The sequence below is a fragment of the Rhipicephalus microplus genome, chromosome X (assembly GCF_043290135.1).
Source record: "Rhipicephalus microplus isolate Deutch F79 chromosome X, USDA_Rmic, whole genome shotgun sequence".
NCBI classification, from domain to species: Eukaryota; Metazoa; Arthropoda; class Arachnida; order Ixodida; family Ixodidae; genus Rhipicephalus; species Rhipicephalus microplus.
In genome coordinates, this window is record NC_134710.1 from 80440974 (window position 1) to 80692503 (window position 251530).

The following is a 251530-nucleotide window of genomic DNA, read 5'->3' on the forward strand; positions in this document are numbered from 1 at the left end:
AGGTTTACAGCTATCAACATGCATGTGTTTCGGCATACTGTTTTCGTCAAGCTCGTAATATAATATCCACAACTGAAACATTATCCCAGAACACCTTTTCGCTTGAACTATGAACACTTAAGAAAGGCGTGATGTATCCATTACAACGTCCGGACGCTACAACACCGGTGAACATCTGAAGCATCTGTGCGGCCGCAGCCGCTTGATTTGTGGTGGGCGCGCTTTCTGCCTATGGCAAGATGGCGGCGCGCGGTTTCACCTGAAGTAGAGTGTACTAGGATGGTCGGAGTGGGACGAACGGAGCGCTCTTGCTGAGGCGGCGTTCGTTGATTGATTAGGGGGCGCTGCGGGCGAGGTGGATTGGTAAACGGTCTGTCTCTTTGGGGTGGATTCCAAAGAGACAGGATTCATTTCGATAAGAGGCTTGGACACGAGGTGGGCTGGCGACTGGCAGGACGCGCAGTAGCTTTTTTGGGGGGCTCACGGGCCCTTCGGAGTCCGGGGTAGCTCGTAACAGGGAAAGCAACCAGGAGGACGCTTTGACAGGTAGAATTGCGAAAAACCAGAAAAAAGGTAAAAGAAAAAGGAAAAAGGCGCGTGTTGCAATTAGTTACATAAACATGCAGGGTGGCAGAAAGAAGGCAAAATGGTTAGAGATTGAGGATCAGTTAAACAAAGAACAGATAGGCGTGTATGCGGTTACAGAAACACACCTTAGAGACTTGGAAGAGCCACCACATATTAAAAATTATGTTTGGGAAGGGTGTAACAGGACCATATCGGAAAGGAAAGGTGGGGGTGTAGGAATGCTAATTCACCGCGGAGCTAAATGGGTTAGAGTGAAACAGACGTGTTCAGAGCACCTCTGGGTTCGGGGCACAGTAGGTGGAAAGGAAACGTGGCTAGGGGTAGCCTACTTGTGGACGGGGAATAACTGCAGAGAAAAGAATCAGGAGATAGTGGATTGCATGAGTGCGGATATTAAGGAATTTGGTAATGGGGCCGAAATCATCCTTCTAGGGGACATGAATGCCCACATACATGACCTTGACGGATATTCAGACACCAATGGGAAGTTATTACTAGATCTTTGCGAGCAACATAGTCTGGAGATAGTTAACACGGGGCCTAAATGTGACGGCCAGATCACATGGGAAGTCGGAAACAAGCAATCAAGTATTGATTATTGTCTCATGACTGAAGGAATTTACCACAAACTGACAGAAATGAGGATAGACGAGGAAGGCATTAACAGCTTGGGTAGTGATCATAAACGAATAACATTACAAATGGGATACGAAACTGAAAATATGAGCATGGAATCAAAGTCTGGCAGCTCGTATTTAAATGACAAACAAATAATAAATATAGCCGCAAGAGTCGAGGAAGAAGTAGGCGAAATACCAGGCAAGGACTGGGAGTATAGTGAGCTGTTACATCTAATGACGAAGGAGATAGGGAAAGAGAAGAAAACTGTTTGCTGGAAAGGAAAAAGGAAGCCAAAAAGTTGGTGGAACAAGGAAATCCGGGAGGCGATCGAGAAGCGACGCGAAGCCTCACGGGAGCATAGAAAGGCAAAAAAGGAGAAGCGGCCGCAGGACGAAGTAAAAAAAATATGGGAAATATATTTAGAGAAAAAATCCCTTGTACAGAAATTGGTAGAGGCAAAAATTAAAGGTGAAAGTGAACGCTGGATGACAGAGATACACGAAAAAAAGGAGGCCGCGCCTAGGATTTTTTGGAGCCACATAAAGGCGCTAGGTAGGAAGTCTGTCACAACGCAACAACATATTCTAGATGAAGGAGGAAATCAATTGGAAGGGTACGAAGCGCTAGGTTACATCCAAAAGGTAACAGCCGATTTGTTTCAAAAGAGCGTCCAGGGGATCTCCCCGGTGAGTAAAAGTGTGGCGGAGAAAGCAACAGAGGAAGAGCTAGTACTTGATAATTTCAACTGGAAAAAGGCCGAAGGAAAAATTCCAAAGCGCACTGCCGCGGGTTTAGATGGGATTCCCGTTAGCCTCATTAACGAACTAGGACATAACACTAAAGAAGCATTGTTAAAAGCAGTAGAAAAAAGCTTAAAGGACGGACAAATACCGGACAGTTGGCGACAAAGTAGAATGAACTTAATCTATAAAGGCAAGGGAGAAAAGGACAAGATTCGCTCGTATAGACCACTAACCATTACATCGGTACTATACAGGATGGCGATGCAAGCAGTAAAAATGAAAATAGAAACATGGGCCGAACATAACGATATTTTGGGAGAACTTCAGAACGGATTTCGAGTCGACAGGCGGTTAGACGATAACCTGTTTGTTCTCACTCAGTGTATAGAAATATCCAAAATAGAGAATAGGCCCTTGTACGTGGCTTTTCTAGACATCACTGGGGCATACGACAACGTTAATCAGGAAATTTTGTGGGATATATTGAAAGGAATGGGCATGGGCGACGACTGTATACAGCTTTTGAGGGAGATATACCGAGAAAATACAGTTTGCATAGAGTGGGAAGGAATGCGTAGCAAAGAGAACGTTGAGGTTAGCAGGGGTCTGAGACAGGGATGTCCTTTGTCCCCGCTGTTATTCATGCTGTACATGGTGAGTATGGAAAAAGCGCTAGAAGGTAGCAACATTGGTTTTAATCTGTCACACAAACAGGGCGGCATGATGATTGAGCAGAAGCTTCCAGGTTTATTTTATGCGGACGATATCGTCTTATTTGCGGACAGTCGAGATGATATACAGCAGCTGGCGAATATATGCGGAAGGGAAGGTGAAGCTCTTGGACTAGGATTCAGTGTAACGAAGTGTGGATTGATGGTATTCAATGATCCCTGTGATCAGACGGTGTCCATACAAGGCCAAGAAATACCGAGGGTAAGTGAATACAAGTACCTTGGAGTATGGGTAAATGAGAGTGATAGATACATGGAGGTACAGGAAAAAGCCTCGGCAGCAAAAGGAAAGAGGAATGCGGCAATAATGAAGCACAGAGCGTTGTGGGGATACAATAGGTATGAGGTGCTTCGAGGTCTGTGGAAGGGTGTAATGGTTCCAGGGCTTACTTTTGGGAACTCAGTGGTGTGCATGAGGGCAGAGGTGCAAGCGGGAATGGATGTAAATCAAAGGACTGTGGGACGCCTCGCGTTGGGTGCTCACGGGAAGACGACAAACGAGGCTGTAAAGGGCGATATGGGGTGGGCAGGTTTTGAGGCGAGGGAAGCGCAGAGCAAAATAAGGTTCGAAGAAAGGCTAAGAAATATGAAGGAGAGTAGATGGGCAGAGAAGGTGTTCCGTTATTTGTATAGGAAGAGCGTGGACACACAGTGGAGAAAAAGAACTAGAAGACTCACTAGTAAGTATACGGCTGGTATTGTAAGCCGTATGTCAACAAAGAGCGTTAAGGGAAAAGTCAGGGAGGCGGAGAGGATTTACTGGATGGCAGCTATGGAGAAAAAACCGGCTTTGAGTAACTACCGAAAGGGCAAAAATGAAATAAGGAGGGAGGCATTTTACGATAATTCAAGGGGAAGCGCTTTACTGTTTGAAGCGAGATCGGGTTGCCTTAGAACGCGTAGTTATAAAGCAAGATTCAGTAAAGAAGAAGAACAATGCACATGCTGCGGGAAAGATAAGGAAACGGCGGAGCATGTTCTGATTGAATGTGGAGATATCCACCCAGGTGCACGTTTGGGCACGAGCCTACAGGAAGCCTTGGGTTTTAGGGACAACAATGGAAAGCTGAACACACCCGCGATTGAAATAAGTAAGAGACGGTTAGAGTATTGGTGGCAGAAAATTAGAGAGAAAGGACAAAAATAAATATTGGAAAAATAAAATATGGACAGTGTGCCGTAAATGGCAGAGAACTTAAGCTGAAAATTTACCTTTTTTTCCATTAAGATAGAATTTATCGAAGTAGAGGCATTAGGCCAACATAAAAAGAAAAAAAGTTTTTTTTTTTTTTTTGTCGAGCCTGGTGGCATACTTGTCACCACCCCGTTATAAAGGGGACGCTCATAGCATCCATCCATTCCATCCATCCATCCATTGGTCACGATCAAGCGTGCCAACGCGCATCGGCCGTGCGTTCTCGCATTTCGCCCAGTTTTTTACTATTTACAGGATCAACATACAGACCCAAGGGTAGAAGAAAACAAGTAAGAATAAATTTGAAGTGTCTTACAAGGCTTTCCAACGAATGCGTGCCGTGTATTTTCTGTGTTTCCTTTCGAACACGGACAGCGATGCGTCAATGATACCAACCGACTGATTGGGTCACATTTCTCTAAGAAACAGATCACCGAAGTGTCGTGGCGGCCACTGCAGTTTAGAAGTGAAGGCAATATCAATGCGCTACAACTTTTGCAATAAAAATTTGCAGCGGCCGTCGTCAGCCAGTCTGAACGCCCGAGAGTGATCGCTGCCATTGACGTACTTTTGCACTTCTGTACACCCCTCAAATCTGCCTTAATGCTTCAGTATCCTCTTTTATTATCGCAATTACAATATTTTAAGCATACAGCGACCACTCGCGAAATTACTTAAATATGCCGAGAGTGCACTACACAGGAATAAACTACCAGTGCTAACACTTAAATCACTTTAGTGCTTTCAACCGGGGTTTGAAAAAAAATATGTGGAGCCTAAATGTTATAATAAATGATATGGTTAGGTTACCAAGGTAGGGACGAGCGCGGAGCGAGAGTGAATACCTGAAAGAAGTGCTTCGACAGAATTGAAGGCTGAAAACAAGGATTTCTAAGATCGCTTAACATGCATCATTAGGAGAAAATGAGTAAGGGTCCAGATTTGCAGCATAAGGTCATACTTTACTATAGGGTGGCTCTGGACCAAGTCTACAAACTTTTCGACCATTTGTGTCAACAGAACAAGCAACTGCAGGTCAATCTGTTTATTCACAACATCCCAATGTTATGCTACTCAGAAATTGACGCTATGACTCATCCTGTGATGTCATGTGCACCTGCGCACTTTCAAAAGCTGTACCATTTTACGTCTTTCTTCTTTTGCCCTGTTTACACCCTTTATTAGGAAGTGCAGACAAGTGACAATGTAGAAGCAGGTGTTCTGTGGTAGAAGCGCACAATCTTTGCTTTCACTTCGGCTTCATGCGCAGCGCAGCCAATAATTTTGTCCTTGCCCATCACAAGTGACAGCGCGTCCAAAATGCTGTTGGCATGCAGGCGGTTTATGCTAATGATGGTGATGGTAATGCGGCCATTCCCTTTGTAACGGGCGGGCACACTTTGGCACCCTAGTCAATAGTAAAAAAAAACAAAGAAAATAAGAAAATAAAATACAGACTGGGCGGGTTGCCGAGTTAAGAACTTTCCCGAAGTCCCTGGAGAGTTATTTTCCTCCATTGTTCTAGGCGAGTTTTGCTGCGCCTCACTGCGGCGTAGAGCAGCCCGTGAAGACGCCCTCTAGGTAGTTGACAAATTGATATAAGCATAGGAGGTTTCTTTCCCAGACGTTTCTCCTATTTTCATCCTTTGGAACGCTCAAAACCGACAGCTTCCTTTCTGCTTTGAGGCCGGCATAGGCTGTGCGGCATCCCGGCGCGTAGCAATGGCGAAGCCTAGCTTTAGTCATGCCGAAGTCGTTGGCACTCCCTGATTTGAACATGCAAGGCTCCCACCACAGCACAGTAGCACACAGAGACACATAGCAGGAGCGCTGTCGCACACATTACGTGCCAGCGCAGCTAATAGCAGAATTCGACGAGAGAACACACTTGGAGCTGCTTAGAACACATGCAACACGCGCGAACACCACCTATCCACTGCGTCCGCAGCGCCACCACGCCAACTGTCAACGAACCGCGCTTCGCTGCAATGCACGCGCAGAGCCGGCTGCTCGTCCCACTCAGAGCTTCTAGTACACTGTACCTGAAGGCCGCCTCCTCCACTCCAGAAAATATAACCTCCCTGATTAAACTGAACAGGTCGTGCTATCTAGCGGGGCTCAATTAAACCAAGCACGCTTACCGTCTTGGAGGTCATGGCTCAAAATTGTTCAACCCACGGAGGAAGGAAAGGTTCCTTCCTTTGTGGTTCATCCACCGTTGTTGCTGCTGTGGCTCCCGCTACATTCGCTCTGCTGCTACTAGTGTCGGTGGCCGCGCGGTAAAGCCGGGCAACGTTGTGCACGGCAACAGGGACGTGTACAGTGTACTAGAAGGGTAAAGTGACGTGAACGACCCCTTTCAGGCGGGGAATTTGAAGTGCGTTAATGGGACGTGTACCACTAAAACGTGATTTCGTTTCAAAATGAGCACTTCTTTGGCAAAAAGTATAGCCCTATATATACCTCGTTTCTGGACCGCTATTTTATCAATTCACATCGACTTAATAATTGCGTTTAGTGTCCCTTGAAGCATTATAAATTGGGGCGTCATGAATTCGGCTTCTTGTGCGTTACCAATCTGCGCTTACCTTTTCCAGTTTCAGCACTAAAAAGAAATGAGAGAGATACGGAGGAAAGACAGAGACAAAACATACAAGTGACCCATTTTTTTTTTTTTACGGACGGCGTTTTAAAATATACTGAAAAACGCGTAATTCAATAAGCACAGCACGCAATCCTCACCTTATTCACAATGAAATATTGTCAAGCATGCTACCATTCGCATGCACGGAGATTCCCCCCCCCCCCACCCCTTCTCTTTGCTGTGTCTTTAGCCTTGCGCCGATTAAATGACGTAGCACAAAACTAGGCGCTGTAAATATTCGTTCAGGGCGCCATTTCCACTCCGATGCTTTTTGTGCGGCTCCAATAATTGGCGTGCGGGGTATGCCAAGCGTATACATTACAGCTTGTCAATCGGCGATTGCGGTATATGTGTTCAATCTGAGCAAACAGTGGGCGCCTGGCATGACGAAAAAGAAACAGCAAGGCCGACTGAGCCTGGGGGAGGGGCTCCTGGCTCCGATGTGCGAGGGCGTAAGCTATTCCGTGCGGCACCGGCTTTCCACGTCGTACATCACCCGGCTCACTAATTGCTCACGATGGACGGCAGCGGCTTTCCTGGACTGACGCGCACGATGCAACTGGTGCTCGTGGCGATCGCCATCCTGCCCGACAGAATTTGCGTGGTCACTGCAGCCAAGCCACCGTTGCTTTGCGGTAATAGGCGCATTTCAACCGGGCGATCTTGTTTTGGAGTATCCGCCGGGAAAACATTACGAAACTACAAATTTATCGAGGACAAGGAACGCCCCACTATCTGTAGTAGCCTTTCTTTTGTTCGGAGTATATAAAACCGGAGTAAAGAGATGCTTGCCATCCTTTTTCAATAACATTCGGTGTAATGAATATAATTAAAGAGTTTTAAGCGTCGAAACTACGTTACGTGATTACGACGCGCGCTGTATCGAGGGACTCTGGATTCATTCTGACCATCTGGAGTTCCAACGCGTGCACCTTAATCTGTATAAATAAACGCATCCCCCCTTTCCCGTTTTTTTCTTTCCTCGCAATTCGTCTCCGTAGAAATATGACAACCGTTTTTAGGCATGCAGTTCTTTCATGAGTTTCAGTAGATTATATATTGATCGATAGGGTGGGGGGGGGGGCATTTGAAACGCAAAAAGTAAGAAAAAGAAACAACGTTAGAAAGAACACAATGCTCACTGCAGCATATACATTTGCAAAATTTGTATAAGTTGCCTTCACTTTACAGAAATGCCGAGGGAAATGAAACTACACCTACTCGAGTGTGCTCGGATGATTCTTCGAGAACACGTAAGTGTTTTTATTTCTTGGCTGCGTGGTTTCTTTGACGAGTATCTTCATTTTCTTTGATTGCTTATTTTGCGGCCACTCGCGAGAAACCTCACAGTAAATGGCCACTTTCAAAGTCATTCATTTTCAAAGATGACATCGGCCGAGTCCGCCTCGGTGGGGCACTCGGCTGCTGACCCGAAGGTCGCCGGTTCGATTCCAGCCGCGGTGGTCGCATTTCCTCCACTACGGCGTCTCTTAATCGTATACGTGGTTTTGGGACGTAGAACGCCACATATTATTATAACAGAAAAATAAGAATAGTAACCAAGCTGTGCGGCCCATGTAGATTTTATGTGGCTTTTCGTTTTATAATTGGACTTCCCGAAAGGTGATGTGTTTGACCTGAAATGAGTAACACATCTGCGCGAACACGGAGAAATAACGGGGGAAACGCAGGGTGGCCCAAGCTTGGCGAAACTCGAGATCTTTCCGAGCTTTGGCGACACCCTCTTTTGAACGAGCCAACAGTAAGGAAAGGTCAGATCTAGAGTAACTGTATATAGTCCCTATTACTCTAGCCAAATCCACCCTTCAGCGCGCGCTGCGTTCCATTGGCTGCGATGGAACGCGGCGTCACGTCAAGAACGGCCGACAAGTTGGGTGGTGTTTTCAAACCAGGGGCATCTTTATTTGTCGTTCCAGCGAGTGCAAAAGCGCAGCCATGCCAGAAACTTTATTATTATGGGCTATCATAATTCTTTTTCAAGCTTTTAAGGTCTGCACTGAGTATCCTTTCAAATAATCAGCACAGCGGCCTCTGAGATCGGTTCCGGCCGAATGCCTTACAACATCGCAACCGTAGCTAAACTTGGACCCACGTGCATAGTCATCATGGTTGGTCTGTACATTCCAGCGCACTGCTGGACCGGCTCGCGCACCTTTGGCCGTCTCCATCGTCTGCTACGGAACCCGAGCACGTGCGGCCGGCTCATTAGCTAACTGGCTGGCGTGGCATGGCCAAGAAGGTGCTGGCGGGTTCAACCTCCCCCCAGAAAAAAAAAAAAAAACGACTGATTACAAAGTGAAGCGAATCTTAGTCAATGAACTTGTTCGCCGGGTTTGAGCGTTGACAGCGCATTTAACAGCCTAATTTTGACACAGGTTCTTTTGGGGGGAAATCCTGTTTGTAAGCAGCGTTTCTTAACGTTTTCGTAGAAACAGCCTATATATATATATATATATATATATATATATATATATATATATATATATATATATATATATATATATATATATATATATATATATATATATATATATATATATATATATATATATATATATATATATATATATATATATATATATATATATATATATATATATATATATATGGGGGGTTGCAGAACAAGGCAGGGAAGCTAAAAGAGGGCGCTCGTTATTCAACTTATTCCTACCACGACCGACCGCGGCTGCCACCGGCCTCCTCAGTGGTTTTCATTATTAATTTCTTTTGCCTGAATGAAGAAGCAGTGGGGCTCAATTATGAGCACGCACTTCCACCGCTTTAAAGGAATGCTTGTTTTGTGGCAAGATATGAACTGAAGAAGGCGCTCAGAAATTGGGGGCTTGCTATCCTGTCGCGTGTAACTTGCATAGGGAAGAAACTTATCGTTAAAGCTGATTCATGGAAGAAAAAAAAAGGAATGGTTTCGTAAATTTACCTTTAGATCCGCGTAATGTTTTGCAGGGTCAAATTACGCAGGTTCACATAGAAGTTTCGTAACGAGCTTGTGGATGCAAATTTCGCTGCCACCCTTACTTCTTTCGTCGTTGTGGTCGTTAGACTTCTCATCTGTCAGCAAACTTAAGGACAAAAAGAAAGCTCCAGCCAATGATGTCTAAGAATTTATACATACATGTGTGCATCAACTATCTGCATATACCTATATTATAACTCATCATGCCATTCTGCAACACTTACGGTATGGTGTTCAACTGTGATTCCGTTTCACCGGTACTCAGCGTGTCTGCTCTAAATAAACAAACTCTCAATCTCACCACGACACGTGACCCGCTTAACTCCATCAACTGTGTGATTTCAGTTACGTCACTTACGTACGCTTGCCATTTAATTCACGTTGCTGTCTTTATGTTACTCAATGCTGTGGAACTAAAAAGAACTCAATGGGGTCTAAATTATCCGGAGCCCTCAACTATCCAGGGTGCCCCAGCTAAACCTAGCCGTAGTTTAAATATATATATGCTGGCGCATCTTTATGGCAACGTGACACAATGCGTGTTGATGACCATTGAAGAGTTGCATAAATGCCAGAAACGCTAGAAAAAGCCCCACTGTGTTCAAGCAACGCTGGGCGGAGCCGCCATTGTGCATGAAAACAAATGAAAAAAAAAAACCGCAAGAACACGCCGCTCGTGCGAGTGAAAAAAAGTATGAACGCGAGATATGCGTTTCATTCCCATGTGAGCATTTTTGTGATGCAGGTGCTAAGCATGCCAGCCATGGAGGAAGGAAAAAAGTTTTCTTTTTGTATGATACCAGCCAATTGCACAAAACTGCTCATGCACAATGGCGGACATTGGCTGCTTCTTGTGCATATGTAGAGATAACGCTGCAACAATTTTTTTCTGCAACTCGTCTATTGCGCGGAGTAAGTCGCACTGTTTCACATCTTCTGCTTAACTGCTCAATCGGATAAAATATATTAACTAACCTCTAAAGCAACGAAGCTGGGTGAAAGATTCTACTAAGAAAGTTACAGCTCATTTTGCAAGGCGTGAGACTAGACAGTTTCTAACGTTTTATATATTAAGTATTAGTATACGTACGTTTCTGTTTCCTCTATGGTAATTGGCTGCTGACCCGCTGGTCGCGGGATCGCATCCCGGCTGCGGTGGCTGCATTTCCGATGGAGGCGGAAATGCTGTAGCCCCGTGTGGTCTGATTTGAGTGCACGTTAAAGAACCCCAGGTGGTCGACATTTCCGGAGCCCTCCACTACGGCGTCTCTCATAACCATATGGTGGTTTTGGGACGTTAAACCCCTCATGTCATTCAATGTTTCTGTTTCCTGCATATGTCCGCGAAATGCAACTAAAAAAATGGCACGTGACATGCACCGGATGTCACGCTCCCTAACCTTCCGCATTCGCCCTCATGTGCGGCCGTTAAAATGCAACATGACAGTGACGATGGTGGCGGCTGTTCGATGACGAGTATGTTGCTTGCGACAGCACAAGGGACAACCCCTGCGTCTACCTATCACTGACACGAACCGCCGCAGAACGTTGGAGAGGTGATTATTTTTCTTTTTATATTTCGTAGACGACCGCGGTGAGCAGGTAAACACCAACACTTGAGCCATAATTGTATAATTTATTAGATTTGTTTCTTTTGTGTCTTTATTACTTTTGTATATTTGATTGAAAGTTTTTCATTTTCTTTCTTTTCAAAAACTCTTGCTACTGCAAATTGATGATGACTGTTATGCGTTATTTTAACACGTATGTTTCGACATTTGTTATACTCTTTGAATTTGAATTTTGTGTGCCCTCATTAAAAAGAAGAATGAAACTTGTATTTTTGCTCTACTTCACCTGAGCAAATGTATGAGTGGAGGGAGCTTAGTCAGGCAGAGGTAATATTCCTTTAGTCCCTTCAACCTAGGCAATCTTTGTTTTTGTCTGAATAAACAGTGAATGAGTGAATGAGTGAGTGAACACTTAGTAGGTAGAAAGTAGGAACTGACTAATAGAACGCTTTGTCGACCAATCTTGATTGCTTTGGAAGTCTGCTATTTGTTTTTGCATAATTAAAAGTTAAGCAGCAGACAAAAAATAGTGCGACGTACTTTATGCAATAGTCAGAAACATGCAGTTGTTTGCAGCATCATGTAGTGCATCAGTACATTTTTTAAACTCCGGGGTGAGGCACCCTGAATGTATACGGAGTCTCCTTTATTGCATGAGTCGCTCTGGGACAACAAACTTCCCAAACCAACTTAACGCCGGCTACGATTCCATCCCTTTTGATGCTTTTCATGGAAGCTACCAAAGTTTTTTTGCATTTGCATATCCATTTCAATCACCCACAACCCCTAATTAGCATCTTGACGGTTGCGACAGTAATGGACCAGTGTTGAAGTGTTCAGATGGTATTGGTGGTAACGTTGTTATTGAGGATTAGCCTGGTAGACCTGGCTAGCAAGTGCTCCGCTTGAGCGACTTTTATCATGTAGTCTGGCTCCCCAAACATCGCTTAACCCTGTTTCACGGAGAAAACATATACGAGTATGCTAGTCACTTGCTTTCGCATCAAGCGCACCTGCCGGAAACACAATGTCTTCACAGAATCCGTGGTGAAACCCTCCTGTCTTCATACTGTCCATTAATGTAGCTGTTGCACAGCACAAACGCTTGCACGACAAGAGACAGTGTTGAACATCTACGGCTTCATTGCACTCGGTGCCCAGCAGATGATCCCAGAGGAGTGTGGAATATTGATGATATGTGGGGTTTAACGTCCCAAAGCCACCAGATGATCATGAGAGACGCCGAAGTGGAGGGCTCCGGAAATTTCGACCACCTGGGGTTCTTTAACGTGCACCCAAATCTGAGCACACGGGCCTAACATTTCCGCCTCCATAGGAAATCCAGCCGCCGCAGCCGGGATTGGATCCCGCGACCTGCGGGTTAGCAGCCGAGTACCTTAGCCACTAGACCACCGCGGCGGGGCGTGTGGAATATTCAAAACAACCGTTCATCTTGTTTCTTGTTATGACGGATGCTCTTCTTATGAAGAAAGGGTGCGTGAAAATGGTGCCTGAAGCCTGCACGAGCGGGATGGAGGAGGAGTCGCCCCTCGCTGATTGCCTCCAAGTAGCAGGCCAAAATGGTTGTGCCCCTGCAGCCACTGTTCAGCCCCGATCTAGAACTACTGGACTTCTTTTTTTTGTTGCTGTTGGTGGTCGCAATGATCAAAGAAACTGAAAAAAGCTTGGCATGGGAAGATAAAAACTCACAGCTTTGCCGCAATGGCGAAGCAAGAAACGCAATAGCAACAAATTTGATGGTCGTGCGAAAAACGGCAAGCAGATAGAAACGTGCCCCGCGTTCGTCACGCATAAATGACGCACGAAACGTACTCACAGGTACAGTTGAACGCGAATAAACAGCTCGGTTGTTACTTCACTGCGTCTGAAAAGCGCGCCCTTTGTGGAAACAGAGACTGCGTGGCGAGTCCAGTGACCTTTTTGCGCCCGGTAACTACGACACAATCGTTCCGGTGAAAGCCCAAGGTGTTCGAGTCTCGCCACCACGAGATAAGCGCGCACACGCGTGAGTATCCGCCCCCCCTTTCCGCGGTGCAAAGTACGCGTGGGAGACGAGAGCGCGCGCCACCACGATGCTTGCTCATTGCGCCATCTCGCTGGTAATGCGGAAAACATGATAGTTGCATCGAGTTGACAACCGCCAGCGGTAAGTGGTAGATATCAATAGCTTGCCGTTTCAACGTTGAAGCAGATGTTCCTTCGTGGCTAAGTGGCTAAAGCCTCGCACTTATATGCAAGAGGTCGCGCTTTGATTTCGCGCGCTAGAGTCTTTTTCTGGATTACTTTTCTTTCTTGGGTTTTCATCTCTCTCTCTCTCTCTCTCTCTCTCTCTATATATATATATATATATATATATATATATATATATATATATATGCTATAAATGTGGGGGAGAGTACTCTAAACGGTTAGAAAAGATTGTAAACTGATATAAATAAACTGTCTATAATATCAAAATTCCGGGAATATTTGGTACAGGACCTGTGTGCGTGTGCGTGCGCGCGTTCGTGTGCATGGTTCCCCATCAGCTGGGGGCGAAGGTTCGTCGCAGCTCTCCTTCTCACATTAAGTCAGTTATGAGGCAAAGTTTTTGCGCCCTTTCCCGCTCCACTTACGTGAACAGGGGGGCCATGGCGACCACATTGCGATGGAGGCGAAATTCCCGAAGCCCGTGTACGTACATTTAGGTACATGTTAAAGAATCCGAGGTGCGCAACATTTCCGGAGCCCTACACTACGGCGTTCCTCATAGGCATATAGTACTTTGGGCATGTAAGACCCGAACAATTATTATTAATGGTGGCGAGCTCCGGAACATTTTGGATGCCCGCAATGAGTTCTATTTATTATCGTTCTCCTTCCTTTCTTTTTTTCTGTTTTGATTTTATTTCTTTTTTTGAGTGCGTATCTAATCTTAGTGCGCGAGGTCTTATTTTTTATCCCTCATTCACCGGTATACAGCCATTAAAATCATGTTCGAAAACACTAGAAGACATTAACATGAACAAGCAGCACAAAAAAAAAAAAACATAAATCTGGCACGAACGGAGATTTATTCTGGCAGAAGTGCCAGAGTTACGTACAATACTAACTCAGCTTCTCGTTGTTCCACGGTAAGAAAACAAGCAGCGACATTACACAGTTTGCACGGCTTATTACGGTAAATATTCATCTAAAGATGCAAATAATTTATGTTCACTCTTTTTAAGGAGTAACCCGCTTTACGCTGCGTGCAATTGCTGCACATGAAAACAAAATTCCCCAGATCTTGAGAAAGACCTGTGTGCAATGAATCCTTCAAAACGTATTGGGCAAAGTGATGACACTTTGGTTGTGGCTGCTTCTTTATTTTCGCGAAGGTCGTGACACTGCTGGCAAAGCGGTCCAAGCGCTTTTTCAAGGGACGCGAGCTCGTCGATGCCATCACGGACATGTGCGTCGAAGGGTCGCATATCATAAACAACAATGTAAGTGCGTCTTCGTCACATTTCACTGGTCAAGTGCGTGTGCAAACTCGGATGAACCTGTAGTTTAGTGCAGTTGAGAGCTTATTCCGCATTCTCCGTTTAGTGTTCAATTGACTTACTTTGCAAGTATACCGTATATACAGGGTGCCCCACGTAACTTCAGCCAGACTTCAAAAATATGCCGAAACACGTAATTACGACGCGACCAAACGCATGTTGCTCACCGTTGCCTGGAGTTATTCAGACTGTTTTTTGTGTTCTCAAATATTGCTTAATTAGATATGTTTAATTAACTAACTTTCTTAGAAACGAAGATAGGTAAAGAATTTTAAATGAGGAAGATATAGATCAGTTTGCAAAACGTTCGATTAGACAGTTTTGAACCTTATATCTGTTAGGTATTAGTGTTTTTCTGCTAATTACAAAAACCAGCGAAATACAAAAAATACCTCGTGACAAACCCGCTCGTGCGCCAGTGCGCACAATGATTCTAGTGCGCTCCCTAACGTTCCACGTACGAACGACCACAGCATTTGCCCCATTGTGTTGTCTCGGCAGGGCCGCAACGATGGTGGTGGCTTTACGATGAACACGGTTGGATATCGGCCACAAAAACGATAACACTGTGACTGCTTATTGCTGTCATAAACCGGTGCGAGGAAAGCGTGTCGTTCGTACGCGGAACGTTAGGGAGCACTAGAATAAACGTGCGCACTGACACGTGAGTGGGTTTGTCACGTGGTATTTTTTGTATTTTGCGGGTTTTCGTAATTCGCAGAAAAAACTCTAATACCTAACAGATATAAAGTTCAAAACTGCCTAATCGGGACGTTTTGCATACCGATCTACAACTTTCTCATTGAACTTTTTTTTAACTTTCTTTGTTTCTTGAAAAGTTCGTTAATTAATCATATCTAATTGGACAATATTTGAGAATACAAAAAATAGTCCGACCAACTCTAGACAACGCTGAGCAACATGCGTTTAGTCGCGTCGTAATTACGTGTTTCGGCATATTTTTAAAGTCTGGCTGAAGTTACGTGGGGCACCCTGTATGCATGTTCCGTACGCATGACATGAACTGTGCTGATTACGTAGTATTTTAATCATGCCCCGTGACAGTGCAGTTTTTCCGTGGCCGTCACTTATTTACTGTAACTGTATTTTTATGCCTTCAAGGTGGTTCCACTACCTTCATTTTACCAAGAGTTTGAAAAAAATACGACACCATTTATCCACGTACGCAAAAAGCGAGAAATTCGGGCACGCGAGCATGGTTATAGCATCGCCTCATGCGTCTCTTGCATGTCGCGCGAGGCGACGGAAACCGCCAGGCGAAAAGCAAGGAGCACAAACGCGGACGGCGTCTTTCACCTACAATCGGCCAAACGATGGCGTCGTTTCAACGACACGACGAAAAGTTGATTGATTTGGGGGGGTTTAACGTCACAAAACCACTATTTGATAATGAGAGACGCCGTAGTGGAGGGCTCCGGAAATTTTGACCACCTGGGGTTCTTTAACGTGCACTCAAATCTGAGTACACGGGCCTACAACATTTCCGCCTCCATCGGAAATGCAGCCGCCACAGCCGGGATTTGATCCCGCGACCTGCGGGTCAGCAGCCGAGTACCTTAGCCACTAGACCACCGTGGCGGGGCGAAAATTAAGCGCAAGGGGGCACCCGGGTATGAACCGGGGACCTCTCGATGTGCAGTTGTCACGACGAAAGGTGGCCCAGTGACAGCTGGCAGACTGCAACCGACGTCGTTTCGCTCGAGTGTAAACAGACGAAGTACGCACACACATACACAAACACACACTCTATCTGACTCACTCACATCCATCGAATAACGATTGAACATAACATCCACCAAACGCTTTGAAGCGCTTGAGAGCATTGGCACGGCCGCTAACCTTCTTTTTGATGTAGGGGCACTGGCTTGATGTTGCGTCAGGCGAGCGCGTCTTTTTTTTTTCTTGTCCTGCAAAACTGCTCAACCTGAGCCAATGTAGTCACGCTAAAAAATAACAGACACATTTCAGCCCAAAATAACTTTAGGATTGTGGGGTTATTTCCTAAATTTCACCCTCCCCAATCACAATGAAATGATTACTTGAATAAAGTGCACCTTGTTGATGATCAGTTGAACACTTGACTTCCCCAAATATAGAGTAGTTAGAACCTCCTAGAGCACATTTTTTAAAAAAATTTTCATGAGAATTACGTGGACCACCTAGTTTATGGGATGAGGTGGGATAATGCATAAGTTGGTTCACGCTGTTTCCCGTCTTCCTTTAACCATCTTTGTGCTACTGCACCATCTTTGTGCTACTGCCTATATAATGGTAAACTAAGCTCCTATGAAGTAAGTGTTCACTTGAGGAAATGCTTCATTTTCACCGACAGTCGATTTCAAAATGCGACGTAATCGCATGAACACACAGAATAGCGAGTAGGAGCACAATCGGGCTCAGCATCGCACTTAGTCGGAGGGTGGAAAGGGGGGGGGGGGTATTTATGTTTGTAAATTACAGGGGAATATGACGGCACCTAGATAAAAGCGACCCCTCTGAGCCCATGCCCAGGTGTTTTACGAATGTACTTTTCTAGACTCCACTTCCTACATCAAGTGCAACGCTGTGAAAGCGAGACTTTCTGCAATGAATGCGTTCGCACTAAGAAATAGTACGATGATTTTTGCATCTGAGAGATGATTTATTTTCCTCTTTGTGCGTAAGAGATAAAAACGCCCCGTTATACGGCTTCTATTTTTTAGTTTACTTATTTTTCAAATACTGCAGCCATATACAGGGTTATTGCAGGAGTGTGGTACATTTGCATGAACAAAACACAATGACTACAAGGTTGAACAATCACAGCAAAGAAAAAAAGAAACAATAATTATTTATAACAGTGCATCTACAAGATCCGTCAACGACAATTCACGAATGCTACCGGGTAATTCGTTCCGCCTTAAAATAACCAGGAAAATACCTGTTCTAAAAAATATTCGTGTGCGTAAAGAAAGGCCTTTGTTTGAGGCTGTGGTAACATCTAGTTGAAAGAGTATTAGCATCCGAGATGTAATCATCTGAAGATAGGCGACAAGATGAGTGAAAAAATGAATGCAATAGCTTCAATAAATCGGTTGTTCCCATTCCTTCATGTTTTATTTGTAGCCTTTCGCCACGCTGTGCAGGCGTGTTCGGGTTCGTCTCGCACAAACGTTTACAACTACGAAAGCCAAGCGCGACACGAGCAAAGTCACACATGTTTTTGACCGAACTTCTTGCATAGCTGTCACAGCATAGTCCCTGATGTATGAAACGGAGTATAGGTGCATCTGCCAACGTAGGCGTACACGCGCTGTTACATAAATCAACTTCAATGCATGGCACTTAACTACAATTGACGTTAACTCGACGTAACGATTGTATCGTAGGAGTACATATGTAACGTTGATAAAATTGGATAGCCAGCACGGCAACCACAATTGACGTTTCACGAGAATTTGCGTTTATTTGAAAAGTAGTTCCGAGACCTGGCGTGGTTTTGTGGTAGAATGCTTGATTGCCACGCAGAATGATTGGGTTCCATTCCTGCTGGGATCCTGACATTTATTTTTTGCATTCGTCGGGTAAGCACTGCCGACGTCACGTTATTCTTAACGCTCACGCGCTAAAACTGCTGCTGTCTGTTCTCGTCGTCGCTGGCTACATTCTAAGTCACCTGTGGCACATACCCGCCCACATGCAGGTATGTGCGGCTGTCTAGTGGAAGGTGTTGAACAGCGTACGCGACGGAATTATGACATTATTCATGTATTGACCATCACGTCATATTCATCAAACTATATTATCCTCCCATACTAATTTTGGTTCCCGCCAAGTTAAGGGGGTGATCATGGAGCACCCGGAAGTAAGCTGCTAGATAGATAGATACGCAGAAACACGCCTAAAGTGCTTGCAGAACGCAAAGAAATGCTTCGCATTTAAAATGTTCGTCAGTTGACCAGCAATTGCACTGCCATATTTCTACTTTGTAACGAACTGGTGTTATTCGTGCATTAGTAGCAGTAGTGGTTGCGCCGCACGCTGCTTTATGACAAAGTAGCTGAGACAATTGAACTTTTTCAGGGTTCCGTATATATTGCATATTATACCACGTTGACCGGAACGTCCTATCTTCCACAAAGTCTCGCGTCTTTCGCATCGTTGCAACTAGGATGTATTTACCTCCTTGGGTACACCTTGCTAATAATGGTCAGTAGAAGTTGTTGGCAAGGTGCTCTACGGGCTTACTCTGAAATAATCGGCAATTACAAGCTTTGAGAACGTTCCCCGATAATGCGGATGTATAAGTGCGGTCTTTGTGACAATATTTTTGCGAATAAGTGTCCCATTATCTTGAAGCGCTAAAGGGGCTAGAAGATGTACCAGAGTGAACTATGTGCACCTAAACATTGGTGCGAATGCCAAAGTATTGATCAATAGTCAGCTAAGAGCTGACAATTCTTTATTGTATTTTGTTGATGTATTTTTCGGTACCTTTGTATTTTGTCGAATATGTGAAATGTAAACAGCCTTCATATGCAAGGCACTAAGTAAAGAAAAAAGTCGTGTCCCCTTTGAAGCGTCACTACATACAAATCATTTGCACAGCATGTCAGCGTCCTTCCTTTTCTAATTTCGAACCTCGCAGGCATGAAAACACTCAAAGGAACGTGCGAAACACGAGCAGGTGAACCACGAAGAGATAGATGCACATTACTAAAGACGCGCCGGGGAACGCTAGTTCTGCGGACGCGTGACGAATTCGCAATCTTCCGGCGTACCGAAATCATTTGCCGCTTCATGAGACCGCCCCACCTGCGGACGTGGTGCGAGTGGGCAGGGTTCATAACTAAGTCCTCCTCCTTTTACTGTTGGTGTTTGTTACGCGCGACGACTAGGCTTTCCAAGTGAAGCAATCTATGAAGCCTGGAGAAATAATTCATGCCTATATACCAACTTTATTATGTTTAATTGCGCCACGTTTGACGAACGTTTGAACTCGCATATAAAAACTTGATTTTTCATTTCATAGATCGAACTACCACCAAAAAACGCCTGTGAGATTTATGACTCATTGAAAATATTTTTTGAAGCACTGGGTGGTCAAGTTAGTGAGCACAAGTAGATACAATACACAATATGCATTTACTAATGTGCAATACTCGTTGGTAATTAGCATCTAAAAGAAAAAAAAACGAGTTTCTGCTGAACTGGCGAAAACAAATATTACCTAAATTTGCTGCTCTCCTATAAGTTCCCTAATGAAGATAAAAGAATTTTCTTTTCATAGAATCCTAGAAAGCGGCCTGGTGCTTTATTATACAGGAGTTCAGAGTATCAGCTTGTATAGTTTTCTCCCTTCATCGGTGATGCGCGACCAAGTATAGCCATTCACTGTCGCATTGACTCATTAATAATTCTTCAAGTTTTTGTCAGAGCACAAAGCAACTTCGCATGGAAAGTAAGTTTATTGTAGTCTACATAGGCAGTAATTTATGGTTCTGCTTTGAAAAGTAAAAATACATTACCACGCAAACTTTCAGTATTTTGCCCATTTTCATTAAAGCGTAAATAAATTACTAACTAGTTTATGTGCAATATCTTTTCAGAGAAACCTTTAATAACACTTCGTCTAAAGGCACAGTTAATTCTCTTTCGTTACCTTGAATGGTTTTGCAATACTCGCAGTACAACAGAGGCTTGTACAGCTAAAATTTGTTGCTCAAGCTATTTTCATTGCTATTAAATAATGCTTCCGATCAGGCATTGACACCAGGTGTAATTGAAAAGTGGGTATCATAAGCTTTTTGAATCAGCCCAATTCGAATTTCTTTGTCAAGCGCAGCGAGCACAGTGCATCCCCAAACAATGCGTAAAATGCGGAGCATTGCCGCTGGAGTGGGACCACCGCCTTAAATGCAAGCATTGTTTCTCGCCACTACTCAAACCAGGGCATGTGTCTTTTGACATGAGCTTTGTGTTCCAATACTTGTTCTTTACGCGGTCATTATTAACTTGCCGAAAATATATCAGTGAGCGATATGTTTATTGCTACATTATCGAGCTGTTGCAGTCCGACAGATACGCGTTTCTTTTATTTCTTTTACTATCTGTTTTCAAAGCTTTTAGGAGAACGGCATTATATAGTTACGGCGAGTTTTTATATCTATATACGCGTAAAACTCACCCCCCCCACACACACGCACGCACACACGCACACGCACACACACACGCTCTCACACACACACGCACGCACACACACACAAACACACACACACTCGCACACACACACGCACGCACACACACAAACACACACACACACACACGCACGCACAAACACGCACACACACACACGCACGCATACACACACACACACACACACACACACACACACACACACACACACACGCACGCACACGCACACTCGCACCCCCCTCACACACACACTATATGTGTGTTTCGTCTGGGTGACTAGTAGAAAGCAAAAAGACGACAGTTCATATTACACTAAAGAACAGAAAATGCGAAAGATTATGGCAACTGTCTGTCTTGGAAGGCTCATGACAACGCGTTTGAAGACAGTCACGAAAGCGAAAATCAATTAGCTGGACCTTATTTGCGCACTTCGTGTGTTCTACTTGAGATTGTCGATCACGTGCATATATGGGACGATATATATCTGGTAAGAATGGCCAAAGTCATAACGCTTGCTGACACTTTTTTCCCTTTCAGGTTGCCCTCACAGTGATGCAAGTGGCGGTATGTATTATTAAGAGCCTGCTCTCTGTAGTATCGGCAAGCTCTTGAACTTGGTGCCGGAAAAGCATGCGTGAGGTCTTTTCCTCTGCGATGTTGTATAAGAGATTCGTATACAGCGCAACTCGCTCGCTCTCTTCGCGAAGGCTCTTAGACGCCCCCAAGTGGCCTCAAGTCCTCAACAGCTGCAAAGTCCATAAAAAATTGTTCTTTTTCATGGAGTTTCGCTGGACTTTTTAAACGAAGCAGAATCAAAAAGTTTGTACTGCAGAGTACAGGCTATAGCCGGCTCAATGAATTGTTGCCTTGAGTAAATTGAGTCACATGATGTGGCACGACAGTCCTGCTCCAGCCCTGTTGCCTTTGCCGTGAAATTAATTTTGGTAAAAACGCACAGTTCACGCCGTCTTGCTGTGTTTGTACGAAAGACCACCTTCATTTTGGGGCTCCTTATCTATAATTTTTAAAGGTTGTGCGAAATGGCATGAATGAATAACATTATCCGACGCAATCACTTTTGTACTTGTGAGTGAGAACATTCATCAAGGGCTCTTGTGATTTAAATGGCTACATCATGCTCGGCTGCTGGAGACGGCCACTCGGGAGTCTCTCTTTTACCACCCCTCCTTTCTTCTTGAATACTGTAAAATCGCGAGACATAGCCCCCTTGCGGTGAAAGATAATTGGCCAAGATTAAGACGAAGTTCCCTTGCTGGGTCAGGAATCAGTGATTATTGTGGTGGGGGAACAGCTGAGAAGAATAAAGAATTCATACTCGTAGATCTAAAGAAAGGCTATATTGAACGTGAATGCACGAAATGTTTTAAATGTGAATGTATGTCTTAGTTGGGCTATGTCAGGCGTCCATCGGGATCCGTCCACCGCCCTCTCCCATCAGGTGGATTCACACGAGGGAACGCGCAATTGTGGATAGGAGGTCAGCGGCGCATATCCATATACACGCAGCGGCGCTTCGTTGCGTGAGGTCCGAACCGATTGTCGGCGGATAAAATGCGTTGACTACAGCTATCTACGCTCTTCTCTACTAAATTAGGGCATGGAAACGATGCAACGTTAACATTACCCGCGAGTAAAGAGCATTCTGCTTTCATAGGGATGCTCGCCCTGGGTGACTCTCTTCATGCTTTCGCACTAAATCACGCCTTTTCTGTGTTGTTTGTACGTGGTTACCGTGTGTTCCACCTGCTACAGACTGCTATAGCGTGACTTAACTATTTATTTACATCTTTGTCCTCTGCATACTACTTTGTGGGACAGTCGATGAGTCTAGTCAGGAAAGCTTAGTGGCTGACGACACTCTTCGCTACAATGCGTTTACCACGTGCACGCACGTTTTATTGCACCAGTAAAAATATAAAATCTTATATAGGAGTTCAACAGAAATATTTCATCGATGGATTACGTGCAAGACAGTGCTACAGCAAAAGCCTGGTTAATGGGACTAGCATGTTTTTTTTTTCAGACAAAACATGACCACTGCTTTCCATTGGTCACTAACAGTGCCACACAAACGCTGAAGACAATGTAAAAAAGATGAAATTTTCAGTGAAATTATACGACATTATATGTAAGGCATGCCGTCTAAATTAATTTTCAACATCTGCGTTATTTAAAGCATTCTTAAATCTGAGCAGACGGTTGCGCACGGCAACTCTGTTTTAAGTACAGTTTAAGTACCGATGTGTCACAATTTATGCGATAGTAATATTTCTATGCAGTGGTACTACGGCCAGATAAACAGAACTAAGGCGCCTCGCATGATCGATAAACTACTGTGCCGTAGTTGTACACCTACCAAAAGCGTGCAAGTGTGTGCTCTAGAGCCTGTTTTTTTTATTCTTTTGCTTACAACCGAGTCGCTGTAAACGCTGCATTCACATAGATATATAGATATGTGGGGTTTAACGTCTCAAAACCAGCATATGATTATGATGAGAGACGCCATAGCAGAGGGCTGTGGAGATTTTGATTACCTGGGGTTCTTTAACGTGCACCCAAATCTGAGCGCACGGGTCTACAGCATTTCCACCTCAATCGGAAATGCAGCCGCCGCAGCCGGGATTCAATCCCGCGACCTGCGGGTCAGCAACCGAGTACCTTAGCCACTAGACCACCACGGCGGGGCTGCATTAACACACCATTTAATAGTCCTCATGTTTTGGGATGATGTCAAGAGCATTTTGCGATGTGCTTGAAACAGAAAGCGGCCCCCACTCTGAAATTATTGTGGGGAATGGAGGGTACGACGACAATTAACAGCACTCTGGAAAGTTGCACTCGCCGATCTTATTACAATGCATTAGCAGCCGAGCAAGACCGAATGCTTTCGTACGTCGTTTCAGGCACACGTAGAAACAGTTACACTCGCGCTAACATGACTGGACGTACCACACTTTGAGAAGGTCCATGAGGTACGCGAACTTAGAAACACGACGTGGCTAGCAGACGACGCACGGAGCAATCCACACTTCGCCTGGCCAGTTGCCGCCAAGGGGCGACTCTGCTGGATCTCGTGGTTAATAGCGGCAGATGCGATTGGGCGCGCACTTATCCTCGCCCCTATAGCAACCGGAGCATGTGTTGCGAGAGAGTGTCGGACGCCGCTGTGAAACGCCAACGCTGAGCCAAGAACGCTGTTTGTTAGTTCACTTCATAGTATTTTAAACCATGCACGCTAGAAACGCATACCGCGTTTCGTGCGTCAAAAAAAAAAAACAAAAAAACCGCCACGTGCGGCGAACGGCGCTATTGACTGCACTGTGTAAGAAAAAAAAAAAAACGTTATTCTTCTAACGCTGGGTTCTTACGTGCGAAACGCCGTTATGGACGCCACGTAATGCATTCGCATTTCCTCACGATTCCCTTCGGGGAGGTGGGGGCATTTTTTTATTTGTCCTCGAAGGGCGAGTAAGAGCAGTGAAATTGGCTGGAGGGAAGGGGGGGGGGGGGTTAAGCTTGCTCGTTTATTGGCCCATATTTCAGATCTCTTGAAAAAGGGAGCTTGGCGTTTGCTCGATGGGGGCGCTTACTTTATAATAGACAAAATGCTGAAAAATTGTGTGAAATAGATGAAGGAAGCTGTCGCTTTTAGATGCGACATTTTTGCATCCTGTATTCAGCTGTACCGGAGAATTTGAAGTTGCAGTAGGGGCTTGTGGGGGCTCACTTCTCTTTGTCTTGTTTGTTTGGAATGTGCAGGAAGTAGACAAGAACTACACCGAATACGCTCTCTGGAACTGCATGAATACCACGCGCTACGTGATGCTTTACGGAGGTTCGTAAAAGACTGCGAATGCTTCATGCCTAAAAAGATGCCGTAGCAGTAAATAAATCATTGCTGCGACGAGCTGTTTCATGCACGGTTTACTCTGACCGTGCGGTCATTATGTTTGTTTATGTGACATTCTGACGGCCACTCACTCACTCACTCACTCACTCACTCACTCACTCACTCACTCACTCACTCACTCACTCACTCACTCACTCACTCACTCACTCACTGAGTTTTTCTACCCACTGTGGTCCCTCTACAGGAGAGCTGCCAGCCAAGATCCCTTCTTAAATAGATGTGTTCACCGCTACATAATCTTCGACTATGTGACATAAATAGACGGACATTGGTAACTCCCCCACAGGTCGAGTGCTTGGAAGTATAATTTACAAATATAAGGCATCGTTAGCCATATGAAATTATTTGTTTGTCTTTGTAATGTATTTGAATGAGACAAAAATGAAATAAGTTGACATGTATGAATGGAGCATGATTGACAGGTTCTGTTGCATCAAGATTTAAAGCTCACTCCGACAGGCATCTGAAACGGCGAGCAGCAGAATAGGGCGACATCTCTACGCAGTGGTTGAATGTGGCAGCTGGCAGAGTCGGGGTCCGGCTGAGGCGTGGCGCTGTTAACTAACCCCGGAACAATGCTCGCCTACTGGAAGAAGCGAATGCATCCACAATCGCTTCCGGCAGTTCTGTAGTCCAGCGTAGGGAACTGGTTAGGTCGGCAGACCGCAGATACGTGGGCGCGCGTGCGAAGGGTTCCACTCTGATTGGACTGCGTACGTTCTGATTTTATAATCAGAACGTACGCAGAGATCGTAATAAGAGATCTTCATTAATGTGCTCGCACTTTCATATGAATTGGCGTACACAGAGGCAGAGGTCAAACGACTCGTGTACGATGCTCTACCATTGAGCTACCGCGGCACCTATCCCCCCAACCACTTTATTGGGTTTATATGAGTTATATATCAAACACGTTATTCGAAGGTCGCAGGTTCGGTTCCTGCTCATGGCAAGTTATATTTTCACCCACGTTTCTTTCTTTAGGGGAAGTGAGTGTTTATGTATAAGAAGGAAAAGAAAAGTCAGCCCCGCCACTGTCTGCATCAGGGTGCGACACCTCAGCGGCAGCTCACAAGGGATGGGGGTGAGGGTGGATTAAACGGTTATGAATAAATGTGTAGAGAGAGAGAAACAGAGATGAGGTAAGCCAGAGAGCGACGACATATCGAGGGGATAGGAGAGATAGGAAAGATGGAAACCCGGTCACAGCAGTCCGAGGACGGGGCACCACTTGCGAGAGCTCTTGTCGGTGTCAGCAGATGCGTAGAGCAAGTCAAGTCAGTCAGAGCTACACTGTCGTCGGCGGTCGGCGTCAGGAGATGACGCAGGGCGAGCCCAGTCGGCCAGAGCTACGCTGACGTCAGAGATCGCAAGGGCACAACCGGTCGACACGGAATCCAGCGAGCCTCTTTTTTTCCTTCATATGAAATTTCCTTCATATGAAATCATATGAATTTTTTTCTTCCTTTCATTTGGTATATATGAGGAGCTATCGAAAAAGAAATCCAGGCGGACGACGAGTGAGGGAGGTCCCCCCCCCCCCCCCCCACTCGCGTAAGAGTTGGCACGCCACTGCCAGGGGATCATTAACCCCTCCATTTTCTTTCTTTTCTTCCCTTCTTCTTTCTTCCTTTCATAACGAAGTGCACTCCCTGACCATGAGAGAGAGAGAGCCGGGAGCGAGCGCATTTTATAGCTCTTGGGGCACCGCAACGAAAGAAACAGCGTGCCACGAGTGCACCTGCGATCATGGTTCACGCTCGCGGCCGGCGCTCCCAGCACGTGCAAGTCAGGACAGCGGCCATCGCAGGAACAATGCTCGATCCTAAGGTGCTTCGCCCCTAATGCATATGATTTAAAAGTGGGGCTGTTAAAGCGGTTCTTGGTTGTAATTCATTCACGAAAAGTATCCCCATCATGAACGCACTGTGTTGGTCGTTTGCTTCATCTTTTGCTTCGGTCACAGAAAGTCGGTGCCCGATTCATTTAACTCTGATGAATGGGAAAACGAGTACGCACACACACACACACAGAGAGAGAGAGAGAGACAGAGAGAGAGAGAAGGAACAGAAAAAAAATATTGGTGAAACAAACTTCACGATGTGAGATTCAAGCCCGCGTAGCCACGATCAGAAAGCGAGCACTGCACCCACTCGACTATCCAGACGCGTTAGCAGAGCATAACCAAGCCTTGTATAGTAGAGATGCGAGGGTGAAGAGGAGGGAAGATAGGGTGGAGAGAGTAAATCGCATCATAAAAAGAAAAAGAGAAAGAACAAAAGAGACACAAAAAGAAAAAAGAGAAAGAGAGAAAAAAAGAAAGGAAGGAAGGAAGAGATAGAAAAACGGGGAGAAAAACGAAATAGTGAGAAAAGGATAGAAAGAAAGCGGAAGCGAGTATCAGATCGAGAGAAAGAGAAAGGGAACAAAAAAAGATGTATGAAGAGCGAGAACGATACAGAAAAGAAAGGAAGACAAAAAGACAAAAAGTATCAATAACAAAACAAAGAAAGAGACAGAAAAATAAACAAAATGAACAGAAGCAAGGAATGAATGCTCCGGCCGCGATATCTGGAAGATACAGATAAAAAATAAAACAAAACAGAAACGAAAAACAGTATGATTATAAAATCAGAACGTACGCAGTCCAATCAGAGTGGAACCCTTCGCACGCGCGCCCACGTATCTGCGGTCTGCCGACCTAACCAGTTCCCTACGCTGGACTACAGAACTGCCGGAAGCGATTGTGGATGCATTCGCTTCTTCCAGTAGGCGAGCATTGTTCCGGGGTTAGTTAACAGCGCCACGCCTCAGCCGGACCCCGACTCTGCCAGCTGCCACATTCAACCACTGCGTAGAGATGTCGCCCTATTCTGCTGCTCGCCGTTTCAGATGCCTGTCGGAGTGAGCTTTAAATCTTGATGCAACAGAACCTGTCAATCATGCTCCATTCATACATGTCTACTTATTTCATTTTTGTCACGTATGTACGTACATAACTGGACGCACATTTAGAACCACTCCTCATGGTTAATCGCGTGCTACAAAGTAGTAATGTACGAGATCACCATATCTTGTGGAATAGCGTACGTATACTTACATAAGCTAGATGCAATGATATCCTCAAGACCGGTTATCTGAGCATGTGCGCATACAATGAAAAGAATAAATGCGATGACCACTATTGACTGCAACAGCTGCGGGTGGTGGCCGTCGCTTAGAGACACGAGATGTACGCATGTATCTATACCACTGCAGGAGAACTTATATTTGGCCAAGTTGCATGTTGTCAAACATGCTGAATTGTTCAGCGCGATACGAACGAGTCTTTGCCTCTTTTCTTGTACGCTTCACCTGTGCGCGAAATCGATACCTGTGCGCGAAATTCTCGAATCCCTTTCGAAGATGTGCAAACGCCTGCCACATTGTCCCTTCACTCGTCCTCCACAACGAGGAGCATAACTTCATCGCCGAGACTATACTCGATGTATAGACGCGTACGCTGCTTCTGTTGCTCCCATTTGTCATTATTTTTCATAATATTCATTTGTGCATGCACAATGAAACTAACTGTTGGCAGCCAGTCAATTGGTTTATTAACGTTCATTCTCTTTCTCTCTGGCAGTCATTGCTCGTCCCGATTTTTTCTTTCTCGACAGTGCTTTTAGCGCTTCTTCATTCGGTAGATTCACACCAAATATTCGCGTTCAAACACGGTTTTGGTTTCGTCAGGTTCAAATATATGACAAATGTTTATTCGCACGAGATCCCAGTCAACCCACACTGGACGACACAGTGTTGAAGAAACAAAAATGCTGAAACTAAGTGAAGAACACGCGGGTTTCGCCATTGTGCATGCGCAGGTATGGACCATAATTGAGCGAGATAGTTAGCTTTTCTGCGTTATGTTTTGATTTCACAGGGTAGATGGTGCTTAATTAAGCTTCTTAAAAAGCTGCAGCTAACTGCAGCTTTTTCCGTCTCCCACTATTTCCTAATCGTACATGGTTTTGGTGAAAAATAAACACTCATTGATTGATTGATTGATTTCCCCATGTACTTCACCAACGATGAAAGATTTTGAGTCATTGACATTGGTTTTAGAGTATAACTAATAGCCACAAACACTCAAATGCAATTTTGTGAGACAAATTATCAGATCATCTATGGTTGAAGAAATTAGATAAAAAACAGTTACCAGTAGTGAGTTGCCATGCGCCTTGTCACAGGATCTACATTCTGAATGTGTATATATGAATTTATTTGCTGCTGCATTACTTAATTTTTACTCCACTAACAGGCACCGAACTAACCACATCGTACCGAAGAAGTAATGCTGAGGTGCGTTTTCACTCAAAATGATCTGGAGCCTTCCACTGCGACGTGCCTAATTATAGCACCACGGTGCTGACATGCATGTGAAACTCCAGAAATTATTATTATCAACTTCGATTGAATACTATCTCATGTTTCCACTGTATGAGATTGCACGAGCATTATCACTGCCCCCATTGGTTGAACAGCCTCTGACCCGCAGGTCGCGGGATCAAATCCCGGCTGCGGCGGCTGCATTTCCGATGGAGGCGGAAATGTTGTAGGCCCGTGTACTCAGATTTGGGTGCACGTTAAAGAACCCCAGGTGGTCGAAATTTCCGGAGCCCTCCACTACGGTGTCTCTCATAATCATATGGTGGTTTTGGGACGTTAAACCCCACAAATCAATCAATCAACAGCCTCGCCTTACACACCCCGTCTGACTTTTGATTTCCATTCCTGCTAATACCAAACAAGATATTTTTTTTTCAGTCGTTTTATAACTATGTTGTCTGGACTCACCATTAAGGTAGCGCGTTTCGAAGCTAGCGCTTTCAATATCACCTCTCAATGATCGGGGCCCAACCATCGTATCTTCCAGATATTCGTGCGCGGCTATAATTTTAGGACTTAACTGAAACAGATCGTCGAGCAAGGGTAGGGTCAGATGGCAAGCTCGAGTCTTGAAGACGGGTTATGTCTGGGATACATGACCAAGCTGCCAGCTCAGGCCCTCGGCCTCGAAAACCAAGGGCGTCTCCCACCACGCACGACTCTGTTTTTGAGTCGTTCTACTGAACAAAATTTATTCCTGCTGCTACTTAATGAATAAGACATTTATAATTTGTGCATTACAAACGAAATATTGATGTATTACTTTGAGCCGCTTTGAGCAGGCGCCTGGTGAATCTGGCCTAACGCACCACGCAGACGCCCACGAGAAATAACATCGAGCATCCTTGATCATTTGTTGATTGCATTCCAAAGCTCGAGCTGCCAACGTGGATTACTGTTTGGTACGGGCTTCAAAAGCTGCGGCTAGGCAGTGGCGCGCACGGGCCAGCTATCGCAAGCCCGAGTCGCGGCAGCTCTCAGCGACGCGGTGGCCCCGACTATTGCAGAGCCGTTCGTTCACCCACCGGCGAGAGATTTGGTGGCAGGCAATCCGGAAATTGCACCAAAACGAGGTGCGGCGGGGCAGCAGCACCAGGCGATAACGGTCCACGACGCCGGTTGCCCCATGCACCCCGGGCGAGAAGAGAAAGAGCGTGATTGAATGGCGAGGAAAAGACACTGCAGCGCGCGGGGCGCATTGTTTATTGGTTTTTTACCGCTTTATTTTCAACATCCATTTTCGCGCGCAAATAAAGCGAGAGCACACAGTGACAACAGTGTTAGAGAGAGAACAATCAACCATGAGAACAACCGCACAACGAGAGAAAAAAAAAGGAGGGAGGGGGGCAGTGATTATGTACAGAAATGAAAGAGCTGTAAAGAGAAAATTAGTGAACAAAAAATTATCGCCGGTCCCGTGCCACAGCGTGGCACAAACCCGCGAATGCAGGCTGGGAAATGAAGTGCCTCCTCGCGGCGTCGGAGGCTGGTCGACAGATGCACGCGTATGGAAGGGGCTGAGTAGCAGGAACGGGACTCCGACAGGTTGATGGCAAATAATTGAATTCACTCTCTTTCAAAAAAGAAAAAGAGAACAGTGGGCGCCTCACTTTGCGTGCCAGAGCCCGAAATGCGAACAACACGTCTCGCGGGCCTCCACACTGTGTTTCGTAAGCTTCCATCGCTAGTAAAGCTTTGGTCAGCAGGCGCTGCGTCCCACGCTCAAGCTGCGGTCCTAGAATACCTTTGAATTGGCGCTTACACAGTACACAGTGACGCAGCAGTGATAGCAGGCTGCCGGCGTGTGCAGTTTCGGCCGCGCGACAGGTACCACAGAAAGAGGCGACCCGTTCAACGCTAACAAGACAGGATTCCACCTCTGTTCGGTGTGTGAAGCACGCTAGCCGGCGACTTCTCTCGGGCGCGCTTGAAGCGCCTGCCAACAGGTGTCGCGGTTCCTTGTGCCGGTCCCGTGGCCTTTCCAGAGGCCATTTGCACTGTCTGAGAAACCTTCGCGTTCGAAGAGATGTCAGCCTAACCGAGGAAACATATACAGGCAGTTCATTGTTTTACCCAGAGGCTCGTGCCTGTGTTTACGGGACTCAGAAGGTGGCGCGCTTGCTTCCTTTTCCTCCCTCCGCATTGTCGTTCGTCTGACACGATTCGCGTATTTTTTATGTTAAAGTAAAAAAATAAAATCGTTCAGCTTCTAGTTCAACTTTTCAAGTGGGTGCCGTTCCGGCGAACGTATAGCTGACTTGTTCTCTTTCCCACCGTAGTCTACGAAAGCCTACGACGTTTCCCATTTTCTTATTTCTTCCTTTTATTTTACATTATGTGCTCGTACCACTCGAACAGGCGTTTTCTGCAAGAATATAGTACGCTGCAAGGTTTTGGGGATGAACAAAAGGCGTGTTTTTAGCCGGTATAGTGATGTGGTATAGTATATAGTACCTCGTCCCATTAAAAACGCTATGGAGCTTCTGTCTGAAGGTGTTGCACTGCAGAAACCCGATAACCGAGAGAAAAAAAATATAGGCATACAGTGACTTGATTTGTATTTCATCATAATTATCAAGTGCCGTAACACTACGCCAACTAACATAAATGCCACTGCTTTCATTGAAGGAGACGCCTCCTGAATTCAATAAATCATCCGGAGTTCACTCGCACCGTCGTAAGCAAGCTTGCCATATTAAAGTGCCAAAGTATTAATGTATTTAAATCAAACGGAAACGCCAGATAAAGTGTTCCTATGTTCAGTTCTCTATGTGAGCCCCCCCCCCCCCATCTTTTTTTATTTTTCATTTAACTGTTACCAGGCGCGCTAATTATCAGTTACCTTTCAGTGTCTTCAGGTTATAGCTGGGTTTTTATCGAACGAGACTAGAAACTGCTTTATGTAATCTTATGTTCTGCCTTATGCCCTCTTCACTGCCACTGCAGGTTTCACTGATCTACTTGTCAGTTCGTGTGGTCAAACGTACGTCCCACTCCCTGATATTATCCATTGATCGCTCGACAGTGGTTAAGAGTAGACAGCTGCGTAGTACCAATGGGACCAGCTGGGAGCAGCGCACAACGAGTGAATTCGCCAAACCGGCGTCCTTCTGACGCAAGACCCCAAAGCATAACTGCCGCCCAACAACACCTGTTGAGTGCCACACATATAGAATCTAGAATGTGCTCTGCAAGAGAAAAATAATGCTGCCCTTGAAATGGGCTTCGCATAATATATACTTCGTTATTACCTTGCATGCTTGCCACGTGTTGATTATGAAATACATACCCACACAAAATAGCGAAGTGGCATTTTTTCCTACGCGTGTACTCTGACATTTACAGCGCCACACAATAAATGTATGGGTCGGTAGGCAAAGGTAGCGGGGAAAGTAACGCCTCTCTGCTACGGGGAAAACAACGCACTCTGGAAACACTGTACGCTGTGGTTCTGTTATTCTGCTTTGTGTAACACCAAATGGCGCAGCCGGCCGGGTCCACTGGGGCTGAACTGAGCAGATCCCGTCTAAATCGGTCCGACTCGAGTCGGCTCCAGCTGACCTGGGCCGACCGACCTGAATCAGCTCGAAGTAAACTCGAGGTGACGTCCGTTGTACACAGGCGAAGCGAACTTCCTTGCATGAACCTTGTCCACTCCAAAAATAACGCGCCATCAAAGCTTCTCTATGGACCGCAAACGTTCACAACCTCCTTTGTTCCTTGTGTAGCCCCTGAAAGTACGCCGTTCACAGTAGGTAACACTCCTGCGCGTAAAAGCCTGGGCGTAAGCAAACTTTCGGATGTTACGCACGGTGTGGCCAAGCAACATGGTGCTACTATGTCTCGTTACGTTCTTTGCGCCTGCGTCTGCGTGGCTAAAGCTCCTTAGTCGTCTCCTCCTAAGCTGCGTGAATACAGGGGCGCCAGAATGCTTGGACGCCGACATTACATGTATATATGTATATCGTATATGTATAATATATATGTACTTTGTGCGCGTGGACATAAGCGGTGCTTCTCGTGAAGGTGCCTGTACAGCAGACACACATACACACACATCTGGATACCATTGCGGTCAAAGCTATAGGCTACGAACTACAAGCTCTACCCGCTGCCACTGACACTCTATAAGCCGCGAACGATGAGCTGGCGAGCCCATGGCGTCGCCTCACTAAAACACCCTGAGTTCAATTGGCTTCAAGAAGACACATAAGAGGAAAAAAAAGTTACCTGACGGCACTTCTATATTATTGTGCAAATAATACGTATGTGTCATAATGTGTGCGCGTTTAAATGCAACGCCTTTGTGGCATGTGCAATTATGATGCCATCCACACTGCTGATTGAAGGTATATAAATATTGTAATTTTATACTGTAAAATTATTGCGCTAAAACTTAAAGCACTAAAATTATAGGAGGTTAGTGTATTGTATAATCTCATAACCGGTTGGTACGACATAATTATTTGACTCTACATATGGGCGAAAGACACCAAAGGGATGCTCACTACTTTTTAAAAGCAGGCCTGCTCTATACGAGCGCAAAGGACTCTCTGGAGCTCCATGAGTGAATAATGAACTTTCTTTGGAACAATAGAACTGTGAAAATGACAACGTTTTTGTAGTTATTTGTTCCCACACACACGCATAGTTTTGTCACGAGTGACTGAACACGTATTGATGGAGGGCCGGAAATATTGCGGCGAGTATACGGATACATTAAGCGCGAAATGACTTGCTCCCTGCCATGCTTCGCACCAAAAAGCCCCGTGTCCTTAATGCCGGGGATCACGTGCTTTCACCCGGATTGCTGTTTTCTGCGTAGCGAATAGAGGGCCTCTCGGGAATATTCTGCATTCTGCCGAGAAGCCCACTGCCTCGAAGTGGGGAATGATGCCTTGTCAGAGTGATGATGTGTGCGCCCCGCCTCTGAACTTGGTGCGTTAGCTCTTCCTCAAAAAATTACCATGCACACAGGATGGGGACGTTGTTCGTTGGCTGTGGTACTAAGTTTTTCAGATACTAGGGCCAATCATCATGCGTGATCGCCGACGTACGGCGACGGCACGTCGCAGACACCGTGGTCCGATCTTCAGCACCGACCAGGTATGACTAAGCGCAAAGCAGAAGCGAGTGTGAGCTCCATGTATCGGATTTTACAGAAACTCTGAGCTGCGCGGGAGCAGGCGTTGCGGTGGTTTGGTAATATTAGTGCTCCCGCATTATTTCTAGCAAGGTCACGCATGACGTCGACGTATGGGCGTTGCAGCGGCTATGTACACATAGGTAATTTTTTTTTCTTGTTACATTCGCTCTATGTAAAATAATGTGCGCTACGCTTATACATCCACGATTTCGCACACGTATGCTACATTTGTGGGTTATGAACGGTGAAAGCGCCGCGCACTTTGGTCGGAAAGCATTTCAAAAATAAAACGCGCTACCTTGTAAAATAGAGCTTTGGCACGCACGTGGTCACGCACTCAGTGAACACCCAGACTAACATATATGCGCAGTCCACATTAAATGTATTTAGACCTTCATAACGCTGTGTTTATCATACTCTATGTGTCAGCTGACTTTCAAAGATCTGAGCTTTCAAAGTCGGTCGTCAACTGCCTGTTGCAGACAATTTGTTATTGATATTGTTTAACCTTATTCCTTATGAAGGTATACTATATGTAGTGAAGGTAAAAGAGGAAAGCCAGAAATGGTTAAAGAAAAAAAGAATTGAACATGCGACAACGCATTCTGCTGACACCTCTTGGACCACACGCAAGTGTCGTTCGTGCTGAACAGCATCAAGGCTCCTGTCAACATCTGGCACAGAGAAAATTAAAGAAAAAAATGAACGGTAGCAGAACTTGCGTGAAGTTATGCAAACAAAACGTCGGAAATATGAGGCCTGCATATGATACAACACTTCGTTCGCGGTCCACAGCCCGTCTAACTTCTTGAACGAGCTTGAGCCAAAGCATTACAAAGACACACAGAACTGTCGATTGGCTGTCGTAAGAACCAGACAGTTCTGTTGCGTTTAACTGGCCCAATATGTGGATGTTACGACGCCTACGCATTCGTGATCTGTTGTCAAGGGTTGCCCAATTAACTGGGCCATCAGAAAAGCGTTAAACCGCACATATAATTTACACGACGTTCTCGAAACGAAGTTAGTTTGCTGCAACAACGATATGTATTGTCGCGCTCTCTACACAGCGACTGAAGCTCGCCACTTGATTCACGTGGTACTTGTGCCGGTACAAGAGAGCTAACGGGACGGGACCATGTAGGGCTCTTATAATTTTTGGTGCAGCCCTGCATAGCTTACAGTTCGATTACTCTATACGGCTTCAAAAGCACGTTGATATGCAAGTGACACATAGGTCTTGGGAAGGAAAACCGGGGTATGGGGACGACAAACCACTGACTAAGCTATATCAAGACGGTCACCGTCACCGTACACGGGCGACATAAAAGCTAGGCTCAACGCTGCGCTAGGTTCGAAAACTGCCTCTGTCACCTACGAGGAAAGGGAGCCACCTTTTTAAGAGAATGATGTTCGTCCCCAATGTGACGTAGCTCGTAGTATGACTGAGTATCGTCAAGTAAGACGAGCGCGGGGCAGCGTGTTTCTTTAAGACTGTTTTTCACATTGTAGAACAGCCAAAATAACACACAGGGTGAGTGAGACAACACAGGCGCTATTTATTCCGAGATACCAAGCTAGTAGGCGAGCACAGCCTTGAGAAACTGCGTACAGTGGTACTACGAATACGGGTTTGAACTAGTTTAAGTAGTTTCATTGTTGGCCGTGGGTGAATGCCGTGCCAGGCCATGTTCGCATACTGGGATGACATCTACGAATAAATAGCGCCTGAGTCAGCTCCTTCGCCTGTGTCCCTGTGTGCTATTTGCTGTATTCCACGATGCATTCGTACCGACTAGCTCGGCTTTTCTTGCAACCAATTTCAGCTACTATTGCAATCTGGCGTAGCAAATCCTTCTGCAACGGTGTTAAATTGACCGTATTCAGTGCCTCACTGCATTTCCACACTTCACTAGGATGCTCGAGTTCAACCTTTGGCGTATTACATTATCCCCAAGTTTCGCACGCTCCGTTGCCGCTTGAGTGGCAGCCAAGCCAAGCGGTGGTCATGCGGACCCTCCTAACGAAGCAACGATGTAAGCACAGGTGTCAGGTACCCCCGATTTCAGCACAGACATGTGCACCACACCGCCGATGGGGCCGGCCATTCGTCAAGGGAGGCGTTCAACCGAGAGCACTGGCAGTCTTCCCTCACAGTTGCTGTCTCGGGAGCCACGCACAGCACGGAGGGATGTGTGCGATAGTGACTTTGGCTCCGAAAATCTTTGGTCCAAGAAGATGCACACTCCACAAAATTCCACACGTCCACAGCAGGGGTGAAGGTCATGGCAGACGCTCCACGCTTCACACGTAGGTCCAGTGGCTAAGCTGCAAGAGAAATTAACGAAGAAATGAAGAGAAAAGTGAATTTCGATCAACTCTTGACGCTGCAAAAAATATGTTCTCTGACCCTGTTCGCACGTAAATTGCATTGAAAAGAAAAATCTTGGGTATAATTTCACGTGAATAAAGATTAACGGGAGACGCTTATGAGAATGCAGCTAGGCAGTTTAACTAGAAATGCAATATCTCATGAATGTTGGATATTTATAAGAGGGCTTGCAAACATGTACATACATAAGATATATAAGTGTATACATGGTGGCCCACGTAACTTCAGCCAGAGTTTAAAAATATGCTGGAACACGTAATTACGGCGCGACCAAATGCATGTTGCTCACAGTTGCCTGGAGTTAGTAAAACTAATTTTTGTGTTTTCATGTGTTGTTTAATTAGATCTGTTTAATTCACTAACTTTTGTAGAAACGAATATGGATAAAAAATTTCAACGAGAAAGTTGTAGAACGGCTTGCAAAACGTCCAAATTGATAGCTTTGAACTTTGTATCTATTAAGTATTAGTGTTTATATGCTCATTACAAATGCCCGCGAAATACAAAAAATACCACGTGACAAACCCCCTCGCGCGTCAGTGCGCACGATAATTCTAGTGCTCTTTAACGTTCCATGTGCGAACGACACGCTTCCCTCGCACCAGTTCATGATAACGATAAGCAGTCACAGCGGCTATCGTTTTTGTGGCTGATAGCAAAACGTGTTCATCGTAAAGCCACCACCATCTTTGCGGCCCTGCCGAGACAACACAATGGGGCAAATGCTATGGTCGTTTGTACGCGGAACGTTAGGGATCACTAGAATTATTGTGCGCTCTGGCACACGAGTGGGTTTGTACCGTGGTATTTTTTGTATTTCGTGGGCATTTGTAATTAGCAGAAAAACACTAATACTCAACAGATATAAAGTTCAAAACTATCTATTTGGATGTTTTGCAAACCGATCTACAATTTTTTCGTTGAAATTTTTTATCAATATCACCTCCTTCAGACGTTAGTTCATTAAACAGATCTAATTAAACAATATACGAAAACACAAAAATAGGCTGACTAACTCTAGGCAATGATGAGCAACATGGATTTTGTCGCGTCGTAATTACGTGTCCCGGCTTACTTTTAAACTCTGGCTAAAGTTATGTGGGACACCCTGTATAAACTAAGTACATGCGCTTAGAATTTATATACGCCATAAGTTGTTTCACTCATGGTCTAAATAACTTTCGCGTTCACTTTACCAAGAAGTTAGAGTGGCAAGAGTGACGCGGGAGTCCTAAAACATAGCCTCATCATAACATATATGGTAAACGTGTGACCATGGCTGTATTGAAGGACAACCAGGGTCCTTCAATACTTTTACTGGTCACGAAGCTCCACCGTAACTCTAAGGCAGAGCTTTGTGCGCTGCTATAAGAGGATGCAGTGAGGTGCTGCGTCCTCGAACATATACAGTGACTAGTGGAGGCATCCGGCAGACTGCGGCTGCATACCATGGCATGTCAACGCGCGTTTTTCATCGTATGTTTGGTGTTCTGCGTGTTCTGCCTGAAGATCGAAAATGATGCCACGTACATGCTGCGTGCCTGGGTGTCAATCTAGTTACGAAGAAAATGATTAAAAAGTGTCTATATTCTTGCTGCCTAGACAGCGAATGGCGGGTAAAATGGAAGCACGATATACCGTGACCAGAAACTGGTGGTTTCACCTCTGAATCCTCGCAAGTGCGCGTATGCGGAAAAAAAAAACCATACACCATCTCCCCCTAAAGGGAACTATGAGGGGATCAGCATTGTGGGTGCACACCAAGTTTTTTCCGTTTACGCTCATCGTTTCGGTTAGAGTGTGTGGTTTCATTTAGTGTTTGCGTTATCATTACTTTGTGTTTGTGCGTTGTCGCGGAAGTGATGCTTGAATAGTGCGGTCGCTCCGTCGGTTCCCGGTCACTGCAGTTGTTTCGGAAGCTTCGCTACCCTCGCCGCAGACTCGCGTTGTCTCTTTGTAGCGGAAGCTCGACGCCGACGCTTGGTTGGCGCTTCCCTGTCCTGGAGTTCGGAATCACTTTGCCTGCACAGTCGTTTGCGTTCGGCATTGTGAGCCCTACGTTGCTGCTGCCTCCGCGACGATCTCAATCTCGGCACATTGCTGCAACTGGCACCGACGCTGACGTTCCAAGTTCCAGCTCATCTGAACGGGATCGAAGCGAGAAAGACGGAAGCCGACCGAGCACACGCGCTTATATGAAATGGGAGAGGAAGAGGAGGGTAGGGTTTACAGAGCGGGTGGAGGAGAGGAGGCGTCGAACGCCTGCATAAAGGAGAAGAGTGGGAGAGAGAGAGTAGGCGCACGTGCAGTGGAGCGCAGACGCCACCGGATCAAGTTCACTCGTAAGATGCTTCACATCTAAAACACTTCGATCAGGATGAGATCTTTCGTGTGAATCAGTGACTATTCGGACAAGTTGTTGTGAACACGCCACACGATGTTCCTAATATTTTGTCGGACGCTGTGCCGAAGATTTTACACGACATCTCTGAGTATTTGTCTAGTGCAAAAAAAAAAAAAAAGTCACCAGGAACCGTCAGTTGAGCTGGAGATGGTCGAGGCTGCATCAACGCTGTGCATGAGACCCTTTGGCACCGCTGCTGTGGATAATGACGCAGTTAATGAAGGTGAGCATACTGGCTACCTCTTCCTCGTTGCATGGCGGTGTGATAAAGAAGCTCGATGAGTGAAATGCTCACAGTTTTCTTTTATACAGGTATTGAGATGACCAAAAGCGTAGAGATTACATTCCAAGCAGACGGAGCTACATGCAGCTCCTCACAGTTTGAAATTTTGAAAGCATGCATCCATTGGTTGGAACGGAGACTTCAGCGCTACCAATTGAAGCTTGCTAGGGTGACGGCCCAAGAGAGGATGCGCCAAAAAAAAAAAAAAAAAAAAAACTTTACAAAACTCGAGCAAGCTGTAAAAAGCGTGAAAAGTTAATTTTTGATGTCAATGCGTCATCAGCACAAGAAAATAATTTCTTGCATCACATGTTGACGCCACCGGCACGCGATGCAGTCAGTCAATTTTCCCGTTTGAAGAGGCGTGTAAGGTTTTTGTATTAACAGTAAAAACAATCAAAAATGACTGGGAAAGCTCAGCATGAGAAAGCTACACAGCAGAGTGAAGGACTGCGAAGTACACTGCAAGACCAATCGAACTTTAAACGCGCTACTGCACTGTAGTGATAAATCAACGCAAAACAACACACGAAAACCAGGCAAAAGCTGTTTGAAGTATTGCTTGATCCTCGTAAATACCTAAATTCAAAGCACTGATTGATTCAAACTGGGTGTTCTTTACAGCAAGCACTGCTCTTAAGCGACGCGTTAAGTTCCGCCAGAGTCCTTGAAGAACTTTGAGTCGTTCCAAAATTTTCACTAGATGCTTTCAGGGAAAAAAAAGCATGCTTTTATAGCAGTAAATATCTCACAGTGGAAGCAGCACGAGTTTTTTGCCATGAAATTTTTAGCTTTAAGGCCCCATACTACGCTAAATTTCATTGTATAACAGCTTCCCCGAATCACTTTGAAAATTACATCACTCTCAAGACGTAATGAATATTCACGGGTACATTTAATCACGTTTCACAGTTCCGACGTGTACCGTGCTATTACAGCGCCAGGTTTGCTCTGATGCCACCGCGTAGAGTTACTGTGGCATATACAGCAACTCTAGCCTCGCGTAAAGTCCCTTGATGCAAGGACGAGAGCGCCCCTAACGGTTGGTCCTGTCCCTATATCTAACTTTCGCCGAAGCTTTATGACCAGTAAAAGTACTGAATGACTCTGGTATTAGTTGCATGGTTTGCTATCCGACGCAATAGAAAATGTGTGAGTTTAAAAAGTAGGAGGATGTTGTTGGTTGCATAGCCTTGCACCATACGCAGGCAATTGCTACGCTCTATTTACTCCTTTCAGGTTATGTTGTAAACATTCGTTTTACAATTATATGGACACTCTCGGCTGGTTTTTTTCCACCGACGTCGGCGTCATGCACCGTTTATCTGTACGTATCCATATATATAAAAACTCAAGAAAGAAAGAAAGCCACCCATGCTCGGCACCAAGCTCGTCGCGATGCACCGACGCGAACTTATCCCTCACGCGTATACTTTGTCCCACGAAAGGGGGGGGGGGGGTAGTTAGATGCTTGTGCACACGCGTTGATCCTTCAGTAGGGAGAATCGCGCGCCTTCTACTCTGACCGGGATGACTTCCTTTATGATGAAATATTTGGAAGCGCAAACCGACGGGACACAAGAGAAGAGACAAACAAGCTTCTCTTGTGTACCGTTGGTTTGCGCTTCCAATTATTTCATTATGAATTTGTACCAACTAGCCCGCCTGTCAACCCTTCTGATTTCGTTTGGTTGCCGGGCGCGCAACGGTCACTTCGCTCACTGGACAAACGCCGTTTGCGAAAAAAGTGCGCTTTTCGAACACAGTGAAGTGACAAGCAGGACACATGTTAGTTTGCACTCATCTGTACTTGTCATTATGTTTGGTGCGTCGTTTGTGTTTGAACAGAGCGCCAAGTGTCGAGCGGTAAACGTTGTTAGTTCGCTCTCACCCTGTGTGTGTTGTTTTCGTACGCAATTTATGCGAGCGCAGTGCGCTGCACGTTTCGATCTGCTTGCCGTTCTCAGTGTTACAGTCCTTGTTGCTTATCGCATTTGTTGCTTCTCCCTTGTGGTGAAACTGGGACTTTTTTATTGTGATAATAATTATATGGACACTCTCGGCTGGATTTCGCCGCCGGCGAGGGCGTGGGCGTCGATGTCATGCACCGTATATGTATGCGTATCTATATATATGAAGACGCAAGAAACAAAAAATTTAAAAAAAGACTACCACGCGGAATCGAACGTGGGACCTTTGCGTCGTGAATGCGAGGCGTTATCCGCTGAGACAGAGAGGGTACCTCTCACAACGTTCAAACGACAGGTTACTTATATCTACCACTTACTGCTGTAGGCGGGCATCTCGGAGTCGCGCGGCGGCTTATTTCTCACGCGCACTTTGGCCCGCGTAGAAGAGGAGAGTGGGGGATCTCTCGCGCACCCTTATCTCCAGATGGGGAGGATCATAGGCCTTAGCTGGCGTTGGGGCACTGGAACGATTCTGTTGTAGTTACGGGGCGCGCAAAGGTCACTGCAATCGTTGCACAACCTCCGTTTGCGAAAAGGGTGCGCTTTTCAGACACAGAGAAGTAACAACTGAGACGCTTAATCGCTTTCATATGTACCTGGGAGTACGTTTCGTGCGCCATTAGTGCGTGAGAAACACGGGGCGCGTTTATATCTGCTTGCCATTCTGCGCGTGACCTTCCAATTTGTTGCTATCACGTTCATTGCTTCGCCTTTGTGGCAAAGCTGGGACTTTTTTAATGTGAAACGTGGTCAGACTTCCAAGCAAGGGCACACAGTGCAACGAAACAATGCATATATTGATGAGCCAAGAGCCATCCCGAATACAGTGCTGTGCTAGGTCCCTACATCACTACACAAAGCCCGAATGTTAGGGTCACTCATCACCGATTAGATTCGAGGTTTAGCGTTCAATAACTTCCACAGAAATTTATGATCGGTCACAAGAGAGGTATGTAACGTGTGAAAACCTCAGGAGTAGCCGCAACACTTCCTTCATGAACGTCCAGTGTCCATGCGGAAAAACTATATCATTCTTTGTCGTGTGCTTCAGAGGAACATTCTCGATCTTTATGAAGTTCGCTGCACTTCAGTAAGTAATGTCCAATATCATCGTAGGTCTTACAAAAGGAGACAATCACGTCGCGGCGAGTCTAATTTTGTAGAAAGGTCGGCTAGCGTGAGTTACAATGCGACATGAAAGGACACATTTCAAGTCGAATTCTTGGTCTCAGGAAGAATGATGCAATTTTTTAGGACAATACTTATGCAAAACGTCATTCCTGCACCCTTTGGCTCTTCTGAACTGGTGATGACAAGTGCACATGCGGCTAGCATACCTGTGTAGATCATCAATGATCAAGTTAGTCTAGCTATTGATTTCGTTGCACAAAGTTTGTGTACCCTTGCAAACAGTGGTGAAAATAAAAGTGAAATTTCGTATTGTATTAGGGCTCCTCCTTAGCAATAACCGTAACCGATAGTTGTAAAAAAAAAAGAAATTGAAGGGTTCCTCTAAAAGACAGTGGTATGTGTTCATGTATTGTGGGCAGTGTCGATTGGTGATGGCTTTGAGCTTCTGTTTATGAGTAGTTTTCAGAAGTCACGAAAGTATTCAGAAAAGGCTTACCTTGAATCTCTCGACTGTACCCTTTTCTTTTTCCTCTTGTCTTTCAGCTGCGGGTGTGATGGTGTATGCAATTCTCTGCAAAGATAGATTTGAGAGCTTTTAGAGCGAGGCATCATTTTCTTAGGCAAGCAAAGTTTCCTTTTTTTTCAACATTACAATCAGATTTGTATATACCCCGTCACTGTGGTTTAGTGACTAAGGTACTCGGCTGCCCCGCAGGTCGCGGGATCGAATCCCGGCTGTGGCGGCTGCATTTTCGACACAGGCGAAAATGCTGTAGGCCCGTGTGGTCAGGTTTGAGTTCACGTTAAAGAACGCCAGGTGGTCGAAATTTTCGGTGCCCTTCACTATGGCGTCTCTCATGAGTCATAATCATATGGTGGTTTTGGGACGTTAAACCCCACATATGATATATATATATATATATATATATATATATATATATATATATATATATATATATATATATATATATATATAAACTTATACAAATTAATCATTAATCTACGGATCAGGGCTATCCACCACAATATGGCCGAATTCATCCTACGTAAAACTAGCAATTGGCCTGCTCGCAAGGCCTAGTAGTTGTTTTCTAATGGGATGACGTTTAAGGAAAGCTAACACAGTTCAGCCATAGACTGTGCGAAGTTTGGTACTAAAAAAGTGAGTGCTAGAGTTTGAAATATCTTTTAATAAATTCTGATGTACGCAGACAAGCGTGTTCAGCGCCGACTATACTTAGAACAAGTAGCGCTCGTTTTTTGTGAGACGTTAAAAAACTAATACGAATATAGTGCGAGTAGAAGGTTCTACCATGGGCCAACCCAGGTTCCACACGGGAACCTGGAACTTATCTCTAAAATAGGAGCGTGTCATCGATGTACAACCGAACTTCGGTCATGGACGGTATACGACCATCGCTTTCATAAATCATATATGTTTTTTTCTTATCCCGGCAAAACGCAATAAGTATAGATTCCCGTTTTGACATTATTAAAAAGTCAAGGTGCCTGGGCGAGAACACTCACTTCGGTACAGGTGCCTTTGGCTCTGCACAGTTTGATGATGGCCACTAAAGGTACCATAGAGACGGAGGAGAGCGCCAGGCCCCAGCCCATGCTGATGGCCCACGGCGGGTACCGGTAGTTGTGGTACTCCACGGGCGCCTGGTTCACGATGCCGCTGATGATGACCGCCTGAAAGCGTGTAAGCGCGTGCCGCTGTGATGCTGAGCACAAAACAGGGCCCGCATTCGTGAACCCTTTCTTTCGTAAAAGCTCTCGACAAATGGTCAGCCGGCTGGTCTATAATGATATGTGGAGCGCCAGCATTGTCTGGAGTTTTCTCTTGCAAACGATGCTAGCCGAAGTCGTTTTTGTAAATTCGGGCGGAAAACTTTAGTAAATATAACCTAAAGTAGATAACGCGAAGTGTCCGGTACACTTATCATCCTGACTGCACCCACTGCAGGGCAGAAACCTCTCCCATGTCCCGCCAATCAACCTGATGCTGTGCTTGCCGCGGCCACATCATACCCGGAAGCTTCTTGTCCTTATCTGCTCACCTAACTTTCTGTCTCCCACTCACGCGTTTGTTTTCTCTTGAAATTCAGTCTGCTTCTCTTAAGGAGGAGGAGGATACAACTTTATTAAAAGAGATTTCGTGGGTTTTGAGCTGGCCGCTTGTCTGCGGCGACCTCTTGTGCCCACGCAATGACTGCTTTCTGCAGTTTTTCGTCGGGGGACCGTATTAAGGTCTCCCATATTCACAGGTTGATCCAACATGCAAAAATTGCGACAAAAATGCCATAGCAAACCAAAGTCACATCCTCTGAGAAAACTAGGGCCTTCCCCCACCCAGAGAGCTTCTGCCAGCCCCCTACTCTTAATGACCTGCGGTTATCTTGCATGCGCCCTACATGTACTACCCCTGTTCCTTTCTTCTTCTTCATTTCGACTAAAATGTCCATCACAACCATTTGTTCCCCGACTCATGGTGCTCCAAGGTTACACCTGTCATTTTCTTTTCCATTGCTTGCTGCGTCATCCTCAGCTTTTTAAAGGAACGCTAAAGGCAACTATCAAGTCGATGTTGATTGTTGAAATAGCAGCCCAGAAACCTCGCAGTGTTATTTTTGTGCCAAGGAAGTGCATTTTTGAAATAAAATCAAGTTTTTGTGGTCTGCTTTAGGTTAGTGCACTTCGAATTACCCAGCTCAAGCAGAACATCTCACGTCACTATGGCCATGCACAACGTTGCCCAGCTTTACTGCATGGCCGCCGACATTAGTAGCAGCAGAACAAAAGCAGCGGGAGCTACAGGAGCGACAACGGCCATTTAACAATTTACTTCTATTGGCTCCAAGATGGCAGACGTGCTTGGTTCAACTGAGCCCCGCTAGATGGCACGAACTGTCCAGTTTAACCAAGTGAAAATAGAACTTTTGAACCACTCGCGCGATTCCCCATACTAATGTCCGGCGGTTCCTTTTTTCATGAATCAAACAGAAAGAAACAAGCAGCATTTTATTACGTCTCTTGATGCACGGAAGGCTCTCTAGTGCTGCTAGCTTGATTACTAGCGATTAATTGTAGGCCATTATTTTGACGTCATCAGATCACTTTGAGAATGTCCTACAGCGGCGCATGTGTTCTGGTGCATTTACCTTAATTCTCAGTAAGTAGGGCACTACTGTTAATAAGACTGTTGCGAGGCAGTGGGCATGACTCCGCCGTCGTAGACGAATCGACGAAAAAGAAGCAGACTCGCCGCGCGAAATGCTGGCAGTCTTTGCCCGGTTCTTGGCCTATTCCCCTTTGTGGGTGGGCTCCAGAATAACAAGGATCATCATCATCATCATCATGTGTCACAGCTACTTGTAAATATTACAAATATACTCGTTTCTCTCTTCCGTGTATTCGTGATCACTGTGACAAATTGGCGGACGTGCTGGGTGACGAGGCGCTTTATAACGGAGCTCCGCAGTGGTTGTCAAATCGGAGTTTCTGTGATGAAGCACGGGACTGATCGATCCCACGGCCACTTCTCCATCGGCCACGGCAACGCCCACATCATCTACGGCAATGCCTGCACCGCCCCAATCCCACCCTCGTACGTTCTGACGCATCCGGAGCACCCAGGAACGTTCTGCGGTAGGAACGAAGTTGACGTCGACCATTGTATAGCCGACTATGAACGTACAAATGCATGCGCTGAATTGATAAGGCCCGACTCTCATGCTGGCCAACGCGCTGTTTTACCTGGATGGTACGACCAAGGTGTGGTTCGAGAATCACGAGGAAGAGGTCGGCAGTTGAGACACTTTCTAGCAGAAGCGTCGCGATTTATTTGGCAAGCTCATTGGTCGAAAGGCGGCTGCAAAGAAAGAGTTGTCCATCCGTGCTCACACATCCACAAAGCCGTATATCTCATACATTCAAGATGTGCTGGCTCTATATTGTAAAGTCGATAACAACACGTGGGAGTCTGAGAAGGTTGGCCACGTGCTCAAGGGGATAGTTCAACCTGCTAACGTGATGGAATTGTGTGACCGTCGTTGCAATTATTGAGGAATGTCGGCGTTTTGAACTAGCCAAACGCAGGCGTATTCCAAAATCATTCACTCGTCTGAAGAAAACAACTCTGCGACGTACTCCTGTGAAGATGAATTCACCTCTCGTCGGCAGTCTTCACCGGTGTCTGAAATTACTCGAATCGTCCGGTAGGAAATTGAAGCAATTACACCTGCTCTTCCCTCCAACGGCCACGTCGATTTGCGAGTGCCTCAGGTTTTTTTTTTTTGGTCCAGTCGATTGTACGGGAAGAATTCAGCAATTTCGGCTTTGATGTCTGCGCCGTTGTTCGATCTCGGTGAATTGGCTTCTGTTCAAGGCCACCGCCTCACTCCAGATTACCATTCCAGGAACGGTCCTGTCCACGCTCTAACAATCCGGCCGAATGGCGAACTGTGGATGATCGGCCGATCTGCTTTAACTGCCGCCGCATAGGTAACGTCACACGGTATTGTCATAACCATTCGTCTTCGCCCCGAACCCTGTATCACTGCTAGCCGCGCCGACAGCTACCACCGTTTCCAGCCTCCTGCGCCGATCACCGGCAACTACCGCCGGCTCCCACCAATCGATGCCTACGCCTTCGGTGCCCCTGATACGCAGCCCAGCCGCTCACCGTCACCTCGTGGTCACCAGTCCTGTTCGCCGCCAGGACGTCGCCCGTCGTCGCCGTTTCCTCTACGATGACACCTGAACTCCTCGCTCAATCCTCATCAGGGAAACTAAGAGGTGCAACTCTTAGAGGTGAAGCAGCATCCTTGATTTTGACCTCAAATCTTCTCCTTGTACTGCCGACACGATGAAATTTGATCAACGTCGACGTAGGCGGTCTGACTGTTTCTGTGCTTGTTGACACTCAGGGGCGCATATTTATGTGATGTGTGCTCAATTTGGTTGCCGCCTGAAGATGGTGCTCACACCGGCTGCATGCTCCTGGCATATTCATGTCGGTGACGGAAGAAGTCTCGCCATCACAGGAATGAGCACAGCACGCATAATAATCACCGATCACCCCACATATGTTCTGTTTGCAGTTATTGAGCAGTGCCCCAATGACCTAATTCTCGGATTGGATTTCTTGTCCACTCATGTTGCTTTCATCGATAGTGCAACCGACATTCTCCAACTTGAACTGCCTCGGCTTGGGGCTGTGCAATCTTCACCGTCACACCGCTTGTGCTCTGTTGATTATGTTTGGCTGTCACCGCAAGCCACCACGTGTGTGGCCTTGACGATATCACCAACTCTTCTTGACGGCACTTCGTCCGTCGGGGGTGATGTTAGGAGGTGGTGGGCATGACTCCGCCGTCGTAGACGAATCGAGGAAAAAGAAGCGGAATTGCCGCGCGAGATGACGACAGCCTTTGGGTGTCACAGCTACTTGCAAGTATTGCAAATATACTCGTTTCTCTCTTCCGTGTATTCTTGATTCCCATGCCAATATTGTCGTTTTAGACGCTGTCATACATTGAGCTTTCACTCTCACGTAAATTTTATTTCTTGAATTTAGTGTCCCTTCAAGTTGAACACTCTTGTTAAGCCTCCAGGTTTCTGTTGCATAGGAAAGCACCGGTAAGATACTGCGCTTATATACCTTTCTCTTGAGGGATAGCGCTAAGCTACCATTCATAACTTGAGAATGTTTGTAGAATGTGCTCCACCGTATGTTTATTCTCCTAGTTATTTCACTCACATCTTCCAGCTTCGCAGTCACTACTGGACCCTAAGACGTATTCCTTGTCCTAAGTTGACATGCTCTTTTACAACTTCCAGTGTCTTGTCACAAACAGCAAAGCGCTGTTTTCTGTCGAGACTGTTGCACGTCACTTTAATTTTCTGCATATTGATTTCAGACCTATCATTCTGCTTTCCTTGTCCAGTTCACAGTTGCAGTTCGTCCCCCGAGTTACACAGCAATGCAATGTCATCAGCGAATCGTAGGTTACTAAGGAACTCTCCATTAACCTTTATCCCTCACTCTGGCCAATGTAGAGCCCTGAAAACTTCCTGTAAACACGTGGGTAATAGCGTTGGAGAAATCGTGCGTCCTTCCCTTGAACCATTCTTTATTGGGATTTCGTCACTTTCTTTATCGAAGACAATGGTGCCTGTGGAGTGGCTGTAAATGTCATCCAATATTTTAATAGATGGTTCGTCGAAGTTATAATTTCGGTGCCTGCATGGCTGCTGATATGCTTGCTATGAACCAAATGCTTTCTCGTAATTGGAAAATGCTACACATATGTTATATTTTGCGCATTTATTCACCCCTGATTGATAATGTGAATATGGTTTGATGTCCAGTAGCCTGTACAAAGTTCTGCTTGCGCTTTGGTTAAGCATGAGTTAATACAGGCTATTCAAAAATAGACCATATTATTAACACATAAGGCAAGCTGAATCGCGTAACATAGGAAAAGGGGCACAGCAAGCAGAACGACGTATTTAGGGCGAGGCTGCGATGTGGTTAGTTTAGAAAACGGAGACAGCGAGTGCTATCTGGCTCTCTAGCCTAATTAACATTTTCAGATGAGATCACTCTGGGGAATCTTTTTAAGTGACCGTATAGATAAAAAAGTTCAGTGTCGATAAAAAGCATCGAGTGTTACCCGATACAATCTAATTCATTGACTCACAGCAAGCCATTTTTGTCTATCCGCGCGAAAATGTCAAGAGGAAAACAAGAAAAGATGGAATTTTAATGGAGCTTGTAAACAATTGCTGCAAGAAACAAGCACAGCTCACGTTCAGAAGCACTTTTTTTTCACCACCACGGGTGAGAGTGCGTTAACACAAGAACAGACAGGACAAGAAAGGACGCTGTTATCCGAACACAGCGCGCTCTTCAGCTAATAACAGTGCCCCAGAACGACAACGCGTATACATTGTCCTCGGCGTGAGATGACATTAAGTGACTGCGGTCAACTTTATTCAATTTTTTAAGACAATCCATAGTCTTTCTTGGTATAATTGAATGCAGAAATTTTGTTCTGTCTGCCTTTCTGTCTGCCTCTTTGTCTGTTTCTCACACAATTCAGACACCCGGCCAAAGTTTAAGCACTTGTTGAACGCCTAGCTATCTTGAACGCGTGGCTGCATTCACATACGTGCGAAAATTGTCGACCAAAAAGCAACCATCACGCATATATGAGGCGCAACATTAATACCTAGGTATTAGGTGGTGAGTTATTTTAATAGAATATACATAAATACGTAATTATAAAGACACCTGTGTTTAGACACCTGTGTTTAGAACGCTAATGTTTCTTAGAAGAAACTGATGAACAAAAAGTGCAAGACTTTGCGGAATACACGTAACGTGACACTTTAATTACTGTTGGCATAGTTGTGAGTAACCAACGCTGCTTCCTTATACGTTCCCGGAGCACAAAAAATATGAACCAATTAACCCATAAGCAAGTAATGAAATATTTTGCGTCGGACTAAATTTACAGTAATCGTGCGTCCTACTTACGCTGTACTGCGTTTATTAAAAACAATTAAGGCAGCCTCAAACTAGTAGTGCGAAACTTGAAGGATGTGCGAAGAAGGGAGGCCTTCATTCTTTCTTTTTATTTTTACTTTCCCCCATGCCTTTCTTTTTTTCTCACCTTTCTGCTTTCTATGTATTTTTGTCTCTGTTCATCTCTATTTCTCTTTTTCTCTCTCTGTACATTTCTTTTTTTTCCTCTCTATTCTCTGTTTCTCCATATTCTTCACTCCCTTTCTCCTTTCTTCTTTGCTTACTTTCTCTTCATGTCTTTCTTCTCTTTCTTAATCTTTAATTCTCTCTCTCTCTCTTTCCTTCTTTGTTATGCTTTACTCTCTTCCTCCTGCTTTCCCGCATACTCACCCTCACAGTCTTTTTACTGCCAGCTTACTAAACCTATACCACACAAGGCTACGCTAAGAACTGCTAGTGGGCCTGGACAGCCGAATGGTTACGAAGCTCGCTTTCAGATCCTGGGTACGCAGACTTTGAACCCATCTCACAAAAAATTTCGTTCCCTGTCTCTTTCTCCCTTTCTTTCACTATTTCTGAGTTCGTTCTCTCGCCGGTCAAAGTTACCGCATTCGATGCCGGAAAAATCGGCACACACGTTTCTGGAAGTGAAGCAGAAGATGAATAAATAGGACGAAAAAGAAGAAGAGAGCACGTGCTGGCTCGTGATGATGATAGTTTTGTTTGTATCTGCGAGGTCTAATACTCGGCTTAACCAGTCCCACCGTTAAAAGAAAAAAAAATTGTATCACGAAGACGCAGGTTGAGGAAGGGTTCTCTGGTAATTCTGTGCGCTCATCAGCACTGCGTGACTTACCACAAGGAAAGTGGGAGTGATAAACTTCCAGCAAAGCCTCCAGAAGATTCCCGGACGAAAGCCCATCATCTCGTGTATGTTTCCGCAGAAACGATCTAATCCTGAAACATGAAGAAAGCGGGTAGTGATCGCGTCGTGTCATTTTTAAAATGAAATGAAAAGTGTCACAAAAAAAGAAAAAAAGGAGCCGTATTGTTTTCTGGAGCTGAGCTATGCCAAATTGTTTGTGGGCGTGAATTCTTTTTCTTTATAATTATGTTCCTAGCGACTATTAAGCGTGAAGAGCTAGCGGGTACACGTGGCAGCACTCATCACGGCCGCTCATAAACGAGTTCCTGAAACTAAATGCTGCCGCAACACGATAAAACAACACTAATACTATCTTGCAAGACAAGCAATTGAGGGCTGCGAAGTGACTGTCAAAGGTCAAAGTTTGGTAGTCTGAATGTTTGGCTCGGCAATTCATTGATGGCATTCAAACCAAAGTTGCATTGTCGCGTCCATATGGAGATATTTGGGCGAGAATCAAGCGGTGCGTTGAGCTCACCATAAATCCAGGCGATGCCTATAGACTCGAACAGAGCCGCGCAGAGAAGAGAGATTCCAGCAGAGTAGGTGTCCAACCAAGTGATCATGTAACCACCACCCTGTGCGAATATAATAAAATGCAAATTTTCAGTTTCTTAACATTCATATTGCAGCTAATGTCATAACAAATATGCGCAAATAACCTAACTATGGAGAATACCATAGAAGTCAAGCGTGTCATGTGTTACGAGGTTAAATTGTCCTACAACTGGATCAGTACTTCCAAATGCTATAATAATAATTCACGAATATTACGTGGGAAAACCACAATAAAACTTTGAGGTTTGTCGTAGTGAGAAATTCCGGGCTGAAATCAGCTTCAGCGTTTTTTTAGAGTGCACCAAAATTGGTTTAGACGAGTGTTCTTGGTACGTAAAGGGTTGCAGTCGTGATATAATAAGTGGCCGTGCAGCAATCGACAGAGATGCATGGAAATCGAAAGTTTCTCCTATCGGCCATGGTTGACTACGGGTCATGGGGTAGCACAGCTGAGTTTGACGTCACGGTTCATGCTTCATGTGTGCATGATGCTAAGATTAACTTGGGATGATGTGAAAGAAAAAAAAGAGAACGTGTACTTAAGTATCAGTAAGTATGCTAAAGAGCGATGAGTGGTTCAACTTAATCTAGAGTTACCCACTTTTTCATGCCTAAGATCGTTATTTTTCACGGCAGCGTTCCCCCTACCATTAAATATAACAATTGAAGTTGTTCAAGAGTGATCTTTTGACGAGTAGCAAAGATTATTTCTGGAAAACACAATACGGTGACGCCACATGTGTTCCCCGAGGCTGCATAGACATGCTAACAATTAGCTTAAACGTACGAGCTCTAACGGCAATGATTACGTTATACTTTAGTGCGTTTGAGGCCAACCATGAAAAAATTTCCGGTCATCGGCGGGATTCTCCAATGGCACACCTTGGAGGTCAAATGTACCGAATCCGCAGCGGCTCACTAAACTGGTAACTGTAACCACCTGCAACTGCAAATTTAGCTTACTGAACTACACTTGAATGAGCCTGGATGGAATTAAGGGCAAGCTTTGGCGTTTAGTCAAGAGGCGCCTTTCCAACGTGCACAATTTTGAAAGAGAGGGCATTTTCGAATGAGCGGGACGTTATCCTTTCCCAGAGAATCAGCGTCGAAACCCTCGGCGCCACTCTCTCTGCTTTCGCCATCGTTGTTGTAAAGGCAGCGTCTCGCGACACGCGACTGTGCCGACCCGGGGTAAAGAAGTCCGGCTGCGCCCAGTGGCTACTCGGGGGACACACGGCCAATTAGGCGCCGCCTGCGAGTCAATCGCCGCGGGCCTCTTTTTACTGCCACGTGGCGTCTGTTTGCGCGCTGACGGACGGCAGCGGCACGCGCGGGGTCTCCACGTAATTGCGCCCGCGGCGGAGTCGCGGTGGCCGGCGCCGCTGGCCCACCCATACCGGCGACAATGAAACGCTCCCAGTGCAGCGGCCACATTGGAACCGGCCGCCGCGCGCTAATTAAAGAGCTACTCGTCGCCCTCGCCATGCGCTGACTGCGCCGTCTGCGACAATGATCGGCAAGGATCGCTGCTCCTTGCCGTTTAACGCGAGCGCAATGACGCCGTGCAATTCTGTCGAGGTAGGCGCTTCGTGGAAAACATCAGTGAGTTTATTTTATGGCCCGTTGTTCTGGGTAGCGGGAGTCCACTAATGACCGCTGCCCATTTGTTATTATTTTTTGTCATTGTATTTTATTTGCCAATAGCTGCCTCATTTTACCAGGTTACTCGTGCGGTCAGACAGACGTTAGGTGTTCGCAGCTCTTAATGGCACTGCGCTGTGTTTTTGAAAAGCGTGCTTCACCTTGCGCACAACTGCGTTTAGCAAAGCACGCTTTCAAGGACATAAAGCCTGGGTCAGCAGGCGTACACGCCCAAGTGGCAAAGTGTGCTCCTTGTTTCCTAATATTAAGCGCAAAAGTACAGAGAGCCGTTATAACTTTTATCAGTATTACGTACTCCTCTTACTTTCAAAGAAACAGAAAAACAATGCAAGTTTCATATGTACCATTTTAACGAAATAAGCTTGCTGCTTTGTTCTCTTTATTACTTCTTTCTTCGAAGAAGCAATAGGGGGAGTCGCATTTTTGGACCCATAAAAATGCACTGCGTGATTGAACAAGAACGTAGATGGCCGTTGTGTGGCACGCCTACGCGAGCGCAGCCTCAACCCTTATCAACGCATTCTTGTGACCGCAATCTCAGCCTCGTTCCCAAGCTGTTTTCTGGTTATTGTGTACAGTGCCCAATATATCACTACAATCCTCTGTACAACAGCGCGAAATTGTTAGTTCAGAACCAGCAAGACCACGTATTCATAAACCATTAGAGCGAAAAGAGCCTTATTATATTTTAACGCGATATCTAAATTGTGCACGGCAGACCACGAAAGTAAAACAAACGATTCCGGCCTCCTATAAGGCTTTAGATCAGCCCACATAGCAGCGAGAGGTTCTAAATTCAGGTTTTGTACCTTATTTTGATTACTGCGTTGGCCTGCGCACGTGCAGAATAAAAATAGGTAATCTAAGGAATTTTCAAATTGTGTACACGTGTGAGAGGTACAACAATTAAAAAAAAGAGGGAGAGAAGCAAACTGGGAAGAGGTGAAGCATGTAGGGAAGGGTGTTCCAGCTACACTGACGCGAAACCTGGGGACTGGGTGAAGTATGCAGTGTTTTGAAATACATCTTTTGATGAAGCACCGGTGGTGCCAAGCCTTGAAGCGGTCTTGTAGGGAAGGGTGTTTCCGCTCTACTTAAGTCATTGGAAACCTGCGTAGGAATGCAAGTCATCATATTCTTCTTCCGTACATGTCCGGTTTCAGTTCCCTACGGCATGTAGGGAAGGCTGTTTCCTCTCCATTAAAGCCGTCAGAAAATTTTTCTTCTTCTTTCCAACATGCCCTGTGTTCTGTTCTCTATGGCATGTAAGAAAAGGTGTTCCCGCTCTAGTAATGTCGTCGTCTATTTGTTGGCTTTACTGTTACCTTTTTCATTTTTATTGAACCAGTCACGAGTTGCTGGATTTACCCGGATATGCATATGTATGTATATGTTTGTACATAAAAGGCACAAAAATAATAAAAATATTCAAAACTACCTCTCCGGAGATCCGAACTAGTGACGCGTCCCTCCTCGGTGCGCTGCGTTAACTAACTACACCGCGCCGCTCATGCCATTTACATCACTAACGGCGAGCTATACATCGTCGATGTTCTATACCCCTGACAATATATATAACATTTACAACAGGTTTACTGTTAATGAACTCGAAAGAAACATTCTTGAACTAATCTCGTATATCTCGCTTGTAGTTATGCAGTTACGCACTTATACATTAACCGCTGGTTTCATGGCCAATACCCCGTGGTGTGTGGGAGCCATGTATGAAAGAATAAGCAAGCAAGCTTCTCCTACCATCCAGCTGCTCCCGGCATTGCCGCCCACACTGCAGTGTCTGGGACAATCTGAAGTCGACGTCTTGGTGAAGTGCATTCGAACTGTGCTTTGCGCTACCGTCACCGGTATCATCGACATCGACTGACGCCAAGGAATGAAACGTCGCCGAAAACGCTGTGTGTAGTTCGAACTTTGTGATGTCACCGCGTGTTGTACAGACACTCGCGGAACAGCTCGAACGGAATGCCAGTCGCGCTAAAGCAAGGCGTGCTCGGATACGTGCCCAGACACAAAAAGTACGCGCTTCTGCGCGTTTGAGAAACACTGCCGCTCAACGAGCGTTCGACCGTGTTCACTACATTTCGTTTGGTTCCTGAATAGTCCAGCTAACAGTCCGATGTGTTGCAATCGCATTCATTTTTTCAGCCTTGTGCCAAAACTATGATATTTTTTTATGATGAATACCCGCTTATAATAAACCGTGACTAGGTGGCACACCGTGGCGACCGGAAGCGCGGACAAGTCGAGGAGCTAGAGTGCTTCGCACTTAAAAATTTCATACGTACCCTGTGCGCGCACTCGCAGAGTGAAAATATAGGAATAGCGAGGCACATGCAGTGGTTACATGTGTGTGTGTGACATTGTTCTTATGTACACTGCAAGCAGTGCATGGTAGTTGTATTCGTTGTAACGTGGCACGTATAGAAAGAGATGGGCTCGTACATGATAAAAATATAAAAACACAAAGTTGAAAGTAAGAAAAACTCGAATTTTATTGCTGATTTTTATTTGAAAGACGAATTACGGTGACAGTCGATTGATTTCGCTCGTTTGGTTCCGAAGTATTGAAAGAAAGCATTTTTGTGAGCTTGTGTTGTGATGACAGTGAGCGTCATGTTATTGCTTGAACAAGGCAGTCGCTTTCGACCAATCTTAATGGCGTTCTTTACTAGCGTTCTTTGGCATGGGATGTTAAGAAAGTAACAGGTTACAACAGTTTTTGTGATATGTTCGTGATTTCTGTCAGAAACCCCATGTGTACATGCATATGAGTGTTTGCGTGTGTGCGTTCGTATGTACGTGCCCTTTTCAACACTCAGCGGGATATTTTTTAAATCACGATGCAGGCTTGCCCTAAGACATAACGCTTGGCGTGAATTTGCGTACTGTGCTATGCACACGCTGGACAACTTCTATTCTGTACTAACTGAAGCAGTGTTTTGTGGCATCAGTTATCATGTGTCATACGATTGTAAGATACATAACAATAAGTACGGTGATTGCGTATCATGCACACGTCTCATTGAATAGAAAGGTAACCAAATAAAATACCAGTGGTTTGCAGAGTATACCAGTGCAGAGTATACCTTTCAGTGCAGAGTATACCTTTCAAATACCAGTGGTTTGCAGAGTATCTTAAAGTGGAGACACAGAAATGAACCCCGGAAGCACCGCATTTAACGCCCTCTAGAGCTTTCCGACTCGACCTATTCAGAGATACATGCTGCCATGTCTACTTGGAAAAACGCATAGAGTTTCTCACAAAATTAACTAGATGAAAATCTGGCGCCAGTGAGCTGCTGGATGCAAAGGAATGCCGAGATATGTGAGCTTCGAACTTGACTCAGATTTGTATACTTCGAAGACGCGTCTGGCTGCACGTTAAAATTGTTTATTCCTTACTAGAAGAGTACGTAATAAGCTAGTTATGTTTTGACATTGTACATAAGCATGTTTTATTTAATACTTAAAACCTCTGCGTCGATGTACAATTTTGCGAAGCGTAAAAAGTAACCAATGGCCTCTAAGCTTGGTAGACAGATGACAAAGCCAGCGTTCCCCAGAGGTGAATCTAGAGGGAGGGGAGGGCGGTAGGGGCGATCGCCTTCCCCCAAACCCTGTTAGCACCCCTCCCCTTTTCTTCAGTTCTTGCCGTCCGCCTGCTATACTAAATTAGGACAAACGAGTGGGACCACTTTGAGCACAGATTAACCGTATTTATGCTATGAGAGAGTTTTTGTGGTACTAAAAACAAAAAAATATTGACCACGCCCCCTACCCAATGTTACTGCAAGCGACCCCTCCCTTAAAATGAGGGGCTGGATCCACTTCTGGAGTTCCCTCTGCCATCTTATGTCGTCTGTTTCTTTATTTCGCTGTTTGGTTGTGCATTCAAAGGGAGTGGACTTTTAATAGTACGCGTGAACGAGATCAACTTATAAGAGTTTTGTTTGAGAGAAGCTTTACTTGCACAGTTGTATCCGCTTTTGAGTCGAAGCCTCGCTACCCACCAGCCAACACAAGCCTTGCAGGCACATATAACGTCATTCCTAGCACTCCAACGAGGCCTTTGAAGAAATTCGCATAGACAATGGCGCCAGATTATTCTCTACGTATTTTTGTGGAAAACTCCATGGGAATATGCACGATTTTTTCGGTGGACGTGAATACCGTTACGGTGGGTAAACTGCACACACGCGTTTCTGTCAAGGTCTTTCGCGTCTGTCACAGAAGGCCACCAGCAAAGAGAAGGGGAAACTGAATTCACCAACCTCGCCGGCCTCCTCTGCCAGATGTGGCACCCAGCATTTCGGCCACACAACTGTAATGATCATCATTCTAGCGTGCTCTCCTTGAGTTATCTCCGCAGTCTCGGCACTTCCCAGTCACAAACTGCGTGCGCGGTATCAGCGTGAATGGCATTCTAGATAGGATATTAGCGAGAGCCGAGTTTTCATGAAAGAAGATGCGAGCAAGTCAGATGTCGATTGTAGCTGTGTGACAGAAATGCTCCCTAAATACTTCCCCTTTTTTAGAATGCACCATGCCGCACGTTCAATTGCCACTGCACTTGATTAAATGTAGCATCATGTTGAAATAAGTGAGGCTACTTCAATAAAATCTGAACGATGGCTATGAAAGCAGCTGAAATTAGGGGTGGTTATTGCAGCATACGGGATGTATCCTGACGTCGTCGGCTTTCATGTGTTCCGCCAGAGCATATCGTATATGGTTAGAAAGGCTGTGTTGTCTCCAAGCATTGATAATTACAATTTCTTTCATAAAAAAAAACATTGGAGCCCTTCGTTCTATGAATATCTCGGGCTCTTTTACAGAATAATCAGAAATGAAGCAGAATCTTTTTTATGCCAGTTGGGAATGGAAACGTCAGCAGGCGGTGCGCAGCTGAAACACCCTTGAAACTACTGGCAACGGTGATGAAGAAAAAAAGCTTTTTTTTCACGCAATTGGCGACGTCAATTATAAATATACACCATTGAAAGATTCATTACGACGAAAACTCCTAGAAAATAGGGAAGGCACACGCACACGCGTAGTTCAGAAAGGTCAGGATGCAATACATAATGACGCCACCAACGGTACTCTGTTTTTATAGTCATTTTCTGCTAAATACGGTATTTTCTTATATTTTCTTAGCTAAACAACAACGTTGTTAGTTGGGCCAGTTAGCTAAATATTTGAGAATAATTAGTCAAAATATATTTACTGGCTCACCAAAGTATGTCAAAATGATAAATTGTTCTGCGACATTGCAAACATTGCATTTAGCAGTTACCAGCCAGCTACATATTTATGAACATCTTTTGTGGCGTTTCAAGTTGAAGTGCATAATACTAAAAATGACGATAATAAATTATTTGAAGTGATATTGCTCCAGTGAGCATCGTGTGCACAACAACAATTTCGAAGGGTTACCGTGTGAAAATGGTGATGATGATGATGGCATGAAAGTGGCAAGGCCTGAATGTAGCAGCTGGATAATGCTAAAGGCATCGAGCCTACGGCATTGTAGGTCGTATCCGTATATTTTTTTTTGCTGAATTACTAGAGTGAATGCTTAAATGCGAAGCATTTCTTAGCGAACTTCGCCAACTTTGAGCGTATCTATCTATCTATCTAGCCACTTACATTTGGTTTCTCTCGTGGTCACCCCCTTAACTTGACGGGAACCAAAATTAGCATGTGAAGGTAAGATGGTTTGACGAATATGATGCGCTCGTCAAGACATGAATAATGTCACAATCCCACCGCGTACGTCCTGAAACACTTCCCGCCAGACAGTGGCACATACCCATGGGCGGGTATGTGCAGCTGGTATGCGGGTATATGCCACAGGTGATTGCCACTTAGTATCTACCCAGGAACGACGAGAACGCACATGGGCAATTTTAACGCGCGTTAATAAGTATCAAAAATTGGTAGTGTCGACCCGACAAATGCAAAGAATAAATGTGAAAGTACCAGCTGGAATCGAACCCAAGCATTCTGCGCGGCAGAGAAGCATTTTACCACAGAGCTATGCCAGGTGTCGGAACTGCTTTTCAAATAGACGCGAATCTTCGTGAAATGTCAATAGTGGTTGCAGAGCTGCCTACCCATTTTGCCTACCCATGTACTATTTTGATACAGCCGTCGCGTCGGGTTAACATTAATTGTGGTTAGCTGCCATGCGCTGAAGTTGATTTATGTGGAAGTGTCCAGGGCTAGAATCCTCGAGAGGATAAGCGCTTCATATCAGCTTTTGGTGTTGCTAATACGAATGTTCCAGTTGGCATCGTTGCAGAAGTGCAAACAACTGGTTCTATAAATATCTGCAACTCTTCAACATATGTATGTGCGTGCAACGTTTGTACATGTATTTAGCGTTATTTCATGACGTGTCAATTATTAAAAAAATTGCAACACGATCACCTTCCCTCCGCGTGCTTCGCATAACGTCGATTCCCAAGTACGTGGGATCTGGCGAATTTTTACTGTGATCGTTTAGCGAGAATGGAAATAATTCATAACATTGATTCACACGGTATCTATTGATTATTGTGACTTATGGATTTGTTCACGGCTATATATCTGACTGTGTTGGTGCCCAATTTGACGTGATCCCGCTTTTACAGATGGAGAAATATTTTGGTACGTGCCCGATAAGTGTGGGTGCTTGCGAATGTGACGCGACATCTTGCTGAAAAGAATTAGTTTGCTGAGACACCAACGCCTCCTTTATTTGTTTTATTGCCAGGGCAAACGCGCGCTTCTCAACGGGAGCCATTGGTCCGCCTTAATTCACGGAGTGGTCATGATGCGGCGCTATATGAGGGGTCGCGCTGCTCGCGTCATACGTGCGTCCGAGTGCTTCCCGCCGAAGATGCGATAGACATGGTCAAATACATGGGTTACGAACGAGAAGTGTCGGAAACCTATTGCCGAAGCACCAACGGCCGCCGATGATTGAAGTGTGACTAGGTGAGGAGGGGACAAACAACAAAAACTAAAAACTCATTAGGATTTTTCTTAAAATAGTTGTAATTTTATAGGTATATTTAAAGTTTACTGTAAACTTACTTTGCAGTGTATCTCACACCTGGCTGAATGGTTGATTGCTTAAATTTTTCGCCAAGTGCCATAAATAGGGGAAGCGTATCTAGGCAATTCGCTATCAGAGCTTGTGTTTAGTTCAGCGTGTTCTCTGGTTCGGCGCATTGCCGGGTGAACGAGGCGTCGCTCACTTTTCCCTGTTGGTTTCGTGCGTACCTTCAGTAGTTCACTTAATTTAGCGGCGAATTTTCCTTGTCATGAGTTACGCGTAACCGAAAGAAGGGACGAGAAAGCAAAAAAAAGGCAGTATCTCGATCCCCAACAGCATAATAGACGGCGCTGTGTCATAGAAGTACATATATACTTCAGTTAAGTGAGAATATTCTAGATGACACTGTACCGCTACTCTCTGATTGGCTGCTGCGCGGGCTGTGCCTGGGTACGCGGAGAACAAGAGGCTCTCTCAGGCTTCTGGACAGTCGCCGTACGTGGCGGATCGTTGGTGAGGCATGGACGAAGCAGAGCGGCGGGTGCCTTGAAGACGCTTGCGCTCGGCTTCCTTGGCTCGCGTCTTGTCGGTGTTACCCACATGCCGTCTGCATTCTCGAACGCCATTGGACGCATGGACGCATGCGTGGATGGATGGACACACGGACGAACGGACGCTTCGCCCCAGTCATCATCACTAACTCCGTGGATATGCTGTGATTTTTTATGGGCTGTTTACTGGTGTGACATTTCAGAGCTTAACTAGCTCATAGAATAGCTCCTGTAACTGCCGACTGCCTTCGCTGGCACACGGCTGGCGTGTCCTGTGACGGTGAACCCGACACTCTAAGCAACTAGACGCTGTACTCTACGGTTGCCAAAGCTATATTTTTAAAGCTATTGTTTCGCTGTAGTGGTTTTCGATGATTGGGCAACGTGAGTTTTTGAACTAATATGCTCGTGAACAGTTGTCTCACAATTGTCTCTGCGAAGTTTCGTGTGCATACTGCAAGTACGTCATTTGGCTGTTTAAACAACTTTGCTTCCTCTATTTTCGATGTTTTCTTACTTTTCTCTCCCACTTGCAATTAGCGAGGCGCAAGCGCAATAATATTGCGTAATAATTACGGCACTTAAAAGGTCAGCATTTAAGAAAAATTTCAATTTTGTGCCAGGTAGGGCAAATTCATGACGTCCCTACCGCTTCCCATAGTGACGTCAAATTTTTATTTTTTGTTTGCTGTTAACTGTTTTCTCCTCACGCAGATGGCGATGGTGGCAACGAGCCGCCGATTACTGAATCCATGGGCATCTTTGAAAGTTACGACACCAGTTTAGATATACTTATAGACGTGTATCCCACTCTCCAATATCGCGCGTCTGCCAGATTTTTTCCTTTGTGCTCCTTCTTTGTGGCTAGAAACAACCCCATTGCCGCATCACAGTGCTCTTAAAGGGGCCCTCCAACACTTTCTGAGCGTAGTCAGAGAAGGCTGCTGATCGGTAGTAGAGGTTCCCGACAACACGCGTGCCAAATAATAAGCGCACCACATGGCCTGGAGTTCACAATAAATTATCGAAGTCAGCTAGAAGTTGCTTTGTATTCTCTCGACAAATCACGCAATAAGCCCAAAAATCACTCGCAGTAAGCCCGTCTATCAGCCATTGGCTGATTGGAGTATGGCGCACTCGGTCGTTACAGAGATCGCCGCAGGAGGCCGTCACTGGTCCACGCGTGCGTGCGTGATCGCACTGAGAAAGCCACGCATTCGAAGAAGAAAAAAGCGCTCAAGGTCACAAGGCCTGCGTGACGTTTTTTGTTTGCCCCTCCCATCCCTCACTGTTTAGCTTCCAGCGCTTTCGTCGGGACGAGAGAAGCAAGAATGCGATCGCAACGTGTGAAAAATTTTTGCAACTCCGCTCGTAGAGGATGGATTCTTAAAATTTTTGCGGCGTTGGATTTGTGAGGCAATACGCTTTTCTAGTAATTTAATTCCATGGTTACTAAAAAAGAGTTTCAGGGCCCCTTTAAAGTCAGCGCATGCAGCATAGTTACAGTGACGCTTCCCCATTGGTTGCCCGCATAGTGCCACGAACGGTGACATGTACTCTCAACGCACCACATCTCTTACAGAGCCAGTGTGACCGCCAACAATGTTGACTCAAGGAATTCAATGCACCGCCCCACATATCTCGACACGACTGAACGAAAAATTACTTCATATAATTTCCGTCTTAAGACACTGCATACATGACGGGTTCAGTCCCTTAATATAGACGGCTTTCCGCAGCGGCGAACGGGCGCTGCCGTGTTCCAAGACGTGATGCAATGGCCTTCTCCTTCCCACTATTTCACCGTCACCAATGGCCGGCCGATTCGCTCCCACCGCTCCCGAGTTTAAGGCCAGCAAAGCGGGTGCAGCGCATAACCTGCAGGGCAACGTTCGCCACACGCCACATCGTGGCCGCACCGCTGAGGAGAAGGCCGTGGTGCTTCGGTGCGATGGCGCCTCTAGTTTTGCATAAAAAATAGCTGTGGAAAATTGTATATAGAGAAAGCTGCGACACTTTCCTCCATATTCTCTCCAAAGTGTTCAACCTTCCTCTCTCAAGTGTACAGATCTATATCCTCTCCCGAACGACTACCGTGCGGGCGCCAGCCCTACAACCCAGCTCGCCTTGCTTTCCTATCAAGAATGCTATGTCACGCTGATAACTCGCGTGATGCTCGTGGCGGCCAGAGAGACGAGAGGTGGGAAAGGAGAGTGTACGGCATGGCGGCTCAGTTAAAAAAATGGCGGTACTTTCCTAAAAAAATATCTAGGAATCGGTTCTCTCCCCGTGACCGCAAAGCACACGTGAGCGCTAGGCGATGCGCGAGATCAGGAAAGGGGAAGAGGAAAGGGTTGTGAACGGCTGAATCGGGCGCATCTGGCTGGCATTGATAAAATGAAGAAGGTGCTGGAGACACAAAGCTGTTTGAAGCCACGAAGACAAATTTTAGGCACATGCAGGAACTACATGTCATTAAACTATTAGCCATCACCGTGGTAGTTAAATTTAAACGCCACTACGAGGAAGAAAAACATGCGTCTTTTGCTTCCCCGTCTCATGCTCGCCACTTTAACCCCCGTATTCTAGAACCTCCCTTCACTCAACGCTTCGCCTTCACTTGAGAAAGCCGATGGGAGCGCCATCTCTACGCACGGCAACTCACTGCATATCAGCGATAGTCTGCTGCAATTGTTGATTAGTGCAGCGTCATTTTCAGCCGAGTGTTGGAGCAGTGCTCAACTTTGTCAAACGAAGGGTGAAAGTCGAGTCGAGGAGCGTTTGTGAATACGGGGGTAAGTGTCACTCATGTGATGGTGATACGGCCAAGGCGCCAAGCGGGTGACTGACCCTGGTGACGTTGACGATGGAGACGCAGAAAGAGGCGCAGATGACGACCGCTGTGAATACCTCTCGGCGGCAGTGCCAGCGTGAGAAGAACGTCTTGAATTCATCCATGAGGCCCGTGATGACGCTCTCCAGGCCGCCCATCTGCGACGTCAACACCCCGCCAAGTCATCGCCAGCGGCGTCGAATTGTGCGTAGCGTTCATTCCTTGCAATTAGCCTCGATACATTAAGTCTGCAACCGTAGTGAGGTTAAAAAACAGAGCTGTTTCCTTAGGAGAAACAAGTACAGCAAAATACAATGACAAAGAGGTATATACCTCTTCGTCAAACTGAGCTAGAAAATAAAAAGAATAACAAATGCTACCTCAAAGAAACGAAGCAACAAGAGAAGGCATGTAGGATGGGAATGGAGCTATACATTTCCAGCTGAGCCGACAAGAAACATATCGTCGATAACACGACTGAATAGCTTAGGTTAAGGAGCGAACAAAAGTAAACCTTACGAAATCAAAATGTACGAGCTGTTAAAAGAGCGATAGCACGTTGCTTTGATTATAAAACCACTACAGCAAAGGGCGCACGAATCAAGTTAATGTAAAAGGTCTAAATTGTTTCAATAACGCCTCTTAATCAGGCATTGTCACATCGCAATTAAAGTGACTTTCCTAGTGCACTTTTCAGCCTCTTTGCAGTGTTATACGGTATTAGTGAGCGCTTCGCGGTAGCAAGAAATGATTCGAGCAATGGGAGCAATGCACAGACCGCACTGTCCAATCCGAGCGTCAGAAGCATGACGAAAAAGAGCACGGCCCACAGGGGACCTCCGGGCAGGGTGGCGATGGCCTCGGGGTAGACCTGGAACACGAGCCCGTGTCCCTCGGTGGCCACCTGCTGGATGGGCACTCCTTGTTTGGCCGCCATGTAGCCCAGGTACACGAAAATCACGAAACCACTGTAGAAGCTCGTGAAGCTGTTCACCGCCGTCGTCATGAGGCAGTCCCTGCGATTACGCGAACACTTGCAGCAGCCCGGACAACACAGAGACCAGCGTGCGACGGCATCTGTATGATGAACAAGATCAACACATTCTGTCTCTCTGCAGAAATGACGCGATAGACTTTTTCCAGCACATGCATGTTTCACCGCATTTGCTTGAATCTGCTGTAAGATTTTGCTTGAAAGAGGAGCTCAAAGGAAGCTGAATGAGTGTCGTGAGAGAAATTTCTTATGCTGGATTTGTTCGTAAAGCAGCCGTGCATGTTATAAGTGAACCCGGGTGCCCAGTGCCAAGCCATGAGTTCTATAAAACTCACAACTTTGTGAATTAGACACCTGTTCTTCTAAACTGAACTTCACCTAAAAGTTACGGTGTGCTTAAAAAATATTGAACCTTGAATGTTGGTAGTTTTTATCTGGTATTTGTCATGGCTCACATACTAAAGGGGCTATTAAGGCATGGCTATAATGACTTGCACTTCGGTAAGTTTGTCTATTTATATGTGGTTTTACGACATGAAACTTCCAGCCGGGAGTCAGTGCTCGCGTTGTGTTTTTTTTCAGTATTTTTATGCAAGTAAATAAGCAACTGTAAATAAGTAAACAAGGAAATACAATTAAATAAAGGAAAGACGCGTACACTTAAGGGCTGGTTTTCTTTGTTAGACACAATTAGTAGACAGCCTTGCAAAGGAGAGTATAGAAGACGTTATCAGATGTAATTGTAATGTACAGGTGAAAAAAGAAAAGTGGGGGAATAGATCGATGACTTGCCGTGGGCAGGGACAGAACGTGCGACGTTCGAATGAAGCGTTCGATGCTCTGCCAGCTGTGCTACCACGGTGGCTACCCCACCTTTCACTTTATAGGATTCATATGTGCATTAAACGAGGGGTATTAGTCACCGCCAGCGGTAATCATGAACGCGGGTGTGAAACACTTTTTATCAGCCTGTTTGGCGTCACGTAGCAAGTGAACTTGTTACAAGCTGGCATCTGACCAATAATCTCTCGTATACTACCTCAAGGCATCAAATGTGCTGCCAGCTCGTAACAATTTCACTTGCTACGTCACGCCAAACAGGCTGATGAAGACTGTTCCACACCCACCGCCATGGCTTTACTGCTGGCGCTGACCGACAACCCGACGTTTAATGCACACATAAACCCTATAAAGTGCATGGTGGGCTAGCCGCTATGGTAGCTCAGTTGGCAGAGCATCGAACGCGTTATTCGAAGGCCGCAGGTTTGATCCCTGCTACGGCACGTTATCTTTTCATCCACTTTCTTCACATTTACGTTACAATTACATCTACTAACGTCTCCTATGCTTTCCTTTGCATGACTGTCTGTTATATCTTAATAATGAAATTATATAGGCAACTCACCCAAGTAGTGGTGTACGATTTGTCAATGTACAGGAAAGCGAAGTTCACTTTCGGGTTAGCATAGTTTTTTTAGGGGGGGGGGGGAATAGATGAGTCGTGAAAAAAATAATAAAGTTGATACATTATTTGAGTATGCTGTTGGAGTGCCGATGTATTGTTTGAGTGAAAAAAAAAACGAAAGAGCACGTACATTAATATGAACAAAAAAGAAGTTGTTCCTATCAAAGCAAGGCGTTTATACGAACAATATTTAGGGAAACCAACAGCGAACGTGAGGTCATAGAAGAATTTCATATCAAGGCGAAAGAATAAAAAACGTATCATTTATGCAAAGGAAAAATAAATGCTTTCTTGGCAAATATGCCTTCAACATACGATGCTTTCGGTGTGCGCTTTGCGCATGTGTAAGAAAATGAGATATATAAGCGCATTTTAATAACTAAACTTGTCGAATCTAGGTACAACGCTAGACGCGTGCTTTTTTTTCGTCCACGTTCCTTAACTTTGTGCTCATTTTATAACTCAATATGTGGTGGCAAGTTCTCCCGAAGTATGAATTTTTCAGTGTACGTAACAGCGTTCAAAATGCTATAAAGCTTATAAAATGACCAGAACATACACTTGCCGGGAATATGTCTATCGGCAGTGTTACACACTGATCCCTTACACTGTATATTTTGATCTTCAGTGATTGCCATGAAAGAACAACATGCGTATCTGTGTTTAGAGTCATTACGGACCCCTATCGACCAGACGATAACTATAAACACTTGGCAAGGTCGCTTCAAATTCACCCGCGTACAGCGAATAAATGGGCATAACTGCATACTAACGAGCGTTGAGAGAGCGTTAAAAGCGCACTTAGACTGCAACCACCACCTGCGAAGTGCCGATATGGTTAAGCGCAGGAGCTGCGCATTCGTGTATTCCAATATGCTTTGTTCGAGGAGAGGCATCACTTTACGAATGACGCAACCACTGTTGGGGCGCAAATTTCATGCATGTAAAGCGATGGGCTTACAAAAGCTATACTTGCGGCAGAGTCGCTGCACTGTTTTCGCGGCTTTTATTTTATTTTTCCAACTCCTACATGCACTCACCGGGCTAGGCTTTTCTGTCTTTCGTGTCCTTCTTGTCTCTGTGTCGTCGTTTTGTTCTCGCGCTATAACTATCGTCATGCCATATCATCGCATAAGTTGGCTTTTGTGTCAACAGCGCATGATGCAACGGTCTCCGAATCGCGCCAGGCACTCTGGCACCACGTTTTTCGATGCACAATTTGCCTTTGAAGTTTTTTTTCGCTCACGCAAAAAAAGTTTGTCACGAAAGACCTTCTCGTATTGAATAGAACGGAGAGTTCCCCGGAATTATTCCGAGTCGTTTTCATTAGAGTTTGCAGCGCACGCATGCCGTGTGTCGTTATTCACGTCGAACGGAGCTGCTTCGACAGCACATCGCCCACGTACAACACGCTAGCGGCGCAGGAAGCGTATAGTCAATGATGATTGTTTGCCTTTTTTGGCTGTCGATTTCTAGCCTGGCGGTGGACAGCCCCAGATGAGCATCGCGCAGTGACGGATTGAACAACTGCTGTTTTATGGGGCAAAGGTAACTGAACAATACAATGAAACATCGTTAAAATGTATCAAGCTGAATTTTTTTTCTAAAACCTTTTAAGAAAGGATTATGTATGCCACATCTATATCTCGTGCAAAAAGCTGTTTATACTTCACAAGCTTGTGGTTATTTTCTGCATCTTTCAACGAACATGTGATTTTTGCCATCGCTCTTCCTTTAGTTTTTTTTTTTTTACTCTTGCCGCGTGTATATAGAGCAGCCAATCGGACAAGCATGTGACAGCGCTTTATCTGTCTGTGTACTTTCTGTATGGCTCGTTGGAGTAAATCTACAATACGTCCCGAAAAGTGAGCCAGAGTCTTCTCGTGTTATTCTGGCCACCAAACGCTTTTTGTTTTTACAAGTGAGGAAGCGCCTGTTCAGAGGACAGCCAACGCGGCACGCACGACAGAAAGCACAACAGTTAAACAAACAATGAAGTGAAGATGAAGACTGAGAGCATTACTGCTGTTCTTTTTTTCATTGAGCTACCCAGAAGTCACAAATTACTAAGTACGATGTTTTCGATGAAAGTATTTCACTCCGAAAGGTCGGTGTTCGGCGAAGAACGCGCTTGCCGTTCATCAGTGTAAGGGGAGCAGTCTTTTCCATCGGTGTCTTAGTGGTTCGCGCGGCGAGCTACATTTTGCCAACGAAACTACGGCGATGGCTGTACCACGGTATATTTTTGTGCTCATTTGGGTGTACCTCTATACACGCATTCACAACCAAGCCGTGCGGGAGTGCCAGCCAATGTCATGCACGGCAACTGCTACGGTATTTCACGGCAACACGCAGTCACTGCAGCCATTTAGCTGTACCCGCATGTCTTGCAATCCTTCACCCATGCAGCAATGAACCTGATTTGTGGTTCTTCGGACGCCTCTGTGGGGTACACCGGCACAGAGAGACACGTAGCACCGCAGTGAGCGTCTTCGAAAGCTCCCCAGAAAACGCTTGAGTAGACATGCTGCGGAACAAAAGGACATTGTCGACCTAATGAACGCCGCGCACCATGCTATGGGCGTTTTGCACTGGGAGTTCGGCTAATAAGGCACCCCGCTGCGTCCGCCATTCAGCGGTCGCTGATACGGCGCGTGGCCACGGGGAGACGCTGCAGGAGAGCGCGAAGGAGATTTAGAGAAGAAAAAAAAAAGACAAGCGGGAGAAGGACTAGAGTGGCGCAGATGCAAATTCACGCTGAGCACGTGACCGCATTCGAGAAGTCTGCGCGCGCGTCTGTACCTGTAGCAATTGTTGTTGAACGGGTTGTACGAGGCGTACGTGAGATGAACGCCAAATCCTACTCCCACGGAGTAGAAGACCTGCACCGCGGCGTCCACCCACACCTGCGATAGAAAGACAAAAAGAAGAAAAAAAATTGTACACGTATACACGCGGCCGGATGCCGACTGCCACCGATCGTGCTTGATGTCGGCACGTTGAGAAACCACGCCGTGTTTATAAACACGCGCGTAAATTGTGCCTTCGTGGGGCAGAGAGCTCAAATCGGTAAATATTTATACGCGTGAAGGACACGCGGGTTTTTGAAAATAAGACAGTCGCGGGGAATACCTCGGAGGATGTTTTCCCCTAAAAAGACCAAATCCACTTCAAGCAAAAATGAGAAAAAATAGTATTGTTTGCTTTTGATAATGTCACCAAGTTTGCTCCAGAAATTTCTTTTTGTCAGTGTGTGCATGCTATCAAATCACCCCAAACCGGCAGTGGACCTCACATGTGGGTAACCTGCTACAGTCTTTAGCCAGGCGGAAATGTTTGATCTGACACTTATGGATATTTGCTATATTAGTGGTTGGCTCATGCCGATTGAAATATTTTATTTGGAACCGCATTGCTTACACCTATAAGTCTGAATGACAGCGAATGAAATCATTTCGTGACTGTGTGTGACAGAACGAACCACATGAATATTCTTTTCTCGGGACAGTCTTCTGTATCAATAGAAGATTGGTTGATAGTCTTTGATGTCGCCGATATTATGCGAGGCGAGCATGGGTTTCCTGTTAGTCCGCGTCGCTTTACAGGCTATGTTTGTAAACAATAGGCACCATCAACATGGTGAGGCGCTTGTAGGGACGTCGCGGTGCGTAGGCCCCCACCGGTGGCGGACTTTGGGCTTGGTGGAACCTATACGCGCAGCGATGTCGCTACAAGCACCTCGCTATGTCGACGACGCCTACCGCTGTCTACAAACATGGAATATGTTTACACTACAAAACAAAAACGTCACGCCACCTTTCGAAAGTGCTTTTCATCGTGACACTCTTCTTTCGTTTTTCAATCATAAGAGCACCGTGGAGATTTTTCTCCGTCGGCGTGCGCTTTCTCAGCGTTTATGCGGCGCCAATTCGTATGATTGTTTTTATTATTCTTCACCGAACGGTCCTCAATCGGGCCGTCTTGTTGATATTGATTTTTTAGGCTTTTACAGGCCACAGTTAAGAAAAAGTTCGGTGCCACGTCGCAATAAAGGGCTTTGGATTATGTCAACCAGTTAAGGCTCTCTAACAAGTGCTGGCTGATGTCGCATACTACACGAGCCTCTGGCACCTCGACTCCTTCGAAATGCGACCACTGCGGCCGAGCTCGAACCGGCGACTTTCGGGTAAGCGGCCAAGCGCCGTGATCACTCGCCCCAACAGCGTCTCACTCTCTCCATCTTCGCCTTCATCCAGTACACCGTCTTGGCACAAAGGGGAGTATAAGATGATAGAAAAGAGATGTTACAAGCAAAATACAACCCTCAATCCAGTTGGCCTAAGAATTGGCTAACCTCTCGCTTATTTCTTTCCTCCCCCTCGGCACAAAGGTAACTGGCCAAAAGTGAAATGGTCACGAGACGGCTACGTTAATTATTTTGGCCACGAGGTGTTCACGGAGCCTGTCTATTCAATAAAAGCGGCTCTGGCTCGCTTCAATACAGCAAGGTCCATATTAGGACTCAGTTTTTATTCTAAACTAGTTCATGAGTGGGTGTTTTAATTGATAATTTTTATTAAAAGCGTCTCTAAAATGAAAGATACCATGATTTTTCTTGCGTTTGCAGTAAAATTTAGTCCTGTTTTCAGTTCTGAATATGGCTCACTCTGTTGAAAAAAAAAAAGGCGCCTCACATTTTTTTTTTCATTGGGTGAATGTTTTATCGTTGACCTCAGCTGGCATCGAGTTGTCGTCCCACCCTCCATGCTCAAGATACTGGTAAACGTGTGAGTATTTCTTGCAAATGCCATGAATATGTACACAAATGAAAGAATAATCATTCGTTAGAGCAGCGCAGTATCTCAGTTCCTTGCCCTACATTGACACCTTATCACTTAATTCGCCTTCTAACCTGCATTCGGCCCCGCCGCGGTGTTCTAGTGACTAATGTACTCGGCTGCTGAACCACAAGTTGCGAGATCGAATTCTGGCTGCGGCGGCTGTATTTTCGATGGAGGCGAAAATGCTGTAGGCCAGTGTGCTCAAACTTGGGTGCACGTTAAAGAACCCCAGGTGGTCTAAATTTTCGGAGCCCTCCACTACGCCGTCTTTCATAAACTAATGGTGGTTTTGGGACGTCAAACCCCACATGTCAATCAATAAATTAACGTGCATTCGTACTGCATCATCGCGCTTCATTATCCCTCCACTGAGGGCAGCTTCTGGTTTTAAAGTGACGCCAGACCCGATCACCATCAGCTGACCACTCAACGGGTCATTATAAGATACGACTGCAAGTGCAATGAAAAGCGAGGACGATGAGAAGGCTAGCACCGCGTCGGCCAAACCTGCGTGTCCAGAAGCTTGTTGAAGTTTGGCTGCAAGTAGTATTGGACACCCTCGCCGGCACCGGGCAGCAGCACGCCGCGTAGCAGCAGCAGAGTCAGGATGAAGTAAGGGGCTGTGGCCGTCACCCAGACCACCTGCGTCACACGCAGCATCTATAGCGCTCTCTGAAAACACAAGAGGGCGCGCATCTAGCCGTTCAACAACGACGCCAGACAGTTGCGCACGTGCCCGACAGCGACAGCATTGACTCAAGTCACAGAGAGTTTTCTTAGAAACAACCCGGTGCTCTGGTACTGCAAAGCACACAAACAGCGATACCTCAACCAATGTTCCCGCCTATCGCTAGTTACGGTGAAGCGAATATTTGTGTGCGCACTGTCCTTCGAAACCTTATTTGCCGTTTGTCGTGCGTGTTCGTAAGTCTCAAGGAATTCGGTGCATGATGGTGATGCGACTTAACCAGCGAATAGCTGCGGCCACGCGTCCATGGAAACATCCTCGACCCGGTGCGCTCATCCGAGACACGCACCACATCATAAACGTAATATCGTGACGCTCACCTTTCCGGAAGAGCTGACGCCCTTGAATAGTGCCAGGTAGAGGATGATGAAGACCAGGAAGACGCAGAGCAGCAGCTGCCACTTTGGACTGCCGAGGTCGTGCATGCCGGGACTTGTGTGCAGCTCGAGCACGGCGCGGCTGTCAAAGGAAGACCACACGGCGCGAAAGAGTGGCGTGAGCACTCACCGCTTAACGCTGCAGATAACTATAGCCGGGGCAACAATTTGTGTTCACTCCTGGCTTTGCCATATGCCACTGAAGGGATCATGCCCCCGGAATTAAGATTTTAGAGGAACTCCGTCCACCATCTGAATGTCCCGCTCACGTTTAAAGCTCAGCTACACCACAGAAACGAACTTTTTCATGTTGTTCCGCATGTGTTGTTGGCTTGTGTGTTTGTGCTTTCATAGCAATATTTTACTCGAGTTTCTTTCTTTCAAGCCTGCATTACGTATACAAGCACAGAAACCTAGCCGTGGTGCAGTTGCTATACCCCAAGGTTCGTGCATTCATGTGTAAATGAGCATCCTCTTCTCGGTTAGTCTAACTGTGCTGCAAAACCGAGGCTGAGCCCCGAGAGCTACAATATAAGAAAAAGACGGGCGGGTGGTGAACCGAAATGTTCTACGCAGCATCATCGTTTCCACTCCCACCATCCTCCTTTTCCTCCTCCTCATCATCATCATCAGAAGCAGCCTGACTAAGTCTTAACTTTTTTGTCAGGAAGAATTTACAAGAAAATCAATATTTATGTTAATACCCTGTGGCTAGTGTTTAAACATACATATTTCTTTTTGTTAAGCTAACCGATTCTCGACCAATATCCCATAGTAGGCGTGAGCCACAAGTTTCGGATCTACATCTGCTTCTACATCTACTGCAGGGTGTATGCCTCTCCCATGTTTCTTCTTTTAACTCGGACCTGTTCTTACTGCGGCCACGTTACCCGCAAACTTCTCCATCTTATCTGCCCACCTGACTTTCTGCCTTCTCCTCGCACATCTGCCTTCTCTTGGAATTCAATCTGTTAATGACCAGCAGTTATCTAGCTTTCTCACTGCATGATTGTTTGTTCCCCTGACCCACTCTGCTCCCTTATTCCGTAATGCTTCACCTATTAGGCAAACGTACAACGTAAAGTAATGTTACAAAAACTTCTCCTTCAAAACCCATCACATTTTGCTTACCTTTAATGCTTGATACTTTCTCTTATGACCGTTGTGCACACCGGACGCGCTTTGTGTACGTGTACTTTTGACACTTGAGTCATTTGATGAATATGTGCGAGTTTAACATTGTTGTAGTGATTCCTATATACTGCAATGACGCATAAGTGAGCATCATGCTTCAGCTCTCTACTTTTCACACTGTGCAACGTGTAGTGACAGGTGCCACTTGAAGCTGCTCACGTTTCACTTCAAACTTAACCAAACAAAGAACGAAAGTTACAGCTGCGAGCTCAATCTAAGACCCGTGCAAATCATTTGAAAGTGGCGCGTTCCCACTGCTGACCTGTGCTTCTGTGCGCGATATCAACTTTCTTATATATGAGTGGTGTGCAGGGAACGAGCTAAACAAGGAGGTAATAATAGCGGTGGCTGTGGGGGCCGCAGCCAAGAAAAGAGTCAGAAGTGAGGTAAAAACAAAGGCGAGCGGGCTGTAAAATAGTGCTAGTTGGGCACACAGCGCAAGGTGTGATAGTAGCCATGGTAACCGCAAGGTCCCGTGCGCGCCTGCCCGTTGTGCTTCCCTAAATCGCCGAAGACCCCTCACCGCGGGCAGGGTCTGCGGAGGCCTGAAGCGTAAGTGCGAGATAAAAGAGTGCACGTGACACAGTAGCGCGAGAGCCTTTACGGCTGTCCTTTAACGGTGGCCGTCTATCGGTGCCGCACGTCTCTTTATTTGCTCAATGCAGCGCTCCTGACTCGCCACCCAAAGCCGCTTTCTAGCCAACTGAGTGTGATGTCACGAATTCTTGCTCGATCTGTCCCTCGGTTGTCTTTGCCGTTTCTTTTCCTGCGTCCAGGTAAGGGATGCGGACAGACGTTCTCGTGTGTATGCACTCGCCGTTCGAGGAACGAGCGTGAGCCGACCGCTTGCTGCGTTTTTGCTGAAGTTCCTGCTTGCCAAAGAGAAGTGAGAGTTATTTGCCTCTGAAAGCGTTCCTGTCGCGCTGCCATGTGCACTTATTGTATGGCAGCTCGTTTCTTGTGGCCGGTGCGCAATCGGGTGTCAGCATCGAGGGTTCGGCGGCCGTTTTTCTCTCGCGCGCATTTAGTCATCTCTTTTGCTTCGCTTTTATATAGGGCTCAGCTTTTGCCCCGTGCCCACAGCGGGACTCGGCGGACTCCGTTCGTAAAGGTGGGAGACAGGGGCGTGGTCCTCTGCGGGTCGCGGCTGCCGGTGTCAGCTGTCGCCAAAAGCGGGTAACGCAGGCCTAGTTTGAAGTAATTGTAGCGGGACATTTTCTTTGCTGTTTGCACCTCAGATAAATTATTTTCTCGACGCGACAATGGCAGGACGACAGGTTGCGAAAGTGGCAGAGAAGAAGGCAAGATCCCGATTTCTGTATTTATTTCTTAGCTGATGTCCAATGCTTCGACTTGGTGGTTCATTTCTCCCGTACAGGCGACCCATTAGGAAGTGACGTGTGGAGATTCCTTAGGCAGAAACGCATGGTGTTGGGAAACAAGATGTCTGATTTCTTGGCTTGTATTTCAGGCCCGACAGCATTAACAAATTTTCGCTACAAGGTGTTTAAGGCCCAAGAGTAAAAAAGTAGAGTTAAGAGTAAAAGAGAAGTGTTATGAAAAAAAAAAAGAAACGCCCAACTGACGAATCAGTGCTTGAATTCATCTGCGCATTAAGCAAGACGCATCAGTAAGCGAACACCTTAAACTGCAGTCAGTCAAGTGCGTTTATAACGATCTGCTCGCGACATTCGAAACACTTCATTATACCGGCCACTTTGTTGTAAATGTAAAACAACGCTCGAAATAGAGCCGCGACGTACACAATACTTCATTATATAGCAAACACACTTGTCGACGTGTTCTTTGTAAGAACGTTTGATGGTATACAGCATTCCGAACATCTTGTTTGCAGCTTCTAAGCTGCCGAAGCCAACTACATGGTTGATAGTGATGGATTGCACATAAGCGGTATTCACATTACACTTTTTTCCTGGCATAGCTGAAAACTCTAAATTGTAATCAGGCTTTCTCGCATGTCTCTGGCGGGTTGAACATGAGCTACATCGAATAATTTACGCGAGCATCACCGGCAAGACAGGCATCTTATCACCCATACACTTTTGAATGGAAAATGGAGTCCCGAGCGATTGAATGTAGAGCGTGTATAAGGACAGCTTGTGCACTACTTTTACACACGAGACTCTAGCAGTAGGATCAGAACGCCCAGTGTCAACTTTAACCATTTGTTTCAACGTGGAGCGTGTGGAACTATGCTAAAAAGCTCGTATCAAAACAAGACATTTCAGACACGGAAGTGATGTTTCCTGCTCAATGATTTTGATCATTCCACTAGCCGGTCTTATTTATTATAATGTATTACACATCGCACTTGGTTGGTTATAAATACGAATAGTTTTGGCGCGAGAATTCACCCATGAATATTGGACCCGGGGCCTAAATCACAGGACTTCAATTTCAGAAAAAAAGAAAAAAAAACGCGGTTGATTTCTTTTTTTTCTGGCCATAAGGAGACAAACATTAAAATAATGTTTGGTGATAATGTAAGCATGATGATGCATATAACGGCAGCAGCGATGGTCCGATTGCCGCACCATTGAAAGTGATGTCTTTTTACATTATCGTAATTTTGATCCTCGAATATCCTTATGAAAGGCTTGAAATACTATGCGAATGCGACCTTGGGGACCAAATTGGCGCAGTTCTGTCTCTTTCTCGAGATCTTTATTTTTGGCCTGCAGAAGCTTATTTTTATTGATTGGAAGCCTTAAGTAACATATGCGACATCATGACCCGCCCACGCCCTGTTTATGACAGTGATGCGTTAGAACTGATTGGTGAATACATAAATGGATATCATGGATGCCACCTCATGGTTCTATTCACTAAAGTTGTTCTAATGATACATTTGTCCACAAGAGCAGGTGCCAGACATGCGTGCTGATGTACAGTGGTCAACTTTCATGTCTAGAACGCCAGGTTCTTAACTGCACGAGTGACATCTGCAGTCGTAAATAAGTCGCATCTGAGCATGAGCGGCGCCAATGATGTGCCCGCCTTTTTTTTCCTTGTTTTATCGCCGCTGCTTTGGCTGTCAGGAGCGCTGTCAACTGCATTGTGCCGAGAGAGAAAGAGAAAGAGAGAGAAAGAGAGAAAGAAAGAAAAGAGCATGATTGCCCGGACTAAAACCTTTATACTATGAAATTATTCTCAGTTCGTGGTATCATATAATACCGACAATGATTGTATTCATTTTTTTATTTTTGTGCTAAACCACTCAGAGCGCTTTCGACGGACAAATCAGTTGTTGCATCCGAGATGATAAACAAAGATTGAAAATGCAAGGGAGCCTCTTTGTTGCATTTAGCATGCTCAGATGCGGTGTATTTTCGACCGCAGATGTCGCTCTGGCAGTTCCGAGCAAGACACTTTGTCGTTATAGACATGAGAGTTCACCACTGTACTACATGCCATTATAGCGAATGCAAATATAACACAACACTGAGGGCCGAACATACAATTCTGTGGATTGAGTCCTTGACGCGCACCGCGAGACTGCCATCGCCCTGGCATTTACATAGCACGACACCGTGCGTCCCAGTGCGATCCCGGCGCACAGCGATGCGATTTGCGAGGCGAGCGCGCTCACTTGAAGAACTCCAGCGCTGGCGAAGTGCGGTTGTCAATGGCCGGCGCATCCGTTTCGTTGTCTGCCAGCGTGCCGCTGTAGCAGCTGGCCGTGTTCCACGGATTGCCACACTTGGACCACGGCAGGTCGGCCCGGAACGAGGAGAACATGAAGTACAACGCCCATCCGATGATGACGTTGTAGTAGAAGGACACGTACCACGACACCAGCACCGAACAGTAGCCCACGCCTGCGAGCGCAGTTTCGGATGTCCTTGGTGGCACGTCTAGTGACAAAATAACTTTGCTGTAAGTGAATTTAGTTTTAGGCCTGTCACCTGACGCCTATGAAACGAATCGGGTGCGATCAAATTGCACATTTAATGACGTATCGCTACAGGCGTAATGATATCTGAATATAGACGTGTCCGAGTACATATTCTCATAGAATCACAGCATGATATATATGCATAGCTGAGCATTTTGACAGACATGGTGTGGAATAAAAAGTAAAGCAGTCTTTTAAAAATTGACAAATGCGCTCGGAATTTCTAAACACGCCTACGTGTTTGAGATTTGCCCTATATGACAGGTAATGAAGCGTTACTGCAAGTAGAACCGCTGGAAACGAATATACATGGTGAAAATAATGCCCAACTTACCTTTGAAGAGGGGGCACACCTTCCAGACGCTTATGGGACCTTGTCTGTTATACTGTCCCAGAACGAGCTCCATGTAGAAAAGTGGCAGCGCTCCGAAAATCAGCATCAGCATATATGGTATCAGGAACACTCCTGACAATGTCAAGAAGAGAACAAAGAAGGAAGAGACAACGCGAATGTTACGCGCAAGAGCGAGAGTATTGTTTGATACGTGCGGTATATACAGCACGAGCTGAAGAAAGACTTAAAGAGTATTCTCAAATTCAGATGAAGTTCTCAGCGTGCGTGCTTGCAGAATTGGACTTGACCCGAATCCAGGGACGTCATGCGTGAAGCCGGTGAACGTTGGCTCCGCCTATATCCCCATAAGAACGCGCGTCCCAGAGGTTGGCTTCACAAGAACACCTGTGTCTTTTCAGAGCAGAGTTTCGTCTCATTCAACGAACCGGAAAAAAGCATCCTCCCCTCTCCTTCTTTAAGCCACTCACAAACTTCTTTTCACTCTTTACAAAGCCCGTCGAACACGCGAACACCCGTTCAGGCCGTAAAACTCGCTACCTTTGAAGCATCTGCATTGTTTTGATCACACCAGGCATGGCCGTAAGACAATTCGGCGGCAGCAGCAGCTCTTGAAAGTATACGTTTCTCGATCTGCCTCAACGAGGGTAACGATGCCTAGATTTACATTATAATTGATAGGACGTGTCGTGCTTCACTCGAAGGTGGGCGTTGGTGGTGGGGAGGGGGTTGCATTGTGTAGAGTGTCATTCATGTGAAAATCAGCCCGGGTCGCGAGGCCGCCGGTGTTAAGTGGCTGAAAATTTCCTACCGCTTCACAGCCTATGAAACAGTCAAGCTAGCTCAGCTTTTGTTTTACGGTTCTGTAAAAGCGCTCTGCTCGGCGCCGCATCAGTGAATCTGCGAAACGCGCTTCACTTCGTGGGTAACGTGGAATACGTGCGTACAACTCCGCAAGCAAATTTGCATCGCACGCAAGCGTCGCAGCCTTTTCGAAGCGTTGCGGCCCCAAAATAACCGACGCGCTCTTCCAATTACGTCGAGCGCTGACAAATCGGCGGCGTGAAAGAGGCATTTCTGCTTCGGGTCTCGAGAGGCCGGATCGCTGAACGCGAATGAGCAATCGGTTCCGTTTGCAAGTTGTGACAAATTTCACGATGGAGCTCACTTTTCATTTTTTAAACTGAAGTCAACTCACGCAGGTCCGGCGACAAGGGTAGAACTCGCGATTGTACGACACTGGAGCTATAGCACTGCGGTAACGAAAATCCACAACCTACACAGTTTGCTATACAAAAAGAAAAGAAATAATCCGGTGCATAGAAACTGTTTTGGAACCTCCGCTTGAGGTCTTTTAACGTGGTTTCAAAAGTAGTTTTTGCAACAAGCTGTAGAAATCAATAAACTCTATGCAGCAGCCGCTAAATTATTCCATATAAAACTATATTCTTTTTTGAAATTACGATACTGTCGTAGCACTAATCAGATTATTGTCTATGCTATCATCTCATGTGATGTCCTTATCCTACTTTTGTCTAAGCACAGCATGGTAATGCGCCTCGTTTTGTAAGATGTGCTGTATTTCATCCAGACGGGAACTGGATGAATTGAAATGTCAGCATGAATAAACAGTAGAATTCAAATGTCATACATGAATAAACAGCGCCACCGTATGATTTGGAGATCGCTTCAACGAAAATCAATCTCCAAATCACATGGGCTGTGTTTGATCGGGAAAATTTTACAGCAATTAATACTCCTGTTTGTAACTTTTAGTTGGCGCTGTACCGAGAGCGATAGCGCAGTGATCATTGCGCTTAATTTGCCATTAAACTTGCCTGCATCACCGTAGGCGTATAGTGATACAGTTTTCTCTTTCTTTTTCGGTTTTTTTTGCGACATTAAAACAGAAGGCTTGTAAACCCCTATGTGAACAATGTAAGCACTACTAAAACGCATTATTTCGCTCCCGTGCCTTCAACTGGGTTTGCAACAGCTACTGAATTGACACCTAAAAATGTGTACTTCAATATAATTCATAATTTAATAACCAGCCAGCAGGGAAGCTGGGCGTCAAACTATGATATAATTACACTTGAGAGGCATTATTACTAATTCGCGATTTTTTGAGCCCTGTACGAAATAGCATAGGCAGGTCGCCTCTGCCTTAACTTGGTTGTCCCTAACTTCCCCCCGGGAAAATTAACCTCACCGTATAAAAAAAGAGAAAAAAGAAGATGGGTATGCAGGGTTTAACGTCCCACCACTACATGATCATGAAAGGCGCCGTAGTAGAGGGCTCCGCAAATTTAGACCACCAGGTGTTCTTTTTAATGTACACGCAAATCTGACCACACGGGCCTACAGCATTTTCGCCAGCATAGAAAATTAAGACGCCGCAACCAGGATTAGATCCCGCGACCTGCGGCTCAGCAGCCGAGTACCTTAGCCATTAGACCACCGCGGCGGGGTGCAAGAAAGAAATGTGGTTTGATTACTGAATGAAACGTCCATGTTGGGTTTCAACGTGAGAGAACTAACCATGGGTCATGGGTGATGAAACCATGGTGACTTGTCAAGGCATCTGCAGCCGATCTCGCTCATTTGCAGAAGCCTATTAAATGGAAGGTTTAATGTTAAAGCATGGAGTTCTCCATGAATTAGGCATTACCATAATTTCTGGCTGTACGAATTAGTGCATCCCCAAAGCAGTGTCAGTGTAACGTAATGTTTCGTTTTCAGCGCTTGTCGATTGCCGTGTTATTGCGTGTAGATCCCGAACGTGTGTAGATCCCGAACGTTGGAGGGGTGCCACTCTTACGGCTTACGAAGCCGTCTACATTCTCTCTCTCTCTCTCTCTCTCACACACACACACACACACACACACACACACACACACACACACACACACACACACACACACACACACACACACACACACACACACACACACGCACGCACGCGCGCGCGCGCATACACACACACACACACACACACACACACACACACACACACACACACACACACACACACACACACACACACACACACACACACACACACACACACAGAGAGAGAGAGAGATAGAGAGAGAGAGAGAGAGAGAGAGAGAGAGAGAGAGAGAGAGAGAGAGAGCTACATTTGCAAGTTTTAGTACAGTGTATACGGGACGCCCATAATAGGGAGTTTTAGAATATCAATTACAAGCGCTGTGGGCGTTGCGGGCGAAGCGGGTGCCACAAGGGTTTTAGAATAGCGTTTGCCCTGCTGCGAACCGCAACGCACGATCACAGCGCACGATCAGGGCTTGCGGGCCACATGCGGGCCGCGATCGCCGCACGCAATTTCGGATTTTCTGCGTGTGGTCCGCGAACGCCGACTGGCGTTACGACGCATGCGCAGTGGCAGCGACCGCACCGGGAGGGCTGGCGGTGCGCTATTCTAAAACTCCCTAATAGCCTTGCGCACGTAAGAACGCTACGTTTTGCTTAGTGTGCGTGCGCAGTATTTCTGCTCATGCTCACTATGCAAAACGCAGCGTTCTCAGGTACGCACCGCCGTTACAAATTCTAGGTACGCATTAACCAAAGCTTGATATTCTCTTCAGCGTTTGTTTCTTTTTCTTCTGGCTTCGGAAGGAAGTCAAGACGAGCGGATGCACTCACCTCCGCCATTTCTGTAGCAGAGGTAGGGAAACCTCCACACGTTGGCCAGATCTACGGCGAAGCCAATGATGGAAAGCAGAAAGTCGGCTTTGTTCTTCCACGTGGGTCGCTCTCCGTGCGCCTTGGTGTCGAGCGGCTTGCTGGCCACAGGCACAGTCGAGGCCACACCGTCGGCCAGGATCACAGCTGTCTGACCTTCGGTGGCGCTCAGGTGGTCCACATACTCTGCGTGTGTACGCGTGTATGCAAAGTTCGTGCAGCACGACCACTGTCTCTCCACGGCAGAAAAAAATACATAGACGCACTGCTGCTTGTGAACATGTCCGATTACTAACGGATCCCTAAGCGTCCGCTCTGCTTCATTCGGACATATGATAGAAAAAACTGCATACCACAAGTGGCTGCTGTAAAGAGAAATATTTTCGATCTTGTCTTTCAGCTATTCCCGTCCGCTGTAAATTTTGTGGGAAATTTCGTTGACATGGAGTTAATTTTCCAGCCTGTCACATTTAAGATGTAGTTTCATCGATGTGTTACTGCTAGCGGTATTTTGCGAACTGTAGCCTGATTCCGGAGAACATACTAAGTTTTACTGGGTTGTTAAAAAAACAAGAATACCCAACTGCCCAGTAATTAGACGAGAAGAGCACGAAATTTCACATAGAGGCAACGTTTTAGAGTGAATTGTCTATGTCGACAGTTGATTGACCCTAATTTAGGCGATAGGTCGTAGAGCATGCCACAAAGTATAAATAAAAATAGGAAAATAAAAATGCGTCGTGTGACGTGCTCTACGCCTTGTCACATAAAACATTTTATTCCTACAATTCTATGTTTTATTAGTCTGCCACCTGACCTGTTGTTCAATGGCTGATCAATGAAAATTTGACGAAACAACCTCGGCTCCATATTACGTGCCGAACACCTTGGAGGCAAAGCTTGTCCGTGTCTGCTGTCGTACCGCTGTGTCACGTAGTCACGGTCCATCATAAAAACGGGCGTGCGTCAATCACAATGGGCAAATCTCACTGCTCACTACCTGTCCACTAAAAATGAAGAGGGCCACAGTTGGCCCAACAAATAGTCGATGATGTCAGCGGAGCAGAAACACCCTTCCCTAAATGCCGCAGGTAACCGAAGACACGGCATGTAGAGGAGGAGAAAAAGAAGAACCCTAGTGTAAGCTGCCTTTCGACGCAGCTTTTCCACAACGTTGATGAAGTGGGAACACTCTTCCCTAGATGCCCCATCTCAGGATTGGCGCCGCTAGTGCCTCATCAGAGAAATTTATCTCAAGACACTGCGCGGTTTGCGCCTTCCCACGTTTCGCGTTAGTGGAGTTGAAACGCACCCCTACCCACACGCAGATCTTCTCACTTTCTTTCTTTCTTTCTTTCTTTCTTTCTTTCTTTCTTTCTTTCTTTCTTTCTTTCTTTCTTTCTTTCTTTCTTTCTTTCTTTCTTTCTTTCTTTCTTTCTTTCTTTCTTTCAAACGCTTTAGCGTTTTTTGTACATATGTTCCCGTTTCCCCATGCTGGTCGCCTTCTCCGTTGTCCTTCCCTGTATTAGGGCACAGCACAATACTTATATGTGTGTTTTGGGGGGCGGAGGGAAAATACTCAGGCCTGAATCCACGTTGGCATGCGGCTAGCTCCCCTTGCCAAACTGGAGAAGTCGGGCCGAATTCACAACGCTTCCTGTCAGTAAGCGCGCTTTGTCATGGGCCTGTGCCCATTGCCTATTACAATATCATGATTGGCTGAAATATTAGCTGCAAACTTTCTCAGCGTAAATATTTTCGTGATTATGGGCCAAAGTTATTCCACAAGTTTCGAGCACGTCAGTTGCGGTACCATCATGGTCATGAAGACACTAATACCGAAGGCCGCTGACGCAGACAGCACTGACGAAGCAAAGGCTACATGCTGAGACGAACCCGTGGGCCGCTATCGTGCCCCGCGTGCACGTGTGCAGATCAAGATACTCGGTAAACCTACCTGAGGACAAGGGTGTGCTTGTCGAGGAACAGTACCCGTCGTCCCGGATGGCCGAGTGACGCAGCTTGCGCACTTTGTTCTTCTCGAAGAACACTGGGCTGTCCTTCGACGGCACTGGCGAACGCGGCCCGGGGCTGCTCCTGTGCTGGGCCGGCTGCTGCGACCGCGGACTGGCCTCGTCGGCGGCCGGCACCAGAGGCTCGGCGGCCGGCGGCGACTTGGCGGCCGCCACGCTGTTGTTGGCCGGCATGGCGGGTGCCTCCTGCTCAATGGGCACCGTCCGGCCGCACCACTGTCCGGGGACCCACCAAGCTGCGAAGCACACGCATAGAGGATGATAGCACGCTTCCAAAATCTCTCCTTGGGTGACTGTCATATGCAAGAAAATGATAAAGCGCCTTGTTTTTAGTCTCCTTACGTCATTCGTTCTTTATTCATTAAATGATACCCACTTCGCAAGAGACGGGCACCGACAATTACACACACCTCTACAACCCCATCCCATCTCCATCCTCCTGCCCATCTCTCGTTTTGGACGCGAAGTAGCGCATTAAACCCATTTCTAGCTTGGCTTGTTTATGGGACCTGTCCCGGTGGTCTAGTGATTATGATGCTCGACTGCTGACAGGAAAGTCACGGGATCGCATCTCGGCCTGCACGGTCTCATTTTGATGGAGACGGAACGCCACAGAGGCCGGTGTACATAGGCGCACGTTAAAGAACTCCAAGTGATAAATATTTCCGGAGTTTTCACTACGGCTTACCTCGTAACCATGCGATGGTTTTGAAAACTCAAACATTAAGGGATAATATTATTTTCTTTTTTTTTCATGAAAAGGAGAGGTGGAAAATTGACGCCTCACGTTGTCACAGTTGAGCGCTTCTCTGATTTTGAAGGTGCAATTTGTGAATGCTGTGTTCTCGACATGTGTTTGTACAGTGACGTGGTGCACCACATGTTCGGCGTCCCCATCACCTGAATGGTTTCAGTATTTGTTGCTTCCGATCTTACGAGGCTGTCTCTCAAGTTCCTCCCAGTTCAGTAAATGTAACCCTCGGCAAGTGTGATTTTTCTCTTTTTCTCTCCTTGCCTTTCTATCCAATTTCTCTTTCCCCAGTACAGGGTAGCAAAACTGGAGATTTTCTTCTGGTTAACCTCTCTGTCTTTCACCAAACCGTATTCTCTCTCTATCTCCCTCTCAGTGTGTGTGAAAAGTGAAAGTGAAGGTCAAGTAACTGCTTTGGTCGACTGTGTTGAAGCGTCAAGACAAAATGTTACTTACGTGAGGTACCACTAGCGATCAAGCCAAAACAATATTTGTTAGATAAAGTTCGAGAACGTGAGGTAAAGTCAGCCAAAATTTCATTCCTGAGTAGTGGTCGCGTCTGCCGAATGGCTCTGGATTTGCAGTAACTGTGTGCGTTTCAGATATACCAAAGAGTAGAACTGAAACCTGATATAAATTTTCGGAGGCTTGTTTCGTGATGTTGCCAACTGGAATATACGTCTTCAAGAAATATTTTTGTAAAGTAGAGGTTTCAAAAAGTTGGGCTCAAAATAAAAATTAAAAATAAATAAGAAAAGTCCCTGAAATTATTCCAAAAAATGAACAGCATGGCGGCATCATTGTTCGCATTGCAGTTTCGCTTATATTGACAAAGTTGCTACTGTCCCGTTCAAAACAGCTGGAAATTAGGACCAATAGTAGGATGAATGAATGGATGGATGGATGGATGGATGGATGGATGGATGGATGGATGGATGGATGGATGGATGGATGGATGAACTTTATTTGGCCCTTCAGAACGTGTTTTAGCACGTTTCGAGCCGCTCCCACGTCGGAACAGAAAGACCAAGTCTCTCTGCTGCGTCACGGGCCCGGCGGACTGCCCGTAGCTGTTGTTCAAGTCCGGAGCTTGCAATAGCACCCTCCCATTTGGACGGCGTGATGACTACCCCGTAGCATGACACAGGGCACCACCAGATCATATGTTTCATTGTGGCAGTAGGAACATGTATTAGTTGGCTGTATTTTGGGATAAATTTTGTTCAATAGCGCGGGATTAGGGTACGCCCCGACTTGAAGAAGCCTGAGTGTCAGAACCTGAGGTCTGCTTAGTTTTCTGTGCGGTGGAGGGTATTGCCTCCACGCCATGTAAAGATGTTTTGTCAATTCATTATACAAGATGGGAGGGTCACGGTTCTCCAAGACATCAGCGCCGCGCCCCCCGATAGCTACGCGGTTTACTTGTCCTCGCGCCGCTATGTGGGCTGACTCGTTGAGATTGGGCGGGGCTCCCTCAATGCGTCCCATATGAGCCGGAAACCAAACGAGTGTGTGTGGCTCGATTTCTTTGTCCCAAAGAATTCGCAAAGCTAGTTCCAATATTGTTTCCTTGGCAAATGCTCGGACCGCTGATCTAGAATCGCTCGAATTAGAAAATATCCTCATTAAAGTGTACAGTAATTTATTATTAAATTATATGCATACACAGAACAGGCGAACACACAGAGGAAGTCGGGAGGGAACAGGCTGACAACTGCCACCTGCACGGGCACATCGCCGGCCCGCTCATTCCGGTAGGGGAAGCACAATGGAAAGATAGATAGGAGAAAAGAAAAGAGAAAAAAGAAACGAAATACACAGACTCAAACGCAAGCAAGTAATCATATGAAAAAATGTATATAAAAGCGGTGTCAAACCGGTTTTGTTTTTAGAATTTTAGTATAGGGCTCGATGGGCATGCATAGTCACGCCGAGCAGCACATCTTTCTTGGAAACAGGCAGTCATCAAGAGTCATGCAGTTATGTTCAATAAGCCCATATTTCCTGAAAAGCAGTGCTCGCAGCATGCATAACGGATGCGGAACACACTAAAATTAGGTGTTCTGATGTCTCACAGGAGCCCCACGACGTACAGTCATCAGCAAGCTTAACTCGAACGCCCCGCAGCGTGTCTTAATATGATTCGATTGACACCAGTGCTACGTAGCTTTGGGTTCTATACTGTCGAGATGTTACCAATGCATGCCGACATACTACCAAGCATAGCGAAGCATTAGAGAGTTTTAGTTTAGCGTGCGCAACCACCTAGCGTACGTAACGCGCGAGAGGGACCAAGAGTGCGCATGCGCTGAACCTAAAAGACATGCGTGCGCTTGCGCGCGCAGGGGATGCGCACGCTAGATCTCGGCGCTTACGTTGCACCCGATACGGCCGTTACATACTTTACCGGCGGCTCTCGCAAAATCTCGAACAGCCGAGACCAAAACAGACAAGATGGCTGCGACCGAGAACACTGTGGTGGCTGTGGTAGCGAACGAAGTCCGTATGAAGTTCGGTGCATTTAGAACCTAAGTAAATAACCTGAAGCCAATAGATGAACAGGTGAAGTGGATTGGGATTGCTGATAATGTTGTAGGCCCGTGAGCTCAGATTTGGGTGCATGTTAAAAAACCCCAGGTGGTCAAAATTTCCGGAGCCCGCTACTACGGCATCTCTCAAAATCATATCATGGTTTTGGGACGTTAAACGCCACATATCAATCAATGGGATTGCTGATAAGCTGGAGCACAACATTGGACGACTAGGCAACGTCATTTACGAAGAAGCAGGAACCCGATGGTGACGTAAAGCACTGCGATGAATTAACGAGTTGTGTATGGGGCTTCGTGTGTTGTGTGTGATACTTTTGAACTGCGGCGGTTGCGACGTGTGTCTAGCAGGAATATGTCACAATGATCGCCTGCAAAATCATTCCAAGTGTTAGAAAGTAAAGGTTTCTTCAAGTCATGCATTTAGCGTGAATGCGGATGGACGTTGGTGCTCTACGAAACTCGGGTGATTTTTCTCGCACATGGAGCTCTCATCATTGTGAAAACAGCTATTACGACATGAAGAATGGCACCTGAAGACGCCCCCGAAGATGGGGGTATTTTTGTATTGAGGGTTGAGCAACCCCACTTTTTTTTCTTTTGACTCGTGATCTTAGAAAATGTCTGTAGCAAGCATTAAATGTTAAATTGGCAGTAAGCGATCGTGATCGCCGTCTCTGTGCCTCCTGCGGCTAGTTCACCTAGCCTCCGCACCCCGAACCAGTACTCTTCTTCGGAAAAGATCGCCTAGTCTCATGCATTCCCTGACTTGTGTGTTGCTGCGTCGACGAATATTGGTTACTACGGCTTCTTGCTTCTCCAGGAGATGGCTGAAGCAACACTCAAAGACAGGCCTGTTGACGCTCAGGGGCTCAGGGGCAGTACACGTTTCAGATGTTGCGCACGGTAAACTAATGGTCTAGGACGCACCCTTAAACGCAGCGCGCAGCACGTTGCGGACGTACAGCCTTACGTACAATAAACTAAAATTCTCTATTATCTCGGCAACAGCGTCTCCCGCGGCTGCCAACAGTCAAACCAGCAAGATGGCGAGTTGGGCCAGTTGGTTGATTTTGAAAATTTTCGTTAAGCGCGCTGAAAAACGGGGGCCAGATAAAGTAGACAGGGCAGCGCTGTCCCGTCTACTTCATCGTGTCCAAGTAAAGTTTTCAAAGATCAGTAAAACCAGTGAAGACCATGCTGCGGAGCGTTCGAGTTAAACTTTCCTGCTGACCACTGTACATAACAGACTGTACCCACCTCCTTCATCATATATTCTTTCACGCACTAATACAGATTAAAGTCTTAGCTTATACAAGAGGGCTTCAAGGGTTTTAAGTATATTCTAGCTACGGCGGCTGCATTTTCAATGCAGGCGAAAATGTTTGAGGCCCATGTACTTGGATTTATGTGCACGTTAAAGAACCCCAGGGGATCAAAATTTCCGGAGCCCTCCACTACGGTGTCTCTCTTATCATATCGTGGTTTTGGGACTCTAAACGCCAGATAATATAAAAATGGTTGCTGTAACGTGCGCATTTACTGTGGCCAAACATTCTCGTTGGTGTTTGTGTATACATACATTGCGCGCCTCACTAAACATTTGTGGCGCTTTTTTCGGACATCTACAATTATTCGAATCCTATAAAGGAGCGGCAGGTGTTAAAGGGTAAAATTGCCATTTGTAGCAGAAAGTTATGAGGATATCCACCCAGACTGCTGAGACAGAAACGCTTCATAGTTGACCTTTCGTCCTGCTGAGAGGGCAACCTATATCAGAAGTGGAACGTGCCACAGCGAAACACAAAGACGTGCTGGTTCTATTTAATAACAAAGCACCACGCAAGAGCTACTGGTGATTCAATAATAAAAGCTAGAAAACAATTAAGCATGCTGTTTACATCTGAAAACTGCACCTGTATAGCAATATTCGCGGACGTAATGCCTCATCGCATGTCACGCATAGCGCCTCTCTGTCTTTTTTAAATATCGCTCGCTTAGTCCTCATGTATGTATCGCAATGCAGGCAGCAATCGTCCCACACTCTAATGGCTGTGCACTAATCGCCTGAAAAGGGTATATACCACGAAACATATATATGGCGGCTGTCATGATGAGCGGATACATAAATGTATAAGCATGCCTGAATGAATTCGCAAAATGGACTTCCCGCTTGGTGGTGTAATAAATGAGCATTTTGCGTCATTTGCGTGTAGTGCCCGGCATAGCTTGTGTGCAAATTGGAAATTCGTTTATAAAGGCACAAAAAGATCAAAGCAAAATTGAGCGTAGCAGGAAGAGAGACAGCCGACAAAGCGCCCTTCAAGAGCCGAAAAAAACAACAACAAGTGATTGTTGGAATTAAGCTGCTGCGAATAAAAATCTCGCATTAGCAAAGGGGTCGATACATAGCGGCCATGTGTAAAGGCGAGGGTCGGTTAGGGACATTGCAGCAAGAGGTTTTAGATAGAAACACGTGAACGAGGAAAAGCGAAACAAAGAAGATATTCAAGGCATGACGAAAGGAGGATTGGATATTCGAGGCCCCTATGCATCGTTTGCGGAGTGCAGTAATCGTTATCGGCCGATAATGACCCGAAGAGAGTCCAGAGCGCGTTCGCGCCTGGCGCCCTTAATTTTGGTCAGCGAGAGGCACACCACGCTACAGCTGTGATCCCGCAGGTTGTTCCCCCTTGATTGTCTTTCAGGCTGCAACGCGGCGGCGATTATTTGAGCGCGCTTTTTTCGGAGAGCCGAGAAATATGACACTCGTCGCGGAAATGCTAACGAGCGAGCGGCCTTGGGACGGCGGCAGTAGTGGCGATAGGGCACGCTGGTCGCGGGGGCTGACCAAACATCAATAGTTTTCCAGGACGTCCTAAGCCAAAGTGGGCGCCAATCTGACCGGCAGGTGACAAGCTCCCTTGGACCGGAAGGAATTATCTCGGTTGGCATGAACTTGCAGCACTTACACGCCTATAGCGGAAAAAGACAAGTTCTGGCCAAACGGGGACATTCATTGGAACACGGAAGAACCGCTTTGTCGGTGAGCTATCACTACAAGTGGACGTCGCGTAGCCGTTATCACCAGCACTTGGAGTAGTGGATCTGGTCACAAGCGTACGAAATAAGAAGGCTGTAGGAGAAGCGTAGGAGAAGCGTAGTCAGGTGAAGGAAAGTAAAGGCATATACGAAAAGATAATTTTCAGCTGGCGGGAGTGGGAGTTGAACTCGCACCATCCGGCACACGCCTACTGCGCTTTTGATAACGCACTATATAACTGACGCCAGCAATTAAAACAGGGTATCCGCCACCTTGGCCGTTAACTGCTCTGTACATCTAGGTCCTATAGGAGTCAATTGTGCATGCATACATAAATGCCCGAGAGAATGGCCGCGAGGATGGTAGAGCGCGGTAACTTAGTTGGTAAAACAGCGCATGCATAAGGATCCGACCGGAAGGGACAATTTTCAGATGGATCATCGGCCGGCCTGTAAAAGGCAGCTTTAGCCGACTTAGATCGTTCTTGATGCTTCGCTATATACGCATTTACTTCAGGGATTTCGGCGTGAGCAGACTCTGGCCTCGAACGGGCGTCGCATTGTTCTCCACAACATCGGCCAACGCCGAAAATTTGTCGACTTCCCTTGTAGTCGAGGCTTGAAGCTGTAGAAATAGGTTCCCACCTCCCCTTCCTTTTACCATCTCTGTGAACATCTAACAGATTATCTTGGCTGGGTTGCTGGGTAATACCGTTTCGCAAAAAGTTCGTGCTTAGGACAATAACCATGAATATAATGGGTGTATATTCACCTAAATCACCACTACAGGGTTGCCGACTCCGTTATCCACTTACGTAACCACGCAGCAAAATGACAAGCAGTGCCTGAATATCTTTAGTGCAAATAATACGTATACATCCTGTTGCAAAGGGTAGCCCATTGGTTCTGTCGCCTTCTGCTTGATTTCTCAACTGCATGACAGTTACCGTGCGCACTCCACCTTCCTTTCTCTCCTACTGCAACAGGCATCGCTTACATTTAGCCTGTTGTGATAAACCATATAGCACAGTAAGCTAAAGAGGGGTTGATACTAGCACTTGCTTCTTTATTGCGATATCACAGTATATGGACACTCTCGACTGGATTTCACTGCCGGCGTCGGCGTGGGCGTCGGCATCGATGTCATCATGCACCGTATATATATATATATATATATATATATATATATATATATATATATATATATATATATATATATATATATATATATATATATATATATATATATATATATATATATATATATATATATATATATATATATATAGCTGGGGCTACAAGTGGCGTCACGCGATAATTCACTGGTGAAGTTTCTTCAAGAACTGTGTACGGCCCGATAAACCGTGGCTGGAATTTGTCTCACAAACCAGGTGTGCGAATAGGCGTCAAAAGAAGCACTTCGTCTCCAGGTTGAAAGGATACAGCACGATGGGATTCATCATAAACCAGCTTTCTGTCTTGCTGTCGGGCTTCAGTGTTTATACGAGCACGTTGGCGGCTCTCTGCGAGCCGTAAAACGTTTTCCTGAGAAGAGGATAGAGATGAATCCACATGGCAGGTAAAGAAAGAGACGTCCAGGAGAGAAGTAGGGGAGCGTCCATAAACTAGGTAAAATGGTGAGTAGCCGGTTGTCCGCTGAATAGCCGTATTGTAGGCGAAAGTGACGAATGGTAGGACTACATCCCAGTTCTTGTGGTCTGGTTGAATGTAGGCGGCGATCATGTCAGAAAGAGTGCGGTGGAATCGCTCAGTGAGGCCGTTAGTTTGGGGATGATAACTAGAGGCAGTCTTGTGAGTTGTGCCAGAAGCGCGAAGAAGTTCGTTCACTAGTTGTGAAAGGAAGGCCCTTCCACGGTCACTGAGCAATACACGTGGAGCACCATGACGCAGTATAATGGCTCGGAGGATGAAATCGGCAATTTCAGGAGCTGAACCAGTAGTGACGGATGCCGTCTCGGCGTAGCGCGTCAAATGGTCAACGGCTGTTACTATCCATCGGTTTCCAGCAGCACTGACTGGAAGGGGGCCATAAAGATCGATGCCTACAACTTCGAATGGTGTGGCTGGGCACGGAAGAGGCTGTAGTGTACCGGCTGGAGCAGATGTGGGTAGTTTTCTAGATTGACAGGTAGTGCAGGACCCAACGTACCGAGCTACACTAGTGGTAATACCTGGCCAATAAAACCCACTTCGAAGGAGATCGTAGGTTTTGTGGTAACCAAGGTGACCTGCCGTCGGATGGTCATGAAGTGCTCTGAGGACTTCGGACCGAAGCGATCGGGGTAGAACGGGAACCCAGCGCTGACCGTCAGGATGGTAAATTTTGCGGTACAGCACCGAGTTGTCCAGCTTAAACTGCGAGAGTTGGCGACGGAGCCTCGCATTAGGTGGACGGGAACTGCCAGTGAGGTAGCCTAAAATACGTCGACAGTATGGGTCAGCCAGCTGTCGAGAAGAAAAATCGTGCGGGTCGTCCGGAGGCAGCTGGTCCATAGAGGCGAGAGAGGAAACCGCCGTAGACGTGGTCTCCGAGGGCGTGTTGTGCAAAGTGATTGCAGAAACGCTGAGGGGAGCCGCTGGTAGTGGGAAGCGAGAGAGAGCATTGGCGTCGCTATGCTTTCTGCCACACTTGTATACGATGTCAAAATCATACTCTTGTAGGCGTAGAATCCAGCGGCCGAGGCGTCCCGACAAGTTCTTGAGTGTCGAAAGCCAACATAAAGCATGGTGGTCGGTCACGATGGTGAAATGGCTGCCATGAAGATAAGGACGAAATTTCTGCACTGACCAAACGATGGCGAGGCACTCCTTCTCGGTGATCGTGTAGATCCTCTCGGCTGCGGAGAGGACGCGGCTGGCGTACGCAACGACTCGCTCTCGCGAAGAGTTGTCGCACTGGAGGAGCACGGCTCCTAAACCGTGGCCGCTAGCGTCTGTATGGAGGAAGGTCGGTGCACCATCGTGAAAGTGAGAAAGTACAGGATCGGTCGTGAGGGCACTCTTCAATTTGTCGAAAGCCGATTCACATTCCTGAGACCACTGAAAGGGCGTACGAGAAGCAAGTAGCTTATGTAGTGGTTCGGCTATGGAGGCAAAGTTTTGTATGAATCGCCGAAAGTAAGAGGCGAGACCAAGAAAACTTCGCAAATCTTTCGGCTTGTCAGGGCGAGGGAAGCGAAGCACCGCAGCAGTTTTCTCAGGGTCTGGACGAATTCCGTCCTTGCTCACAACATGACCGAGGGCCTCGATAGATCTGCTGGCGAAATGGCACTTCTTGGTGTTAATTTGAAGACCAGCGCCCGCAAGGCAAGTCAGGACCTCGTCCAAGCGTTGCAGATGTTGAGGAAACGTCGATGAAAATACAATGTCATCGAGGTAACATAGGTAAGTCTTCCACTTCAGGCCACGCAGTACGGTGTCAATCTAGCGCTCAAAAGTTGCGGGCGCATTGCATAGACCGAACGGCATAACATTGAATTCGTATAGGCCGTCCGGGGTTGCAAACGCAGTTTTTTCTTTGTCCTCTTCGTGCATGGGGATTTGCCAATAGCCGGAACGCAAGTCGAGGCTTGAAAAGTATTCAGCACCTTGTAAAGAATCGAGGGCGTCGTCGATACGTGGCATGGGGTATACGTCCTTCCTAGTGATCTTATTGAGTGCTCGGTAATCGACGCAAAATCGTACGGAACCGTCTTTTTTACGCACCAGAACCACTGGAAACGACCAAGGACTGGTTGAGGGTCGGATTATCTCCCGTTGCAGCATATCGTCTACGTTTTCCTCAATGATTTTTCGTTCGGCTAGGGAGACGTGGTACGGACGACGATGCACAATGGATGTTCCGTCGGTCTGAATACGATGTGCTGTAGCAGTTGTCTGACCCAGGCTGGATGAATGAACGTCAAAAGAGTTTGCATGCTTTTGCAACAAATCAAGCAGCTGCTGCTTCTGCGAGTCTGTCAAGTCCTTGTTGATGGCTGCTGTAAAGGCCGAGGAAGCAGAATGATCTCCAGGATGACCTTTAGAGGAGGCAGGGGTGAGAGGCACGACGCACACAGGCTCCAGATCGGCAACGCAGGCGACAGTAGTGCCCCGCGGCAGTAAAATTTTATCTGGTGTGGTGTTCGTAGCAGCGAGGACAGCTGATCCATCGTTGAAGCGAGCCACACCTGATGCGAGAGCTATGCCTTTATTAAGGCAACGGGGCAATGGAGTGACCAAAATGTCACCAGAGTCGACGTCGTTGGACAAAACTGTGACTAATTGATGTTCGTTCGGGGGTAACTCGATGTCTACAGCAGCGATGAGTCGAAGTGGCCTGTAGGTTTCGTCACTAAGCGAGTGGTCTGTGTCAGTAAGATGGACGACACGTTGTGCACAACAAATAGCCGCGGAAGCAGACGAAAGAAAGTCCCAGCCTAAAATGAGTTCGTGGGAGCACGGGGATAGCACAGCGAGTTGTATGTGATGAAGAATGTCGTCGATTAGCACACGGGCAGTACAGAGAGCGGAAGGGCGAATCATCGTTCCCTGGGCTGTAACCAGTGTTGGTCCATCATAAGGCGTCGTGACTTTTCGAAGACGGGTACACAAATCAGCACGAATAATAGAAAACCCAGCCCCAGTGTCCACCAAAGCATCAACGTCCACTCCCTCAACTGAGACTGCAATCATATTGTAAGGGCGCGCTGGAGGAATTGGAGTACTGTGTTGGAATGCAGTTTGTCCTCCAAAAACTGCATCGCTTAGTTTTTCCGGACGCCGATCAGAAGCGAGGGAAGCAGGCTGAAGAGGAGAAGAGGAGCGACGGTAGGGCGATGGTGAACGGCGTCTGGTTGATCGAAGACTACTGCGCAGTTTACCGGATGCTGGCGGAGATGGAGACCGACGCGGCGGTGACGAATAACGACGGCCCTGGTACAAGGCTCCTGCGATATAGTCTCGTTCGCGTATGTCGTACCTTCGGCGTTCATCTTGCTGGCGCTTGCGGCAAAAGCGTGAAATGTGACCACGATAGCCGCAATAATAGCACGTAGGGCGAGTCGATCGATAAGGAGGGTGGTAGCTTGTGTTAGATGCACCGGGAGAGAGAGCAGTGAGAGGGACAGACGATGGCTCAGGCGCTGGTGATGCAAAGCTCGTGGGAAAGCTTCTGGGAGGTGCGGCAGCAACCGACGCGTACGTTCGTGGTGGCGACGTCGAGCTGACGGTGCCTGATGGTGCGGCGACGGCATGCGAGAACGATGGGAGAGTACGATCGACAGTGGGCTGCAGGTGGGCCATATGGGTCATAGACGTAAGCTCCTCCCTGATGACATCCCGCAATGACGTTGATGAAGGCTGAATGGTACATACTGAAGGTAGTGTGAATCCCATTGATTCGAATTCTTCGCGTATTATCACCCTTATCGTTTCTCGTAGGTTTGGATCAGTCGTAATACGGGCCGCGTCACTGTCCGGTTGTAGGCGCATCGACTCAAGTTCTTCGAGGCGCTGACAGGTTGTCGCAACGTCAGCAACGGTAGCCGGATTCTGGATTGCAAGGGCATTGAATGCGACGGGTCCAATCCCCTTAAGAAGCTGGCGTACCTTGTCTGACTCTGTCATTGGGGTGTCAACCCGGCGGCAAAGTGAAAGGACATCCTCGATGTAGGATGTATATGACTCCCCGATGTGCTGTTTCCGAGTCGCAAGAGCTTTCTTTGCGAGAGCTGAACGAACAGCCGGTGTGCCAAAGACATGGCGAAGCTGATCTTTGAAGGCTGACCAGTCGGGGATGTCGATGAAGCTAGTGGTTGAGGAACCACGTCTTCGCGACACCCTTGAGGTAGAATGACACGTAAGCGAGTTTGTAGGTGTTATCCCACCGGTTAGCAGCGCCGACACGTTCGAAATCGTCCAGCCATTCCTCCACATCTTCCCCGCGCATACCAGCGAAGGGATGGGGCTCACGCTGGAGGCTGTTAATGACGTGAAAAGGCGCGGCACACGGTGGCGGAGTGGGAACGGCTGCAGCACCGACCTCTTCTTGGTGCGACATATTTCCGGACACCTGGCCCAAGCGGCGACCTGAACGTAGCTCCAGGGGGTAGAGTGGTCGAGAGGATGACGGGGGATCGAACAGCACGCTCCACCACGTATGAAGTCTTGGTTTGGAAGACCTTTATTAGGCCCGAAGAACCGGCAGCCGACAGCTGAGATGAACGGACCAAGATGATGATGATACGTGACAACGATCAGGATGCATCAGCAACACATGATAATGATGATAATGTACAGATGAAGAGGATTGGTATACTAAATGCCCACAATATATATATATATATATATATATATATATATATATATATATATATATATATATATATATATATATATATATATATATATATATATACGGAAACGAGAAAGGACGACGTACGAGGAAACACTTTTATTAATCACATACGTTTCGGCTGGTGGGCCAGCCTTCGTCAGTGTGACATGGAATGTAGCTTTCGTGGCCATTATATACATTTCTAAAATGTTTTGGGACATGCGCAATAGCAATCGGAAGTGATTCGACATGATTATACAAAAAGGCAAAATACATTTAGTGTGAAGATGCAATGCGTAAAGTAACATGGACACAGCGGTCACCTCTTATCGTTATAGCGAAATCAGTGCGAGTGAAAGAGATTTTAAAGTAAATATGCGCATGGTTTGGAAAGCATTAGGACAACCATGTGTGTATATTGAAGCACATGAACGAGCGGTATATATACTAAAGATAACCAGGTAAACTGAGTTTGTTAAGCAGGGAACAAGGATGGTTCTGGCGAAAACCAAAATAAGAAGTAAAATAACAGGAAATGAACTAGAAATCTGGGAAGGGTATGAGACACCTTAAGTGGTGCAAGGTAGATTAGCGAGTGTGCCTGCGTGTTCGTTTATTCCAGAGTTTAGTATACCGAACTTGTAGATTAGAAACGACTCGCGCATTTCCCGCTCATGATGTGAGCGGAAACCGGATTCCAGTACCGTTGCTTTAATATTGTCGAAAGAATGACCAGGTATTGCTAGATGTTTCGATAGAGGCAGATTTGGAAGGGTTTTGACATGCGACTTTTGATTATTAAACCGAGTTCTAAATGGTGTTTCTGTATGACCAAAATATTGTAGATTACAGATATCGCATTCGAGCATGTATACTACGTTGGAACTGTCACAATTTAGATTGCCTCTGATTGTTAACTGAAAGCCAGTGGATGAACTGGTGACAGCATGCGCAGTTACCATGTGCGCACACACCTTGCGCCGCGACTTCCCACAAGGAGCGCAGCAATTCTGTTTACGGGCAGCGAGCTTAGACGATGAAAGAATATCACGGAGGTTACGTGCACGTCTGTACACGACTCTCGGTGGCTCTGCGAATACATTTTTAAGGCGCTTGCTTTGAGTTAATATGTTATGGTGTCGCTTCAAAATCGCGGTGACGTTTGGAGCTGACGTTGAATGGGTGAGCACAAGGTTAACCTGGGATGTACACAACGCCTTGGGGTCAGCGTTGAGCAGGTCAATTCGGTTTAGTTTGTCAGCGCGTTTTATGGCGTCATCAATTATTCCCCGTGGATATTTACGTTGAATGAGCGAACGTTTCAGATCCTGGCAATTAGAAAGGAAATCTTCGTGGTTGGAACATATTCTTTTAAACCTATGAGCTTGGCTGTACGGTATCCCTGTTTTGCAATGTCGGACGTGACTGCTATGGAAATGGAGGAGTTGATGCCTATCAGCCAGTTTGCGAAAGAGATTTGAGGAGAGCTGTCCTTCGCTAGCTGTGACGGTAACGTCAAGAAAGTTTATCGTTGTTGATGAGTAATTATGGGTGAAGGTGATGGCGGGGTGGGCATTGTTGAAATTCTTAATGAAACTTAAAACACTTGCTTCGCCATGTGGCCAAATCATGAAGATGTCATCGATGAAGCGCTTGTAGAAGCATGGCTTCAAAGGTGAATTCTCTATGAAGTTAGCTTCCAACAGGCCCATAAAGATATTTGCGTAGTTAGGACCTACTCTAGTGCCCATAGATGTCCCGTTTCTTTGAACGTAGTGCGAGTTATTGAATTCGAAGTTGTTTAGTTCTAAGATGAGCTTCATGAGAGTACCAATGGTTTCACCATCAACTGGCTTGTCAAAGCAACAATCATTGTAAGCCTTGATGAGAGCGCAAATTCCATCGTTGTGTGGAATGTTTGTGTACAAGGACGAGACGTCAAGTGTTACCAGAAAGCTATCGTCGGGAACACCTATGTCTAAAATGTCTTTTAAGAAGTGATTTGTGTCCTTTATAAATGACGAGAAAGTAGGTGGGATCCTGTTTATGAGGCTATCGACAAACCTGGATAAGTATTCAGTTACTGTTCCTATGCCAGAGATGATAGGGCGTCCTGGGTTATTCACTTCACTTCATGTATCTTGGGCAGAAGATAAAATCTACCGGCAACAGGGCTGAGCGAATATATATATATATATATATATATATATATATATATATATATATATATATATATATATATATATATATATATATATATATATATATATATATAGAACTTGAAGGGAAGGCACGACAGGTCCGGGTATTTTCTATATTGAAATAACTTGAAGATAGCACATAAGAAAAGGATCGTATTTACTAACGTTTCGGCCGTGGCACGGCCTTCGTCAGAGTAAGTAGGTATGATACAATGCAGCCGCTTTTATAGGCTCACGTGATGAACTCTCGGTATTGCAGCTAGGACAATCAAAGTAAAAAATGGTAATCTGTCAGGATCTTGTGTTGACATGACTGACATGTGACGGGTGCATGAATATAAAAGTTTCAAATTTCCTTGCGCATCGACACGTGGGGCACAGTATGGTTGGCAGGACATGTAAAAGAGCTCAGAGGTAAAGAAACCACGGTTGACTAATATACAATTTAATATACACTAAAATATTTTACTAATCTAAGAAGTCGTGTTGTTATAGTGCGAGGCAGGTGAGCTTTCCTACGTTTTCATTGATACCTGAACGAATGGTGTTAAATTTGTGGATCAAGAAGGATTCCCTCACTTCCCTATCGTGATTTGTCTTAAAACCGGACTGAATAATCGTGGCCCTAATTTTGTCGAAACCATGGCCAGGCATACTGACGTGCTTCGACAGCGGTAGATTAGGGAGGCTTACGGCATGTGCACGGTGATTATTAAAACGAATTCTGAAACTTGTCTCTGTTTGACCTATGTACTGAGCACCGCAAGTTGAACACTCGAGAAGATAGATGACGTTGATACTATCACACGTGTAGTTCCCATTTATCTTTAAAGAAAAACTGGACGATGTACTTGAAACTGTTTTAGATGTCGTCATGTGCGCGCACACTTTGCAACGTGGTTTGTTGCAGGGATGACAGCCTTCATGATGTGAACACGTGGTTTTAGATGAGGTTAGTAAATCACGAAGGTTCCGCGATCGTCGGTAGACCACGCGTGGTTGTTCTGCAAAGATTCCTTTGAGCCGCTCGCTCTGTATTAAAATGTTAAAATGTTTCTTTAAGATATGGTTCACATTTGGAGCTGAGGCCGCATGTGTCAAAATTAGATTAGTCCGCGAACAATCTTTGGGTCTTTTGTTAGTACTCAGCAGGTCTGAACGGTCAAGCTCTTCTGCACGTTTGATGGCGTCTGTGATTATGCTGGCCGGCAAAAATTAAGTCCTCGAGATAACACACTATCTTCTGGACAGGATAACATTATAAATTTGTCATGTTACGATCTATCAATTGAGGAACGTAGTGTGTTATCTCGAGGACTTAATTTTTGCCCTGCAACAGGAGGCTATAGTGAATTTCAGTTGTTGAAGGATCTTCACAATTTCGAACGTAACATGCGCCTCCGTGAGTACTTTTATGATCGGTTCTCGGCTCACAATACCGATAGCTCATCATTGCCATCTTACAAGCATTGGACACCCCCCTCCCAAAGAGACAAATGTCTGGACCTTTATATCAGAGCTGTACAACGCGATGTCATGCAGGCATATAAAGAACGTACACCATTGCACCGCAACCTTACTGACAGAGAGCAACAAGCAATTGAATCCCTCGCTGGTCGTAATGACATAATTATAAAACCTGCAGATAAAGGAGGCGCCATTGTTGTAATGGACAGAAGCAAATATATCAGCGAAGGCCATAGGCAGCTCAGTGATGCATCATATTACAAGCGGAAAGATCATGACCCAACAAACGAGTTCAAAGATATTGTTCGTGATACCTTGACTGCGCTCTTTAATGATAAAGAAATAAGCTATGGCACTCTGAAATCCCTCATACCGTTGAGCCCAGTAGCTGGCAGGTTTTACCTTCTTCCCAAAATTCATAAGAGAGATAATCCCGGTAGACCGATAATTTCTGGAATTGGAACAGTGACTGAGAACCTTTCCCGTTATGTAGATAGCCTCATCAACACCATTCCGTCCAGCTTTTCTTCTTACATTAAAGATACCTATCACTTTCTATCAGATATTGTTGACCTACAGGTTCCTCAAAATTCGTTTCTCGTTACGTTAGATGTCACGTCACTGTATACTAATATCCCTCACTCAGATGGCATCGAGGCAGTTATCTGCGCGTACAACGATTGCCACGCCAACAAACCAGTTTCCGCATCTACGTTAGCTACGTTGCTTAAGCTCATTCTTGAACTTAACAATTTCGAATTTGATGGGACACATTATGTTCAAGTTAGCGGTACATCTATGGGCACAAGAATCGGACCAAACTACGCAAACATATTTATGGGGCTCCTTGAAAACAAATTTCTTGCAAATTGTGAATATAAGCCATTTTACTATAAGCGGTTCATCGACGACATTTTCCTAATCTGGCACCATAGTGAATCGCAACTTCTTTCTTTCATAGCAGATCTTAACAACGCTCATCCGGCGATTTCTTTTTCGCACTCATATTCACCTGTGAACATAAGCTTCCTTGATGTCATGGTCACTCTACGTAACGGGAAGCTGATAACTAATCTTTACAGGAAACCCACGGATAGGCAGCAATATCTTCACTTTAGTAGTAGTCACGTGAAACACAACAAAACTAGTATTCCCTACAGCCAAGCAGTCCGTTTTAAAAGAATATGCTCTGATAGCAGCGAATTTTCCCGCCACTGCGAACAACTTCGGAGCGCGCTCGAAAAACAGAGCTATCCGGCCAGCATAATCACAGACGCCATCAAACGTGCAGAAGAGCTTGACCGTTCAGACCTGCTGAGTACTAACAAAAGACCCAAAGATTGTTCGCGGACTAATCTAATTTTGACACATGCGGCCTCAGCTCCAAATGTGAACCATATCTTAAAGAAACATTTTAACATTTTAATACAGAGCGAGCGGCTCAAAGGAATCTTTGCAGAACAACCACGCGTGGTCTACCGACGATCGCGGAACCTTCGTGATTTACTAACCTCATCTAAAACCACGTGTTCACATCATGAAGGCTGTCATCCCTGCAACAAACCACGTTGCAAAGTGTGCGCGCACATGACGACATCTAAAACAGTTTCAAGTACATCGTCCAGTTTTTCTTTAAAGATAAATGGGAACTACACGTGTGATAGTATCAACGTCATCTATCTTCTCGAGTGTTCAACTTGCGGTGCTCAGTACATAGGTCAAACAGAGACAAGTTTCAGAATTCGTTTTAATAATCACCGTGCACATGCCGTAAGCCTCCCTAATCTACCGCTGTCGAAGCACGTCAGTATGCCTGGCCATGGTTTCGACAAAATTAGGGCCACGATTATTCAGTCCGGTTTTAAGACAAATCACGATAGGGAAGTGAGGGAATCCTTCTTGATCCACAAATTTAACACCATTCGTTCAGGTATCAATGAAAACGTAGGAAAGCTCACCTGCCTCGCACTATAACAACACGACTTCTTAGATTAGTAAAATATTTTAGTGTATATTAAATTGTATATTAGTCAACCGTGGTTTCTTTACCTCTGAGCTCTTTTACATGTCCTGCCAACCATACTGTGCCCCACGTGTCGATGCGCAAGGAAATTTGAAACTTTTATATTCATGCACCCGTCACATGTCAGTCATGTCAACACAAGATCCTGACAGATTACCATTTTTTACTTTGATTGTCCTAGCTGCAATACCGAGAGTTCATCACGTGAGCCTATAAAAGCGGCTGCATTGTATCATACCTACTTACTCTGACGAAGGCCGTGCCACGGCCGAAACGTTAGTAAATACGATCCTTTTCTTATGTGCTATCTTCAAGTTATTTCAATATATATATATATATATATATATATATATATATATATATATATATATATATATATATATATATATATATATATATATATATAGCGACGGGTATGAGCCGAGAGAGAAGAAGAGGAGGAAGGCGTGAACTGGTGCAGCCTACCGACGCCATTATTACTCGACCGTCAACCTCGTCCTGCTAATAAACACCCTCCGACTATAACTGTAACAGTTTTGTGGTCGAGGTGCGGGGTAATCACCCGAGACGACGGAGCCACTGCTGCTAGGTTCTCGCCGAAGCCGACGCCTCACATGACTGCCTCCAACACTACCGGAGCACACGATGTCGAACAAGAGTGACCTAGTCATCTTCAACTCCTATGGCGCGGACACCCGGTGCCTGGATGCGCCAGTTGGAGCCGCGCCCTTTTTCAGGGAAACCCGGTTAGGGTTTCCTTGAACGGCTGGGATGCCACGGCTCAGCTAGAGTATGTTGCTCTCTTCCCGACAGATACTGCTCTTGTGTGATTAGAGAACCACGAAGAGTCGCTAACAATCTGAGATCACTTCGCTAACCAACTCACAAAGTGCTTCGGGGATTCCACTGCGAAAAGAAAGCGAGCCGAGCAGACATTACTTCACCGTGCTCAAGAGCCAGGTGCACAGAGGCGATCATGAAGTTGTGTAAGACGGCGAATCCTCGTATGTCCGAAAAGGACAAAGTCGGGCATCTTCTGAAAGGTATTGCCGAGGACGTATATAACTTCTTGGTTGGCAAGGAGAATCTTGATTCAGTAGCTGACGTGATCAAGCATTGCCGCATATTGGAGACCTAGAAGCTACGCCGTATCACGCCAAAGTTCGGCAGGTTGGCGAATGCTGCGACGGTTGCAGGCATTGAGGACAGCTACAGTGTCCATTTGGACCTTGCGACCACTGTGAGGCAAATTGTCCGTGAGGAACTTGAGCGACACAACAAATCAGTGAACGCCGTGAAGGCCGAACAGTTCGGTTGCGTTTTTAATCAACCTCACGAACCTGCACCGGTGGTTTTTTCGCTGTCGGCCATGCCAGGCCTTCCGGACAGTCGAACCTATTCCGTGCAACAGCACCACCACACCTTTCCTTACAACGTGACACATGCCCAACGCGCTTATCGGGGTATGACCACGAATCGGCAGTGGGAAGATAGTGTCTGCTACTCGCAGCGTCCTATAGGGCGGCTTATCCTGAAGTTTACAACGTCGGTCGCACTTCACCTGTCTGCTACAGCTGTGGTGCCTAAGGACACATCTCTCGTTGTTGTCGCTGTAGCCGCCAGACTACGTATGGGCCACTACAGACTTGGCGTAACTTTGAAGGCGTCAACAATAATCATTGGCCGGCAGAACATCGTGCCACAAACGCCATAGGCTCGCCACCTAGGAATTCTTTTCGCCATTCCAACAGGTGGAGTGACTCGCCAGCATCAGACCGTATATAGCCTGACGCCACCAACCAGTCGCTTACGCCGTTCACCACCACAACGGCGACAATCCACACCACCACCACCACCACCACCGGGAAACTAGCCGGCCCGGCCGATAGAGGTAAGGTCGCCGGCCGGTCTCCGTCTCTGCAAACTGCTGCTCTTCCTATTATGATGTCCCAAAACCAAGTGTGAGTGTTAATTGATAGTGTGCCTGCAACTGCGTTAGTGGATACTGGTGCTCGGGTTTCTTACATGAGTGCCACATTCAAAGAAAGGCTTGGTCGGAAGGTTATGTTCCCGTGTAATGGTGGTGTGACATTTCGTGGTGCCAGCGGAGAGTGCCTCGTTCCTCTAGGTGTTTGTGTTGCAAGTGTTTTGTTTGGTGCTGAATATCGCGTCGCGGAATTTTTAGTATTACCACGCTGCACTCATGATGTGATTCTCGGGATCGACTTTCTTCAGGATTGTGGTGCTTCCGTTATTTGACCCCGCCACGGTGGTCTAGCGGCTAAGGTACTCCGCTGCTGACCCGCAGGTCGCGGGATCAAATCCCGGCTGTGGCGGCTGCATTTCCGATGGAGGCGGAAATGGTGTAGGCCCGTGTACTCAGATTTGGGTGCACGTTAAAGAACCCCAGGTGGTCGAAATTTCTGGAGCCCTCCACTACGGCGTCTCTCATAATCATATGATGGTTTTGGGACGTTAAACCCCACAAATCAATCAATCAATCAATCAATCAATCAATCAATGCTTCCGTTATTTGTGGAACAGGTGAAATTACGGCGAATAACGCACTTCTGTCTGCGCTTGCTGAGAAATCTTCACCGGAGAAAAACTGTTTCGTCGTGTCGAACGATTCTCTTTTAGCGCCGTGGTCTCGGTCACGTGTTCCTGGTAATCTTGCTGTTGCCGACCTTTCATCGTTTGAAGCGCAAATTCAACCACTTGCGACGGATTGCGTGAAGAAAAATGCACTTGTGCCTCGTTATCAGTTGTGAATGATGCCTCAAGCTTATGGGCTTTCAACTGTTCTTCGGTGCCTGTTGTTCTTCCACGTGATATGAAGCTTACCGAGTTCGACGAAATCACGTACGGCACTATCACCGTTTGAAGTGAAGAGCAGCAGTCTGAAAAAAGCGACCCCCAAAAAAGCAGTTCTGTAGAACAGATCTCAAGAATGATCAAGTCGCTACCCTCACATGAACGCGAAGCTCTTGCGCGAGCCCTTATGACTCATCTTTCGGTGTTCGATTTCACACAAGGTGACACGGAGACTTCACTACCGCGTTCTCGTGCTCATCACAGAATTGACACTGACCCCGTTCGTCAAAAACCTTATCGCTTGTCATCGACAGAAAGGACAGTGATAGCTGAACAGGTCACCGACATGTTACGGAAAGGTGTTGTGCAAGAGTCATCTAGTCCGTAAGCAGCGCCTGTGATCTTAGTAAGGAAGAAGGATGGATCATGGTGGTTTTGCGTTGACTATAGAAAACTAAACACGGTCACTAAAAAGGATGTGTATCCGCTTCCTAGGATTGATGACGTCATTGATTGCCTGCATTCCGCTGCCTACTTTTCGTCACGGGATTTGTGATTGGGTTATTGGCAAATACCCATGCACCCAAACGACAAAGAGAAAACGGCCTTTGTGACACCTGGCGGCCTTTATGAATTTATGTTATGCCGTTCGGTCTTTGTAATGCGCCAGCAACGTGCGAACGATGCATAGACACAATACTTTGAGGACTTCAATTGGAAATTTGTTCGTGCTACCTAGATGATGTGTTGATTTTCGGCAGCACACTGAACGAGCATAACAGACGTCTCAGTCTTGTTTCGGATTGTATACAAAAGGCCGGCTCCTAAACTCTAAGAAATGTTGTTTTAGTGAAACGGAGACAGTATTGGACATATCGTTGACAAAAATGGAGTAAGGCCAGATCTACGAAAGATCGAGGCCGTCAGCTCTTTCGAACCACCAAAATTGGTGCGGGAATTGAGGAGCTTCTTGGGCTTATGCTCATGTTTTCGTCGTTTAGTTCCGAGTTCACCGACGTGGTGTATCCCCTAACATTTCTTCTTCAAAAGGACGTCCCTTTCAACTGGGCTTCAGCTTGCGACGATGCGTTCCGCCAGCTAAAGTATATACTAACGTCGGGGCCCATACAGCACCACTTCGATGCGTCCTTGCCTACGGAAGTGCACACTGATACTAGTGGCATCGGCATAGGTGCTGTACTTGTGCAGCGTCTTCAAGGCTCTGAGCACGTAGTGCATGGCTTATGCCAGTCGCTCTTTCAACAAGGCTGAGCGCACCTATACCGCGACAGAACAAGAATGCTTGGCAGCTGTTTTTGTGGTACACAAATTCGGACCTTATATCTATGAACGTCCGTTCACTATCGTTACCGACTATCACACTATATGCTGGCTGGTGAATATTTGTGACCCGATTAGTCGAATGGCGCGTTGGGCTCTTCTACTTCGGGAGTACGACTTCGTCATCTTGTTCAAGTCTGGACGCCGCCATGCAGATGCCGACTGTCTCTCCCGCCTTCCGCTGAAGACGAGTGAGTGTGGCGAAGGCAGTTTTGACGACTGTTTTGCCTCCATTTCTTCCGCATTCCCAGACCTAATAACTTTAAAGAAAGAACAAGAAGCTGATATTAGCTTGGAGCCATTACTTGTCCCAGCATCATGTCCTTGAGTCACCGGCCGCTTTTGTGTTCGTGACGGCCTTCTATACAAGACAAATTATTCGGCTGAAGGCACGCGCTTCCTTCTAGTCGTACCACAGAGCCTACAATTTGATATACTGAAAGCCATGCACGACGATGCCACAGCTGGTCATCTGGGGTTCATCAGAACTTTGAATAGGAGACAAGAGCGCTTTTACTGGCCCAGAATGCAGGACAGAGTCAAGCAGTATGTCACAAGTTGCGAACAATGTCAACGCTACAAGCGCCCTTCGACTCCTCCGCCAGGTCTTCTCCATCTAATGCCACCTCCTCATCTACCATTTGATCAAGTTGGAATCGATCTTTTGGGCCCATTTCCACGCTCGCCTAACAACAATCGATAGTTAATAATATGCGTCGACCATCTGACTCGTTACGCAGAAAATGCGATGATACCATCCTCGACAGCGGTGTGCATGGCCATGTTTTTGCTTAGATTCATGATTCTTCGGCGTGGCCCTGCCAGAGTGATCATTAGTGATCGTGGTCGTCAGTTCGTTGCAAACACCGTCAAAGAACTGGTTCGTCTGTGCGACTCGCAGTTCCGCCATTCATCCCCTTATCCCCCTCAGACGAATGGGCTGGTAGAACGTACAAAGAGAACTCTAACATGTAGGCCATGTACGTATAATCTGACCACAAGGACTGGGATTACATTCTCCCCTTTATTACCTATGCGTATAACATGGCCGAACACGAGGCCACCGATTACAGTCTTTACCTCCTTTACGCACGTTCATCATTAAGTTGCCTCAATAATCTTCTACCATTTATTTCTATAGCAACTATTCTGTCTCTAAGACACTCTGCCTAGCCCAAGAAGCCTAGCGCATTGCTCGGCTTCGTAATGTGGCTTGTTCTGTTGTTTTGTGAGGTTTAACGTCCCAAAACTACTATATGACTGTAATGTGGCTTTGCAACACCGATCGAAGAAAAGCTATGACAGCCTCCATCAGTCTGTCGCATACTGAAAAGGAGACTGTGTGGTTGTGGACGCCACAACGTAAACGGGCCTATGCAAAAAGTTTTTGACCCCTGTACAGTGGCCCATTCGTCAATCTTGGTCGCTTGAGCGATTTGACATAAGTGGTAGCACGGCTGACATTAGCTTGCCGTTGGTTAAACCGGACCAAGCTGGCACATGTCGCTCGCCTTAAACGGTTGTCCCTAAACATTCGGAGTGATTCATACTCGCCCAGCGGGCTTCGTCTGAGAGCCGGGAACTGCAACGGGTATGAGCTGAAAGAGGAGAAGAGGAGGAAGACGTGAACTGGTGCAGCCTACCAACGCCATTATTGCCCTACCACCAACCTCATCATGCTAATAAACACTCTTCGACTTTAACCATAACAATATGAAAACACAAGAAAGAAAGAAATCCTAAAATAAAACGACTCCGGCGCACGGAATCGAACGTGGGACCTCCCCGTCGTGCATGCGAGGCGTTAAGCACTGAGCTACTAAGGGGTACATATTTAAACGTTAAACGGCAAGCTATTTATATCTACCACTTACCTCTGTTAGCGGGCATCTCGGGGGGGGGGGGGGCTATTGTGTTTTCAGCATTATCGGCAAGATGGCGCAATGAGCGTGCGGCGGCTCTCTCACGCGTACTTTGGGCCGCGGAGAGTAGGGGAGTGGACGATATTTTGCGCGCCCTTAGCCCTTATCTTCCGTTGGGGAGGATCATATGTCTTAGCTGGCGTTGGGCGTGCATAGAACAATTCTGTTGTAGTTACCGTGCGCACACAGGCCACTGCAATCCGTGCACAGCCCCCGTTTGCAAAAAGGGCGTGCTTTTCAGACACAGCGAAGTAACAACTGAGGCGCTCAATCGCGTTCATCTGTACCTGTGAGTACGTTTTGTGCGTCATTTGTTCGTGAGAAAGGCGGGGCACGTTTCGATATCCTTGCCATTCTGTGCGTGACCTTCCCATTTGTTGCTATCGCGTTCATCGCTTCGCCTTTGCGGCATAGCTGTGACTTTTTTCGTTCTGCAAATTTCAGCCTACAACGTTAATAGAGGGCATACGCATTTATTGCGTTTAGCACCGTGTACGTCTTTATGTTGTCTGGCGTAGGCCCTCTAATCCACTCCTTTTTTCTTCGGTGGATTTGCTTTTCGTGATCGTATGCGTAGTCTTACACAGGTTTTAGGTGAACTCACTCACTCACTCACTCACTCACTCACTCACTCACTCACTCACACACACACACACTCACACACACACACACACACACACACACACACACACACACACACACACACACGCACACACACACACACACACACACACACACACACACACACACACACACACACACACACACACACACACACACACACACACACACACACACACACACACACACACACACACACACACACACACACACACACACACACACACACACACACACACACACACACACACACACACACACACACACACACACACACACACACACACACACACACACACACACACACACACACACACACACACACACACACACACACACACACACACACACACACACACACACACACACACACACACACACCGTCATAAGCATGATTAGAACGACATGGATGCTTAGCAAGGGGACTCATGTTTATAGTATTATTCCAATGCTAAGCTATTTCAATTATGTATCTTCACAATTCGTGGCTGTCCCGCCGCGGTGGTCTAGTGGCTAAGCTACTTGGCTGCTGACCCGCAGGTCGCGGGTTCAAATCCCGGCTGTGGCGGCTACATATCCGATGAAGGCGGAAATGTTGTAGGCCCGTGTGGTCAGATTTGGGTGCACGTTAGAGAACCCCGGGGGGTCGAAATTTCCGGAGCCCTCCACCATGGCGTCTCTCATAATCATGTGGTGGTTTTGTGACGTTAAACCCCATATATCAATAAATAAATTCGTGGTTCACTGTGTAATGTAAATCAGGAAGAGTGGCACAAGTAATGCACGCTTTTTTGCTTTTTTTTTGAAAAAGCTAGACGAAGAATAGTTTGCTATGGAAATAAAATAGGCAGTCGTACCTTTCGCTCTGCCTCATTATTAATGATTCAACGCTGTTTCTTCAACGCTGTTTCTTCAAACCACAAAGAGACCACAATTGAATTGTAAAATGTAAACTTGTGTAGAGGCAGAGGTGTACTAGTCAGCGCTGCCCCAAATTTCTGTCCTTTAAACACCTAGTTTTTCCGCGCAAGCGTAGATTCTCCATGTGTCATATCACCATCGCTCAGTGTGTCAAAGACATCTTAGTTGAAGAGACGTTTCACAGCCAATTTACACTGGTAGAGCCCCAATTAGCTAGCATGTAACCCACGTGCTCAGAGTGAAACAACTTTTTTTTTCTTCCGAATTGAGTAATGTTAAATTGTCAGTCAGTGGAGTACATTTCATGCTTGATTTATCGGCGACATTTACTGAGAAGTACCACCAACTTGAAACTTTAGAGGTATTGGTTACATGTATCTGCACTATGGTGTTATAAGGAGTCATCACAGGGGTGACGTTCCGGATAGAACCCTTCCGGTGATATCTTACTTTGTGAGAGCATTCAGCGATGCAACGCAGGCGCGACACCTGATAGATCATCATCACCACCATCATCATCATCATCATCATCATCAGCATCATAACATAATCATCATCATCATTATCATATGTTCCCGAGAATATTTTCGATCCATATCTGGGATTTAACGTCCCAAAACCACATGTGATTATGAGAGACGCCGTAGTGAAGGGCTTCGGAAATTTCGACCACCTGGGGTTCTTTAACGTGCACCCAAATCTGGGCACACAGACCTACAGTATTTTAGCGTCCAATCGAAAATGTTTTCCGGTGGTTCGGCTAATTGAAAGGGTCGTCCTAGACAGCACTGATAGCGTTTATGGAAACATCAACACTGTCGAGTTTCGCCATGCTCACGCCAGTCAAACGAGGAGCCATGTGAAACATCTGAAATATCTCAGTGAGAAGTTTTCACAGTGCGTGTTTCACTGGTTCGCACTTTTAGAATTTAGCGAAGTAGCCTGACATAACCACATCTTCGAAAGTGGCTAAAATACAGCGTGAGTTTTTGTACACACGATGTGTGCATGAATAATGGTTGGGCCAAACGCAGAACTAGAACTATATAATTTTTTGTCCCGTGGCGGAAATAAAATTCGCGCACCTCAGGACAAAAAAAAAAAAAACCTCTTAGCAGCGATGACTATCCCCTTGACCCGATTTCAATTTCCTTCAACCTGAATATATTCACGGTGGTTGCGATGGTGGATTAAAGGGGTTGCACGCTCGAGCGCGTTCGTGTAAGTCCCACACGGCTTGTGATAAGAGGATTATTGAAGATTCATTGCCGATAACCTGCCCGCGCGCCGGTGGCATGTTCGCATGTTGGATTGCCTTAATCAGTATTTTCGTTTTCGTATTTCTGTTAATTCGGTGTTGCTACCCGGGCTGTGCTACAAGTGCAAGTATAAATCTGCACCCAAACTCACGAAAACCGTTCACGTCATAAGCGATCTAAAGAGAACCTTTCAGCCAACTCTGATGATGGACGCGTCATTCATATACAGAAGGCAGCCTACCAATGCCCATAATGACATGCGAACAAAAATCACAGTGAATTCGCTTCCTGATGATCAATCAGTGCTTATGACCGACCGATTATGTTGACAAAGTATAGGTGAGTACATGGGTCCATTTGACCACTGAAAACGCGCGGAAAGGAAAAATAAGAACTATTGAAATGGAATAGTCATAATTTTACGTCTAAACAATGACTACTTTAATTGTTACTATTTGTTTTACTTTATTTTATTTTATTTACGTGCACATGAACCAACCAGGGAAATATTTCCACGCATTAACCAATGTGCACATTCATCGATGTGGCCAGTTTTCCACCCGGAGTAGCGTGCTAGGCGCTGCGCGAGGCAAACTATTTCAGCGCCCATGATAGAGCGTGTCCCTCTCAGCAAGCTATAACAGAAACATGGATAGGAATGAAAAGGCTTAACTGGCGTCTTTGCACCATTGCACGCACCATAGTAAAGGATTTATTGATTGATTGATTTGTGGGGTATAACGTCCCAAAACCACTATTTGATTATGAGAGACGCCGTAGTGGAGGGCTCCGGAAATTTTGACCACCTGGGGTTTTTTAACGTGCACCCAAATCTGAGTACACGGGCCTACAACATTTCCACCTCCATCGGAAATGCAGCCGCTGCAGCCGGGATTTGATCCCGCGACCTGCGGATCAGTAGCCGAGTACCTTAGCCACTAGAACACCGTGGCGGGGCACCATAGTGGAGGAATTCAACACAGTTTACACACTGCTGGAACCTTTGTATTTTCCTCCCGTCAGAGCGCATGTGGTCGTCTTGACAAGACGTGTTATCACAGACGCCTTGTTGGTGTTTGTGATATGAATACACATTAGATAAGAGCTACGAAGTCATGGAGCTTCCCTCTGTATAATAATAATAATAATAATAATAATAATAATAATAATAATAATAATAATAATAATAATAATAATAATAATAATAATAATAATAATAATAATAATAATAATAATAATAAATTCCTATTACCATTGCTTCTGCTGCTTCTACTGCTGACATCAAAATCATATTATCTTAAGGGATCTGTCTTTCATCTCTTTCCGGAGCTTTCAAACTCAATTTCATACCTATTCTTCTTTTCACATCGAGGTTGACAAAGTACAGCGCTTAAATGACCCTTCGATGGGATGCCTCTGAGATGTCTTTTCGTGGGGTGCTGACTCTCAGGGATGCCTCTTCAAGCCTTTTTGTGGGGGGATGCACGACGACATGCTTCATCCCTTTGAGTGCCAAGTGTTGAAAGTGATGTGTAACGTGGACATTCTCTACCAGAATGCCCATGATCTACGTACCAAGAGAAATGAGTTTTTTGCTTATGTTCTTTCGTCTTCTTTCCCTATTATCGCCATTTTTGAAACTTGGCTGGGCCCTGACGTTCTCTCATCTGACTTTTCCCCCCGACTTTCACCACCTTCCGCAGTGACTGAGATTTCAGTGCAACCAGACAGAAAGGCGGTGGCGTGCTGATTTAAGTTCACTGAAATCTGTTTGACGGAAAGACTTAGAACCTTTCAAAAATTATCTGGTTGAATATCAGCTTGGAGCTCCGAGAAGAAATTGTTGATTGGATGTGTCTACCGCCCAGCATTTCCCCTGCCTTGTTTCATGAAGTCATGTTTTCCATTGAACATGTGATTTCATCTCATAGTGGGCATAGCATTATTGTTCTTGGTGACTTCAATGTGCCTGGAATTGACTGAATCACGCTTACCTATTTTCATTATAATCATTTCGAGAAAAAAGTGCAGACTGCGCTTGAATTTTCTGGTGTTTAATTCTATAGAACAACACAACGCAGTCGTCAATTGCAAAAACAGTGTCTTGAACCTTTGTGTGTCAAACGATCGACTCGTTAAAATTGCATGCTGTGACATCTGTCCTGTTCATCCTGACAGATTCTACCCGCCACCTAATGCAAGATTATCTGTATGTGCCTAAACTACAAGCTATACAGTAGTCATATTAACCAATCTCCAAAATTTGCTTTCAAGAGAGGAGCCTACATGGGCTTTTATTGTTGCTCAGCCGTTGATTGGTCCCAGGTTACTGACAAACCAAATGTTTATGACAAAGTTGAGGAGTTTATGGAGCATGTATTAAACAGCATGCGTAAGTCTATACAGCAATATACACCTAAACACCGTAAATTTCTCCTCTGGATTTCCCCTGAACACTGAAGCATAAACACTGAAGCATAAAGATCGCGCGCACAAAAAGGCTAAGTGTTCTCCATTTAGCAAGTGGAAGGAAGAGTTCAACTTTTTCCGAGGCCTATCTAAACGCCTATATAAACGGGACCACCATTCATATATCGTATTATTAGAAAAAAATTTCTGACAGGCCAGCTGAGTTTTAAATGTCTGTACGCAATCGGTCTGACAAAAGTGAGGAGTCCTTCAGGCTATTGGACTCTGACGTTGTCAAGGTGCATGCCGTTGCTGGCAGTTTTCCTACGCATTTTTCATTCGTTTATAAGGCCTCAGACTTGTGGACTCAGATAGTACAACAGCCCAAGGCAGTTAGCACATTTAGCAGTCTTTCGCTGGATGAAAAGCTCATCTGCTCATGCATTAAGTGCTTAAAACCGTCCTTATCATGTGACCCAGATAGCAACCTTTCCGCCATACTTAAAGCTTATGGCAGTATATTTACCCCAGTACTGACTACAATATTTAAGAACTGTCTGAACTCTTCCACATTTCCCAGAATGTGCGAAACTGTGCGTGTTTTTCCAGTATTTATGTCGGGCTGCAAAACTGATGTTTCTAATTATTTCCCGATTTCTCCACTGTGTGTCACATTGAATATCTTTGAGCTGGCTCGACACAACATATTGTATGTTAGCGCGAATAATTCATTGATTCCTAATCAACACAGGTCTTTCCTTGGTGGTAACCCAACTACCACAAATCTGGCTAGTTTCATCACCCAAATCTCTTCTCCTGTTTCGCACAGAGGACGTGTTGATGCAACCTGAGCAAGGCTTTTCACGTGGCCAGCCACTCACTGTTTTTGTTTAAACTTGCAAACGTTAATGTTGACTCGTCTGTTGTGAATCACCTGCACAGCTATCTGCATAGTATATCATATTATACTAACAAAAATGGCCAAACGTCTTCCTTGTACAACGTGACTAGTGGAGTACCTGAGGAATCCGTATTAGGCCCACTCTTACTTTTAATTTACGTTAATAATGTATATTTTGCAAGTTGTTATTCTTCTTTTGTTTTGTATGCTGATTATAATAAAATATTCAAGGGGAATTCATTCAGTCAACGACTGTCACTTGCTGCAGTCCGATCCCTGTTCTTTTTCTGAATGGTGCGATAACAATAACCTCTGTCTGAATACCTCAAAGACCAAATTCATCAGTATACCTCGCAAAACATCCATTGTGTCATTTCCATACTCTGTGAATACGATGTCCTTATGTAAGGTATATGAATTCAATGATCTTGGTGTTCTTTTTGATAGCATGCTAAATTTTTCTGCTCAAACAAAACGTGCTGCCATGCGTGGCCTTCGTTCTCGGCTGCATTTGTAGAATCTCTCGAGAATTCAGTTCTCCTTCAGCCTTCCACAATTTGTACACCGCTATATGTCTTCCTCAACTTGGATATGCTTCTGTGATCTTAAACGGCATTGGTAAATCTGGCGGTGACGCCATTGAGCAAGTTCAGCAAAAATTCATAAGCATTTACAATCATCGTTTCGCTAGAAATAACTCTGGATCTCTTTCTAACACTGCCCGATTATAATCATTGCTATCACTTCACTGCCGACGAAATCGCGGTGACTTATTATTCCTTTACAAACTAGTTTATGGTATGCTGTCCTACCCCTTACTTCTCAGTTGCGTATAATTTTCGGATTTCGCGTAAGTTAACAGAAAGAATTGATCATTCCATGTACCTGCGAACTTCTTTCAATACCCTACTGTTCAGAAAATACAAAGTCTATATAACGTTAACTTTCATGATCTGGATGTTTTCACAGTACACTGTCATTGTTTTTATCTCAGCTCTGCACTGTTTTAACATAGTTTTTCACAGTGTACAGATTCTTCCCTTTCCGTCTTTCAGGAAGGTTTCTGCATAGATGTGTATATTCCCCTTAATTTTTCACTTTTTTATTATTCTCGTTTTGTCTTTTCATTCTTCCCATTTTGCGCTGATTTCTTTTTTGTTCTTTGTATTTTCACTGTTTATTTGGTTTTTCTAAAAAAGTACCTGTATTGCATTATTTGTATTGTTTTATTTTTGCGTGCAGCTCCACTAAGGCTTCATGGTTGTTCCAGAGCACGTTAAATACACGTATTCTTCTTCTTCTTCTTCTTCTTCTTCTTCTTCTTCTTCTTCTTCTTCTTCTTCTTCTTCTTCTTCTTCTTCTTCTTCTTCTTCTTCTTCTTCTTCTTCTTCTTCTTCTTCTTCTTCTTCTTATTATTATTATTATTATTATTATTATTATTATTATTATTATTATTATTCAGACTACTGTGGAAGAAACTTGACGCATCGTTATACTTGTTACTGGGAGCTAGATCGACCATGCATTCCTTCGCAGGGGCATATCAAAGTCCGTGGAGACAAAACTTCTTCTATCGATGCACCTGGTCATCTTTTACGTGATCGGTCACCGGTACATCTGCGGTTTTCTTATCCCGCTCATCACTCACGTGAGCGGTGACCCCAGGACTGTGGGGAAACCATGTTACCCAAAGAAAAGGTTGCCTGATTGTGTGCCATGATGTTCGAGCAAGACTTCTAGCGTTAAAGCGTATCCCTTCGCCCTTGACCTCTGAAACAACTGGGGTGGCAGTGAAAGCAATAAGGAAATTGTTTGCGTATGAAAGCTCTAGTTATCAGGCTCACATCGTGCCATCGTGGTAGCATACATGTATAGGAGACCAGTTATGGGTGTATAGATACACCAATACCCACGCGGACTGTACGTATTATATATACAGGGTGCCGGAGTTTTAAAATATGTCGAAACACGCAATGACGACGCGATCAAATGCATGTTGCTTACTGTTGCCTGGAGTGAGTCAGGCTGTTCTTTGTGCCCTCACTACTTGCCTGGTAAGGTCACTTTTATCAGCAAACGTTTTCAGCAACGAAAATGGGCTAGACATTCCAATGAGAAAGTTGTACGTTGGTTTACAAAATGTCTGGTTAGACAGTTTCGTGTTTTAGATCAGTTAATTTTTAGTGTTTTCCAACTAACTGCAAATGCCCGCGAAATGCAAGAAAAAAAAAACCACGCAACAAGCCCACTCACGTGTCACTCCGCACGATTATTTTTATGTGGTTCTTATGTGGTTCTTAAAGGGAAAAGAAGAAAAAAGTCAGCCCCGTAACTGTCCGCATCAGAGTGCGACACCTCAACAGTAGCCCACAAGGGATGGCGGTAAGGAGTGACAAAAAGGATATGATTAAAAGGTATATATAGTGAGAGGAAGGAGAGAGCGAGGCGCAGGGACAGCGAGAGACGGAAGTAAAGAGAAGATAGGAAAGATGGACATGGTCGCAAGAGTTCGAGGACGGGGCACCACTCGACGAGAGCTCTTGACGGCGACAGAAGGTGGCGTAGGACGAGCCCAGTCGGCCAGAGCTGCGCTGTCGTCGGAGATTGCGAGGGCACAACCAGTCAGCACGGAATCCAACGAGAAAGTCCTCGATTATGAACGTTCTGTGTGCATAGATTTGACCGATTGCGCTGTCTCAACAGGGCCGCAACGATGGTGGTGGTTTTGCAATGAACACACTTTGCCATCGGCCACAAAAGCTATAACTGCTGTGACTGCCTACCACTGTCTTGAACCGGCAAATAAGTCACAAAATTGCGGGCGGAAAGTGGTTCAGAAGCTATTGCCAGTGACATCAGCATGGGGAGTTATGGGAGCTGCGATTGAAGTGCGACTATGTGCGGAGGGAACAAACACTATAGTAGTGAAAAACCAAGTTTGATTCAAAGTCGACGCAATCAATATACTTTACTATATAATAACATTTCTTTTCACAACAATATTATGTAGGTGTGATTTGGAAAGGATTTATAAGTTTTTTTATTATTATGAAAAATCCTTTTAGCACCCTCTGCCCACACTATTACTACTCAGTGCAACCCTTGCACTACTAGGGATTACATGGCAAGGCCCGCTCGTAAAATTCGTCTGCAATGAGACACCCCTTCACGTCTTTTAGTGTTCCGCGCTTGCTTGCGTTCTCTGCTGTGCGCTGCATTTTATCGTCCTGAGTGCAGTGTCCAAGGGACAGCGGAACGATGCGTATTATATTTAACACCGAATGCTTCAGTTAGAACCTGCGGAAACAATGTGCTGTGCAAGGATGCAGTGGTAACAAACGTATCCCTGGTGACCCATCTCTTCTAGATAAGAAACAAGGGCAATGGTTTGGAATACAGTGCTCGCTGGTCTTTCATCCACTAGTATTCCTCCAGCCCGGCTTCCTACTTAAGCATGCAGTGCCTACGATCAGTCGCGTTATCGGTAAGAACATCGCCAAGTTATCACGCTGTAATTCACATGTCTGCATTCGCATTCATAGCGGTAATTTTTTGAAACATAACGCAAAAAAAAAAACTTAGCACAAGTAGTGTCCGCATACTTTTTCGTGCTTATTACCATTGCGTGCAGTGCAATAAATATGACTTACTGTTATCATTAAATAAATCTGAAATGTCATAAATTTCGCGTGACTAGGTGTCATTTATTCCTGTTAAAACTGAAGAACACAAGCACTCTACCTGCTGAAAAGCCTGTGTATGTGTGAAGAAAATAAGCAACGCTGCAGATATGACAGGCATACGCTGTCGGTTGCTTTATATAATCTATCTTCGGAAAATGCCACGAACGCTGAAAAAAAGTTCGAAGAATGAGTTTTCTTGTAAAACCAATTATAAGTCAATGGTAGTACACTTAAACATCACTACCTAGTCATGAGTAGATTGAATTGAAGCGCACTCGTGAAGAACTTGCCGGCGATTGCCTTAGCGCGAGTCCCTTGCGGTCAGGGGCATATTGGAGTAATTTGAGATCAAATTTCGCACTAGTGCGCACAAAATGACGTCCCTTGTTTATTAGCTATTGAGTCACATTCGCTTTATTTTTTTGTTCAGCCGGAAGTGTTCCCTCCTCACAGAGATGGCGCTAAACCCCATCAGAAGCTGATCAGCCGCCATTTTCTGAACGTATAGGCTTCTGTGGAGCCTTGGCTACCTGTTGTATTTACCTTGGAACCAGTGCGAAGGAAGCGTATTGTTCGTACGCGGAACGTTTGGGAGCACCACAACCATGGCGTTGGGTTTGTGACGTGGTATTTTGTGTATTTCGTGGGCATTTGTAGTTAGTAGGAAAACACTAATAATTAACAGATATAAAGCTAGAAAGTCTCTAATCGCATGTTTTGCCAATCGATCTACAACTTCGATTGATATGTGGGGCTTAACGCCCCAAAACCACAATATGATTATGAGAGACGCCGTACATAGTGGAATGCAGCCACCGCAGCCGGGATTCGATCCCGCGACCTGCAGGTCAGCAGCCGAGTACCTAAGCCACTAAACCGATCTACAACTTTCTCATTGAAATGTTGACCCATCTTCATTTCTTCAGAAGTTCATTACTTAAAATGGTGTAATGAAACAATTAATCAGAACAAAAAAAGAGTGATTTAATACAGTCAACGGTCAGCAAAATGCATTTGATCGCATCGTAATTACACGTGTATATATATATATATATATATATATATATATATATATATATATATATATATATATATATATATATATATATATATATATATATATATATATACATATATATGTTGTATTCTGTCTCTTCTTCCTCCACCCCATCACCTCGCTCGCCTAGCATGCGCGTCTGTGTCAGAGGGCCAGTTTCGGTCTTCGTCGTCACACTCAGCCATGACTGCAAGCATTGTTGATTGGCCACACGACAATGTACTTGTGAGTGAGGCTAGCTGCAGCAGTTGACAGTGCTTCAGGTGGGTGGGGCTGGCTGCATCGTCGTGGTCGGCTCCGACCACGATGGAAGTTTGTCGAAATTGGCTGCGGCGGCCGACACTGGCTATGACACCTGGGTTATTCACCATGTCGTGGTGGGGACTGAGTCCTGGTTGGTCCCTTTGTGGATGATGACTCCGAGGGACGACATTGATTGCCACGTGGCAGTCTACAGCCTCGGCCACGCTGCGACTTTTCAGAGAAAGCAGTTCGACTTCGATTTTCCTTTGGTGGACCGAGCAGGCCTTCTCGTGGTAGAAGTTTCCTGCGGTGGTGTGGTTTTCTTGGAGATGCTTCTGGCGGGCGGCCCAGACTGGATCGACATGGTCGCAGGTTGATCACAGAACGCTTTCCTTTGTCCCACCACATTTTACAAAACAGGGCAGGAAATGGTGGATCCGGCAGCGAAACAGGTAGCACCATACGCAGCCATCTGCGTAATTTTCGGTGGATCGAGGGACGTTTTCCGGTGCGATTAGACATCTGCACTAACTTGGGGTGAAGTCCTCGCGCTGACCTGCGGCGTGGCTCCTGCGCCGAGATGCGGCTAGTCCATGACTTGCGCAGCGTCGTCGCTATGGGGCTCCCGGACGCTAATAATTCAGCGATTCTTGAAGCCACGCTGCGTACTGGCGGGAGATCCTCGACGGAAGCCGTTCCGAAAATCGGAGACCGTACCGATTCAGGCTGTGCATGCGTCGCACGCATATCCTCTTCCGTCTGGTCAGATGGGATGTTATTACACTCAGTGGAGAGACCTGTCTCATTAGGTGGTAGAATGTCCAGTAGGATGGAGGCCGGTGCCTCTAAGTTGGCTGGACGACCTGTGTTGGGACCTCTTGCGGAGCGTTGCGCAAAGCTTGCCATCAGGGACCCGCCGGACACAGCTGCACCGTTGGGCCGGTGCTCCTCAGGAGGTCTAAATACGACAGCAGAAATACCTGTGCAAGGCAGAGTTACATGGTCGTGATTGTTCTCTACATCTTGGTCACCGAGAGATGACAGGATGGCAGGGGCTCGAATTGCATCCTCTAGATCGGGCTTCTTTCGAGTTCTGTCCTGAGAGAAGGTCGAGTTGCATGGGCAGGTGGCACAAAGAATCTGACCGAAAGCAGCTATGAGCTTTAAGCTCCACTCCGCCCATGTCTGCTGCTTCCAGCCTTCATACCACGCCACGCCGCTGCACCTTCCCGAAGACGGTCTATGGCCACATACCATTTCTGATGCTCTGTCCAGGCCACACACATTGCTAGCGTGTTAACGGTTGCCACCCAGCTGTCGGCGTTTTTCCAGAACCTGTTGGATTCCGGCAGTTTGTAGGTGGATGGCGATGGTGGGGCGGCACGTGAGAATTCAGATATCATTGAGGCAAAGCCGTCAGGCTGGTCTGAGAGCTGCAGGAGGGTGCCCCTAAGCTCTCTGCGTTGCTCAGATGAGCAGGATTTAAGGTCTTCCGAGGCGATTACATCCAACATGGCGTTGCTTGCACTCACGGCTGGCAAGATTTCAGGCAACAGCGCGGAGTTCATCGCTGTCATGGTGTTGACCGTGAGGCGGAGTCGCGCGATGGTATGCCTCAGCTATGTGGCGCTATCTGATGACCCACACGCACACCCAGTGGCAATGTTGGGGAAGTCGGAGGTGATGGTTGTGGTCACGGTACTGAGTTGCTTGTCCGAGGGAGCTTGTACAGCATCCGAAAGCTGCTGAGCGCTCGATAGAGCATTGAAGAAGAGGGTGTCGTGACGAGATGCATGAACAGCGTTCCCGGGCAGCGGGAGACTGTTCGCTGTCTTGACAGCGCCGGGGTACGCCAAGGAAGCCCGACCGGTGTCCCTTGGATGCTCACCCGTTAGATGAGTGTATGGCAGGGGATTCATATGACGGGAAGTGTACGTGACGTTTCCGAACGACAGGAGCTCGTGCGCCTTTTCTGATAAGAGTGGTAGTGAGGTTCCTGTCAGATGGTGTCCTGGAACTATCAAAGAGGCACTGATGCCGTCCGCAGATGTTTCGTTGCGTAGCTGCAGCAGTGGTCGGGTCGTAAAGTCCATGACTAGGAAGCGTGGACGGCGTTCGTAGATTCAGAAACCCGGCGCTGCCGACGACCCGCGAGGTACAGGTGGCTTAAGCCGCAAGGTTAAGCTGTATAACTGCGCCATTGTAGAGGAATCAACGAGACAGAGGCAGCACCCAATCCTGGGTCAGCTGTTGTATTCTGTCTCTTCTTTCTCCTCCACCTCGCTCACCTAGCATGCGCGTCTGTGGCAGAGTGCCAGTTTCGGTCGTCGTCATTTTAATACACACACACACACACACACACACACACATATATATATATATATATATATATATATATATATATATATATATATATATATATATATATATATATATTTGCGCGTGGAGAGGGAATACAACGGATAGAAAAGGACTTGCATGTACACTCTAAAGATCATCGCCGTTTAAATTATCACATTGGTGTCAATATACAGCGGGAATCTGTACAGAGCCCAAACACCTCTATGTTGTAAATGAACCAACCTGAATGCAGAAAGGATGCATACAGCAATATGTTATTGGCCATTTTGCTATATGCAGAGAAAATGCGGCTGTGGCACACATTGTGTATATTTTAGAACACTGTAGTTTCACTGTCGTACTTGACGCTACAAAATACAGAGCATGCCATCGAAACTTGATAGTACAAGGTTGCTTGAACGGTCATTAAAAGAACACTTTCAATGTCTTAAGGGAAATTATAAAATGAAGGCTCTGGGTGGGGGTGAAAGCGCGAAGCCCTGTACAGCGAAGCTGCCAGGGTGCACGCTGGACAGAGCGATGCGCAGGCAATATCAATCGAATAGGGTGGACATTAGAGACAGAAGCTAGCGAATAACGAATACGGACCGAGCCATACCTTTAGCGCGCTCTTGTCCTCGGAGTCAGAGCCCTCGTGCAGCAAGTAGGGACGCGAGTTCAGCTTGCGAGCAGGGCGGCGAACGTAGTCGGTGCATGCGCTCGGTGCGGGCATCGGCCGCGCCACTGAACAGGAACCTTTTAACAAGCCGCTGACTGAGAGCCGCTGGTGGCGGGGGGTGTGTGTACGCCGTTAGCATGGGCACCCTGCTGGCGCCCGCGAAGCATGAGAGATCCGCGATAGAATGTGCCCCAACGACAACACCAGCACAGCCCGGCATCCGTGCACTATACCGAAGGCATACGCGCGCTGAAGCTCTGGGCGCTGTATTCATAAACAGTAGTTATGCTGTAGCTATTCGTAACGCATGCACAAATCTATATGGTGATGATGGGCGCAGTATTGGCACAGCATAGCTTCGAACAAGAAGCGTTATAAATTGTCCCCCCGCGGTGTTTCGACATGACATGTCACGTTTTCTCTGTCGCTACCAAGTGAATGGAGAGTGTTCGTCTCTATTGTGCAACGTCCGTGGTTACTGGAGGACAGAGAGAAAAAAAATTGTTCGAGGGTCAAAATGCACAGTCGCTTATCGGCTGTTGCGCACAACTTTGTTAGCGCCATGTTCGCACTGCGTATAAGTGCCGAGAAAAAATCAGTTAACGCTGGCATTGAGCGAAAGTTACGGGGACCGAAATTTAGACGAACGTACTCGTGCAGCTTTTATTGCGTCAGTGCCCTTTTGCCATTTCCAACATCATGACCAATATCGAAGTTGGTTGAATGCTTGCTCCCCCCAAAAATTATATAGCGTAAGAGTCCTTTGTGGTCATTTCGATGGAAGAGATATTCTAGATGCTCATGTACTCAGATTTGGGTGTCCGTTAAAGAATCATATGTGGTCGAAATATCCGTATGCCCCACCATTTCCACTCCCCAAAGCTATAATATATACCATGGTTTGGGCTTGTAAAACTCAAGATATAACATTATTATTATTATTATTATTATTATTATTCAGAGGTTTTCGTGGATATGGTTCGAAGCTGGCGCGGCGTATGTGGTCTGAAACAACACAAACCTTCGGTTTTTTCAATGTTCAGAAATAATTTATTTATTTCACAATCGTATTGCAAAATAAGTCTATTGAACAAGGTCATGTATTGCAAAAGAAGTCAATTCAACATACCACAGCCATTCGCAGAAGTTTAGGTCATGCAGTCGTAGAAAATTCAAAATAAAGTCCAATAACGGGCACATTGCGAGAAGGATTAGTAGAACGAGGATGCAGTGCTATTGGCTGGCTGCTTCACTAATTTGATTTAACATCACTATTGGCTAGCGTCTATAGTTCTTTAAAAAAATTCTATAGATATATGAAGTCGTTTCGCAAATAAAGCGAGCGATTGCTTTGCGAAGTTGAAACCATTCAGCTATGTGATCTTCTGTAAAGGAGATGTGCTCTCCTTGCATGCACACATGGCAGTGCACTGTATGCCGACGCACGACGCGCGCCGCCACAGGTTCGTGCAGTCGATCACGATCCGTGCAACACGGCCGAAAGCTCGATACAGCCCCGGCGGCGAAAAAATTCGTTTTCCCCGCAAATGCGGTTTGTGTCTCGCTCGACGTACGAAGGCCGATGCGCGGCCCGCCCGTCATTCCTGCCAACCACGACTTGGATTCCGGCGTCGATGAGGCGGTAAACCGGGTTATGGGCCACGTGTCTTCCACGATGGTGCCCTGCTTCCCACGTTCGCACTTCATCAGCCACCTTCGCCTGGCTGCCCCCGAGGTTTCCGGCCTGATTCGTGGATATGAGTTCTCGCTACGCCTACCTTCTTTTATTCCCTTTTCCCCCCTTTTCTTTACGCACTCCCTCGCAGCCGCAGACAAAGACCAATTGCCGGGCGATGTGCGGTGGAATCAAGCCGACACGCGCCTTGCACCGTATAAAGTTTACAGCTATGATTCCGCACTCAGGACATGTGGTAGAACGCTCCGAGGGTTTTTCTCGTTGTTTGTGGGAGAACTTGATCTGATTTAAGGGCGAGAGTTTCGCTTTTTTTTTCATTTCCTCTCATTGTCCGGAACGCGTGGCTAGGTCTTCCTCCGTTTCTGACCCTGTAGAAGTATGCCGCATCCGCTGTTAATATTTAGAGGCACACTTGCACATGCTAATAAATGCTGCGACTGGCATGCCTTATAGAAAAGCCAACCAGAGGAGCCACTTCACCCTTTCAATTTAGACCAGGATAAAAACCTCCATGATGAAAACTCCACATGCGACGGGGCAGTTCTAAATGTATGTTGTCTTCCTTTATTATTTTCCTTTCCGGTGATATGAAATAGGGAAAAAGAGAGGAACATAACAAAACTCATGGGATGGAACACACTGGACACGGGAGAGGAGGTGGTAAACAAAAGGTCCTCGAAGTCAGGCACTACCTGTGATCACGGGCCTGATTAAATAAAAGGTAACCCAATTTGTGTCGACGACGCAGTCAGGTAGCTCGTCGCTTCCCGTATAGACCCTTTATGGCGGCGGAGGCTGACGGCCCGGACGCCCGCGAAGACGCCGAGCTCCAGCAGCACTTCATTTTCAGCTCGTCAAAAGAGAGCGAAAGAGAGCGCCAGCGTGGACTTGCGCCTGATCTATGGAGCACTTGGTCCGAGCTCGCCTTGTACCGTAGCTATAGCTGTAGCAGCACTTACGAAGAAAAAAAAAACGGAAACAACAGCGAATGCTCGAAAAAACGGTAAAGGCGTGCGAGAACGTCTGCGAGGAGAAGGGCGAGGAGTAACAAAGTGTAACACGCGCCTAACTCCGTTTGTCCGTACGATGTTGATTCCAAAGCTGGCCCGCTACCTTGACCCAGTGTGCGCGATTGAGGAGCAAAGGTGTTTCCCGAACGAAGGAGAATTATAGCCCCAGGACGCGGGTTTCGTTCTTCCCTGTTCACTCTTTTATACCGCTTGCTCATCGGTGAGCCAGTGCACTTCGCGTACCACCATTGAGCTTTCCCAGTGTTCTTCTCTTTTACTTATTGCCCGTAAAGATAACGAAATGAGCCAAAAGAGGTCCATGGTTTCCTCTGAAACAGTTGTTTTCGTTTCCTTCTTACGAGTTTATCAAGTAGATTCGTTTCCCTGTTTTTCATTATTTGCACATGAAAAAAAGATCTCGCACTTTCTTGCAGCCATCATCCCCTGTACTTATTATCCGAAACTCCTTTTATTATTTTTCAAAGCTACGTTTATTTCTCAACACAGAAACTCAGCCCGAAGAAAAAGAAAGACAGATCTTAAGAGAGAGAGCAGCTCTTTGAAGAAGTTAAATTTATATCATCGCAACGCAGCTTTCCGATATACCGAATTATATTCTCCTTACTCGCCTACTTCTTTTGTTCGTCTTTGTAGCTTATTCATTCCATTACGTTTGAACTTGATTGATCGAGCAATTGTAATAACACACGATGATGACGACGACAGTTGTAGTTCTGGGTAAACTGAAACTTCCGATGCAACGCTGCATGTACAACAAAGCGATCAAAAGGCCGTATCAGGTTTATCGGTCATCACGGTCAAGTTTTCTCAGAGCGCTTGTCTGTTTTTCTGATCTTTTTTTTTTCTACACGTGTTGTTATTATAAGTCTACTTCGCGGTTTGTTGTCTTTGATTTGTGTCTTTTGTTCTTGCGCATCTGAATGAAACTTGCGGGAGATCCCTGATTCGCGAAGCCTTTTTAACGTGGCCTTACTTCTTCGGCCCTTAACATGGCTTCTTCAAGATAGGGGACTTCAGAGATGACCCGTGTATTGTACTCTGCCCAGGGTAATTATGGTGTATTTATATAATCTCGTACACACCATCCTGAACAATGCGGACAGGGTAAGATGTACTGTAGCGCGACTAGGCAAAATAAACACATAAAAAGCATTATTTTTTCCGTGCGTCACTCCTTTATATAAATAAATATACTATATACAGACTGAATTTTTTATTCTGCCTACTTGAACGAGCAGGATTTTATGCTTTCTTGACCTTTCTTTGGGTCATTCCGGATGGGCTTTATTTTTCTGGAGAAAGTTAGATATTTCATCACTGAAGTTTAATTAAGGATGGAAAGCTTGCAGAACTGTCAATTTAGCGTATCGGCCATTGTCAGATCAGTCGAGGTCCTGTCTTGTACGACGCAGAATATGAAGTTTATGTTACAACCTGTTCTGTTCAGTATTGGAAATGTTGAGAAGAGAAAATATAAGCTGAAACCAGAAAAGCAGGGCAAAACTAATTTCATTTTGCGATAACTCAATATTTTTGCCCTCCCACACCTTGCGACCCTTACACAATGACTACAGTTGCTCGTGAGTCCCAATCAGTTCGATCGAGTGGATTACGCGACGGTAAGATTTATCAACCAAATTTGCTCGACATGACAGATTTATATGTCATGCAAAAACTCCGCGCTCGGTTTTCATCTTGTTCTCAGACCAGGCCTGACGCTGCATGCCTTATTTCGGTAACAAGAGCAAAACGCGGACTTCATCGGCGTGGCACTCTGGCATATGGCACTCTGGTGTGCAAAGTATTTACTTTCAGCAAGTTTGTCGACGGCTTCCGCGACAGTTTATTGCAACTAAAATATACGTGCTTTTTTGTGCTATATTACGACGGCCAGACAATGTAGGTCAACACATGATAGTCACGAAGGTAAAGGTCAAGTAGCAACCAAGGACAAACACACCCGCGTTAAAGAACTCTTGGGATTCGGGTTACAGATTTGGATTTAAGAAAAAAAAAAAGGAATTCCCATTTGTAAAATTTTGCGAAAAAACTCCCAAGCATTTCCCCGAGGGGGAACATGGTTAAGTGCGAATACACGGGGTGATGCTATGAGGGGTATTTATTAATTCGCACTGTTATATTTATTAATCACACTATGGTGCCTTTATGGTGTGATGGTTCCTGGGAATCGCAATTTGATCACACGGGGGAGTTTACGTTAACTCACTGGCGAATGCCAACGGATTTTAACTTTACTCCCCCTCACGACCCGCTCTCGACGGGAGACTGAGAGAGAAGGCGGGCGCGCGAGAAAGAGGGGTGCGCGCGCAGCTGCAGCGAGCGAGGAGAGCGGAGGAGCGAGCGAAGGGGGAGGGGGACTATCAGCGTCGCGCTGCGGCCCGCCAAGTTCTCTTTCTTTTAAAGATAGAGAGAAGACTGCGGACGCCGGCGACGTTGGTCATGGTTTGGGGTCGCTTATAAAGTGTATTCACACTTAAAATGTTAGGCTTAACTATTTCAATGCAAGTTAGACAGCTGACGTTTGTATAGGCGCGTTTAGCCTTATGAACAATGCTCAGAAGCTGCGTGTACCCGGAGTTGAGCATAATGCGCTTATGTAATGCGTTCTGCGTGACGGTATGCGCGCTCGTAATGTACTGATGAGACGAACAAGAAAAATGGTTCAGCCATAAGGGCGAAGCAATGAATCTGAAAGGCAACAAATTGAATTGTTATACAAAGCAGCTAGGCCCAATAGGATGCGACCTGACACAGCTTTATAAAGCGCCACGGCTTGATGAAGCGCGGCCGCTGCATCGTTCAAAACGACACTCGTTCTGTCTATCGCCTCTACGCAAATTGAGTGGTGGGAACACAAAATGGAGATAGCTACGAGCCACTTGGTGATACCTGTCAAGGCAGGGCGCTTGCAACCGCGCTAAATAGTTTAAAATAGGTTGATCCTCCTGTAGCCGTGAACGTGGCTTGTATTAGCGCCTACCTTTTGTGCCGTGTTTCTTAGTTGTATGCACCGCGCTAATACAAGCCCAGTTTATGGATGACAAACTTGCCCGAGCTACAAAACTCCTGTAGTCACGCAGCCTCCCCCCCCCCCCCCCCCCTTCCATCCAACCACCCTGGCACCCCCAAGGGCCTTTCGTCTGAATGAAGACAGCTGGAGCGTCCTCTCTCAGCTTTAGTCGCGGTCGTCGGGTGCCCTCGTACGCTTTCACTTGCACGGAAGACGCACGACACGTGGACTGAAGTTATCACCCCTGTAATTTACACGGGACATCACGGCGACGGTAAATTTATCGCATTTAAACGTGTACAAAGTAAGCCTAAATAAATGCGCTATACACTGCCGTGCGCCACCGGCTGCAAATACGTCCATATTGAGATTGTTGTGATCAAGGTACCGCAATTCACTAAAAGCTCTTGAGCTATAAGAATGTTCGTAAGAAAAAACTTTAGCCGATCCCGTCACTTGACATATTGTTAGTGAAGACATTCGCAAAGATAAACTACAAATGAAGAATAATTAAAGTGAGGTTTACCCTCCCTCTCTTAAGTTTGTGAAGCCTTCTGCTTAGCCACGTGTGGTGTTTTGTGCACCAATCGAATTATTGCTATGAAAAAGCAATAATTCGATTGGTGGATGGAATTGAAAAAGCACGAAGACAAGGAAGGAACGCGGACGAGGTTCAGTCTAACGCCTGAACATTTACACACACACACACACACACACACACACACGCGCGCGCGCGCGCGCACGCAGGCACGCACACACACACACACACACACGCACGCACGCACACACACACACACACACACGCACACGCACACACACACACACAAACACACACACACACACACACACACACACACACACACACACACACACACACACACACCTGGGAAATTCTTACAGATCAGCAGACAAATAAACAATTTTAAGTTTGCGCAACATCACAGATGGCTTTCGTAAAAGTGGAATAGGAACTCGCCCAGCGCACAATTCTGACTACTGGCGGGATATAAATGTACGAGTCTTTCAGAAATTAGCGTGTTTATATTGTAGTACCTTAAATTTCACAGATTTAATTTCAACAACACATTTTGCAGCTCGTAATCTGTCAGCCAGGAGAAGAAGCGAAGTAAGCATCACCACGTTGCATCAACACATGAGGTGACAACTGTACAAGGGCAGTCGTTTTATCCTGCGCACCAGCGTAAGCATTGATCGACAGTATACACTGATCGATAAAACACACTCTCAAATTAAATTTTTACGCAGTTCATATGGCGAAAATTGACACACTGTTTCATTATAAAAACCATTTTGTTTCTGGTGTTCAAGAAAGCTGTCTTTGCCACCCCTTCATTTTGTTATCTTTCGGGCTCACAGGACGAACTCGCCTGGAAGGAACGATGGACGGTACATGCGTGTATGGTGCATCGTATTATTTCACCACTGATTAAAATAGAAAGAACGATGGGACAACAAAAACCAATCAAATAAGAATAGTGAAATGCGCGTGCGCGGTGAGATATGGAGAGGGAGGGAATTCGCGTCAAACACGTCCCGGTTATGAGGGATTCGTTGGGTCCCAACTGTGTTTGGTTCAAATACGGGGGACGAGCGACGAACGCTCCTGAATAGGTGGAGCGTCGGAACTAAAATTAAAAGCGCCTGACGTGAATTGCAAATGGGGACGGCGCGGTGGTGAGGACGACGCGCGCGTAGAGGACGAGGAACACAATAGTGGCAGGGGTGCCAAGAGATTCGGATGAACGGGGCAGGGGGGGGGGGGGAGAGAAGGAGTTTATATTATTTCCTCTCGTGCCACGTCTATTTCGGACAGCGTGGTGGGGCAATCCGACGTCAGGCCCCTTGGTCGGGGCACGGGGGGCTCCGAGTATGTAAAGGGCACCGCGTGGTGATTCTGACCGCTGTCGGGGCCAGAAGAAGCTGCAGGCCGACCCGTGGCGTCGCCCGGAGGCGCCCGGAGGCACCTCTGGCTCTGGCGCAGCGCATTCGTAACCAGCAGAGCGAAAGGAGGTTGACCCCAGTTAGGAAATTGGGTCTTAAGGGCACGGGAAGAGAAAAAAAAAAAAGGAGACCCCTGCATTCCCGCTACACCACAGAAACGAGCCGAAATGTCATTGGATCACTGGAAACCATGGAAGTTGCAATGGCAAACATTCGACAGGTTTTGTTGTGTATTGGTCCGCATCACGTATCGTAAGAAGTCGGGCATGGGTGCGCATGCTTACTGCTTGACGAAAGCCCGTGGGGTGTGACAGGTGATACACTCAGGAGTAGAATACATTGGTAAGGGGGAATAGTGTACCACGGGTAACGGCGAGTCCGACGGTTGCTTATAAGCGTTCGATTCCTTCATCTGTGAAGAAGCATTCTAGGAGCAGGGCACTCAATAATAGGCTGTGGTTATTCTAAACTTGAGCCAATGAATGACAGGGTGTGTTAATTATAAGAACAGAGCAACATATTTAGGCAATAAAGACATGCACTGTCTGTCCCCCCTTTTTTTGCCCTGTTCATCTTTTCAACATGAATCACCAACAGGCTACGGTCTCCACTCGTCATAGATAGGACATGACTGCTATACTTGGCAAAAGGATCGTGGTTTTGATGTATGACGTGGTTAAAAATGGGTTCTTCGTGAAGTAAGGAATGAAATGCACTATAAATCATCATCACTTTACAAAGTAGCGAAGCCACTACATGTCTAAAAAGTAATGTCTGCACCCATTAAAGTTTGTTTTAGGGGCGAAGCTCCTCTTAGTCTAACCTTGTCATGCGCCACGTGTGAGAGAAGAGACGAGAAAGAAAAGAAGACCGTATCTGCCGAACAGTATAACAGACGGCGCTGCCTCATAGAAGTACATACAAACTATAGTTGATTGAGGATATTTTAGATGGCACTGTATCCGCTACTCTCCGATTGGCTGGTGCGCGCGCTTTGCCTGTGTGCGCGGGGAACGAGCGCTTCTCTCAGTCTCCTGGATAGTCGCCGTACGTGGCGGATCGTTGGTGCAGCATGGACGAAGCAGAGTGGCGGGCACGTTGAAGACGCTTGCGCTCGGCTTCCTTGGCTTGCGTCTTGTCGGTGTTACCCGCGCGCCGTCTGCATTCTCGAACGCAATCGGACGCATGCACAGACAGGCGGACACATGGACGGATGAACGGATGGACGCTTCGCCCCACTCACCATCATTCATGGCATGGATGGGCTGAGATTTTCCTTTTTTTTTCAATGAAGTTTAGTAGCGAGTCAGCGCCTGTTCTGTGCTCCTCTTCGTCCCTGTCCCGTGTGCGCTGCTTCAATCAAATATGTACATCTATACGTATCGCTGCACCTTGATGTTGATGCTGCGGCTGATGTTGATGATGATGGATCATGGCTGAGCCCATTGTGGCCAGCGTCAGGCAATTCCCATGGTGGGTCACCAGGTGAACGCTTCTGCCGCAAAATAATTATAATTATGTCTGCTAACACGATTCCTCGGCAGACATGACACCTGTATGTCGTTTTCTTTTTCGAAAAAAAAAAAGCTTCAGGGTCGCCTTTTTCAAGGCCAGCGTATGACGAGGCTCTTGAGGCTTTCGCTTGAATAAATACGTTGAAAGTCGTGATTGTCTGTGGATCAGCGAAATTGTACTGTGATGTATGCACCTTCACTCGATTGGAGTTTGTCCAAATTTTTCTTCTTGCGTGCCCTTGAAGAGGAACACGACAATAATGGTGACGATGATGACGGGCAATAAGACCACCGCACGCGAATACTGTCATATCGTGCGAAAGGGCTGACAGCAGTAGAACTGCGTATGCGTATAGTTTATCATACATTATAGAGTTCCTTGCTTTTTGCAGGATCATCTATCTATCAGTGTAGACGAACACGGTTAGATAGATAGATAGATAGATAGATAGATAGATAGATAGATAGATAGATAGATAGATGGATAGATAGGAAACTGCTTGTGTTGGTGTGTGTTAGTGTGTGAGTGGGAAAATAAGATTGAAGCATTAGAAGTCTGCAATACTCTTCATAACGCAAAATTAATTCTTGTCGACTAGAGCTAACATTATATACTGTAGTTAAGCAAGCTGACTAGGTGGGAACAGTGCCACTTGAGAATTTGTGCTGTTTCGGAAGACTCCCGCACCCAACCCCCATTCTATCACGCCGAGAAAGTAGCGGTTTTTCGCGGGGCACACAAAGAAGAAGCGAGAGGCGCTATTCGCAGCCTGCTCGTGAACTGAGCGTGCCGATTCCAGGTTGCACAAACGTGCTGCGAAGAAATTCGGCTTGCTTTCCACCCTGCAGAAAAGTTCTACAAGCATCTGCACGGCTGCACCAAGGCGGTTTTCATCACCCGACTCCCATTCATCCCCACGGGTGCGCGACCTTGACGGAGGACTGACGATTCATCTCGCCAGAACGTGTTGCACACACACTCGCATATCTTTCTGCGCGAGAGCGCGCCGCGACAGGAGGCTGTCCTGCCCGGTGCTGTCGACCGCGCCGCCAACCGCGCCGAGCACGTGGGCGTCTCAAGGTGTCCAGACGATGAAGCAGCGCCCACAACGTGCACAATCACTGGGCCACCAGCGCATAATGTATGGTGCGACGTGTGCTACATTAGATGCTGCGGAATACATGATGCAACTGTTTTTTTCTTGCGTATTCACAGAGGAGTCATTTCAAGCCAAACGTCTCAGCCAATCTGGTGACCACTTCAAATGTATTCGAAAAAAATTGCGCTAATTTTTCGCTTAGGAAACAGTGTGTTGCTAATATATTTCCGAGAGAGAAAAAAAATTGGTCACGTGGGTGCTTTGCGAACTTCCCAGAATGTCGTCTGGGTGCTGTTTATAGGAAAAAAATATTTTAAACGAACCGCTCCTTCTTTCTATACCAAATTTGGTATACATAATAAGTAAAGGTGTTTGCGTAAGGTGCTTCAATCTGAGTAATATTAGCATATTTTTTCTGCCACATAAGCCTCTGAGAGTTCAGCCAAAATGTGGTATGTTTGCATTTTTTTGTGACAATACTTTATTTTAGATGAATATTTGAACAATGAAGACTTACTCCAAAGAAAGCACATTTTTTAACAAAAATAATTTTGGACATTTCAGGTAACTAAAATTTAGGCACAAAAAATGAAAACTTTCACAAAAACATCATTTTTGTTCACACGGAGACACGATTTGCACCAATTGGTGGTACAATAAAAAATCACCTTTTTACCTCAATCGAAAGCAAAGTAACAGCTCTTTATATACGGCAGGTTCTATCATTACAATTTGCTTTAAGGAAGAAAATGATTTTTTAATTTCCTTTTTACGGCAACCGGGAACTTCAAGGCGGAAGCTATCTTATAACCAAACGGGAAGATACTCAACAATGGGAAAATTCAAAAATTATTTCCTTCCTCAAAACAAAAATTGTAAGGGGGACAGTTGCTTTACACGAAGAACTGATAATTTGCTTTCGATTCACTTAAAGGGTCTAAAAATATTTTCTCCTCAAAATATGCTTTATTTGTAGTAAGTATCAATTGCTCAATTATTCAAGAAGAATGCAGTTGGGCCACAGAAAAAAATGCAAACATAACACATTTCGGCTAAATTTTCAAAGACGCATCAGGCAGAAAAAATGCTCTAATATTGCTGAGCTTCAAGCACCTTATACAAGCACCTTTACCTAATACGTGTACCAAATTTGGTATAGAAAGAAAAAGTAGTACTTTTAGAATAATTATTTTTCAGAAACAACACTCAGACGACATTCTGGGAAGTTCGAAAAACACCCACGCGATTAAAACTTCTTTTCTCTCTGAAATACTCTAGCAAGAAACTGTTTTCAATGCAATTAATCAGCACTATGATTTTTAAATACATCGGAAACGGTCGCCAAAATCACTGAGACGTTTGGCGAGGAATGCCCCAGAGGCGCAAAGAGGACGCGAACTTAATTGGCTGCGGTCTTGTGAACGGCTCCCGATATGGTGCTCGGCGCTTTACGCCACGAGAAAGTTTGCTTTTCGGCCAAGGTTGCTTGGTGGTCGACAGAGGAGTGGCGCGAATGATTCAGCTCTGAAATTACACACTCCATTGTCCGGGCCCGTGATGATAACGATGCAGCAACCTCCCAAATACATTGCAAAGCAACTGCTTTGCTTCCTCTCCTTTCTGGAGCTTACTCGGATCGCAGCTACCGAGTAAACGTAAACAAACGTAGTAACGACGAAAAAAATCCTACAACCAAAGTAAAAAGCATAAAATAGAGAGACAGGTGGACTTAAGAGCCACCACCACGACATGCCTCGGGAGTGATTTTGCATGAACAGTGTTAAAAATTTTTATATGAAGCACTAAGATTTCCAGAAAGCTGAGATATCGTTATAAAAAATATCTGTCCTCAGCAGCTCCTAGATAGATGTAGCGAAATAGAAGCAAAAGTGCGCATGGACATAAGGCTCACGTTGAAGCCCACGTGTTGGTAAAGGAAGCGTCTGTGCGTGCACGCATTACTGATAGTTAGCTCCTCACAAAGAGTGCACATGCGCACCCTTTTGAAGTCCTGCAGCAGAGCTCAGTGAACAATGAAAAAATAGAGTCATCACTACTGCATTCTGTCGTCCCAGCCAACTGTAGCCTTAACTTTGAATTTAACTGAAGTTTCTTTGCTGGCCGCCGAGGTAGTGTAGCGGCTATACGGTGCTCAGCTGCTGACTCAAAGGCTGCTGGTTCGATCCCCGTCACGGTGTTTGCATTTTGATGGAATGCTAGAGGCCCGTGTACTGTTCAATGTCAATGCGTGTTTAGAAACGCCAGATTGTCAAAATTTTTGCAGCCCTCTACTGAAACATCCCTAATAATTATATTGGTGTGTTAGCAGGTTAAACCCCAGATAGTATTATGAAAGTTGGTTTACCCTGAGTTCCTAGAGGAGTGGTGCAGAGGCTGTACATCCTGACAGACTTGTGATATATAGTCGCCTTTAAAGAGCTTCTTTCGGTGTTAACAGGTCACCTTCATAAAGCTTCCCATTTGTGCAAGCTCTTTAGGATTATTTGCATATTTCAAGAAAATATCCAGTTTATGTCTCTTCTGTTCTTGCGAATAAGGGCCTATACAGCCTAAATTCATAAGGATCGCAAGCTTCATAGTTAATCGTAAGTGCAAATTGCAGCCAATTAAACCTTGACCATTACCCATACTTAGTGATGGCAGTCTGTATACATTTGATAACTAAATCACACAACTGTAACTTCCATCGTTTTTTTTATAAAACACAGACTGATCGTACAGTCATATTTTGGAAGGCATCTCTTCTTATGCAGCTTACTTCAATATATAGTTCCATGCAAAATCACCGCAAATGTCTTTCAGCTTTTCTAACGTTTCTTCATATAGCTTTCCACGAAATTCTCATTAAAAGACGATAAAGAATGAGCACAAAAAACACACACTAGTGCCCTTGGAGTAAAGTGTATACATGTGTGGAGTAAGGTGAAAAAAACCAGCTTACCAAAGCACAAACGCGCCGGTTGCAACGCAATCACGAGGTAACACGGGGGGGGGGGGGGGGTGTATAAACTATATGATGTTCGCGAGGCATGGAGTCTTCCACTGTGAATTAGCGCATTATATTATTAATTATATAGCCTGCCGATGCACCGTGTGGGTTAGCTGACGCTCAGATACCGTGAGAATGTTTGGCATCACACGTATATGCGTGGAGTGTTCGTGCTCTTAGCACCAGACATTATTTTGTCGTTGTTTCGAACTACTTAATTTTCTAACTTTCAAGGGAATCATAGTTTTCTAAAGTGTATACAATGTGTTGGCGATGAGCCGTTGCCAATACACATCATCACTGCGAGATGAGCGTGTGTATAATGCACTATGTCGTGGAGAATGACGAATTTACGGATATAGAGTGTTAATGCGGGATTTTCGGAACATACTGGACTTGGGGAAAACAGCGCTAAGACGGGGCACAGGAAGAAGCGTTGTTTCGTTGCTTCTATGTGCCATCCTTTCCCGAAGTTCACGCCCTGCGTAGCAATAATGAAATACAGTTCGATTGACGTACGCGCGTCAGCCACATGCTGAATTAAGTGCTGTTATTCCGGCAGCTTCCTCTAGAACAGTGCCGAAGCTCCCGCTAGTAATTCTTGCATTGCTCTCCGCGTTGGCATGCATGAACCTCACGCGGTAAGGACTGTCGTGTATACGAGGGATGTTCTTCTGTTTGTCCGGAGACCATGTGGCATCTATACCCGGCTATTGGCGAGCCTTCACCCGCAGAAGACCACCTTCCATGCATGTTGAGGTTCCGTATTCATCAGAGACCCATTAAAATCGCACCTACACTGCCTCCAACGAGCGAGTGAGCATACAGAAAAAGCCGCCGGTTAAGCATGCTGGACTTACCACAACCGAAACCAGCCTGCCTCGGAGTTCTTCTGCGGGCATCTGCGCACTCCTGAAACGCGTCCCCGTGGTTTGCCGAAGGCAACCCTGGATCAATAGCGGCTCCTGGCCAGTGTCAGTCTCCGAGGGTCACTATCTGATCTGTGCTGCGTTTATGTATTCGCAACTCCAGAAAACGATCCGTGTGCTGGCAACACTTATCAAAAAAACAAAGATGGCTACGATGAGCGGGGTCGACGCGGCACTTTTGCTTAGTGCTGTGCCGAAGTGTGTTGATGCCGAAGTTTGCTGTTCAATGAGCATAAGATGAAAATTCACCCACTCAAGTTTTCCATCTCATAATCATAAACTCGCTTTCGGCAGGCGGAAAAAACGCGTGCTGTATGGCTGAGCACAGCTCACGTGCCACAGAGCAACTGGAGGCTGTCACCCCGTCAAAAGGGAAGTGTTCATATGTTTTGAAGTAGCTAGATTGTGAAGTATTGTATCGGATGTATTTTCGGGATGTATGCGCTTAAACGCAGTAATATGCTCAAACGTATCTCCATAGGTATGTCTTATATAAAAGATGTGACACTATCGGACGTTATAATTCATCAAATACAAGTGCATCCGAAGGAACAATTTTCAGCGCAGTCATTCGGTAAAGTGCCTTGACAGGAATCATTTGGTACACTTCACACATTTGCTTCTAGTGGCTAATTTACCCATTGCGTGTGCAACGCTAAATTATAGGCCAATGTAGCTACAAAAAAAGGCTTATTTTGCCAAAAACGGAGTATGTGGTAAAAGCTGAGGAGGGGCGCATGGAGGCACCACAAGGCCTGGCTGAGCGCGAAGCTGGCTCCAGAGATTGCCAGTGACATATAGGATAGGCGACAAAGATGGGAAGATTAATATAGCATGCATAAACTGGCGTTCCTGGTTGAAAACAATACTTTCTTTTACCGAAAATTGTGGATACCGTCGCGCTTGTAACAAAGCGCCCATTCACGTTTTGCATGTTGCTGATTGTGTCTCTTGTTCGAAAAGAATATTACTTTGCGCTGTTGGTTTCATACTCGTTAAGTTTTGCGCGAGTCAGCTGTGGTTAATTAAGCTTAATGTATACATTGCCTTCACGGAAGATTTTAATTTGTTGAGGTACGTGTTCAAACGCGGAATAGCACATAACTGCATACGTTCTTTTCTCGGTGAAATGGCCTCGGGTTTTTTATTCCTTTTTAACCAAGCTATTTTAAAAATCATTTTATTTTTAGCACTACTATGATATCGAAGCAAAGCTCTCAATCATGTACTAACACAGAATGGTCACAACCAAATGAATTATAACTGCGCTCTGACAAAATTCGAGACGATACCGAAAATGGGGAATAGCTCACTCCGACAGCCACTCTTCGCGATCTCTCATCTGACACGCAGTACTTTTTCCATCCTCCATTTGTCCTCCAGCTACCGGTGTCGGTTGGTCATTTTTCGGGCTCATGGCACGTTCGTTTTGCGCGAACTCATTTCAGAACAAGCCTGCACCGCACCTTACCGTGGCTCCACCTTTGCCGCCTCTTCGGAGCATCCAAGATTGATGCTTTTCGTGGAATTTCATAAAGGCCGATGCGGACAGCTTCCTATACGCGCGTATTCACACTGCAGTCGGCCTGAAAAGTCGACACGAAACTATACGCTTAGGTCTAAGCGCATCCTGGAAAAACGAGCAAGATAAGCTAAGAATATAACAGATTGACTTGATTATTGCTTGAAGCTCCATATTTACATACATGGGGGCAATTATAAGTAGGAATCTTGTTCATGTTTCAAAAAACAACTTCTTTGTAAGAATATAGAGCATGTTTTTATTGTTTATGGGAGGTAACCTTAACATGCTTAGCTGAAAGGTCAGCATGTTGATACCGTGACCCATATCAACGAAGAAACATCTGGCTCTAAAATTGTTTTATAAGAAAATTCAGCCAATCGCGATGTTTGACATATTGATATTGAAGCCGTCTGACCAATGGCCGAGGGTACTGACAAACGAAACTTTTTGCACACGCAGCCCGATAATTTGCACCACTTTGATGATTCGCACAACACGTAGTTCATATCATCTCCGTTTTGCACATTGTTTTAGCGAATTGTGCGCAGTGCTTAACACATGAACACGGGTGCTATGCCTGATGGCCTGAGTTTTCCGAAACTCGGAATACCTTCGAGCTCTGGCGACAGCCCCTTTTGAACAAACGAATAGTGCGAGAAGTTCATATTCAGCCCTCGGAGCGCACACCGCGTTAAAGTGGTTACAATAGAACGTGGCGTCACGTAAAGGGCATTTGACGAAGTTAAGGGGCCTTTTGAAATCAGTAGCATCTTATTTTATTTGTTCATCGTTACACCGAGCGAACAAGTGCACTCATGCAAGAAAAGTGTTGCAATTTTTTACTACTGATATTATAGCGGTTTTGGCTAACGTGGTAGGTATTCTTTAGAATAATTGGTATCAGAGCCTTTGAGATAAGCTCTGCCCGAGCACCTTTCAACAGGGCGAGTCGAATGGTCAACCTCGTCCAGCCGAGGTTTCAGAGTTATAAATCTAGCTTTCCTGCGAAGCAGTTAGCTCCACTAATGGCGGCCAGTCAGTTGCTGCAAAGAGCGTGTTTAAGCGCAATTTGCTTGCGACATGACGCGAAAAATCTAGACTTAGCTCTCTTAATATAAACACGCGTAATAGACAAGCCGCAGCGCGTGCGACGACCTTCTCGACACTTGAAGCACATCAAGTACCACCATCAGTTGTGCGAACGTGCCGCTATGGGGAAACAGCGCTGGAGCTGCCGCTGTCGTCCATACGGTCAGAGGGCGCATACAAGGCGCATATCCCAGCGGCTACCGCTGACGTAATGCACTTTTCAGAGCTTTTCTTCTGTTTTCCAGCGCCTTCCTGTGAAAGTATCCTCAAGAGTAAGTGATATCAAGGAATAAAGTGAACCTCACTGCAGTATTACGGGCTAAGGGCTACTCGAGCTGTTCGTGCCAAAATAAAGCACAGGGACGGCGCACGTGCGAGCACTCGCTGCGTTACACTGCGGCAACTCGTCTGCGAGAGCGGCTGAGTAATGTCGCGAATCCCGCTAGGGGCCCTTTTTCGGCGCGCCACATATCCAGGGCTTCTCCTGATTTTTAAATAAACTGTAGTGAAGAAGATGAGTGCTACTCAGAAAGGCCGAGGATATCACTCAGTCTGTGAAGAAGACGACATTTTGTTGGCTCGGTGTACAGGCTGGTTCCGCCATTACCACTTGACTTCTCGTGACCGCTCTCCTGTTATATAAAACGGCACCGCTCTAAAACGCTCCATTTTAATTGGTGGAGGTGCTGGGTAACACGTAACCCTGGAATCGCGCAACCGTACGTTGCCTCCAGTTGCTACTATGTCCTTGGACGACGATTAGTAGGTGGCCGCCTCGGCTCCAACTACTGCAGCTCCTGTCTGTCTCGGCTCCTTCCGGCAACGTATTCCACCTACCTTCAGTGGAACCTATGACTAGGACGTGGAAGACTGGCTCGACGAATACAACCGGGTGAGCAAGCACAAGTGCGACGATGTGCACAACCTTACCGTCGTCCAATTTTATTTGACCGGCGTCACCAGTATGGGGTACCGTAATCACGAGAGATACCTTCCCACCTGGTCGGCCTTCCGAACAACGTTTTCGGACTTGCTTGGCCGTCCAGCGCTTCGCAAACTACTGGCTGAACAGCGCTTGCGTACTAGGGCTCAGCAGAATGGTGAAAATTACGCCAGTTATATCGAAGATGTGGTCGACCTTTGCCGGCGTGTCCACTCGGCCATGACAGAAGCCGAGAAGATCAAACACAACTTGAAAGGCGTGACTGACGACGCAGTTCAGATGCTTGTCACCAAGAGCCAACAAACGGTAGCGGAAGTGATCCAACTTTGTCAGAGCTATGACGAGCTCCAGAAACAGCGTGACACCACTCGTCGAGCCAGCGCACCATGTGCAACCATCTCCGCTAACGCTTTAACGTCGGCTGGCATTGCTGTAGACTACACCACTTTGTTTCTCGAGATAAAGCAATTTGTACAAGAAAAGGTCGCACGCCAGTTGTCCCTCATGCCTTATACCTCTGAAAGTGCTCCATCTACTTTAGCGCCATCAATACAGCGAGTCGTCCAGGAGCAAGTGTCCGAGGGGCTACAACAGCTCATGCACCACCTGTGGCTGCTCCACTGACCTATGCCAAATCACTGAATGGAACCCGATGTCCGCCTGTCGCAAACGCCCACATTTCTTTGTCGTGAACGCCTACGTCCACGCGCCCCTTTGTCGTATCGCCTGAGCCTATGCACCAGGCTGCCCGTCCTTTCTTCCGACCACCACCACCACGCTTTCATAACCCTTGGCACACTCAAGACAACCGCCCCATATGCTTCGCTAGTGGAATTGCGGGTCACGTGGCGTGGTTTTGTCGACGGCATGAGTTTTTCCTGCGTTACGACGTACGGCCGAACACTTATGATTTCCCGCCATGACCTGAGCCTGCTGTATCTGGTGAGCCTGCCACCATGGACACATTTTCACCTCGTCAGATTTCAACAGACACCGGTCGCCTTCGCCTCAACGCCGTTCCTTTTCCCCTATTCTACGTCGACCTCGCCTTGTCTCTGAGGAAAACTAGGAGCTGCAGTTCCGGGGGCAAGAACTGCGGATCTTTCGAACTCCACAAGACCTTGTTTTTCACCGTCCAACGTCGTTGTTGTCTCCACTGAAGGTATACTTGTTTTTGAATTGGTCGATACTGGCGCCGCAGTGTCTGTAATGACTGAGAAACTTTGCCATTGATTTAAAAAAGTCACAGTTCCTCTTCACGATTTCGTTTTGAGCACTGCGAGTGAGCAACGAATTCATCCTTTTGCTGCATGCACAGCACGTGTCGTTATTTCTGACGTTATTTATGCCATCGAGTTTGTAGTGCTGCCGTAGTGTTCCCATTACATTATATTAGGCTGGGATTTTCGCTGCATTCATCATGCCGTGATCGACTGTGGTCGCACCGAAGTGGAGTTCTCGCCATTATGCAACGCTGCTTTACTCGACTCACCCCTTTCACCTGCAAAAGTTTTCGTTGCCGCCGACACTTCAATATCCCCGTTCTTATCCGCCCTAGTTCTGCTTTCCTGTGACGTCTCTAATGGCTCAACCGTTCTTTTTATGCCTGTTGAAACCGCCGCACGCCGCAAGTACTTCTTGATCCCTTTCGCCATTGTGAACATTCATGATGGATCAAGTGCAACTTATGTTTCAAATCCGTTTCCCTCCCCTTACAAGTTACTCTGCGGAGAGTGCCTGGGCTTTGCCGATGACATTGATCCCTCGAGTGCACGTGTAGTTCCTGACCACTCGATTACGCTACCTATTGACGCTATTGATTGCTCCGCTTCACCCTCTTCCCCATCATTCACCGACGCAATTTCGGGCTGCATCGACACCAACCTTACGGCCCAGCAGTGCACCGCCATCATCGCCCTCCTCGATAGCTTCCGCGCCAGCTTCGACCACCAGCAACTGACTTTGGGCCGTGCTTCCAAAGTATCTCACCAAATCGACACTGGCCTTCACGCCCCTTTACGTCCGCGTCCGCATCGGGTATCGGCATCTGAGCGTCGTATAATCGTGGAATAAGTTGACGACATGTTGAAGCGCGGCGTTATTGAGCTCTCTAACAGCCGTGGGCCTCCCCAGTTGTTCTATAGTCAAGAAAACGGATGGCTCAAAAAGATTTTGCGTCGACTACCACCGGTTGAATAAGATCACGCGCAAAGACGTTGACCCGCTACTTTGCATAGATGATGCCCTTGACTGCTTACAAGACACGAGGTTCTTCTCGTCACTAGATCCGCGCTCAGGTTATTGGCAGGTTCCCATGGCTGAGGCTGATTGCCCCAAGACGGCTTTCGTTACCCCCAGTGGCGTATACGAATTTAACGTCATGCCATTCGGGCTCTGCAATGCGCCTGCCACTTTTGAGGGCATGGTCGACAACATTCTCAGTGGCCTGAAATGGCAGGCATGTCTGTGTTATTTAGAAGATGTCGTGATATTTTTAAGCGACATTTAAACGCATCTTCAGCGCCTCGAGACAGTGCTCACTTGCCTCACCTCCACCGTTCTACAGCTCAACTTAAAGAAGTGCTGCTTCGGCGCTCAAAAACTCCTAATTTTGGGCCATGTTGTATCTAGAAAAGGCATTCTTCGGGATCCGACGAAACTCCGTGCTGTTGCCGACTTCCCTAAGCCAAATACCTTAAAAGAACTTCGCAGCTTTCTCGGCTTATGTTCATGTTTTCGTCGTTTTATTCGCAACTTCGCCTCCATCATATCGCCCTTGACTGTCCTTCTTGACGGCAACAGCAACCTTTCTAGTTGGTCGTCAGCTTGTGATGATGCATTCGCCACACTCCGCCACCTTCTTACGTCACCTCCATTACTGCGACAATTTGATCTTCTTGACCTGACGGAAATACACATGAATGCTACCGTATTCGGTCTCGGTGCTGTGGTCGCCCAGCGTAAGCATGGAGTTGAAGAGTACGTCGTCTCTTACGCCAGCCGTGTGCTCACAAAAGCAGAAGCCAACTATTCAGTCACCGAAAAAGAGTGTCTAGCCATCATATGGGCAATAGGCAAGTTTCGACCCTATCTTTACGGGCGACCATTCAGTGTGGTTACAGATCATCATGTATTATGTTGGTTTTCTTCGTTAAAAGATCCCACCGGCTGACTCGCCCGTTGGGCGCTTCGGCTACAAGAGTACGTCATTCATGTCGTTTACCGATCTGGACGAAAACATTCCGACGCAGACGCTTTGCGGCGATCCCCTCTACGATGTAGTGAGAAGTCGCCGTCTTCACCTACCCCCGACGTATCTGCACTTAGTGCCAGCGACATGCTACAGGAGCAACGAAAAGATCCTTGGATCGCTTCACTTATCACCTTGATGAGTCGAACTCCCTCGCAAAACATTCCTAGAGGTACGCGCCGTCATATACAGCACTTCGTTATCAGAGATGGTTTGCTATACAGACGGAATTATCTCCCCGAAAGACGCCAATGGCTCTTAGTTATTGCCAGACGTCTCCGCTCCGACATACGCGCCTGCTTTCACGCTGATCCACAATGCACCCATGCTGTAGTGTTAAAACCTACACCCGCCTGTCCCACCAGTACTACTGGCGAGGAATTTATCGTTTCGTTCGTCACTGCGTACGTTCCTATCTCGCTTGCCAGTGCCGGAAGAATCCCACTCCACGTTCTCCAGCTCCACTACAACCCTTACTTTGTCATTCCCGGCCGTTTGACGATGTTGGTATCGATCTGTATGGACCTCTTCCGATTATACCGGCTGGAAATCGCTGGGTAATCGTCACCATCAATCACCTTACGCGCTACGCAGAAACTCCACCACTCTCTTCTGCGTCAGCAAGTGACGTTGGTCGTTTCATATTACATCGCATCATTTTACGTCACGGTGCACCACGTGAACTCCTGAGTGACCGAGGGCGTGTGTTTTTGTCGGACGCCCTTGAATCGCTTCTCAAGGAATGCCAAGTCATTCATCGCACCACCACCGCGTACACTTTAAGGCAAAAGGGAGTTAAAAGGGTGTGTGGTTCGTCCTTTTGGGGACTAATGGGGCTGCCACAACCATTATTCTCTTTAAAGACTAACGGCACTGAGTTTAGCAGTTAGTCCCCACAGACGTCCTCATACTTACACCTTAGGAAGTAAACGTTAGTTCCACAATTCACCTGAAAAGACTAACATTTATTCCTCACATTTGAACCTTATAGGGCAACTGTTAATCCCCACATTTACACCTTACTGCTTACCGGGCAAGCATTAGTTCTTACAGTTGCACCTCGCCGGACGAACGGTTGATCCACTCAAATACTCCAATGGGATGAACTTTTTAACCCCAGTTCTAATATTGTTTTTTATTTATTTTCCGCCAGGCCTAATATTGGTTCGTCTGTTTTTCTGCGCAGTGACCAACAAATAGCGCAGAAAAGAACACGCAAAAAAGTACTTAGTCACCTATGTGTAACTGCTTTCGCAGTCACGGCAACAACAAAAGACAAAAGTGAGACATCGAAATCTTTTAGTTTTCTACGCACACATGGAGTTTCTCATTCTTTTAAGTAAATTCATGGTGAAGTGTACAAGTCCATTCTCGTTGTCTCATCTTGTTCACTCCTTGTGGAGCTCCTCCGACGGAAGCGATAGATGACCGGCATTGCAGACGCCAGCACACGCAGCCTTCTGCCTGTTGTGTTCACACGGCTGCACGTACAATAAGATGGTGAAAATAGTTAGAAACACGTGACAGAAGATGAAGGCGCACGCATATGACAAGTACGTGGAAGTTAATATAAAAACATTTGTGTAAAATATGACACACAAGTAACTTTACCTTCACATCTCGCGCAGTCCTTCTGAAGCTGCTCTGACAAAAGAGATAGATGAGAGGCATCACAGACGCCCGCGCACACCGCCTTCAGCACGGTGTGTGCCCACGGCTGCACAATACGTATGTAAAATAGTAAGTCACACGTGACAGACGATCAATACGAATGCATATGAGAAATACGTGCAAGGTGAAATAAAAACATACGTGAGATATGACATGCTAATAATTTCACCGTGATGTCACACATTGTCAAAGACTCATTTCGATCCCCGTAGCGAAACAGCTTAGAAGCGGTGGCAAGGTTCTGTTTGGCATAAGCATTCATTATTTGGAATTTCGGTCGTTTGTGGTTATTGTGGGTGGGGCCTACAAGCGACGGCGGCTCGTCGCCGGGGTCCTAATTACAGGTACGCGCAAGTCGCGCTTAATTCGCTCCAACTGCGTCAATAAAGCAGCCTTCCAGGCATATATAACTGTAGAATATCCAACGTACCCCGATTATCCCGCATTGGGACGTTTATTTGTCACATGTGCATGAGTCCGAACGATATGTCTTGTGCTGATGCAGCAAGGGGAAGCGTAGCGTCAACATCGTGGCGCGCGGTCGACGCAGCACGATCAGCTGTGAAAAAAAAAACAACAACAAAGAAGTGGCGCGCCCGCAGCCACAACACCGCGAACCTCCGTGCCGCCAAGTCAGCCTGTTCTAAGCAAGCGATGTCGTTCAGTTCGAGCTAGGGAACACGAGACCAAACACGGCGCTGCACGCGGAGGGAGTGTCTGCCGCCAGCGAACTTCGAACAGGAGAGCGAGCATACGCTTGGCCGCCGCCACGAACAGCGCCGAGCTGGTTTGGAGCTAGCGCCGAAGAAATCGACGGTAATCTGGCCCTTTTCCACATACTCGAACGAGTGCGAGTGCAGCACGCAAACGCGAGTCCGCCGCCGCGGCCAACGTACGGCGCCAAGCTGCTTACGACCGGCTGACAGGGACGCCAACTGTGATGGAGACCAATTTTCACTGAGTTCCGACGCTATAGCGAAAGCCCCGCCAGCCCGTGTGGTGCACTTACAGCGCGCGACATACTACAACCAAGCTCGTTACGAAAACCCGCAACGTGTTTTCGACGACTCCCAACACAGCGATGAGGTCTCAGCCCAATATAGTGAGCCCGGAGCTCATCGCGGCGGCTAAGACAGGCGAGCACTCGATGAGTGAGCGTACGGGAGGCCGACGGCAATGGCAGCCAATTTCCAGGTGGTCGCAAAGCACAGGCGAACTGCAGACGCTCAAGCTGACCTTCGCGGTGCATTTCGTGCAGGCAATATACTACACGACCAAGCCGGTTGCCGGCAAGTGCGATCCGTATCGCACACGCGACAAGTAGAGTAGAATAAAGAATGATCACCTACTTGCGAAAAAATCCAGTGCTGATTTCTGCCCTGGGTCGGACTGAAGTAATGTATCCGATAGGCCTGCTGTCTTCTCGGCCGCCATGTTGGCCTTCCCAACTGTTGCTGTCGTGTGTTGGTCACGGCTATCTTGAAGCCAGAGATTTACAGCGCAGCGTGGTGACGTGTTGAGACCTGCTCCACACTTCATAGGTGCGGCGAAATGTAAAAGCAGCAGCGCACGGCCATCCAAGTGTACCCACAAGCACCACGTCGTAATTCCTATATCGTCGAATCCAGGCGGCCGTGGTTGAGCACTCTAAGCACGACGCAACGCGAACCGTCGCCAGCGAAATACGCGGAAGACTGAGCCAGAAGAGGAGGAAGACGGCTAGTTACTTTGGCAACGCTTTGCGCACTGCCCGCATTTCCCGGGCGGTTCATCCCTTTGGATCGCGTTTGGAGACTAAGCGGTTAGCACGCGGCACGCTTCTCTCTGTGGTTGCTCCTCAACGGTATATCCGTTCATCGCGCGCCCCTGTTAGGTTTCGTTACTCTCTTTTCGGGTAATTTTGTGTTAGAGTGTATCATTCTCAAACTAATGGCATTATAAAACGATTCAACCGTACATTAGGAGATATGCCGTCAATGTACATCGCAACCGATCACTCCAACTAGGACAGTATCCTCACTTTTGCAACATACGCACATAATACTGCTGTCCAGACAACCACTGGTTTCTCTCCATACTTCCTCCTTTATGGCCGCGAGTCCTCTTGCATGCTAGGCACCATCCTTCTTTACCGCCCGGATGTTGTGGAGTCGACGACGGTGTCATAAGCTGCTAAATACGCGGAAGGGCGTCGTCAGCTTGCCCGGTCCCTCACAAGTGCTGAACAGCAATGACAGAAACACCACCGCAATAGCCCGACGCCTCCGGCTTCTTATGCATCGGATGACCTTGTCTGACTATGCATCCCTTCAACCAGCCCTGGTCTCTCAATGAAACTGATGTCCAAGTGTAACGGCCCTTACCATGTGGTTAAACAAACATTACCCGTCAATTACATCGTGGAGCTGCTTGAGCAGCCCCATGATCAACGACACCATGGCATGGACGCGAGACCATCCACATAACCATATTACGATCCCTCTATTGTTTCCTGCCCATCAGTCGCCAGGAGGGTTCTTTTCCGGAGGAGAGGAAAATGTAGTGCAGATGAGTGCTACTCAGAAATGCAGAGGGTATCACTCAGTCTGTGAAGAAGACGACGTTTGGTTGGCTTGGTGCACAGGCTGGTTCCGCCATTACCACTTGACTTGTCGTGACTGCTCTTCTGTTAATTAAAAGGGTGCCGCTCTAAAACGCCTCATTTTAAAAGTTCTTCGTACTGTACCACACCTATTAAACGCTGGTATCCCAAAAGAAGCGCACTTGTGGATTATGAAAAGGGTATCTTTTTACGATGGATCTGTTGAGCTTTTCGTTAGACCGTGTGCAGTAACCAGAAAACTATCTTCATCATGATCAGCCTCTACCTTCTAGCGCGCGGCTTGGCCGGCGCGCGCTCACTTTATCTTCCTATTCTGCTCGCTCCCCGCACCTGTGCGCCGGGTTGATTAGCTAGTTAGCGAGGCGGTAGACTTAGCTGATCAAGCAAAGACAACATAAGACCAGATTAATTAAATCAAGTTAAGCTAAGACCGGGCTAGTTAAGCAACGGGTGGCTAAGATCATGCGAAACAAGACCGATCCGACTAATACGTGTCACGTTAACGCCACGTCAGTAAGGACCATGCTAATTAAGAGGACGGAATTTACAAACAAGCTGATTAATACCAAGCTAGTTCAAACATTCACAATCCGAACGTTGTTCAAAATCAGGAAGTCATGCTGATTAGGCGTGACGTACGTGTTAAGAATGCATCTAATTATTACGAGTTGAGACTATAATATATAATCATGAGATAATGAAGACATCGTTAAATAAAGGTAGGCTGAAATTGATGTGACTAATATTACGTCCTTACACATTTTTTGAAACTAATCGATACCATGACACTTGAGGCCGAGCTGACGCCGCCTTGACTCTGAAGCAGACTGAACATACCGAGCAGACTGAGTCGATGAGTCACGTAAAAAGCTGGAATAAACTAGGTATTCACAAGCCCTCCCAATCGCTCCAGCCTTGCACCACTGTGACCACATTTTTATACGCAATGAAGCTGCCATGTGCGTCCACTGTATCGCACGCTTGACAGTCACGCCAGCATTATGAGAGTTGGGAGTTGAAGTTAGCGAGGTGGTAGACTTTTTTTTTTAATTAACGAGTCTGAAGACGAGTTCGCGCATTTGACTGAAAGTTTGACTAAAAGAAGTCCAATGCAAGGATCGGGCTCACCCACCGCATTTGCACTTCCCAGTACTCAGGCCGTAACGCCACTGAGCGGCGCGATCCGCACAAACGTATAGTACACACACGCACGAAGATCTATAGGTACTTTCATGGCACTGCGATAATGCATCACGTCCAATTTTATCGCGCTCACGTGGTACCACACACAGCCGCGCTGCCGCCATGAAGCGAGCGAACTGGTTATACTTGCGACGAGAAATGTTACAGTTTCGGTTGTTTGTTTCTACATTTCTTTCTACCAACTTGTTACTGGAGCATGATCCTATGAGGTGTATGGTAAATAACAGTAGTCTATCCATTTATTTAGCTATAGTGTTATATAGAAGTGAAACGAGCTGAACGAGAGTGCTGCAAGTGGGCCCTTGTTGCCTTCAATTGTGGAAATCTTTGTGATCCACGTGGAAAGAAATAATTTGCCTAAAGGAGGACAAACGCCCCTGAACATGCCTACCAAAGAGATAGTGCGAGTTGCTGCACTATTTTAATGTTGGCTGAGAGGCGGCGCTGTGGCATTCGCACGTTATGTTCCTCTGAAAATCGCCGCAAATGCCGTACACGCGTTCATGAGACTCCATCCCCGTTATTGTAGCTGTTTTACTCAACGCTCCTTTCGCGCACTCCGCAGTTGTTGTTTTTTTCTTGAACCTACTGCAGGTTTTTCACGGCCCATGCAGGAGTCGAGACAAGAAAATACCTACTAAACACCGACAGAAAATACATAATTGAATAACAACAAGAAAGATAGGATGTCAACAGCTCATAATTCAAATTGGACAGACTGTATTAGTTTCGAAAGTGAATGAATGGTGTTACAGCACACAATATTATTATCTAGTCTATTCCAATGGTGAATAGCTGAAAGAAAAAGGGAATGCTTGGGAGTGTTAACATCACTGAAAGGTCGGCGGATTGTTTTAAAATGGTGCAGTCGCAATGAGTGTTTAGGTAGGTCTAGCAGGTAATGAGACAGTGATATGCGGAACTGACCATGATCTAATTGGTAAATAAATTTTAGTCGCGTTCTCCGCCGCGGTGGTCTAGTGGCTAAATTACTCGGCTGCTGACCCGCAGGTCGCGGGATCAAACCCTGGCTACGGCGGCTGCATTTTCGATGGAGGCGGAAATGCTGTAGGCCCGTGTGCTCAGATTTGGGTGCACGTTAAAGAGCCCCAGGTGGTCGAAATTTCCGGAGCCCTCCACTACGGCGTCTTTCATAATCATATGGTGGTTTTGGGACGTTCAATACCACATATCAATCAACCAATTTCAGCCGCGAGATAAGTCTGCGTTGCAAAAAGGGTTTAAGTTTGGCCTTGCGAGCAAGCCTGCAGAACTGGATTGCCCCGAGAAGTCTAAATATACAAACCTAACTACCAATTTTTGTATTTTCTTTATTTTATTATTGAGCTGCTTTTGATGGGGACTCCAGATGAGATCGGCGTACTCTAAACATGGTCTAATTAGTGTTTTGTATGCATTAGCTTTAAGGTGGGGTGGTGCAGTGCGCAATTTTCTCCCCAGGGAGAATAGCTTCCTCTCCGCTTTACCACATATGGCTAAAACGTGAGGTTCCCAGATGAGGTTCGATGAGAGAGTAACGCCTAAGTATTTTACTTGGTCGCTTTTGTCGATAGTTGCGTTTTCTTTATACATGTAAAGTTGAGGGGGTCGGTCTTATTTGTGAATTAAATGAAATGAGTTTTGGTTGTGTTTACTTTCATGCCCCAAGTATTACACCAGGAATGAATATTTTGCAACAAATCGTTCAGTTTAACTTGATCTTCTGAGTTGTGTATGACTGTCATGATCTTCGCACAACTGTCATGATCTGTCCTGTCGTGACCACCCCATAATGCGAGCTCGAAACACACTAGTCTTCTCGAATAGCTCGGGCCATCGTATACATAACACTCCACGACAATACATGCGATTGCGCGTGCTCGTAGCTTGTGCGGGGAACTGTTGCGGAATAGCTGGCGAAACGCTGAGTGCGGTGAACGCCTGTTGCGCATCAACGCCACTTGTGGGAGGCCGCACGATAGCCGCGTCTCACAAGAGCTGCGAGCTGAGCAAACGTCGCGTGCGAAAATATTGGCGCATGACGGTAAGTTTACGTCGTATTCTTGCATGACGCACCGCAAGCACCATTGACATTGTCATCCAGTAATGAGCAATAATTTCGTCCTCGCTGCGCGACCCTGACTCGGCATACCTTGGCCGCCGGCCGAAATGCATAAATCAGAGGCGGCTATTGAAATGAGCATTATGGCCCAGCCGCACGAAATTGTGGAAACTCTCGAATGAAATATAGCCGTGGCGCCTGAGCAGAATATTGCGGCAGCCTTTAAGTCTAACTCAGCCATATAGAAATAAACCTTACAGCTTGTACATAAATCTGGCTGAAAAAATACAATAAACGTATACGGATATGCGTGCACTCGTGTGCATAAGCTCCGAGATCCAGCAATTAAAGACCGATATGTGAGCAGGCGTTGATATGTCAACGGCACGAAAATTTTGCATGTCTGCGTCTGCGAAAGTAAGCCTTCTGCATATTTCTGGTGATGCCGGTATTGGGTATGGATGAATAATTTTTTGTACTCGGGCCAACATCATATAATTTGTTGCATTCATCTCACAACCAGGCTTCATTTTCCCAATAAAAAAGCACCCCCCCCCCCCCTTAAGAAAAAAAGTTGTAGAAGACGCGCGCAAGAACAGCTCGGCACGCGCGCAAGAATGCACACGTGCCGAGCTGTTCCGGTCCACTGTATTAATATTACGTAGCCACAGTGATTCAAGTACAACGTGAGCTGCTTTGAAGATGATGAGCTGGTTACGAAACGGGGCGAGTGTTTGGGGAACTGATATCACGTCCACGTATCGCGCCACATTTATAGGGAACGAATACCAACTATAGCGTGGCTGTGAGCTAGCCGTTCTGAAAACGCACCAATCATGTGGGACGCCGATCGTACTTTGCCCGTTATTGCGGTGTCCTAGCTCCTGCCTGGTGATATTGCGGTCCTGGTTTTAATTAAGATAGACGTAAATAAAAAAAAAACATGTTGCCGCGCTATCGCGATGCCTTCTCTTCTCAAGCAGACTTCTAATTTAGAATGAAATATACTCAAAAGTATGAATACTCACGTTTGTAGATTGTGGAGTCCCTAAATAAAACAGAGCAACATTTAAAACACTAAGAGCAAGACTTTCTCTCGAAATCGGTCCTTGAAATTAAATTTAAACGTTTTGGTTACACAGCGGCATCAAATGGGATACAATATGCGTGATGCAGGGGAGTCAATCTTAGTTGTAAATTGAACCACTTTAGTCATTTTGCAAAGTTAGTTCTCTCGACGGCCATGGGTCAGCACACTGACAATGGAATACGCCTGATGATTGCCGATTAAAAAGCAATTCGCTATTAGGGCTGCGTAGTGAGCTGCGGTCTGGCGATTGGTCTCTCTTCGTATATTTACACCAGGTCTTTTACATATTCGGGGCGAAGCTCCTTGAGGTCGAGCCTTGTCGCCCCGTGGATGTGAGCATCGCTTCCTTTATAGAGAAGGCTGTGGCGTGAGATATATAGAAGCTAGAAAGCTTGCTAGAGGCGCTGCGGTGCATGCTCACTCCGGCACACAATCTCTCTCTTCGACAGCGAAGTACGAAGAGCTCGCACGCGACGCGTCATTGCCTCCAAGATGGCGGGAGCGCGGCGAGTTTCTAAACGGCACGCGCCCGCCATCTCGGAGGCCGTGGTACCACTATCTGGTAGCGGAATGCCTCGAACGCATGAATCAGCAAGTAGCGAGCGTAGGAATGGTTCAAGGCTGAGTACAAAAAGTACATAGGATGGTGGACAACCCTGGCGAACACTACGGAGCACTCTATAAACCATCAAGAATAAAACCGTGTTCTCTATATTCCTGTACGCGTTTCTGAGGCGATCGAAGGCCTTCACTTGGTCAAGTGAAATCAGGTGTCCCCGAGCTCTTTTTGCCGAGGTGAGTCTGCGGATTCCTCTTCCAGAAATAGCGCAGCCTACTGATTATGTGTGTTTAAAGGGCCACTCACCATCCCGATGTAAAGACGAAGGGGTGATTTTCTCCTCTCCTTCATACACACGGAGCATCCTTATCGCCCCTTTGTTCTTGAATGCACGTGAACAATATCAGCAATAAGCGCTAGAGCTTGTCAGGACTTCGCGCTTCTCTGCTGCATCGTCGCTTGTGCAGTTGTAAACGCAAAAAAAAAAATGAAGCTTGATCGCTTGATTGTACACGATATTCTCGCGAGACAAAGAAGGCGTAGGCGGCTCTATGGCAAAGCAGTGCAGGAGACAAATCACATTTGATATTTCGCGTATATTTATTTATTTATTTGTTACATACTGCAGACCCTTAGGTCCGAGCAGGTGGGCAGTTTCAAGAGGACATAGTTGATAGAATAAGTGCCAAAAAATTGTTTGAGGTGAGTGTTTCATACACTCATATCAACGAATCGAACGCATGTATGCTGTAGACGTCACGTGAACTACTGCCTACGTCACACTAGTACGCCAGGAAAGACGGGAAATACCAGGAAATAATATTGCGCTTCTTTGTATTTTGGGAACCTGGTGAATGGCCCTTTAAGATGTTAACGATTCAGAGCACTTGGTACTCTATTATGGGAGAGCGAATTGCCGTCCCGTTGGCCTCACATTGAAGCCGTATGTCTAGCTCCAAGCAGACGGTTATGGTTTCGCGGAAGCCCTCGGTGCCAGCAAATGTAAAAAAAAAAAAAATGCAGCCCTCATAGGTGCGCCCGTCACATGCGTAATTCGTACATGCCTGCTTCGAAAAGTAGTGTCCTTTTAATAAAAAATGTGACGATTATCAGCTTGTTTCAATATGCTAACCGGAACTTTCATCCAGATAATAGCAGTTTGGGTTAGAATTTTTGTAGTTGCCAATAAAGAACATAATTTTCTTGGCAGGGACTACTGCGCCGCGCGGCGCTCGAGCCACCTTCACACAGAAACGGCTGCTACAGTGTACTAGAATGGTTGTAGGCTGCTGCGCCGCACGGAAGTGACGTCATGCACATTGCTAGTTAGGCGCTTCGTTTGAACAGTCGGAATGTCTAGCGTTGCGTCTATGCGTAACGATAGAAGCTGTCAAGTTATGTCCAGGCGCAAAAAAATAAAAAAAAATGTACAGTTACGTTCAGCATGACAACAATGCAAAAGCGGCTTCTCAAACCCTCCGCACCACTCGGCAGCTGTGGCATTGTTGGCTAGCACGGCACATTACGGACGGGTAAGGTCAGTCGTTCAAGCCCCAATAAAGTCGTTTTCTTTTTTTTTCGTTCACCCAAGCATTGTTTTAAAATTTGCGCCTCCTCATCCGCCTCACGTCAGCCTGACTTGTTGCTGGTGGTGCTCCTGTCCACAGGCTCTTCGGTACAGGGTGTTTGATGATCCTCGCAGAATTGGCTATATTTATTATGATAAAGTGTTTTGCGAAATAATGCTCTTAACCGGCGAGACGAAAAGGACACAAAAAATTCAAATGCAGCTAACTCCATCGGTTTCTTTGACATACGCGTCAGAAATGTTGATTTCCACGGTTTGTCAAAGTTTTTGGTACCAGAAAGGCGCACTGCAATGTAGCCACGCAGAATGTGTAACAGGAATCTGTTTTATGTCACTCAGCATACAGTCATCACCTGACGAGCTAACCGGCAGGCCGCTTCAAAATACTGACGTGCCACTATAATGCTGTAGGTGATCAGCACTTGATAAAACGATGCCCAAGGGCAAGTGCTGACTGCGTTAGCCCATATACCTACAAAACAGCTTGTCTGCCTCGCTGAATAACGCGCACGACTTGCGACAACACGGGAGCATATTCGTAGCAACGGGTGAGAACGACCATACGTGTATAAAACAGCCTGCAGTGCAGTAGCTTTGGTTTTCGGGGACTACTGGCTTCGTAAGAACACTTCGCAGGTGCACTGGGGTTTCATGCATGTGATTCCGGACATACACACATGAGCTGTGCTAAAGCATTTATTTCATCGTCGACCTTGCCCTTTGCGACAAACAAAACTCAGCAGCAAGGACAGTTTCATCTTCGACAACCCCACGCTTGGCATTGCAATCTAGAAAATGCAGTACGTCCAACAACAATAATCTACAATTCATACTGAGACACTTCATGGTGCATACACTCAGATGAAGCTGCGGCATGGTGGACGGCCGCGCTAGCTCCAACCTCTAGGATCAACTGGGCATCAAGCAATCCCGCGAGGCATGCAGCGAGGAAACAGGGTCTCCGGTCCGCCTCGGGGGTGGCCTAGGCGCAGGCCACGAATTTGCCGCCGTTTTCAATAATGCTGTTACCATTCCTACACATCACAGCTACCATTTTTAGCGTTCGCAGCCGACGCACTCATGGCGCCCCTTGTATTTAAAATGCTTGTGATATGTGTTTATTTAACAAATATAAGCTGATTGACTCATCAAACACCTGCTTAGTAATATTTTTGTAGGTTTAACGTATTATATATAATAATTTACACATTTAAATAGCTCAAAGTAAAATTTTTAAAGTGACGTCGATTCCGTGCGGTGCAGGAGCCACTTCTGTGTGGGGCAGGCATAGAGTTATTATGCAGACGCGGCCGCTGGATGAAAAAGCGCACGTTGATTGTTCATCCAGCGGCCATGTCTGTATATTGACTCGATGAGCGCAGGAGACGCTGCCATTTTTCTTAGTCTCGTTGAGCGGATTTCAGCCGTGCTACTACTCTCGACACCAAAAACCACCTGGTGTTGCAGGCAGGCAGGAAGGCTGTGCTCGGGGGAGGGAGTATAGTTCTTGAGAGTGGAAAAGAAGAGAAAAGTGAGCTCCACAGTCTCGCAACTGTCTGCAGCTTGGAGGGATACCTTAACCGGGCTCTTCAATTTTCCACTTGGGCTATCCGCGGGCTCCCTGAACCAGCCAGAGTGCGCTTTCTTTCTTGCATTGCCCCTCCCACGCCCTCTCTCTCTCTCTCGTGGCGCACTTGCAGTTGGCGTTCGTTCTCTCGGATCTGATGGATTCGATGGTTCTGGCAACTCGCGGGGAGTGGCCAGTAGCCACAAGCATCGAGTTCTTAGTTGTCGAAGCTCTCTGGAAGATTTGGGCTATCAGACGGCAAAAGGAGACGATACGCGCTGGCCGCCATCTTTTTGAGGTCTCAGCAGATCGCCATGCGGGCGCTTGTGGACTGCGCTTTGCTTGTCATTTTGCGTGGCGTTATCTTCCAAAGCCTGTGCCGCTATGCGAGATGGGCTGATTACGAGTGGCGGCAAGCATTTGAAACTACTGTTTATCGCCTTTTCATTTTTCCTGAATATTGTGCTCACTCAGTTCAGAAGAAACTGCCGTGTGCACTTTGCCACAGCATTCTTGTTCTCGAGAACAGGAACATGGATGTGGAAGCTAACGCAATCATTGACAACTTGACAAGAGGAAACTTGATGTTGTCACAGCCATGGACTGTGCCCACGGTGCTGGTAATTGATTGATTGATATGGGGGGTCAAACGTGCCAAAACCACTATATGGTTATCCGAGACGCCGTAGAGCAGGGCTCCGGAAATTTTGACCTCCTGGGGTTGCACATGGTGCTGGTGACAACGCTTGTTGTCGAAAAGCTCACCAAGAGAGAAAATGCAATAGCATTCCTCGCGCCGGACAACCAACTTGGCATTGTCAGTGCCATTACCATCTCACTGTTTGAAGATCTTGAGTTACAGTGCCTGAATACTTGAAGTGTGATTACCGCCAAGCAGCGCATATAAGAAGCCAGAGCAACGCATGGTGGCACTGCGACTCGGCACATGCTGCGCCATCTTTGATGGAAAAGTAGAAATTGACGATGCATATCGCGCGTTTTTCCTTCCTGCCTATGCTTCCCGCCAATGCGCTGCCGCTCACTTACGTGCTCGCGCAGAGAGCACGCAGTGCGTTTGAATCACCTCACAGGGTACCGTCTGCAGTGGTGCAGTTTCATAAAGATCTCTGAGCTGGACAAGCACTTCCGAGAAATGAATCTAACAAAATGAGTAAAGCTCGTTAGTCAAGTATATGATGTGCAGCAGGCGACGGAAGACGAGGACGCCTGAGTGGCCGCTAAATGCATTTCTCAGGTCCATGCCAATACCATGTACGACGTATGTCTCGAGGTAAGTCTCATTAGGGAGTTTTAGTGCTGGGTACGCATTCTATTGGGGAGATGCGGGCTTGGGAGCGCGCGGCGTTGCGTGCCCAACCCATACCTAACCGGAATGCCTTTTAGTTGGCGCCACGGTGGCACGCACGCAAACGCAAGCCGCACGAAGGTCACACGTGCTCGCAGCACCATAGCGTCTTGTCGCGTAAGTATTATTTAATTATTTTTACGATTGAAAATGTAAAATTCAACATACATAGTTATCAGAACACTTTTTTTATCGTGTACAGTATCATGGTATACGCAAAAAAGTGAAAAATACAAGGTTACTATAACGACAGTGTCAACATCTTGTGACATTTCGCGCAACCACAGTCATGAACTTCTTAGCTTACGCGTAATGTTTTTGAGATGAAAACAAATAAAAACATTACTCATTCTGTAATATTGTCGCTGCGCAGTTTTTGCATCAGATGTACAATGCACAATGTTTCGGCAATAACAATGTTGTGGTTGTCTGTTTCAATATAGCCACGCTAGATGGCGCCACTTATTCAGCTGGTCAGGGCTGGCATATATTTAGTTTCTATGTTCCAGGCCATTCTAGCTTTGGTAATCTGGCTGAAACCGTGTAATCGCTATAAGTGCTCGCACTTTGGCTTATTTTAACTCGACGGCTAAAGTATCCGCAGTGCGGATACTGTGAGTTCTTGCGAAGGTGGACCTTACAAGGCGGCCGATCCATGCTGTCCGAGATTTCGCGCCTTTGTGTCATGCTACTTGTATAGTGGCTAGCCACTATAATATTTGCGCTTAAAACTTAAATGTCAAAGTGGTGGCTTGGCAAGCCTCGGCTTTGCGCAAGCCTCGGCTTTGCTCGCCGTGAAGGTAACATGATGCGCCAGCATGTGCGCCGGGGCAGCTTATCTCCGCTAGGAGGCCAGTGGTGGCAGAGTTGTTTATGGGCGCACAGACCATCGCCCCATCGGCCCAGCGATCTTGCGACGGATCTGTTTGAGGCTTCGCGCATGCGCAATACCGCCGCCCCAACGTCCTGCGTACGCAAGCCGCTTGGGTACCCAGCACCACAATCCCTTAAGAAGGACTCTGCCAGCACTAAAACTCCCTATTCTGTCGACATGAAGCCGCGTTCTCTATCGATGTGCTGCGTTGACGTTTATGAAAACCATATCATGGCCTCCTAGATGGCGGCCGCACGGCGTGCTCCTCTCCGGCCGTCCCAATCCCACGGAGAGAGTGTGCTTCCAGAGGTAGGCGTGGCCCGCTCTTTTCTCCACACCGCGGCGCTCCTTCATATGGTCGAAAAGGATGCTGTGCTGTTGGCGAAGCTTGCATGTGGCGAGAAAAAAAAATCGTTTTGCTCTTTTATATTACTTCGCGCTCGTTTGGGAATGTCGGGCCAAGGTGTACGAGAGGCAAAGTGAATGCTTGGGTGTGTATATTTTCAAATGGGCTTTTTTATTGTAGATGTGCCCCGCCCATATTAGAGCACTTATATTCAAGATGCCTCTGCAAGAGATCCGCATGTGCTGGAAACTTACTGTGCTTCAAAGTTTGCAGGCTGTATGGGATGGAGGGCACTGGCGAAGAAAAAGTGAGATCCCGGTCAACAAGTGAAGTCAGAAGAGTGCCACGTTCTGCGCTCACAGGTCGCACTCTATTGAAAGGGTTGTTTTTTTACTTTCATGTAACTAGCGCTGCTTTTCATTGTAATGCCGCTTCAAGAATACTCCCGTTGAGCCGCAGAAGCAGGATACAAGAAGGCGGCTGCAAGTGGTCGTCATGCGTCTACACTATGTCTAGACTGAATATCGCCGATTCTGCGACGACCTCAGACTGGTTACCTGCAGGTTCGTTTTGGTCACTTATATGGTCACCCATTTGCATTGTGAATTTCGCGGTGCTCAGTGGATACGTTGGGTAATGTAAGAGCAAACATGCAAATCTTTTGCTTGGTCAAGAAGTACGCAACACGCGTTCAGAGCTTAATGTACCTGGTATGAAACACCGTGGTATGTTACATAGCAGTGACAATTTGCACTTTTTTCTTTAGTTGCCTACCTCGACGAATACTCAATTTCGTGAGAAAGAAGCCGTTATGCTACATGTACGACCATTTGATTTGGATGCAGTCGAGAGTACAATAAATGAACACGACACTGATATTGCCATTGTGCTACCAAAAATGATCGACATCATAGGATCACGAAAGAGGAGACCATAACAACTCGGGCACTTTCACTGTGAAAGACGTGGGGAGTGGATGTAAGTCGGCTAATCGAAGCCTTTATACCTCATTTCAATGATGATGACCAGGGTAATAAGTTATCTAGAGCGTACCGGTGATTTCGTTGACCACCTCATAAATATCCGTGCGCTATATAACAGCAAATTCATAAGTCAGGGTAGGAGAGCAATACAATTGAACAACGATAATTAGCCCAGTTTTCCCGCGTACAAGTCTCTAGAAGGTAGGAATGCTAAAATGTCTCTATATTTCTCGAAAGGGGGTGTTTAGCCCCGAGAAAGAACAGACCGTAATAATAAAAAAAATACTTCAACCGAGAAATTGATACCTCCTTACAATTACCAATCAGAAAAATGGAGCAGTTGCCATTATTTTCATCGTAAATTGGACCAGAATAAATGCATTAACAGAAAAAAATACTTTCCTTCAGTTCAGCCAGAAGATTCTGGCGGTCATTCTTGCTCGTAGGCAAACAAAAAGAAAAAAATTGCAGCATATCTACGGAGTGAATGCTGATGAGTGGGGCGAAGCGTCTATCCGTTCGTGTGTCCGTCTGTCCATCCATGCATCCGATCGCGCTCGAGAATGCAGACGGCGCGCGGGTAACACCGACGAGACGCGAGCCAAGGAAGCCGAGCGCAAACTTCTTCAACGCACCCGCCGCTCTGCTCCGTCCATGCTCCACCAACAATCCGCCACGTACGGCGACTATCTGGAGAGTGATTCTTGAAGGAAAAAGAAAAAAAGGCACTAATTTCTGTCTGCCCGTTGGCGACACGGCTAAGTGCCGTGTAGGGGTGGTGAGGAGGAAAGATTAAAATAATAGAAGACAATTGATCGAGAGATAGAGACGGCATAGAGTTAATATACAGACTAGAGAAGGCAAGCGACGGAAAATCGGAGGCAGGAAAGTTGGGATCCAGCCGAAGCAGTCCAAGGCTGGGGCACCACAATGCATGAGCTTCACGGCGTCAGGAGACCGCGGAGGGCGAGCCAGTCGGTGGGAGCTACGCTGTCGTCGAAGATCGCGAGGGCACAACCATCACGTTTGAAATCCTTCGAGAGAATCAGGGGTATGAGTGAGGCACTCGTCGGCAAAGCGCGCGCAGCAGCCAATCGGAGAGTAGCGGTACATCAGAGAGTAGTGGCAGAGTAACGTTATCTAGAAAATGAGATGAGAAATGGTCATCCATTTGTCTTGCCTTCTTTTCTGTCTCGTTTCTTTTCACAGTTACGCATGATTAGTCACAAGGTTAGACTATAAGGAGCTTCGCCCCTAAAAAAAGAAAAAAAAAACATGCGCACGCTGGCATCCCGTGCGCTCTACTGCCAGTCGTGGTCTCGCCGCTGTAGACTTAAAGGTAGCATATACAGTAAGTCTACGCTGCCGGCGGAATCTGCGCCCTCTTGCGGTAGCCGGGCGCGCGAGGCGATACTCGTTCATTTTCACGGCCACCTGCCCGATCCAGGCGGCCGTGAAGCGTGGCGATTAGGACGGCCGGAGAGAAACACGCCGCGCGCCTGCCATCTCGAAGGCCATGCGCGCGTGCTCTCGGTTTGAGTGGAGACCGTTAGGGGCGCTGTGGTGTCGATTGCTCTAGAGATACTGTATGCTACTTGTACTGTATAATATTATATATGCTACGTGAAGGTAGCATATACAGTATCTCCAGCTTGCTCTACAGTCACTGCATATGCCCCTACGGGAGCTGAGCAGCACATAGGTCCGCCATCTTGCCGGTTAGAAACCATAGTTACGCGGCGAAGCCGTGCTCTGTTTTTGCAGGCGGCTCGCTTAAACCTGTCGCCGATCGGCTAAGCGTGTCACCGATCGGCTAAGCGTGTCACCGATGGCCAGTCGACGCGCGTCGTGTGTAAACGACCGGTGAAGAAAGGAGAAACGCCAGCTTCAGGACTGTGCGACGAGAGTTCAAAAGCATTTTTTAGTCTCTCTGGTAATGCAAAGCGCAAAAGCGTAACGTAGTGCTAAATAGCTTGCATCTCCACTGATACATGGTCAAGTGGCGCCAGCTATGTAAGATAAGCAACATCTTGCAAACACAAAGTATAGGTCCTCCGAGATTTAAGAAGCGCCCCACTAAGCTACATAATTGATAATTGCAGTATGTTTTTCGAAAAGTGTGCCGAATCCACGCAAATATTTTGCTGTTGAAGCTTAAGGACATAAATTTAAAGCAAATAGATGCACCAGTACTAAAGAGCTACAGAGCGCACGATTATCACTTGATATATTCCAGGTGAACGTCAACCACTTTCGGCGGTGTAGCCTGTGCATCAGCTTCTCCGCAGTGCATGGTTGTTAGCAGCGTTGGAAAACAAATGTGCTAATCTGCTAGCGAAAGGTCGCATATGCAGTGACTCTAGCTTGCTCCAACTTGCTTCCGGTGAGCGATCCCCCATCCTCTCTCTTCGACAGCGAAAACATTGAAGACTTTGACAATGATGAGGGGAACAAGAATAACAAGAGAGAAGGCAGGGAGGTTAACGAGGCACATGCCCGGTTTGCTACCCTAATCTTGGGAAATGGGAAGGGGGGCGCCGTTGGCTGCGCACATTTGGAGGGCGTGCGCATCAATTCCCTTCACAGATTTCTCAGCAGGCCTCCTCCAGTGCTGGGCTGTACAAATTGTACATATTGTTGATCCGTTGTTGTAGCGCATTCTAAATTGTGTGTATAGTGTATTTATCAAGACTTTGACAAGGTTGCAAAACTACATAGCAGCTGAGGGCTCGCAGAGCGGCTGCAGGATGGCAGCGCAGACAAGCACATACGGAGGCTGTAAGGGCTCGCGAAGCTGCAGCGGCACTATGGTGGCTAGAATAGCGGCCCATCAATGCCGGCAAGCGGACCCGCACGTGGCGAGATCGCGGGAAGCGGCTGCAAAACGCCGAAAGCATTACGTACGGCCACTGCTATCCCACCCAAATCTGATCACTTACCCGCTTTGAACCACGTCGAGAAAATCTGCAGGAATGTTTTAAACGTGTCCTCTACGTGGTTTAAAGCGGTATAGTGATTCCCGCTCTTCGCCCACTCATCATCATTCACTTCGTGGATATGTGGTGTTTTTTTTTTTCTTATGTTCACATACAACAAGCTACTCTCGCTTAGGTTGGTTTTTTATAGGAAGAACTCACACTTTTTTTTCTGCACAAGCACAATTCAGCGAAGAGGGATTCTTGTTGACGTCATAATAGAGGCTTTGTGATGTCTTCAGCATAATAAATCTGGGCTTGCGGTGAGCAGAAAGTTAGTTCCTGCTCACGGCAAGTTACTTTTTCACCCACTTTTCTTTCTTCTTATTTACATTATTACATTGGTTCTAATAACTTCCCCTATACATTCCTTGGCATTATTGTGTGTTAGATTTCATTGATATTGTGTCAAAACACGGAAAAACAAGACCCTAGGTGTACACTTCTTTTCCATATATATATATATATATATATATATATATATATATATATATATATATATATATATATATATATATATATATATATATGCGTGTGTGTGTGCTATTCCCACTCGACACATCACCATATCGACGAGTTCATGAGTTTTCGTTTAACATTGTGCTAGATGGTAGTGCTTAAAATAAAACATTGCGTAGTGGTTCCCCCGAAATTCAGGGGTGTGCTGTAATGCATAAATTTTATCCGATAACTGAAGCCTGAAGCATATGGTCACGCAGCGTGCGTGTAATATGACGCACACGCCCTCACTAGCGGACAATACAGTGCTAGCCATAATCTTCTTCATCCTCGTATTAATAGACGTCATTATCAATCATTATCACGATAATCACCATCCCCATAAACAACTCTGATGATGACGCTGATGGAGATGCTCAACAGCCTGGGCGTTGGCAGGGGGTGCAAACGGGGCACTTGCATCCCTCGAATTACGCCAGTATTTGCTCCCATCCAAGTTACACCAGCCCTCTTCCTCTCCCCCAGCCACGACGCAACATTGGTTTGCACACCCCAAGACAAGATAACACAGACACTCATGCTGCTGAGCAATGTTTAGTAGCGTTAAGCACACCCGCATAGCATACGCCGGGCACGAAAACACCTAAGATGGCCCAGTGCGATGATGCTCACAATTAGCAAACTTTTTTTTTTTGCGTAGAGGAGTCACCTCGCGCAGCCTCCCTCCACGCCGAGAACAAGCGACGAAAGGCCTGCCCTTCTACCGGGGGGGGGGGGGGGGGGGCACAGCCAGCTTTGCAGGTGAGTTTTTGGTGCTGGAGTTCGGACATTCTTTCGAGGTTTGTGACTGACTGTGGTTCGACTTTACTCTTTATACGTCAAGGAATGGCATATCATGACGTCTTTGTTTGAATGACGTTTATTTAGCCCAAGAACTTGGCAGTGAAAAGGCGGCCTGAGGCCACACCCGATGATGATGAAGACAGATAGCCAGACGGATGGATTATAATGATGATGGCGTACAGATGAGAAAAAGCGCATAACAAATGCCCCCAGTAATCAACCAAGAATGCCACGTTAAGCCTTCACGATCAACCAGCTTCATTGTTTCTTATGCTTTACACTGCTAGTGTAAACTTCTTCCTTTCTTATCCGTCCCACATCATCGAATTCAATGCAGTTCAGCATCCAGCGTGCCGTCCGATTTCCTGAGCATTTATTACCTCGCTGCTGTATTTTAAAAATGTGTGCAGCTCATCGTTACGTATACAAGGGACCACCCTCTTTGCCTTGTTGATTTAAGCAGAACGCATAATTCCCTCCCCAAACAACAGAAGCAAGTCATCTCCGTCAATATTAATGAAAGCCTTGCTGCGTGGTTTGCGGTCATATTCCCAAAACGAATATACACAGAATAAAAGGTTACTTTCGGGACGCAAAAAGAGTGAAGGTGAGAGATCTCGCGTTGAGTGACGCAACCTCATCGTGCAATCTCCCTTCAATGCCATCGACGGTTTTTAGCAGTCATCTTGAGCCTTCTCACTTTCGGTTTCCGTTGACAGCACATAAGCTAGTTTTCAGCGTTTTATTATGTGTTTACGCAGGCTTTGGTAAGGACCCGATTTTGCACTGAAGTCCCGGTATACTTGTAAAAGTTGAAACCTTGTATTTGTGATGATAGGATGGTAATATGCTTACTCTTTTGCTTTTCAACACTTCTAAAGATTCAGAGCAGCGCTTTGCGCGATCACTACCAAGATACGCTGGTTGAAAGCAACGTTACATGAACTCCCGCATTCTATGAGACCAGGTTAGAAAAATGTATTTTTTATTGTTCTGGTGGCCACGCTCACCGAATCGCTGCCAAACATGGCTAATAGATTTCCCTATGACAGCAATATCTCCATCTGGGCGGCCAGCGTGACAAGGCTTCAATTGCGCTCAAGAATAAAAGAAGGCGGCAATCTTGACATCTGCATCCACCAAGATATGCAAAAAAAAAAAAAACCGTGGCAGTGGCATTTAGACGCACGCCGATGTTTTCCTACCTAGTATGCATCGAAGGCCATTCAAGAAGGCCCCTTGACACCTTCTCTAGTTTTTTTTATCGTGCGAAAACAGTTATACATTTGTGGCCTGTAGTAGAACGTCATTCAGTTCCCTCTAAGAGCAATGGTAACATAGATGGAGATCTCACCCGGAGTAGGCCTGTCTCTTTGTTTAAACAAACGGTAATGCGCATTGATAATGTATTGAATCTCGTTGCTGGAATGTTATGGGGTCCATCCATGTGCTCACTGTTGTAGCCCTTTTTTTCGGTTTTCTCCAGGATACAGTCTTTCTGCCCTGTCTAACATGCACAACACTAATATCTGCGCTCTACAAAGCCTGCAAGCCTAAACACTTCAGACATTTCCTGGCTTTCCCAGATGCTCATCAACAGCTACAACTATCGTTATCACACATAAACAGCCGGTCGCAAGTCTTATCGTTGTTGTGAGGCTGAAAGCGCACAGTCGGCACTTATCGCGGCTATCATCAGATCATTTACCATGTTTGCCAGTGTATAGGCCGCATGCTTCTTTGTGGTCTTGGGACGAATCTCCACGACACATCATCTCGCTTCAAGCCTTCAAAGGCCTGGGCAACTGCACTGCATGTGGTGTCTCCGTCGACCTGATACGTGCATATAGGTTCCTGGAATCATTAAGGAGACACACATGTGACCATTAGCCCTGAAGCATCTCTTAGTGTCTGCAGCTTAAAAAAACCCATCTCAACCACACATTCACACGGATGACTCGACTAATTCCAGCTTCTCAAAAAGAGCAGTGGTTGTCCCATCTGACGACGCATAATTTCATTTTAACTTTTTCCCCACATCAAGACAAGGGCTGAAGAATAGCTCACAGCGTTTCAACGTGCCGTCAAGTATACTTGAGCTGCCATACGATGAGTGGGTCATATTTTGCGACTCGAGGTCAGCCTTACAAACACTAGTTTGCCTTACGTGCAGATAGTGTATGAAATCAGGCACGACTACCACCAAGAGCGTCAGGAACACGTGATATTATACTTCAGTGCTTGCAGAGCCATTGCGAAATAGCGAGTAATGACTAGCCAATGATCTGTAAGATCTGCTCATGAACAACACCTGCGGATGCCCGTACCGCTCTGGAGAACGGACGCCGTGGGGCAACTGCAATTGCTTGCTCACCCCTCCACATTTTTGCACAGGGCTTCTCAAACTCGTGCTTGTATTTGATGGACAATAATTTGTGACTTTGCCATCCGGGCTCTCACGACGCGATATAACTTTGTTGTGTTGCACGTCGCTGGGTGTGGCGTTCAAAAATGCGCAATTTCAACTCACTGGAGTGGCAAACAGAGCACCATGCCACTTATGGGGCTGTCAGGAGGCGCTTGAGCATATTATATGCCACTGCTATCCTACCAAACTCAACTACGTGTTTTAAAAGACAAACTTCATCGTCTTGATGCAAGATTACTATCATAAAAGATCATGGCACATTGGTCCATGATTTCATGCATGTGCAAGGTCACAAAAACACTATTGTGCTACTCGAAGATAACCGGACTTCACGAGCGTCTGTGAACTACCAGTGCGAGTTCGTGTTGTGTGTGTATGTGTTCACAGCAACTATTCACCTCTTTTTTATTTCGTACTCGCCCCGCCGCGGTGGTCTAGTGGCTAAGGTACTCGGCTGCTGACCCGCAGGTCGCGGGATCAAATCTCGGCTGCGGCGGCTGCATTTCCGATGGAGGCGGAAATGTTGTAGGCCCGTGTGCTCAGATTTGGGTGCACGTCAAAGAACCCCAGGTGGTCGAAATTTCCGGAGCCCTCCACTACGGCGTCTCTCATAATCATATGGTGGTTTCGGGACGTTAAACCCCACATATCTATCTATCTATTTCGTACTCTTGTTATTTATTCTCTATCATATCTATAATTTCCCTTTCTACCACTCCACATGTAGGGTAGCTAACTTGGGGTACTACTACATGTAGGGTAGCTACATGTAGTAGCTTGGTTAACTAACCTCGCAGCCTTTCCTCATCGTTTATCTCCCTCCGATTGTTCAATTCTCCGACACAATTCATTGCAACGCACAACTTATTTCAACGTTCTGGCTGGTTGTGCGCCCAAAATGTTAAAACACTACATACATACATACATACATACATACATACATACATACATACATACATACATACATACATACATACATACATACATACATACATACATACATCCGATACATACATACATACATACATACATACATACACATACATACATACATGCATACGCACACACACGTTCAGTCTCGTACACTTGCTATTTATTACATTGGTTCACACGCACTTTTCTAACTTGCGAAACTCTTGATGAATATTGATAGAAAATTTCGTGAATGTGATCCTAGACTGTGAAGGTACCAAAAGTTTGCGCTTGTATGAAAGCTCAATATTGACGGCTGTTGCTTTGCGCACTACGTGCTATCACAACCCACCGCAGCTTGCTTCTTAATAAAGACTGGAATGAACATGCGCAGTTTTTGTAAGCCACAAAAAATAATTACATATTGCTTTCTCGACCCGAAAAACGAAGGCACAGTTTGAAACAAACAGGACCAAGCACTTCCTACCAACTCTCGGATGGTAGCCACTGCTCCGCACTGCTTGCTCCTTTTCCTTGTTTGTCGCGCTGTTTCGCAGTTGTGAAGCCGTATATAGCGATATGCTGTGTCCCATGCCCATTTAAACGCTTTTTTTGGCCCTGAAGAAGACGTGCTGTCGTTATGGTTAAAATGGGTGCCTTTAGGTAATAAAATCAAAGTGAAAACTAAAAAAATTGTGTTGTTACGAAAAACGGCTGCTGATCTATGCATAAGCAGCCCGTTTAGTTTGTCATTAGTTGCAGCTTTCGACGTACAGTACAGGTGTACAACATATTCTTCTGTTGGAGAGATTTGTGAACTGATGTCGAAGCTAACTTGCATCAGTCACACAACTGAATTCATGACCTTTCATTTGAAGATCGTCTATGAACAAGCCACTCACCGGCATGAATGAAATTCGTGGACTCAAACATACGTTCGCCGATGAGATAGTAGGCGCGTGCACCTGTGGGAAGGCGTGGTCTTGCCCGTCTGGCGCACTTCAAACGTGGTCAATGGCACGTCGGACTAAGTTCTTCTTGTCACTATAAGACGCACCGCAGTCGCACAGCACGTAGATCCAACTGTGGCCACAATCGAGTGCCGATGCGTAGGCGAAGATATATGCCGATGAACCGCATCTTTGTTTCCCGATCCTTGGAGCCGCGCGTATATACTGCACTCGGCTTCTCGCTTTTCGCGCTTTATATATCTGCCTGCGGTATATGTAGATCGTATCCCCTCGCCGTCATATGGCCGCTAGCGGTGTCTGGCTTCAGTTAGCGCGACCTTGTTGCTCACAATGAGTTTTATGTGAGCTTTTAGATGTTTTTGCGTAGCTCCCGTATCTGCTCGCTTCTGGCATTTGGCCACTCGGGAAGTATTTGCCGCTGAAGTGTTTTCTTTTTTTTTTTTCTAGCTGCACAGCCTGGCCTCATTGGCCTTTTCCTGAATGTACTGATGAGCTAAGAGCGGCGAAGGACCGGCTTGATATATATTCAGCCTGTCAACACTAGCCCCCTACAGTTTGCACGTGCATACAAACTCAATTTTTATGTTTGAGAGAGTGTTCACGTGTGCCTAATTTTTTTTTACTAGCTTGCCGGTGGGCGAATATTTCTCGTGATCTGTGGTAGTGCCTTGGCGCATTTTTTTTTTATTCGTACGTGTATACATGCGCAATTACGTGTTTTGTCTGCGCGTACGCTTCTATGCTAACAGTTCTGCGTGTGTGCGCGAGTCGTCGGGCAGAAGAATTGCGCATGTCGAGGAATATTGCGAATTTAATCTTGCTTGGAAGTTTCTTCCTGAGCACTACACACAGGATGCTTTTTCGCGTCTGATGTGTTCACACTGATGGAAGGGGCCAACGGTTGCTTACATATAGCACTCGATGTTCGCTGTGTAGAGCAAGTCGTTCATTGCAACGCAACAAACAAAAGACTTCGCTATACCCGCCGCTGTGTTCTAATTGTTATGGTGCTCGAGTGCATACCCCCAGGTCAAAGTATCCAATCTCTTCCGCGGCGACCGCATTTTGGAATGAGAACTAAATGCTTGAGGCCCATGTACTTAGATTTAGGTGAAGATCCCCGTGTTGAAATTTCTGGAGCGCTACACTATATATGCAGCATCCCTCATAAGTACATCATGGTTTTGGGACGTTAATCCCTAACAATTAATAATTAAAAGACCACGAAAAGCACACCTCGCAATAGTCAACATGTCAGGCTCACTGTTGTGTCGTATGTTTTGGTTTTCTTTACCATGAGTGAGTGCCAAGTGGCGTCGTAATGCGCAACGATATATTAGTGGCTGTATCCACTATAGGGACGCTGCGAATATACCTAGACAATAAGCGCATTACGTGAGTCAAAGACGAACTCTTATCGTGAGTGGTCGTTTTTAAAGACGATAGTCTTTCTTGGGGACCTTCCACAGAAAAATTTTGGTTTGTCTGTCTGTCTGTCTGTCTGTCTGTCTGTCTGTCTGTCTGTCTGTCTGTCTGTCTGTCTGTCTATCTGTCTGTCTGTGCATTTGTCTGTTTGTCTGCCCTAACGACACCTCAAACGGCATCAAATCGCCAACCCCATCCGCAGCGCCCACCAATATTGCTCAAGGTTTAACGTTCATAGTTGTGCGATTGTCAATTAAAAAGCAATTATTGCGCATATCTTTAGGGCCCACAACAACGCTTCGATGTTTTCTATGTCTGCCTTTATACTAGAAGAGGCACACACAAGTAACTCCAAGGAATGTAGCGTTTAATCGCGCTGCGCTGTCAGTGCAATGCGATGTTCAAAAAGGTGTTTCCAACGCTTTGCTACGACGTCACGGTAGTGGCACCTGCCCGTCGTTTTGCGTTCTACACCTTATCACTTCCGAGACTGGCGCGCATCTTTCTCCGCGGGCTGCACGCCTTCGTTTTCGAAGATAACTGCCAGATGGCACTTGTGTCTAACATGCTTAGATGCGCTCGTTCGCCTCCGCTACATGCTCGAGGTACTCTAACGCAGCGCCTGCAGAATACCACTCACCGATTTTCTTGCGCAGAACATCAAATAAACGTTTTGTTCACTCTCTCCAGACGCAAGACTATCGTCTTTCGACGACATTTACAGTGTAACATGTAGATTCGGGCCAGTTTTTTTTTTCGGCGTTCCTTTTCTGTGCGTCACGTGTGAACGCTGGCGTCCCCGCCACCGCTTACTTTCACCGCACAACAATAGCGACAAGAAAAACGTAAGGGGAATTTCTTACTCTAATACGTCCACGTTCTTGTACTACCGCTACTTCGTCTGCTATAGTATAAAGAGTACAAAGCCATTTGTCTCGGAGACATCGCGCGGAGAACCTGATGCCTCGTGCAAGCACGGAAAGAGCGACATCTCACCTCAATAATGTGGCGTCGCTTGCTGTGTTCCAGAGATGACTAAGCCAAATAATAGGCAAGCTCATTATTTATAGCGCCCCAGAAACTGAAAACGCCACTGAAGCTATAGTGTTGCTCTTTTGTCACACAGGTCCCGTTAATTAGGGAGGCGATCGCCGGGCTAATTCCAAGGACCGAGGTATCGGCCCCCCGAACCGCACCACGAAAGCGTGGACAATTTAGAAGTGGTCCTATCTGGCGCGCCAGCGGACGCCGGCTGTGGCCCAAAGAACAAGTCAGAGCCGAGAGTTGACAAACAAACGAAATTATATTCTCAATAATTGCAGATCAAAACAACACACAAGTATGCACTCTCCACGATAGTTGAGTACAATATATCACCAAACAAACAACGTACTACACAGTACAATCAGCCACACTCGGAACAACGGACAGGGACAACAATACGCACTACAATGCAGTCGCACGCATTGCACAACCAAGACACTTAAAGACTAAAGAGATAGGAAACCTATTCAGTCCAAAGTTCTTGGAACAAAAGTCTGGATGATACTCTTCCGATAATCACTCACTCAATGTCCAGCGTTGTTGTCGTTCCGCTGCCCTCGAAGTTTCTCTTCCTGGAAACCTCGCCGAAGTTTCTCTTCCAGGAAACCTCGTGTCTTCAATTGGCCACTCTCCAAGCTTCAAACTTTTTCGCCCGAAACACGTCGGCTTCACACACGCAGCGGTTGTCACGCGTCTTCGCTCGATAGCGGTAAACACACACTCTTGCCTGTAGCTCGAGTCGTCACCCCTCAGGTGGAAATCATCTTCTTTTCCTGCTATGTCTCTACGGACAAAACCTTCGCCGACTACCCGGCGGAATCCCTACGCGCTCTGGCGCTAACTTTCGTCTTCTCCTGATCTCTCACCTCGGCTGCTCGATTAAATACCCTCCGCGCGAGATTCCAGAAGGTTCTCGTCATTTCGTCGGCGCGATACGCAGCGAAGGTTGGGGAGAGGGCGAGACGGTTCGAATGCTGGCCGCGACAGATGACTCAACCCGGCTTCAACCACGCCCCTTTCCATCTAGAAAGTTCGAGTGCTTGCTCGGCTGCCGTTGTGGGGTGAGGAGGTTCGTCGGCATCTAGAAAGTTCGAGTGCTTGCTCGGCCGCCATTGTGGGGTGAGGAGGTTCGTCGGCGAATCTACGCTTACGAGGGAGGGAGTCGCGCCCGGGGAGTCTGGATGTTTGTTTTCCCTTTTTCTTATCGTTGACCTCGCGGCGTCACTCCGGCGTTTCATTGCGAGGAGTTGGCGGCACGCTCTTTTTGAGGGCTCGTTCTGTGACATCTTTCTTTGCCAAGTTGTCTAATGTTTAATTGGACTTCGTGCTGCCCGATGCGCAGCAGGCCTGGTGGTAAAGGGTTCACTGCTGCTATCGAGTTGTTGAGTAGTTGTATAATGAAATAATTCAGTCGTTGAGTTGTATATATTGAAATTATTCAGCTGAACAGACGATCACAAAGCGAAAGGTTGCAAGTTATGCGATGGTCAGAACCATTGAGTGATGCGTCACTGGAAATTGACGTCTTCTCAAAGCAAAAGATGTCGTTTCCATGCCATTGTCCGCACAGCTATCGATTCGTGAAAAGAAAAAATTATCGTCCACCTGTGCGTAATACAAAGCTATACAAACGGATCGACGATGCCGGTGTATACGTGAAGACGTTTAGATTGGGCAGGAGCCGCTGCTTTCCCAACGGCAGTTCCCACTGTCAGTTTCAAGGAATGCCCCGCCGCGGTGGTCTAGTGGCTAAGGTACTCGGCTGCTGACCGGCAGGTCGCGGGATCGATTCCCGACTACAGCGGCTGCATTTCCGATGGAGGCGGAAATGTTGTAGGCCCGTGTGCTCAGATTTGGGTGCACGTTCAAGAACCCCAGTTGGTCTAAATTTGCGGAGCCCTCCACTACGGCCTCTCTCATAATCATATGGTGTTGGGATGGTGAACCCCACATATCAATCAATCAATCAGTTTCAAGGAAAGACTATATTGACACGTGCGGTTCTTTTGGTTTACAAAGAAAGCCGCTATCACTTTCTGTTAAGCGCAACACAGGCCGCGTTTATCTTGTATGCCACTCTGGAACGCGTTACGACGCGTGTATAAAAAGCCGGCGCAGTGCGCCACTGGGGGTCTTTTTTTTTCGTCGGCCGACGACTGTTCACGCCGCTGTTGCTGTGAGTTGTGTTTGGCCCTGTTTTGCTGGGCACAAGTTCGCCCAATAAACAGTTCGCCTGACACCGCCCTGACTCCTGCGTGCTTCCTCTCCAGTGCTGCGTGTATCACAACCTCGTGACATCTGGTGGAGGTGCTTCTCGGTCCATGTACCGTACGCCCCCGTCCAGCCGTGAGCCAAGCCCAAGCCGCCAAGAGGACGACGCCGACCCGGTCGTTCGAGTGAGCCGAAGACAACAAGGACTACCGCCCGAATACCTGCCGCTCCCCGACAAGGACAAGAAGGTAAAGACTGCATGGGAAGGACCGGATATCCGAACAGCAGAGGGCCACCTTATAACACCGACTGGAACCTGCACGGCAAGAGTCACGATTCACAGCCAGACGTATTCTGTGAATTTTGTGGTCCTGCAGCAATGCTCGCGAGACGTCATTTTAGGCATGGATTTCCTGGACCAGCAAGGCGCAGTCATCGACCTAAGATCCAGGTCAATCACGCTGTCCACGGATAATGCAACGACGTCAGACTGCAACGTCGCTCACAATGCCTTGAATGTGACAGAAGAGCAGGTAACCATCCCGCCACTGTCGAGCGTCATCATTTCCGTCGGCACCAAAGCGTCTACCAACTTACAAGGTGTCATCGAAGGCGACCAGCACCTGCTCTTAAACCGTCAGATGTGCGTCGCAAGAGGCATAGCCAAGCTTCATAACGGCGAAGCCAAGGTAATGGTGACGAACTTCAGCAACGAATATAGGCACTTGAATAGGGGCACGACGGTAGCACATCTAAGCGAATTTGTGGAAGCGAGCAATGCCTTCGCCCTCACCGATTCTCAGGGAGCCGCAACGTCGACAGCAGTGTCCACGCCCGCCTTCGACGTCAATCAAAGCTTTTCCAGGCAGCAACAAAAGGAGCTCAAAGCCTTACTCCACCAATACAAGGACTGCTTCTCGTCGTCGTCGAGGCTTCGTCAGACCCCTCTCGCGAAACATCGCGTCATAACCGACGAATATGCCCGTCCGCTCCGTCAGAGCCCCTACCGAGTTTCTGCACGGGAACGCGAGGCCATCAAGCAACAAGTCGACGAAATGCTGCGTGACGACACCGTCTACGATTCCGTGGGCATCACCCGTGGTGTTGGTGAAGAAGGACGGAACCCTACGTTTTTGCGTCGATTATCGTCGCCTGAACAAGATCACGAAGAAAGACGTGTATCCCCTCCCACGGATAGACGATGCTCTGGACAGACTCTACAACGCCAAGTATTTTTCGTCGATGGATCTCAAAACCGGCTACTGGCAAATCGAAGTAGACGAGAGAGACCGAGAGAAGACTGCCTTCATAACACCAGACGGCCTATTCGAGTTTAAGGTCATGCCCTTTGGTCTTTGCTCGGCGCCTGCGACGTTCCAACGGGTTATGGACACAGTACTCGCAGGCTTGAAGTGGCAGACTTGCCTCGTCTACTTGGACGACGTAGTCGTATTTTCTTCCAACTTCGACGAGCACCTCCGCCGCCTTGAAGCTGTTCTTCGGGTAATCAAAGCCTCGGGACTTACCCTGAAGCCAGAAAAGTGCCGCTTCGCCTACGAGGAACTATTGTTCCTTGGCCACGTTATCAGCAAGTCGGGAGTGCTCCCTGATCCACAGAAAACAGCTGCGATCGCCGACTTTCCTGCACCCACCGACAAGAAAGCAGTGCGCCGATTTCTTGGCCTCTGCGCTTATTACAGGCGCTTCGTGAAGAACTTTTCGCGGATCGCCGAGCCACTGACGTACCTCACGAAGGCCGACGTCGATTTCAAATGGGAAACACCGCAAGTCGAGGCATTTCAAGAATTAAAGCGACGCCTGCAAACGCCGCCAATACTGGCGCACTTCGACGAAGAAGCTGACACCGAAATTCACACGGACGCAAGCGGCACAGGGCTCGGCGCCGTGATCGTGCAGAGGACCGACGGACTTGAAAGGGTCATCAGTTACGCTAGCCGGTCACTTTCGAAGACAGAAGCCAATTATTCCACGACAGAAAAGGAATGTCTTGCCATCATCTGGGCTACATCAAAGTTCCGCCCCTACCTGTACGGCAGGCCTTTCAAAGTCGTGAGTGACCACCACGCCTTGTGTTGGCTAGCTAACTTGAAGGATCCATCAGGGCGCCTCGCACGGTGGAGTCTCAGACTACAAGAATTTGACATCACCGTCGTCTACAAGAGCGGACGAAAGCACTCCGACGCCGACTGCTTGTCTCGCGCCCCTGTCGATCCGCCGCCCCAGGATGACAAGGACGACGACTCTTTCCTGGGACCCATAAGTACCGACGACTTCGCGGAACGCCAACGAGCTGACCCAGAGCTCAAGATCTTCATGGACTACCTGCAAGGCAAGACCGCCGACGTGCCGAAAGTATTCCGCCGAGGACTGGCTTCGTTTTTCCTGCGAAACAACGTCCTCCTGAAGAACTTCTCACCGCTCCGCGCCGACCACCTCTTCGTGGTACCTTCAGCGTTACGTCCAGAGGTTCTGGAAGCATTACACGACGACCCGACAGCCGGACATCTTTGTGTTTCCCGCACACTGTCACGAATACAAGAGAAGTAATATTGGCCTCGCCTCACTGCCGACGTCGCCCACTACGTAAAAACATGCAGAGACTGTCAGCGACGCAAGACGCCGACAACTAGGCCAGCCGGACTTCTGCAACCCGTCGAACCACCTCAACGGCCATTCCAACAAATCGGCATGGACTTACTGGGGCCGTTCCTGACGTCAACTTCTGGCAACAAATGGATTGTCGTAGCGACTGACTACCTCACCCGCTATGCCGAAACAAGGGCCTTGCCCAAGGGCACTGCCGCCGAGGTCGCCAAGTTCTTCATTGAGAACATCGTCCTCCGCCACGGAGCCCCCGAGGTCCTCATCACCGACACAGGTACGGCCTTTACGGCTGACCTAACGCAAGCGATCTTGAGGTACAGTCAGACAAGCCACCGCCGAACCACCGCGTACCACCCACAGACGAATGGCCTCACCGAGCGTCTAAATAAGACCATCGCCGACATGCTGGCCATGTACGTGGACGTCGAGCACAAGACGTGGGACACCATACTCCCGTATGTAACCTTCGCGTACAACACGGCCGTGCAGGAAACGACGCAGTTTGCTCCATACAAGCTCGTCTACGGACGGAGCCCAACAACGACGCTTGACGCCATGCTACCGGTCGGCACCGACGAAGAAGACGTCGCCAGCTACCTGGATCGCGCTGAAGAAGCTCGACAGCTAGCCCGCCTGCGTATCAAGAGCCAACAGACGGTCGACAGGCGCCACTACAACCTTCGACGACACCACACCGAATAGCAACCCGGCGACCTTGTCTGGGTCTGGATGCCGATACGACGACGGGGATTGTCTGAGAAGCTCCTGCGACGCTACTTTGGACCCTCCAAGGTAGTCCGACGTCGTGGTGAACTGGACTATGAGGTCGTGCCCGATGACTTAACGTCATCCCAACGACGCCGTGCACGACCCGAAGTCGTACACGTGCTGCGACTTAAACCTTATTACGCGCGCTGATTAGCTGTGACGCATTGTTAATGTAATTTATTGCATGTACTCTCTCTTATGTTCTGTCTTTAGCATCGCGACGATGCTTTTTCAGAGGGGGGTAGTGACACGTGCGGTTCTTTTGGTTTACGAAGAAAGCCGCTATCACTTTCCTGTTAAGCGCAACGCAGGCCGCGTTTATCTTGTATGCCACTCTGGAACGCGTTACGACGCGTGTATAAAAATCCGGCGCAGTGCGCCACTGGGGGTCTTTTTTTTTTCGTCGGCCGACGACTGTTCACGCCGCTGTTGCTGTGAGTTGTGTTTGGCCCTGTTTTGCTGGGCACAAGTTCGCCCAATAAACAGTTCGCCTGACACCGCCCTGACTCCTGCGTGCTTCCTCTCAAGTGCTGCGTGTATCACAACCTCGTTGACAATATACGAAAAAAAGAAGAAAATTTGGCTTTATAGCATGGCTATTGAGACGAACTACATTGAGCTGTCAGTGCGCAAGCAATTTTATTCATATCGATAATATGCTATCCGACCAATATATAGCACACCATGTTTCACCACCTTGAGTAAGACATGCATTTCAACCAGCACCGCGATCCTTGACCAATACGCGCTCAAGCGCAGCCATCTTGAACTCGTAACATTGCATGCAGTTTAGTTATTCATATCAAATAAACAAAATGATTGATTTGATTGATATGTAGGGTTTAACAACCCAAAACCATCATATGAATATGAAAGACACCCTAGTGGAAGGCTCCGGAAATTTCGACCACCTGAGGTTCTTTAACGTGCATCCAAATCTGAAAATAAACAAACAGTGCTACGGTGAACTCACACGTACAAAATCGCTTTGCCGGCACATTCAGCGTTTCATGACCACGATCGTTTCATGTAGTGACATAGAAAATCTACAGAAGAAACGCTTATTAGTCCGAAATGGTGGTGCCCATAAGTCGAAAAGAAAATCCTGCATAGTCCGGAAAAACTGAGTCGGCTAAAATGCACGGGTTGACCACATCTTCTTTGCATGCGATGTGCAGTGCTTATCCGCCTCTTCCATAAACTATAAATAGGCGCAAAGCACTCAATCGCTTGTCTACAAAAATAAGCACCGCACTGGATGCCTACAAGTCTTACGCTGTACTGTGAAAAGGCACAAATCGCAGTTTTTTTTTCGACAACGTCAAAGGAACGCATAATCACCAAACATTCCATGCACGCTAGGGTGATCCACTGTTGCAAGCACGGAGTAAGGATATTCAGGTGCTGACACTGAGCACGCCTGAGTGGCTAGATAATGTTCGGTGTCGCGGGCGCACACTGCTGCGAGACCCGTGAGATGGCGCTGCGGTCAATGTACGGGGCATATGACAACGTAAATTTGATTGTTTGATATGTGGGGTGTAAAGTCCAAAAACCACCGTATGGTTATGAGAGGCGTCGTAGTGGAGGGCTCCGAAAATTTTGACCACCTCGGGTTTTTTAACGTGCACCCAAATCTGAGCACACGGGCCTACAGCATTTTCGCATCCATCGAAAATGCAGTCGCCTCAGCCGGGATTCGATCTCGCGACTTGCGGGTCAGCAGCCGAGTACCTTAACCCCTAGACCACCGCGGCGGGGCACAACGTAAATTAGGAAATTTCGGGAGATATATTGAAGGAAGTGGGCATAAGTGACGACTGTATACAGATTTTGAGAGATATATACCGAGAAAATACAGCTTGCATAGAATGGGAAGTCTCAATGACAGTGTTGAAATTAGCAAGGGGATGAGACAGGGATGTCCTTCGTCCCCGCCGTTATTCATGCTGTACATGGTGAGGATTGAAAAAGCGCTAGAAGGTAGCGGCATTGGGTTTAATCTGTCACACAACAGGCTGGTACGATGGTTGAAAGGAAGCTTCCAGGTTCATTTTATGCAGACCATATTGTCTTATTTGCGGACAGTCAAGACGATATACAGCGGCTGGCAGATATATGCGGGAGGGAAGGCGATTCTCTAGGACTAAGATTTAGGGTAATAAAACGTGGATTGATAGTATTCAGTCATCACGAAGACCAGACGATATCAATACAGGGCCACGAAATACTGAGGCTAAGCGAGTACAAGTACCACAGAGTATGGGTAAATGAGGATATAAGGAGTTACAGGAAAACCATCGGCAGCAAAGGGGGAAAAAACGGCAGCATATCCACGGAGTGAATGATGGAAAGTGGGGCGAAGCATCCATCTGTCCATTCGTTCTTGCTTGCGTTCATCCATGCGTCCGTCTGTGTGGCCGATTGATTGATTGATATGTGTGGTTTAACGTCCCAAAACCACCATATGATTATGAGAGACGCCGAAGTGGAGGGCTCCGGAAATTTCAAGCACCTGGGGTTCTTTAACGTGCACCCAAATCTGAGCACACGGGCCTACAACATTTCCGCCTCCATCGGAAATGCAGCCGCCGCAGCCGGGATTCGATCCCGCGACCTGCGGGTTAGCAGCCGAGTACCTTAGCCACTAGACCACCGCGGCGGGGCCGTCTGTGTGGCCGCCCGTGCGTCCATCTGCCCGCCCATGCGTGCGTCTCTTCGTGCGTCCGCACGCTCATCTGTGCGTCTGTCCCTGCGTTCGTCCATCCATCCGCTCCTGCGTCCGTCCATGCGTCCATCCGTCCGCGCAGCCATCCGTGCGTCCGTCCATGCATCTGTCTGTGTGTCCGTTCATCCACCTATTACACTCTAAGTACCACCATCTCGCATCTTTTCATCATATATTCCTCACATAGAAGCACCGCCATCCAGATGACATTCCAAGGACTGAACGAGAGGTGGCACACGCACACTTTCTTACGGCTTGCGCTTCGTGTCTACTTCCCACCTTTAACCACCTCGAGTTCATGGTATATACTAGTTCACTGTATTCATGGCACTGCGGCCCAACGCTCGCTAAACCTTTCTAAAACCAAGGAGGTTACGGCCAGCGAGTATAACCTAGCAACCATTTCTTGTCAGATAGCGCTCAATGCACATGCCAATGGCTGCTAAGGGGTATGAGAGACAGGAGAATTCGGCCTTTAGTTCACGCGTACGCTGCGAATTTTTTATTGTTCAACAATAGACAGAAGAAATCTCCCACCGGCACCACCACCTTGGAGGTCAAAATGTAAGACTAGTTACACACTACTGCTACGACTACGAGGAACGAACGGTTGCCGCTATAAGGAGCTTTGCCCCTAAAATGCTGCAATAATGAAGCACAGAACGTTATGGGGACACAATAGGTACGAAGCGTTTCGATGTCTGTGCAAATGTGTAACGGTTCCGGGGCTTACATTTGGGTATCCAGTGGTGTTCTTGAAGCCAGAGGGGCAATCAGGAATGGGTGTAAATGAAAGGACTGTGGGACGCTTCGCGTTGGGCGCTCACGGGAAGACGACGAATGAGGCTGTAAAAGGGGATATGGGGAAGCTGAGAGCAAAAATGAGATTTGAAGAGAGGTTTACGAAAATAAGGAGAGTGGATGGGTAGGGAAGATGTTCAGACAATTGAATAGGAAGAGCGTAGGCACAAAGTGGATGGAGAAAAACAACTAGGAGGTTCACCACTAAATGTACAGCTGGTAGTGAACGCGATATGGCAACAGGGAGCATTAAGCAAAAAGTCAGAGAGGCGGAGAGGATTTGTTGGATGACAGAGATGGAAAAGAAGCCGGCTCTCAGCAAATACAGAAAGGGCAAAAACGAGATAAGGAAGGAGAGGTTCAATGATAATTCAAGGGGAAGAGCTTTACTGTTCGAAGCGAGGTCGGGTTGCCTTCGAACGCGTAGTTATGAAGGGACATTCCATAAAGAAGAACAATGTGCATGCTGTGGAGGAGCTAAGGAAACGAGGAAACATGTTCTGATTGAATGTGGCGATATGCACCTAGGTATTCGTGTGGGTACAAGCCTACATGAGTTTTTGGGTTTTAGGGACAACCATGGCAAGCTGAACACGTCCGCGATAGAGGCAAGTAAGAGAATGTTAGAGTATTGGTGGCAGAAAAGTAGAGATAAAGGACAGAAATAGTGGGAAAATGAAGTCATTCTGCCTGGAGAGGCAGAGAGAGATAGATGGACCAGGAATTTAGAGCTTTATTTGTTTTAATAAGATCAATTCCATCGAAGTACATAAGGCGTTAGGCCAAAAAAACAATAAAACTTTTTTTTCGTTTTTTTTTCTTGCGAGGCTGGTGGCACACATGTCACCACCCCGTTTCAAATGGGACGCTCATAGCATCCATCATCCATCCATCCATTTAGCGAAGCGGTGATGGTGCTTCGAAAGTCCTCTGCCTCCCCAACGTTTTCGTTTCAAGTGGTGCAAGTACCCCTCAAAGCGCGACGGAAACTCGTTATTTCAGATAAAAAAATAAATTTACCAGGTTTAAGGATTAATTAACACGAAACTGCCTTATGCAGGGTGTGAATGCCGCCAACATGGATCGATCGAGGAGTACTCAAAGCTAAGTTTCGCTGGTGCACACTAGTATTTTCATCTGTTCACGGCGTTCTTCGATGCCAAGTCGTATAACTTTTTAAAAGCATTAGCCAGCGTGCTATCCCACCATTAAAATATTTTCTGGTGGAGAATAAATACAAGGAATTTGCACGTGCTTAGATATAGGTGTATTTTAAACAGGCCCGGATGGGCAAAATCAGTCTGAAGCCGTTCACTACGGCATCTATCGTAATCAAGTCGTGGTTTTAGACGCGTAAACCCTCAGTAATAATTATTACTACTATACTAAAAGGGAATATATACTGCACCAGAAGCGTATTTTATGCGTATATATGCTTTCATTCACCCAGGAAATTGTTGAAGCACAGTTGTATAGCTTGTTCAATGTGATTATAGCTTGTTGAGTGTGAATGCTACATCAATCAATATTTGAAACGCACGGGTCTGAGATGCCGTCCCCTCTCCGGAGGCTGTAAGGCTGTTGCCGGCTGACAGACACCAAAGTGGCCAAGGAAATAAGCACCAGCTGCGCCGCATTGATGTCGTCGATTTCCTCCAGACATCGTTTGGGCGCTTGTACAGAAGGTTTTCTCTCCTGGGGGAGGGGGGAGGCTTGACAGCTGTACCTGACCATGTGAGGTGCTTGCTTGGGGAAAAGTATAGGCATGGCCTTTATCTATATAAAAGTCCTTTTTGGCGCGTCGAGTAACACTCTTCATTTGAATTCCGCATGAAATTCTGCTGAAATCATGTCCTCTGAAAAATGCGTGGTGCAGACATAGTCCGCAGGCATAGAGTTCAGTCTACCATCGCTATTGCACGACGCCGCTGCTCCAGACGATCACTGCCAGATGACAATTTGAATGAAGGCACACGTTCCGCACAAGTCCAGTAGCCAGAATAACAGTTCGGTACAAAAGACGTTCTACCCATTTCGGGAACCTCTCAGCAATTTAATGTCACCTTCATCAATAGAATAGCATTAAACGCACGCGAACAAAGTTTACTTCAGAACATCGTGGTCACACATGCCAGCAAAAAGACTAAGGATCAATAGCATGCAAGTTTCTGCCGAGCGTGCCGCCGATACGGCAGACCCCGTTCGTCGTAGCGCCACCTGAGAAGGCACCGATGAAGGGGCAAGAATACTGGTAACGGTGCCGACCCGAACATTATCTGGGCGCGCTATTTTTGCACTTTTCAACATGTTGCTGGGAGAGTGTCAGCAGCTCTCTATGTACATTCTCATACCGTAGTTTCTAGCAAAATGGTTCGCCCCTTTCCACGACAAGATACTGCCGCGAAGCACCTACAGTGAAAGTTGGTCACTCTTTTGTCTCTTAAATGTTTGCTTAACGTTTCAAAGTGGCTGACTTTCTTGGGCGCCCTGCCAATGCCACCTAGCAAAATGTTATCAGGCCTGCTCACTCTCACGACGACGTCATTCATTTTGCCCGAGCGAGCGCGCGTACGGAAGGCTGCGAATCTATTGCCACCATCGACTCCCGTTAAAAGATAAAGCGTTCACGGCTAGTTTTACATGCTTAACAGCTTAACAGTTAAAAAAAAGGGCTCTGGTTTAAGAAATGTATTGCGCTTGAAAGCTTTTGCAGATTCACCTGTGAGCCATTTCTTCCAGCTGCATTTCCGATGGAGGCGGAAATGTTGTAGGCCCGTGTGCTCATATTTGGGCGCACGGTAAAGAACCCCAGGTGGTCGAAATTTCCGAAGTCCTCCTCTACGGCGTCTCTCATAACCATATGGTGGTTTTGGGACATTAAACCCCACATATCAATCACTCATTTCTTCCACAAAAAAGTCAGATTGTACGCAATCAAACGTGTGGTCGATCTATAATTACGAAATTTGACGGACCAACAAAGTGATGAAATAATTATGATCAATATTATTCATTTTTATTTACTTACACTTATGCGAACGCATACACACACTATCTAGAGCATGAAGAGAAACTGTTCCTACGCATTTGCAAAGTTTCTGCAGTTTTACTTGTACTCTTTCGAACAGTTGTCTTTACAGACTCGTAGTTAGGAAGTTGGGTGCTGATGTCACAAATATAATATTCAGCAAAATATTAGGGTGATGACTATTACAATAGAAAACAAAGTCTTTCGTTTCACAAGAATCTCTTGTGACCGACACAAGAAGCGACGTTTCCTCTTTAGCTCTGGCCCCTCTCGCAGTGCTGCGTAGTCGGTCATATACCTTAGAGCCTGGGAAAACTGTTAGCATTGGTTCTATATTAAACCATGTAGCCCCCGTGGGAGCTTCTACCACATTGCCGGTTCTTGAATCGGTATATTTTTGGTAGTGGTTCCTAATTATTCTAGTTTGAAGTAGAGATTACGCACCTGAAAACCAATTAAGAAAGCATTTTACCATAAGTGTCTACACGCATCTAAATTTCAAGGAAACAGATTAGGCTACGGTGATAGCCACAATAATACCACAATGAAGAGGTAGATACACCGGCAAGAAAATACTATGCACAAAACCGATGCATTAAGTAATGCAACATAATTCCTTCCATTTATTCTCAACCAAGTGAACAGAGGTAATACAACAAGTCTGCGGTGGTAATCGCCAATAGAAAAACGTCTACCGACACTGAAGGAGAAACACCTGTTCTGAAAACGTACTGCCACGTGCGTTTCTTATTTATACCAGGGCATAGGCCAACAATTCAGAAGTACACATTACACCTTTATTTTAAAGCAAACAAACGGAACGCTGCTCAAACAGAAAGACGTACGAAATGAGAGCACAAGAGACACCTGGACGAGCACGAACAACGGTCACAATTCTTACTTCATGTATGAGCAGGGCGCTTTTATCGTTGATTGATTGATTGATATGTGGGGTTTAACGTCCCAAAACCACCATATGATTATGAGAGACGCCGTAGTGGAGGGCTCCGGAAATTTCGACCCCCTGGGGTTCTCTAACATGCACCCGAATCTGGGCACACGGGCCTACAGCATTTCCGCCTCCATCGGAAATGCAGCCGCCGCAGCCGGGATTCGAACCCGCGACCTGCGGGTCAGCAGCCGAGTACCTTAGCCACTAGACCACCGCGGCGGGGCTGGGCGCTTCTATCGTAAATGTGGCTATGAGAGCCAGTGAAGTGATGTTCGTGCTCTCTGTAACTACTCTTGCGGTAGAAGAATTTTCAACAAGTACAACTAAAATGCGTAGTTGATCCCCCTTTTTAGGAATCGGTATAGCACAATAGTAAAACGTGCTCTCGCAGAGGTACTTGGGCGTTCATTGTGCATTGTTTCGCCACAAGGGCGCAAGAATGAATGCTGAAGCAACAAATTGCAATGTCACGCGAAGAATGGCAAGCAGCTGGAAACTTTCAGCGCACACCTTAAGCAGAAAGCACGCACGAAAGGAGCATACACAAGACGAGCGTGGACAAACAACTGTCTCAGTTGACTCTTAAATCACGTTGCTCAAACAGAAAGAAAGACGCACGAAACGAGAGCACTAGTAGACACCAGGACAAGCACGAACAACAGTCACAATTCTTACTTTGTGTTTGAGCAGGGCGTTCCTTTCGTAAACTCGGCCATGAGAGCGAGCGAAGTGATGTTCGTGCTCTCTATAACTGCTATAACTTTAAATAAAGCTTGCGGTAGAAGCACAAGATGTACGTACAGAGCTCCCGAACTTCCCGAGATAAGCGAGCGCGCGAGCGAGTCACCACTCTAGATAAAGATAACATCTATACGAACTTTGACCACGCACGCGAGCACATCGACGCGCTGGGTGGCCCGGCACAACGACCTTGAGAGCACGCGCGCAGAACGCGTGCCCGTCGCGTCATCTTGTTGCTGATGGCAAAACGTTCTGAAGCGCCAAGCTCTGAGTACTGCCAGCTGTACATGGTGCATATGAATGGCTCGCCGTTCACATGTAAGAAAAAGGGTGCATGGTAGCTTAGTGGTTAGCGTCGCGCGCTGAGAAGCGCGAGGTCACTAACTCGACGGCCTGCTGTGGAACGTTTCCTTCTCGTTTCTTTCTTTGCAATCTGTCACTAAATATTTCACGTCGTATACGTCACGAAGCCCTAGTGGACTTCAGCATAAAACACTTTCGTGTTAAAGGTAGCCATACTTTATGTATCCATAAATCGTATTCATCCTTCGATTCCGAAATATTCGAGCAAAGTGCCCCTAAAAAACCAACAGCTCGGCATGAACAGCTACCGTGCAGTACAGAGAAGTTGCCTCATTCGCGCTTGTATATATTAAAGCTATGTGGAGGAAAATATGGTGATTTAACAACAAACTGTACCATCTTTCGTAATCCACATAGCACGAGCGTCGTGCATACTTCTAGCGCGAACAACCAACAAAGTATATCGGCATAGAGAAATGCTGTTTTCCAGTAGTATGCCGTCCCGTAGGTCGTACTTCCGTCCACGAACAAGCGAACAGGAGGCACGAGTACAAAGGGTCCAGTGCATCATGCACGTCGGCCGGCTTACGGGCGCCGCGAACGGAGGATCGGCAAAAAAACGGTGCCTTCGCGGCTTATAAGCCGCGCAGCTCGAGAATCGTGGAAACAAATGGGTGGCTGTTGCCTGGCGCGAGACATGCCACCACTTTGCTGTCTTCGTTTTTTTTTTGTTTTTCCGGTGAGATGGCACCTTTGTGCGTCTGTCCTTTCGGCATGGAAAAGAGGGGTCTCTCTTCGGAATAGTCGAAACTTGCACATCCGACCGATCCCGTTTGGGAACATCGGGTTAAAGAAAACCAGCCTCTGATGGGATGAGAAAACCAAGCGGTATTCGGGACAACCCTTTTCACACCGGTGATGTCGCGCTGGCTGCTTTTCCCGGATTGGCATCTTTTATTCATCATTCCGCATTTCCGTTGGCGAAAAGTGAGACTAACGCAAATCCAGAACACAAGCTATACATGGAGACCACTGCAGCTGCCAAGCAGGGCGAGCGTGGTAGTTTATAGGCAAGTTTGGAGGCGACGTGGGTGGGTGGGTGGGTGGGTGGGTGGGTGGGTGGGCGGGGTGGGTGGACGTTGAAAGAGTGCACGCGCAGGCGCTACTTCGTGACCAATTCGGTACGTGCGTGTCGGTGTGCAGGGCACCGTTCTAAAATTCTTTCTGCGACGTCATCCGATTTTAGAGACCTTTTCACGGGAAAGAAAAAGTGGCCGCCATGCTGGGCTGCATGCTGGAGTATAAATGCTGACGTCACTGCTCACTGGCTCAGAGTGCATTCTAATGGGGTCAGGCCCGTTACGCGCAGCCCAGAGAGGATTATAGCGGCACCCACGGAGCCATCTGTGAAAATTTCTACTATGTACAAGAGCTGTCTACGTTTGCTCATAGGCATGAGAGCAAAACCGTCTATAGATCGTGGGAGGGGGGTGTAGGGGGGTAAGACTCTCGTGGCTATAGTTGCACTACACGCAGTCTAGGATAAAGAAGGTGACAGTAGTCACGACAATCAAGTGAGATTTGTTTTACATTGTAGGGCCATGCAAATACTATGATATGTGTTCCAGCAGAGGGAGCCTATAAATTAGTATGAACATGTCGGAGACTTTAGATTGAAACTAGATTGTAAATACACAATCTAATGCATCAGTATTGGAAAGTGGCTGGTGCAGCCTTAAGTTAAAAAAACGACTTCAGTAGAAAGCAGCCGTTGCCACGTAGCAACTAAGGTTGAAATATGACACGGTTAGGTCGCGAACGCGACGAGTGGAAGTAAGGAAAAGCCATGTTGAACTAAAAGCCCTCAGATGCTACATATTTTTGCGTGTTGCGTTGTGGTTCTGGCAAGGACGATATATATATATATATATATATATATATATATATATATATATATATATATATATATATATATATATATATATATATATATATATATATATATAATAAGGGAAAGAAGTGTATACCTAAGGGCTCGTTTTTCCGTGTTTTAACTCAATATTAATGAGATCTAACAGAAATAATGCCAAGGAATGTACAGGGGAAGTTATTAGAACCAATGGAATGTAAATAAGAAGAAAAGTGGATGAAAAAATAACCAGCCGTGAGCAGGATTCGAACCTACGACCTTCGAATAACGCGTTCGATACTATATATATATATATATATATATATATATATATATATATATATATATATATATATTGAGGGTTGTGCACGCGCTTTCTTCCTCGTGTGCTTTGCGGAGCGCGTTTTTCAGAGTTAATTTCCTTCGAATAAAGGTTCGGGATCATCGGCTTCATCTCCAAACACTAATGGTTCCGAGTAAAGTAAGCTTCTTGATGAAAAAAAAACAAACAAGGTAGTCGAATACATGCGCCAGCAAAAATCTTCCATATATCAGCATTAGAATAGCTGTCATGCATATCAGTGCTACAAATCTTGGCGTGAAGAGGGCTTCGAATACAGCAAGAAAAGATGGGGGAAAGCGATGAGAAGGGGTTGTGGACGTGTTTTATAACATTGAATTTCAGAGAGTTTGCTTGTCTGACGATTCATTCATTGGCACTGCGATTTTACGAAGGAATGACATTATTATCGTGTGCTAAGATGCGCGTCCACAACGCATGATGTCACTCTTTAAAAACAGAAAAAAAGTGGGCAGCTTGCACTATTGGCGTAAGGCTGGAACCTTCAGCGGAGCTAGGATTCGCCCTACTGCTAAGTTTTGCTTGTATTACCAAGCTTGAATTTTTTTGCTAGCAGTGCTAGATTTGGCTTCACATGTCACATGACCTGTCACATGATGTGATTTTAGTCCCGTACTTAGCTGCTACGTGTTCATGGCAAGGACAGGTCACGTGGCTAGCTATTGCACGACGTTGTGGTTTTAGTCTCGTGTGTAGTTATTTTATTTTTATTTGAAACATTACCCGCAGCACCATCTTAGGCATTATTGCGGGGGGCACAGTGCTTCATACAATGAATCCGCAGTCTTGTGGCCTACTAAATCAACCGGTAACTTATTCCATTCGACAATGGCTTGGGGAAAAAAAGAATGCTTAAACAGATCCGTTCTGGGGTTGTACGGCCGTACTTTAAATTTGTGGTCATGACGAGAGGAATGATAATGCGCTGGCTTTAAATATTCTGAAGGGTTAACGCCTATTTCTTGTTTTAGATTCAATAAAATAGTTTCAATCATAGATTACGTCTTCGATCTTGTAAGTATTGCCGATTAGTTTCTCTTTTCATACATTAGGAGCTTTAAGTTTGGTCATGTTTTCCCAGAACAAATCTTGCTGACACTACGCGATCTTCAGTCACGTAAGAGACTGGCCGATCAAAGTTGTATTCCTTGCCGGACAAATCGGCGCACGTGTGAAGCATACGTTGAAGAGGACGAAGCGAGCATGTACAAGTTCATAATGATGATAGTTACTGTTCTAACTAGCCGGCACAGCGAAGTGTATATGAACCGTTTTGAGTGGGCCGAACAAACGCCTTTACGCCTGCTTTGGGGTAGATAGTAGATAGTGTTGCGTTGTGTGGGCTTTGAGGCACGCGCTTCTCGACAAGCGTTCTTCTGGGCCGTGCATGTCAGCTATGGGCGTATTTCACGGCACTCTCTAATGCAACATAGGCAAAATAGGCAACGCGCGTCTATCCCGCAGGCCGTAACGGCAGCATTACTAAAAATCGGTCGCTTATTCGCAAATGTCTTCGAAAGACGCTATTTTTCTGCCGGCAGTGCTACATGAGTTCTGGTCTCATCTGCGGCCATTAATGTTTTGCCTTGCCTCAGACAGCGCCTACTTTACGTTTAATCGGTCGCATCTGGATGACATTAAATAAAGAAAGCACTGCGTGGTATATGGACGCCATCTGGCAGTGCTGTCCGGCAACGTGAGCTTATGCAGAACCGAGGGCCACTACCATGGGTCGCAGCATTACATCATCGGCAAAGGGCTTTCTTTTTTGTGCAAAGCGTGACATTTCCAGCGTGACCTAAAAAATTTTAGGTTTTTAGAATTACGTATATATGTGTTTTAGTGAGGAAACACACCTCGTAATACGTATTAATTTTGCGCCTCAGTTATGCGTAAAATATGCTTTTTGATCGACAATGTGTATCTCAAGAAAGACTATCATTTTTAGAAACTAGCGACAGGTGATATTTAGACAGTTTTCGCTCTTTAGACTGTGGTGTTTGGTTATGTCCGAAGCGTATTTTCATAGTCACAGTTCTTGTTTGGGAACAATGGTACTCTTTAACTACACATTATAGCAGTTTTATATTTTCCATTTTAACTGAATTTCTCGGCAATATAGCGCCCTGAACACATGTATGTGTTACATTCGCATTATTACATCTTTCTTCTAGGCGTTCATCGTCATGTTTCTTTATTGTTCGCGTAATCATGTCTCCTAACGCACCTATACTTGTTTGATGGGGGATATTTTATCATTCTTCACAGAACGGATTTTAGTCGAAACTTAAACTTCGTGTAACCAGAAAGGCAAATATGCATGAAGTTGTTGTGAGCACGTATCAAAATCAGTTAGAGAGGAACAAAAATTTGTTGCCAGCTGCGGCAGTTACCGACTATGTTTGTACCACAGTGTAACTAGAGCATTACTGTTTATAGTCTACCTACAACTGGCCGAACGCCTGTGCTCAAGCGGGCGCTACAATTAATGCGGGAGGACGGCGAAGAGGCAGTTATATCCATGCAGCAACAAGACGCTCGTCGGAACGCTATAAGTGTACGAAACGTGACACTTGTGCTTGGTTAACGAAGCACGGCGTCAATCACGCGTTTCAATGAAAAACTAGTCACCGGAACCACAGCAACATACGTCTCACGCGTTGCAACCACGCGTGTACCCAGCGTATACCCCTCGATCGCAGCGCCATCAGTATACTGTCGACGCTCGGTGCCTCACTTTCCCCCCCTGCTTCATCCTGCTCAGAACGATTCTGTTGGAAACTCTAACAAAAGCCTTAAAGATCGCTGCTCTTTAAAAAAATGCACACTGCACAAGAGTAGTGTGGATAACGCTAGACATTCTGGCGCTTAATTACGGGAATGATGATTTCGCAGCTCAAGTGACTGGAAGAATTCGAGTTGTCAACTATTCTCCGTCGCTGTGCAATCTGCTGGCGTCCTGCGTAACTCAAATGGTAGAACGATTATACTTGAGATATCCAGGCCTCCATCACAAGTGCATTCTTCATTAAAATGTGAAGCCTTCATTTTCTACAAGTTACGCGTGGGTTTTCCCTTTCAGCTTCGCCCACTGCGGGTTGTGTGGCAAACTTTTCAAATCAAGAGATTCTTACTGAATAGGTAACCTTCAATTTGAGCCAGTAACTTTGAAATAAATGGGGGGGGGGGGGGGGTAATTAAGGCAGCTTTCGACCGGTGGAGTCAAGCGTGAAGGAAGTGGGGTGTAGCGTACCTTGTTTCTCTTCATCTTATAGCGAAAGCTGTTATGAGATCGCAACACGTCCGTCACCACCACCGCCGGTGTCCGTAACCGCTAGCACGTAAAATAACAAAAAAACAACGCAGTGAGATAAAGTATCCAGGATGGTACGGTAATCGAGCCTGGGCCCTAATAATGACAACCCGACATTCTACCGCAGAGCCATGCCATGCCATGCCGGAGGTCGGAACTCCTGTGCAAAAACACCCTACGCAAGCTTTATGTCAGCAAGGAACCATGTAAACATACGTGTTGCAGCGTGGTAGAAGAGTAAAGTACCAACCAGGCGTCACACAATATGAATTTCGTAACGAATGGGTCGTTGAATGTTTCTAACCAATTACAAAAAGCTCAGTCATAAGTTTTTATCGTCATCAGCCATGGCATCAAATTAAGGCGTAGTGAATACCTTGCAGTATACTTGTATTAGTAACACCAAGAGAGTTTGCAGCGGGTTTTAGAAATGTCCTTGCACCTTTCGTTGTTACTATGCTGCTCTTTCCGGGCAGGTCTGGCGTTTTTTCTTCTTTTTTTTCTCGTTTTCTCTGTTTTACTGTTACTCTTTATTTCTATTTTCTTTGTTTTTTTCTCTTTTTGTCTTTGTTTCTTATTTTCATCTATTTGTTTCTCCTTCTCACCATTCATATCTTCATTTCTTTCTCGCTCTTCCTCTTTTTCTCTGTCTCTCTTGCTCGCTGTCTTTTCTGTTTTTGTGCGTGTTTTTTGCTATCGCTTTGCCTCTTTTTCTACGACTTTGTCTTTCTATCTTCTTTCTTCCTTTCTTTCTATCTTTCTTTCTTCTTTTTTTTTTCTTTGTACTTGTTTTATCGCCCATCAGAGTTATTGCATCCAACGCCGGACAAATCAGCGCATTGGTTCTAGGATTGAAGTGGAAGAGGAAGAGGACGAAGATGATGGGTGCTGGTTAAATAAAGATGACAATAGTTTTCTGATCACACTACCCGACTCGGCATAACAGAAAGTTAAAAGCTCTGCTTTGATAAATTAAAGTGGACGAAAAAAAAAACTGTCCGCCTTCAGGGACCAAACCCACAACTTTCTGAGAAGTGGTCGAGGGTTGTGCGAACAGCGTTGGCTGTTTTCTTGACGCCCTACCCTACTCCCGGCTCGTCTGAATCTTTTCGAGTTGATATGCGCCCTTTTTCGTGCTACGACGTAACTTCAGTACCAACGAAAATCCCCTAATGGTCATTGAGCAATCTCTTGAAACCACCGGATACGAAGTTCACATCATGTAAATCTACCAACACGATCACTCTGCAATTGGTTTATCTCATTGATGCGCAAGAAATATGCACTTCAACATTTACTCTACTGTCAAGGATCAGCCCCTACCAGTAAAGTGGTACCTTGCATCGGGTCCTACTATTAGATAGGAGTGTGCTTTTTGGCATTGCCCCAGACGTCCTCAGGTAATATGTCATAATTTGACGTCCAGGATACGCAAATCATTCACGCCCAGATTCTTGGACAAAACGCCGCAACTGTCAAATGACGGTATACAGTGCCCCCAGTGTATTCTTTATTACCGCTACTGTGGTTTATTGTGACCCAAGCCCTTCCTACATCGGACACTACACTGCTACCACTGATTCCACCACGGCGACATAGAGCCATTCCTTTCTGCAGCGTACTATTGACTGAGATTGGCGCCCTACAGAAAGACAAGCATAACATCGGTGTGGCATATATGCAAATATGAAGATCATGATACGACCACTGCAAGTTTTCCAACTGTAGACAGAAAGCTACAGTATCGTTATGAAAGACGTTACGAATAAGAAGAAGAACATAATAACAACTCACAATCGTTATGATGTTGCTGAAGAGCTAGATATATTTATTGCAGAAGAACACAGCCTTTTAGAAATGGAATTGCACTCTTTTGTTTTTAAGCGTGGCAAACAGTCGCACTCTAAGCAACAAAAATTGATTTAAAAGTACTTGTTGCTGGGCTAGTTGGTTCGTCATACTGAGGGAAACTTCTAGACGCCTAAAAACACCCCAAGAAGAAAGACACACAAAAAAAGAGCGTTCTTTCTCTGTGTGTCGTTCTTCTTGTGATGTTTTTAGGCGTCTAGAAGTTTCCCTCAGTACACCAAAAATTAGCTGAATATCTGTTTCAGTCGGACGACGACCATTATTACGTTGACGCACTGGATAGACGCGCCGGTAATTCCGGGGCATTAGTAAGTCTGAGGCGACAGTAAAACATGTAGGACCTTCACGTAATGTATCACCAAGAGCGGATACTACAGCCATGTGCGGACCCCATCCGGCACAACAGGTCCCCCAAGCTGATTGAACGGCAGTTTTAGATCACCTCATCAACCGACGTAGCACATTTAGGATAGCCTGCATCATGGCTAATTCTGTGCAGCACTTGTCACAGGAGGGAATTCTGCAGTGCGATTCTCTGCAGTGTTATAAGGCCCGAATTACAGTAAATTAAAATAAAAGTTTATTACAATGAGCTATTTGCCCTATTGGAGCAGTGGTTATGGTGCTCGGCTTCTCCCGGACGTCGCGAGGTCGATCCCTGGCCCCAGCGGTCACATTGCGAGGGAGGAGAAATGCTAGAAGCTTGTGTTCTGTGCATTGTCAGTGCACGATCAAAGACACCAGATGGCCAAAATTTCCGGAGTACTCCACCATGACGTACGCCATAATCACATCGTTGGTTTGGAGTGCAAAACCACAGATATTAGCAATTAATAATTGATTCATAATAAAAATAGCACACAGAGCTAAATGTATGGGCATTGCTTATTCAAAGTATGATGAACTATGCTGTTCAATTTTATTGGGTGTCATAATTCATCTATGAGAGGTAAACGTGCTTAGACAATAGATTGAGTTCCAGAAAAGGTTGCAGTATGCGTGTTTCGTCGCACATTGCTCTTACAGTGATTGATCCACAACTATGGTGTAGTGGCAATCAAGACGTTCTCGTGGTACTGACAGGGCAAGTAAAATCTCCTGTCATCATATCCTGGCTGTGGTGGCTGCATTTCGGATGGAGGCGGAAATGTGGTGGGCCGTGTGCTCAGATGTGTGTGCATGTTAAAGAACCCCAGGTGGTCGAAATTTCCGGGGCCCTCCACTACAGCGTCTCTCGTAACCATATGGTGGTTTTGGGACGTTATTCTCCACATATCAATCAATCCTGTCATTATAGTATCTTTCCATGCAGGAACAGAGCGTGCGCATTTGAACTTCGGATGCATAGCCCAGTTACGTTCTGCGTACCCGGAACTTCCATATCTCGTGAGTGGAGACTTCAACAGCTAACACGCAAATGGGGATACAAGTACAACTGCAAAGAAGACGTCAAGCTACAAACATCATAACCGATGCCACTTTCCCAGTGTTAAGCCGGCATTTGTCGTCGTTCTGTTCTCGCGCTATAACTATCGCCATGTCATACCAACTAGCCCAAACTGCCACACTTCCAAGTCACTATCCGTCTCGCAGTGTTGTACCCACGGTTTCTAGAACACGTGCATGCTCCAGATTCGACGTGGTGGTTTGGTCGATGCCACAGCGGCGGGTAGAACCAGACACATGGCGCAGGGATTATGTACCAATAATGATTGTAATGCACAGAGTGTCCATAACGAAAATTCGGTGACGAGTAACCGCCACGTGTCGGTATAAGTTTGAAGAATCATCTATATTTATAGTAGCCGTGGAAACCTAGGAAATTTCTCCCGCAAGGCTCGTATTTAAGAAAGGGGAAGGGGACTGTAGCTCCCTCTCCTCCCGCAAAATTTTGACGGAGAGGGGTGTTCTACCTAAAGTAAATAACAAAAATAGGCGTTTTTCTAAAATAGATCATGTATTCAGCATGTGCCCCCCCCCCCCCTCGAAAAAAATATTTCTCCGCAGTAACGCAATAGTAACCACATTTGACGAGAAAGAACCTCGGTCGCACCTCGCTGTTTCGTAACTTCGGGCAAAGCGACGTCAAGCAAAAAGAAGCGTATGCGTCGAGGTATCGTGATGTACCAGGGAGCTCTGCACGTGCTAACCGAATAGCGGCGAAGGCGCGTCGACACCGAGATGAATTTTATCGACGGTGGTGGCACAAGTGGCGCAAGAGTGTTGTAGCTGGCATCGTGTTCGGTGGCCTGTTTTTTGTTGTCTTCACATGCACTGCAGTCACATTAGTTAGAGAATACGAACTAGCCCATATTGGCCCACATCTTACTTCTTTCTCATTTGTGTAAAAAAAAGAAAAGACGTACTCACAAACGAAAAGAAAATGAGAAAATCTTACTCTAGAATTTTTTGTGCAAAAGTACGAACTCGAGTCAATCATGATGTTTGGCGTAGTTTATGTAAAGAGCTTGACCGAACATGAAGTGAGAAAATTGCCACCCGCATCTTCCCATGAGGTATAACCCGAGTAAACGCATCGCAGTGTGTAGGGGGTATCGCGTGATTGTTGCGTAACTCGGTATGTTTTGGAAATGCTTAATTGTTGTTCCGTCTTCATTAGTCCTGTTTATTGAGTTTAGCTTCAACGTCAAGCTAAAGCCAAGTAAAGACGCCCTTGACTGAATTCCGAACGTGCGATTCAGTGCGTATACATATACGGAGTGGCCAGTGAACGGTTGTGCTGCGGGAGCAGTCAGTTTTTTACTAGCATGCGCTGCCGGCGTCGGCCCTGCGAGGCGGGAGAGCAGGAGGAGAGCGACAGTTTGCACGGGACGCGAGCATGCGCAGTGGCGGTGCCGAAGGCGTCACCGTCGACGCCGAAGTGCGACATCGTGCGACTAAGAGATGTTCCGTATTTAAAACCTGGTGAATTCGGCCCCACTATGTGAGCGTGGTAAAGACGTACGGGTGTACAAATTTGAGACGCGCTATTGGCCCCAATAATACAATATTCAGGGATTTTCAGCTCTGAAAAGCAATCTTATTATGGTTGTAGGACAATGCTGAAGTGTTCATGCGTATCGAACACTGTGTGATTGTGCATATGTGCGTGTTATCCCATGAAGGGCGACATGCTTTAAATAAAGACAAAGAGCAGATTGAAGATGGTGGCATCCATATGGCAAAGCTATGAGTGGACAAATTGGCAGTATATAAAATAGTATATAGTCATAAATCACGCAGATTCAACGATTATGCTCGAAGTCGTGTGCAGCAAATATGCAGTGGAGTGGATAAATACCAAACAACGATGACGCGTACATTTGCGTTCACGTTTTAATCCAGCCCAACTTGTAGCCTACCCCATTCATTGTTACGCACTGTAAAGAACACAAACTTGACTTGATGCAATCTTTAACAATGTACCACGTCACTCGCAAGCTGTACGCCAGAGTGTAAAAAAAATAGTATATGCACTGGACGCGAAGCAGGGATGTCATGAAGCCTTGAAGGCGACGCATGGCTTTTGTCGAAAGAACTGGGATGCAGGTGCATGCACAGAAAGTGCCAGTCATATCCAGCAAGATCTAAGGATTCTGTCCCTCTTGTGGCACAGTCATGTTTTTTTAGAAGCGAAGCTCCTTAGGGTGTGGGTCTGTCCATCCTCCGGTGGCGTATATAGCCACTGGTGACACATACCTGAAGGAGCAGTTCTTAGAATGTCCGCTGGATGGTGGCAATTTTATAATATAATGGATACATGATGAATAGATGTGAGATGGCTGTAGTTGAAGTATTCACTAAATAGACGGACGGATGGATGGACATACAGATAGACGGACGGACGCACGGACAGACGGACAGACAAACAGAGGGACGGCCGCACAAACAGACGCACGGACGGATGGATGGACAGACGGATGAATGGACGTACGAACGGACGGATGCACCGACGGTCACACGAATGGATGGACACACGGACGGATGCACGGGCGGACGCATAGACGGACGGAAGCAAGAAAGAATGGACAGAGGAAAGCACAGAAGGACTGACGAACGCTTTGCCCCACCAATCATCATTCACTCCGTAGATATGCTGTGATTCGTGGTTTTTCTTTGATAGGGTATAGGGTGGCGAAAAGTAGGTTGCATACGCACGCCACAACATTCGCACATTAAAATACATACATACATACATACATACATACATACATACATACATACATACATACATACATACATACATACATACATACATACATACATACATACATACATACATACATACATACATACATACATACATACATACATACATACATACATACATACATACATACATACATACATACATACATACATACATACATACATGAAAGAACATGACAAGTGTTTACACGAAGTTTCGTATAAGTGAATGGCATAGAAAGGAAGGTCAATAACATTATGTGAATAATATGAGGCATTTTAAATTTTCTGATGTGAACATATACGTTATTGTACTCTGTTTTGAATACCATTGCTCGAGCATAAGCCAGTATTGCCCATTTTGGATGAGGCAAGTGAGAGTTAAAAATAACTCACAGGGTGACTTGGGCATTCGCCTTAGATGACTCGCAAGCCGAAGCCATTCGGTGTGGTTATCTTTTTGTATACGCTTTATATAACGCGAATGCCCCAATGACGAAGTGAACGCACAGATAGCGCGCCTCTACCCGAGCTTAAGAGGAATGATGCTGAGAATTTTCATTTCCCTCCTGCCAACTATGTTTTTACAGAAGGTCACGCCTATGGTTGCATGATGAATTACTTATGGCTATAGCATTCACATATTGCTGTACTGGTTACTTCAGGAACAATATATATCGTCTTTTTTCACGTTGGCAAGTACACATCCGCATCCAGTCCTCAAAGCATGCTGTTCCAAGCAGCCATGCGTCTTATTTGATATTTCATAATGAGTGATTGGATATAGAGCTGTATTCTGAGACGTGCATTCTTGGTGAAGGTGTTGAATTGCATGACGTAGAATGTCGAGCGTACAAATACTGAATTGACTACTTGCCCGCCTCCGCCGTAATTGAAAACGACATCCCCCCCCCCCCCAAAAAAAAAAAAGTGATCGTCTCGAGACGTGCCCTTGCTTCGCCACGCTTTTTTTATGTTTATAAGAATAAAAAGAAGAGAAATGTGAGTCCCGTAACTGTCTGCATCAGGGCGCGACACCTCAACAGTGGCTCACAAGGGATGGGGTAAGGAGGGATTAATATAATAGGATTAAAGGTATAGAGAGAAAGAGAGATGCGATGGGACAGCGAGCGAGGACATATCGAGAGATAGGGGAGATAGGAAAGATGCAAACACGGTCACAGGAGTCCGAGTACGGGGCACCACTTGCGAGAGCTCTTGTCGGCGTCAGGAGATGGCGTAGGACAAGTCCAGTAGGTCAGAGCTACGCTGTCGTCGGAGATCGCGAGGACACAACCGGTCGGCACGGAATCCAGCGAGCCCACGCTTAATTTGTTCCGTTACGTCCGTTCTGGTAGTCATGCATTGTGACTGATTCGCGCTGCCTCGTTTTTCATGGGGCCCGAAACGTGGGAGCTAATAAATGCGAAGGCTGCCCACGACGGGGGTCGTTGCGGCTTTCGCTTATAAGGGGTCCACAGTAATGCGTTAAGGTAAATACTGACAAAAATAAAAGAAAAGAGAGCAAGCAGAAAAAGATTCGCATTATTAAAAGAACAGATAAACCGCCGAAAATGTGTTTAGAGAAAAGAATAGAATGTAGACGAGACATTTGGTTTGTAGTTAGAAGGACGCGACTGCAAAATGTAGGAGAACGCTGCACTCACGCTTAAATAATGATTTTTAAAAGGAATAAAAAAAGAGGAAACAAGCCGTATAACAATATACTTGTTTGTAAAGGGCAGTTCTCACGCGCGCACACACACACACACACACACACACACACAAATCACAGCATATCCACGAAATGAATGATAATTCATGGGGTGAAGCGTTTCGTCAGCCCGTCCGTACTTTCGTCCGTCTATGCGTAAGTCCGTGCGTCCGTCTGTGTGTACGCCCATCCATGTGACCATTGGTGCATCCGTCCGTCCGTGCGTCCCTCCGTGCGTCTATCCGTGCACTCGTTCTTACGTGTGTCCATCCGTCCGTCTGTGCGTCTGTTCGTGCAGCCATCCCTCTGTCTGTCTGTCCGTTCGTCCGTGCGTCCGCCCCTCTGTCTGCCTGTGCGTCCGTCAGCCCGTCCGTCTAGCTGTATGTCCATCCATCCTTCCGTCTATCTAGTGAACAATCCAAGTACAGCCATCTCACATCTATTCATCATGTATTCATCATATACAAGTGCCGCCACCCGGCAGACATTCTAAAAACTGCTCTTTCGGGTATGTGCCGCCGGTGGCTACATACGCCATCGTAGGATGGACAGAACCACACCCTAAGGAGCTCCGCCCCTAAAAATCACGACCCAGTACTGTGTAACCTGTGCTCGGTCTATATGTGTCCGTGGTTAGCGCTTGTAATTAAATACGCGAGAATCTCGAGGTCCTCGTGTATTTAATTACATACCACAGGTTACGCACCCATTAGATGCAGGTTATCCTGGCGTTTCCGTGGCCAGTGCCTTCGAACGTTTCAGGAAGTGCGTCTCGTTAAGTCCGGGTGCGGTAACAGAAAACGATAGGGAGAAACGTGCGGTAGGTATTTTGTATACATTCATTGCGTATCTCGAAGGCTAATGAAAGTGGGAAGTATGAATACCTTTTTAATGTTCTGTTGTTACAGTTGCCAATAAGCTTGGTACGATTTCTGCCGTCGTGCAGATAAATGGGCGAGTAATACATAAAAAGCGTACTGACATTTGTTTCGTATAAAACTAATCGACAAATTCGCTGATTATCATACAAGTGTGGTGCATAAGGTTACTTTTCGCTGCGGCTGCTTCTATGCGTAGGACGTACGGATGTGTTAACCAGAGCTTATTGTACCATGAAAGATCGCTAATTGCCCCGCTGCGGTGGTCTAGTGGCTAAGATACTCCGCTGCTAACCCGAAGGTCGCGGGATCAAATCCTGGCTGCGGTGGCTGCATTTCCGATGGAGGCGGAAATGTTCTAGGCCTGTGTGCTCAGATTCGGGCGCACGTTAAAGAACCCTAGGTGGTCGAAATTTCCGGAGCCCTCCACTACGGCGTCTCATAATCGTATGGTAGTTTTGGGACGTTAAAACCTACAAATCAATCAAAGATCGCTAATCGGAGGCTCTCCTTCTAATCTACTTTTACATTGTATAGAACGTAAGTGCATGTCGAAATTCGATAATGTGAAGATTTGTACACGTGTAAAAATAGAAAAACACGCCTAATGATTGCTTTTTCAGTTGTTAGTTGGCGTTTGTGGTGTCTTCACTGTTTTGACTTCCTTGTTTTATCCACGTGTTTGCACGCCCGCTCATGATCCAGTACAGATATGAATGTCCCGACGCACCAACTCTAGCACATCGAATAAGCACGTTCACACAGTACGTACTTTACACCGAAACTTCGACAGCACCAGGCCTTCTAGCACTGTTCGTGGTCGTTGCAGTACATTCTAAGTAGCGGAAAGTGCCTGAATAAAACGGGCTGTATTTTAATATTTTCCGGGTCTTTATTTTGCCTATACAGCCGTTCTCTGCATGACCTCAGAATAGCACCCTGTAGTGTGTCAGCACGCGAACTTTTTAAAAGGGCCGCGCCGGCATTCTCATTGGCGAGACGACATTAAAGAAAAATACCGGCAAGTGAATGTCAGTGTGTTTATTTAATGATGCTCTTTACATGGTTTCAAGAAACGCCATGACATAATCGTCACAAAGTGCCTTACAGGTACTCTTTGCCCTGCGTCCTTTGCTCAGGGTGGTCCTGGTTACCACGACGCTATTTTCCATAGCTTTTATTCCCCTTGCCCTCTTCCTCAGCACAGGGCAGCCAGCCGGTCTAAGAACTGGCTAACCTCCCTGTCCTTCCTCCTTCAATCCTCCTCCTCCTCCTCCTCCATAGCTTTTTTTTTCTCTGGGGGACAAACACAGCGCACAGATCCTTCAGTGCGCACATTGAAATCGCTTTAAACGCGTGTATCGGTGCAACGATGGAACACCAGAGACCACAAAGCTCCATATTCCGCTCTTGCGTCGGATCGTTTACTCAAGTTGACTGCCGGCCATCAGCTTTAATTAAACGATCGGCTACGAATGCCTTGAATAGCTGCATGCAGCAGTCAACTGTGCGGCCCTATGCGTTCAATGAAGTTTTCAACGTACAGAAAAGAAGATCCTGGGACCTCGGTGGATGGTCTCGCATACGCGAAAAGCCACGAAAGCTCTCTTGTTCTTCTTTAGGACCGCCGGACTTCACGAGCGCTTCGGAACGAACAGCGCGAGACCATTCTGTGTAGTTTCAAGCTGACTGTTTATCTATATCTTTCTTACTCTTCTCTATCTCTTTCCCGTCTATTATTCCCCCCACACAAGAGTAGGGTAGCCAACCGAGCCATAAGCTTGGTTAACCTCCCTGCCTTTCCTCTCCATTTCTCTCGTTCTCTCTCGACGTGCGGCGTCTACCACAAAGCGTCTGCCTATCAACAGACGTTGTTTACTGCACGACTTCAGAATAATCAGAGTCATGCTAGCATTACATATCCTACACATCAAGTTCAGAATCTGCCATTTGCACACCTGAGTGACTAACTGACGTGTCAACATGCACCCTCGAACAAAGCGGCACTTTTCTCTTTTTGTTCTTTTGTTTGCCCCGTTTTCTTTTTCCCTCTGCATGGGTAGCAAACCTTACGCACTACTAATTAACTTTCCTGCCTCTCCTTTTTTCTCGTCTCTATGTCGATGCGATCTTAGCAATGCTAACTGTGACGATACTGCTCGACCATCAGGCGTACACCAACTGAACAGTGGATTGCGCAACATGGACAAAGCACGAGACATACAGACGCACGCACGCACGCACACACACGCACACACACACGTGGCGCTATCCGTGTATGTAATGTGTGCCAATTGGCTTTTCGGGGACGAAGGGTGCGAAGGAACTTCGTTTAAATGTGGGTGTCATAACTAGCGCCACTCACCTCTCTATTGCGTTTTTAACTTTCCCAATCTAGAAAGGCAAATGTGCTAGGCTCCCCTGCATAAGTGCCTCGTTTATATCTGTTTTCTTTGGTACATAGAAAATAATTATCGGGCATATAACAGCAAGTAAAATGTGAGATGACTATCAGTAGAAACACGACGTTTCTGATGCCTCTGCATCAAACGACTTTGTGTTGCCAAAAAGACAGCTTTGCACAATGTTGATATCTTAAATGTTTATTTTCATGATCTTGAAATTAATATTTCACCCTGCAAAGTGCTCTAGAAGCTCGCCCAAGATATATTTTTTTCTTGAAATTCATTCGTAAAGTTACGTACATAGCAAGACATTACTTACAGTTGCCTTTCGAAACAAAAATGATAATGATGCTAATTATTAGCACGACATCATTAAATAGCGTTAAAGAGCCCTTATCGCATAAATTTCGTAGTGGGTGCCGGCGGGGTTAATCGGGAGTGAAAACTAGGCATTAGTTGCGGGCTAAAAATTGAGATAAAGGCAAAGAAGGAAAAATCAGGGGTTTGTGCCTGAACGGAAAGCAGGCCTTCTGCGTGCCAGTCTCGTGTTCTACCACAATGCCAGAGCTTGAAACTACATCAAAAAAAAAAGAAGTAAAAAAAACTATGCAGTCATCGCGTAGTGCGAAGAGTCGCGTTAACGCTTGTAATATTGTGTGGCATAAACGTAGAAATGCACCAAGCTATGCAAATTGTGCAACGAGGTGGTGGTTTAAAGGCGCCCCCATTACAAGTCTCACAGGCGTAATAAGTGTGCTGTAGCGTGTACGTACGTGTATGCTCTTACGTGGTGGCTACGCGCAGATTGGTGAATTATGTCGCTGTGGGCACTTATAAAATATTGCCCGCCACGGTGTTCTAGGTGCTAAGGCACTCGGCTGCTGACCCGCAGGTCGTGGCACCGAATTCCGGCCGCGGCGGCTGCATTTTCGATAGAGGCTAAAATGCTTGAGACGCGTGTGCTTAGATTTAGGTGCAAGGTAAAGAGCCCCAGGTGGTCTAAATTTCGGGAGCCCTACATTGTGGCAACTCTCATAATGATATAATAGTTTCGGGACGTTAATCCGAAACAATTATTATTGACACTTATGAAATATACATTTAGTAGGCCGTCTAGGAGTTTACAGCGCTGAAAGTTACACACAAAAACGTTTCTTTTTTCGCAACATGGTTGAAGTGTACGACGAGTGATGAGTGAAGGCCAACGGGTGACGATTACGCTATCGCGTTCATTTCAGTTCAGTTCAGTTCATTTCCTTAAAGGCCCCGTTTATAGGGGTGTTACATATGGGGTGGGCACAACATGCAATGAGTAAATCCAAATAAAAATAAAAACCAATAGAACTTTGGAAGAAGAGGAGAAAGTAAAAGAAAGAAATGTTGATACACTGTGAAAACGAGAATGCGCGCTAGGTAATTAATTTTGTAACATTAGAAGAAACAACATGATGTGGCAATATAACGTAGTAATCATTTAAACTCTTGCACAAAATTAACACTGTACAAATAAATACAACAATAACAAACATTGAACACTGTAGAAATAAAGACTCGCGTTAAGTACAATCAATAGCAACTAATTTGTTAAAACAGAAGACACCGCAGCATAGAACATGTGACGGTTATTTGTAGATAAGCATGGTGCGGAAGGGCATTCCACTCTGACGCTGTACAAGAAAAAAATAAAGTAGAGAAGGTAGTAGTGTGTGAGCGCGGTTTTGAAACCTGTGGCGGGTGACCAGTAAGTTGCGATATTCTTGATGGTGGTGGGGTGATGTACGGCCTGCGGTTAAGTGAACTGCAAAAAAAGTTATGAAAAAAAACCAAGGATGGATATCGTACGACGGTGTAAGAGGGATTGTAGTTTAGCTTTTTCTTTTAGGGCGGATATGCTTACGTTATATGAGTAGGATGAATGAATGAACCTTGCTGATTTATACTTGAGCTCCGTCATCAAGAGGGTGCTTGAGCACCCTCTTGAAGACGGAGCTCAAGCATCATTCAAGTTTTTTTTTATTTGAAATGCTGATAAGGTTGGCCTTTCAATACAACAACGGTCAAGATCTCGACGCTCATTTGCACAGATATGTAACTACTGTTATATCAACTGTCAGGAAGTTCTGTTACTTCCCCAATACGCAGTGAGAAAACCGGTTGTGACTTGTTCACGTGATTTCTATAGGCTTTTCTCGCACCTCCGTTGCAGCTCGAAGCGATGAAAGAATGAAAAGCAATAATGGGGAATGAACAAAAAACAGAAAATCAGTCACTGGACCCTTAGTTTTTTGCTTTCCATTTTCTTCCAGCGTGGCTATCAAAGCGCTTCTTCTTCTTCTTCTTCTTCTTCTTCTTCTTCTTCTTCTTCTTCTTCTTCTTCTTCTTCTTCTTCTTCTTCTTCTTCTTCTTCTTCTTCTTCTTCTTCTTCTTCTTCTTCTTCTTCTTCTTCTTCTTCTTCTTCTTCTTCTTCTTCTTCTTCTTCTTCTTCTTCTTCTCTCTCTCTTCTCCTCTCTCTTCTTCTTCTTCTTCTCTCTCTCTTCTCCTCTCTCTTCTTCTTCTTCTCTCTCTCTTCTCCTCTCTCTTCTTCTTCTTCTTCTCTCTCTCTTCTCGCTTTCCATCGCAGCCTGCTTTTAACCCTGCGTCGACTGCTTGAACGCCCAGGTGCCGTTTAAGTCGCGACTTTGCATGAGTTTTAACCATTCCGAACAGACGCGTTTACCGTCTCGAGAGCCCCTGCAGCAGCCGGCCAAACGCGAAGCAGTTTCGCTGAACCCTGCACAAACCATCGCGCGCCGCAAACCCTGGAAATCGAGGCGCACCCGACTGGCGAGTGGGCGGCGTTCTTTGCTTGCCGAATAACGCGCCAAAGATCGCCCGCTGATGCGACGGTGTTGACACAGGCTCGCGAGCTGCGAGGTCGCGCAGCCGTCTTGAAAGAAATTCGCCACATTTGCCTCTCGCCAAACGTTTTTTTTTCTCTTTTTATATTTCTTCCCTTTTGTTTGGCTCGAAGTGAGCTGTTCCTGCGAGACGTTTGCCCGTGTGTGTAGGAGCGAGTGCGAACCCCGGTCCGGCTTTCCGGCACTCCCAAGTGCAAAAAAACATCGCTGCATCGGGAGCTCCAGACGCATAAACCGATGTGGTTCCGCACTGTGAAACACAAGCCATAAAAGCGGGAGTGGGCTGAAAAAAGAAGAAGGAAGCGCATGTAGAAAGCGAAAACGCGGCAGATGCAAACTACGCGACGACTTTACGCTTGCTAAGAGGACCGCGGTGAATACGGTAACGAAGGGGCAGTTGCAGTGCTGGTGGAAGCAAGTTACGCGGCTCGTGCTAAGGCACAAGGCTCCCTTGAAGCCTGCCCATCATGCGAAGTAGCGACAACCTTATATTTGCCTTAGTCGAAGCGAATGGCAAACATAAAATGGAATAACTTCCGTATTACTTCATCATCGTATAAATGCGTAGTCCTCACCGTTCCTGTATTGTGACAGCGAGTATGCACCATGGTACCGTACTTATCATTAAGAAAGAATGTTTCAACGCCACCGATAATCTCATTTTGATATGCACGGGGGAATACATTTATTCGCCCTTATCACTGAATCGCTGCCAACTGAACTGGATGTGCCAAAAGTATGGCGACACTGCATCTATAGAGTTTCTGGCCTCCGCAAGGCTCATGACAAAGATTTTGCTGGTGCACTTCAAGAGGATAAGGCTCGTTTCTCTGACTTTATACATCGCTGAGCAAGCTCATAGTTTAACCAAAAGGGGGGGAATTCACTGTTTGTTTATCGAGGAGGCTCCTGGCCCTAGGGCTGCCGCCTTCATAATATACGCCCTGCAACAAGATTAGCTAGCGTGCGCTTTTATAAATATTTTTACGAACTAAATTGACTGTCATTACGAGTCTAGGCCAGGCTTTCCTGTAAGTAACAAACTCCTACGTGTGTTTGCACTCCTATGTGAACCATCAAGAGACCTCCTTACAGCCTACTGCTTTGGGACGTGCTTCTTTATATATGTGAAACATTTTTTCAATGAATAAAAATCTTCTAATGTCAGTTCTTCAGATAGAGCCAGGGATGTAATGATTCTTTTTTATTTTTAAATTGTCAGCGGCAATGTTCATTACTTGGTGCGGCAGTGATAACTTGCAGTCTTTAGTTGTAAGGACACACGTTTCACACATATAACGAGAGTGGACGCCAATGCGGTGCCATGGGGAAGTGCTGAGCTTTCAAGTGACGCTTCCTGTGCCTCGGAAGCAATACAATGCTCTTGCTCAACCTTTATTTGTGCCATGGCTTTTGTCATATATACCTGTCCAGGTGGTGCAGCAATTCTTCGTGCCATAAAATTACCAGCGAAACTGAGCCCACTTCTGGCGAGCTTAAATTATGTCGCAGCAAAACCTGTGTCACACGTGAACCTGCGCCAGATGTGGGCCATCGCCTCTGACCCTGCCATTGACGACAGCTGTTCGAGTGGGACACACGTGGCGGAGAGCACTGCAAACCGTTGATCGATCCCGGAGAAGAACGGTGGTCTGCCTCCGTTTCACGCGTCACCTGCCAATTCCCGGCTATACTACTGCCCCCCCCCCCCTCCTCCTCCCTCTTTAAGTCTCGGGCCAACGGAAATTTCTCTAGGCACCTCGAGAAACTTTGTCCCGGCGTCCGAGGAGGCCAAAAATGTGCACATTTGGCCGTAAAACTGCCCAACCAGGGAAGCCATCGAACACCGGCCCGCTTTTGATTGTTTACTGGTCAGTCTTTACGCGACGACAGCTACAAACGTATATCCAAAGCGCCGTTGTTAAGCCCCCCCTTCCCCCCCCCTACATTCGCTGTTGTACGCACGTAGTACCTAATGTGTAGCACATTCATTGTCCTTCACTTTTTTTTTCTCATCAACTTCAGTTGAACAAACAAATTCCAGTAACTGTAGATATTTCAGCAACGAATGATGAAATATTCGTCTACTGTCTTTCCGCTCATAAAGACAGACGTCATTATGTCAAGAAGCCTTCCATTGCGCGCTCTGTGTCACTTTGCAAACACTTCTACACGAACTAATTTTGTTACCTGCACACCTGTAATTGTTTCGAAAATTTTCTGAAGATTATTCTAGCACGAAAAACCAACATTGGCTTGGTATTCGGACGCAGCTTCCGTCATGCTATGAGAAAATGAACAGACGTATAAGCAATGAACGTTTTAGAAGCAATTAACAGACGTACTCGTTACAAAGGTCGTTTCTGTAGAGACGGTTGCAGAGTGAAGCATGACATGTACTCTCGTTCGTTGCGTCCATACATTTTCTACCCCACCCCTTTCACAAACGGCTTTTATTATATATTATACTGGCCCGACAGGGCGATGCTTGCGCATAGGTTAAGAGAACACCATACTTCTTTGAAAGGATTCGCACATTCGCACCTTACCTTCCACATGTAGTTGTCGTCCAGTACGACTGTGCTCTTCAGACATCGGGAAAAGCTATCACAAAAATTAGAGGAGGCATTCTTCATAAAAAGGAAGGGAATCGGTTGTGTGATCCAGCTCTACATTTCGATACTTAGCATAGGAAATTTGCCTTCAATGATTAGGCTAAAGGCAAACATTCTGTAATGTCTCAAGCCAGTAAATTTGTTTGCATCGTGCTATATAGGCCTAACGTTCGTCCTTCCTTTCTTGGTATCTGAGTTTAGCTTGGTGATCGGCTTTATCATCTCTTCCTATGTTAGGTGCGAATTTTACCATTTTCGTATTACTGGTAATCTATTGTTTGTCTGAGCGTGGGTTTGGTAACATTTTGTAAGCGTTACATATGTGTGGTTAGAAGAGCAAGAGCCCCTTCAGCCAACTTAACTTGATAGTCAGCGACGTGTTGCGTCCCCCCCCCCCTTTTTTTTTTGTTTCCTTTTGTCTGTGTCTGTCGAGCTGTTAGCCAGTATGAAGCTATGACAAGTCGCCCGGTGTACTTGGAATGCAAGATGAGGAGTCCTTGTCCACATTATCGTCTGTTATATGATGAAAGGGGGAGGCTACAGAACGGTACTACTTGCACAGAGCAAGCTTGAAAAAGTTCTACCTTAATACATTTGCACGGAGCAAGCCGCCCCACGCGCGCTCAGGAAAGGCAGGCGTGGCCGGTTTTTTACTGCCTATTGGCAACATGTTAAATATAGCTACGGAACTACAAGATGGCATTGCAAGGGCCATAGTCCCGGAGCTCCTGAAAATGTGTATATTATAAAATTAGAAAGTTCGCAGGCATAAAATGACAAATACTCGCTCAGGACAGCGTAAATTCAAGATCCGTGGGAGAGGCCTTGGTTCTGCAGGGGACGTGAAAGTACACTCTTAAACAAAAGTTACTAAAAAGGTAGCAACTGCAAGCAAATAGGTAGTAACTGCAGCGCTTACTACCTTTCTTCGGCCGTTACTAACCTTTTGCTACCTGTTTACTACCTATGTTAGTAAACAGTGACTACCTGCAACCGTTACTAGCTTTTTTCGACCGGTTTACTACCTACCTTAGTAAACAGTTAGTAACTGGGATGAAATAGGTAGTAACTGCAGTCATTGCTACCTTTCTTGCCCCGTTACTACCTCTTTGATACCCGGCTTTTGACTATAGATTCCAAAATAGTGTGTGAATGCGATTCTGATAATTTATGAGAGGAATTGTCTCGACGTATTATAATTAAACAGAAAAATGACGCAGAAGGTATCCATAGATTAAGAAAATAATTTTTGTTTTAAATTACGCAACATAGATATGTAAACGTCATTCTGATATTGTCAAAACAGAAAAGTACAAGTTAACGAACCATAAGCAAGTGCTACACGCGTTGTAATGGACAATTACAACAAACTTAGTAAATTACAGCACATATTAACAAGACCGGCAGATCAAAATAAGCAGACGGTCACAATAAGCCCCGAGGACAGGCACAGTTATTCAACTGCGGCGTGTCTCCAAATATTATCATTGTTTTGGCGCGTCAAACCCCAAAAGCGATTATTACCTTTTAAACGCTGATATATTAGCCGTGTGAAGCATTCAAAGCACCGAGATTGAATTCGGTACCTTGTTCTGGCTACTGTACATAATGCCTTTTTGTGGCTCTTTTATGATAAATAAATATAACATATATTTTTTTATAAGTAATATTGATTGAAATTCTTCTGCTACGTCACCAAACACACGTAAAAATGTAGTATGTTATAGTGCTATAGGTTTAAATTAGTTATAATTTATCCTGAAACACACGTGCTCCCCTGTGCTGAACATGCTCTGCAAAGTAGGGACTATATATACCCCATGCTTACTTATTACTACGTGTATACGTAAAAAAGTAGGGAACTTGTTCGGTCTATTCCTTCTTCGCATTCATTGCACACTACTCTTCTTTACCCGAAGTTGTCTGGTAATGAGACAATGACTGACCAACATTACCAGTAAAGGAATAGTGTGAATATGAATGATTAAGTACCCATATTACTTTTTTTTTCTTGAAGCCTTTAAAAGTTACTAGCCATTGGTGGTAACGGCTATGGTAGCAACTGTTACTAAATGCTGGTAGTAACAGCAAAGGTGGTAACTGTTACCTCCCTCGCCGTTACTAACTGCGCTTACTACCAGGGTTGTAACGTATGTCACAAACCATTACTACCCCAAAGTTAGCAAGTACTACCACCTTTTTTCTAAGAGTGTAGTCTGAAAATGGTGATAATTATGATGAATGCAGAAGAATATTAACCCGGCTACACAGAAACATGCTAGAATTGTTCTAAAGAACAAACTTCAATCAAGCAAGATTTGGGATGCATAGTTAGCAAAGGCAACAGCCATTAACAAAGGGTATAAACCAAATGCTTTGCTATTTAGGATCCTGGAGCTGCCAGCTCTAAAACGCAATGTTTGGGCAGAGAAAAGTACTTTTTCTTTTGTGTGTGTATGTGTGTGGCATCCAAATGTCTGGTCAGATGATCCGGTCAAAGACGTCACGACTATAGACGAACTGTTGTCCTAAAACGGTAAAGCGTAATAGACTACATGAAGATACAAGACGCTGCCAAAAATTGTATTTATGTAATAGCATTATAAGACCACTTCTCTCTTAGTGCTTCGCTAAGAAAAGCAAGAAATGAGTGGACAGAAGGTGACGTTTCCTGCTAAAATGAATTGTGTTAAGAAGTGAAAAAATCTATCGTGTGACTCCTTGGTTGTCTTCTGCGAAAACATCAAGGTCCAAGTTCAAAAAGCTCCTCGCTCGTGAGTGAGCTTTGTCATTGCACAGCGTACTTGCCTACTTGCACGTGGAAAATACAAAAAATCGCTAGAATATTTTCTATTTTTGGGGGGCGGGGGGGGGGAGATTAGGCTATTAATTGAATACAGGTTCTTACGCTATAGAATATGATGTAACATAGAAAACACCGAACTTCACGTTGCTATTTCGTCCCGCTTCTCAGGGATTCATACCAAGCTTTTAATATTTTTACTTTACATATATAATTTGCCACCTAGCACCTCATCTAAATTGGTCCCCGGCTGCGGCGGCTGCATTTCCGATGGAGGCGGAAATGTTGTAGGCCCGTGTGCTCAGATTTGGGGGCACGTTAAAGAACCCCAGGTGGTCGAAATTTCTGGAGCCCTCCACTACGGCGTCTCTCATAATCATATGTGGTTTTGGGACGTTGAACCCCACATATCAATCAATTAAATTGGTCTCCACAAATCAGTGCGTTCTCTATGAATTCATTAGTTATATTGCTTATCATTACAGTTTTAGTGGCTGGTGTAAGACGTGGCAAATGAACATTAACTCCACGGAAACAATCGTGGTTCTTTTTATCAATCGACGTATCTTCTTGTCTTATCACTATTCTCTAGATGGAAGCTAACTTAATTGAGTTACCCAGTACAAACATTTGGGAGTGATTCTACCAGAACACCTTTTTAGGACTAAAGCTCAATGGTAAAGCTCTGATAAAATAAGTAACTTGCGGCATACATTTTGGGCCCCTAATGATACTAAACTGCTGTTATATAAATGAGTCATTCACCCTGTTCTCGAATATGCATCTATGATCTGGTTTCTCTACAGACGTTTTGAAACAACTTCCTTCGCTCAGTAATAGTCAGCGAAATTATTCGTTGCATTTTCCACAACTGCAGGCGCAGTTTCTCACAGACTATCGCCCTATAATCATTAAAAGTTATGTAATTACTATAGCAATATCGAACCAAAGCTTTCAAATCACATTTACTAACGAAAGTTGTACCTGTAGTTCTCACGCTTGAAATTCAACGCCTTTGTTTGCTCGCATTAATACATTTAAATAGTTGTTTTAACGCACAATAGAGCATTAGAATACCCTTTGTGGTAACATTCTCTCATTACCATTAATTACTTCAGAGTCTCAACTAAACGACATGTTACTGACCTGCGAACTTCTTTATTTTTATCGTTTTCTTACGCGTGGCCTTGACATCATTTGTAGCACATTCTTGCATCTTTTTTGTTTGTTGCTTATATCAATACATATTCGCCTCATTCCTCCTTTAGATCTAATTAGGGCTACAGTATGTATAACTGAATAAGTAAAATAAATAAATAAATTAAATAAATAAATAAAATAAAAATAAATAAATAATAAATAGACAGTATAACATTCGCGTGACTATTGTATTGTCGGTCATGCGCACTTAAAATGAGATTCATCAATAGATAAGGAGGAGGGGTTTGAAAATCCGCGTGAGCATGCGCATTTCAGCGGCTTTTAGTGGTTCGGCTCACCATTTTTTGTTTGCTACACTTGACACCGCCAAAGTGTAGCGAGCATACATGCCCAGGGCTGCGGTTTTAGATGCGAGGATCGACGGTCCCTCTTTCTGATCCTTTCACTCATGCAGAGTATACATACGCGGCTTTCCTGGCTGTAGCGCACGACAGCGGAGACAGTACAGCAGACGCGTGCTTGCGCGTGCATGGATTAAAGTATGTCGTGCAAAATGAGGCTCAAGGTGTGCCGATAAGGAAGGCGCCGACTTTTCGGCGACCCGCGTTCTTTTCAGGAGCGCGCCTCAAACTGGGCACATTCTAAATGGTTGCTCATTATTTTCGCGAAGACGGCGGTCCCCTACCAGAGAGGGCACCCCATTGTCTTTCTCCTCTCGGCTTGCGGAGAACCGAAGGGCGAGAGTGGGTGGCCCCGGCGGCAGTGCGCGGGCCTTATATCGGCCGCCGCCGAGTTGGCCAAGAATGCATCATTTGAGAGCGACTGGCCGCATTCTGGGGACCTGGGGCACCTGCGGCCGTAATATATGACAGCGCGGTGAGGATGTCTCTCCCCGTCTTCAATCCCTCCTTCCTTCGCACTCCACCCCACCCCCTCCTATTTTATTACCATTTTTAATTTTTTTTTACCCATCGTGGTGGCCCTTCTTCCTCCCCGCCAGCGATGCGGAGGGGATCCATTCAATTTGATGCCCGGTCTTTCGCGTGGCCTCCGAAGAAAGCCGTTCGCTGCCTTTGGTTCCGTTGTTCATCCGACCCCCCCCCCCCCCCCCCCGGGCCGTCTATCTCCAGAAAAGGGCGCCGTTTGTAGCCATGAAAGCAGGCCCAAAGTAATTAGCTGGCAGATTGGAGTTGAGTTTGGAAGCGATGGGGAGGCTTCGCGAGCGACGCAAGGAACAGCACTCGCGACCGCTCCACCCGCCGCCAGTTCGGCAACACTTTCGAAACTTTACCGCGACCCCGGCACGGCGGCCAGTTTGGGTCGACTCTAGGGCAGTGGCGGCGACCGCTCCAATAGCTCCGTGTACGCCTGGACCAGGAGCTTTGACTCTATTGCTCGTGGCAGGACGCGGAAGAGAAAAAAAAATCGATGAAATAATGACACACCGACGCAACGGAGTATTAACCGCGCACCAGACGGACCTAAAGAGAAAGAACATACTAAAGGGAGAAAAAATAAGCGGGCAGGCGGATTCCAAGAAAGACCTCGCCCAACACGCGAAAAAGTAGTATATCGCAACACCCCCCCCCCCCCCTTTTGATCGCCCGCGTCACCACTGTAAAATATTTTCTTGAATTATGTCGACGCTGGTGCCTGTCAACCGAATGAGGCTTGCCTCTCTTTAACTATGTCTTAGCTAACGGTATATAGTTCCGAATTTCATTGAGTTTATCATCGCGCACTTTTATGGTCATTTCGTAACGCCCTTGAGATCATAGTTGTAACTCCTGCACGACGCGCGGTGGAGGTCTAGACACTTCGTACGCACCTAATGGGGTCGCCCTTCACTTTTTGACTGGTATAAGCTTGGGTAACTTAATAACCGGGGATCATACGTTACGCACCCGGCAGTAAAAGCATCCGAAATGGGCTCTCTTTCTACATTTTGTCTCGCGATTTCTCGTTATTGCAGCGATCGCGGCAATGAACAAATCAGCATCTGTGCTTCGATACAAATCGCTTGAAGGTGATAAAAAGCCTAGAAATATAAAAAAGAAAGAACAAATTGGCAGCACTTCAATATGAAATGCTTCGCGTTTAAAAGAGAAAGAAACGATACATAATCCCGGAAAATGACGAAGTTCTGCGAATCGGCGTTCACAAATGGAGTCTTCTAAAGTCGTGTGTATTCGGCTATGTATGTGGAGAGCTAATGTATTTATAGTTTGCACCACGTCTCCACGAGCTTGAACTACGCTTGCTCGGGAAAAGCGCCTCATGGAGGCTTTTAATAAGCTCAGCTTATTGACGCCCGACTGATTAAATAGACTAGGAGCTCTTCGTTGGCTGTATTAAAAAGATACGTGGATGAAAAATATAATCAACAAAAGTCATTCTAAGGTTAAAGTTGTTTCAGCGGTGACAACTGTAGTGCAAATGATGCAATAAATTAAACACCCAGAAATGATTCGTGTTGACGCGAGAGTATTATCGATACAGTCTAGCGTATACATTGAAAAGCGTCTGACAAGGTGGACTTTATTTCGTTTCGCTAGTCACTTTACAATACAAACGGAGATAATATCGGAAATACATACAGCAACCAAGAATGCTTGATTTATTTTGTACACGCTATCCTAATTCTTCCTTCGTCACTCACGCGCTAATAAATGCGCTCCACCTCCATCGATGCACGATGAAGTAACTTAATCAGTGAAGTCGTGGCCATCGAATTTCACCGCCTGGCGTTCTCTAGGACACAGGTTAGATGTGCAATGTTTGGTCCCCTCACTAAATTGATGCGTCACATCGACAAGATGTTGCGCATCGCAGTCTTCGAGAGTGATAGCCGTTTTCTGTTTCTTAGAAGCTTTAAAAGTAAGTGACCGTATTTCCTATAGTTGATGTCACTGCTGTCACTCCATCGCAGCGTTTTTTTTTTTGCAAAGAAAAGGGAAAATAAAAGGTACCATGCAAAGATCGTATTAACCACATAGGTTAAAAAAGAACGACGTTATGCGTACACTATGGGAAACTAGTTTTTATTGAGCGCCATCGCAGTATCGCTGACCAATGTGCACTGCACTTTCTTCTTTTCAAAGTGTGAAGCACATTCTTCTGAAATGTATTTTTCTGAATTATTCTGAAGTTATTCGCCTGGTGCCGTGTCTTCATCAAAGGACGCATCGCCTGGCCGTGAACGTTTCGCTACAAGACAGACGCTGCGGCGGCAAGGACGTTGGCCGGGAAATTAAAAAAAAAAGTATTATGCAGAATTGCATCAACAAAATTCCACTGTACTCGCTTTTGTCGATGCCTGAATTGTAGTGAATGCAAGGTTCAGAATCAGGCACCTTCCTGTGTACGGTGGCTCTTGTGGACGTTGGCACCGCTGCGGTGGTCTGGTGGCTAAGGTACTCGGCTACTGACGCGCAGGTCGCGGGATTGAATCCCGGCTGTGGCGGCTGCATTTTAGATAGAGGCGAAAATGCTGTAGTCTCGTGTGCTCAGATTTGCTGATCATTAAAGAACGCCAGGTGGTTGAAATTTCCGGAGCCCTCCACTACGGCGTCTCTCATAATCATGTGGTGTTTTTGGGGTGTTAAACCCCACATATGAATAAACTTGTAGACGTTGTGCTTTTTTGAACATTATATTCAATCAACCAACCAATCAATCAATCAATCAACCAATTAAATAATCAATCAATCAATCAATCAATCAACCACTGTTTCTTTCACTCCTTTCCTTCTTCTAAGTGTGTCACGATGCACATTCGTCCCCCGTCACCTTGACTTGTGTACCGGGCACGCAGAGCACTCCTTATTTGGCGGAACAATAAATTTTCTATCATCATCTTCGTCGCTAAGCAATGCATCAACGAAGTAATTGTTTATAAGTCACAGCCTCCGTAATTATATCCACCGGCTTTCCTGCTGGAAATTGCGTTATTCCGGCCGTAGCGGCCACACTTTCGATGGAGGCTAAAATGCTCGAGGCACATGTACTACTATTCAGGGGGCCCCTCACAGAACCCTCGGTGGTGCAAATTTCCGTAGTTCTCCGCCTTATAATCATATCGTGGTCTTGGGACGTGTAACCTCAACAATTATTATTATTCTCGCATTGAGATTAGCGTCGGAATGCTCAGGCGTCCGTGGCAGCGTTCATGGCGTGTCAAACGTAGTTCTCAACTCACATGCCGAGCGCCCATTTCGAACCCTTGTCCAGCGCAGCCGAGACCAACCGACGAGGCGCTATGAGTGCGACGGAATTGTCTAGGAAAGGCAAGCAAACGACTGGCGCAGATGGCGCAGATCGGGCACTGTGACGCAATATCGAGTCACTGCAGAGAGGCGTACAGAAAGCGAAAGGCCAAATGGAAAGGTTCCCGCAGCCAAGGACAAGAATGGGATCGAAGAGAGGTGGAGGCGCTTGTGACGTCCTTCGCAGTCCGATATAAAGTGAGCTCACGCTCATATTAATAAAGCCTGCCCAATGAGAGGAAGTCGAACGATAAGGAGTGCAAGCACAAAGGTATTGAAAGCAAATATATGGGGCTACCGAAAGGCCGCGGAATCACGCATGAAGGAAACCAGTGGTTGGTTGTTATTTTTGCACTCGAGCGTTTCACAATACAATATGTAGTGTCATATACTTCCTGCTTTCTTTCAGATAAAAGAAACGCACATTTTAGAGTAATCATAACAATAAAACAAAACAAAAGTAGAGTGAGGAATACAGTGAAGCAGCCAAAACCAACAAAAAGCCACAGCTATGCGCGCACTATAAATATGCAAGTTTCTTTACCCAACGCCGTCATCACGTTCTTCGCTAATATCTTGCAACCGAAATGCAGGTTCTATAGGATTATATCATTGCAGAGGGTACATTATTGAATTGTCGCAAATTATTTATGTGTTTCGCCTGTCCTCTTGTTTCTTATGCGACAAAAGAGTCCGCGTACACATAGCGGGCGCCACCGATCTGCCCGACAATGGAAGGAGAGCATCCCCGTCCCTGCGGCACAGTCAGCACGTGTCGAGAAGAATTGCTTCAAGATTACGCCGTGAACTGCTGACGGAGAATATGAAGGGATATTTAAAGCTCTTGAACACCCTCTAAGACACGTGCTAACACTTTGGTGCTAGTCGAATACTGTTAACACATCTGAATTATTATGGTGTAAGCTGACAGGTGTACGTAGGTGTATATAAAATGTTTTACACTGCCTGAATTAATCTGTGTTTATTGCCTTTTCTGTGAACTTTTATTCCTGACTCTGCCATTGGACTGCACCAGTGATCACTGGCGCACCAAAGGTTTGACTGTCCATACTTTCGTAGGACGTTTTGGAGTTCGGATACGTTAATCCCTCTTGGAATCAGCCCGGCGACTGCATCCCATTCTCGGGCTGCGACAAATGTGCAGGTGGCTCATTATAGAAGAAACTTCCGTAGACTTTCCCTCCTCCTTAACCAATCTCTTTACCTCACCGCATCCACTACACACGTTTCTTTAAAATACTTCATTACATAGTAAAGCGGTGGATATTTTGTTTAAAGTACAGCCCAACATAATCGGCGCAACCCCCATGGTGAATGCGCCCGAAGCGTCATAAAAGAATCACAAAGAGGATTCATGCACGGCGTTTGTTGTTTTCGCGTGTGAAGTCAACCTGCGCTGGACTTGACGGCGAGCGGCTCGGATAAAGCCTTCAGCAAACTGACGCACCCTTTTCAAAGAGACTTTAGCCTGCCTCGGAGATGTGTACCGTTGGTGTTTAGAGACGCTCCGGCGGGAGCAGCGCGGGATTTTACCTGTCCCAGCTGCCAAGAACAGAAGCAGCCGCGAGAGGCGGCCCGCGGAAGAAATAAATGCGAGACAACGCACGTGGAAGGCCAGATGCATAAGAACACAGATCGCCCGGCAGGCCCGCGCCCTGTCTCGGAACATTCACGCGTTGCTGCCGAACTTACTCATCCGTCCCGCCAATCCATGTTGCGGGCCCACTCGTCCCTCACTTTTTCTCTTTCGTCTTTATCGAGCCGTTTAAGGGACAGTAAGAGCATCGACGCGATTCGTGCGTTTGGCGTTTTTTTGCCACTTCACATTTCATCATGCGATTCACTCGTGAAGAAGGGAAATTTAAATCGGTATAAAGAAATACCACGCGAGCAGAGGTAGAATATTCTAGCTTTTTCGCCGGCACTTTGGTATTGCTGGTGCTCCTTGCAGGCGCGCGCGAGAATCTCGGCATACGCGGGCTGACAGGCACCGAGACGTGGCAGCAGCGCGAAAGGCCTCGTGAGCACGCCTGCTCCGCAGTCGAGAGGCGTGCGTCGCGTTTATGCGATGAGGGCACGAATGACGAGCAAACACAACTTTGAGCGATGCGAAATGCACGTTCTTTTTTTTTCCCTCCCCTTTACGATCTTTCCTTAAACTAAAGGAAAATATATTTCTTGATTCGACGTTATTCGGGTGCGTCGGAATACTTGACAATGGCGTCGGTAGAACGTTAGGCCTGTAAGGACTATATCTTATCGGTGTATACTGTGGTCAAACGCTGTCCATCCCGATGAGTGTACGGGGAAGGGACCGTGCTCTTTATTTATGTGTATTTTTTAACATGGGCGCCACCGCAGTGGTCTAGTGGCTAGGGTGCTCGGCGGCTGACCCGCATGTCGCGGGATCGAAGAAGGGCTGCGGCGGCTGCATTTCCGATGGAGGTGGAAATGTTGTACGGCACGTGTGCTCAAATTTGGGTGCACGTTAAATAACCCCAGGTGGCCGAAATTCCCGGAGCCCTGCACTACGGCGGCTCTCATAATCATATGGTGGTTTTGGGCCGTTAAACACCACATATCAATCGAATATTTTTTGACAAGGTCAACTTGAGACCGACAACAGAAGGAGTGCAGGCCTGCATATGGAAAGACACGCATGATGCCGTTGTCATGGCAAATCGAAATACAGAGTGCTCCGAGATGTGTCCTATAAAGGAATACAAATATGTCGTCATTCTATGTTCGTATTTTAACTCGAAAAAAAAAAAGAGAGCTCGCTACGTAGAAATTCCGGTGTCGGCATCGTTTTCGTTGGCTGTGGGCGAAAAATCAGATTTGTACGTGAGGGAAAAATCTAGAAACTTGCAAATACACTAAATAATAAAATACTTTCGGTTCAAGCGAGAATTGAGCGCAAGCCTTCTGCGTGGCAAGCAGGTGTTCTACTATAGAGTGATGCCATTGCTTGAAACTGGTTCGAAAAAAAAACTACATATATATAATTGTCACGTGGTATAGAAGGAGTCTTCTTTAACGCAAAATGGGTGGCAGGAGCATATAGTCGCGCCATGCGTCAGAACATGTGAATCGCGCTACGAGCGGGTGTTTTAAAGGTTCGCCCAGTACAAAAACCTCAGACATGTTTACTTACCATCATCTGCAAAAGCATCAACAATGTGAGCAGCCTGCGTGGGTTCGCGTGTTGCCTTACGGACGCGTATTAAGCGCTTCGCAGATTCGCCAGACGAATAACGGAAAAGTGACCCTCCACGGTGGGGCTCTCGGCTGGTGACCCGCAGGTCGCAGGGTAGAATCCCGGCAGTCCCATTTTCGGTGTAGGCGAAAATGCTTGAGGCCCGTGTGCTTAGATTAAATTTAGGGGCACCTTGAAAAACTCCATGAGATGGAAATTTTCGGAGCCCCCTCCAGTACGGCGTCTCTCATAATCATATGAACGTTAAACCCCAACAATGACTATTAGAACAACAGCGAAGTAGGCACTTAGCAACAGAGCTTGCAATAGCCATTTCAAGATGAGTTGAAACGGCCAAAGTCAAGTGTGCAGTCGTTTGTTCACTTGCAGCATGGTTGAGGCATCAAGTGAGAACCAAAGCGAGGCTAGCAATTGAGCAAGTGATGAGAACGGGTCCTATTGCGCTAACGCGTTCTACTCTTGAAGGCGAAGCTCAAGTGTCCTCCAAGGATTTTTTTTTGTTTCATTGAAAAGACATACTTTTTGTAATTTGAAAGGCAACGCTTCAAGCACTGATTGATATGTGGGGTTTAACGTCCCAAAACCACCATATGATTATGAGAGACGCCGTAGTGGAGGGCTCTGGAAATTTCGACCACCTGGGGTTCTTTAACGTGCACTCAAATCTGAGCACACGGGCCTACAACATTTCCGCCTCCATCGGAAATGCAGCCGCCACAGCCGGGATTCGATCCCGCGACCTGCGGGTCAGCAGCCTATAGTCACTATAGTACCCTATAGCCACTAGACCACCGCGGCGGGGCGGTTCAAGCACTATCGAGCACGCTTGACTGAAAACTTTACTGTATACAGTTCAGTGAATCTGAATCCGGTTTCGTCAAGAAGCTTTCGTATACCAGAAGCCGGTATCAGCCCGCCGATCGCGACAATAACGAAGCCGGAGGGTCCCTCGAACCAGTGACCAAGCGGGAGAAGAAATAGCATCGGAAGATCGGTCAACCGATTACGACACGCGGAGACCGAATTTTCGCAACGATTTGGCTCTCACCGATTCGAATAATGTGAGAGTTTTAGTATATCGAGCAACAGCGAACGCAAAGATTTAACGTTAGCGTGAGCGTTGCGTGCCCCAAACTGAGCGTGCGCTCAGTAGCCTGAACGCAGCCTGAACTCTTACAGACGAACGCTATTTCTGGCATATAGCGTTAAACGCTAACGGACGCAAGAGATCCTGTACGTAGGGCAAGATGGCGGTGCCTGTTGAAGCGAGAGCCATCCACTTCAGACCTTTATAGTCGCCAGCCTGCATTTTTAAACTCATTCAGACCCAAATACTGGTCATATTTGATTTAGATTTTAGCAATAAGGCTTTGCCAGAGGTGTTTTTTTATTCATGTGGTGGTCTTGGAACGTTAAGCCCCAAATATCAATCAATTAAGAATTGAGTTTTTGAGATACATACTCGATTTGGGGTGCAGAAAGCTTCAAAAATTTTTCTAGAAAGTTCGCTCATGTTTTCGGTAGCAACGCATGCAAGATGATGACGCTGTACTCATTAGATTGTTTCCAAAAGGCGAATTCGGCCACAAGTCAAGCTTAAAGCCCCTCCATCGCGTCTACTGCCGACTGAAAACGGATGGAGGGGCTTTAGTCAAGCTGAGCCAGGTGATATGGGTCTTGACAACTACTCGAAGCAACACCAAATGAAACGTGGCCCCGAGACGCAGCAACGGTGAGTTCGGGTCAACTCGATTTAGGGGCGCACTTGAGGTTTCTACATTGCATATAGTGTCTTTAGAACTATAGATGGTTCCGTAGGTGCTTGCTTTTGCGTTAGCGGCAATGCCTTCCGCTGTAGACTAAAGACCACCAGTTTGCAGGCAGCGTATTCCGTTTTAGCCTTAGCGCTGAGACGGACGCTAACGTAAGCGATATATATATATATATATATATATATATATATATATATATATATATATATATATATATACTAAAAATCTCTATTTATTGTAATGCATTCAACCACACGTGTGGTCAATCCTGGGAAAAACGAGAACGCACTTTTTAGTTCGCGCGAACACTAAAACATGCATGCGAGAATTAAGCACGGAAACTGAGTTAAGCTGTATAAAAATAACATATGCACTCCCGGAGCATCAGAAAAAATTAATTAAGGCAGTCTCGCACTACAGTAGTTCCAAGCATGAATTAGGTGCGGAGCTTTTCTTGTTTCTCTTTTTTCTGTCTTTTTGTTTTATTTGTTTTTCTTTCTTGCTCTTCATATTTGTCTTCATGTTTTGTTCCTTTATCTCTCTTTCTATATTGCGCTTTCTTGCTCTTTTTTTTTTGTATGCGTGCTTTCGCCTGCGTTACGTCAAGCGCACTAGTTGTTTTTTATGGTGATGAGTGACCACCAGGAAGGGCACTTCTCCTTGACGCTCCGTATGCCACGCATATATAGGAATTCACACAAGGTAACGACGGCCGATTACCATAGCACATAACAGCATACGACCGCCTGGATCACTCAATTGCTCGACGCATAGAATCAATCTTACCTTGAGCTGACACTTGGTAAGCCACACTTTGAGTTCTCGCAACAGCGTTATTGAAGCGACGTATCTTTAGCGCGAACTTCAGTTTGGTCGGTCTGTAATTGAAAGATGGTGGTTATAACGTCTAGACCTACATGCGCGACTATCAGTAAGGGATTTCGGAAGTTTCTTAAATCTAACGGCAGCCCAAATAGGGAGTCATTCGAAAACCATGACGTCACTTTGACGTATACCGGCGCAACAGTTTTCCCGGGAAATGCTACAAATCACAGTTTGGCGTTTCGTTTTCATTGCTAAGACTCAGCCTGCTCCAATCTAAGTGATCAAAGCACTAAAGAAATTTTTGCCAGTTTTGTGACAATTAGGTGTCCCTATTGTTCCATTTAGCTATATTTACACGGCCGCCATATACTTCTGTCCCATTTCTAAAATTCGTGTCGAATAAATTTTGCACTCTATTATTGACGGCACACAAAATATGAGAACATGAATCCTTACTAATAAGCGTCTGTATTGTCGTCGCAAACAGTAATACAGGTATACAAGACATTTCTGAATGGCGACAGAGTGTGCTGTAAGGCAAAACGAGTGCGTACTTTAGGCTCGGTCTTCAAACTAGCGACTTCTGTGGCAGAGTGAAAGTGGGCAATATCAGCTGCAGTATCATTGTACGCTTTGTGTAAACAGACACGCGCGGAACTTTGGTGGTGCTGCGACATCACCGGAACATTACTTCGCAAGACGACGGCTGCCGGAACTCACGTCGTGCTGCACACTTCGAAATCACGGGCATTCACTGCGTGACATGCGTCAGCTGTACTTTGAAGTTGGCGTCACAATCTGGAAGTCATTGAAAAACTCTCTCGCTTCTACAGAGCTGTAACGTGCGTTATTCCACGCGCGTTGAACAAGTAAACGCCGACTTTGAGTCATTAGTCGGGACTGTTTAAATGAACGTCTTGTTTGCCAGATTTGAACTTCATTTTTACAGAAGTAAGATTTGATTTCATTCAGAACCTAGATTCGATCTTTCAGGTGCAAGTTTTATACGGCGTATACGTGATAACGTGTTCAGCGAGGTTGATTTGGTTGGCAGGTCTCAGGGTCGCGATGCTGTTGTGTGCAGCACAATCATGCAGATGAAGAAACCACTACCCGACTACGAGTAGCGTCGTAGTGGAATACTCTGGTGTAACACCTAAGACTTCATGAACAGTTCGTATCACAGAATAGCTACAGATCTGCGCAAGCTTTATGATTTTTACCAACGTCAATCAATACAGGCATATGTGCATTGCATTTCGAGGAAGTTATGAGTTTCGTTCCTAGGAGACATTGCTTTCACTATTTTTGTAGGCAATCAGTGCCACTTTACCCCCCCCCCTCCCCTTTTTTAGACTTCTTTTGTCAGGCTAATTTTTCACCGCAGCAAACAAATACGCGGTTGAGCTATGGGGCTGTAGGAGGCACCATCTTCATCAAACGTCGGAGCGAAACTCATGCTTATATCTAAACATCTCTGAACAATTAACGGCGGCGTGTAAAAATAAACTACGGTCGATAACTTGCGTGTCAACATCTGATGACACGTTGCTCGAAGTTTTCTTAACGATGCCTACGCCTTCAACTTACCGCGTAGAAATTTTAAATGGGTCAATAATGGGGCCAAATAAAAAAATAGTGCGTACATACTGAGTGCCTCTGGGGCAGAGTATAGCGATGCACGAATTGTAAAAATATTGCCCACCGTTCTTGCGCGGACTGCGCGCAAGCTCACAGCAACGCACGTATTATACTGTGTCTGAGTTCATATGAACCTGAAGATGCAGTCACAATGTATCGATGCACCGCACGCCGCTATGTACTCTCATACCATTTGTGCAATGCGAATAAGATTGACATGGGCATATCATCTGAAATTACGAATACAGGTCACATATCCAAGACCCATGTTCGTAAAGCTGAGCACTCGTAAGTGTGACTGTTCGCCGCCTTCGCTAATTGTATGAGTGTCATCAACCTTTTTCTAGATTTCTATCTTGAAAACAGATCTAGCGTGAGAAAACATTAAACACAATCGTCGTATTTCAAGTATTGTTATAGCAAAAGGCATCCAGCTTATAATAAAAGGCACCGATGCGAACTGAAATCTCCATAAATCCAGGCCCTGTTTACATTTTGCAACGTGTTTCTTTTTTTTTACGACACACATTCCTTCATTGTAAGAAAATGTTTCCGTTTCAAATGCTAGGATCCATCCCGCACAATAAAAGGATAGAGAGACAGTTATTTTAATGGAGAGCTGGAGAAGATTACCGAGCTTTTCACCTGACATGCTACTCTGCAGGTTCTGGGTGATGACTATGATATATACAGTGATGACTATGATATATACACATAACACATACAGTCACACACACGCACTACACTACTGACGACGTTTCCGATTCAGGCCTGTGGCCCGTAAGAATGTCAGCAGCACTTTGGGGGCATGTAACACACTAGAGCTGTTCTGTCATGGGCCTAAAATATCTGTCAAGTAGGTTTGTGTCCCGTTGTAGTTCTAAGGCCATCTTCAGAGAATGTCTCCCCTATGCGTATATCCTGCACTTACAGAGTACGTGGTTGATGTCTTCTACAACGTTACATTGGACACACAATGATGATTCTCGCGCAATAAAATAATTCTCACCCGTGTCTCCTTGATAACTTCTTAATTTTGTCTTATACTTAATATGTAACTCGCACAACTTAAAAGCCATTTTCAAATTTAGAAATGAGTGACAACCGGCGCGAGTCTTTAACGTTCATTTATACTCCTGATTGAGGTGTCGGCAGACGACAAAATAGGCTGTTAATGAGCAGTCTCAAAGGCGCCTTTCACGTGGTGCCGAATAAAACCTTACGAAAAGGTAATTAAGTGGTGCAAAGTCTACGGGCACACATTTATGTTTGTTTCTGTGCATTTTTGAATCACGCTATTTAGTTGTGTAGTTACGTAATGCAACTCATCTGCAAAAACCGTCCACACTTTGATATGGAAAGAAACGGGAGACGTACGAAAAAGAGGCGTACCAGGACAGGTGCTGTGTGTCTCCTGTTCGCGTCGCCACTTCTTTAGCCCTCCCTGGTTCCCTATCAAGTATGCATCAACTTGCCCAAAATGTGGCTTACATACGTCAACATCTGCACATGTTGTCGGATTGATTCTTGTCATTGCGAGTGGTTCTGCTATGTGCGCGTATTCCAGCGTCATCAAGCTCGCTCCTGTGTTCTCTTCAACAGATGTGCACAATTGCGCCAATGGACTGTTCTAACGTCTTCGGTGTTTCCTGGCGCTTTTCGGGCTTTTATTTCATGATCACCCTACGGCGAGGAGATGCCTAGCACCACCAAAGGCTCCACTCTCAAATCAATAAAAAAAGAGACAAAAACACTGCCCGTGCACACCTTTGACGTCTTGTAGTCGATGCAGTTTTCGCTTAGACACTACGATAAGTACAGACTGTCTTGGAACAACGAAACCTAAGTATAAAGATGCGATTTTAAGGTGAAAACTTCCGCGCAAATCAGTACAAACCACAAAGAACACACGAGTAAAGCACTGGCGCTGCACATGCAAATCGTCTTCACAGCTCCGCTGAATGTGTACGACTTTTTTTCGAGTTTTCCTTATTTCGCTATAGATACTTAGGGACCGTATATCTGCAGACATGGTCTCCTCTAGTCACGCCATAACCCACAGAATGCAAATTGCACACTTTGATTTTATGATATACGAGGCACAATAGTTTCAAAAAGACATGTAGTATGTATGTCTCGACGGTGGTGATGACTCAGCATCGGCGAAGAGTGTACCTCTGTATTCTGGCATCAGCGTCGCTGATACGCTGCTTGGGCAACTTGTTTAGCAGCAACCATGGCCGAATCACTTCTGTCGGTTGCATCACTGCCTGCTCACAAAGATCTAATAATTTAATGGTTGTTGGAGTTTTCAGTAACAAATCAGCTTGGTCAAAAACCTTGTTAATAAGAAAACCACGATATGATTGTCAGGGAGGGCTCCGGAAATTTTGAACAGCTGGGGTTCTTTAACGTGCACCAAGAAAAAAGCACACGGGCCTCATGCATTTTCACTGCCATCGAAATCTTCTAGTCTAGAACCATTCATCCTGGCAGCGAGTTGTCGTTACACGTGTTGGTGCTTCTTCATTTCACGCACACTGTGCGATGCGCACCGATAGCGACCAGTGGCATGAAAAATGCGTGCAACACAGGGATATTCAGAATAGGGACCTCGTAATATGCACTGTACAACAAAAAAGGAGGAAAACGAGAAGTGTCGGCGTCCCCGCCTTAGTCAGGCAGAGGGCGGTAACCCATTTGATGTCTTCAATATCTTCAATAATTACCGACCACTATACTGAACTTTTTGCTAAGTTCGTTACAAAAGGACGGATTACTCAGTGGAGGGGTAGCAAGATTCACAATCTAGCAGAACTATGGTAAGCCCTGGTTTTCATCGCACAAGATGTTAGTATAACTAAAGTTCATGGATGACCTATAGGGAAGGAGCGAATAACAATGCTTAACATTATTGCTATTTGCCGTGTAAACGAATTGCCCAAAGCTTGAATTGTGGTTGACTACATAATATATAATTTTGTCCCCCTAGCTAGATATCTATTCTTGAACAAAAATACAGCAAACGTCAACGGGCCAATAAGACTATGTCACAGCACAACTTTCTCAACGCAGTTTGCAGGTCCGCGCATACATGCAGATTGATTTCGCAACTTCGCGTAAAACAATCAGGCTGTCTTCAATGCAATCTTTTTTTTATTCCGTTGCTAGCTCTAATTACATTATCGGCTGCTGTGGCTGCTAATATGTCGATAGACAAAAGAAAGAAAATAAACGCGATGACAGCCCTTCAAGAAGGCGAGAGAGAGGTCAATAATGTCGCAAAAGTAAGCGAGAACTGCATGCACCGTTAAGTGATCGGAACTCCGAAATCACTGAAGTTCATGTCAGTTAGCGGAAAACAGATTTTATAAATCTTTTCAGCTCCAGCTGCTTCGTATTCATCTCTTCGGTGCTTGATAAATAACGACGTGCACATTAAGGTACCACGGCGTTGCCACACTTTTGTTTAAAAAAATGTGTTCTCGTTATGATTTTTCACGATAGCATTGCCTTGTCGAGTTGAGGAACGCTGCACAATTGCTTTGGTCCTCCATCTAAAACTTGTGCCGGAGAGTTATAATAATGCAAGCAGCAGAGAGAACTATTGTCCCAGACCCTGTGTCAAACTATAATTAAATCACGTCGTTCCTTTTCCAGTAGTGTATGCCAAGACGCTGAGCAGCTTTTCACAAGATAAAATACAGAACCGCACTATGCGTTCTTCGCAGTCAACGTAAATGCGTTGGTTGTGCTCACCACCCACGACAATGAGCGGCTGGTGATGGAATTCGGTGAAGTGTCCGCAAAAGCTAAAATCGTATGTTCTTTTATTTATTTTTTTGTTTCGCCGAGTTCCTAAATGAGGCCATGCCTGATGTTGACGCAACGAACGCTAGTACAGAGACTGCGAGAAACATAAGTTTCTTCTTACAAACCTGATTTCCGAAAATGTCCATGATGTATGAAATGATAATAAGAACTAACAGCATATGGTACATAATGCTACATAAGCTTGTCGTCAGCGTCCTTTACATCGTCCTGTGGGGTGAAGGCTTTTCGCGATGTGACGCAAAAACATTTTGCAAACAGAACTTTCCAGTAGTCAGTTTCCCGGTTACCTGCGCCAAGTAACTTTATGTTTTTGTATTACAAAAGTGTACATGTCAGGACTCGTTTCCTTTGTTATGCACAACATATTGACAACTAACAGACAATCATGCCAGGGAAAGTATAGGGGATGGGATAAGAAGTAACTGTAATGTAGATGTGAAGAAAGAAAGTGGGCGAAAAGATAACTTGCCACTGGCAGGGTCCGAACGTGCGACCTTCGAATAGAGCGTCCGATGCTCTACCACTAAGCTACGGTAGCGGTCATCCCCCCCTCTACTTCATGGGGTATATGTGTGCATTTGAGCGTGGAAGCATCAGTCAGTGCCATCTATTATAGTTCTCACAAATTTCTGTTTTTGTGCAGTAAATAGAACACCGTTCCACTCACTGCTACAGGACACTTAAAGCGGTCATGTACCATTTTTTAAGTGATTATCGAATGACCCCAGTATCGGAGTTTTTTGCCTTACGAATCGACTGCGGCAAAAATTTTTCGAATCCGTCAAGGAGTGGGGTTACGTAGGATTTGTCGCGCACTTTAAGCGCTTTCTCTCTTCCGTCACGGCGAGCGGGCTGGAAGCTTCTCGGTCAGGGATACGACTCGAGCCTTCATCGGATCGGATGAAGAGTTACGTCAACGCGTACCTTGAGTGCGCGTGATGGAACGCGATCGCTCTCTCCCGTCAGAATTCTTGTGCACGAGTGTGGCTCACTGTTCACAGGCTAAGTTGGCAGACTATGGAGTGCAGTGCTTGCACGAAGCGCCACCCCGTGACCAGAAGCGTGTTTGTTCTAAACGCCGCACTTTGTTTCTGTTGGATATTGACCAGTGACATGCCAGCCGCTGTTCGACGTCACACAGCAGGCGGCAGCAGCTCCTAAGCGAGTGAGGACGGGCATCTGTAAGGAAAGAGGCAGCCGAAGAAATGGCTTGTAAGCTTTACTTACCGCACATGGCTGCAAGATTTGGCTGAGATCATAGGTGGGCGCACAGGAAGGGGGTTGATGCGCAAAATTTTACCTTTGCATAAACACGGACATGGGCAACACCACGCATGCCAACAGCTGACATGTTTATAGCAGTGTCTGCAATTTGTCGGATGTATTTCTTACCTGATCGAGGGGTGATTCATCCTCACCTTCAGAGTTTTGAATTTCTAATAGAGCTCAAGTAAGAAATGCAAGTGGAGAGACGACCGTGGTCTACATGTTGCACAGCAACGCAGTGCTCCGTTCACTATCGTTTGTGATGACCACTTTCCCATCCAGCTCAGCAGCCCATGTACATATATTTGCATGCCCAGGCTGCAGTAGGCCGCGACTGTGAATGAACCTCACTGAACGGGCAGACGCACCTAACAAATTCCCGTGCACAATAATTATCTCCCGCCATATTTATGGGCGCATTTATAGTAGACATACAGCCCTGCAGCTTGCGTATAGCTGATAAAAACCTTCATCAAAGCTTCATTAACGACTAGCCCAACTATAGGCGTAATTCACAAAGATTTTCGTACGCATTGCTTTTTACCATTGGCTGCTCCCCTTCCCCATTAATGCGTCCAGCATCAGCCCTGGCTGATAGCATCGCTTACAAACAATTCTCAGTTGAGAGTTCGCGTGCTAGCGTAGGTATGTGGCTGTGTATGAATACAGACCCTATATATAGGCCAGGGCACGCTGTACAAAATAAGTACGGGGAATAGAACGTACAACTGCATAATTCACCTGTTCCCAAGGTCAACTATACATTTGTCCAAATAGCCTGCTGATCTGAGAAGAACTTAATGATTCACGTGCTAACACTATTAGCCCGCCACTGTGACACCCTGATGCCTACACCACTCAACTTAAGGCTGCCCACCGAACTTGAGATCAACAGTATTCAATGTTAAATACCTACTCATTCGATATCATAAAACCACATGCTATAGCAACACAGTCATGGAGCACAGGTGGTAAACGACAGAGGCGCATCCGTGGTAGCAGACAGGTTATTTTACGATACTTCATTGCCAAACTCGCGATTAACAAGGACGTCTCCATAAATCTTGTTCGTTATCTGTGCTTATATTGGAAGCATTATGAAAGGTCATATTTGACGGCAACTTCCATCCGTACGGCTCTGTTTTAGCGAGTCTGTGCCGACATGTTCGTAAGCGAAGTTGTTGCTATTTCATCTAATGCTACGTTTATGGGGCATGTTTCTGGAAATAACTTAGCTTCTATACTTCGAGTACATCTCATTTGCAAGTTGATGAACTTGATGACAGTTGGAGTCTTGATATGGGCTCACGAAAAACAAATAACCACTGACTTTTTTGAAGACGTTTAACCTTGAATTTCCCGTACATATAAGATCGTCTGAATTCCGAGCACAGGCACATTGATCGGATTGTTCTCCACTCTGACACATGAGCGCAATAAACGTGAGAAGTACCAGTCTTGTAAGGATACGTATAGTATTGTGCAAAACTTTTTTTCTTCTCTCGGTCTTCTTTGCCATGGCTTCCTTCTCTTTGGAGTGCGTGCGCGCATCCCGAGTTTGCTCCTGTCGGGCGCCCTGCGCAGCTGCTCCGATTCGGGACGCCAGCGTGACACAGATTCCTGCCGCCCTTTGACGTCAGCGGAGACGGCGCCCGAAGAGAAGAAGACGCCAAGCGACAACTCTGCTCGCGTTCCTGTTCACTAGTTGTTCATAGGGTATCAGGAATACATGCGCCAAGTTCCGCGAGATGCATCGTTCGAGAGTCGGGGCAAATTTTGCTTTTTAGCCTGAAAGGCCATGTAGCTGTTAGACAGGCTCCGTTATGCATTGCCATGCGGTGAATGTGTTTTCTTTCCCTCCTCCCTCTATCTCTCTCTCTCTCTCTCTCTCAGTTACCTGACCTCGGCGAGGGTCTTTTCTTTTATTATTGTTTTCTGTATCACTGAAACGTCTTCGACCGACAAGATATACCACTGGCGATGTGATATCAGAAAAAAAAGATAAAACTATAATCGACCCGTGTCACGGTTGTGTCGTCTCACCGGTGTCTTCGCAAGTTTTTACCATATAAATTGCACTTTTCCAGCGTCAGCACCTTCACGCCTGCTACCGATCTGTTTGCTTTATTCTTTTTTATTTTTGCTCACTGAACGAGCAGCGAAATCCCTACACGCAAGAACGAGGGATACCAAGCGAAGTTTGGCCGAAATATAGCTATACGCATACCTTTGAAGAAATTCAAGAAGTAGGGCAAGCGTGATGCCGCTAAATTATCGACAGATGCGCAGGGAGCCCGAGTTACAAGCCCAAGAACGCGTTATGCAACGCATGAAAGCGTATTCTTACTTTTCGCTCTCTCAATGTGCGGACCATTATTAATATAAATGTGACCTTGAAGTTCCTGGAGCTCGAGTGAGTCGACCTATCCTACGTGTTGTTATTGATGCTTTTTTTTTCTCCGAACTTCCGGGAATTCGGTCGCCGTTGATGTCTTCGCAAAAGTTGTGCCATGGACTTCGATGCCGCGCAGTCGAAGCGTGAAAACGAGAACATGGCTTGAAATTAGGGATATTTTTGCCACATTGCACTTATGCATGCGTATCTTTCTTGAGCTACATTCAGGATTAGAATCTGAAGACGCCGATCATCTCGGCAGGTATATAGTTTCAAACGCTCTTGAAAACTTTTACTAAGCGTATATGCACTTCGGTGGTGTTTGTGCCTCTCGAAAATTTTTATGTATTCATTTCTGATACATTGATGTGTGTGTGTTGTGTGTGTATGTTTTACCATGAATTTTACATAAACTGGCAAACGAGAATGCCGTTCGTTGCTCTTTTGAGCGAAGCGACTTCAGGACAATATACCCCAGATGTTCTTTTGAAGCGCAGCATTTACTTGAATGTAACGCAAGGTTTTTTTTTAACTAATTGTTATACCCAAAGTGAACCCTCGTGTTAGAAGTAAATACCTAAATGGCTATACTTTCTTCTTGGACACAATGAATAGTCCCCCCTCCCATTAAAATATTGGCCGCGTCACAATCGAGTACATATCATATATGCACTATAGAAAAGTGAAGATATACGTTGAAATATTTTCGCAGTCTGGTACGCTTGTCATTCGGCGATAAAAGTTGGTTTTGGATCTCTCGTAGCTAAAAACATTGTTCAAAGCCGCGTAGTTCTCTAATAATATTTTTATCTGCAAGTTAACGTCTAAAAACCAAAATACGATATTATGAGTGATGACGTGGTGGAGAGCTCCGGAAATTTTGACCATCTGCTGTTCTGTAACATGCACTGATATCGTACAGTGCACGGAGCTCCAGTATTTCGACTCTATCGAAATGCTACGGCCAGGATCGAAACTGCGACCCTCGGGTCAGCTGCCAAGTATACCGTAACCACCGCGGCGGATTTTTTACGTCGTGCTCCATTTGCTCACGATCATTTCAGAGCTCGACGCTTCAGAAAACGTTTATCATTCCCACGTACCAAACCACAATTCCTTGGCTTAGGAAATTGGTGAAGAAACACTTTTCGGTTGTTGACAATTTCTCAAACGTTAGGATGAAATGCGTGACACCGGGCCATCTAGTTTTGCTTTTCACGTCGCCTACAATATAGGACCACCCACTTTGAGCAGAAATGTCCCATAACTGCTTGTCAACGTATATAAAACTTTACCGTATCCCCTACAATGAACAATTATTCCCAGCCAACGCTAGCATGGAAGTACTACATGCGAAACCCAGTATTTGTTAGACCCGACCGAGTCACTTTTATACGCACAATGTCGCGAAGCAAATGAAAATTCTAACGATAGATGACGCTCGAAGGAAGCACTCGTATTATGTAGTTCTTCTTTAGTCGTTCGCGATGTAATAGATATGCTGTTGTGCCGACTCGACCAACTCGCTACCGTTCCTCTACGGTCACACTATCGTCAAATTACTTTTGGGAACAATATCGATGCTCGCTGAGTAGTTAAGCGTGCCGAAAATACGTCCATCCTTTCAGTGAGACATCATGCCGCATGAAAACACGTCACACAGGAGTGAATATATGCTTATAAAGAGAACGACCTCGAATGCAGGAGCCCCTTATCTACTCATTCTGTAGGCTGTGCCTATTATTTATTTATTTTTTGGCATAGACAGTCGGCCGATTGAAAAGGTAATTCATATGATCGAAAAAGATTGCGTATTTTATCGGCCTATGGTTTCTGGCTTCCCGAGAACTTACCTTCTTCGCCTTAGTTGACTCGTCTGCCTCTGCAAGCGCCCTTCAAAGAGCGCGAGGACGGGTTGCATATATATATATATATATATATATATATATATATATATATATATATATATATATATATATATATATATATATATATATATATATATATATATATATATATATATATATATATATATATAGGAAAGAAGTGTATTTTTATGGGCTCGTTGTTGGCCCCGCCACGGTGGTCTAGTGGCTAAGGTACTCAGCTGCTGACCCGCAGGTCGCGGAATCGAATCCAGGTTGCGGCGGCTGCATTTCCGTTGGAGGCGGAAATGTAGGCTCTTGTGCTCAGATTTGGGCGCACGTTAAAGAACCCCAGGTGGTCGCAATTTCCGGAGCCCTCCACTACGGCGTCTCTCATAATCATATCGTGGTTTTGGGACGTTAAACCCCATAAATCAATCAATCAAGGGCTCGTTGTTTTGTGTTTTTCCGTGTCGAAACACGAAAAAACCAACCCTTAAGTATATACACTTCTTTGTCTTACTCATTAACTAGGGTCTCGTACTGGCAGACTTGGTGCCTTAAGGTTGTATACGAGGGACTGTATTAGTCAGCTGCCAGCTCGTAATAAGTTCACGTGCTACGCGACGCCAAACAGGCTCATAAAGAGTGTGCCACACATTGGCCGTCATGACTACTGGTGGCGCTGACGGACTCTCTCACGTTTGAATTCGCATATATACCCAATAAAGTGGCAGGGGGGATAGCCGCTGTAGTAGCTCAGTGGTAGAGCATCGAACGCGTTATTCGAAGGTCGCAGGTTGGGTTCCTGCCCACGGAAAGTTATATTGTCACCCACTTTTCTTTCTCTACATTTACATTACAATTTGGTCTAACAACTACCCCTCCTTGGCATTCCTTTCTGTTCGATCTCATATTATATATATATATATATATATATATATATATATATATATATATATATATATATATATATATATTCGCGCGCGCGTGCATGCGTGCGTGCGTGTGTGTGTTCATCAGTTGTTGTCTTTACCATTACTCGACAACCTTCGCCTAATATGTCTAAGATAAGGACTGGCGAAAATAAGGATTTGCTGGGTGTGGCGCAAGGCCTCCCATGCGTGTTCTCTTATAGACATAAATGAAGTTTACTGAACTGCAATAGCAACGTTATAGAGTAGGATGTTTTTGTGAATGCAGATGCCCGGTCGGTCTGTGTCATCAACCCACTACCGCGCGACGTGCGAGGATCTGGTTACAGCTCGTGCTCCCTCACAACATCCTTCTTGAATGTTTGAGTGATAGCCGTGTACTCGTACAGGGACAAACCCAGAAAATGGCTGGTTTCGCGGATCTGACCTTCGGTGTCCTGGTAGACTGACTGTATACTCATATCAACATCGTGCCGCCGGGGTGGTCTAGTGGCTAAGGTACTCAGCTCCTGACCCACAGGTCGCGGGATCGAATCCCGGCTGCGGCGGCTGCATTTTCCAAAGAACCCCAGGTGGTCGAAGTTTCAGGAGCCCTCCACTACGGCGTCTCTCGTAATGATATGATGGTTTTGAGACGTTGAACCCCTCATATCAATCAATCATTTATCAGATCAATATCATCACCGACAGCACCAGCAGTGCGCAAGCGCTACGTCACGTGTTCTTTTTTATTTAATATTTCGCGGGCTTCCTAACAGAATAAAAAGAACACTGAATGAGACGCACTGTTCAGGAAACAATTCAATCCGTTGTTTCTGAAGGCACTTAGCAACTTTGCGTATCATACCTTTGATCTTCGTCCACTAATTAAAAGGTTGGGTAATTAAGCGTAATAGATCAGTAAGTTATGGGAGAAAATAAAAAGGAGCCTGAGTATTTATAGGCTAGTGCGTATAGTATATTTTCGGTTCGATTCACTTCCGCCGAGCCTTTTATTTTTCAAGTCTTGGGTCAAGTTTCGTGGCACAACCTGCATGAGGGTCACCTCTATACATCATATAAAAATGACAGAGGATAGTGACCGAGTTAAGCTATATATGCAGTCCGGCACGATGCTGACTTGGCCAACAACTACAACATCATCGACAGCTCATCGTCACATATGTAGACGACACGGGGGTCAATGCGGCGACACATACGGTTGCGAGCTTTTTTGATGGATTCTTCTTAAGATTAAGATGGAATCGCATTGTACTTGCACATACTGTCAAGAACTCAAGGATCCCTGAACGATTGCATAAATCACACCACCCAACTTCACTCTCGATCGCGTGATTCCGATCTCTCCAACCCTCATTAAATGTTCAATCCTGAGGACGGCGCTTAGTATTTTTGCACATTGTGCAGGGATCAAGATACAAACAGGGGTTTCATAAAAGGCCCACACACTGCTGTGCTCATGTTCAAGATAATGGAAGATAAACTTGATTATTTTCTAATACTCAGCACTGGGATGTATACGTGAAGACCATCTTTTCATTAAGTTTTACATCAAGGGGCACAGAAAGCGAGGTGATAATCGCCACTGTCAGGCAATGATTGATTCATATTGCAAACTGAACTTCTTAGTGACTCGAGCATGTGGAAATGTCTGTATAGAAAAGTTGGAGGTGGCCGCTTTTCTACGCAGTTCTACTTGGAAGAATCTTGCATATCCGGCTCTGAGACGTCCAGCAACCGCGGCAGTTGCATGTGACGTGCAATCTGACAATGAATTGAAGGCGTTGGCAATTAAGATGATGATGGTTACGATTGTTTGCTACCGGCTGGCGACATCAAGGAATGACTGCAAATCACATCAAGAAGGAATATTGCGCCGATAATAGGTGCCGTGTAGGCATAGTCGTGAGAACCACAATCAAGCATTGCAGCCGCATATACTTTGTAGAAACAAGACAGCCTTCAACTATTCAATGCAAACATGCCCACTCACTGCAGTCATTAAAAAGTTCAGTATTCACTGTAAAATAACTGGACAGCCGACAGTTATAACATTTCACATTGTGTTTTCCTGGATTCACAGCTTAAGCATCAAGTGTGGTCTGCATGTGCGTTGTATGGTGCTGAATTTTAAGAAACCTATAAAAGTAAATTTTATCACCCGGTACATACAATTAGGCCAGTGTACACTTGTCGATGCGGTAAAAACTGTAATGAAACAGGAGTGGGCAGCTTTGACACACTCAAGTGCACTGCAGTACTTCGTGGTATATATGGCAATTATACCATGAATTACACGAACTTTGAATATTTGCCCTTCTTCTCGAGAGCGCCCCCGATACCACGCTTCGCAGATAAACGTTAGTGGCTTCCGTACAAAACAAGATTCAAGCTGGTCCTCGTCGTGGCAGGCGTGCCGCGAACAATGCACACCTCCGTTGCAATGAAACACGCGCGTTTTCGGTCGATGCGAGCTGCACTTGCAGAGTGGTGCACGCTTGACCGTCACAGCGTTCTCGCCTGTGGCTCGGTAACTCTTCTGGTGAGCCCCGAATCCGGAGTTTCAATGTTCACAAGTGCTGACATCAACGAAAGGGCAGTATGCCCACAAACTACTCGCACACGTAGATTTCCATACATGTTAGATTACGACCGGTAGTAAGCAATTATTCAGCGTCTTGTTTATCCTGTGCGGCAGTAGTAACCACCCGTTAAATGTATCTGCCATTGATAATTCGTAGATCATCTGAAGACAACCTACACGCACAAGGATGCATAGATAATTAGGACAAAAAAACTAGTGTTTTTTTGTGCCGACCTATAGATGTCTTTATTGCACAATTTCCGATCAAGAAATGAACAAGTGGTCCATCTTACTTTATATATTCAATATTGATTTCTTTAGAGCTGCCAAAATGGCCGCAAATGAAAGTGTTCCGTGCATTTCAATGATGTCCTCTGAATTAAGCGATATCGGGAGCCAAGACACGAGGAGAGAAAAATAAATACAAGATCCGTGGGCACCCTGCAGTGGCTATACACATAAACACATCACCGTATGCGAGCACGTCTGCATCTAACGATTCCGCAGCGAATTTTCGTAGCGGTTGATGAAAACCCTGGTCGGCAGAATAATCTGCCAAGGCCCGTGTGTGTGTGTGTGTGTGTGTGTGTGTGTGTGTGTGTGTGTGTGTGTGTGTGTGTGTGTGTGTGTGTGTGTGTGTGTGTGTGTGTGTGTGTGCGTGTGTGTGTGTGTGTGCGTGTGTGTATGTGTGTGTGTGTGTGCGTGTGTGTGTGTGTGTGTGTGCGTGCGTGCGCGTGTGTACGTGCGTGTGTGCGTGTGTGTGTGTGTGTGTGCGTGCGTGCGTGCGTGCGTGCACGCATGTGTGTGTGTGTGCGTATGTGCGCGCATCAATATCACTGCTCTGGTAGATGGCTGTAATTAAACGCTTATTGCTAAGACTTCTAATGTAGTATAATATTACAAAAAAGCTGTTGGGCAAACTGACAATGCATTGGAGGGAAGCCAACCGTGCGATCGACAGGGGGCAGCAAAAGAAGACTTCACTATCGTTCGCACTGCTTATACTTGTCTGATCCGGAAGCAACAAAAGCTGATTCACCGTGTTAACTATATATAGGCCATTAAGGGGGGGGGGGGGGGGGCGGGGGAGTTGGTTGCCAAAGCCCGAGTAATCGTAAAGCATGCCCGCTATGCCAACCGATCCACTATGTTCTATGAGAGGAGTCCGCCACAGTTGCTCATTACGGCTCTCGGCTGCCGATTCACCGGTTTGATCTAGTTAGCGGCGGTCGAACCCGTGATTCAGCCTCAACCATTTTGATAGAGGCGAAATGGTTGAAGCCCGTGTGTTGTGTGATGTTGATGCACGTGAAATGACATCAGATGGTCAACATTTCCGGAGCCCTCGACTGAAGTGCCCCTCGCAATCATATTGGGATTTCGGCACGTAAAGCTCCAGATATTATGTGTTAATCTCTTAAAAAATGCAATGTACCACAGTGTGGTGAATCGCATCATTTTCGAACCCATAGTTAGCGAATTTTTGGTGTAATATTTCAGTTTTGCGAGAGCTACGACCGCGCAGCGCGTAAAAGTCTAAGCCGTAATGAAAGGAAGGCCTTGATGACATTGTTCCTTTTTTTGTGCGTGACATAGCCACGATATGACTGTGAGGCGTGCTATAGGAACTTCGGTTTAAGTTTTACCACCTGGAGTTCTTTCAATGCACCAAAATCATTGTACACCGGAGTTTTTTGCATTTCTCCCCCATGCAAAGGCTGCTGCCGTGATTGCGGATGGAACCCGTGTTCTCGAGCCTAACATCGCCACACCTTATCTCTTAAGCAACCACGTATATCTCGTGACCCGTATTACAACTGTACACTGATATGGAGCTGCATGGCGCGAGATATACTGTAATATATGGCGTACGCTATTGATGAATTAGATGGTCAACACTTAACACACGTCTTCGCATTGTTGAGATCGCTAATGAGTGCGATAAGAGCACTCAACACAAAAGCACCTCCACCAGCTTCAACCGTATATTGCGAACTCTGGATACCTTGGAACCGGTCTTTGCAAGCCTTCGTGCATTCAAAATCGTTTTTTTTCTCCTGCAAGTGCACAGTAAATAGACTTTATTGGCAGTGATGGACGCTGTCATACGTGGGCGCTTATCGCATACTACTTATTCTATCTTTCCTCTTTCAGTTTTTTATCCTTTGTTTTTTTCTCCAATCTCCCTCCTCTAGTGTAGGGTAGCAAATTAACCAAAACCTGATCACCTTCTCTTCCTCTTCGTTGCCTTTTCTATCACACACACTCTCTCTCTCTCTCCTAATAAATTCATGAAGTTTGAATTTTTTTTACAAATTTAATTATGAACAGCACTTCTACGCTGTGATGAAAGATTTCTTTACACACACGATGTTTTTTCTAGTCATGCTTACTTTCTATAAAAAAATTTCTTGCACGGGAAAATTTCGTTTCATAGAGCCGGAAGATGTACATGGTGCACGTGCTCTTACATATCGGACTAATGGTTGCGCGTAACAGCGGCGAATTCACAGGCTTCAAGTACATGATATTGGTAGTCTCACCTACAGCTTTGTGTGTGTACTTTTCTTTTGCGCAATCTTCGTCGCGCGTGTCATAGGAACTATGTTAGACATAAGTAACAACATCGACAAAAATCTAACATCCAAAATATCTACCTCGCACTCTCCTACAACCTTCAAGAAGAAGAAGAAGAAGAAGAAGAAGAAGAAGAAGAAGAAGAAGAAGAAGAAGAAGAAGAAGAAGAAGAAGAAGAGGAAGAAGAAGAAGAAGAAGAAGAAGAAGAAAAAGAAGAAAAAGAAGAAAAAGAAGAAAAAGAAGATAAAGAAAAAGAAGAAGAAGAAGAAGAAGAAGAAGAAGAAGAAGAAGAAGAAGAAGAAGAAGAAGAAGAAGAAGAAGAAGAAGAAGAAGAAGAAGAAGAAGAAGAAGAAGAAGAAGAAGAAGAAGAAGAAGAAGAAGAAGAAGAAGAAGAAGAAGAAGAAGAACCTTCCAGCGACGCTAGTGGAGAGGAAACCGCCTTCCACCTGCCCGGTTTCAGGCTTGGCACCAACCAGTACCCCATCAAAAAAATCTCTCTCAAAACACTGCTTGCTTTGCCCCTACTCTGACGTCATGGTAATGGAGCTTCGGAAACGCCCATCCTAACATATTGGGCCCCTTCCCAGAGAATAATAGTCAAAACACCATTTTTTAGGACCTTGCGACATGAATGATAACGGAGTTATCAAAAGCACAGGTATAGTTCACCACTACTGTTTATTGGATAGGCTAATGTGCGTGAACTAAAATATAACTTCCCGCAGGTAGGAAGCCGTTGCGTCCTCCGTATGTGCAATTCTTTGCCATTTAAGCCCACGGGGTGACCTACTCCCTCACAGTCGCTGTATACTGTGTGTACAGGAATGTAAGACTGGTGCTGTAAATGTAGAGCCATAACCGATCGTTGCCTGGACGGCAAACGTGAAGCATCACTTGTTATTTAACTGGAGGTGTAGCAATTTGTCACACAATATAGCTGAATAATATCGATACCTGATAGTAGAAATTAAGCGAAGCTCGCATTATAGACCGAATTGGATTTTACGCCTGTAGGCACACCTATAGGGCGTTATACTGAGGCGCACCTTAGTGATAGGACTACGGAACAGCGTGCCAAAGCCGAAAAACCATTGCAAACTGAATGGAATGTTTTGTCGTAAGCTATAAGGCCAAGTGGCGTTTCAAATGCAGAAAAGGCGCATCAACAGTGGACGTATATATAGCTATATATTCTGACAGGACCGCCCTTCCTACGCTGCTTTCAGAAGAGCTGTACGCAGCAGTTTCTCTTCTTTAGAATTTCCTAAATAAATTGATCATCAGTAACTACTCTGAGTAATTGTAAGACAATCACGCGAGACATATCGACTCATTTAGGCGAAATTCCAGCGAGAGGACTTACACCCGAAAACGTAGCATCTGGCTGGCACTTGAGATGAGTTCCTTACTACGAATCGCATGTTGCATTTTTGGTGGTGACGTGCCGTTTCTTTAGGCTCTAGAGCCGCATCTCAAGCACGCTGAGGTGCTTAGTCACATTGATTTTTACGGTGAAGCTGCTTAGCGAATCATATCTCGTGAGGCGATCGCAGAAAACTATCATAATCTAAACGGGTATATTCCCCTGTGCGGCCTACCAGAAAACTATTATAGTAAAGAAAAAACTGGTATGTGACAAAGAAGTTGGGTAAGTCCCACTGACCACTGGTACACTAAAAATGAAGAGGCCAACTGTTAGCCCAACGAACGGCTTACTTCATTCAATTTTTTATTTACCAGACAAAACTGGAAGGTCGCCGAGGCTAGAAGCCGTGAGAACGGCTTGACAAAGGCCTTGGCGACCCGTACTATTGGCGTCAAATGAAAGCCGTACAGCGCCAAGCTTTCGTGATAGTATATAGCGCACACCGTCTATAGACTTATCACCATTGACGGGCGCGTGCATCCATTCGGCAGCTCTGCGCATATACGCGAGCTTTCCCATGGCGATAAGTAGACGGCGCGAAGGCTTGCCGCTGTTCGTGTTTCATTTGACCCTGATAGTACATAAAGATGTCAGTAGTGCGGAAATCATTACAAGTACATAAGACGTAAGTGCAATATAAAACATGAACAATGCATACTAATTCAAAAATGAGTTCTCAACTGAATAACATACACATAATAGATGTGCAAAAAAAAAGGATTTCCAAAAAGCAAAAATGCGCCTTGCGCTGACCATCGTATACATTGACACTCATAAACTAAAAAAAACATATATGCATTTACGTGAACACACATACATTCATGTCGCTAATACAACACAAGATAACAAGATGTAACATGATACAATTTATTTACATTAGACTAAAGCATGAAAAAATATTACGTAGACTGTGAGAATAAGTTGTTGCGCATGTTCCTGTAAAGCAAAAGCGCAGATATGTGAGTGAAGTTGTTTCTTGTTGCAGGTGATTGTACTTTCATGCGTGTTGAGTGTTGTGGGAACGTTGTAGGCCAAGGCTTGGTATCTATGTCTAGCGCGCGAATCCGGTACGAACATAATACATTTATTTCTTGCCGAAATCGCAATGAGACGACGCCCAAGGCATGACAGTTATCTCATTTGGTTGGAGAGCTCCCTATTCGAGAAATAAAGTTTGTGCAGTAAGCTTAGTGTGTAAAAAGCCTTGACCGTTTGCTCGTGCAGCACTTTCATTCGCTATTTACGATTTCATTTTATAGACATAATTTCCATTGGATATTTTTAGATCCATAACCCGCTAACTTTAAGATCCCACCACCCGGTTCTTGGCCGATCCCCCTGGCCGAGCCACAAATGTAAGAGGATCATCATCATCATCACCAGCATCATCATCATCATCATCATCAAATTGCTGTGAATCGGCGGCGGTGAGCCGGAGACCCCGAGTGCGTCCGCGATATGTAACACGAAAAGCAACGACGGCTAGGAGAATACCCCGAAGCTATAATGGAAGGTGTATACAGCAACAACGACGTGCCTGAATCTAATATATTAGAGCTGCGACCGCTTGTTGTCAGTGCAAAGTTTCTGTCTCGGGAGTTTGGATATTTCAGTCGTGTATGTGATTCTTTGTTCTTTAACTCTAACCTCTCTGCGCTGAGCATCAACGTAGAAACAACCTAAAAATCATCCAGCTGAAGGCTATAGGAAGAACTAAGAATTAACGTAGAACCTGAATCACCTCTGGCGATGGCTCAGACACAACGCACAAGCAACCAGATTAGAATTCAGATTCGTCCAGTTTTGCTGTTTCAAGTCTTACGCGGCTTCTGGTGTAAGCTTCGCCAATTTTTTTTTTCTTCCTCCGAAGAAATGACAGTCGCGCACATTATGAGTCACATCCTACGCTTGGTGAATTATGGCGTCGTGCTCACAGCTCTGTCTATAGTCGCCGTTGCAGACGACGCATCGCGTGTAAATTTTGCGGCAGGAGTTGTCACACGTTAAAATATGCCATCATTCACTTCCCTACCTTTCATGAACAAAGACATATACTCTGCGTGCTGAATAGGCAACAGACCGCTCTTTTGCAACGGACCTTGCACCACCCTCGTCTTCTACGCAAAAGTTATAATATACGAGCGTATAGGCATTTGTTATCGGCCAGCCTTCGAACAACGATGCTGAATGCGCAGCGGTACTTTCTCGTGTTTGCGTGCCTGCCACTTCCAAACAATTTTTTTTATATATGCCTTCCGGTCCATTCTCCTATAACGCTGTAGGAATATACGTGCATTATTGTAAACCGCTTCACCTTTATGATTTCATTTCCTATGCAAATCATGAATGGTTATTCATTCTCGTGCGATACAAAGGTGCGACAGCTGATGGTGTACATCTCGACACCCCAACGTTGAGTCGTTCATCACTTATGATGCCGTGGCTCGGCTGATCTTCCCCAGCCTGCTTCAGGAAGCCACGGGTTGCTGTACCAGCCTGCGGCGCATTTTCTGAGAGTGCGTGTGTGGCCGCCACATAGCGCAGCCACCACACGCCGTTTAGAGGGACAGATAACACCCTACCCGCACCTTTATTATTTATGTTTCTTCGTGGTTTCGGCTTGGCGGAGCAGAGGAAGATCTGAAAGCGGTGCCTGATAACACCTAATCGATAAGCAAACAAGCAAAAAACAAAGAACGACTCTGTGCTCGGACGCATTACGATAGATTGAAAGCCGCGATAAGCGACGGCGGCTACGCGTCGCGCTCGAAAACAAGCTGGAAGTTGACACGCGGTAATGACTGTCAGTAAACATGACAGTGGAGGAGAAGCGCTCCGCGCTGCGACAGCGTGGCACGCGTTGCGACGATCGTGTCACAGGTGCGCTGTATACAACCACAACACGGGCGCCGCGCTTGTCAGGTTCGTCATGGGCACCATGTGTACGAGCGGCGCCGAGTTACGTTTCGTTTAGTCCAACTATACGACCACGTGGGTAAGACCAAGCTGCGTAGTGGGGCCCAATATATGAACTAGCGGTTGAAGAGCCATCCAGTACGTGACACTCGGCAGTTACCTTTTATCAATTACGCTTCACCCAAGGGTGAGATTTTTGAACAACTCTTTCCCGCGATATTGAGATATTCGGCTACATCCAACTAGGTTAATCTTCCTCTTCTGTGCTTCTGATGTCATTTACGCGCGTGAATAAAAAGAAAGAAAGAAAGCTACAGAAATATACCCCTGAATCGGAAACATTTGAAAAGTACATTAGTCCTCACATGTGTAGATATTTAGCGTATTAATTCATTATGAAAGGCAAATCGATTAAATATTTCACTTGTAACTAAGCTTAAAATAATTTAATGAGACTGAATTACTTGTCACTGCTTACAGCGGTCAGTGACTTTAAATATTAAACAACGATTCCGTAGAGAAAAAAAAGGATAATTGACTGTTCATCTTACACAGATAAATAGCATTTTTAATTATAACCCTGGAGGTTCATCTTGTCTGTATGTAAGAAACAAAAATGTTTCATTTTCTCATCTTTAGTGCCATTCGCAGTTTGACCACACGCACCCACCAGGAGGAAACTTCTGAAGATTCTCGGCGCGATCCTTCGGCGTCAATCATCGGGAAGACGACGGCGTATCTCAAAACGAGCCATGTTTTGAGATGCGCTCTCGTTCTCGGTTCGTCCGCCAATACCGGTCCTTTTTTGATAGATGAGCTGGTTAAAAGTACACGGGCAAGTGCTGCGAGTAGTTGTTTCTCTTCGCACGAGCGTCCGCATATACCGGGAAACGCAGCTCCCAACTGTCTGGAGCAGCTGCGGCGAATGACAGACGGAAGGACAGGCAGGCGTGATTTCCGTCAGTGGAAACCGAGAGGCCCGCACATGTCGCAGGCGCACGGCGCTCTCACTTACCGGCAGTGGCGTTCAAGAGCACTTGCAGCGTCCGGACGAATGGCCATCACGATGACGAGAATCTCAGCTGCGCACAGCCGTGCCACGTCCGTCCACTGGCACGCTTGTTGGCTGCCGGCAAGAAGCGCGGCTGAGCGCGTGGACGGGGCAGTTCTGTCGGCCCGCCGCAGCTGCAACCTTCCGCAAGAGGAAAGCGCTGACAGTTCCTGTAGCGAAGAGCAGCACAGCAATCCTAGCGGGAAAAAGTTGCACGGCGGCTTCTCCGGATAGCAGCCAACGAAGAGATCCGTACCAGCATCCACACTCGGCAAAGTAACTATGCGCGTGGAACTTACGCTTTCTTCGCTGTATTTGATAATAGATAACTTGTTTTTTCAGGGTTGTTTTATTATTACCGCTAAGCTTGCAGGCGAATAAGATCCTAATCTTTAACGTGTCCGGTAAAGTTTTTCCGACTAAAACTTTTAACGCACCATTTTCACCGCAGAAGCGTGCTGTTCAAATCCTGAACACCCCTCCATTACACCTATTTTCTGCTCGCGGACAATCTTTCTGTCCGCGCCGGGATTTACAGCTGGATGAGAGCCCAGGGTCGCGCACCAAACAGAGAATACCTGCACCGCGTGACCAGTCACCAACAAGCAGTGTTCGACTAAAACGACTGATGCACCAGACAACACTGTCGCCTTAAGCCAGCGCACTTTTGGTACAGCTGTCCGCACAGAAGTCGCCCGGCGAACTGGCCGTGGTCGAAGCGGCTGAGCAGTCTGCGGCCGCCGCCTGCACAGAGACGCCGTTGAGTACTAGTGCCATGTGGACGCCGGCTTCGGACGTCTTTCACCTGCGAACGCGAGAAGAGTGGCGTCGCGCCCTCTCCTCTCTCTCCCAACCACTCCTCACTCAGCCCCGGGAGCCGATGGGCCAATGAGCGAGCGCGCCAAGAAAAAGGCGGCACGCGCGGGAAATTTCAATCACACCGAAGCCAGCGGCTGATTGCCGGAGCAGACGCGCGCGGCTCCGTTTTCGCGCCAAGTGTGATCTCTCAATCGCCAGCTTCAGAGGCATCCGTTTCAAAGAAGGCAGGCTGTTACCAAAGACTACTTGAATCCACGTGTGCTTCTAACGGAACGCTCGCTAGGCGCCGCTCCCCGCTCTTCTTCCTAATATTTTTTTTTGTCTCTCCATTCTTCCTTTCTAATTAGCAACACTGTGAGCGCCACCACCTCGATACTAGTGGTATTACAAGTTTGTGTTGTGGTGCGCGCTGGAATCACTCCTGTTTGACGTGCTCCCGTTGAGAGGAAGCTCAGAAGGTACGGGTGCAGACATTGCATCACGTCGAAAGCTGGCCCAGGACAATATTTTTTCAAAGATGTGTGGCTGAAGTGGCGGGCAGAGGCGAAGAAAAATGACTGCGTATGATGTCACTCACGTTCCGATGAGGCGGTTTTAATTAACGTTGCGCATCTCTGCTCTGCGTTTCCTAGAGTAAAGCTTTGACATGTCCCACAAGGCGATTTCTTGTGGGTATAGAGATTAATTATATGAAGCAGAGAGCGGTGATGTTGCTTCCTTAAACCATGGTAGTGGTGAAATTTTGCTTGAATTTTTATGTCCCTAGAATATTATGAACTTATCGTTAATGACATACCTGTGTACGCAAATACGCAATTCCTTTGGCTTTTCCGTGACTAGATATTTTTCACCTTGCCAGTTTGGTTTTTATGAGCCTTAAGGTGACGTTTGTGCAGACTTCCATTTTCCTCCTCAATCTCGTGTTCTAACTTATTAGGGCTTTCTTAGCGACTCAACTCTTTCGCGGTTGATGATACGAGCAGCCTGAATTTCATGAAGTAACGTTTTCACACCACGTATTTATCTTGTTCTTATGAACGTCTGCACTCGATCTATAACTTCGAAGCTAATTATGGGCCAACATAAGGGCTGTCATATAGAGCAGCCATTAGGTATTTATAGCTATATCGTAAGACATAAAAACAGAGAAAATGGACCCTTGAAAAGCTTAAGCTACACATCTAATTGTTCTTAATGTTTTCGAATTCAGTACTGCCATTACCTTCGTTCTCTGTATGTATTATTATTATTATTATTATTATTATTATTATTATTATTATTATTATTATTATTATTATTATATTCGGCCTGTGTGCTCAGATTTGGGTGCACGTTAAAGAACCCCAGGTGGTCTAAATTTCCGGAGCCCTCCAGTACAGCGTCTCTCATGATCATATGGTGGTTTTGGGACGTTAAACCCCACATATCAATCAATTATTATTATTATTATTATTATTATTATTATTATTATTATTATTATTATTATTATTATTATTATTATTATTATTATTATTATTATTATTATTATTATTATTATTATTATTATTTCCACGCTTATGTGAGTGAGTGGACGGCAGTTTCTCACGCACTAAGCGTTGAAGAAGGTTACCGTGAGTGCACGTTAAAGAACCGTGGGTGGTAGAAAGTTCCATAGCCCACCACTACGCACGTTAAACCACACATACAAATCAATCAATCAATCAATCAATCAATCAATCAATCAATCAATCAATCAATCAATCAATCAGCTTTCAAGCAAGCAGACACGAACAATCCAGATGATGTGCCCCGCCGCGGTGGTCTAGTGGCTAAGGTACTCGGCTGCTGACCCGCAGGTCGCGGGTTCGAATCCAGGCTGCGGCGGCTGCATTTCCGATGGAGGCGGAAATGTTGTAGGCCCGTGTGCTCAGATTTGAATGCACGTTAAAGAACCCCAGGTGGTCGAAATTTCCGGAGCCCTCCCTTACGGCGTCTCTCATAATCATATGGTGGTTTTGGGACGTTAAACCCCACATATCAATCAATCAATCAGCTGCAGAACCGTGAAATATAAATCATTACATTCATGACATACATATCATGATTTTCATGTTATGACTAATCAAATATGTGCTTCATACAGTCATGTTATACCATACCAAGTTTGGAGGCGGGGATGAAAACAATAGTGGAAAGATACAGAACAGAGAGCACTCGCCGCACAGGAGGAATAGAAAGAAGAGATAGAAAAGATGGGGGACATGGTCGAAGGAGTCCGAGGACGGGTCGCCGATCGACGAGATCCACACGGCGCCAGATCGCGGACGGCGGGCCGAGCGGCGTGAGCTATGCTGGCGTCGGAAATTGCGGACGGCACAACTGTTCAGCTTGAAATCTACCGCACGAGTCCTGCGATGATGGTACGCAGTTTCTCCCGTAGCCACGCAGCCACCCAGCGGGACCCCTTTCCTCCTTTCACCTGTCGTGCAACGTAAACTGCTGGTGCGTTTTCAATGCAGAGTGTTTCTTGTACTCCGTTTCATACACCATGTGCAACGCTGTGGAAGCTATGCAAGAAGTTCTGCCTGCAAGACGTATAACTCTGTGCGTTTCGTGGTCGCTCGCGTAATATCTGATCAGTGCTGCTTTACCCTCGTGTTTTTTTTTTTTGTGCTCCCCTATGGCGCGTCTGGATAAAGAAGAAAGTGGGGTGAGCACAAAAGAATGCGGGTACCGAACGACCCTGTGGTGTCCTATGCTGCATTGACCCTGAAAGTCCACGTGGCCGCCATCGTGACGTACCAAGAGTAGAGAGCCTTTTTCTGTGACGTCACGTAAAAACTAAGCTTTACAGCCACATAATAACAGGCGTTCAACGGCGTTTTTCTTTGCAAGCCACATAATATCTTAAATTACTTCTCGGTCTAATAACGAAAGAATTGATTTGTTGGTGGTGAGAACATCCACCGACTTTTCGTTGCGATCGCATCGACTGCAAGAAGTCTCGCTAGCTTCCGCAACGTTGCACATGATGTGTGACAGAGAGAGTAGTCACACCACGTCACGCTTCGGCGTCGGCGGTGGCACCGTCCACACCCCCACTCCGCATGCTCGCGTCTTGCGTCTCCGCGTGCTCATGTCTCATGCCGACAAGCACGTGCTCGCGTCTAGTGCCGGCCCCGGAAAACACCCGCAAAACTGTCGCTCCCCTCCCCCTCTCTCGCTTCCCAAGGCCAACGCAGGCAGCGTTTATACAAGTAAAAAAAAACGGCTGTTCGCGCTGCACGACCGTTCACTGTATCGCACGTTCGAAATTCAGTTAAGGGTGTCTTTAGTTGGCTTTCGCTTGACGTTGAAGGGGACGCTTCTACTTCGTTCAATAAATAAGAATAATAAAGACGAAATAGCAATTAATCATTCCCGAACCATACCCAATCACGCAACATTCACGCGATACCTCTACGACTCTGTGAGGCATTTACTCAAGATATCCCTGTGAGAAGATGCGGGCGGCAATTTTTTCTACACTTGAGCCATGGTCGCCCGCTGCCTTCAATTACTTAAGACGCCAGGGGACCTTTTACGGAACCTCACGGCAACACCAACGCCAAAAAATGCGCCTGCAGTAGCTATTAAGTTATTGCAAGAGCAATAAAAAAACCTTCTTTTCTTGACAACGACGTTGAAAGGGAATATGTCGTTTTTTTTTCATATTATGCTACCTATTTCATATGTTTGTTATGATTATAGGACGGCGAACTCACTCATGAGTTGACTCACTCGGCCTCACTTAGACTCATATCGAGCCGTGAGTGTGAGTCTAATTGAGTACGGGTGAGTAATATTTTCGTTACTCTGAGTCCGAGTGAGTTCGGTTAAAGAGAAATTTTTCATGCGTGAGTCCGAGTGAGTTTGCCTCAGGAAAGTTTGGGTGAGCCTGAGTCCGAGTGAATCCAAAGTGCAAAATATATTTCTTGAGCGAGTCTGGCTGAATTGCACTTGCTTTTGCCGACCTATGGTTTTACCTAGTCATCTTCAGCATTTTTATTAGGCTTACTTGGATTCGTAATCATACTCACGTCTACTCGCAGGTATTTCAAACCAGAGTCATTCATACACGGTTTCAATACTATATAATTAGATGCGCGAATCGCGTAGGTGGGTGTCTTGATCTTCCTTGTCAAACTCTTCCAGGGAATTTCTCGATTATTATAGACGTTATGCAAAATTGCTGCCATCTGTCGGCCATTGTGTGCACAGCCGCCATGTTAGAGGACCCGCGCGGAGTAGTACGCGCAGGTCCGCGTGTGTTTGCGTGGACGTATTCGTAAGGCCCAGCGACGTGAGGTGTGTAATGGCTGATAATCGCAATGCCAACGTATTGCTGCGTCCCTTGCAGCACACAGAGAGTAACTCGGAATGCTGAAGGAAAAAAGCTAAGCGATGAACTTTGTCCCATGTTTTTTTTTTTTTTTTCAAGCCGTCGTCGTTTCCAGCATGAAATCCGGCTACTGCTCCCGAAATATGTGTTTGTGTTTTCCTTTCTGTGCAAGAAGGACGCGCAATAGCAGTTGTGTTTGTGTTCCCAAAATCGCTGCACGCCGAAGCAAAGCAGTTTTTGGCAACCGTTTACCAAGTGAAGGCGACTCGTACGTTTCACGCTGAAGACACATTTACGCAACGAAATTAATCGCAACTAATTGCGTATGACTACGTTTCGTTGAATTGGTTTTGGTTATTACATTTGGGTAAGGGCACGCGCCGAATTAGAAGCAAGTGCGCGTCATCGGTTCATTCTGAGAAGGCAGCATTGGTGCTAAAGCGTCCTTGTTTCGTGCTGTTCCGTTCTCGCTTCTGGAGTGCTACAAGCAGCCGTTTAGTGGGATGACTTACGCTTGGCTGCACACGTTTTTCAAGAATTCGACGTGCTCGGCACATGCAAAGAAATGCAGGCACGTGCAATTAGCCGCGATAAAGCCCGTTGCGGGTAGGTGGCTTCTGCGTAAAGCGTACGAGTCGCCTTCACTTGGCAAACATCTGCTAGCGAAAACATTGCACAAACTGCCTTGATTAGGCATGCAGAAATTTGTGGAAACACAAGTACAAATGCTATTTTATGTCTTATTTGCTTTGAAAAACCAATGCAAGGACGTCTTCCGGGAGCAGTAGCCGGAGCACATTCTGGAAACGTCGTCAGCTTGAAAATATAAGAAGAAATCTTTACGGCTTACACGTTTTTTTTTTTATGTAAGCACTTGGACTTTCTTTCTGTGTGCAGCAAGGGGCGTAGGAATACGCCGGCATTTCGATTATCAGTCAATGAACACCTCACGTAGATATGTCTTACGTGAACGTAAGCAAACGCGGACTCTGCGTAGTGCGCCGCGCTTAGCCTCCAACATGGCGGTGTGCACACGGCGGCCGACAGATGGCAGCAATTTGGCAAAAGGTCTGTATCTTGTGCTGTCATGTCTTCCGAGAAAAAAAAATGGCCTTGCTGGTTTGGAAGCACTCAGAACTCGTTTTCAAAGATACTATGTCTAACGGCACCAAGATGAGCACCGATTACGTGAGATATTGGTCTTAAAGAGCATTGACACCACGGTCGAAGAAGCCAATTCTAGGCTGACGGACTCCAGAGTCGACTCACTCGGACTCGGGTCCAGCCGTGAGTCTGAGTGAGTACAGGTGAGTAATGTTTGGTGAGTTTGAATCCGAGCGAGCCGGCTCAGAAACATTTTTGTGAGCCTGAGTCGCGAGTGAGTCCGAAGCTCAAAATATATTTCATGAGCAAGTCCGAGTGAGATCCACAAGTTTTGCTGACCTGTCCTTATGATGACTTGGAATGATAGAAAATAGCACTTCCCAGCCACATGTGCCATGTTTCGTGCCACTACCTGCTCGATTATTAGGCAGCATCGGCTAGATCAAGCGCACGAGCTTGTCTCGAAGTGGTCGTTCCGTGCTGCTATTTCAGCATTTTAACTGTACCGGGATTTGGGAACTTGGTAAACCACGTTGTCTATAGAAGTCTGCAGGCACACAGAAAAAACTGCATCTTCCTCCAATACACGGGGTGCGGGACAAGTGTGCGCTCGGCTGCGGGGGTGGTGCGAGTTACCAGTTGCACGAAACGGGCCACGCACGTATACCTGTACTATTGCGCACTGTCGGTGTGAAGGCAACCACGACGGCGTGAACACACCTTGAGATCCCACGCAATCGCTATTTTTTATGAAAATAATGTCTGTTCCGAATCACGAATTAGACAAACGGCAGATGTCTACTATTTTCGGCTGTGCAAGTGTCGTTCAAGAGCATCTCCGGGTATACGCCATCACTCCAGTGCAACTGGGTATTGAGTAAGTGAGTATATAAGTGCTTTCCCGTGCGGAGCGACCCAACACTTGTTTACGTCATCGATTTGTGCGCTTCGTTTTGAGCACGAAAGCCGAGCTGATTTGGCGCCTCGCTCCACAATTAGCCGCTTTATTCGGCTATCCGTCCGTCCAACCCTCTGTCACGTAGGACGATCATCGCCTTAAAGAAATAAATGAATGAAACAAAATATAGGAAGGGGGGGGGGGGGCTGGGTTTGAATTCGGACTCCGAGGACCACAGGAGATTGTCTGAACCCCCAGGTTACACGCAAACGCAAGATGTGAACATAATTTTAATTTGAATGCGTGAATGCTCTGTACCCGTAGTGGTGAACAAATGCAACGGGAGAAGATTCCTACGGAGACAATGTTGAAGCAACGATGGAGTGCTGCGAAAGCCCTGTGTGAAACAGTATGAAAAGCGAACGTCTGGCACTGGGTACGCATCAGTAAAATTTCAACTTTGCGAAAGTTTGATGCGAAACACGAGTCTCAGTGGTCGCAGTATGCGCGTGCCGTGGGGGTCGGGGGAACGCTGACGAGCCCTAGAAATAAGATTAAGGAAGCCGTGCAACCTGCAATGAAACTCTACGCCTATAGGCATCACCAATATAAACTCCCAAAAAAGATTATGCGCGTATTTAGTTTTTAATTAGGTGGCCACTATGTCCAGCATGAGTGTACCTGATGTTCTAGATAATGAAGAACTATTCGTAGCCGTATTTTTTATATTTTTATTATTTATTTAGTAATACTGCCAACCCTCATGGAGGGTTATAACAGAGAGGACAAGGCAATGAGATATTACAATACAATTTCAATTACATGAAATTGCGTGATATTTACCACTTCACAATGAAAAAAGTATTTGATTAAATAACAACACAGAATACAGAAGAACTACCGAAAAAAATACAAAAACAATACAAAATTCGCTGTAATTTTCAAAATATTTACCATGGACATGAAGTCGCTTATGTCCTGCTGCGGTGGTTTAGTGGCTTAGGTACTCGGCTGATGACCCGCAGGTCGCGGGATCGAATTCTGGCTGCGGCGGCTGCATTTTCGATGGAGGCGAAAATTCTGAGGCCCTTGTGCTCATGCAGATTTGGGTGCACGCGAAAGAGCCCTAGGTGGTCGAAATTTCCGGAGCCCTCTACTACGGCGTCTATCATAATCATATCGTAGTTTTGGGACGTTAAACCCCACATATCAATCAAATAATGAAGATGCTTATATGGTTTTGCACTAAAAATTAAATTGAACAATCTCATGAGTGCCCCTCAACAACATTTCCGAAGCCTGTAACATCTTTTAAAACAACAATAGCATTTGGTAGTTTGCTCCACATTTCAATGACATCTGGGAAGAAGGAACATCAAAACTTGTCAGTATTTATTTGGTATAGTTTCACATCACAATTGTGGTTAGTTCAGTGATTTTTTTTTTGCCTGGTGCATGTAAATATTTGAGCTTAACAATCTTAAGTTGATCGTGCCTTATTTAAAAAAATACTTTCAGCTTACATTCATTTCTACGTAGTTCAAGAGAATTTAAGTTGCATCTCTCCAACATCAGCGTGACACATTCCTTTATTAGGTTCGTTGAACAAATAAAACGCGG

The 251530-nt window shown here is 46.0% G+C and overlaps 2 protein-coding genes across 2 annotated transcripts; one reads left to right on the forward strand and one right to left on the reverse strand.

The window, feature by feature from the left end:
• The first annotated feature begins 7001 nt into the window (after positions 1-7001).
• LOC142776892 (uncharacterized) lies at positions 7002-24753 on the forward strand. Its single transcript, XM_075881223.1, has 5 exons — positions 7002-7157; positions 7714-7775; positions 14469-14576; positions 21366-21392; positions 24609-24753. The coding sequence occupies exons 1-5, from the start codon at positions 7040-7042 to the stop codon at positions 24690-24692; spliced, it is 399 nt and encodes a 132-aa protein (XP_075737338.1). The 5' UTR covers positions 7002-7039; the 3' UTR covers positions 24693-24753.
• Positions 24754-36401: 11648 nt separating this feature from the next.
• Positions 36402-243038, reverse strand: LOC119176719 (sodium-dependent noradrenaline transporter). The gene is made up of 15 exons (XM_075877215.1): positions 242694-243038; positions 83186-83497; positions 81190-81414; positions 77506-77637; positions 76866-77094; positions 72005-72143; positions 71444-71578; positions 68898-69001; positions 64415-64652; positions 63654-63794; positions 51451-51550; positions 50904-51004; positions 44041-44208; positions 43010-43084; positions 36402-36661 (listed from the first exon to the last, which is right to left on the reverse strand). Exons 2-15 carry the CDS (start codon positions 83433-83435, stop codon positions 36638-36640), a joined length of 2061 nt encoding a protein of 686 aa, XP_075733330.1. The 5' UTR covers positions 83436-83497; positions 242694-243038; the 3' UTR covers positions 36402-36637.
• Between the last annotated feature and the right edge of the window lie 8492 nt (positions 243039-251530).

Bases quoted from the DNA above. Each gene is read 5' to 3' on its own strand.
- LOC119176719 (XM_075877215.1), bottom strand. From the start codon at position 83,435: ATGCCGGCCAACAACAGCGTGGCGGCCGCCAAGTCGCCGCCGGCCGCC. The intron at 72,144-76,865 runs GTGAGCGCGCTC...TTCCTTTGACAG, and splicing joins CCAGCGCTGGAGTTCTTCAA to CCGCGCCGTGCTCGAGCTGC. The intron at 71,579-72,004 runs GTGAGCGTCACG...CGTGTGACGCAG, and splicing joins GCGTCAGCTCTTCCGGAAAG to GTGGTCTGGGTGACGGCCAC.
- LOC142776892 (XM_075881223.1), top strand. From the start codon at position 7,040: ATGGACGGCAGCGGCTTTCCTGGACTGACGCGCACGATGCAACTGGTG. The intron at 14,577-21,365 runs GTAAGTGCGTCT...TTTCCCTTTCAG, and splicing joins CGCATATCATAAACAACAAT to GTTGCCCTCACAGTGATGCA. The intron at 21,393-24,608 runs GTATGTATTATT...TGGAATGTGCAG, and splicing joins TCACAGTGATGCAAGTGGCG to GAAGTAGACAAGAACTACAC.